The sequence below is a fragment of the Stegostoma tigrinum genome, chromosome 14, assembly GCF_030684315.1.
Source record: "Stegostoma tigrinum isolate sSteTig4 chromosome 14, sSteTig4.hap1, whole genome shotgun sequence".
Lineage (NCBI taxonomy): Eukaryota > Metazoa > Chordata > Chondrichthyes > Orectolobiformes > Stegostomatidae > Stegostoma > Stegostoma tigrinum.
Genome location: NC_081367.1, coordinates 67,715,254 through 68,003,611, shown reverse-complemented (window position 1 = coordinate 68,003,611; position 288,358 = coordinate 67,715,254). Strand labels below are relative to the sequence as shown.

At 43.4% G+C, this 288,358-nt stretch overlaps 2 protein-coding genes across 3 annotated transcripts; one reads left to right on the top strand and one right to left on the bottom strand.

Annotated features, from left to right (window-relative positions):
- Positions 1 to 38,919: 38,919 nt before the first annotated feature.
- tm4sf4 (transmembrane 4 L six family member 4) lies at positions 38,920 to 57,983 on the top strand. Its single transcript, XM_048541528.2, has 5 exons — positions 38,920 to 39,251; positions 40,000 to 40,089; positions 47,480 to 47,619; positions 53,229 to 53,413; positions 56,409 to 57,983. Exons 1-5 carry the CDS (start codon positions 39,075 to 39,077, stop codon positions 56,411 to 56,413), a joined length of 597 nt encoding a protein of 198 aa, XP_048397485.1. The 5' UTR covers positions 38,920 to 39,074; the 3' UTR covers positions 56,414 to 57,983.
- A 40,586-nt stretch (positions 57,984 to 98,569) lies between these two features.
- Positions 98,570 to 274,413, bottom strand: wwtr1 (WW domain containing transcription regulator 1). 2 transcript variants are annotated; one of them, XM_048542168.2, is made up of 7 exons: positions 273,645 to 274,413; positions 151,490 to 151,614; positions 130,945 to 131,058; positions 116,549 to 116,745; positions 103,366 to 103,511; positions 103,097 to 103,194; positions 98,570 to 102,175 (listed from the first exon to the last, which is right to left on the bottom strand). In XM_048542168.2, the coding sequence occupies exons 1-7, from the start codon at positions 274,052 to 274,054 to the stop codon at positions 101,970 to 101,972; spliced, it is 1,296 nt and encodes a 431-aa protein (XP_048398125.1). In that variant the 5' UTR covers positions 274,055 to 274,413; the 3' UTR covers positions 98,570 to 101,969. The 2 variants fall into 2 exon arrangements, with proteins under 2 accessions (XP_048398125.1, XP_048398126.1); XM_048542169.2 differs by lacking the exon at positions 130,945 to 131,058 and having other exon boundaries at positions 273,645 to 274,405.
- Between the last annotated feature and the right edge of the window lie 13,945 nt (positions 274,414 to 288,358).

Here is a 288,358-nt window from a genome sequence, read left to right as displayed (position 1 = left end):
GACCAGCCAACTCTTGGTAGCGAACTTGAGAGTAAGCTCCTTGCACTTTCAGCAATGCATGATGTGCGGCAAGTCCTTTCAGAAGGCAAATTAGTTACGAAGCAGCATTGCAAAGAATTTCTAATAATTCATCATATAATGTGATTTTGTTCTTAATTTATATGGCTTTAGCTGATCTTTCCTGCATGGGTCTCCTTGGAATTTACAAGAGGTTTGTAAAATAATAAGGGGTACAGATAAAGTGAACGGGAGACGTCTTTTCCTTTGGCTCAGGGATTTCAAGGAGCATATTTTTTGGGTGAGAGGAGAAAGATTTAAAAACAACATGAGGTGCATGTTTTTTACACGCTTGTGTGTGGAATAAACTTCCAGGGAAGTAGTGGATGAGGGTACAGTTACAACATTTACAAGACATTTGGATAAGTTCATAATTAAGCAAAGTTTAGAGGGATGTGGGCCAAGTGCAGGCAGGTGGGACTAATTTAGTTTGGGATTATGGTTGGCATGGGCTGGTTGGACAGAAGCACGTGTTTCCGTGTGTATGAATCTAAGGCTTTAAGAGAGACAATTAAGGTTACAAAGGAGTGTGGAGTTTAAGTTTTAATGTATCATAATGAAATACAATTTTTGTTCTTCCTTTCTTCTTATGGATATAGATGATCTTTCCTGCGTGGGTATTCTTGGAATTTTGGGATACAAATGAATGCACAGACTGTTGTGACTCCTGTCAATGCCCACCACAGTGTTGTCAAACCTGTGATTGCCAGCAATGCTCTGAATGTGTACCCTGCAGACATTGCCCCACCTGTGATTGCCCATACTGCCGGAAATGCCAGACGTGTGAACCCTGCCCTGCCTGCAACTGCAGACCCTGCCGTGACTGCCCTCCGTGCCAATCCTGTGCCAACTGTGAGTGCCCGCGATGCCGCGACTGCCAGATATGCAAGCCTTGCCCCGCCTGCGAGTGCCCGAAATGCCGCGCCTGTGAGGAGTGCAAGCCCTGCGAGTCCTGCGATTGCAAGCGCTTCTGCGAATGCCCGCCATGCAGGCCGTGCGAGATCTGTAACTGCCAAAACTGCCGTGAGTGCCCGCAGTGCAGACCCTGCCCCACCTGCGATTGCAAACGGTGTGACTGCTGTCCGGATTGCAAATGCAGGCCCTGCTGTGAATGCCCAAAGGATTGCTGTCCCAACTGTCAGTGCAGACCTTGCTGTGAATGCCAACCATGCCAATGCTGTCCCAACTGCAATTGCAAGAAGTGCTGTGAGAACTTTTGGAAATGCTCACTCCTGTGTGCTTGCCTTGCTGCCACGGGTAAAGCCTGCAAATCGATTTGTAACTGCCCTGAGTTCTGCCGGTGCAAGCCATGCATCAGAAACTTCCCGGTAAGGAATGCGCTGCAGTTATCTAACGGAGTTGTTCATTCATTTCACCCATTTCCCCCTCCCCCACAAACCACCACTCTCTCATGGGATTGTTAGGAACTGACCAAGCCTTTAAACTCTTCCTTTAGAATGCGCACACAGAAGTCTCTATCCCAGCCGACTTTCTTCACTGTGAAGAAGCATCTAGTTCTACACTTACTGAGGCACATTTGAAACAAGGACTGATGGGGGGTTGCAGTACTTTATAACACAATGATGTCCTCATGCATTTATTCATGCTGATCTGAGGACCAAACACTACCTGTACATGTCACACATAAGGATACTATCAGGAGTACTGTTCCTGTATTGGCTAGAGCAATGACTACAGGGAAGGTGATGGCCTAGTGGTATTATCAGTAGACAATTATTCCGTAGTCTCAGGGGAGTCTTTTTCTGGGGACCTGGATTTGAACCTTACAGTGGCAGATGGTGAAATAGAAATTCAATATAAATTTGGAATTAAGAGTCTAATGATGACCATTTTGTTGGTTGTTAGGGGAGAAAGAACCCATCTCATTCACTATTATCCTTGAAGGAAGAATGCTGGTGTCCCTAACTGGTCTGGCCTACATGTGACTCCAGACTCACAGCACTGTAGTTGACTCTTAACTGCCCTCTGGGTAATGAGGGATGGGGAATAAATGCTTATACCCAATACCCACATTCTGTGAACTAATTTCACTGCCTCATATTGACTTCCTATCCTTACTGCAAATGTTTGTTTACTCTTCTCTTTAAAAATTCAGTGGCCTTTGTTTTACACTTGATGGGACTTGGGCATCTTTGACATTCAACATTCATTGCTCATCCCTAATTACCCTAAATAATAGCCTGCCAGAGGTCAAGTTGACCACATTGCTGTGGGTCACATGCATGGCAGACCAGGTAAGGATTTCCATCCTTAAAGGACAGGAGGGAACCAGATGGGTTTTTGTTAGAATTGTTTATAGTTTTATGGTCACCATCACTATGACCAGCTTTCAATTCCAGATTTTTAAAATGATTTAAATTGCACCAGCTGCCATGGTAGAATTTCAATCCATACCCTCAAAGAATTAGGCTGGATCTCCAGATTGCTAGCCCAGTGACATTACTATGATACCATCCTCTCCTCTCCCTCAACCATTCCCAGTGGCAAAACATCCATGGAACTCTAAATCTCGGAGTGAAGCAAGTTGTGCTAATTTCTTCTCAACACTCGCTCAATAACAATTTTAAATGGATGGCCCCACGTCATTGATCACCAACAGAGAAAATAACATTTTCTGAAGAAGGGTCTAGGCCCGAAACGTCAGCCTTCCTGCTCCTCTGATGCTGCTTGGCCTGCTGTGTTCATCCAGCTCTGTGCCTTGTTATATTAGAAAAAATAACTTTTCCACATTCACTTTTTCCAATTTAAAAAAGAGGCCCCGTTAATTCTCCTTTTCCTCTCTGCACCCCTGGAAACGATTCTCATTCAAAGATTCTGGGTAATCCAAGATGGAGGATGGGGGGGAAATTATCGCTGCAAGAGCTGCTTCTTTTTGAGGTTTTCTTCAGTGTTGGAGCTGATTGTCGCAAATTCTTGGAGCAGAAATTACTATTTTATAACCTGTTGCATTGTTTTGGAACTTTTTGGGGGAAAAAGATCAAAACAAATGTACTTTTAAAATGGAAGGACTGACAGTGCAGCTAGTGAAAGGAGACATGAATAGGAAGGATTTAGAGGGAAATGGTCCAAATGCTGGAAAAAAGGACGAGATCATTTAGGATATTTTTTGTCATGAGCGAATTGGACCGAAGGGTCTGTTTCCAGGCTGTACAACATCTTCACAGCCAGTTTTCATCCCTCAAATCATTCTAGTGGAGCTATATTATGAGCTCTTTGTAGATTTAATGTCCTCTTATAATGGAATGCCCAAAACCATCCACAATATCGTGTCGGACAGCATTTGGGTTCACCTGAAAGAGCAGCGTGGTCCTTGGTCTAGTATCTGATCCATAAGGCAGCAGTTACAATACTATAGGACTCACTCAGCCCTACACTGGAGTTTCAGCCTAGATTTTTTTAGTCCTGTATTGGGAATAGATTCGAACCCACAAGCTTCTGATTTAACTGTGAAACTGCCACCAACTGCTGATGCTGTGACTAACACAGATCTCTGAGTTACAAGCCTAGTGACATCACATGTTCCTTATTATTGCTCCTCTATGCTTGAACTTTAACTTTTAATCGTTTTTCCAATGAACGTATGAGCATTATTTATTCCTTTTTATCCTTCTCATGAGTCCCATAAAGGCTGATATCTTTTCTTTCTTGACTTGTTTTAGCGGAGGTTAATATTGAAGTTGTAGACTTGCTCACTGAGCTGGTGTGCTTAATTGCAAACATTTTATCATCCTGCTGGGTAACATCATCAGTTTGTCTGCAGTGAAGCATTGGTGTTCTCTCCCACTGGTTATCTATATGTCTCGGTTTGCTGGGGTGGTTGGCATCACTCCCAGCTCTGCTTCTCAGTGGTTTGTATATCGGGTTCAGTTCAATGTGTTTTCTGATGGAGCTCTGGTTGGAATGCCAGGCCTCCAGGAATTCTCTGGCATGTCTCTGTTTTCTTGTGCTATTATGGATGTGTTGTCCAAGTTGAATTTGTGTCCTTCTTTGTCCGTGCGTACTGAGACCAGTGAGAACTGGTCACATCTTGTGTAATACCCGATAAGTAAACCATTGATAAAGAGAACTGGAAGTAATGCCAACCACCCCAGCAAACCAAGGCATATAAATAACAGAGATAACAAGGTGTAGAGCTGGATGAACACAGCAGGCCAAGCAGCATCTTAGGAGCAGGAAAGCTGACATTTTGGGCCGAAGAAGGGTCTAGGCCCGAAACGTTAACTTTCCTGTTCCTCTGATGCTGCTTGGCCTGCTGTGTTCATCCAGCGCTACACCTTGTTATCTCGGATTCTCCAGCATCTGCAGTTCCTACAGTTCATATAAATAACAAGTGGGACAGAACACCAATGCTTCACCAGAGGCTCAATGACGATGTCATCTAGCAGGGTGCGCGGAGCATCTGCAATCAAACGCACCGGCTCGGCAAGCAAGTCTGCAACCTCATTCACAATCCGAGCTACAGATCTTCTCAAAAGCGTTAAACACCTGGCGGTTAATATTTTCCCGTCTGGTTTCCTGTTTTAGCTCTGCATACTAATTTTCACTGTCCTCGGAGTGATTGGATCTGCATATGGTTTCATTGTGTCATCTGTGGCTTTAGATGTTGGTCCACTGTGTCGTGTGACACAGTTGGGAGAGTGGAGACATCCATTTTACAAGGGGTAAGAACCATGCTCAAGGTAGGCTTTGCAGTAAAGAAGTAAGTTTGTTCTGATTAGGAATAAATGCATCATGTACTTTGCTTTGAATCTTGACTTCTACTTTGTAATTGTAATTTGTATCTTGATGTATACACATGTTTCTCTATGATGAATTTTAATTTTTTTTTGAAAATAGAAGTCAAAATAAAATTAGCTGAAGCAAATCATCAATAATGGAGAAATTAATGAAACTGAAGAGTGACAAATGCCCAGGACCTGAGGGTTTCCATTCATCAATGTTGGAAGAGATAGAAGAACACATTGCCAATACTCTAACCATAATCTTTAACATATCCCTGGATTGGAAATTTGCTCAGGTCAATTTGCTCTATAAAAAGGGTGACAACAGGAAACCAGGGAATTACAGACCAGTTAGACTGATACCTGCAGTGGTGAAATTGTTGGAATCCATAATCAAGGATAGAGTAAACAATCACCTCAAAAGTTTTACTTCACTAGAGAGAGTCAGTGTAGATTCAAGAAGGGTGTGTCATGCCTGACAAACCTCATCGAGTATTTTTGAAGAGGTGACAAAGATGGTAGACAGGGGTAAGTCGATGGATGTTGTTTATTTGGACTTCTAGAGACTTTTGATAAATCCCACGCAAGACACTATTAGCTAAGGTGGAAGTCTGTGGAATTGAGGGCAAATGACAGACATGGATTGGAAATTGGTTGAGTTGCAAGAAATGAAGAGTTGGAATGATTGATAAATATTTAAATTGGCATGGTATGACTAGTGGTGTCCTGCGAGGATCTGTGTTGGGGTCTCAATTATTCACTGTATTCATTAACGATTTGGCTAAAGGCATAAAAAGTCAAACATCCAAATTTTCTGATGAGACAAAATTAGGCAGCATTGTAGACAATGCTGACAACTGTATAAAATTACACCAGGATATTGTTCAAGTAGGTGAATTGGCAAAGCTGTGACAGATGGATTTTAACGTAAGCAAGTGTGAGGCAATCCATTTCAGAACAAGAAAAGAAGTATCGGGGTTTTTTTCAGAAGGCACAAAGTTAAATACAATGGATGTCCAATGAGATTTCGGGGTTCAGGTGTGTGGCTCCTTAAAATGTCACAAACAGGTACAGAAAATAGTCCAAGACAGCTAATGGGGTGCTGGCCTTCATCTCCAAAGGGCTAGAGTATAAGGATGCTGTAGTTATACAAAACACTAGTGAGATCCCTCTTGGAGTACTATGGGCAGAACTGGGCAGCACACCATAGGAAAGATGTTGTGGTCTTTGAGGAAGTTCAACTCAGCTTTAGAAGGATGATATCTGCTCTTCAGGTGTTAAGTTATGAGGAGCGATTAGCTAAATTAGGCCTTCATTGCCGAGAATTTAGAAAGTTAAGGAGTGATCAAATCAAGGTTTTCAAGATATTAACAGAGAAAGACAGGGTAAATAAAGCTAAACTGTTTCCACTCTTTGAAAATTCTGGATCTGGGGCATATTCCAAGAATTAGGGCCAGGTCATTCAGGGGAGATGTCAAAAAGCACTTCTACATGCAAAAGTACTGCAGGCTTGGAAATCTCTTCCTCAAATAGTGCTCAATGCTAATTCAATTGTCAAATATTAAATGTGAGATAGACATTTTTTATTATATAAGGGAATGAAGGGATATGGGTCCAAGGCAGGCATATAGAGTTAGACCACAGATCAGCTGTGACCTTAGAATCATAGAATCCCTCCAGTGTGGAAGCAGGCCATCAGCCCACTGAATCCACAATGACACTTTGAAGAGCAGTCCACCAAGGCACACACCTCACCCCTCCAACCCCTTCTTCCCCACCCCACGCCCCACCACAGCCCTGTAATTTCGCATTTCTCACGGCTAACCCACATTGCCTGCACATCCCTGTTCACAATGGGCATTTTAGCATGGCCAATCCACCTAGCCTGCCCATCTTTGGACTGTGGGAGGAAACCTCAGCACCCGGAGGAAACCCACGCCGACTCGGCGAGAATGTGTAAATTCCACGCAGATAATTGCCCGAGGGTGGAATCGGACTCGGGTCCCTGGTGCTGTGAGGCTGCATTGCTTATTGAATGGTGGAGCATGCTGGAGGGGTTGAATGGCCTACTTCTGTTGCTACGATTTTAGTGAATTTTCATGTTTCAAATTTTCCCTTTGACCACAGGATTTTAATCATTCTTTATGTATAGATTTGCTACTTTATTTCATGTATTTTTTTTCAACAGGAATTACTTAAATGATCCCAATCTTTGGATCAAGTGTCTGGAACCTGAAAATGTGATCCCTTGGCACGTCAAGTTATTTTCCATCTTGCTGGTGACTAGTGCTGTTCAGTTCATTATATGTGTCGCTTTACTCGTCAACATTCTGTTTGGAATGTTCTGCAGAGATTGTCAATGTTTTAAGGTACCCAGCAGTTGATGTATTTGGAAGTATTTGCTGAGCATGTCCTAATGGCCTTAAAACTCAGATATTGTTGATATAATAGCCTTCGTAACATTGATGATTCATGCCTGAACCTGTACCGGGGCGGGCATCATTTTATTTTTGCCGTGAATCACTGAAAGAGGGAGGGAAGCAAATTACTTATTAAGCTTGAGGAGGTAAGATTTGGTCATAGTCATGTTTTGGTTACAGTTGCGATGTCTTCGAAATCAGGTGAGGGACAATGCCTGTTGCCATTAGCCGCTTTTTAAAAACGAATTCTTGTAAAGTGTGGAAAGGTTGAATTTATTGTCTATCCTCATGTTCTTGGTGAAAATGCTGTTGTTTTCTTGATCAGTTATAGTCCTGTGATGTTGGTGCTCCTCGTGACAGGAAGTTCCAGGATAATGAATACTTACATCTTTCCCCTTAAAATACCAAGTGTACATATCCATTAAAAAAACATGAGAGGTGCCATGCTATGAAATGAACAGGCCACGCACTCTGAAAAATTGTAGATTGGGTATATGGGTAATCAAAAGTCACATCAAATATCCTTCTATATTATAAGTATAATTTTAGTACGTAGCTAATGGGTAAGTATCCTATTTTACATTGGTGCTTATATTTCAGTGCTGAGTTTCTCAACAGAATACCAAGCAAAGCATCTGGAAGGGCAGTACAATTGGGCAGCAGTTTTCCTGATTTCTGCATCTAACTGTTCACATATAGTCACTGCAAACACATAGGTTCAGGTAACCAAAGGCTGATTGTCTCAGATCGAAAACATCACTGTAGGAGTTCATCAGGGTAGTACCCCAGGCTGAGCCATTTTCACCTACTTCCTCAACAACCATCCCTCCAATCATGAAGTCAGACATGGTGATCTTCACTGATGAATACACAAGGCTCTGCCCCCAAAACAACTCCTCAGATACTGAAAGAACTGGACAAACATTTGGGTGAAACCTGTTAGCATAGGAACATAGGAATAACATAAAACAGGCCATTCAGCCCATCCACCCTGTTGTACTGTCCAGTTAAATCATAACTGATTGTCTGCCTCAATGCTACTTTCCTGCACTAACTCCACATCCCTTTATGATGTCATTAGTCTCTGGAAATCGATTGATCTCAACTTGAACCTGGTAAATGATTGAGCTGCTGAAAACTTCTGTCATTCCAAAGATTCACCAACACCTGAGTGAAGAAATTCCTCAATGCTTTCTTAAATAGCTTACCTTTTATTCCAAGATTATCTCCTCTGGAGCTAAATTCAACTACCAAAGGAAATAAACAAAACTAAAGAAGTGCGGATGCTGGAAATCAGAAACACAAACTGAAATTCCTGAAAAACTCAGCAGGAGAGGCAAGAAAACAGAGTTGATGGCTTGAGTCCAGTGAGCCTTTCTCAGAATGCCAGGGGAATGAGATCAGACCTCATTCTTTGAAACGTGAGAGAGCATAGTCCAGTTTCCTCAATTTCTCCTCATAAAACAATCCCACGGTCTCAGGGATTAATCTGTTCAATTCTGTCTGTGGCGGATATTCCTTCTTTAGATAGTAGAGTTGGCTGCACCTGTATGCCATGTTGTATGAATAATGACAGCCATGTCTCTTTGGACACCTGCATTTTGCACTTACTCACCATTTAAGGATTCAAATGCCCTTCAAGTTTTCTACCAAAGCGATTAATTTCACATTTATTACCATCCACCTTTACAGGGAAGCGCTGTGGTTAGCTCTGCTGCTTCACAGCGATAGGGGCCTGGGTTAGATTCCAACATCAGGTGACTGTCTGTGTGGAGTTTGCACATTCTTCCCGTGTCTGCGTGGGTTTGCTCTGGTTTCCTCCACAGTCTGAAGGCGTGCAGACTAGGTCAATTGGCTGTGCTAAACCCCACATAGTGTCCAGGGATGTTCAGTTTATACATGGGAAATGCAATAAATGGGGAATGGGTCTGGATGGGGTGTTCTTCGGAGGGGTAGTGTGGACTCGTTGGGCCAAATGGCTTGTTTCCACACTATAAGGATTCTACTCTATGATTCTTCTTTCCTTTACCTGTGCTACAATGAATGCTGACAAAAGTTCTAACAAGTTTATTGCATATGATTTCCCATTCATAAATCTGTGTTCTTCAGCCTAATTTTTGTCATTATTTTCTGGGGTCCAGGTAAATTTTCCCTAATTCTGGCATCAAACTAAAAAATTTACATGTCTCCATTCTCTTGCTTCCTCTGGAAAATAGTGGAGGTCTTTGGGTTAATTGTTAGTCAGCTAGAACCTTTTTACTGACGCTAATTTCTTTCAGTTCCTCAGTTTCTAATATTTCCTGGAAATTTTCTCTATGCTCTGTCATTATGACGAATACAAAGTGTTTGTTTAGTCTCTCCATTCTAAATTTTCCTTTCTTCACCTGTGACAAACCTACACTTGGCCTTGCTAATCTTTTACTTTTCTCAAATCCAACGAAGCTTTTACAGTCTCATTTTATGGGTTTCTTGCTGGCTTGTTTATATATTCTCTTTCCCCTTTCATTAGCAGGCCTTTGTCCTCCTCTGCTGGGATCTAAACTTCTCCTAATCCTTAGAATTGCCACTTTTTCTGGAATTCATTTTCTTTGATTAATGGAATCTTTAACTTTTTTTATTCACATTTGATTCACCTGTCCATTTGTCTTTATCTGTCTTATAGTTTGGCTGATTCTGTATTTTCATTCTTCAGTCAAAGATTCTTTCTTACCAATGTACTGATCTCGTCCCTTAGTAAGCATGCTACACTACTTATTTTGATCTTTTTTGCCTATCCTTCCTAAATGCCTTTCAATTGCCCATCCCCATAACTCTGTACACTATTGCTAATCAGAAATCTGTCAATCTATACCTGAAAGCACCCACAAGTTCCCCTCCAAGCCACTCACCATCCTGACTTGGAAGTGTATCACCATTCCTCCGCTGTTGCTGGTCAAAACCCTGGAATTCCCTCCTTAAGGTCATTGTGGGTCTACCAACAGTACATGGATAAGATGGTAGATCACGCCCACCTTCTCGAGGGAAACTAGGAATGGGCAATAAGGGTTGACCCAGCCAGCGACTCCAATTTTCAAGAGAATAAAAAAGAATACTCAAAGACTGAGCTTCCAGAGCCGTAAGGTTTTGGAGGAGATTTGTAGCTCAGCTGTGGGTGTTGAGCTGGTCGAGATTGGTTGGCTCACCGAGCTGGTTTCTTGTTTCACAGATGTTTCATTACCACGCCAGATAACATCCTCAGTGCAGCTTCTAATGAAGGTTCATCTCAGGCTCCACTGAGAATGTTACCCAGCGTGGTAATGAAACATCTGTGAAACAAGAAACCAGCTTGGCGAGCCAACCAAACTTGACTACTTCAACTTCCAGAACCCTCTGTGGTACAAAATTCCAAATGTTGACAACCACCTGAACTAAAAAAATGTCCTCAGCATGGATCTAAGTTGCATCTCCATTATTTTTATTTTTTTAAGCATTCACAAGATGAGGGCATCATTGGCCAGGCCAGTGTTTATTGTCTATTCTTAATTGCTCACAGCGCAGTTAGAAGTCAACCACAGTGCCATGGATCTGGAGTGACATGGAGGCCAGGCCCCCTGGTTTTCAGCTCCCCAACCCAGAGGAGCTGCATCTACTCTATCAATCCCTTTCAGTAATTTGAGGGTTTCAATGAAATCACCTCTCATTCTTTGAAACCCAAGAGAATTCAAGCCCAGTTTGCTCAATCCCTCTTCATTGGACAGTCTGACCTACATGGGAACAAGTCTCATGTCTCTTTGTATTACTCCCTCAATGGCAATATCGTTCCTAAGATAAGGAGGCCAAAACTGGACACACCATTCCAGATATGTTTTAATTCTAAATTTGAAGTAAGACTACCCTACTGCTGTAAGCAAATCCTTTTGCAGTAAATGCTAATATTCTATTAGCCTTCCTGACAACTTGCTCCTGCATGGAAGCCTTCAGTGACTAATTAAGAAAGACATATCAGTCTCTTTGTACATAAGACCTTAAGACTATAAAATATGGGGGCAGCATTAGGCCATTTGACCCATTGAGTTTGCTCTGTCATTCGATCATGGCTGATGCGTTTCTCAACTCTATTCCCCTGCATTCTCCCCGTAACCTTTGATTCTCATCTATCTCTGTCTTAAAGACACTCAATGACTTAGCCTCACAGCCCTTTGCAGCAATGTGTTCCATCCTCTGGCTGAAGAAATTCCTCCTGGCGCACAGATGGGCATTTCTGTGGCCGCAACCAAGATGGTTGTGTCCCTGCTCAAGGATGTCGCCCAGCACACAAAAAAAATTCTGAAAAGGGCAGGTGAGCAGCCAGAGGGTGTGGTCCATATTGGTACCAACAGGGAGAGCGGTTTGATGTTGAAAAATAGAACCTCCCAAGTTGTTATCTCATGATTACTTCCTGTACTACGTGCCGGAGAGACTGACAACAGGAAGATAGTACAGTTAAATACACAGCTAAAAAGCTGGTGTAGGAGTGAGAGCTTCATGTATGTGGATCGTTAGAATGTCTTTCTGGGCAGGTGGGGCCTGTACAATTCAGACAGGTGGCACCTAAATTGCACGTGCGCCAATGTCCTGGCAAGGAGATTTGATAGTGTCACGCGGGAGCCTTTAAACTAGTTTGGCAGGCAGGAACCAGGCCAGGAGGTCAACAAATGAAATGATCAAGGAGGAGTCAGAGACTGAGGTCAGTAAGACTAAGAGGAAGAACAGACAAAGAGAGGTTACTGAACACACCAGGGTTGGCGGTCTGAGGTGCACTTGTTTTGGCGCGAGGAGTATGACAGGTAAAGCAGATTAATTTAGAGCCTGGATTAATACATATAACTTTTGATGTCGTAGCCATTCCAGAGACTTGCTTGAGAGAGGGTCAAAACCGGCAGCTTCTGGGATTTATATGCTTCATGTGAGATAGAGAGAGATGTAAAAGAGGTGGGGAGTTGATTAGGGAGGACATCTTGGCGGGTTCGTCAACTGAGGGCTTATGGGTACGGCTCAGGGATAGGAAGGGTGTAACCGCTTTGATGGGGCTATAATATAGGCATCCTAAATGCCAGATGGTAACAGAGGAATAGATATGTAGACAAGTTATGTAAAAAGGATTGTGTTGTTGTAGTATCAGAGATAATGGGAACTGCAGATGCTGGAGAATTCCAAGATAATAAAATGTGAGGCTGGATGAACACAGCAGGCCAAGCAGCATCAGAAGAGCAGGAAAGTTGACGTTTCAGATCGGGACCCTTCTTCAGAAATGGCTGAATTTAAAATACGCAGCATGGCTTTGTGCAGGGAAGGCCATGTCTCACAAATTAACTGAGTTTTTTGAGGAAGTGCCAAAAATGATTGAAGGCTGGGTAGTAGATGTTGTTTGTATGGACTTAAGCAAAGCTTGGGCAAAGTTTTTCATGGCAAGTTGATTCAAAAGATGAAGTCACATGTGATCTACAGTGAGCCTGGAAGATGGATACAGAACTGATTTTGTCATAGGAGACTGATAGTAGTAACGGAAGAGTGTTTTCTGACTAGATAGCTGTGATCTACAGTGTTCCACAGGAATCAGTGCTGGGACCAGTATTGCTTTTAATATATATAAAGGATTTTGAGGAGAATGTAGTTGGCCTGATTAGTAAGCTTGTGAGCGACATAAAGATTGAGGAGCTGCAAATACTGAAGAGGATTGCCCAAAGATACAGCAGGATTTAGCTAGGCTGGAGGCTTGGGTGTAAAAATGGCAGATGGGGTTCAATTTGGACGAATACAACGTGATGCATTTTGGAAGATCAATACAAGCAGGAAGTATAGACTAAATGACAGAACCCTTAGTAGTGTCAACATGCAGAAGGATCTAGGCATACAGGTCCACAATTCCCTGATAATGTGGATCAGATGGTCAAGAAGGCACATGGCAAGTGTGCCTTCAACCTTTTGAGGTATTGATTAGAAAAATTTGCAAGTCCTGTTGCAGCTGTATCGAACTTTAGTTAGGCCACATTTGGAATATTGTGTACAGTTCTGGTTACCACATTTGAAGGTTTTGGAAAGGCTATAGAAATGGTTTACCTGAATGCTTCCTGGTTTGGAGGACATTAGCTATGAGGTGAGAGTGGACAAATTTGGTTTGTTATTTCTTGAGTGTTGGATAATGAAGACTGATCTGACAGAAGTTTGTAAAAAATATGAGAGGCATGGGTAGAATGAATAGTCAGAGTTATTTTCCTAGGGTAAAAATATCAATTACCTTGTGACACAGGTTTAAAGGAAAAAGGGGGGAAAGTTTGAAGGAGGTGTGAGAGACAAGTTTTTTTTACACAGAGAATGGTAAAGTACCTGGAATGCACTGCCAGAGGAGGCGCTGGAGGCAGATACAATAGTTACATGTAAGAGGCATCTTAACATAGGCAGGGGATAGAAACATACAGACTGTGTAGAACCAAAAGGTTTTTAGTTTAGAAAATGATTGTGTTGGCATAGTCTTGGTGGGCCAAAGACTCTATATTTCTGTTCTGTACTGTTCTTTGTTCTATCACATTTCTAAGGGTTGTCCCTTCACTCTGAGGCTGTGCCCTCGGATCCTAGAGTCTCCTACTAATGTAAACATCGTCTACATGTTCATTCTCAATATTCTGTAAGTTTCAATGAAATTCTCCCTCATCCTTCTCAACTCCATCCACTACAGGCCCAGTGCCCTCAAGTGCTCTTCAAATGACAAGACCTTCATCCACAGGGTCACTCTTGTTAACCTCCTCTAACCCCCTCCAAAATCAACATATCCTTTCTTTAATACAAGGCTAAAACTGCTCACAGCATTCGAAATGCAGTCTGACCAGAGCCTCAGCAGTACATTTCTGCTCTTGTATTCGAGCTCTCTCGAAATGAATGCCACCATTGCATTTACCTTCCTAAATGCCAACTGAACCTGCAAGTTAACTTTAAAAGAGTCCTGAATAACATGCATATCCTCACAATTTCCTACATTGTATTCTATCTGCCACTTCTTTGCCCACTCTCCTAGTCCTTTTACAGTGTTCCCACTTCCTCAATACTATCTGTCCCTGCACCCATCTTTGTGTCATTTGGAAACTTAGCAACAATGCCCTCAGTTCTTTCTTTCAGATAGTTAATGTATAACGTGAATAGTTATGGTCCCAATACTGATCCCTGCAAAATTCTGTAGCCAGCGGCTGCCATCCTGAAGAAGACCCATTTTTCCCCATACTCTCCCTTCTGCCAGTCAGCCAATCCTCTATCCATTCCTGTACCTTGCCCCAACACCATGGGCTGTTATCTTCTTTCGCAGCCTTCTGTCTGGCACCTTGTTGAAGGGCTTCTGGAAATCCAAATAGATCATGTTTGCTGGCTCTCCTTTGTCGAACTTCCTTGATGCCTCCTCAAAGAACTCTAACAGATTTGTCAGTATGACCTTCCAACCCTGATGAAGCCATGCTGACCCAGTTTAATTTTACCATGCACTTCCAAGTACTCCGCAATCTCATCCTTAATAATGGACTCTAAAATCTTATCAATGACTGAGGTCAGGCAAATTGGCCTGTAATTTTTCATCTTTTGTCTCCCTCTCTTCTTAAACTGGGGTATTACATTAGCCATTTTCCAGTCCTCCCTGAAAGAACACTACCAACATCCCCATGATCTCCTCAGCTATCTCCTTCAGAACCCTGGGATGTAGCCCACCAGCCTTGTACAATTTAAGAAAGACCTTGTACATGTTTCTCATTTCAAAATTGATAACTTTACACTTTTCCACATTCTATTCCCTCTGCCAAGTGCTTGCCAGTCACACAGCCTGCCCAAATTCTCCTGAAGCCAATTTATAATTTTCTCACAACACAAAATCCCATTTAGTATTGTATCATCTGCAAATTTGGAAATATTACATTTGGTCCCCACTGCTGAATCATTAATATATACTGCGAACAGGTAGGGATGACCTTTACAGGACCCCACTAGTCAGCATCTGCCCACACAAGAATTATCCATTTCTTCCAACTCTCTGTTTTATGTCTGTTAGCTCATCCAATTATCCATGCCAATACATTACCTGTTCTCCATATAATTTTTTTTCACTATCTCCTTTTAGGAGACTTTATCAAAAACATTCTACAAACATTCTACAATATATGGCATCAATTAGCTCTCCTGTATCAATTTTCTTCATAATGTCTTCAAAATACTCCAGCAAGTTCATCAAATATGATTGCATATCCATGCTGACTATGCCCAATCAGATCATTATTATTCATGTTTATCCCACCCTTTTTAATAAATTTGAGCATTTTCCTGACTACTGATGTAAGACTAACAGTTCTGTAGACATCTGTTTTGGACTCATAGATAGAATCATAGAGGTTTACAGCATGGAAACATGCCCTTCAGCCAAACTTCCTGTACTGCCCAGTTTTCAGAATTAAATTCATCCAGTTTGCTTGTGTTTAGTCCATATCCCATCCTTATGCCCATCAAAATGTTTCTTAAATGATGAAATTGTACTCAGCTCCACCATCATATCTAGCGGCCTATTCCACACACTCACCACCCTCTGTGTGAAAAAAGTGCCCTTCAGGACACTTTTGTGTCTCTCCCCCTCTCGCCTGAAATCTTTGGCCTCTACTTTTAATTCCCATATCATGGGGAAAAGCTGTCAGCAATCTACATTATCTATGCCTCATATGATATTATAGATGTCTATGAGGTCACCCCTCAGTCTCCTACATTCCAGGAAAACAGTCCCAGCCTATCCAGCCTCTCCTTATAACTCAAACTTTCCAACCCAGGTAACATCCAATTTTCTCTCTGACTCCCTTCTTAAACAGTGGAGTGCCATTTGCTATGTTCTGTAGAAAACATTCCAGAGTTGATAGAAATTTGGAAGATAGTAACCAATGCATAGACTATCTCTGGGGTCACCTCCTCCTCAAGGAAACTAGGGATGGGCAATAAGTGCCGGTCTAGCCAGCAGCACCCACATCCCATGAACAATGCTTTGAAAAACATGTGGGAACACCACCAGCAGCTCTGTCCTAAAGAAAACAACCAGAGCCTATGTAGTCTCTCTTCGTAGTATGAGCATTCTAAACTCATTCAAGAGAGATCACAGTAACCAACCTGCCACCCATGGGCTCCATTTACATGGCTCGCTGCCATGGAAAGGTGGCCAACATCAGCAAAGACCCATCGCACTGTGGTAATGATCTGCTACGACCTCTTCTGTCAGGCAGATGATACAGAAACTTAAATGCATGCACCAGCAGGTTCAGGAACAGCTTGTCCCCAGCCATTATCAGGTTGACGAATGGACTCTCTTGCCTCAAATCATGTTTGATCTTGGTATCAGTGGTCTCGCCTTGCGCACGCCCTGTGCAATGTAACCTTTATGCCCCTGTCCATGTCTTTTTGATCTGCATATCCTTTGCTTACTGTGATCTGCCTGTACCACGCGTAAAGAAAGCTTTTCACTGTACTTCGGTACACCTGACAATCAATAAACAAATCAAATCAAGTCAGATGAATGGATTGGGATGGATTTCTAATGGAAAAATAATGGCCCAGACTTTTTCAGTGGCAAAAGAAACTCGACACACCATTCTTCTCAATAGCAGCTTTCCCAGAAATCAGGTAGTCTTGTCAGTGAGGATCTCCTCTAATCCAGCAGTTTATCTAGCCCGACACCTTCTACAGAAGGACTGTAGCATAACTGAATGTGATATGTAATGTCGAAGAACGTATAACTCCTCAGAGAGATGGCGATTGGAAATCAATTGCAAGGAAATCTCAGCAGGTCTGGCAGCATCTGCGCAGGAATTGAAAACAGTCAATGTTTCGAATCTAACACAGTGTGGAGCTGGAGGAGCTCCTCACTGTGTTATCTCTGACTCCAGCATTGATAGTTCTTACTATCTCTGAATGTTTTGAATCTGGTGTGACTCCTTCAAAACAGATTGAAGTGCTCCAGCTGCAAACTGCAGACACCAAACCATTAAGCAGAGAATAAACATTCAATTTCAATGACATGGTGAAAGCAAGAAAGAGTGGGATTAAAGGAGAGACACAAAAGGGACAAGACAAAAGAAAAAGAAACGATTTTAAATCTTCAAAATCTGCAGCACTACCTTTTCTCCGAGAGAATAAAATGCACAACATGTTAGAGTCAGAGAGGTACAAAATGCCAACCAGATATCCAAATAAATCTAGTCCCATTTGCCAGCATTTGACCCCTAACCCTCTAAATCCTTCCTACTCATATACCCGTCCAGATGCCTTTTAAATGTTATTACTGTACCAGTCTCCACCACTTCCCCGGCAGCTCATTCCATATACACACCATCCTCTATGTGAAAAACTTGCCCCTTAGGGCCCTTTTGAATCTTTCCCCTCTCACCTTAAACCTATGCCCTCTATTTTGGGACTCCCCCACCCCAGGGAAAAGACCTTGTCTGGTTACCCCATCCATGCCCACCATGATTTTATTAACCTCCATAAGGTCACTCCTCAGCCTCCGATGCTCCAGGGAAAATAGCCCCAGCCTATTCAGCCTCTCCGTATAGCTCCAAGCCTCCAACCCTGGCCAAATCCTTGTAAATCTTTTTTAAACCCTTTCAAGTTTTGCAACATCTTTCATATATCAGGGAGATCGGAATTGCATGCTGTATTCCAGTAGTAGCCTAATCCAAGGCCCTGTACAGTTGCAACATGACTTCTCAGCTCCTATAGTCAATGCACTGACCAATAAAGGCAAGCATACCAAACACCTCCTTCACTATCCTATCTACCTGAGACTTCACATTCAAGGAACAATGAACCTTTACCCCAAGGTCTCTTTGTTCAGCAACACTCCCCAGGACCCTGCCATTAAGTGCATAAGTCCTGCCCTTATTTGCCTTTCCAAAATGCAGCACCTCACATTGATCTAAATTAAACTCCATCTACCACTCCTCGACCCATTGACCTATCTGATCAGGACCAGTTGTACTCCTAAATTAATTTTTAAATTTGAGAGAATTTATTTTGGTGATGCTACTGTTCCCAAATGTGCCAGCATTAACTGTTTCAACCATTACAGTGTGGAACTAGCTGACGGAAATCTACAAACATATCATCACTACCATTACAGCAACAGGACAGGGCTGCGTGGTATTTCTGAGAGTAATTTCTAGATTTCCTGTGTTTAACTTTGAATGTGGAGTGGCCAGAAATTTCTGTCCACTTTATTCTGCAGTAACTGCGAGGTGAGGCTTTCCCTTTGTTATTACAGCAAAATCACATGTGAATGGAACATAATTTGTGATTGTTGCTGATCGTTCTGCCATTAGGTGTTAGATTTGCCCACATTTGATTATTTGTCTGCATTTCAATTCAATTTGCTGAAACTAAACCATGTTTTTATTTGGAACTTTTGCAATGAAGAAATTCATCATAATTGCAGTGAAGTGGTTATTTTTATCATATCATATTGTGTCAAATTGTTAATACAATTCGACATTTCTGTAAGTACATAATTTCCACAAATGTTCCAGTGCCGTACTAATTACCATTTCAGCATCACGTTGTTTGATTTCCTTTAACTGATAATGTTCCGTTTTTGCACTTTTTAGTATGTGCTAAGTAAGACAAAAAAAATCATTGAGATGTAATTTTGATCCTCTTTTCTCTCCACAGGGCTATGAACGCATGTAACTCCAGGCTGAAGTACATTCTATTTAAATGAACACATTTTTATATCTTATTTTGAAAAGAATTGAGAATAGATTCACTGAGATTTCTATATCATACAGTCTTGCAATAATGAAGAGGTTAATGCATTGAAGTATTTTGCATTTATAGTTTCTACAAATCTATGATAATAAATCATGCCATTGGCTTTATCTTACAAAAAAAATCTGTGCAAAAGGAGACATTCATTCTCACATGACTTCAACCCCCAATTACGGATATGTAAACTATGTTTAATATTCTTTGTGTATGGGAGTATCTTCAATTTTTCTTAACGTGGTTGAACCAAAATGAAATGAAACGCTTGTAAAATGAGAAATGAACTTGAGGCTGTTGTGGTCATTATGAATTCTCAGGGTTAAGAACATTCAGGACTCTTGCTTGAGTGTGGGATGAATAGTTTTAACCATCAACCCAACTGTTTGCTCAATATGCGTGAAACACAAGCCGGTATTGCATAAATCCAACAGTGCCTCAGGCACAACAGTATCATCTGTAATTATATTGACTTTAATATTTGTACATAGTACAGCAGGTGCCACACCTAGACAGAAGCGGAAGAATGTATATCTAAAGAGATTTCCCTCAAATTCCATTGCATTAGATACTCAAAGTATGTGGAGTTCAGCAGTTTCTACATGTTTGTGATATATTGGAAGAGGAACAGTAAAATAATGACATTATTAAGGTTCCATGACTTTAGTAAAACACAGGTTTGCTCTAGGAATGTGCGCAGTTAGATGTTACATTTGACTTAGAAATTCTGACTTTTAAGCTTCCATTAATGGTGATTAAAAATTAAGCATGTGGTGGATGCTCTCAGTTGACTATTGATTAAACCTCCAAAAAACAACAACTAAACAAATTGGTCTGGTTTTCTCTCCTACAGCCATTGGATAAAATGCAATCTCTGTATCCTGGGATTGTTCTCAGGATCGTACCAATCATCAAAAATGTTGCTGATTTTATATTAAAGCTCAATGATGTTCCATTATGTAGTTGGTTGAATGTGCCATTCAAACAATGTATTTTCTATATTGCATTCTTACAGGTGTATATAACGTTTAGCAATTTCACTGGAAGAAACAGCAAATAAAGTCATGGAAACAGTGACTTAGTATCTAATATCCGAACTGTTTTTGGCAAGGATGTGACTTGTACTGATCTCTGGGAAACTGTCCCCATCATATCATTGAAACGAGCTGGTTTTCAAGACTGAATCATTTTTTATTTTGCCAATCCTGAACAGGTTTTCCAAAAGATTGACTGTCTCCTTGACATGTCGTCATGATCAGAATAAGGATAAGCTTGTTAAATTGTGTTCTAGCCAGAAGACAGTTCAGGGAAATCGCAACTCATTTAGAAATAATTGATCAAGGTGGCAGAAATCCTGAAGGTTAGGGGATAACCAGTGTAATAATTCTCTCTTCTCCTCAACACCTTTTGTTCTTCCCTCCTTGACAACCAATTTTTGACAGCAACCGAGGACTGTATGATCAATAGGCAAGAGATTTGGTTTGCAAAGCCTAATTTGAAATCACAAGCTTTTGAAGCGCTGCCCCTTCATCAGGTGATGAAGCGTGTGATTTCAAACAAACCTGTTGGACTGTAACCTGGTGTCGTGTGGTTTCTGACCTTGTCCGCCCCAGTCCAACTCCGGCACCTCCACATCATGGTTATAGTCAACACCTCCTTTCAGAATTCTACTACCCACTTTATTTGCTGCCTGGTGGCAAAAATCATTGAGAGCAAAGCACCCACTTTCATTGCTTCATTTAATTTGATGTGGAGGATGTTACCCTTCAGGTTTGATTGTACCATTTACTAAAAGATTCCATGGTTATTTATTTTACCAAAAGAGATCTTGGATTTACACAGCATTTCTTAAATCTTCAGGACATCCCAAATGCTGTATAACCAATAAATATAGTTGATATTCAATCACATTTATTTTGCATGCAAAATCAATCAGCCGATTTGAATTGAATCATCAATGGAACTGTTTTGGTGGTGTTGGTTGAAGGATGAATGTTGTTCAGCATGTTATAGTCCCGGTCGTTTTTCAGAAAAGGCACCATGATATCATTTATACTTATGTAAGCAGGTAAACAAGTGAGATTTCAACTTCAGCACTCAGCTGATAACAGCATCTCCAACAAGGCAGAACTGCCTCCTTACTGTACAGTTTAAATAACATTGCCGTATTCCTTGATATTAGGTTGGACGCCTTCAAACAGTGGAGACTCTTGTTCTATCCAGTCCTTGTCATTTCTGAAAACATTTGTACAATGGGCAGAATACTTCTGCTTGTCCTGTGCCTTTGACAACGATGGCCAGGGAACAGAGTAGTGAGTGGGGGCTCCCTGTGTTGAGAGCTTCTACTCCTCAAAATGGGCAGTCACTCAAGGTATCAATAGATGCCCACTAGGTAGAGACACATTGACCCACTCAAGAGTATATGTAGGTGACCTGAACAGAACAAAAAAGTTCTTTAAAAAAATATTTTGCTCAGAGCTCAGGCAATGGGTAGCATGCTGGCTCAGTGGTTAGCACTGCTGTCTCACAGTGCCAGGGACTCAGAGTTGACTCCACCCCAGGGAAACTGCTGGATTTTGCACATTCTCCCTGTGTCTGCATGGGCTTCCTTCGGGTCCTCCGGTTTCCTCCCACAGTCCAAAGATGTGCAGGTTAGGTGGATTGGCCATGCTAAATTGCCCATAGTGTTCAGGGGTGTGTGGGGTATAGGGGGATGTGTCTGGGTGGAATTCTTCAAGGGGCGGTGTGGACTTGTTGGGCCGAAGGGCCTGTTTCCACACTGTAGGGAATCTAAAAAAAAATCTAAATTTGTCCATAATGTCCTGGGTTGTGCAGGCTGGGTGATTCAACCATGGGAAATGCAAGGTTAAAGGAATAGGATAAGTGTGGTGGGTCTGGGTAGGATGCTCTTTGGAGGGTTGGCATGGACTCAATGGGCCGAATGCCCTGCTTCCATACAATAAGGATTCTATGATTCTAAGAGCAAGATGCTACTGATTCTGGTTGTGGCCAAGCAAAAACAAGAAAGGCATCCATGGGACACTAGCATTTACCTAACCCAGGCTAATTGGTTATCTTATAGTGCTAAATCTGTTGGATTTACAGATATAATCTTGGCACTTCCGGAGGAAGTTCAGAGCCATATTAGGAGGAGTTTGAACCCACGACTTCCTAATTCAGGACTGAGAGTGCTAACAAATGAACCTTTTTGGTACTGTCAAAGGAAAAACAAACAAGGACCAAATGGCCATTAACATCCAACAGCTACTCATCATTAATGCGGCATGTGTCATTTCTCCAGCCTCATGCTACCACTTCTCCTTCAAACTTAGCTAGAATTTCATTAATACTTGAACACAGCCTAATTGAGGCTTGATACAACCAACATTGACCAATGTATTTTTCCAACTGACCAATGGATATTTATCTGAGGGTTGATACATTTTTAATGTGATAGACAGACAAGGTATACAGGGTAAGATAGTAGGAGCTGTCGATGCAGGAGTCAGAGATAACACAGTGTGGAACTGGAGGAACATAGCAGGCCAAGCAGCATCAGAGGGGCAGGGTCCCGACCTGAAACGTCAGCTTTCCCGCTCCACTGATGCTGCCTGGCCTGCTGTGTTCCTCCAGCTCCACACTGTGTTATCTCTGATTCCTGCATCGGCATGGATGATCAGCCATGATCATAATAAATAGTGGGGCTGCTTGAAGGGCCAAATGGCCTACTCCTGCACCTATTGTCTATTGTTATCTAAGGTATACAAGTAGTTATCTCATGGCACATTATTTCCATCCCATGAGGGGTATGAAATAAATAAATAATAAATTGAGAGGGAAATTATTTCAAAAATTGTTCACAACAGAATTGTAATAAACGTTTGAACAATTGATCAAGTGAGATATTGGAGCAAAAAAATTAATGATGTTAAAATGCTGCACTTAAACCATGTTACAATGGGAGAGCAGGCCTAACAGAAGAATAGCAATATGCCACAAGGAGCGTGCCTCTTCACTCCTGTTCCCATGTTTCTGAGGCTCTCTGCTCCACCTGCTACTATCATTCATTGGCAAACTGATCCATATGAATTCAGTTAGAAGGTAAACTCACAATAGTCCCACCTTCTCACCAGAGAGAGAGAGAGAGAGAGAGAGAGAACTAGTGCCAGGTTAACCTGAGGGTCACCACACCTCAAGCAAGGAGCGAAGATGACAACGCAGAATCCTTCAAGCTAAACACTGCCAATGCAGGAACTGAATCCATGCTGTTGGTGTCATAGAGTCGTACAGCATGGAAACAGACACTGTGGCCCAACCAGTCCATGCTGAACATAATCCCAAATTAAATTAGTCCTACCTGCCTGCTCCTGGCTCATATTCATGTATTTCCTATTCATGTGCTTATACAAGAGCCTTTTAAATGATGTAATTTTACCCACATCCACCACTTACTCAGCAAGTTCATTCTGAATGTGAACCACCCTTTGTGTAAAAAATTTGTCCCACACGTCTTTTGAATCTCTCTCCTCTCACCCTAAAAATGTGCCCCCTAGTCTTGATATCCCCCCATCCTAGGGAAAAGACAACTGCCATTAACTCTATCTATGCCCCTTGTTTTTAAAACGTCTATAAAGTCACCTCTCAACCTCCTATGCTTCAGTGAAAAAAAGCCCCAGCCTATCCAGCCTTTCTCTATAACTCAAACCTTCCATACCCAGCAGATAACAAAGTGTGGGGCTGGATGAACACAGCAGGCCAAGCAGCATCTCAGGAGCACAAAAGCTGATGTTTCGGGCCTAGACCCTTCATCAGAAAAGGGGGATGGGGTGAGGGTTCTGGAATAAATAGGGAGAGAGGGGGGAGGCGGACCGAAGATGGAGAGAAAAGAAGATAGGTGGAGAGGAGAGTATAGGTGAGGAGGTAGGGAGGGGATAGGTCAGTCCAGGGAAGATGGACAGGTCAAGGAGGCGGGATGAGGTGGTAGGTAGGAAATGGAGGTGCGGCTTGAGATGGGAGGAAGGGATGGGTGAGAGGAAGAACAGGTTAGGGAAGCGGAGATAGGCTGGGCTGGTTTTGGGATGCGGTGGGGGGAGGGGACGAGCTGGGCTGGGAACCGCTTGGGAACCCTGCAGCCCAATTGTATCAATGTGGACTTCACAAGCTTCAAAATCTCCCCTTCCCCTACTGCATCCCAAAACCAGCCCAGTTCTTCTCCTTGACCTGTCCATCTTCCCTGGACTGATCTATACCCTCCCTACCTCCCCACCTATACTCTCCTCTCTACCTATCTTGTTTTCACTCCATCTTCAGTCCGCCTCCCCCTCTCTCCCTATTTATTCCAGTTCCCTCTCCCCATCCCCCTCTCTGATGAAGGGTCTAGGCCCGAAATGTCAGCTTTTGTGCTCCTGAGATGCTGCTTGGCCTGCTGTGTTCATCCAGCTCCACACTTTGTTATCTTGGATTCTCCAGCATCTACAGTTCCCATTATCACTCATACCCAGCAGATAATCTCTTTTGAATCCTCCCCAGATGAATAATTTTCTTCCTATAACTGGGCGCCCAGAGTGGGATATAATATTCCAGAAGAGGCCTTGCCAATGACTTGTACAACCTCAACATGACTTCTCAACTCCCGTCCTCAAAGGACTGAGCAATGAAGGCTAGTGTGCTGAAGGCCGTTTTAACCACCCTGCCTGGGGTCAAAGAATTATGTATCTGAATCCCGAGGTCTCTTTGTTCTACAACACTAGCCAATGCCCAACATTAATCATATAAGCCCTATACTTGTTTGTTGTACCAAATTAGAGTATTTCACATTTATCCAGATTGAACTCCATCTGCCCTTTTTCAGCCCATTGACTGATTTGATCAAGATCCCTTTGTAATCTTAGAAAACCTTCACTGACTACTGTGTCACCAATTTTGGAGTCATCCACAAACTTACCAACCATGACTTCTACATTCTTATCCAAATCATTTATATAAATGACAAACACTAGAGGACCCAGAACCGATCCCTGCGGAATACTGCTGGTGACAGGCCTCCAGCCTCAAAAACAACCCTCCACCACCGCATGGGCTTCGGATATGTAGACAATTGGGATGTCTTCTGGGGAAGGTGGGACCTGTACAAGTAGGACGGGTTGCATCTGAACTGGAAGGGGACCAATGTCCTGGGTGGAAGGTTTGCTCGAGTAGTTCGAGAGGGTTTAAACTAGTATGGCAGGGGTGTGGGAACCTGAGCTGTATACCGGAGGTGAGAGTTGATGCAGGTGAGGCAGTAGCAAGAGGTAGACCAGCTAGTGGGAAGGATTTTCCTGGGAAGGAACCAAGGGATCAGTTAAAGTGTGTTTGCTTTAATGCAAGGAGTATCAGGAATAAAAGTGATGAACTTAGAGCATGGATCAGTACCTGGTGCTATGATGTTGTGGCCATAACAGAGACATGGGTTTCTCAGGGGCAGGAATGGTTGCTGGATGTTCCAGGGTTTAGAGCATTTAAAAAGAATAGGGAGGGGGGAAAAAGAGGAGGGGGTGTAGCACTACTAATCAGAGAGGGTATCACAGCTACAGAAGCTTCCATTGTCGAGGAAGATCTGCCTACCGAGTCAGTATGGGTGGAAATTAGGAACAGCAAGGGAGTAGTCACCTCGTTAGGGGTTTACCACAGGCCCCCCAACAGCAGCAGGGAGATTGAAGAAAGCACAGGTCGACAGATTTTGGAAAAGTGTAGACGTAGTAGGGTTGTTGTAATGGGTGACTTTAACTTTCCCAATATTGATTGGAACCTCCTTCGAGCAGAAGATTTGAATGGAGCTGTTTTTGTAAGGTGTGTTCAGGAGGGTTTCCTAACTCAGTACGTTGACAGGCCGACGAGGGGAGGGTCCATTCTAGACTTGGTGCTCGGAAACGAGCCGGGGTAGGTATCAGATCTTGTGGTGGGAGACCACTTTGGTGACAGTGACCATAACTGCCTCACATTCTACATAGCTTTGGAGAAGGAGAGGATTAGGCAAAATGGGAGGATATTTAATTGGGGAAGAGGAAACTATGATGCGATTAGACATGAGTTAGGAAGCATGGACTGGGAGCACTTGTTCCATGGCAAAGGCACTATAGACATGTGGAGACTGTTTAAGGAACAGTTGTTGCGAGTGATGAATAAATATGTTCCTCTGAGGCAAGAAGGGGTAAGATAAAGGAACCTTGGATGACAAGAGCGGTGGAGCTTCTCGTCAAAAGGAAGAAGGTAGCTTGCACAAGGTGGAGGAAGCTAGGGTCAAGCTCAGCTAGAGAGGATTACAGGCAGGCGAGGAAAGAGCTCAAAAATGGTCTGAGGAGAGCCAGGAGGGGGCACAAGAAAGGCTTGGCAGAACGGATTAGGGAGAACACAAAGGCATTTTACACTTATGTGAGAAATAAGAGAATGGTTAAAGAGTAGGGCCGATCAGGGATAGCATAGGGAACTTGTGTGTGGAGTCTGAGGAGGTAGGGGAAGCCCTACATGAGATTTCTTGCTTCTGTCTTTACAAAAGAAACGAACTTTGGAGTGAATGAAACCTTTGAAGAGCAGGTGTGCATGCTGGAATGAATAGAGATAGAGGAGGCTGATGTGCTGAAAATCTTGTCAAACATTAAGATTGACAAGTCGCCAGGCCTGGACCAGATTTGTCCTCGGCTGCTTTGGGAAATGAGAAATGCAATTGCTTCGCCACTTGCGAAGATCTTTGCATCCTCGCTCTCCACTGGAGTCGTACCTGAGGACTGGAGAGAGGCAAATGTAATTCCTCTCTTCAAGAAAGGAAATAGGGAAATCCCTGGCAATTACAGACCAGTAAGTCTCACGTCTGTTGTCTGCAAGGTGTTAGAAAGGATTCTGAGGGATAGGATTTATGACCATCTGGAAGAGCATGGCTTGATTAAATGCAGTCAACACGGCTTTGTGAGGGGCAGGTCATGCCTCACAAACCTTATCGAGTTCTTTGAGGATGTGACTAGAAAAGTTGATGAGGGTCGAGCTGTGGATGTGGTGTATACGGACTTCAGCAAGGCATTTGATAAGGTTCCCCATGGTAGGCTCATTCAGAAGGTCAGGAGGAATGGGATACAGGGGAACTTAGCTGTCTGGATACAGAATTGGCTGGCCAACAGAAGACAGCGAGTGGTAGTAGAAGGAAAATATTTTGCCTGGAAGTCAGTGGTGAGTGGTGTTCCACAGGGCTCTGTCCTTGGGCCTCTACTGTTTGTAATTTTTATTAATGACTTGGATGAGGGGATTGAAGGATGGGTCAGCAAGTTTGCAGATGATACGAAGGTTGGAGGTGTCGTTGACAGTATCGAGGGCTGTTGTAGGCTGCAGCGGGACATTGACAGGATGCAGAGATGGGCTTAGAGGTGGCAGATGGAGTTCAACCTGGATAAATGCGAGGTGATGCATTTTGGAAGGTCAAATTTGAAAGCTGAGTACAGGATTAAGGATAGGATTCTTGGCAGTGTGGAGGAACAGAGGGATCTTGGTGTGCGGATACATAGATCCCTTAAAATGGCCACCCAAGTGGAGAGGGTTGTTAAGAAAGCATATGGTGTTTTGGCTTTCATTAACAGGGGTGTTGAGTTTAAGAGTCGTGAGATCTTGTTGCAGCTCTATAAAACTTTGGTTAGACCGCACTTGGAATACTGCGTCCAGTTCTGGTCGCCCTATTACAGGAAAGATGTGGATGCTTTGGAGAGGGTACAGAGGAGGTTTACCAGGATGCTGCCTGGACTGGAGGGCTTATCTTATGAAGAGAGGTTGACTGAGCTCAGAGTCTTTCCATTGGAAAAACGGAGGAGGAGTGGGGACCTAATTGAGGTATACAAGATAATGAGAGGCATAGATAGAGTTGATAGCCAGAGACTATTTCCCAGGGCAGAAAAGGCTAACACAAGGGGTCATAGTTTTAAGCTGGTTGGAGGAAAGTATAGAGGTGATGTCAGAGGTAGGTTCTTTACACAGAGAGTTGTGAGAGCATGGAATGCGTTGCCAGCAGCAGTTGTGGAAGCAAGGTCATTGGGGTCATTTAAGAGACTGCTGGACATGCATATGGTCACAAAAATTTGAGGGTACATACATGAGGATCAATGGTCGGCACAACATTGTGGGCTGAAGGGCCTGTTCTGTGCTATACTGTTCTATGTCCTATGTTCTAATTGTGATGCACAGCTTTATCTTCCAACAAACTGGTACTGGTGCTATCCTTGTCCTCCACCCTAACTAAAGCCCACTTGTACCTGGCATCTCACCACAAACAGATCTCTGACTATATCCTTTAAGCTGCACATTGAACTGATATTTGAGCAGGTGACTGAGAGTAGGTAGTTCAATGATGCTGCATAATCTTCATCATACATTCTTAACTTTCTATCAGTTCTGTGGTCCTGAAATGCAAAAGAGATGAAGATAGGTTTGTGCTTAGGGATGAATGGAGATTAAAAACCCAAAGCTGGCACCAGCTGCGACTTGGATGTCAGAGATGATTATGAGATGAGATGAAAGTGGAAAATGGGAAGGAGGACAGGCAGGACTGACTGAATTTTCACACAGACTTTGTGCCTCAACATAGAGACACATTTAAAGTAAGAGCTCAGGCGCACAATGTGGGCCAACAGGGAAAAACCTCATGGCTCATGGCCCCTGGATCACAGGGGTGCCATTTCTTGTTCTTGTCCCCTGGCCCCTTCAGGCTCTGATGACCAACTACCTCTAACTCCAGATCAGTTTGGGGAGGCTGACTGTATGATTGGAGGGGATCACTCCGCTACCAATAAAATACCATTGGGTGGTTTAAATCATACTTATTGAGGGGCTTTAAAATGGCTGCCTGCCTCTGTTTGGTGGTGAACTGAAGCATCTCCACACCAGCCCCTGGGAAACATTTCCTGGTGACTGACTTGTGACGGGAAGTCACCTAGATTCCATTCTTTTTACATGCCCCAACACCATTACCAGACCCAAAACCTACAGCATGGAAAACTGAGTCCACGTTCTCCCCCTCCACCCCATACTGGTGTCAGCAATGACCTTTATCCCATAATTGCCAGTGCAACCTCTTCCAGGATTTTGTCTTTCCAACTCGGCCTGCTTCCTGCTGCTTGTGGTTTTGTGAGATTTTCAAGAAAGAGGTAGAAGCATGCCAATGAGCATTATGCAATATGTTTGGATGATGTAGTTGGCATGGCTAAGTAACTGACTGAAAAATCACCATTGTCTTACCAAGCCATAGGGCTGCTTTCTTGTTGGAGTGAGAGAGACGACAGGTGGTGGCTTAACCTGAAGGTCACCATGCCTCAGGTGAACCCATCAGGCTCTGCCAGTGCTGCAACTCAACCCTCACTGTTGGCATTACTGTGCATCGTAAACTACCCATCCAGCCAAGTGAGCTAACCAGCCACTCTAAAGTAGCTGGCAGTATCTGAGTCTGCTAAGACACAGGTGTGCGCCTTATAACCACACCTTGTGTGTGAGATTGCAGGGTAGCGTGAGCGAGGTATGAATCTTGAATTGTAGAGCTTGTTAGTTGATCAGTAATGACGGTTTTCTCATTTGAACAATGGCTCATGCCATTTGGCATCATTTTTGACTTTGACTACTTTTGCGAGGTCATTAAAACTTCTTGCAGCATTGTTTCCTTTTTTTACTGGACCAGACTCCTGGTATTAACATCTGCAGCTAAATGTTCCTTTTACATTGCGTGTCTGGAGGACAATCTGGAACGGTCAGAACTGGCTCAAGGGAGCTCAATGGCCTATTCCAGTTCCTACATGTTCCTACATGTTTTGACAAGCTCCAGTCCAGCTCAGTTATTCTTCAGTCTTACACAGTATTCCCAATACACCTCCCTACTTTCAAATAGTATAGATAGCTGTACATAATGCCAACAAGTATTGATTTCGGCCCACCTACTAATGCATACATGCAATCAATTGCACAGTTAGCAGTGGCTGCATGCAGAAACCAGTTAACTGAACAAGCAGTATGATAATGTGTCTTCTGCACATTAAGCAGATGTGGTGCAATTGTCTATTGCAACATCTGGTTCTTTTTGGAGATCGCTAATTTAGGCTTTAAAGCTTCTTCTACAAGTGTTTATTACTCTATTACTGAAGTAAAGCACAATCACCATTGGTTGATATCTCAACTGTCACTTATTCCACCTCAAGTTTATCCTGCCTGTTTTGAGCTTTAACCATTAATTCTCCATGGTGACTAGCATGGAGCAATCCAGCATGTTTAACAATCTCATGAAGGGTTTAAATATCTGAAGAAGGCATGAGACTCTGAAAGCTTGTGTCTTTAAATAAAACTATAGGACTATAACTTGGTTTTGTGTGATTTTTGACCTTTTACATCCCACAGTAATTGGACTCTCCCACTAAAAGTAGTTAATTTGATGAATGCATTGAAAAACAAGCACAAATATGTCTCAACTGTCTGAAAATGATTGATATACTTAAAAGGAAATGCGATGTTTTATGCAGCACAAGAATGACAGTCTTATTGAGATTATATGACAGAGACATTTCTACAAATTATGTGCGATTATGATCTTTGGGTTCGCAAGAAAATCGTCAAAGTCTCAAAATTTACAATATGCCGTTAACATATTTTTTCAACTCATTTGCATAAATGTTGATTCCAAAAGATTGCCAATCGCTCAATACCCACCTGCTGACGGAAACAGAGAAATCATGGAACTGTATAATGAGTTTACTTCAGAATTGGGAAGATAGGGCAAGAATTTGGAAAAAAGCCTTTCACTACAACTGCTAACAGGGAATAAAGTGTCTATGATCTCAGTGCTAATTACGGCGGCACGTCAATTGGCATTAAGCAGCCAAGTATGTCCATTGAAGTGATACTGCACATAAGGGGCTATTTGGCCCATCTTGTCCATGCCAACCCAAAGACACCCAGGTGCCCTTTCTAATCCCATTTTCCTACACAAGTCCCATTGCACTGCAGCTTATAGCAGGTCCTTTTCTAATGCGTTTACAGGTCTCTCTCTCTCTATCACCAACTCAGGCAGCATATTTCAGACACCCACTGCCTTCTGCACAAAAACTACTTTTGTAACATCCCCTCTAATCCTTCTGCTATTTAGCTTGAATCTGTGAACCCTGGTTTTTGAATTCTGTGCCAAGGGTAACAGGTTCCTCTAGTTCTGGATGTGAGTTTGCTCGCTGAACTGGAAGGTTCGTTTTCAGATGTTTCATCACCATTCTAGGTAACATCATCAGTGAGCCTCCGGTGAAGCGCTGGTGTTATGTCCTGTTTTCTATTTATCTGTTTCGGTTTCCTTGGGTTGGTGATGACGTTTCCTACGTTGGTGATGTCATTTCCTGTCCTTTTTCTCAGAGGGGGGTAGATAGGCTCCAAATCAATGTGATTGTTGATGGAGTTCTGGTTGGAATGCCATGCTTCTAGGAATTCTTGTGCATGTCTCTGTTTGGTTTGTCCTAGGATAGATGTGTTGTCCCAATCAAAGTGGTGTCCTTCCTCATCTGTATGTAAGGATACTAGTGATAGTGGGTCATGTCTTTTTGTGGCTAGTTGATGTTCATGTATCCTGGTGGCTAGTTTTCTGCCAGTTTGTCCAATGTAGTGTTTGTCACAGTTCTTGCAAGGTATTTTGTAAATTACATTCGTCACTAGGTTCCTCTAGTCTACTCTATCTCTACCCGTCACAATTTTGTATACCTCAATCATGTTGTCCCTCAGCTTTCTCTCTTCCAGGGAAAACAACGCCGACCTCTCCAATCTCTCCTCATAACTTCAATTGTCCAGCCCTGGCAACATTCTGGTAAATCTTCTCTGCATTCGTTCCAGAGCAATTATGTCCTTCCTGTAATGTGATGGCCAGAATTGCATGCAATATCCAAGTTGTGGCCTCATCAATGCCTGAAACAGATTCATCATCATATCTTTACTTTGGTATTCCATACTCTGCCAATGAAGAAGAGCATTTGCTACACCTTCTTTACAACCTTATCTATCTGTATTGCTCCCTTTAGCGACCTGTGCACTTGCACACCAAGATTTCTCACTTCATCTATGCGTCACAGTATATTCCTGTTTATTGTGTAATTCCCTGTTATCATTTAGAAGGAGCAAGCCAGTCCATCTAAATCATTTTCACAGCAGCAATCATTCAAAGCAATAAGAGAAAGAGCTCTCCAGGTTGCTATGTGTTGGCAGGGTTATACACACAAGAGAAGAGCTGCTCGAGCAGGAAGATAATAAACATCTTTGGCAACAGTTTTATGATTATTAGTACAGAAAACATCACTGTGTTTACATTGTTGCTATTCAATATTCTAAGGACATGGGCAAGAGGAACATCAGTATGTTTAACACATAGGCCAAACATTCTGGTCTCAGGATTGTTGGAACTCTGATGGAATTGTCCAGGACTGTTCAACTTTTGACAGGCAATTCTCCTGCTCCCCATCTCGACCTGAGTTAAGGCCCCAATTTCTGATGATTCTGCAGTACTTTCCTGGATAGTTAGTGTTAAACAGGTTGAAACCTAGTCTAACTACACAACCAACATCTCATGTCTTTCCTGGTGACCATAACTGCCCACCACCTCGCCCCTTGTCCCTCAATATAACTACCACTCCCAAATACTTGACTTATATTGGGACCAAACATAATTTCTCCCCAACCTAACTCACCCTTAACTATCCTCAACTACCTGACTATCCCTCAACCTGACCTGACCAACTACATCATCTGTCCTGACAACCCTCCCAAGTAATCCCTTACACTGAATGATCACTCCTGACACAATCTCAAGACCCTCCAAACGACCATGACCACTTCTCCAATCGCTCCAAGGACACACTCACCAACCCATTTATGTGCTTAACCCTTAGTGGCCTTACCTGCCTTACCCATTCACTCACCCATTTAGACTGGAGCTATAGGCTCACAGTAGAGCAGCACCTGACATTAAAAGGCAGTGTATTCTGTCACCTTCAGAATTCACATCGTTACGATGAAAATTTCTGAAGGATGCTGTCTTATGCATTCCTGGGAAAGGCTACAATAGAAGGCCACTACATGAAGTTGGGAGAATTTACAAATGCAGTGGCAATATGTTGGTCTTGGTGCTACTGCTCAGAAGATGTAGACCATGGCCAGCAGTTTGTTGTGACCACCTGAGGCAGGAAGAGCACTTCTCTCTCTTTCCAATAATCCTGGTTGGTTGCAACAAAACTTCTTTTTAGCAAATTGTTACATCATTTTGCAACTAGATACTTAGTGATTTCACTGTAACAGGAAGAAGGCAATCACTAGGCTTTCTTAGGTTGAAAATAAATAGGTTTATTATCTGCTCTTACTGAGAAAAATAATACAGGTGGAATGTCCTGAATGCATTTATCTGGGCCACCTTACACACATATAAAGGTACAAAGTTACAAGAAGATAGTATCTAGTACAAAAGGAGAAAAAAACAGTTTATATGTCTTTGAGGTATAAGGATTTAACCTGTGATCATAATCAGTTGGGTCCTTGGACTGTCAGCATTACTGGTGATTGCAGTTACTATTTAAGTTTTGGTTGTTTGATGTTTCTTTTCAGTTAGAGCTGCAAACAGCCCTTTCCTTCATGAGAGACACAGAGACACCTTCTCAGTACTTAAATCTAAAATCCATCTCTCCAAGGAACCTCATTAAAATAGAAACTGGTGCAATGTTCCACATTCGCAGGAGTTCTATATTCAGGTGTTATCATTGTAGGCAAGATCTCATCTCCAACATGTGAAGATTCTCGTAATGGTGTAAATCATGATGTAAGTGGGAATGAGGGTCATATTATGCCACAGTGAGGGCAGCAATGGTTTCATTTACCTTGTAATTTCAGTTCAGGCTAGCTTTTGTTTAATCCACATTGTCATCCAGTAACATTTTTTTTGCTCACCATTCACCAAGCTTTGTTTATATTCCTTAAGCCTCTTGTTCACCAGATCAATATCTAGTTCCATTTTAAATATTCCAGCTGATTTGCATCAGTTGTTCTGTGGAGTAAAACATTGCACATTTCTTGTGTTAAGGAAGATGCAGGTTAAAAGTGTTATAATTAGAAAGTAAATTCAGCAGCCCACACTCCCAGTGGGGAATTTAAAGGCAGTTGCATTAAAAGCAGTCCATTGTCTTACACAACCATGCCATACACAAACCCTTCAGAGGTTTTAAGGCACATTCAATTTGCCCTGATGTCCCCTTCTGGCATATCCTGCTAGAGTTTAAGTAATGCCCTGATGCATCAATATCTATTTGGATAAATTATATCTTTAAGCCTTTATCATCGGGGAATATGATCCAGATTTACATTTCCTCTCTTTACAATTAAATCCCACAGCCAGTGAATCAAATGTTGGGTGGGATGTCCAAATATCGCAAGCCAAATACATTTTTACCAGCATGCCTTCTAGAAATTTGCGGAGGAGTTTTATTGTTTGTCACTTAGGCAACGTTGAATGGATGTTACATCAAAAATTGTATATCTTGTTTATAATCTGACTGTTGTAAAATAACATTGGCTTTTCTCGGTATTGCTTGCCTGGTTATCCGTATGATTGCCGTTGTAGGAGACAGTCACGGTAAAGCCAGGATAAACTGGAATCCTACAAATGCTTCCATCTTGTAAACCATAATTTACAGTTACATATATTCAGATAATTTACAGGAAGGCAAAGGCTTATTGAAAATATCACTAGACTATTAATCAAGAGACCAAGGTAATGCTCTGGGGTTCCAGGATACACAATCTCACCTTGGAATTAAGAACCATGATGACCTTGAAGTTATTTTCAATTATTGGAAATACCTACCTGATTCATTGATGTCCTTTAGGGAAGGAAACTGCTGTCCCTACCTGTTCTGACATCCGTGTGACTCCAGACCCAAAGCAATGCAGTTGACTTTTCATTGCCCTTGGTGCATTTAGAGATGGGAATAAATACTGATCTAGCCAATGACAGACACATCCAATGATTTAAAAAAACTGTGATTTGATACATCGTAACAATCTGATTATCATTCCCCTTGAGTACTGCTTTATGACTGAAGACAGGCAAAATATGTCTTTAGATTTAAAACAGAGTGAACTCAAACAGACCTTAAACACTGTTTTCCTTTCCATTCTCAAATAATTCCTAGAACATCGTATTGTTTTCATGTACTTGAATATTCGCCAGCTAAACTTTCACTGTTCTTAATTTACCAGAAAACATTTTTCCATTTATTTGTGATTGTCTATTCCTCTATTGAATAAAATCCAGTTCTGCTCTTTCAACTGAGATAACACAGTGTGAAGCTGGATGAACACAGCAGGCCAAGCAGCATCAGAGGAGCAGGAAAGCTTGACGGGACCCTTCTTCAGAAATGCCAAGCTGTCAAGCTTTCCTGCTCCTCTAATGTTGTTTGGCCTGCTGTGTTCATCCAGCTTTACAGTTTGTTATCTCAGATTCGCCAGCGTCGGCAGTTCCCACTATCACTGTTCTTTCAACTGATTTCCAACTTATATTACTGCTCTCTCGCCTCTTGATGCCTAACCATCTGACCTTGATCACACTGTACATTGTGGGAAATGAGGACACAACTGGTCAGAAAATTTTAATAATTATCCACTGAGCTTCAGGAAATAGATAGACAGACCTAGAGTTATTATTACGTATGTAAATTGTCAAATCATGCAAACACAAAAGGTGAATAGTGTCCATGCTTTACTTTCACTCTTGATTCAATAACTAATTCTTGACGCATTGTTTTGCACAGAGAGAAGTACAATGCATATACTTAACAAAGTATATTGCTGCCCCCATTTACTACTATGCATAGACTTAGACACTTAGAGATCTTGAAAGTCATCAATAGGGAAAAATGGAAAGGTCACGTTCTATTGAATTTTCAAGAATTATTTGTGAATGAAAAGGAAAACAGTCTTTAAGGTCTGTTTGAGGTCACCCTGTTTTAAATATAAAGACACATTTTACCCGCCTTCAGTCATGAAGCAGCACTCATTGGTTAAACTTAAACATTATTCAAGCAGATATTTATTGCTGATTTTACAAAGGGATAGGATAAATAGCCAAGGTCTCCTTTCCAGGGTAGGGGAGTCCAAAACTAGAGGGCATGGGTTGAAGGCGAGAGAGAAAAGATATAAAGATGACCTAAGGGGCAACCTTTTGAAATAGAGGGTGGTGCGAGTGTGTGGAACGAGCTGCCAGTGACAGCGGTGGTACAGTTACAACATTTAAAAGGCATCTCTCCTAAACCCTTTCTTCAGCTCCTTTCTAGCTAACTTGTATCCCTCTAGAGCCTTTTCTGCTCCTCTTTTCCTCAACCTTACAAAAGCTTCCTTCTTCTTCTTAATCAGTCATTCGACCTCTCTCGAGAACCATGGCTCCCTCTCTCAAGCACATCTTCCATGCCTGTTAGGGACAAACATATCGAGCACGTTCAGTATGCATTCCTTAAACAATCTCCACATTTCAATAGTGCTCTTCCCTGACAGCATCTGTTCCCATTTTATGTTACCCAGTTCTTGCCTAACTGAATTGTAAATACCCTTCCACCAATTATAAACGCTATCCTACTGTATGTACCTATCCTTATCCATGACGATCGTGAAAGAAACTGAGTTATGATCACTATCGCCAAAATGCTCTCCTACCAACAAGTCTAACACTTGGCCTGGTTCGTTGCCAAGCACCAATCCAAAGTGTCCTCTCCTCATGTTGGTCCATTGACATACTGTGGCAGGAATCCTTCCTGAACGCACTGGACAAAATCTTCTCCATCTAAACTATTACAACTAAAATGTTTCCAATCAATATTTGGAAAGTTGAAGTCACCCGTGACCACAACCCTGTGACTTCTACACCTTTCCAGTATCTGCCTCCCAATCTGCTCCTCCACTTCTCTGCAATTATTAGGGGGTCTGTAAAAAACCCCCAACAAAGTGACTGCTCCTTTCTTGTCTTGATCTCGACCCAAACTGACTCTGTAGACATATCATTCTCGAACTGCCTTTCAGTAGCTGCTATACTCGCTCTGACTAGCATTGCCTCTCCTCCACCTGTTCTGAGGAAGGGTCACCAGACCCGAAACGTTAACTCTGTTTTCTCCTCCAGATGCTGCCAGACCTGCTGAGCTTTTCCAGCAACTTAGTTTTTGTGCCACTCCCCCACCTCTTTTTCCACCCTTCCGATTTCTTTTAAAGCATCTAAATCCCAGAACTTCCAACAACCATTCCTGTCCCTGAGTTACCAAGTTTCCGTAATGGCCACAACATCGTAGTTCCAAGTACATATCTCAAACTATCTCGTTATCCACGATTATGCTCCATCGACTGCATTTCTTTACAAACCTCACTCTCTGTTGTGTCTGTTGGAAGGCCGAATACCTCATCCACTGAATTATAAATTCGCTTCCCTACCCCCTGTCAAATTAGTTTAAGCCATCCCGTTCAGCTCCTTCCCAGGAAATTTGTGCCCTTCTGGTTCAGGGACAACCCGTCCTTACTGTACAGGTCCCACCTTCCCCAGAATGTGCTCCAATTATCCACATAATGGAAGCCCTCCCTCCTACACCAGCCCTGTAGTCACGTGTTCAGCTGCACTCTCTCCCTATTTCTTAACTTGTTATCATGTGGCACTGGTAGTAACACCAAGATAATTACCCTGTTTGTCCTGGATTTCAGCTTCAAACCTAACTCCCTGTACCTGTTTTTCACATTCTCAGTTCTTTTTCTACCTACATCATTGGTACCGATGTGTACCATGACTGCTGGTTGCTCACCCTCCCCCTTAAGGATCTTGAAGACACGATCCGAGACATCATGGACCCTGGCACCCGGGACGCAATATACCACCCTTTGATCTCGTTCTCATCCACAGAACCGCCTGTCTGTGCCTCTTACTGTTGAATCCCCCACGACAATTGCTCTCCTATTCTCCCCCCTTCCCTTCTTTGCCACATGGTCAGGCTCAGTGTCAGAGACAAGTTCAATTAGTAGCTGGAGAAGCGCAAATTCAATTAATTAATAAATCAGATTTAAAATCCTCGTCTTGTTAATAATGAAATGGAACCATTGAATTCCTTACCTATATATGATACCAGAACCATAACAGTCCAGGTGACCCTTCCCTCTCCTCTGTTCTGACTTAGCAATTTGGCAATATCAAACAGCACTGTAGGTGCACCTAAACTACAAGGATGGAAATGGCATAAGAAAATGCCTCATCAGCACCCTCCGAAGGGCAATTAGAGATGGTCAGCATCCGCCATTCCAATCAATAATGCTGATGTCCAGAAAATGAATATTTTTCAACATCAATCATTGGGGGGGTGGAGGTTAAAAAGTGGCCAATTGTACAACAATTTATTCATTTTTAATTAGGTCAGAAAGATATCATTCTGTCCCCGAAGCTTGGCAAAGCTGTAGGATGATCTTGAATGTTACTAGTGTGTTAAACCATGGTGGTACAAATATTGATTTATTACCTCGCTTTAAAATGTAATTTTAATTCAAAAGTATAATTAATGCTGAATTGTCCAACATTTGCACACTCTTAAAAAATCTGGTGGGACACCTTTCAAATTCAAAGAGCAGAGTTTGAAAGTGGGTGAGATGAAACTAAAATTCTGAGTAATGTTTCCTTATTAGGCATTGATAGATTGATTCATGATAAAACATTAGTGTGTAAGGGCGGTCACTTGTTCGGTGCTGCATGTTGATATATTACAGGCGAAAGGAGCTCATGAACTCTGAGTGTAATGCTAAATTTGGTGAATTATTGACAGAACAAGATAGTTGTCATGGCAATTTTTAAGTTGAGTTTCCCTCTTCCCCTCTACGTAAACAGGGCAGTATCTAACATCATCATCTGGGGGTGGCTGTCTATAAAAAAATTCAGTGATCATTCGCTCCTCACCAAGTGGGTTAGTCACGGATTTCCCTCCACAACTTGTGCTTCATTTAAGCCTCCCCTCCTCAGGAAGCAAACAGCTAGCGGCTGAGATTGACCACTATGTGTTACGGAAAGTGTGCCAAGTGCCTGGGCATCACACTCATTCCTCTGGCTCTTCTTGGTATTATCTTAAACACTCTGCTCTTTTTCCCAAATGGAGAAACGGGATACAATACGCCTGAGAGACTGGCCGGCACTGTGTGGTGTTTTAGTGGGATTCTAGGATCTGGATTACTGGTAATTTATCTTCTTATTTAGTTCAACCTGGAAGGGGGAGGGAGTTGGGGATTATAGGGGAGTGGGATCGTTTCTTTCTGTAAACCAATTCATTGTTGTTCAAATAAAATTTCCTCTATGATATTTGTTTTAAAGAAAGCTGTTAAAATGAGGCTACGGTATTCAGAGTATAAATACTTAACAGCATTTATTTGTCCTATGATATAGACAGAAAGCTTTCAAAAGACGAAGCTTTGAAATTCTAGCATAAGGTCATCAAAGTCACTTTGCAGTTTTGGAGGAAGCTTTGATCTATATTAGCGCAGAGTTTAACTGAATTCACCAACAGAGACACTTCATCTCTGGTCTAAAATTTATATTGTAACAAAATCAGAAATTGCTGGAAAAGCTCAGCAGGTCTGGCAATATCTATGGAGAGGAATAAGAGTTAACATTTCAGGTCCAGAGACTCTTCTTCAGAACATTTCCAGCCCAGTTCTAAGGATCACTGAAATGTGACTTGTTTTCTCCCACAGATGCCACCAGACCTGCTGAGCTTTTCCAGCAATTTCTGTTTTTTGTTTCTGATTTCCAGCATCCACAGTTCTTTCGGCGTTTATTCAGACTGCAATGTTAATCTGGTTCTTGCAAGACTTTTCTGACAGCAGCATTTCTGCACATTGATGATCCCTCCTACTGTAATCACATCAGTGAGCCATTCCAACATCAATTGACGCTGATTTAACATTTGTCTTTTGAATGAGGACAGATGGTGTTCCCGATCCTCGTCTTCATGGGTATGGAGAAAAACGACTGCTGTGGTTGCTGTGGAAACGAGAGCTGCGGGAAACGGTTTGCGGTAAGCAGGATTGAGGCATACCCCCGGACCTCACCATCCCTTCTGGCCCTCTCCCAGATTTCTCCCAGTGCCTGTGGGTTGAGGTCAGGTGGGAAGAGAAGACAGGCAGTAAAGGGGATCTGGAGGGTGGCCGAATGTGAATTTAACATATTCCCAGCTATTCCAGGTGGATATTGTAATGAGGCTCAGTCTAATATTTGATTTGGTTTATTGTTGTTACCTGAATACAGTGAAAAGTTTTGTTTTGCATGCAGTACAGGCAGATCATAACAAAACAAACCTTACAGGTCATAGAATGCTTAGACAGAGCGAGGCATACAAGGTTATATTGCACAGGCAGCTCACAAAGGCAAGATCAACATGAGGTTTATAGTTAGGTCCAATCAGAAGCCTAATAATAGCGGGTAAGAAGCTGTTCTTGAACCAGTTGGTCTGTGTGTTTGAGCTTTTGTATCATCTGCCTGATGGAAGAGGTCGGAAGAGAGTATTAGCAGGATGGGAGGGGTCTTTGATGATGTTGGCTGCCTTTCCATGGCAACGAGAAGTGTAGATGGAGTCTCTGGATGGGAGGTTGGCTTCTCTCATGGGCTGGGCTGAGTTCACAGCTTTCTACAGTTTCTTACGGTTTTAGGCAAAGCAGTTGCCATACCAAGCCATGGTGCATCCAGATGGAATGCTTCCTACGGTGCAACTGTAAATGTTGCTGGGGGTTCTTATGGACATGCCCAATTTCCTTAGCCTCCTGAAGAAGGATAGCCTTTATTGTCAGGAGCTCTTGAATGAGTGCAGTGAAAAGATTGTAATGTTGCCTCTCAGCACCACTTATGTACATGGTACCGAGGTACAGATACTCCAAGTGTTGTCACAGAATTGAAAAAAACATTAGCATGGGAATGTAACGTTTAAAGTCCAGAATGAGAATAAAATCTGTCGAGAATGTACTTGCTACAGTACTTATAGTCCTTTTACAGCATGACTCCATGCCCACTGGGCTTCGGAACACAAGACCACACTGCCTCGACACGCTGGCCTCGTTCCAGGCTTCTCACTGCTCCCCACTCCGGGACACACCCTGCTCCCCGCTCCGCGACACACCCTGCTCCCGACTCCGGGACACGCCCTGCTCCCCGCTCCGGGACTTGCTCCACTCTCCACTCCGGGACTCGCCCTGCTCCCCGCTCCAGGGCACACCCTACGCCCCGCTGCAGGATTCTCTCTGCTCCTGACTCCGGGACACGCCCTGCTCCCCACTCCAGGACACACCCCGCTCCCTGCTCCGGGATTTGCTCCACTCTCCGCTCCGGGACTCGCCCTGCTCCCCACTCTGGGACACACTCTGGTTCCCACTCCAGGAAATTCCCCTTTCCCTGCTCCAGGACTCGCTCCGGGACACGGTCTGCTCCCCGCTCCAGGAAACGCCCTGCTTCCGGCTCCGGGACACGGTCTGCTCCCCGCTCCAGGATTCACTCTGCTCCCCGCTCTGGGACACGCCCTGCTCCCTGCTCCAGGACTCGCTCTGCTCCCTGCTCCAGGACTCGCTCTGTTCCCCGTCCGGGACTCGCTCTTTTCCCCGTCCGGGACTCGCCCTGCCTCCTGCTCCGGGACACGCTCTGCTGTCTGCTCCGGGACTCGTTCTGTTCCCCTTCCAGGACTCACTCTGCTCCCTGCTCCGGGACACACTCTGCTCCCCGTGCTGGGAGTCTCTCCGCTCCCCGCTTTGGGACACGCTGTGCTCCCCACTCCAGGACTCTCCCTGCTCCCCGCTCCAGGACTCTATCCGCTCCCCGGTCTGGGATTCACTCCACTCCCTGCTCTGGGACACGCTCTGTTCACCGCTCCAGGGCTCTCCCTGCTCCCCTCTCCAGGACTCTCCCTGCTCCCCGCTCTAGGACTCTCTCCACTCCCTGCTCTGGGACATGCTCTGCTCCCCACTCCAGGACTCTCCCTGCTCCCCGCTCCAGGACTCTCTCCACTCCCTGCTCTGGGACACGCTCTGCTCACCGCTCCAGGACACACTCTGCTCCCCTCTCCAGGACTCTCCCTGCTCCCCGCTCCCCGCAGCCCTGCTCCCTGCTTTGGAACTCAGTCTGTGTGCTCTGCTCCTGCTCCTGTCCATCAGTGACTTGTCTCCCTTCATCTCACCTCCATTCTCCAAGTAGGGTTGGGTATTTTAAGAGTTTGGGGGTCATGTGGAAGAAAAACTGTACACAGGAGAAAAATAAAGAGAAAGGAAAAGGAACTGGTGAGCAGTGGTGCTGTGACTGGAGTGTCATAGGCTGCCACCACCTCAGAAAAATATCGAACAAGAGAGGCCATTCAGCCCATTGTATCTGTGTCACCAGATGCAATGGACCCAGCTTTGGTCTTAGGTCCTCTTGTATTCTTTGGTTCCTCTTCCGAATGGATTAGCAGTTGTTCACTATTGACTTTATCAAGTCCTTTAATCATCACCTTTTAGATCACTCATTAATATTCTCTATTCTTGTTTACAAAGGGAACAGTTTGATTTTCTTGTGTTTAAACCCATTGATATTTTTACCACAGGAAGAAGACTTTTGGCTGTTTGCATAAGCACTCACTCAGCTGTAGAGATCTGACATTAACTACTGCCTTTCCTCCACTCTCTTTCTTTATTCATGGGCCTGCATCTTCCCCTGCTTCAACTACCAGCCTCTATTTTGCCGTAAATAATTCAAAGATCTCTGCCTCAACCATTTCCTGCAGCAAAATATTTGAACAAAACTTGCAGGTTTCTTTACAGGTGAAACTATAATTCTAATTTACTGCTTTAAGTTCCAATCCTTCTAAATAGAATTGCCCACTTTTAGATTTTACTTTAGCTCCAGGAGCGCATCTCAAACATAGGATCATCCTATTAAATTTCCATCCGTTTGGTTAAAATAGCAGAAAAATGCAGTGGTGAGATTTAAATGGGACGATGAGAGAGGGTACTCAAAAGCTTGGTAAAGCATGAGACATGGAAGCCTCGCCAAGTCAAGCAGAGTCTTATTCAAATAACTTTGGGCTGGAACGTACCTGACCGAATGCTTGGTCAACGAGAGGCGACACTGTGAACTTGCAACAGCCCACAGCTGGACACTCTTGGCACAGGCAAGGGCTGCAAGATTTTGGGCTGGGGTTGTGGTGTGGCTCAGGGAGTAGAGTTCTTACCGAGAATAGCGTTAGGCTGAAGGCTTACTGGTGACCTTCGAGAGAGCAGGTGCCTGCTCCTCCTGTTCCAATAGCAGTGCTAAAAGGAGGTGGCCTGACCGAAGGCAGGAAAAACACATTTGACCTCAACCTTACTAATCTGCCAGCTGCAGTTGCATCAGCCCATGACAGTATCGGCAAGAGTGACCTTCGCACAGTCCTTGTGGAGGTGAAACCCCACCTTCACGTTGAGAATAACCTCCATCATGTTGTGTGTTACTATCACTGTGCTAAATGGGACAGACTTTGCACAGATCTATCAACTCAAGACTAGGCATCCATGAGGCATTGTGGGCCATCAACAGCAGCAGAATTGTACTCCAGCACAATCTGTAACCTCATGGCCCGGCATATCCCCCACTCAACCATTACCATCAAGCTAGGGATCAACCCTGATTCAATGGACAGTGCAGGACGGCATGCCAAGAACAGAACCAGGCATACCTGAAGAGGAGGTGTCAACCTGGTGAAGCCACCAAGCAGGACTACTTGCATACCAAATAGCGAAAGCAGCAAGTGATAGTCGGAGATTAGTGATCCTACAACTAACAGATCAGATCTAAGCTCTGCAGTCCTGCCACATCCAGTCATGAATGGTGCTGGACAATTAAACAACTCACTGGAGGAGGAGGCTTCACAAATATCCCCATCCTCAGTGATGGAAGAGCCCAGCACATCATTGCAAAAGATAAGGCTGAAGCATTTGCCGTAATCTTCAGCCAGAAGTGCCAAGTGGATGATCCATCTCAGCCTTCTCCAGTGGTCCCCAGCATTACTGATACCAGTCTTCAGACAATTCAATTCACTCCACGTGATATCAAGAAATAGTTGGAGACACTGGATACTGCAGCGGCTATGGGCCCTGACAATATTCCAGCAATAGTTCTGAAGGCTTATGCTCCAGAACATGCTGTTCCCCTAGCCAAACTGTTCCAGTACGTTTACAACACTGGCATCTCACCGACAATGTGAAAAATTGCCCAAGTATGTCCCGTACACGAAAAGCAGGGCAAATCCAAACCAGCCAATTACTGGCCCACCAGTCTCCTCTCAATATTCAGTAAAGTGATTAAAGTTGTCAGTAACGGTGCTATCAAGCAGCACCTGCTCAGTGAAGCCCAGTTTGGGTCCTGCCAGGGCCACTCAGCTCCTGACCTCATTGCAGCCTCGGTTCAAACAAGGACAAAAGAGCTGAATTCCAGAGGTGAGGTGAGAGTCACAGCCCTTGATATCATGGCTGCATTTGATCGAGTGTGGCGTCAAGGAGCCCTCGCAAAACTGGAATCAATGGGCATCAAGGAGCAAACTCTCCAGTGGTTGGAGTCATACCTGACATGTAGGAGGATGGTCATGGTTGTTGGCGGTCAGTTATCTCAGCTCTAGGACATCTCTGCAGGAGTCCCTCAGCTTAGTGTCCTCAGCCTAACCATCTTCAGCTGCTTTGTCAATGACGTTCCCTCCATCATAAGGTCAGAAGCAGGGACATTCGCTTTTGATTGCACAATGTTCAACACCGTTCATGACTCTTTAGATACTGAAGCAGTCCGTGTGCACATGCAACAAGGTCTGGACAATACCCAGGCTTGGGCTGACAGGTGGCAAGTGGCATTTGCCACACAAATGCCAGGGTATGACCATCACCAACAACAGATATTCTATCCACCATCCCTTGACATTCAATGGTGTTACCATCACTGAATCCCCCACTATTAACATCCTGGGGGTTTACCATTGACCAGAAACTCAACTGGACTCGGCACATAAACACAGTGTCTACAAGAGCAGGCCAGAAGCTAGGAATACTGGAGCAAGTACCTCACCTCCTGACTCCTCAGAGCTGTCCGCCATCTACAGGGCACAAGTCAGGAGTGTGATGGAATACCTACAACACTCAAGATGTTTGACACCATCCAGGACAAAGCAGCCCGCTTTATTGGCACCACATCCACAAGCATCCACTCCCTCCATGACTGACGCTCAGTAGCAGCAGTGTGTACTATCTACAGGATGTGCTGTAAAAAATTCACCAAAGATCCTTAGACAGCACCTTCCAAACCCACGACCACTTTCATCTAGAAGGATAAGGGCATCGGACATCTGGAAACACCACCACCTTGAAGTTCCCCTCCAAGCCACTCACCATCCTGACTTGGAGGGGAACTTGGAGGTGGTGGTGCTCGCCATTCCTTCCCTGTCGCTGGGTCAAAATCCTGGAATTTCCTCCCTAATGGCATTGTGGGTCAAGACACAGCAGGAAGACTGCAACAGTTCAAAAAAGTAGCTCACCCTCACCTTCTCCAGGGCTACTTGGAATGGGCAAGAAATGCTGGCCAGCCAGCGACGCTTACAGCCCACAAAAGATTAGAAAAGAAATGGAACTCAGCGCTTCCTACCTCAGATCCAATGCCAAATAACCATTGCCCAAGATCCCTCCTGACAAACCTTTACATTGAACTCATGGAGCAAAATGTTTCTCGTTTCTGGCCTGCTTTGGGATTGGGTTTTTCTCTACCTTGCCCCTTCCACCTGCCAGATCCTGTCTTGGCCGTTAAGTGGCAATTAAAATCACGGCCTAAGAATCTGATACGTATTGCTGTTGGACAGAGAAACTGAGCCATGTGTGAAAATGGCAATTTTGGTTTCATGACATTGACAAACAGGGCAATATTTCCCAGAGCTAATGTAGAGGGAATGACGATGACCTTGAGCTATTAACACAGGACTGTCAATCCAGAAACCCACGTTTATGTTCCAGGGACCTGAGTTCAAATCCCACCATGACAGATGGTAGAATTTGAATTCAATAAAATTTTTAATTAAGAGTCTAATGATGACCATGAATCTATGGTCAATTGTCAGGAAAGACCCACCACTGTCCTTTAGGTAGGGAAACTACGATCCTTACCTGGTCCGGCTTACATATAAATCCAGAACCACAGCAATGTGGTTGATTTTTGTCAATTAAGGATGGGCAGTAAAAGCTGGCCTAGCCAGTGATCCCTCATCCTGTGAATAGATTTTAAAAAAGAGAGCTGCAAAGCGAGTCTATGACTGTCAACAACAAGTATCCTAAATAAGTCCCTGAGTTAGTGCCAACATTTGTGCTATATTCTCTTGTTTTGAAATGTGTAAAATGAATAGTCAACCTCATTTCAAACATACTTGAAGGAATTAAATAGTTTGGTCTTTAATGAAGGAGAGGTGATTTTATAGTCATAGTGTCACTGGGCTAGCAATCCAAAACCTTCAGGCCAATGTTCAGAGTTCAAATGTCAGCATCGCAAATGGTGAAATGTGAATTTATTTAAAAATGGGCCATTGTCAATGGTCATTAAAACCACACAGTCATTGTCATGGGCCATTAAAGGAGGCAATATAACATAGAACATAGAACATTACAGCGCAGTACAGGCCCTTCAGCCCTTGATGTTGTACAAAGCTGTGAAACCAATTTGAAGACCATTTAACCCACACTATTCCATTATCATCCATATATTTATCCAATGATCATTTAAATGCCCTTAAAGTTGGCGAGTCTACTACTGTTGCAGGCAGGGCATTCCACAGCCTTACTACTCTCTGAGTAAAGCACCTACCTCTGACATCTGTCCTATATTTATCACCCCTCAATTTGAAGCTATGTCCCCTTGTGCTAGCCATCACCATCTGAGGAAAAAGGGTCTCACTGTCCACCCTATCTAATCCTCTGATCATCTTGTATGTCTCTATTAAGTCGCCTCTTAACTTTCTTCTCACTAAAGAAAACAGCCTTAAGTCGCTCAGCCCTTCCTCATTAGACCTTCCTTCCATACCAGGCAATGGCATTATTGCTGGGCTGTTATGCAATGACCCAGGTCGCATTCTGCAGACCTGGGTTCAAATCCCACCATGGCAGATGGTGGACTTTGAATTCAATAAAAATATCTGGAATTAAGAACCTAATGATGACCATGAGTCCGTTGCCTGCAAACAGATAGCTTTGCTTAACAAAAAATCACTGATTTAAAACTAATATCTGAACCTTCATCCACTACCATCCACCAGCATCCACTCCCTCCATCACTGAGGTGCTGTAAAATGGGGGTTTAGAGAGAGATTACTTTATGATCTGCTACAACTCTGCTTTCCACAGTCATGTCATAATTTCATATTTTAATTAAGTTGTTTTCTCTTGGCTTAGAATTTCTCCTCTGTAATCTTTGCTGGGATAGGTGTGGCAGGAGCAGCATACAGTTTCATCGTTTCTGCAGTGGGCCTCAACCAAGGTCCAAAATGTGCCACAAACAGCAGCAGCAATTACACCTATATCTTTACTAACGGGTAAGAAAAATTACTCATTGGGACTGTCTCAGAACTGCCTTTGTTGAACTAACTTGTTGTAATTGTAATTCTCCTACAGCCCCAGGAATGCCCCCCAGTGAGCCAATTTGCCCAATGATACATTTACATAAACAATTGTTTTGATCTTGGGATGGCTTCTGAACCTCATTTGTGAGCCCATGTTGATCATTGTTTTATTGTACCTATCCAGTCATTAACTTCAGAAGCATGCATTTCTGGGAAGGTGATGGGCTAGTGGTATTTTCGCTAAGCTATTACTCCAGAAAATCAGCTAATGTTCTAGGGGCCCAGGGTTAGAATCCTCAGCAGGTGGAGGAATTTGAATTCAATAACGAAAGAATTCTAGATTTAAGAATCTACTGATAACTATGAAACCATTGTTGATTCTCAGACAAATCTCTTTGGTTCACCAGTGTCCTTCAGGGAAGGAGATCTGCCATCCTTACCTAGTCTGGCCTACATTTGACTCCAGAGCCATAGTAATGTGGTTGATTCTTAACTGCTCATCCAGTCGTATCAATTGCTATGAAGTAAGGACGTACATGGAATAGTGTAGGTTAGATGGACTTCAGATCAGTATAACAGGTCGGCACAACATCGAGGGCCAAAGGGCCTGTACTGTGCTGTAATGTTCTATGTTCTATGTTCTAATTCTCAGTAAAGAAATGAAACCGGACAGTCCACCCTGGCATCAACCTTGACACTGAAAAAGACAACAGCAGAAGCATAGAAACATAGAAGATAGGAGTAGGAGGAAGCCATTCAGCCCTTCAAGCCGGCTCTACCATTTTTCATGATCATGGCTCATCATCCAATTCAATAGCCTAACTGAGCTTTCTCCCCATAACCTTTGGTCTCATTCACTCCAAGTGCTATATCTAGTCACCCCTTTGAATGCATTCATTATTTCGGCATCAACTACTTCCTGTAGTAATGAATTCCACGGGCTCACCAATCTTTGTGTGAAGAAATGTCTCCTCATCTCCGTCCAAAATGGTCTACACCGAATCCTCTTACAGTCACCCTTGACTCTGGGCACGCCCACCTTCTGGACACAACAGCATCAACTGTATTACATGGTATACATTGAAATTCCTCACACAGAGTACATTTTGCACCCTTGCCACCCTCAGTACTTCCTCCAAGTGTTGTTCAACATGGAGGAGTACTGATTCATCAGGCGAGGAGAGTGTATGTTAGTCAGCACGAGGTTTCTTTGCCCATGTTTAACCTGAAACCATAAGACTTCATGGGGCCTGAAGTTAACATTCAGGACTCGCAGGGCAACTCCCTCCTAACTTTATATTACTATGCAATGTCCTCCTCACTAACATCTGGGGGCTAATGCCAAAATTGGCATCGTTGTCTCAAGGAATCATGAATTACAGGCAATATCTCAAGCCCTAGCATCACCAACAGGACAGATCCAACACAGGTGGCAGCACAGTGGGATACAAACTTGGAACTATATCCCTGTTCCTTCACTGCTGCTGGGTCAAGATTCTGGAACTCCCTCCCTAATGGCATTCTGAGCCTACCTACAGCATGTGGACTGCTGCGGCTCAAGAAGGCAGCTCACCACCACCTTCTCAAGGACAGCTAGGGCCTGCAGTCTGTCAGTGATGCCCATGTCCCACAAATTAATAAAAAAAACTGGTTCAGAGAAAATAGCACCACTTTATACACACAGATGCTGACAGTGTTCGTGCCTAAGTTATAAAATAACAACATTTTGTGAGAAAGCCATTGAGAATGTACACTATGCCAATCTTAAGGTTGAATTTTTTTGTGTAGCTGGGCTGACTCTGGGGGCATTTCAAAATGGTGGATGTGAGCCAGATGCAAAGTTGAGCTCCTAATTCAAACAGATTCCACTTTTGCCAGTATAACAACAGACTGTGAATCACAAAGACAGGAAAGCCAAACTCAGAAGCAACAGCATTTGAAATTTGTGATGAATTCAAACAGATATCTTTTTCCGGGAAATTCAAAGGCTTAAACCCATACTGTGAAAATCACAAATTTATGGAAAAGGTGTCAATGCTCAGAAAGGGAAAATAAGACTTATTTTCGTGTCACAATCTGAAGTTATTTAAAACCTCAGTCCTTTCAAAATTACTACATCTCTCAGTTAGAGTAAAATGAAGACACCTGTTGATGAAGTACATTAATTGACAAGGCCATCCGGTATAGCTTAGAAGACAATAGCCATCCATTCTAGCAGATGAAATACATTGTCGGTGTTGACATTTCTCAACAGCTGTTATCATCGCCAGAATGCTTGGCTGGGTTTCAAAAGCTCCAAAAACCACTTATCCAACAAGGACTGAGTTGACATTTTGAATGTGAGTTTTGGGCAGCTATTGAAAGGCTTTTTTGCATAGTTAGTGAAGAGAAATATAGTTGGTTTTACGATACATTAACCACTTGAGGGATTTAAAGGATTTGAGTTGGTTTCCCGAATGAGTTTTTAATCAAATTAAAGTGTGCATAATTTTTAAATTGTTAGAAGTTGATGTTTTATATTGCCACATGGTTCCTGATGTCTGCCCATGGTGGATATTAGGTGAGATGCTATGGAAGAGCTAGGGGCGTAAGGAGTGGGTGGCGGGAGGTGGTGAGAGAGCAGGGAGCTGGGAGCTGAAATGTAGAATATAGTGAGAAGTGAAGTCTCAGTTTATCTTAGCACTTACCTGCCTCTATGGCCACTTCCAAACTACGTTCAGAGGAAACACGCTCAACTTGATCCTGCCCACACCTCCCTCAAGTGAAAACCGTGTGCATGTGTGTGTGTGTGTGTGTGTGTTTGCGTGTGTATACATGTGTGTGTGTGTCTGTGTGTGTATATATATATATGTGTGTGTGTGTGTGTGTGTTGACATGTGTGTTTTTATCTGTGTTTCTTTTACTCTTTTTTCATTCGCGGGATGAGAGTATCACTGCCGAGGCAGCATTTATCACCCATCCTTAATTGCCCAGAGGGCAGTTAAGAGTCAGTCACATTGCTATGGGTCTGGCGTCACATGTAGGCCCGACCAGGTAAGGATGGCAGGTTTCCTTCCCCAAAGGACATTAGTGAACCAGATGGGTTTATCCGACAATCGCCAATGGATTCATGGTCATCCTTACAGTCTTAATCTTCTTAATTCCAGATATTTAGTGAATTCAAATTCCACCATCTGCCATGGTGAGATTCAAACCTGGGTCCCCAGAACATTATCTGGCTCTGTGAATTGACAGTGCAGTGGGAATGCCACTAGATCTTGCATGTGTGTGTGTCTGTGTGTGCTGTTGGGGAGGTTAGAGGAGGTAATTTCCATGGCAACAGGCCTACCAAGGCACGAGACAACTCAACACACGCCGTTTGCATCCATGGTGAAAATCTAGCCCTTAGTGGTCAGGGAACATAACTTGGCATTTGGTGAATAAATTCCTCTAAGAATGGTCATTTTACATGAATTACCATTATAAAACTTGTTTTTATTTTATCCCATTAAAATTGCATAAAAATATTCCCCTGTTAAGGATCTCCCTGAGAATATTCAATGGTCAACCGAATTGTGCCATTGTGTTTTATTCTGTAATTGTGGTCTACATCTTCTTGAATAGGAATCTGTCCTCTACAACATGGGCTGCTATTACTCTCATCCTATTGACAGTAAGTAATGGTCCCGGTTGCCAGCTATTGATTCCCTAGGCTGATCTTTACGTATTCTATCTGTCCAACTGTTGTTCTCTCTCCCTGTCTCTGGGCTTCATCTCCATTTTTCACTTACTCCTTCCGACCCCACCTTCGGTACACGCCAGCATTTTCCTAACTACATTCATTTGGACCACAATGCAAGGGGCCAGTCCAGTCACAATCAGTTTTGAGGAAGAGTCACTGGACCCAAAATGTTAACTCTGTTCTTTCCTTCACAAATGCTGCCAGACCTGCTGAGTTTCTCCAACAAATTTCTGTTTTTATTTTGTTTCAGACCTCCAACATCTGCACTTCTTTCTTCTGCTCCAATGTTAGGCTTAATTTTAACACAGTAGGTAATACATTGTAAAGTTTAAAAATAATAAATGATTGTTTTGATTCATTACACAGGTCTGATAAGATTTGCTGTAAAGATTATTGACTTCTTCCCTTCTGCTCATAACAGTCAAATGTTGACACTTGTGAGCAAATACACAAGCGTAGTCTGAAAAGATATAGTCAGGCAATGTTTTAATCTCTTCTGACAGTCCAGAAGGATCAAACTATACCCTGGAAAGACTTTGCTGAAAAATTCCTTTTCGGCCCCTTGCATTGTGGTCCGACTGCATGAGATGAGACACCAAACCCCTGTTTGATCCAGTCAACATCTCTTCCTACGTACTTCAAACTTTCAAAAGAAAACACTTCCTACAACTATACCCATAAAGGGCACTGTATCATATTTTTTTCAAAAGCTGCAATGAGCCTATCATTTGTAGGTATTTCTCCCTATCCCTCACTGGTTTTCTGCTGAAAATCTGTGGAAATCTGAGGCAGTACACAGTGCAGTAAAGATGCGACTAGACTGTAGTAAATTAGTGGTTGGCATCTGTTGGAATATCGAGCTCAATCCTGGGCTCCACGATCCAAGAAGGATGTTATGATCAAACGGTATTTTCCAGAATTGCAGCAGAGCTGAGAGGTTTCAGCCTTGTATATAGACTGAGGAAACTGGGATTGTTCTACTTGGAGCGGAGATGGTTGAGGGGAGATGGAAGTGTACACATCAATGAAGGATTTCAGTAGAGAAGATAATGAAAGTCTTCTCCCTCAATGGAAGGGTTGGTAACGAAAGGACATAGGCTTGGCAGTGTTTGTTGAGGCAGAACCCATGTTATTGTTTCAAGTCAACGATCATTCATCAGAATGCAGCTGTGTTACTGACCTGAAACATTTGACTTTCTAATGATGCTGCCAAACATGCTGAGGGTTTCCTGGTCCCAGATTTAAGTTAATTTACAAAATCATTGAGGTTATGTATTTATGTGGCTGTGTCTGTATGTGTTGGTGTATGTTTGTGTGCATGTGTGTCTGTGTTGAGTGCATGTATCTAAATGTGCGTATGCGTGTGTCTCTTTGTGTGTACCTGCATGTTCTGCCTGCCTCCGTGTCTGCACATTTGTGTGTATGTGTCCATTGTGTGTGTGTGTGTGTGTGTGTGTCTGTGCATGCATGTGTGCATATGTGTGTGTGTGCATGTGTGTGTGTGTGCCTATGCATGTATGTATATCTGTGTGCCTTGTGTGTGTGTGTGTGTGTGTGTGCATATGTGTGTGTGTGTGTGTGTGCGTGTGCGTAGACGTGTGTGTGTGTGTGTATACATGTATATATGTATGTATGGAGACAATGAAGTCAGCAAGTTATCCACAAGACAATTTAGTAAAGACCTTTAAAAAGTACCAAACGTATAGCTGAAATGATAAAATTTGCAATGCAGCAAATCTAGTTGCCTAACCCCTTCAAAGAAACTGGATGGGGCAAATGGACTTTCAATGTACTTCATGAGTTTATTAACTTTCTTTCATTATTTGTACGTTGTCTCTCTTCTTCTCTTTTCTTTGGCCAGCGACTACCTGGGAAATTACACCATGTGGGATGCCTGCAGTGAGCCACCCAAAATTGTCACTTGGCACGTCACCTTGTTCTCTCTCCTGTTGGTGCTAAGTGCGGTTCAGCTCATTCTTTGTGCCATCCAAGCTGTCAATGGGCTGATTGGGTTCCTCTGCGGGGAGTGCAGCTGCTGCGGTTCAGGTAGTTACTATAATCGTATCGTTACTTAATCTAATCACATGCTGACCCATTTCTTGCCAAACTAATCTATGTACTTTATAGATAGCATAAAATAGGATAAAGCAGCTATGGCAAATATCCAGGACAATCATGCTACTGAATACATATGTACTTAGGAGGTAAAGACACTTAAATCCTTATTTGCATTCCGTGCAGGGAGGATCTGATCTGGTTGTGTTGGAAACAGCTGGGTTGCAGTCATACTGTATGAGTATGAGTTATTTATTGTCACATTTATCCAGAAAGATACAGTGAAAAGTGTTCTGCCACCACAGCCACATCCATCCAATAGTCAACAAGCACTCACCTAATCTTATGCCCGCTGTTAAAAAAAGAGCTCTACCTGTTTGAAGTGAAGTTAAAGCCATCATTGGTGAAAGCAACAGGTAAGGAAGCTAGTTAACCTGTTCATTGCCAATATCATGCGGCTTGGTAAGGTCCATAATAACTCCTGGTTTAGTGCAGGCGAAACAAAAGGCAGGCACGTGCTGGATGGCACATTGCACACGATAGCAGGGAGCAGAGTGCACCCTGAGGCTAGTCTTCATGTTTGACGCAACTTGGCCGAGTCACCATTGGCTTACCAGACAACAGGGCTGACATTACAGAAAGAAGAGGGAGGTGGTTTAACCCGCAGGTCACCACTTCTCAGGCGAGGGGAGAGGTTAAGAAGGAGAGGTCTCCACGGTAGCCCTCGGCTGGTATTGGAATTAAACCCACACTGTTGGCACCACCCAGCATTGCAATCCAGCCAACTGAGCTAACCGAATTACAATGCATTGCGTAGACAAATCGGTGTCTCACTATAGATTGGGCTAGTCTGTCCATGGCTCGTGGATCCATGAGGCACTATTGGGATGCTCCTTTACTTCTGAAACAAAGACAATGTAGGACAAGGGAGGTTGACTTCTTTCCAACTGCACATCTGTGGAGGGGAAAGGCCTCTTTCTAAAAAACATGATCTCAAATCACATTGGCTCCATCCTGTAGAACCCTTTCTACAAAATGTGCCATATTCGGGTGGACAAACATGACACCCATCCTCTTTCCAGGCCCTTTCCTTACCCTCACTGCAACAGGCTGTTCAGATGTGCAGGAATTTCTTGGGCTTTGTGTCGAAACTCAGTCAGAGATTGTGTCGAGAAATTGGCAGGATCCGTACTGAAATGGCAACCAAAAGGAAGGTTTTGCATTTATACAGTGCTTTCTGTAAAGCTGAGGGAAAGGTACATTCTTTATGGGCAAAGAATCCTTAAAGATGTTGTGAACTGATAGATTTAGGTACTTGATGAAAGGAGCAGCAAAGAAAGAGGGCAGTTGTCTGATGCAGCGAGTGGAATTCACTGCCTAAAAAGCAGCAAAGGTTAGTTCAAAAGTAACTTTCAAAAGGGACTTCAATGCAGCTTGAAAATTTAGGAAAATATTTACAGGGCTGTAGGGAAATATCTGATTAGCGGAAAGAGTTTTTGATAGTCCTATGAAAGAGCTGGCACAGGCATGAAGAGCCGAATGGCCTCACACTGTGCTGCTTGACTCAGTTAAGCTTTCAGGATACAGTGCCAGACATTTGCTTTACAGAAAACAAAAATTGATGCAGAAATGTGTTGTGTTCATAAATTGAGGTAACCGATTTAATCTGATCATAATTACTGTCCCCGCGGCCTCGGGAAAAAGGGGATAGAATTTCCTCAGCTCTCTCCCCAGTTTCTGATGGATCTGAAGTGGATGTGGGTGGAAACTTGCTCTCCTGGATTCACTTCTCCCCACGATTACCTTTCTCCATGGGTGAATCCAGGTACCCTACATATGCCTGCACGTTTATGGTTTAAATTAAAATGTGGCCTCCGTATTTCCACAAAGAACATGAGACTAAGGGGTAGAAACTCATCTCAGTCAGGGGCTTTGAGTGGGTATACTCATCCCAACCACAGAATCATGGAAATGTTATGCTGTGTAGACGGAAGCCATTCGGCCCATTGTGTCTGCACTGGCTCTTCAAATGAGCGTCATGATCTCATGTAAGTCTCTTGTTTTCTCCCCACACCCTCACAGCAATCCACATAACCATCCAATGTTTGATATAGCAAGGTGTAGAGCTGGATGAACGCAGCAGGCCAAGCAGCATCAGAGGAGCAGGAAGGCTGACATTTCGGGTCTGGATCTTTCTAGACCCGAAACATCAGCTTTCCTGCTCCTCTAATCCTGCTTGGCCTGCTGTGTTCATCCAGCTCTACACCTTGTTATCTCAGATTCTCCAACATCGGCAATTCCCACTGTCTCTCACCTTCCAATCCTGAATGCCCCCACTAAATCTGCCCCCACCTCATTTCCAGGCAGTACATTCCCAACTCTCGACCACTCACTGTGTGAAAGAGTTCTTTTCTCATATCTCCCTAGCTTCTTTTGCAGATCACTGCAAATCTATTCCCTCTCCTTCTGCCTCCTTTTACAAGCAGGAATAGCTTCTCCCTATCAATTCTAACCAACATGGTCATGATTTTGAAAACCTCAACTAAGCTGCCTTCTCTGCCAGGAGAACAGCCCCAACTTCTTCAAACTATCTTCATAACTGAGGATAACCCTGGAATGGTTCTTGTGAATCTTGTAAACCTCCCCCATTCCTCTTCCCTCTGGTATAGTCTGACCTGAGAACTGGAGACTGAGCAGGGAGTCTAACAGATGTCTGTTTGAACGCCAAATGTCATAAGCCAGAATCTGACAGGAAGATTTGCTCTTATGGCTTTCTGTTACACTCGCGACTGCAACTTTGTGAAGGAAGTAGAGTTGAGTCTCCCCCTATACAGCGTTTGTGTTCACAGTGTCAAAAGTCCCACTCCACTGGAGATACACCCCATCCCCAAACCCTTTCAATCTCAACACCACCTCGGATATCAACAAAAAAACTGCTTCGTTTTGAAAATGTGCCTTTTCATTTCTTCTGTTTCTCTGCCTTCAGCCTAACAAAGCTACGATGAGAAACTAACTGCCAGACACCTACACACAATGACCAATAATCGGGGCTCAATGGACACAGGAAATTTTCCTTTGACTCTCTTCACTACAAGGACATGCAATCCTTCCGAATCAAAACCCACATGGAATTCATTTTCCTCCCTGGAATTAACGGCTGAGGTCAGAATGGAGAAGGAAGCCTACATTGAATCTGTACGATGTTCCTCGGCTACTAATTTTAAGAGAAAACTTAAGCTGTTTGAACTATTTTTAAAGTAATGGAATTTTCTGTAGTGTAGTGCTAGCACATGTTTCTGGAACAGATATCGATATCACTTCAACTCGAGGGGACGTTGCCTGCAAAAATGTACATAAAATGCAGGTTAAAAATATACACAGTGCATTTATTTCTTCCACAAGTTTGCTCCCTTAAAAATAAGGCTCTGGGGGTAAATATTCAGCTCACCAAGACTGCAGAGCCGCATTTATGGATTGTCCACCCCTACAGAAAGTTCACATTTTATCTATTTCCATTAATGTAATTGGATAGAATATTAGGTGGCTTGTAAAGAAAGCAGCCTGGCCTGACACACATTGCCAGCTTAATACAAGGCAAATGAATTGGAAAACTCACCACCACCAGCAAACCCCCCCAGCCAATACAATTACTTATTTACAAATGTCAACTCTCACTTGCACATTTGGAGTTATCTTAAAAATGACTGTAAGGATGACTTGCAATGGATTTGTTTCTTGAGTAGTTTAGAACTGATTGCTGGGGAGGAGTCATCTTACAGAGTATTGAGCATTCCACAATGGGCTGTACTTTGGGGTGGCATGGTGGCTCAGTGATCAGCACTGGTGCCCCATGGTGCCAGTGGCCTGGGTTCAATTCCACCTTCAGGCAACTGCCTGTGTGGAGTTTGTACATTCTCCCTGTGCCTGCGTGGGTTTCCTTGTTTCTTCCAACAGTCCAAAGATTTTACAGGTTAAGTGGATTGGCCATGCTAAATTGCCCATAATGTGCAGGCTAGGTGGATTAGCCACACAAAATGCAGGGTTACCGGGATGGGTCTGGGTGGGCTGCGGTTCTGATATTCTGATGATGAGGACTCGATGGGTCGATGGCCTGCTTTCACATTGTAGGGATTCTATGTTTGTATCCTGTGTGATTCCATGATATTAAAATGAGATTATGTTGTAATATGGTCTCCCATATCCCAGGACATCCCAGCTTCCAACACCAATGATGAGAGGTATCGGTAACTCAATATTTAAAAATTCATTCATGGTATGTGTCACTGGCTAGGCCAGCATTTATTGCCTATCTCTAATTGCCCAGAGGGCAGTTAAGAGTCAACCACATTGCTGTGGGTCTGGAGTCACATGTAGGCCAGACCAGGTATGGATGGCAGTTTCCTTCCCTAAAGGACATCAGTGAACAAGATGGGTTTTCCTGACAATCGACAGGTCATCATTAGAGATAATGGGAACTGCAGATGCTGGAGAAACCAAGATAACAAAGTGTGGAGCTGGATGAACACAGCAGGCCAAGCAGCATCTTAGGAGCACAAAAGCTTACGTTTCAGGCTTAGACCCTTCATCAGAAAAGGGTCTCATCTTTTCTGATGAAGGGTCTAGCCCCGAAACGTCAGCTTTTGTGGTCCCAAGATGCTGCTTGGCCTGCTGTGTTCATCCAGCTCCACACTTTGTTATCTCGGGCATCATTAGATTCAGGAAGACTGAGGAAGATTCACCAGATCCGAAACGTTAACTCTTGTTTTTTTCCTTCACAAATGCTGCCAGAGCTGCTGAGCTTTTCCAGCAATTTTGCTTTTGCTCCAGGTCATCATTAGACGCTTCAATTCCAAATTTTTATTGAATTCAAATTCCACTGTCTGCTGTGGGACATAGGCTGGACCAGGTAAAGATAGCAGATTTCCTTCCCCTAAGGTCATTAATGAACTAGACGGGTTTTTACAATATTGCTTACATGGTTGGCATCAGCTAGCTCTGATTCCAGGCTTTTAATTCAGTTCAGATGTCACCATCTGTCATGTTGGGATAATGAACTCATCTTCCCAGAATTAATAACTTTGGGTTACTGGATTAACAATCCAGCGGTATTACCAGCACAGCACTTTCCCCAGTATACAACCGATTACTTTGTCCCTGTCCGTTTCAGTTAAGGGAAATAATGAGGTGTTGTGGTTGCTGTGTTAGGAGGGAAGTTTCAGGACAAGAAAGCTGTACGAAGACCAAGGTCAGAAAATGCTGGAAACACTCAGCAGCATCAGTAGAGACAACAGGTCAAAGTGATGTCTTAGACATTGGTCTCAAGCTTGGCTAAAACCAAATCCTCAAGCTGCTTCTGAATGACAAGGCAGTCTTGGTACATGTTCTCTGGGAGGGGATGGACACTTCCCAAGTCAGGAGAAGATGGGAGTCCATTTCTTGCATCATTTCAGTGTAGCGCTAAATATGTCAGTAAAACAATTGGGGAAACTTGAGAAAAAAAAGGCCAGATGCTTTATCCTTATGGATCTTGTCAACTGAGGCTAAGTGGGTAGCTGAAAGGATGTTATGTAACACCTTCAGGGATGAGTTGCCATTTTTCCTGCATTCATAATTTGTAACGGTGCCTAGCACCAACTGCACCTATTCAGCGTATGAATAAATCTATTGCCCTTCCTCATAATTGACTGGAGTGGAAATGAAAAAAACGTTCTTAAAACATTCTTTCTCCCCTTTTAATTAAAGGAAAGGAATAGGACGGAGCTTTACGGCAAAGAGAGGGCCCCCAGACAAACATGTCCACCTTTCTCTACATAAGCCAGGTCCCATTCTATTTTATCTAGTTTTTGCCTTCAGTAAAACAAAGAAATCTCCAGTTTTCACCCAGAAACATAGACAGATGAATGTTTTATCCTAGGTAAAACCTTTGGCGATGTTTAATCCAACTTTAGGAGCACAGTAACCTTAATATCATTCTCTAAACTCTTGTTCTGAGGATACATGTCTTATGAAAAATGAGAGTTTGCTGTAATGGTGCAAAAATTAATTTTTTAAATATATTGACTCTTGAACAATTACTGAGATCTCTGTGTCTGTGTTATAATTGTTCAATTTATTTGTGAAAAAGCTGACTAGTGTTCTCACATCGCATTTTCAGTCATCAGGCACAGCTCTACACTACAGAACGAACAATAAAAGACAGGTCTCATAGTTGCCCTCTAGATCTGAACAGGACCAGCTTGCATTTACACAGCACCTTTAACATTATGAAATCACCCTGAAATGCTTCATCAAACAAACTGTGACAGCCATCCACATCAGGAGATATTAGGAGATGGTGAAAGAAAGCTTGGCCAAAAAGATAGAGTTTTAAAGCATACCTTAAGGGAATAGAGATTTTTAAAAATTAAAAAGCAGCATGCTTTGTAAATAGTGAAAGGTTGCAGAACTCTGAGATTCAGGGAGATCTGGGTACCCCAGTACAGAATTATAGAAGGATAGTACAACAAGTAATCAAGAAAGCTAATTATGTGAGGTTATCCACTACCGGGAATACGTGTCTGAAAGGGCAGATTAAGTTACTTTCTAGATAGTATGAAATAAAATACAGTAGATGGCCAAAGGGGTTTATATGCATAGACCATTAAAATTCCACAAACAGTTGTAGAAAATAATCAAGAGGTCTAATGGAATACTGGCCTTTATATGGGGAGGACCAGAGTATAAGGATGCAGAAGCTATGCTGCAGTTATACCAAACACTGGTTAGATCCCACATGGAGCACTATGAGCAAATCCTGGTACCACATCTTAGGAAGGATGCCCTGGCCTTGAACGGAGTACAATGTAGATTGACAAACTAATGCCTGGTCTTCAGGGTAGCATTCTGAGGAGAGATTATGCAAATTATGCCTGTTTTCTCGAGCCTTTAGAAGGTTAAGGGGTCATCTAATCAAAGTCTTCAGGATATTAACTGGAAAAAACAGAGTAGATAAAGATGAACTATTTCCACTGATTGGGGATTCTAGAACTAGGGAGCATTGTCTAAGAATGAGGACCAAGCTATTCCGGAGAAATGTTAAGAAGCACTTCTACACACAAAGGCTGGTCGAGTCTGGACTTTTTCCGCAAATAGCAATGGATGCTAGATCATTTGTTAGCCAAAGGTGTTAAAGGATATGGGCCAAAGGCAGGCACATGGAGTTAGGCTACAGATAGGCCGTGGTCTCCATGCATGGTAGAACAGCATCAAGGGGCTGAATGGTCTACTCCTGTTCTTATGTAGAATATTACATTTAATTGTCAAGAGAACTGAACGCAAAAGTAGGGAAGTTGTACTTCAATTATACAAGTATTGTGTACAGTTCTGAACACTGTGTTTCCAGAAGGATGTTAAACATTGGAAGTAGCTCAGAGATTTACTAGACTAATGCCTGGAATGAGTGGATTGCCTTACAAGGAAAGGCTAGGCCTGTATCATCTGGCATTTAGAAAAGTCAGAAGCAACTAATTGACACACAAGATCTTGAGAGGTCTTACTGGGTGGACGTGCATATGTTTCCCCTTGGGGGACAATTTAGAACTAGTGGTCAAGTTAAAAATAAAATATTGCCCACTTAAGACAAAGATGAGGAAACATTTTTCTCTCTCAGAAGGTTATGAGTGCTTGGAATTTCCTTCCTCAAAAGGCAGTGGATGCAAAATCTTGAAATTTTTTAAAGCAGAGGTAGATTGTTTCTTGACGACCAAGGTGAAATAACTCCAAACAGTATAAAATCTTGTCACCAAGTCACCTATATTTACACATAAACACTCCTTGACTTTGTGACTGCCTCCTCAAAGTTAGCTCCCAGAGTTGCAGAATCTCTGACAGTCCCCTCTTTTATCTGTCAGCCAGGGCTCCCTGGTTGGACCAGATTAATAGCCCGAGTTGTGGAACTCATATTTTATGGGACCCAGATGGCTGATGTCATTGCAATTACTGCACAAGGGCATAAAAGATTAAGCAGGGATGGGCAGTAATGTAGAGTTGAGGTTAAATTCAGGACAGTCACAATCTTATTGAATGACGGAGCAGGCCTGAAGGGCCGAATGGCCTATTTCTTCATACGAGTGAGTTGAAGAAGGAATCCAAGAACTTAGAACGCAGGCAGCCATCGACAGCAGAGCAAAGAAAATCAGGGACACACGAGAAGCCGGAAGTGTGGTGCTGTTACAGAGTTTCAGGGCTGGAGGAGGTCACAGAGGTAGAAAATGGCAGAGATGTCGACAAGAATGAGAATTTTAATGTTAAGGCTTTAACAGATCAGGAGCTCAGAGATAAAATGATAAACGAAATTTGCTGCAAGTGAGCACAACTAGCTGAGCCCAGTTTTGCTTAGCATGAGTTTTAATAATGCTACAAATATTAGCACATTGATTTAAAATGGAGGTAAGGATTGGTGAAAGGATATGAGATGTCAAAGTTTTTTGATGCACTCATCAGGACTGTGATACAAGAAAAACACTGATAAAAGGGACACCAATTTATACAGCATGAGAAGAGGGTGGTGATTGGTTGGGCCATCGTTGGCATGGAGATTTAGTTGGGACTGTTAACTGTCAATTTTAGTTCTCAGCTCAGGCAGGTAGACTCTGATTAGTCAGGGTGTCCCCATGGGAATACAGGAGAGAGTGGCAGTCACCATGTTCCCCCTTTTTAACAAATAAGGTGCAGTGTTGATGTTGGTGTTCTACAGGGATCAGTACTGGGTCCACTGTTGTTTGTCATTTATACAAATTATTTGGATGAGAATGTAGGAAGAATAGTTAGTAACTTTGCAGATTACACTAAAATTGGTGGTATAGTAGACAGTGAGGTGGGTTATCTAAGATTACAAAGGGATCTTGATTAATTGGGTGAATGGGCCAAGGAATGACAGATGGAGTCTAATTCAGATAAATGCGAGGCGTAGCATTTTAGTAAGACAAACAAGAGCAGGGGAAAGATTTAAAAGGGACCTGAGGGGCAGCTTTTTCACACAGAGAGTGGTTCCTATGTGGAATGAACTGCCAGTGGAAGTGATAGGGACAGGTACAGATATAATGTTTAAAACATATTTGGACAGGTACATGAATAAGAAAGGTTCAGAGTGTTATGGGCCAAACACAGGCAAATGGGACCAGATTAGATTGATAAACTTGATCATCGTGGACTGGTTGGACCAAAGGGTTTATTTCTGTGCTGTATGATTTTATAAATTCCTCATGTCTTTAGCAGACCAGTTCCTGGGTACTGATAGATGTAGCTTTGAGCACACACAAATACATCAGACTACAAATCCAAATAATCTTAAATTAGTGTCAATTGTCATTCTTGACACAGTCAGGATTGTTTAATAAATGATGCCCAATAACAAAATCACATGTAATGGTATGTACCCTGCTCTGATTTTGAAAGGGAACGAAATGTTAAATGAAGAATTTTAGGCCAGATAATGTAACAGTGTCAGTCAATGAAAATACCTGAAGGACCTTGGAACATAAGAATATAAGAGCCAGGAGCAGGAGTAGGTCATCCGGCAACACCACCCCCCCCCAGCCCCCACCCCCCCCGAGCCTGCCCTGCCATTTAATAAGATCATGGCTGATCTTTTTGAGACTCAGCTCCACTTATCTGCTTATTCACCACTTGATTCCTTTACTGTTCAAAAATTTATCGAGCCTTGCCTTAAACACATTCAGCAAGGTAGCTTCAACCGCTTCACTGGGTAGGGAATTCCACAAATTCACAACCTTTGGGTGAAGAAGTTCCTCCTGACCTCGGTCCCACATCTGCTTCCTTTTATTTTGAGGTTATGCCCCCTAGTCCTAATTTCACCTGCTAGTGGAAACAACCTCCCTGCCTCCACCTTATCTATTCCCTTCATAATCTTATGTTTCTATAAGATCTCCCCTCATTCTTCTGAATTCCAATGAGTATAATCCCAGTCTACTCAGTCTGTCCTCATAATCCAACCCTCTCAGCTCTGGAATCAACCAAGTGAATCTCCTCTGCACCCTCTCCAGTGCTAGTATCTCCCGTCTCAAGCAAGGAGACCAAAACTGCACACAGTACTCCAGGTGTGGCCTCACCAGAAACCTATAAAGCTGCAGCATAGCCTCCCTATTTTTAAACTCCAACCCTCCAGCAATGGCAGACAAAATTCCATTTGCCTTTTTAATCACCTGCTGCACCTACGATCCTACTTTTAGTGATTCAGGCGCAAGGACACACAAGTCCCTTTGCACAACAGCGTGCTGCAATTTTTTGCCATTTAAAACATAGTCCATTTTGCTGTTATTCCTACCAGAATGGATGACCTCACACTTATCAACATTGTACTCCATCTGCCAGACTTTGCCCACTTAGACTTTCGGCATCCCTCTGCAGACTTTCAGTGTCTTCTGCACACTTTGCTCTACCACTCACCTTAGTGTCATCTACAAATTTTGACACACCACACTTCGTCCCCAACTCCAAATCATCTGTGTAAATTGTAAACAATTGCGGTCCCAACACTGATCCCTGAGGCACACCACTAGCCACTGACCGCCAACCAGGAAAACACCCATTTACCCCTACTCTTTGCTTTCTACTGATCAAACAATCATCTATCCATGCCAATACATTACCTTTAATACCATGCAACTTTATATTATGTAGCAGCCTTTGGTGTGGCGCCTTGTCAAATGCCTTCTGGAAATCCAGATACATCACATCCACAGGTTCCCCATTGTCCATCATGCAAGTAATGTCCTCAAAGAATTCTACCAAATTGGTTAAACATGACCCTACCCTTCATGAACCTATGCTGGGCATTCCCAATGGAGCAATTTATATCCAAATGTCTTGCTATTTCTTCCTTAATAATAGATTCAAGCATTTTCCCCACGACCGAAGTTAAGCTAACTGGCCCATAGTTACCTGTTTTTTGTCTCCTTCATCTTTTAAACACCCCAGAGTCCAGCGAATTTTGTTAAATAATTACTAGTGCATTTACCATTTCCCCCATCACCTCTTTTAGTACCCTGGGATGCATTTCATCAGGGCCAGGAGACTTGTCTACCTTTAGCCCCATTAGCTTGCCCAGCACTGCCTCCTTAGTGAACAGGATATCATAACTTTACATTGGAAAGTCAACAGACAATGTCTGCACAGTTTTAGAAACAATATGAGAAAAATAACTTTGTTTTATTCATTCATGGGATGTAGACAATGATGGTTAAGCAAGCATTTCTGACTCCTCCCTAATTGCCCTTCAATTGAGTAACATTACTGGGCCATTTCAGAGGGCATTTAAGAGTTAACCACATTGCTATGGGTCTGGAGTCACTTGTTGGCAAGACCAGGTAAACATGGCAGATCTTCCTTCCCTAAGGGGCATGAGTGAACCAGATGGGTTTTTATGACAATTGTCAGTGGTTGCCATTGGGTTAACTTTTAATTCCAGATTTTTTTAATGCTGAATTTGAATTTCATCATCTGCCAACTTGTTTCCAAGTTGTTATCCTGAGCTTCTGGATTACAAGTTCAATTACATTATATCATCACCTTTCTTACGTAATGTTAGGGCAATGCTTGCAAAAATGAGGAATATATATTTTGGGAGCAGGTGTCTCTAGGGGGCACACTTTTTCCTCTTAATTGTATAATGGCGACATTGTCAGGCAGCAAAGCACAGTACAACACAGGAGCAGGCCCTTCAGCCCAACAAGTCTGTACCAACACATGATGCCTTTCTAAACTAAAAGCCTTTTGCCTCTTTGCAGTCTACATCCCTCTATTCCCTGCCACTATCAAGATGCCTTTTCAACGTTGCTATGTATCTGTCTCCACCAGCTCCTCTGGCAGCGCATTCCAGGCATTTACCACCCTCTGGGTAAAACAAAACCTGCCTCTAACTTCAATCAGGGGCGAGAACTGCTTTTCTGTTCGTTGCTTCCCACTCTCCGTGGTTCAGGGGATTCCCAAACACAAGTGTCTACCATGTTCAAGCAAATGCATTCCCATTTCCCAGCTCACTGCACGTATTACTGAGCTGCATGGGTGCCAAAAAGCAGTGTGGGTGGGGAATGCAGGGAAACAGTCTGCGAGGGAGAAGCAGCCAGGACTACCAGAAGTGGTATGACAAGCGGCTCTGGTCTGGTGATACTGCAATACAGCAGCAACTATTGCCTGAAACTCTATTCTGAATGCAAGGGGGCTGACCTCTGGGTCTGTGACCCACTTGGGCAAACACTGGGCGAAGGTCATTACCCTGGTTGAGATGCCTCACAAAGGAGTGATGCTCGGGTTAGGAAAGAGAGGCCAAGTGAGGGTCGAAGGGGTTACAAACGTGCAAACAAGAAGCAGGAGGAGGCCATTCAGCCCATCAAACTTGGCCCACCATGCAGCCAGATTGTGGCCATTTTGATTTCAACTCCACGTTCCTGCATAACCTAGCTTAGCTGCAGTGATCAGTTACTTTGAAAAAGAACTATCGCTAACACTCCAAAAATGTTATTTTAACTTCCCAGGAACTGGGTGAATGATGAAAGGAGAACAAGTCCATTTCAGATGTTCCGATAGGATCCTTCAGATCCATTTGAATTATTCAAAAAGGAACAGAGGACTTCATTGGCATTAAATTGTTAATGAGACTGAATACTGAGTCAATGTCCTGAAAATGATGTTTTGTCTTCACCACCTCTATCTGTTTAAATCACAGGACATCACACACACCCCGCTGTGACTCTGCAGATGTGTCACTGTGTAAACTGCTGCCACCTGGTGGAATCGAACAGATTTGCTCCTTTTTTTAGTGATAACGGGAACTGCAGATGCTGGAGAATCCAAGATAACGAAATGTGAGGCTGGATGAACACAGCAGGCCCAGCAGCATCTCAGGAGCACTGCTGTGTTCATCCAGTCTCACATTTCGTTATCTCTCCTCTCCACCTATCTTCTTTTCTCTCCATCCATCTTCCGTCCACCTCCCCCTCTCTCCCTATTTATTCCAGAACCCTCACCCCATCCCCATCTCCATCTCCATCTCCATCTTTGACGAAGGGTCTAGGCCCGGAACGTCAGCTTTTGTGCTCCTGAGATGCTGCTGGGCCTGCTGTGTTCATCCAGCCTCACATTTTATTATCTTGGAATTCTCCAGCATCTGCAGTTCCCATTATCACTGATACAATTTTAACCTCACTGCGAAGCCTATTCCAGGGATGCCTAACCTGAAGAAGTTACCCTCCTCCCTCCGGACCAACCTCAGGGAATCTCTATCCCATTGCAACCTCTGATGAAGGGTCTAGGCCCGAAACGTCAGCTTTTGTGCTCCTGAGATGCTGCTTGGCCTGCTGTGTTCATCCAGCCTCACATTTTATTGCTCCTTTTTTTAACCTATTTTGTGTACAAATCATTCAGTTCAGAGACACTGTAACTCACCTCATGGAACAGGTGAGATTTGAATTCAGGCCTCCCAGTTCAGGGGTAGGGACACTCCCACTGCACCACAAGAGTACATTTTATTGATGTTTATCATTCACCCCTTTGCCTACTGGGTGCACTGTGTGTTTTACACAACAAAAACAGAAGTTGCTGGAAAAGCTTAGCAGGTCTGGGAGTATCTGTGAAGAAAATAATTAGTGTTAATGTTTCGGATCCTGTGACCCCTCCTCAGAACTTTTTACACAGCTGGACTACCCTTGAAGCATTTTTTTTGCTTTCTGCACCTTTAGAAAAAGTTGTGTCCTCTTGGCTTCCCTCAATATTAAACAAATACTGCGGAGAAACTCAGCAGGTCTGGCAGCATCTGGTTCTGGAACTGGTACTGAAGAAAGGTCATATTGGACTTGAAACATTAACTGTCTCTTCACAGGTGCTGCTGAGTTTCTCCAGCAATTTCTGTGTCTCAGATTTCAATGATCTGGAATATTTTACTTTCATTTCCCCCATAGTGCTCTAAAAGCTGCCTCCAAGAACAGGAGAACAATAAATTTTATTGATTTGTAAACTTTCTCAATGTTTCATGTAAATTAATTCAATGAAAGGTGCCGAATGTTGGTTGTTTGAGAAGCAGGATAAGCTGAAAGGTGTGGTGCTCCCCCTATGGGTGAACAGAGCAACAACAATTTGGGCCGAAACATCAGCTTTCCTGCTCCTAAGATGCTGCTTGGCCTGCTGTGTTCATCCAGCTCTACATCTTGTTATCTCCAGCATCTGCAGTTCCTATTATCTCAGAGCAACAATGATTGTTGTCCAAACTGAGACTGAGAAATGATACCCGGCTCGAGACAAAAGTCTCCTGACACTGCACGCCAATAGAGTCAGTATCCTGTGGGGAAGTTTGGAGGGTAAGGCAAAATCAAATTGGCAGAAGAGGGAATTGTTTAAATTTGTTACTCATTCATGGTTTGAGGACTTTCACAGGCTAGGCTAGCATTTATCACTCTTCCCTAATGACCCAGGGGACAGATAAGAGTCAGCCATGTTGCCCTGGGTCTGAAGTCACATGCAGGCCAGGTAAGGATGGCAGTTTCCTTCCCTAAAGGACTTTAGTGAGCCAGATGGGCTTTTCCTGAACAATCAACATGGTCATCATTACTCTCAATTCCAGACTTTTCTGGAATTCAAATATCACCAGCTGCCACGGCAGAATTTGAACCCAGGTCCCCAGGACATTACCTGAGCCTCTGGGTTAACAGTCCAACAATAATACCTCTGGGCCATCACCTGCCCACTAGAAATGAAAATGGTTAGAAATACCACGAAGTATTGTGCGCTGTCTGGGTGTCCTGTCCCCAAGTTGCAAAGCAGTGAGGCATGGGGAAAGGTGAGCAAAAGTCGTATCGACACAATTTGACAACTGAAATTTTATGTCTTGAGTGAACAAGGCTTGATCTCCAGAAAAGGGAAGACTGAGTGCTGTATGAAAGGGTTGGATTGATTAGTCCTATAGAAGATGTTTCCACTTAGGGAGTACAGGTTTAAAATAGAAATTGCTGGAAAAGCTCAGGAGGTTTGGCAGCATCTTTTGGAGAGAAATCACAATTAACGTTTCAGGTCGAGTGACCTTTCCTCAGAAGTAAGGCTCATAACTTTTAGATAGTGGCAAACAAATCCACGGAGAGGAGTGTTGAGAATGTGGAACTCAGTACCACAGGCTGTAGCTGCGTGAACATAACAGATGAATTTAAAGCGAAGCCCGATGTACTTTAGTGAGAAAATATGAGGAGAATATGCTGATAGGATGAGGTAAGATTCACCAAGGCCCCTTCAATGAAACCTTTCACACCCATGATCTCTACCAGCTGATGAACAGGAGCAGCAGTCATATCAGAACACTAAATTCCCCTCTAGGCCACACACCATCCTGACTTGGAACTGATTACCATTCTTCCATTTGTTACTGGGTCAAAGTCCTACAACTGGGACTTTATGTTGAGCTTGAGCAATTTTTTCACAAAGGGAGCAGTTAGTGTGTGGAATGAACTTCCAGAGGAAGTGGTGGTTGCTGGTACAGTTACAATGTTTAAAAGACATTTAGATAAGTATGTGAATAAGAAACGTGTGGCGGGATATGGGCCAAGCATAGGCAGTGGGACTAGTTTAGTTTGGGATTATGGTCATCATGGACTGGTTGGACTGAAGGGTCTGTTTCTATGCTGTATGACTCTATGACTCTATGGCTCTGTGTCTAATAGCATTGTGGGGTGTCTCTACACCATATGGACTGCAGTGGTTCAGTTTTGTGTAATGTGTGCTATATATTTTAGAGAGATATGCAACTCGAGGGCATGACGGCAGTATGCTGAGGGACGCATACTGCAGTTTAATTGAATTGCTGAGGACTAGCCCAAGCTACGTGACATACTGTGGGGATGGCGGAAGCTATGATATTCCCGTTTATGGAAAAAATACCCAGCAGAAGGCTGCGGTGGCTCCCTGGTTAGCACTGCTGCGTCACAGCGCCAGGGACCCGGGTTTGATTCCACCCGCGGGTGACTGTCTGTGTGGAGTTTGCATGTTGCGCGCTGTCCTGGTGTCCTGTCCCCATGTCCACATTTGCATAGAAGGTTGAGGGGAGATCTAATAGAAACTTACAACATAATGTATGGCTTAGAAAGGGTGGACGCTGGGAAGTTGTTTCTGTTAGTTGGGGAGACTAGGACCCGTGGGCACGGCCTTAGAATGAGAGGGGGTAAATTTAAAACGGAAATGAGGAGACATTTCTTCAGCCTGAGAGTGGTGGGCTTGTGGAATTCATTGCCACGGAGTGCAGCGGAGGCCGGGACGTTAGATGCCTTCAAGGCAGAGATCAACAAATTCTTGATCTCACAAGGAATCAAGGGCTACGGGGAGAGTGCAGGGAAGTGGAGTTGAAATGCCCATCAGCCATGATTTAAATGGCAGAGTGGACTCGATGGGCCGAATGGCCTTACTTTCACTCCTATGTCTTATGGTCTTATGTTCTCCCTGTGTCTGCGTGGGTTTTCTCCCACAGTCCAAAGATGAGCAGGTTAGGTGGATTGGTCATGCTAAATCGCCCGTAGTGTTCAGGGATATGTAGATAAGGTGATAATAAGGTGTGGAGCTGGATGAACACAGCAGGCCAAGCAGCATCTTAGGAGCAGGACAAGCAGCATCTTAGGAGCAGGAAAGCTCCACACTTTGTTATCTTGGATTCTCCAGCATCTGCAGTTCCTATTATCTCTGATACAATGTAGATTAGGTGGTTGGGTTTGAGTGGGTGTTCTGAGGGTCAGTGCGGACTTGTTGGGCCGAAGGACCTGTTTCCATGCTGTAGGGATTCTATAAAACAAAAGAAGACAAGAAGCCAATCACTCATCTTCAATAGATTCTGCGGAGCAGAACAGAACGTGATGACAACTCTGTGGATACTAGAAGTATCTGCTTATAAAAGATTCAAAGATCACATCTGCAGAAAGTTATAACCTAACGCTGAAGGTTACAGCACGGACCTCATCACATTGGTAAAAGCCAACAGCAACAAGCTTTTGTGAATATGAATCTGAAAGTCAAAAGCCAAAAGGCAGATGGACCTTCTCTCTGACATTTAAGCCGTTTCAAGCCAGTATTTTTTTTGTTTTTTTTATTCATTCACAGGACGTGGGCTGGACAGCATTTATTGCCCATCTCTAGTTGCCCTTGAGAAGGTGGTGGGGCGCTGCCTTCTTGAACTGCTGCCGTCCATGTGCTGTAGATAGACCCACCATGCCCTAAGGGAGGGAATTCCAGGATTTTCACCCAGCAACAGTAAGGGAATGAGTCAATAAGTAAAGACAGTGAGTGACTTGGAGGAGTACTTATAAGAGGTAGTGTTGAAATAGCTCCCCAGAGGCTGGTAACCTATCACCAGATCATCCTTTATTTACACATGGAAAGTCCTTCACAGAGATCCAGCTCCCTCAGAGAAGGGTCTCAGAGTGAATGGAACCTCTGACACTCCTTTTTATATCTGTCAGCCAGGACTCCCTGATTGGACCAGTTAACAGCCCCAGTCAGGGAACTTATATTCTATGAGGTCAGCCCTGGCTGACCTTATTACAATCACTACATCCACCCCACCACACCCCCACCTTGCTCTGAGTATGAGGACATAGGCCTTTTATTAGTGTGGCTCCTCCTGGGGCCTTTCAGCACTGGGTCAGGTTCTTCCGACCCTGCCTCTGATATGGGTGGTGTGTAACTCAGTAGCTCGCGCTCTTCCACCCAGTGCATCTCGGAAGAAATTCATTCTCTTCTTCAGGCAGCGAAGGTATCCAGGCAGTGACATCCACTGTGTCCATCCCAGATTCCGAGCTATCCTCAATGCCTGATGAACAGGGAAATCCATGGGCTGCAGAACAGTCGGAAAGGCAGTAGAAGAGTGGGAACGCTTTGCTCCGGCACCATTTGTGAGTTTGTAGCTTCCATATGGTCCATGTGCTTGTTCGGGATGGTCACACCTACCCAAACTTTATATGTCACTGAACCTGACCTTGCATCGACCAAGCTACTTAGCCCATGCAGGGTCATTCCTGTGGTTCCTACACCAAACATCATCCCCTGAGTATACTGTCACTCTCACTTAGCAGAGGCTTGTCTCTCACATTGGTGTTCCCGTTGCCGTTTCACTCTTCCCTCTCCAGGTTCGGGAAGATCAAGTTTAACCTGGTGCAGCATCTTCTCCCCATTAGCAACTCTGCTGGAGTTATTCCTTAGTTGCGTGAGGGGTGGACCTATTATCAAGTAGGAACTGAAACAGTTTGGTATCGATTGAAGCTGGAGTCTGTTTCTTCAAGCCTGCCATCAAAGTTTGAACTGCTATTTCTGCCAGACATTGGATGGTATGAAGCAGTCCTCAAAAGTCAAATACTATTTGACTTTATGAAATAGTCGAGTTCTCTGTTGGTAAATGATAGTCCATTATCCATGGGCAACACTTCCAGAGTCCAGGAATTGCAAAATACATGCATAGATTTTGTATCATCATCCCCACGTTTGACAAATGAACTCTACGCACATCCAGCCATTTTGAGAGGACATTGACAATGACTGAGAACATTGATCCCATGAATGGGCCTGGATAGTCGATGTGTAACTGAATCCAGGATCTAGCCAACCCTTCCCATGAATGTGAGCGAGGTGCTGGCAGTAATTTTGTCCTTGTTGACACTCTAGGCACTGCCCCACCAAAGCAGCTATGTCTGCATCCAGACCTAGCCAGCAGGCATAACTCCTCACCAACATTTTCATTTTGGTCACCCCTGGATGACTCTTGTGGAGTTCAACCTGTACCTGGCAGCAGCCTTTGCTCAGGGCAATCACTCTTGCTCCCAGTAATAACATAGCTGCTCTCTACTGTGATCTGGTCTCTCCAGGTCCAGAAAGGTTTCAGTTCTGCTTGTGATGGCCCTTTGGTTTCCCCCATCACCACCGGCTGTTTCAGTTTTGCCCGGACCGGATGTATCTGTGTCCAAAGCCTGATATTGTCAGCTGTGACAGGAAGTGTGTCCAGAAAATTTAAAACCATTACGGACCTTTCCAATAGCGGTACCACCGTATCTGCCAGTAGGAGATGACTCAATGCATCCACATTCATTACTTGGCCTCCCAGTCAGTGTTCCAACTGGTAATTACATGCACTTAGTATTAGAGCCCACCACTGAATTCGGCTTCAAGCTATGGGCAGCACCGCCTTGTCCTCTTTAAATAGACCCGGCTGGGGTTTGTGGTCTGTTATTATGTCACATAAGTAAGGGTATTGGTGAAACTTCCTGACTCTCAGTGTGACCACCAAACCTTCCTTCTCTATCTGGGCGTATTTACACCCTGCATTAGCCAGAGTGCTGGATGCATACACTATTGAACATTCCTTGCCATTGGGCTACCTATGAGCTAATACTACCCCAATATGGCATGGCATCACATGCCAATACCAGATCTCACTTGGGATCATCGTGTGCCAACACCCTAGAGGATGATGGCTGGCTCTTCACTTCCCTGAAAGCTATGGCTTGGCTACGCAGCCATTTCCAAGGCTGACACTTTAAGAGTTGATGCAAAGGTGCCAGAATAGAGGCCAGTTTATGTATGACTTTTCCATCATAATTCACCAGCCCAAGGAAAGACCTGAGCTATGGTACCGACTTGGGATCCGGGGCATGTTTGATCTCCTTCACTTTATCTTCCAACAGGTGTAACCCAGTCTTGTTGACTCTGTAGCCCAAGTAGGTCACTTGTGGTGTCTGGAATACACACTTTTCCCTTCTAAGGCATATGCCTGCCTGGGAGAAATGTCAATGGACCGTGCCCAAGTTCTCTGAGTGTTCCTTATTGTTATTAGCACGTCACCTTGGTAAATGGGGGTCTGGGGTAGACTTTGTAAAATGGTTCTCCATCATCTACTGAAAACCTGCACAGGCTGCCAATACCCCAGATGGCAGCCTCGTACATTGATACAAAACCTCATGGGGTGTATTTATTGTAGCATACTTCTGGGAACCCTCATGACGGACAGTCCCCCTGCCAGCTTTGTGTATAAATCCTCTATATGAGAGATTTGGTATTTATCCAACTGTGAAAAGTGATTTCCTGTTTGATTAAAATCCCCAGAAAGCCGAACCAACCTATTGGGCTTCACTAATGCTGCCCATTCTACAAATGACTTTCCACATCAAGCAGATGTTCACCTGCACATCCGCCAATGTGGTATACTGCATCTGCTGTACACAGTGTGGCTTCCTCTACATTGGGGAAACCAAGCGATGGCTTGGGGACCACTTTGCAGAACACCTACACTCGGTTCGCAGTAAACAACTGCACCTCCCAGTCGTGAACCATTTCAACTCCTCCTCCCATTCCTTAGACCACATGTCCATCCTGGGCCTCCTGCAGTGCCATAACAATGCCACCCATAGATTTCAGGAACAGCAACTCACATTCCGCTTGGGAACCCTGCAGCCCAATGGTATCAATGTGGATTTCACCAGCTTCAAAATCTCCCCTCCCCCCACTGCATGCCAAAACCAGCCCAGCTCGTCCCCGCCTGCCTAACCTGTTCTTTTTCTCACCTATCCCCTCCTCACACCTCAAGCCGCACCTCCATTTCCTACCTACTAACCTCATCCCGCCCCATTGACCTGTCTGTCCTCCCTGGACTGACCTATCCCCTCCCTACCTCACCACCCATACTCTCCTCTCCACCTATCTTCTCCTCTATCCATCTTCAGTCCGCCTCCCCCTCTCTCCCTATTTATTTCAGAATCCTCTCCCCATCCCCCTTTTCTGATGAAGGGTCTAGGCCCGAAACATCAGCTTTTGTGCTCCTAAGATACAGCTTGGCCTGCTGTGTTCATCCAGCCCCACACTTTGTTATCTTGCATTCTACAAACTGCACTGGATTGATGGTTCCTTTACCTTCCAGCCTCCTGATTACTGCCTCTACTTCCACCCATAAGGCAAATGGCACTGGGTGGGTCTTGTAGAATCATGGAATTGCTTCCTGATAGTCCCCAGATCTTCTTGCAAATCTTCTAGGTATTTAATTAGGACTGCACTCACATAGCCAATTTCTAATTGAAAAATTTGGAGCTGGACTAGGTGAATCTTTCTCAACCAATTCCACCCCATCAAGTTTAGAACCAAGCCTTTTGTTGCAATTGGTGGTAATTGAACTGGCTACTTCTTTTAAGGTACCAGAAATGAAGTTGTGCCCTTAATCTGTAAAACCTCCCTGGTGTAGGTTCGCAGTCTAGCTGAGTTCTTGCACAAACTTAAGGGTTGGAGTCCAGAGCGAATTTTGTTAAAGGCTGGATCTGCGATCACTGAAACAGCCACACCAGTATTAACCATTATCCATTAGAACTGAGTGACCATTTAACCAGACATTTATTTTGATTGGTTCTGATTTGAATGTTGCTGAGTACTTCAACTGTTCCAGACCAGATGTAGGAGGACTTTCCAGAGTGTGCAGCCTTTGATACCAGCCTATGAGTTCTCTTATTCAATTTATAATGAGTAGAACTCTTTTCCTGTCTTGAATCCACATACCAGCAGCGATTACAATGGATTGCTGGCCTGGATCCTGAAGAAAATTTTAACAGTTTGCCCAAGGCTTGGCTTTGTTTTGTGGTTTTGCTGTGGGCTGACCTACAGTCCCTCTGTTCAGGACGTGTCCTGGGAGAGGCTATGCAATTGTCTTAACTCAAGTAGTGTACCCCAAGCTCAGTCAGACTGGTGAAGGTGTTCACTCCCATTGGAATACCCCACAAATCACATCTTCCACTTGCTGCATTTTCCAATGATAAAGCCAGTTGTAGCCAGTTTGAAGTACAATTGGACATCAGCTAGTAGGCACTTTTGCATGATTATATAATTAAACCCACAAACCAAAACATTTCTCAGCATCTCATTAAGGGTTAAACCAAAGTCACATGCCTCTGTCAGTCATCTTAGCCTAGTGGAAAATCCCAATACAGATTCTCCTGGTTCTCAAATTTCAGAGTAAAACTGATAGCATCTCAGAATTAGAGAAGAGTTGAGGTTGTACTATTCCTTAACAAAATCCAACAACTCTTGAAAGGTTTTGTATCTGGTGTCTCAGGGAAAGTCAGGTTCCTAATAACCAAAAAAGCTGCAGGCCCACAAGCTGTCAGGAGAATTACTCATTGTTTTCCATCTGCCCCAAGTTCATTTTCCCAGAAAAAATAATGTATTCTTTCCATATATTGGGCCTAGTCTTCAATGGCAAGATCAAATGAGCCAAGTTTCAGAAATAATAGCATGATGCCAGAAATGCTTAACCCCAACTCAAAAAAAAACTGTTGCGAGTGGATTTCTTCAGGAGCATGCTTTTCTCTCATTGCCAGTGAAATAACTCCACAGAGGCCAATATCCCATTACCAAGTCATCCCTTATTTACACGTGGAGAGTCCTTGACGCTAATCCAGCTTCCTCAAAGCTAGCTCTCAGAATGAACAGAACCTCGGACACCCTTATTTATATCTGTATAACCCTATCCCTAACCCTGACCCTACCTCTAACCCCAACAGTGACAATTAATGTAGAACAAAAGTCAAAAGGGCAGATCAGCGAATCAAATAAGAAAAATGAACAAACAACATTCTATTTCAGTATAAAACAAGGTTTTCAACAAGAGGTGGAAGGCAAACATTTAATTATGGATTGGGCACCTTCATTGAATTACAACTATTTCAGCAGCATTTGCCACTTTACTTCGCAGATCAGGTAATAAATTGTCTCAATAGGAGATTTCTAGATGTTATATCTGCTATCAGCAAGGGCAGGGTTTGCAGAATGATACATCCAGTCATTTCAAGGATAATAAATAGGTAGGTTTGGAGAAAATCTGGTGATTATTTGAAGACCAACTCAATGTACAAATCAACTTCCAAATTATCAGAGCCTAGCTCACATTGTGCAGACAGAAACCTGAAGCTGTGGTGAATTGGATTCACAAAAGGGCTATTAGTAGGGGTAACAAGCTGGATGAACACAGCAGGCTAAGCAGCATCAGAGGAGGAGGAAAGCTGACACTTCGGGCCTAGTCCCTTCTTCAGAAATCAGCTTTCCTGCTCCTCTGACGCTGCTTGGCCTGCTGTGTTCATCCAGCTCTACACCTTATTACCTCACATTCTGCAGCATCTGCAGTTCCTACTCTCTCTTTTAGAAAGAGTACCCAGTTTATTGCCCCTTTGCTTTATTAGTGTTATTTGTCTCCCAGGCAATGTTATCGAAGACTTTGTCTACATAGGCTTAATGTTGTATACCATTAATAGTCAGATATCATTGAGCTTTATGTCCCTCTGACTTTTTGCTGTCAGTCCCTGTAATTTTATACCCTCCACAGTGCAGCTAATTAAGGGAGGTGATGGCCTAGTGGTATTATTGCTATACTTTTAATCCAGAGACCCAAGTAATATTCCGGAAACCTGGGTTCAAATCCTGCCAAGGCAAATGGTGGAATTTGAATTTTTTTTAAAAATCTAGATCAAAGTGTGCATTGATGACCATGAATCCATTCTCGTTTGTAGGAAAAACCTTTAAGGAAGGAAACTGCCATCCTTACCTGGCCTGGCCTACCTGTGTCTCCAGACGAACAGCAACATGGTTGAGTCTTAAATGCCCTCTGGGCAATTAGGGATGGGCAATAAATGCCTGGTCAGCTATGCCCTCATCCTGTGAATGAACAAAGAAAAATCACTTCACCACCCAGTCACCCACCCACCTCCCCAAACATCACATCCTCATCCCCTCACCACCCCCCTCCAAAAGCTGTGGAGGTGATGGCCTAGTGGCATTTTTGCTGGAATATCTAACCCCGAGACCCAGATAATGTTCTGGAGACCCAGCTTCCACGGCAGATGGTGGAATGTGAATTCAATAAAAGTACCTGGATTTAAGAATCCAACGATGGCCACGAATCCATTGTCGAAAAAAGCCCGTTTGGTTCACTAATGACCTTTGGGGAAGGAAACTGTCATCCTTACCTGGTTCTGGCCTACATGTGACTCCAGACCCACAGCAATGTGGCAGACTCTTAACTGCCCTCTGGGCAATAAATGCTGCCTGGTCAGCAACACCCCTTGTCCCTTTAACGGATAATAATAAAAAATATTTATTCCTGTTTCTGTGTCCTCCTTCATGTGACAATAGAGTGGTTGCTGGAGCAATGTGCAAAGGGGGAGGAGACTTGATGACACAGATGGGTGAGAGTTGTGTATGGAGCAGCTGGTTTTACATTTCACCAGCAGTCGGTTATAAATAGCAACAGCACGCACATTCCCACACTACAACCCTTGCCATCTCTCAGAAAACACATGTGGTCGCTGTTAAAAACTTTTTTTTTAAACTTCTTACATTAGTACAAAAAACTTTAAACAACACTCGTGACCCCTGGGTGCTGGCGATTGTTGAAAGGATCTAACTTCAGCTGGTCATGATTCAACTTATTATTTTTAACTAACTGATCGTCTTCACAGATGATGTTAATGCTTAGGGAGCATTTATATAATGACATTCATTGTGTCGGAACAGCAGCAACAGAACTTTCACCTTTAATGTCGTAAAGATGTGCGAAGGAGCTTCACAGAATGTAATCTGACCACCCCAAAGTTAGGCAATATTAGTTGTTGGAAATCAGGAACAAACACTCAGGGTTCAAGAGGAGAGATAGCAGGAACTGCCGATGCTGGAGAATTCGAGATAACAAGGTGTAGAGCTGGATGAACAGAGCAGGCCGAGCAGCATCAGAGGAGCAGGAAGGCTGACGGAAGGTCAGAATAGGGTCTAGGCCCAAAACGTCAAACTTTCCTGCTGCTCTGATGCTGCTTGGCCTGCTGTGTTCATCCAGCTCTACACCTTGTTGTCTAGGAAACTCAGCAGGTCTGGCTGCATCTGTGGAGAGACAAACAGAGTCAACATACAGAACGCAAGCTGAGTCTTCTCCAGAACTGTTCTGGAGAAGAGTCATACTGTACTTGAATTGCTGCTTCTCTCTCCACAGATGCTGTCAGACCTATTGAGTTTCTCCAGGATTCTCTGTCTTTGACTCTAATATTAAGGCTACAACGAGAAAAGCCCAGTTGAAGAACAAAGGTTTTGAGGATAATGTGTTCATTTTTGGGGGGAGCCTGGGAGGACAGTCACCTTTGTGGAAGCATTCTAAAGGAATTTTAAAAAGACAGTGCTGCAAGCATCATACTGAAACAGCAATGTGCTAAGTTTACAGCCATGGTCAGTTACGAGCATAGAGTCATAGGGCCATACTGTACAGAAACAGACCCTTCAGTCCAACCAGTCCATGTCAAACATAATTCCAAACTAAACTAGTACCACCGGCCTGTGCTTGGCCCATCTTCCTCCAAGCTTTCCTTATCCATGAACTTATCCAATGTCTTTTAGACATTGTAGCTGTAGCCGAATCCACCATTTCCTTTGGAAGTTCATTACACACATGAACCACAAAAAAAGTTGCTCTGCATGTCTTTTTAAAACATCTCCCCCCACCTTAAAAATATGCCCCCTTGTCTTGAAATTAGATTAGATTAGATTCCCTACAGTGTGGAAACAGGGCCTTTGGCCTAACAAGTCCACACTGCCCCTTGAAGAATCCCACCCAGACCCATCCCCCTATAACACACACCTCCCTGAACACTATAGGCAATTTAGCTTGGTCAATCCACCCTAGCCTGCACATCTTTAGACTGTGGGAGGAAACTGAAGCACCCAGAGGAAACCCACGCAGACACAGGGAGAACTTGCAAACTCCACACACACAGTCACCCGAGGCTGGAATCGAACCTGGGTCCCTGGCGCTATGAGGCTGCAGTGCTAACCACTGAGCCACCGTGGAGTCCTAGGGAAAAGACACCTGCCATTCACTTTATCCACACCCCTCATGATTTTATAAACCTCCATCAGGTCACCCCTCAACGTCCTACACACCAGTGAAAATTGCCCCAGCCGAACTTTTGCCTTCGAACCTCAAGATCCTGAGATTAAGTCCCTATTCTAGGTCTACTTTGGGTTCTATGGTGCTGAGGGAGTGCTGCACTCCTGCAAGGACTGATATAACATGCCAGTAGTCACATGACACCAGGTTGTCGTCCAACAGGTTTATTTGAAATTACAAGTTTCGGAGCATTGTTGCTTCGTCAAGTGGAGTGAAGAGAAGCACGAGGCACATAATGCTACATGTGACTCCAGCACACTTCTGTATTGTGCTCCTGAGATGCTGCTTGGCCTGCTGTGTTCATCCAGCTCCACACTTTGTTATCTTGGATTCTCCAGCATCTGCAGTTCCCATTAAATCTTCCTTACTGTCCTGTTTGACACCATCACCTTGATAAATTGTTATAATTTGTCTACCTTAATTAATTTGTAGTGTTGGCTTACTTAGTAATTTGGTTAGACCTTCAGCATGGAACTCTTGTACCTGTGATGTTATTCCGGTCATTTGATTTGACTCAAACACCACCTTATTTTTAAGTTTTTGTAATTATCTCTGCCTCATTAATCACATTATAGGCCACCCTTTTCTATCTGTTCAGCTGTTGACACTTTACTCACACCGTCTGATACTCTTGATCACCTGCAGCCCCACTCACACCATTTGTATGATCTTTTGTTGTCTCTGCCTTTAAGTGATATGCCTGTGTACTTCTCTTCATTTCACCTGATGAAGGGACAGTGCTACGAAAGCTTGTGATTTTAAATAAACCTGTTGGACCATAACCTGGTGTCATGTGATTTCTGAATTTGTCCACTCCAGTCCAATACCAGCACGCCCACAGGACGTAAAATGAAGCTCACAGGTGACAAATGATCCCATGGTAATACAAGCATGTAGAGAAAGGACATACCTGACCTGTATTTGCTGGAGTTTCAAAGCATGAGAGGTGATATCATTGAAATGTACAAAATACTCAAAGCGATAAACAGGGCAGAGAGAGGTCAAACAGTTTCCCTGGTTGTCAGAGTCTAGAACCAAGGGTAGAATTTACAACTAAGCAGGGGGTGCCATTTAAGACTGAGGTGAGGAAAAGTTATTTTGCTCCGAGAGCTAGAATCGTTAGAATTCTCTAAGACAGAGGCAGCGGAGGCTCAGGATTTGAGCACATTTAGAGATTGATAAATATTTAATTATCAATGGGCTAAAGGATTATGGAGTGTGGATAAAAGGCATTTAAGTGTTTCATCAATCGTGATTGAATTAAGTGACAGGGCAGGACACTTCTTGTTCCTACAAACTGGTTGCTGGCCGTCATAGCAAGAGGATTCAAGTAGAGGGATAAGGATGTCTTTCTGCAATTATACAGCACAAAGGTGAGGCCACACCTGGAATACTGTGTGCAGTTTTGGTCTCCTTATCTGAGGAAGGATGCACTTACTGTAGAGGGAGTGCAGCAACTGATCCCTGGGGTGGCAGGACTGATGTATGAGGAGAGATTGATTCAGTTACAATTGTACTCACTGGAGTTCAGAAGATCAATGGGGGGATCTCACAGAGCCCTGTGAAATTCTAATAGGACTGGGCAGAATAAATACAGGAAAGATGTTCCTGATAGTGAGAGAGTCCAGAACCAATAGGTCATGGTTTAAGATAAAGGAGTAAACATTTTTGGACTGAGATGAGAAATTTCTTCACCCAGAGAGTGGAGTGTATTTCATTAACACAGAAAGTGGTAGAGGCCAAAACATTATGTTTTTAAGAAGGAGGTAGATATAGATCTTTTATCGACCTTAATGGGACAAAGGGATTATGTGGGGGAGGACCAGATTAGATTCAAGGAGCCAAATAGCCTACTCCTGTTGCTAGCTTCCATGTTTCTATGCTCCTAAGAACAGGGTAGATATTTCTGATGTTCTGGACAATATTTTGATTCTCAATCAACATCAGAAAAGCAAAATATCCGGTCATTATCATGTTTGCTATTTCTGGGCATTTTCTGCGTGCAAATTGACTGATGTGTTTTTTTAAAATTACATAAAGGATTCCTTGGTCATAAAGTGCTTTCAGAACTACAGCGATCGTGAAAACTCTGCCACAAACATGCCACCCCCAGCAGGATGCCACCACCAACCACATCTTCCCCACTCCTCCATTGTCAGTATTCCAGAGGGACTAACACCCTGGTCCACTCCTCTGTCATTCCCAAAGCTTCTTCACTCACCCCATGGCTCCACCCCATGCAATTGTAGAAGGTGTAAACTTGCTCATTCATTTTTTCCCTCCTCACTGTCCAAGGCCCCAAACACAGTTTCCTGGCAAAACAGAGTTTTATTGTACTCTTACAGTCTACTCTCCTGGACTTGTTGCTTACAATGTAGTCTCCTTTACCTTGGTGAGATTAAATGCAGACTGGTTGACTGTTTGGTGAAGCACTTCCACTCTGTCCATAGAAATGACCCTGACTTCCCAGTTGCTAGTTATTTCAAAACACTGCCTTGCTTTCATACTAACATTTCAGTCCTGGGCTTGCTGCAATGTTCCAATGAAGCTGAAGGCAAACTGAAGGAGCAACACCTCAATTTCCACTTTAGGCATTATACAGCCTCTGCGACTCAACGTTGAATTGAATAACTTCAGAGTTTGACGTCAGGACATCTGTCCTCCATTTGTCTTCCATTCAGAGATCAATAGTCGATATGCAATTTTCAAATTTCAGATGACGTTTTAATGGTAGTAAAGGAGGCAAAGCACTTGCAAGTTATTGAGCAGAGCAGGCTCAAGGAGAAAGGACAAACTGAATGTTGAGTCAGACTGCAGTCCCGCATTGCTTGCTGTAGGGGGCAACACCATCACTTCACTCCTGAGTTAAATTGCAATCCTGCATATCCTACAGGCAGCAGCAAATTCAGATCATTACCTTGCTCTAGTCCCCAAACTGCGCTGAAATTTTGTGGCTTCATTTGGTAAGTTAGTCAGTGCTGCTCCCTTCAGTGTGCCCTCTGGTGTTCACTTACATAACATTCAAGGACAAGGTCTGTCATTTATCAGGCAGAGAGCCCAAAGAAAATAAAGCATGCATTTACATAGTACCTTCCCACACCTCAGGACTGCTCAAAACACCGAACAGCTAATAAAACGCTTTTATGAGGTGTAGTTGCTGTCGCAATGAAGGAAACATGGCAGATTTTTTGCACACAGCAAGTTCCAAGGAATATAACAAAAAACTGCAGATGTTGGAGATTGATACAAACACAAACAGGAATTGCTGGAGAAACTGGCAGCATCTGTGGAGAGAGAAACAAAATTAACATTTCGAGTCCAGTAACACTTCAGTCCGTTAGTTCTGCAGAAATGTTAACTCTGTTTCTCTCTTCACAGATGCTCCCAGACCGGCTGAGTTTCTCCAACAATTTCGGCTCTCGTTTGCCCCAAGGGACAGTTACATCATGATGACCAGGTCATTTGTTTCAAACTGCTCAACTTAACAGTCGCACGCTTCCCAGGACACTAGAGAGAGCATCTTGACAGTTCACTGAAATAGTGCACTGGGATATTATGCCTCCCTGAGGGAATGGCCATGCCCCTAGATTAACATCTCTATGAAAGAATGCTGCCTTTGGCAATGCAGCATGGTCCTAACACTACTGGAGTGCCAACTGGGCTACTGTGCTCAAGATATTGGATTGTTTTAGGAATACGCAACCCTCTGATTCAAAGATACAATCCTTTTTCAATTTGGTTATGTCATGTGGGTGTTTCTGATAAAGCCAACATTTATTGCTCATCCATAATTATCCAGAGGGCAGTTAAGAGATGACCACATTGATGTGGGCCTGGAGCTGCGATGGAGTAAGACCATGTAAGGATGACAGATTACTTTGCCTGAAGGACATTAATGAAACAGATGGGTTTCTGAAGGACGGAGGCTTCAGGGTCTCTATTAGATTAGATATTTTGAAAATAAGATGCCAGCCTTGTTAACTACAATCAATCTTCACTATCACCCAAGTACCATTCATATTCATGCTCCGCAGAATTCCAGCCTGTGGATTAAATTCATTCTCAATGACATTACCACTGTGTCACCCACTGAGCCACAAAGAACTTTAGGGTTCAGTGGGATGCTGAGTTCTACTTTCTTCTTTACGGCCACTCTGCTCGAAGAACATTTTCTATCTTTTTTATGACAGCACACCTTCTGTCCCTCCGTACATCTACAGTTTTGCTGAAAACATGACCCTATCTCTCTGCCTTGAGATGTCTCTCTCTGAACAGCTCAACAACAAATGGATGGCTTTACTCCAGCCTTGCTCAGTCACTATACATCAGAAAGTACCCATAGGTTCTGATGGTTTCCTCGTTATTGGTTACAGGAAATTCCATAGATTCATACAGCATGCAAACAGACCTTTCAGCCCAACCAGTCCATGCTGACCATGTTCCCAAACTAAATTAGTCCCTAAAGTAGCCTGCACTTGACCCATATCCCTCCAAACATTCCTTATTCATATAGTTATCTAAATGTCTTTTAAATGTTGTAACTGTACCCCCATCCACCATTTTCTCTGGAAGTTCATTCCACACACAGACCAGTCTGTGTAAAAAAATTGCAACTCATTTCTTTAAAATCTTTCTCCTCTCGCCTTAAAAACATATCCTCTAGACTTGAAATTCCCCACCCTAGGGGAAAGGCACCTATCGTTCACCTTATCTACACCTCTCATGATTTTATAAACCTCTTAAAGGTCACACCTTAACCTCCTGTGCTCCAGTGAAAAATGTCCCAGCCTAACCAACCTCTCATTATAATTCAACCACTCCATTTTCAGCAACGTCCTGGTAAATCTCTTCTGAACCATCTCCAGTTTAATAATATCCTTCCTACAACAGGGCAATCAGAACTGCACACAATATTCCAGAAGAGGCCTCAACAACATCCTATAAAGCCTCAGGCACCAACAAAACCCTTTTGTGAAAAACAGAAGAATACCACCCTGCTTAGCATATTTCCATAGCAATATTGAACATCTGGGATTTTTTGGACAGAAAACAAACTACAAAGGACAATTAGATAAGTACATTTCTGAAGAAGAGCCCAGACCCGAAACAGCAGCTCTCCTGCTCCTCTGAAACGGCTTGGCCTGCTGCGTTTATCCAGCTCCATACCTTGTGATCTCAAACTACAAAGGAAGCTGTGAGTGTGTGAAGTGCAAGTAGGAATAAGCACCAGAAGATTCAATTGTAGTACTTAAAGAAATACTGTAGTGTATGGTCTACAACATTTCTCTGGGACACAAACATCTAAAGGCTCTGGGGAAGGGTCACTGGATCCGAAACGTTAACTCTAACTTTTTCTTCACAGATGCTGCCAGAACTGTTGAGCTTTTCCAGCAACTTCTGTTTTTGTTCCTGATTGACAGCATCCACAGTTCTTTCAGTTTTCATCTAAAGGCAAAGATTAATTAACCATGACTAACTAACAGAGTGAAAGATTGCATTAGGCCAAACTAAGTGACTCAAAAAGGATCCTGTAAAGAGAGGTGAGCTTTCCAGTCCAGAGGGAGCTATCCTCTGATTTGAACGCCACAGGGAGGAAATATTGAGAGCAGTGAGGGAACAGAGAGCATTCCAGGTGGAGCAGTTTAGAACTGAAGCAGGGTCACCGGACTCAAAATGTTAACTCTTGTTTCTCTCTCCACAGATGCTGCCAGACCTACTGAGCTTCTCCAGCATTCTCTGTAAGAGTATCATAGAATTGTACAGCATGGAAACAGATCCTTTGGATCAATAAAATGTGAGGCTGGATGAACACAGCCTCACATTTTATTGTCTTGGATTCTCCAGCATCTGCAGTTCCCATTATCACTTTGGATCAATTTGTCAATGCCGACCAGATATCCTAAATTATTCTGGTCTCCTTTGCCAGCATTTGTTCCATATTGCTCCAAACCCTTCTTATTCATGTACCCATCCAGATGACTTTTAAACGTTGTAACTGTGCCAGCCTCCACCACTTCTTCTGGCAGCTCATTCCATAGACACACCGACCCTCTGAATGAAAAAGCTGCCCCTTAGGCCCCTTTTAAATCTTTCCCCACTTGTCTTAAACCTATGCCCTCTCGTTTTGGACTCCCCTGCCCTGGGGAAAAGACCTTGGCTATTCATCCTATCCATATCCCTCGTGGTCTAGTGTACTTCTATAAAGATCACCCTTCAGCCTCCAACGTCGCAGGGAAAATAGCCCCAGATGTGTCAGCCTGTAGCTCTAATCCTCCGTGATCAGAGATAATGGGAACTGCAGATGCTAGAGGATCCGAGATAACAAAGTGTGAAGCTGGATGAACACAGCAGGCCAAGCAGCATCTTAGGAGCACAAAAGCTGATGTTTCGGACCTAGACCCGCTAGGCCTGAAACGTCAGCTTTTGTGCTCCTAAGATGCTGCTTGGCCTGCTGTGTTCATCCAGCTTCACACTTTGTTAGTTCTAATCCTCAGTGTTTGTTTCGGAATTCCAGCATCCACAGTATTTAGCTTTTATAGCTGTGGTTAGATTCTTGATTAATAAGACAGTCAGAGAATACGGGACAATGCAGGAGAGTGATATAGGGGCATAAACGTCATCATTAAATGACAAAGCAGGTTCAAGAGATTAAATGGCTCTCTGCTCCAAATTTGCATGATCATATGTAAGAGATGCTGACAACTTACCCCCTCATATTGCTGCAAGTAAAACATAATTGTTAAAACTGTTTTCTTCTTGATGTTCCAGCTGAGAAGGGGGTCAGTGAGCTGGATGGCTGGTCTGCAATGCAGAGTTGGTAATCAACAGCAGGGAGTCAATTCCTGCACTGCCTGAAGTCTCCATAAAGGTCCCACTTTGTCAATCTTTCCCCTCACCTGAAGCATTGGGACCCTCAGGTTAAACCCCCCACCAGTCATGTCTCTCTACAATGAGAGAGCAGTGTTATGGCCTGGTAAGACTACAGCTATTTACTGAGCTAACGTCGCTTGCTTCTCAAGGCATTGGACTTTCCAAGCCAAGTGGGACCATGTCAAATTGAGAGCCAAATGGGAAATTATTAAAATAAATGTCCAAAACGCAGCACCTTGTGTTGGACCAGGGTGACCTCAATTGTGATGGGGACAGTAAGAACTGGAGATGCTGAGACATAACACAATGTGGAGCTGGAGGAACATAGCAGGCCAGGCAGCATCTGAAGAGCAGGGAAGCTGACGTTTTGGGTTGGGACATTGACTTTCCTGCTCCTCAGATGCTGCCTGGCCTGCTGTGTTCCTCCAGCTCCACACTGTGTTATCCCCAATTGCGATGGACTGCCTTTGCTTAGGTGATCCCAGACAAAGAGCTGGTAGACATGACCTTGGTCTCTCTTGCACAGGAGAGGCCTCTGCCAGGAATGATAATAATTAGTATCAGAGATAATGGGAACTGCAGATGCTGGAGAATTCCAAGATAATAAAATGTGAGGCTGGATGAACACAGCAGGCCAAGCAGCATCTCAGGTGTGCTCCTGAGATGCTGCTTGGCCTGCTGTGTTCATCCAGCCTCACATTTTATTATGATAATAATTACCCAACTTTCTCGCTCCTTGCTGCCCTCTAGTGTTCTGCTGGGAAGTTTATCCAAACGGACAATGGGAAAGCTGGCTTCAGCTGAGACACCAGACCCCTCCCCCTGGCCACGATACGGGAACCTACTGACGTTCATTGTCCAGGTCAAGCGTGGAAAAGCACTTCGGCGGCCATGGAAACCACACCACCAAAAGGCCAGCTGCTGCTAGTTGATGAAAAGGGAAGACGGGGAGGCAGGGGGAAGTTACAGCATGTTTGGGAATTTCTCGAGCTTTTAACAATAATTCCTGCATCATTTAAGCGAAAAGCCAGTGAATGAAACAGAATGACAGAGGTCGCTCCTAATAAGTGACCTTGACTGCCAGTAAAGCAGCCTGAAGTGAGTTGGCCACAGCCCAAGAGATGGAATGCAGCCAAGTATTTTGTAGGGAGGTGCACATTCTGTATTTAAATAGCATTGTGATTGGATTCTACACTGGCAACAAAAATAACAAAAGAATTTGTAACCTCACAATGGCCCAACCAGTGGTGGCTTGACCATGGCACTGGCTTTGATTCTCGACACTCACCAGGGCCTGGTGGATGGACCACTTGTTACTAGAAATTGTCAATTAAAAAAAACAAAAGAGCTGCCGATGATGGAAATGAGCAACAAAAAACAAAGTTGTTGGAAAAGTTCAGCAGGCCTGGCAGTGTCGAGAAATCAGAGTTAATGTTTCCGGTATGGTGATACTTCCTCAGAGGAAGTCCTGAGGGAGGGCCACTGGACCCGAAATGTTAACTCTGATTTCTCTCCATAGATGCTGCCAGACCTGCTGAGATTTACTACAAACTGTCACACTGATTTGATTTGCTTTGTCTATTGTGGAGTGTATTTTGTTACAAAATACAGTCAAAAATGTTGCATAGTGTTGCCACTCTCCGGCACCATTTTAAAACACAGAAAATATAAACCAAAACATAGAATATAAACGCAGGAAAAGAAGTGATAAAGAAAAAGTGTTGAACTTTATCGTCATTCTCGTGAAGGGCTCAGCTCCTAGTGGAAATGAGAATCTGATTTGATTTAATTTGATTTGAATTATTATTGTCGGGTGTACCTAAGTACAGTGAAAAGATCTGTTTTGTGTGCAGTACAGGTAGCTTGTAACATACAAAGATCATCGAAGGGTGATAGAACAGAGCGAAGAATACAAAGAATCATTAGCTTCTTAAACAGTTTGGTTGATCCAGGTTGCCATTTTCCAAATCCACTTCTGCATCTCAGATTCATATTTAAAGCATGGCAAAATATTTAACAATTTAGTGGGTAAGTGGTCTATTTTACTCACAGCTTTCTAGCTCAACAGCCTTGACCGCTAACCCTTTTCAAGTCAATAGCTTTGACCTTTAACCCTTTCCAGCTTTTCACAGGCTCCCAGGACATTAACTGTCCTTGTTAACCAGGACTGTGATTTCACAATCTGCCGGGTTAGTACTCAGCCTTACCAAGTAATAATGCCCTTGCACAATTGCATTCTAATCTCAGTTTAAGTCAGAAGGCTGACAGGAATGTCTTACCTATTCATCTTTCCAGGTGTGCTCTGTTTTGTGAATGAATGTATGAGACCAAAAATTAATAATGAAAAGTGTGTAATGACCAATGGCAGCAGTCAGTGTTTGTTTCTGCTTATCGGGGTATAACATCAGGAAGTGGCCCAGCCACATCCATTGAAGTATATCTTGGTCCTGGCGTCACTGGTGAAGACTTAATGATTTGTGGCAATGAGTAATCAGAAGATTTTCAGAATCCCACAATAAAAAAAAGCCCATTTGGAAGGTGGATTGTGCACTTGGCTGCAATGTTCAGAAGCTGGCAGGCTGCTTCCCTTCATGTCACTCAACTGACGGTAAATAAGTCTTTTGAGATCAGTTTTAACCCCAAGCCCACCCAGAGGGGGCCAGAAGCTTAAAAGCGAATACATAAAGATTGCTAAGCACAATGCCAAAATGTCATCTCCCTGTGTCCTCGTCACTTGGCTTGGGAGTGGCACAGCATAATATTCAAATCATGTTGTGGAGGTGCCAGTGTTGGACCAGGGTAGACAAAATCAGAAATTACACAATGTCAGATTATAATCCAACAGGTTTATTTGAAATCACAAGCTTGTGGAGCGCTGAAAGCTTGAGATTTCAAATAAACCTGTTGGACGATAACCTGGTGTCATGTGACTTCTGACAGTGTTCAAATCAGCCTTCCATGATGCCTAAATTAAACTTAATGATTTCTCAGGGCTCGGGGAAAGACCGGAGCTGCAAAGGTGTTTTTATAGAATCACAGAACTATTACAGTTGAAGAGGAGGCCATTCGGCCCCTTGTGCCTGTACCAGCTCTTCAAACAAGCCTTAATACCCAATAAAAACTGACAGAACTGCGGATGCTGTAAATCAGGAAAAGAAACAGAAGTTGCTGGAAAAGCTCAGCAGATCTGGCAGCACGTATGAAGGAAATAACGGGGTTAACGTTTCGGGTGCGATGACCCTTCCTCAGGGCATTTTTACCCAGCCCCAATCTCCTGCCTTTTCCCCATATCCTTCCACACTATCTCTATCCAAATAATTATCCAATGCCCTCTTGAATTCTTTATTTGAGCTCAAGTTCTCAAGAAGAATCATACTAAACTCAAAACATTAACCAGGCTTTTCTCTGTACGTAAGTTGCCACACCTGCTGAGTTTCTCCGGATTGACTTCAGTTTTCCAGCATCTGTAGTATTTTGCTTTCATCTGTGCGTTTGTCCTGTTTGTGAGTGATAACATTCTCTCCCCACCCTGTAGCCCCGCTGAGCAAACATTCTGTCAACTGCAGCCCGTCCCCACATGCATTGATTGGCTATCTCCTTTCCTAGTCAATCTCAGGATTTCCTCCGCCAATCCCGATCCTTCCTAATATTTCTTGCTTGTCTGATTAGAACAACATTAGTGCCACCACGCCCTGGATCCTGCCAACCACGCCCCTTCCCAGCTTGTCTTGTTTTGCTGTTGACAGTCTAATGGGGTGGGTGAGACAGCATACAGGACAATTGATTCTATCAGTCATGACATAGATTATAATAAAGATCACAAGAAATAGGAATTGGAGTAGGCCATTCAGCCTCTAAAGCCTGCTCTGCTATTCGTGACTGATCCAACATTCCTCACATCCACTTTTCTGCCCTTTCCCCATAACCCTTGATTCCCCAAATGATCAAGAATCCATGGATCTAAGTCTTAAGCATACACAAGGACTCCATCCACACAACTCTCTTTGGTCTCTCTTCCAAAGACTCTCAACCCTTTGAAAGAAGAAATTCCTATCCATCTCAGCCTTAAATTGCTGCCCCTTTATTCTGAGACTGTGTCCTTTGGTCGTAATCTTTCCCATGAGGGGAAACACCCTCTCAGCATTTACCCTGTCAAGCCCTTTAAGAATCCTCTATGTTTCAACAAGATCACCTCACGTTCTTTGACATTCCAACGGGTAGAGTCCTAAACTTCTCAACTTTTATCCCATAAGACAAAATTATAAGACCAGGGAGTTTCTGTTGAGTTGCACAGAACTTGGGTGAGGTCTCACCTGGAGTGCTGGTCACCACACGGTAGCGAGGATGTGATTGTACTGGAGGAGATGCAGAGGAGACTCCCCCGAATGTTGCCTGGGATGAAACATTTCAGCGATGAAGAAACAATGGATAAGCTCAGAGATAACAAGGTGTAGAACTCGATGAACACAGCAGGCCAAGCAGAATCAGAGGAGCAGGAAGGCTGATGTTTCGGGCTTAGATGGCATCAGATGAAGGGCCTAGACCCAAAACGTCAGCCTTCCTGCACCTATGATCCTGCTTGGCCTGCTATGTTCATCCAGCTCTACACCTTGTTATCTCAGAGTCTCCAGCATCTGCAGTTCCTGTTATCTCTAGATAAGCTCAGGTTGTTTTCTTTGGAGCAGAGAAGGCGGAGGGAGAATGTGCCTGATAAAGGTGTAAAAGATGAGGGGGATGGGCAGGATGGATAGAAAGTAGCTGTTCCCCTTAATCGAAGGGCCAATGATGAGTGAGCATAATTTTAAAGTGAAGGTTTTAGAGGGGATTGGAGGAAAAACCTTTTCACTCTGATGGTGGTGGGGATCTGGAATGCACTAAAAAATACTTGGATGAGCACTTGAAGGGTCACAGCATTCAAAGCTATGGACCCAGCGCAGGAAAGTGGGACTGGTGTAGATTTAGAGTTGGTGCAGACTCAAAGGGGCTGATGGGTTTCTTCTGTATTCTATGATTCTATGACTTTCCTGTTTTACCTGTCAATCCAGCTGGGTGACAAGCAGAAAAGAGAATTACTTTATACATTGACAAGCAGGTCTGGTCATTGGATTAGGCAAGGCCACCCTTATTCCAAGCCTTCTGTCATCTTCCTGTCTGCACACATCTGTAACTCCTTCCCTGCCAATTCCTAAACAATCGCATTGTGTTCAACTGTTGATTATGTGACAAAAACAAAGTTGCTGGGAAAGCTCAGCAGGCCTAGCAGCATCTGTGAAGGGAAAAACAGAGTTAATGTTTTCGGGTCCGGTGACCCTTCCTCACTGGACCCAAAACATTAACTCTTTTTTTTCTCCTTCACATATGCTGCCAGACCTGCTGAGCTTTTCCAGCAACTTTGCTTTTGTTCCTGATTTACAGCATCCGCTGTTCTTTCAGTGTTGATTATATGAACCTGGTAATTGATCTTTACTCGATGGATTCAGAGAAAAAGTAAACAAACTATAGAAAGCGATGGAAGCCAAACTTCAAAGCGTGGGTTAGACATTTTAAAGAATTGCGAATAAAACTATTACCCACACAGGGAGAATGTCTTTGGTCCATTGATCTAATCAATAAAATATACAACAATCAGGGTGAGGCTGGATGAACACAGCAGGCCCAGCAGCATCTCAGGAGCACAAAAGCTGACGTTTCAGGCCTAGACCCTTCATCAGAGAGGGGGATGGGGTGAGGGAACTGGAATAAATAGGGAGAGAGAGAGAGGCGGACCGAAGATGGAGAGAAAAGAAGATAAGTGGGGAGGAGAGTATAGGTGAGGAGGTAGGGAGGGGATAGGTCAGTCCAGGAAAGACGGACAGGCCAATCAGTGCCTTTGGCTTTTTAATTATGTTGGACATGGATTACTGAGACTTGCAAGCACTGGCCTATTGAGCACATTTAGCATGCTACTTGCTGCAAATCGTCAAAGGAATGTGTTAAGTGACAAAGTCGGCCAGTCATTGTGATGTGCTGTTACATGCTTGGCATCACACAGGTACTGAAACTCACATACCACATTTTTCATTTATGTGGCAGGCAAAATATCTTTTTGTGAAAAGTAGCTGTGTGAAACAGCTATCAGAGATAATAGGAACTGCAGATGCTGGAGAATTCGAGATTAGATTAGATTCCCTACAGTGTGGAAACAGGCCCTTCAGCCCAACAAGTCCACACTGTCCCTTGAAGCATCCCACCCAGACCCATCCCCCTATAACCCACACACCCCTGAACACTATGGGCAATTTAGAATGGCCGATCCACCTAGCCTGAAAATCTTTGGACTGTGGGAGGAAACCGGAGCACCCGGAGGAAGCCCACACAGACACAGGGAGAATGTGCAAACTCCACACTGACAGTCGCCCGAGGCTGGAATCGAACCCGGGTCCCTGGTGCTGTGAGGCTGCAGTGCTAACCACTGAGCCACAGTGCCGCCCCAATGGCTCAGTGGTCATAGGAGCAGGAAAGCTGACATCAGCTTTCCTGCTCCTATGATGCTGCTTAGCCTGCTGTGTTCATCCAGCTCTACACCTTGTTATGTGAAACAGGTGGATTCATAAGATAGACTAGGCTGCATTCAGTGCCAAAGTGAGTGGTCATAGGCGCTTTCATGAATTTCTGAAATACAATTTGATCGTTTTAAAATGGTTTCTGTATGCCCTATTTCAGCAACAAGCTTATGCAGTGAGTCAACGGCTAGGGCCCTACTCATGAGGCTACTAATAAGATTGATCTGGTAGCTGGTGGAACTGCAGCAATGTGTATGTTGACCAGTCAACAGAGGCTTTTGATAGATAGTAGTAGAAAACTCTTGGGCAGATTTCTCAATGAATACATCAGGCAAAAGGAAGCTGATTTGATTTCGTAAATTTGAGTGCAATCTTGAATTTAACAAGCTGCGTCAGGAAAATATCACCCACATGTCATCCACATGTTGGAAGTACACAGGCATAGGAGTTCAATGGTCATTCCAGCTGACAGGAAACAGAACATAGAAAATAGGTGTAGGAATAGGCCATTCAGTCCTTTGAGCCTGTTCTACCATTCAATGTGATCATCCATCTTAGTACCTTATTCCTGCTATCTTCCCATATCCTCTGATCCCTTTAGACCGGAGAACTATGTCTAACTCCTTTTCTTGACAGCCTTCAATCTTTAGCCTCAACCACACTCTGTGGCAGAGAATTCCATTTCTCCCATCTCAGCCGTCAATGGATTACCCTGCATCTTCAAACGGTGATCACAGTATAATGCTAATTCATTGGAAGTCAACTGTGGCGTTATGCTGGAGAAAGCAACATGGAGATTTGAGGACCTCCAAACTCATGAGTAATTCAAAGAAAAGGTCCAAGGTTTGGAGAAATTCTTTTCCTTTATGGAGAATGGGTCCCTGCTTATGAGTGTACCTCACATCTTGAAGAGTAAATGGACTGAGTTATGATTGTCTTAAATTGGTTGTAGCTGTTTGAATACCACTACGTCTCTGTCAGTGAGTTATGCAGTATGGAAACAGACCCTTCGGTCCAACTTGTCCATGCCAACCAAATAACCTAAACTGAACTAGTCCCTTTTGCCAACATTCGGCCCTTATCCCTCTAAACCCTTCCTATTCGTATATCCATCTAGCTGCCTTTTAAATGATGTAATTGTACCAGCCTCCACCACTTCCTCTTGCAGCTTGTTCCACACACGCAGTACCCTCTGCGTGAAAAATTCCCTCTTACATCCCCTTTAAATCTTTCCTCTCTCACCTTAAACCTACATCCTCTAGTTTTGGACTTCCCGCTACCATGGGAAAAAGACCTTGGCTATTCACCCTATCCCTGCTGTTCTTGATTTTATAAATCTCTAACTGCACTGTGCACGGTTTGAACGCTCATATTACAAAAAGGATATGGAAGAACTGGGAAGTTGCATGTAAGATTTGCAAAGATGATTTTGGAACTGAGAGATTTCGTTATGAGGAAAGACTGCACAAGCTAACGGTTTATGCCCCTGCAAGATGGCTGAGGGATGACTTAATTAGGATCTTTTAAATTATGGATGAGTTTGATAAGATAGGCGTAGGGAAGCTGTGTACACTTGTGAGTGAGGCTTAAGATATAAATATAAGATAGTCGTTCAGTGGTTAGCACTGCTGCCTCACAGATCCAGGGGCCCAGGTTCAATTCCACCCTCAGGTGACTGTCTGTGTGGTGTTTGCGCGTTCCCTGTGTCTGCGTGGGTTTCCTCCGGGAGCTCCGGTTTCATCTCACAGTCCAAAGATGTGTAGGTTCAGTGGATTGGCCATGAAAAATTGCCCGTAGTATCCAGGGGCGTATAGTTTCGATGGTTTGGCTACAGTGGATGCGCTGATAAGGATGTGGGCTGGGTGGGATGCTCTTCTGAGGGTCGGTGTGGATTCAATGGGCCAAAAGGCCTGATGCCGCACTGTAGGGATTCTATCATTCTACCAGTCAACCAATAAGTAATTTGGGACAAATGTCTTGGCTCTGATAGTGCAAGGACTATGGATCTTCCTTGTTATCAGCAAAGTAATGTCACTGAGAACAGAGGTGAGAGTGTTAACAATAAGATGCTTCATGCTCAACCATTATGGCTACACACAGAACTTGGGAGAAAGCCAAAGCCCCTCATAGGAGGGAGGAGGAAGGGGAGAGTGGGTGCCTGGCTAGGGAGCTAATGTAGCATCGCTTGTTACCCCGTGGCAGAGGGTGAAATTTGAATGTAATAAATATCTGGAATTAGGAGTCTAACAATGACTGTGACTCCATCGTCGATTGCCGGAAAAACCCATCTTGTTCACGAATGTCCTTTTAGGGAAGGAAACTGCCATCCTTACCCAGTCTGGCCTACATGTGACTCCAGACCCACAGCAATGTAGTTGACTCTTAACAGTCCACCGGGCAACCAGGGATGGGCAAGAAATGCAGCCTGGCCAGGAATGCTCTCATCCCGTGATTGAATAAAAAAAATTTAGTTTGGCCATCCAGAGGTTGTGAGTTGGAACATAGTAAAATAAGGGAATTGAATTGATTCTATTTTTTTTTAAAATCCCTGTGATTTATGGGTTGGCATCAGCGGGACTGGCCAACAAAAGCTGAGGACTGTGGTCAAATTCCTAGTCTGCGACGCCAATGAACCTGTGGATTGCTTCCTCCGAGTCCAGCCCCACAGTATATGAGGGTTTGGGGGAGGACGGTTCTTTAATAGACTGGTAGGGTTCAAGTCAGCTGTGGAGGGGATTGCAAATGTTCTGAAACTAAGCCACAACCTACCCGCTTCCCGTTCAAACACTCAAGGGGCCACCTATTAAGTATTCGACTATGTTAATGAGGCTGGTTGCCTCAGATTTTAAAAGTCTCTTTGAGCTGCAGTCCCTTACAACCACAGACTGCAGTGGCTCACAGACCCTGAAACCGAACTGTTTATTTTGCGGCGCTGTGGATTCTGTGGACGGTGCAGGTACAGATCGTGGGCAACTGCACCGCATTTTTAGCTACTCAGAAAGTCTTTCACTGTACTTCAGCCATACGCTCCAGATCTTTGGAGGAGTGTGGCCAAATCAACGGGCTTCATTGTGGATCTGCTCCTGGGCCTGGCCGGGCCGTTAATAAACAGGCCCAGGCAGCGGGTCAAGGAGGTGGTCATCTCTGCCAACTGTCTGTCGCTCTACCGCCATTACGCCTGTACCCGGTTTTCCTAGGAGAGGGTGCACACCGTGTCCGTCATTGCTTTCGATGCCTTTAGAGAGAGATGGGCAACACAGCCAATACATTGCTTTATTCCCCCTTCTAACTCCATTTTGATTTAACCCCTTCGTCCTCAAGATATTACCTCCCCCTCACTTTTAATGATTATCATTGTCATTAATAGGCTTTGCACATAAATATTGAACTGGCTGCAAGGGTGTATTTACTGGTGGTGGTTATTAGCTTTAAAAAACAGGTAATAAACATCTTCAGAGATAGTAGGAGCTGCTGATGCTGGAGAATCTGAGATAACAAGGTGTAGAGCTGGATGAACACAGCAGGCCAAGCAGCATCAGAGGAGCAGGAAGGCTTCAGATCCTTTCTGAAGAAGGGTCTAGGCCCGAAACGTCAGCCTTCCTGCTCCTCTGATGCTGCTTGGCCTGCTGCGTTCTTCCAGCTCTACACCTTGTTATCCCAATAAACATTGATTACTGGAAGGTCACTCAGTTGTGTGTGATAGCACTTAGGGTAAAAAGAAAGAAAGATTTTTTGATTCCACACCTAAGGATGGTGTCTCAGTGGACAGCACTACTGCCTGCCAGCGCCAGAGACCCAAGTTTGATTCCAACCTTGGCCCAGATCTTGAGCTGCGTAGTGTTTGCTCATTCTCCCCACGTCTGTTTGGGTTTCCTCTGGATGCTCTGGTTCCTCCCATTGTCCAATGTATATTAGGAGCATTGGCCATGCTAAAATTGCCTGGTAATGTCCACGGATGTGCAGGTTGGGTGGATTAGCCATAGTAAATGCAGGGGATAGTGTGGCGCCTTTCTTTGAGGGGTTGGTACAGGCACAATGGGCCAAATGGCCTCTTTCTGTCCTGTTGGGATTTTATAACAGGATTTCCCAGGATTCAGGAAAAACCCGACACAGCTGAAGGGACTCAGGATTGCATGGATCCAACACTGTTTGCAAGGGTGTTGCAGTGATAATTTCCATACCCCCTGGGCCCAGAGGCTTGGGTTCAAGTCCCAACTGCTACAAAGGTGTACAATGACACCTCTGAACAGTTTGATTCAGAAATACCTTCCAGCACTGTTGTGCACTAGGAGGAGTAGGAAAACATTTCCTTTGGGACCTCAGAACCTCCTTCCATCTGGTCGGCCTATTATTGGTGGCTGCAAATTGACCCCCACCTTTCTTAAACAGTGTTCCTAAGCACCTTAAACTCTTCAAACCCACAATCCAAATCCTTGTTAGAGAGATAACATAGTGTGGAGCTGGAGGAACACAGCAGGCCAGACAGCATCAGAGGAGCAGGAAAGTTGATGCTTCAGGTTCTGAAGAAGGATCTCAACCCAAAATGTCAACTTTCCTGTTCCTCTGATGCTGTTGTGCTCCTCCAGCTCCACACTGTGCTGCTCAGAGAGGCGTTTTGTTTTCTTCTGACAGTTCTTGTGAAGTAGAGGAAGGAGTCACACAGTAGAGTAGGTTGAAAGAAGAGGATGCTAGCCCTGGTGATGACTGGGGTCTCTGTCATTGCAGCTATAGCCATGAGGGCAGAGATACAAAAAATGCTGAAATTTTAAAGACTTGCATTTTTGTAGCGCCTTTCATGGCCTCAGAGCATCCCACAGTTTTTCACAAACAAGGAGACTGTTGCAATAGAAGAAACACACAAGTCAATTTACACATCATAAACTCCCACAGCAGCATTGAAGCATCAGATAACCTGACGTAGGTGCTGGTGGAGTAATTAATATTAGAGCCATAGAGACGTACGGCAAGGAAACAGACCCTGAGGTCCAATCGTCCATGCCAACCAGATATCCTAAATTAATCTAGTCCCATTTACCACTATTTCGCCCATATCCCGCCAAACCTTTCCTATTCATGTGCCCACCCAGATGCCTTTTAAATGTTGTAATTGTACCAGCCTCCACCATATCCTCTGGCAGCTCATTCCATTCACACAACACCCTCTGTGTGAAAAGGCTGCCCCTTATGACCCTTTTAAATCTTTTTCTTCTCACCTTAGACCGATGCCCTCTAGTCTTGGTCTCCCACAGCCCAAGAAAAATATTGGTCAGGATTCCCCTATCCATCTTATAAATTGCGCCACGCAATACTGTACGTTCAGCGGAAAGGGGAAGGATCCTCTATTTGACATTTTATCTGAAAGATGACATGTCTGACTGTGTAGCATTTCCTTTGTAGTTAATTTTGCACTCAAATCTCCACAGGTTTATCTACCGCATCATCTTATGACTTAGCACGGACAAAACATACTGGCTCAGAGGCTAAAACATGATCAGAGTCAATACAGTGTGGAGCTGGAGGAACATAGCAGGTCAGGCAGCATTAGAGGAGCAGGAAAGTCATTGTTTCAGGTTTACGCCTTTCACCAGTCCTGCTGTGTTCCTCCAGCTCCACACGGTGTTATCTCTGACTCCAGTATCTGCAGTTCTTGGTATCTTTAAGACATGACCAGAGTTAGAGAAGGTGACAATGGGGCAAAATCATGGTCTTGAAAGGAAGATTTTCACCCAGAGCAGCAAAAATAAGAACAAGACAATCATAGAAGTTAAAATCCAATTATATTTATTTTTTTTTAAAGCTTGTTGTACAAGACTTCAAGGATTTAAACCAGATCTGTTTACATACAATCTGTATGCATACCCTGCTATATGCAATGCTCCATACATTTCAGTACAAAATAACCCAGATTCAAAACATAAGGACACATACATGATACACTTTCACACTGTATGAATAGATCAAGCTATCTATGGAAAGGTTCATACTGTACTAGAAGTAACACGTTTTAAGTAATTATTCCACAAAGCTGAAAAGGTTCACACAGGTTTGAATGCCTCCATGCAAGAAAATCTTGCCTGAATGGCATTCAAGCCGTACTTCTTCTGCAGGTCCTCCAATATTTAAAATGCTGTTATTATTCCAGCTTCCTCATCTGTTCCCTTGTGCATTCCTATTTTCCAAATCTACCACTCCATGCAGTTCCTCATTATCCATATAGACGGTGCAACAATTTTGGCTGTACACTAACGTCTGTGATAAATATCGCACTCCATTCACTAAACTAGGTGTGAAGTCATGGTCACTGCAGACAAATCTTTTGGATAAATGACAATTCGCTTGACCGGCTACCAGAAGTCAGGAGGTCAAGGCAGATTTTGCAGGCAAGGGCTACTTCAAGTGACACCAGTCCGTCTGAGGAAGGGTCACCAGAACCGAAAAGTTAACTTTGATTTTCTCTTCACAGACGCTGCCAGACCTGCTGAGCTTTTCCAGCAACTTCTGTTTTTGTTGTTGACACCACTCCCTCTGAAATCAGTCTCTGAGTAACTATTACAAAGACCCCCCTCACGGCCCGTGTTTGAGTATGCAATGGTATTGCTATAGCATGAGCAAAGGGTTTGGTGAAGGTGCCAGAAAAAGTCAGTGGGTTTGTGTGAATTCTGGCCAAAATGGAAAATGCTCAATGAATAAGGGCTAAAAGTGCAATTCATTCAACTCACATTAAGATTCTGAGCTTTGAAAATCAACAAAACCAGGCCGGTGCCAATTCCACAAGGAGAGGCCTCCCCAACTCTGAAGGACATTGATAAATTAAAAATGATATTAAAGAAATGAGGAGAGTTTGCTTATTCTGAATTATTTTTACACACTTTCAGGCCATGCACCACTATCTGACTTCTACCAGGTGGAATGAAATGAGTGTCCAGAGTAGACCGCTTACCATCAGTATTACTTTTACCAGTAGCCGCTGCTTTTGCTCCTTGCTCTATGACTCAAAGCCTTCACTACTGTATTGGGCTCCTGACACACAGCACTCTCTCCACTTTCTAAAAACACACACAATCAGAATCTTGAGCAAACGGCAAGTGCGCGATATGATATTTCAGCAGGGACAAGCACTCGGTCACCCAATGACCCTTCACACATCAGGAAACATTGTATGCTTATATATCTCATTTATTCACAGAGTGCTGGCTGTTCCAGGGAGTCAAACCCATGTACAAGCCTCAAGAATGAACTGGAACTAAGTATTGAGGCTTGTGGGGAAATGAAGCTCATCATTTCTCATCCAATTCTGCATCAACATCTGTTCTACTTTTCCTATTACCAAAACCTTTCTGAAACTGCTCATCAATGTGATTTGTTTGTCTAAGTGAAGGGATGATGGGTGAGGGGTGTTCCAGATGGTGCCTGTAAACTCCAGACCCAAAGCTGGCACCGAATCTGAATGCTGGAAGCCCCACCTGAGAAAGAGCAGCCAACAAAATGGTCACAGACATTTAATGTCATTCCGCCCATCCAGCACTGCTACTTGCCACACTTATGGAGCACAGGCTGCACTATCATGTGTAACCTCACCTTTTAATATTTCAATCATTGATTAATGTTTGCCGAAATTTCATTTACTTTCGTGTCAGCATTCCTCTCCCCCTGCCATCTCTGTGAATTGCACATGGTGCTGTCTCTCCCTGTGGGAAAGGAGTTACTTGTTCATCAAGTGGAATCTGGCAGCTTCTTGTGTACTGTCCATCAAGCACTATGTTACAGTGGGGGCATCCTTCTATGGCCCTTCAGTACAGCATTTTGCAACATTCCCTTTCCACTCCTACCTTGCACAAGACAACTCATTCCACCCTGAACTTGACCCACCCCAATCCATTGCAACCTTACGACTTCCATTACTCCAAATTCTCACCTGATTACCAACAGAAAAGAAAGGATATTGTCCCTTCCTTTTTAAAGTATAACAATTTGAGTACTTGTCTTGATAAAAATCTAAAATCCAAGTTTCAATATGATAATAATTAAAAAAAGGTTTTTTTTAAAAAAAGAACTAAGTAGCCACTCAATAAAAATGTGGTAGTTTTTTTTCGTTTGCAAAATCTATTTTTACAGAACATAACATTGTAACATATCAAACTATGAGGGTATACAGTTATATATTTATCTACGTTATAATCTCGAAGCCTTTGAAAGATACGAGTTTAGAAGCTAACGGCTGTGATGGTATTCAGGGACCCATTACACGTTCCCCTGACCACTATTTGGACAGAGTCACTAAAAGCTGTTTGCTTTAAATGGTTTAGCAATTCTGTTAAATTTAGCAGAGAAAGGAATGCGATGGGAATGTGGCAGACCTGCATCTGCCTTTGCTGCCAATATGGGCACCTAGGCCTTGAGAATTAAGTAATAGCATGTAATTGAGTAATACAGAACTGCAGCACGAGCCACTAAGAGTACAATAGCTCCCCTATGTGCAAATGGCGACTAATCATTGCCACGGTGACAAAACTCCAAGCCTGGACATTCTTTGTACATTTTTCTTTTTGATATAGAACAGTACAAACAAATTTTAAAGCTCTGTTTGTATTAAATAGCCGGTAAGTGTTTGGTATCACTCCCATTTTGCTGATAAAATGTCACCACAACTATTTGATTAACAACATCCCCCCCCCTTTAGCCTCACCTTCCCCAATGTGTTGCTTTCAAATTTGAACCAAACAGACTCCAGTCATGTGCTATTACACACACAAATAAACACGAGTGGCCAGTCTCTTTGGTTCATTTTCATCTTTCATTTGGCTGCTAAGAATATAATATTAATAATAATGGACCAAGAAATCATCCAATTTGCCATGCAAAATAGGATAAGCAGTGAAATCTTTGATCTTCTACTAGCGGCTAACCCCATGAATACATGGAAGGTCAAAGAAATTGAAATAGTTCAAGAATATAGTTCATATAAAGTTCTGCTAGCCATCTTTTCTTTACTTAAATGACAAGCATATACCACTTTGGGGTGTCAGGGGAGCATAAGAGTCATCAGGCAAACAAAAAAGCGCTACTTGAGGCAATCTGCCTCTGATCCAAGCAGAAAAGGTAACTTTTGTCTCGATTTTTATTTTTGTTTTCTTTCTTTCCTTCCTTCTTCCTCGAGTGCTTACAACCAAGTGAGGAAAGTCTCTTTCGGATTGAGGCTAGACTCCACATCGGGCAAGATGTCTGACCCGAAGGGCTCCTGCAGGCTTGGCATCAGATCCTCGCCTTCCAGAGTCCCGAGATCCACATTGGTTCCAGGCAGGGAGTCCAGGAAATCGGGGAAGCGACTGGGCTGATTTGCTGTCATAGTGGTCTGCCCCATGTCTCCTGCAGACAAAGGAAAGAGCTTAGATGGAGCTCCATCAAAATCTAACGCATCAAACAGTGGCATGACAACCCAACCCAAACAACCATGACAACCCAAACAAGTCCACCTTATGAAACAGCAAACTTCTACCAAAGACCCGAGTCGATGTAACATAAGATCTAGGAGCAGGAGTAGGCCATTTGGCTCATCTAGAAAGTTCTGCCAGTCAATAAGATCATGGTTGATCTTTTCATGGACTCAGCTCCACTTACCCATTCGCTCATCTTTACTCTTAATTCCTTCACTGTTCAAAAATCTATCAATCTTTGCCTTAAAAGCATTCACTGGGGTAGCCCCAAATGCTTCACTGGATAGGGAATTCCACAGATTTGTTGTGGGGCATGTTGGCGTATCCTGAGGCTGGCGCAAAAGATTCACTTCTTTCAAGCCTCTAACTTGTCCAATGATTCGATAATAAGTGGTCTTCCCAATTTGAAAGGTGTGTAAACCAGAACATCCAACCAATTAAAAACTAATCCCCATGCACTTCCATAACAGAAAATGACTTTAGGCCAACCTACTTACCACTGACTTTCACAGATCTCTTACACAACATTTCCCATTGTATAGACTTTTAATGAGTTAAATCATTAAAAATGATAAGGATTCGGGTGCAAGCTTTGGATTTATAAGTACCAAGCTAAATTCAATGTAACCATCGCAAATAGAGATATTCAGCTTATGTTAGAGGGACTTCTCTTCGAGCTTACATCAAATTGCTTGGAGTTAGATTCATACATTATGGGAATTTCTAAATGTTAAACCTTAAACCAAATCTTAATCCAAATACACGATCAGGGATCAGTGGTATTAATCCATCATAGATCTGCAAAGTTCAGTATTATACAAGAAAAATAAAAAGACAATGAGGCTGAATTCACCTGTATCCATTTCTTCCACATGACCCAGAAAGTCTTCAGGTGTTCTTCCTAATCCTAAACCACTGTCTGCACTTGCCTGCCGTGAGTGATATGGTCCACTGTGTATGAAAGCCAGCATGGAATGGCGGTGATGGTGGTAGGGTGGGTGGGGAGGTGACGGAGAAAGGAAACGCTGTTATTAACATGGCACTAAATCAAAGTCTCTGAAACAAAAGCAAGCTGCCGGCCAATTCAGGAACTCCTTCCGCGTAAGTTGAAAGAAAGCTTACCTGCTGAGGAAAGGATCGGAGCCATTGTTTGTAATGGCATGCATCTCTTGTGTCATGGTCGGTGTAGAGACTGCATTCTGGGCTGTGGAGATGTTATCTGATTCAATTGGAATCTGATTGGGAATCTGATTGTACAGTGCCTTCTCCTGAAAGAAACACAAAGGCCGTAACCAAGTGCTTTCCCTAAAGAAAATAGAATGCCCCTCTACATAAGAACAAGCTGCACTTGTCTCAGTCAGACAGCTTAAAAAACAACATAGATGACATGCCTTGAAATGGACAGACAAACGCACGCACATGCATAGCATCTCAAAGTTACACTGCCAACAAACACTTTTAATCGTAGAGTTTCTAATCTTGTATGATGTTCCCTTATCTCTTTGCCATTCAGTATTAGTATCCTGTGACTATGCCTCAGGTAGTATGGGGACCGATATTAAACTTTGCACCTGATTAGAAAACTGATGGTGGGATTCAGCTGTCTGTTCAACGCAACAGAAGTGATTTTTTTTTAATCATTCACAGGATGTGCGCGTAACTGGCAGGGATAGCATTTATTGCCCAACCTTAATCGCCTAGGGGGCAGTTAAAATTCAACCACATTGCTGTGGGACTGGAGTCTTGTGTAGGTTAGACCAGGTAAGGATGGCAGTTTCCTTCCCTAGAGGACATCAGAGAAATAGATGGGCATTTCCTGACAATCGACCATGGTTTCATGGTCACTGCTGGGCTCTTCTTTCCAGCTTTTTCCCAGATTTGACATGACAGTCCAGGTCCCCGGAACATTATCTGGGTTTCAAACTAAATAGCCTAGCGATAATGCGGCATGGGAGCTCAGTGATTAGCACTGCTGCCCCATAGAACCAGGGACCCGGGTTCAATTCCAGCCTCGAATGACTGTCTGTTTAGAATTTGCATGTTCACCCGCATCTGTGCGAGTTTCCTCCGAGTGGTCTGGTTTCCTCCCACAAGCCAAAGATGTCCAGATTTGTTGGATTGGCCATGGTCAATTGTCTGTTGTGTCCAGGGATGTGCAGGTTAGGTGGATCAGCAAAAGTAAATGCAGGGTTGTAGGAATAGTGTAGATGATCTTTGGATGGTCCGGTCAATGCAGTCACAATGGGCCGAATGTTTATCTCCCATTATTCATTCACAGGATGATGATGTTACTGGCTAGGCAGCATTTATAACCCATCTCTGCTTTTCCTGACAATCAACAATGGATTCATGGTCATCACTAGATTCTCAATTCCAGATATTTTATTGAATTCAAACTCCACCATCTGCCATGGTGGGATTTGAACCCAGGTCCCCAAAACATTATCTAGGTCCCTGGATTAACAGTCCAGGAATAATAGCACCAGACCATTGCCTCTTTCCACACTGTAGGGATACTGTGATTCTATGAATGCAACTAGGCCAAGGCCTCCCAATAATGCAGTCAGGTTTTGGAGGGATCTGAGTGCCTATTAGTTTCGGGCAATTTCTTTCCCCTTTTAGATAGTGTAGGGGAATGGGCTTAGATGAGCTCACAGGTCGGCGCAACATTGAGGGCCGAGGGGCCTGTTCTGCGCTGTATTGTTCTATGTTCTATGTTCCAGCCCAGGACAGAAGTTGGCGCAAATACAGAGCATAAAATGTGAGGCTGGATGAACACACCTGAGATGCTGCTTGGCCTGCTGTGTTCATCCAGCCTCACATTTTATTATCTTGGAATTCTCCAGCATCTGCAGTTCCCATTATCGCAAATACAGAGGAGGTTGTTTTTACGTAAAGATTAGAAAGACAAGCTAAAATGTTTCAATTATGGGTCTGCGCTTGCCAAGGCTGTGCAGACTGTTCCTGGCAATCACTTCACATGATCACCCATTGTCCAAGTGCCTATGCAAACAGCCATTTCCCACCCACCAATTATGAGAACATTCACAGCCATTACTCTAAAAATAATCTGACATTAAAAAAGACTTTATTTAACACCCCTTCTCTATTGTTTCTCTGGGATGTTTTCTGCCATATCCTAAAGATTAACCTTTAGAATCCAGGAAGGGTGGGCATTGTGGATCTACCAGTCAGAACGTGGGTTGCAGCAGTTCAAGATGGCCGCTCACCTCACCACTACCCTCCACAGGGCAACTAAGGACGGTCAATAAATACCGGCCCAGCCAGCAATGCCCAGAGCTCATAAGTAAATAGAAGAAAAAAATCTCTGCACACAGCAGGCTATATCCATAACATTAACCAGTCCATTCCCATCATGGAGGCAGACAGACTGGCTGCATATTTATGATTTTCTTTCGGATTCTCTGCATTTGCAGTTTCTTTACTTTCACATTTGATTTGCTGAATTTCTCACCAGCTTCCCTCCAAGTCAGGACAAACACAGCCATGTTTAAAAATGGCTACCTACATTCCAAAGTGACCCGCTCAAGTGTACTTTAGCTGTAAGGCACATGGGCATGCCTTGGTATGGCAGAAGGTGATTGCCAAATTTCCAAAGAACAGTCATTTTGGGCTCCTGACATTAGCTCTGTTTTTCTCTCTCCACAGATGCTGCCAGACCTGCTGAGTTCCTCCAACTCTCTCATTTAAGGCAGAGAGAAGAAAACATTTTTTCTCTCTCAAGAATTGTGAGTTTTTTGAGTTCCTCAAAAGGCAGTGGATGCAACATCTGTATATATTTTTAAAACAGAGGGAGATAGATCTTGATAAAGGGGATGAAAGATTATTGGGAATATGCAGGAATGTAGAGATGAGATTAAAATCAAACCAGAGTCTTATTAAATGGGGTAGCAGACTTGACGGGGCCGAGTGGCCGACTCTTGTTCCTTGTTCATATATTTGTCTATCTTGGTAAAGACAAGTTTGTTCTTGTGACTGACGTTCTTTGTGTTACCGGTACTTTCGGTTCCGATTTGAACTTTCCAGTTTATTTCTGCTGTTTTTATCGATTTAGGATTGGATATTTTCCACATCGGGAGGGATGAATTAGCATCTCTGTGTCTGTGGCATGCTATGTCAGTTACATGCCATGTATGTCACCAGAGATCCGTAAACTGGATTGAAAGCAGTTCACGTAACTCAAGTCAATGTTCACTGTGTCATCTTTCGCAGCCACCCCAAAAAGTGACACTCCCTATATAACATCGAGAATTGCATGCAGTTTGTGCAAGATTGATGAAAGTGATACAGGGACTGTGATGCTAATAATTACACTTTGAGACAGTTGACACAAAGAGGTGCCCGATGGAAAAGGAAGTAGGAAGGCTGCTACCTGTAAAATCTGTGATTGCTGAGGCATTGAATGAACTAATTGTAATCACAATTTTTTTTAAGAAATGTATTTTTCAACCCACTTTAAACACTTGAACGTGTTGGAAGGGGAACAGCTCACCAGTTCCTTGGCTCTTCAGAAAGAAAGCTGGATTACTTCCGAGAGTTCTGCGGGAATTAGTTCCCACGTCCATGCAGCTGTATCCCACTTGGGATTACACAGGAACAGGACGAAGGGGTAGATGAGATAATGGGAACTGCAGATGCTGGAGAATCCAAGATAATAAAATGTGAGGCTGGATGAACACAGCAGGCCAAGCAGCATCTCAGGAGCACAAAAGCTGACGTTTCGGGCCTAGACCCTTCATCAGAGAGGGGGATGGGGAGAGGGTTCTGGAATAAATAGGGAGAGAGGGGGAGGCGGACCGAAGATGGAGAGAAAAGAAGATAGGTGGAGAGGAGAGTATAGGTGAGGAGGTAGGGAGGGGATAGGTCAGTCCAGGGAAGACGGACAGATCAAGGAGGTGGGATGAGGTTAGTAGGTAGGAAATGGAGGTGCGGCTTGGGGTGGGAGGAAGGGATGGGTGAGAGGAAGAACAGGTTAGGGAGGCGGAGACAGGCTGGGCTGGTTTTGGGATGCAGTGGGGGGAGGGGATGAGCTGGGCTGGTTGTGTGATGCAGTCGGGGGAGGGGACGAACTGGGCTGGTTTTGGGATGCGGTGGGGGAAGGGGAAATTTTGAAGCTTGTGAAGTCCACATTGATACCATTGGGCTGCAGGGTTCCCAAGCGGAATATGAGTTGCTGTTCCTGCAACCTTCGGGTGGCATCATTGTGGCACTGCAGGAGGCCCATGATGGACATGTCATCTAAAGAATGGGAGGGGGAGTGGAAATGGTTTGCGACTGGGAGGTGCAGTTGTTTATTGCGAACCGAGCGGAGGTGTTCTGCAAAGCGGTCCCCAAGCCTCCGCTTGGTTTCCCCAATGTAGAGGAAGCCACACCGGGTACAATGGATACAGTATACCACATTGGCAGATGTGCAGGTGAACCTCTGCTTAATATGGAAAGTCATATTGGGGCCTGGGATAGGGGTGAGGGAGGAGGTGTGGGGGCAGGTGTAGCACTTCCTGCGGTTGCAGGGGAAGGTGCCGGGTGTGGTGGGGTTGGAGGGCAGTGTGGAGCGAACAAGGGAGTCACGGAGAGAGTGGTCTCTCCGGAAAGCAGACAAGGGTGGGGATGGAAAAATGTCTTGGGTGGTGGGGTCGGATTGTAGATGGCGGAAGTGTCAGAGGATGATGCGTTGTATCCGAAGGTTGGTGGGGTGGTGTGTGAGAACGAGGGGGATATTCTGTGGGCGGTTGTGGCGGGGGCAGGGTGTGAGGGGTGTGTTGCGGGAAATGCGGGAGACACAGTCAAGGGAGTTCTCAACCACTGTGGGGGGAAAGTTGCGGTCCTTGAAGAACTGGGACATCTGGGATGCGCGGGAGTGGAATGCCTCATCCTGGGAGCAGATGCAGCGGAGGTGGAGGAATTGGGAATAGGGGATGGAATTTTTGCAGGAGGGTGGGTGGGAGGAGGTGTATTCTAGAGCTGTGGGACTCGGTGGGCTTGAAATGGACAGCTGTTGTTTAAGGCCTGCTCATGCTTCAACCAAGGAGCTCAATGTGGAAAACGAATATAAAATAGTCCCTCTCGCAAGCCTGAGCTCTGCTTCCTGCTGTCACAGTGAAACCCCTTTCATCAGCATTTTCTGAGGACAGCAGCAAAGATCCGAAATGGTGCTCTCTCCTTTCTTTAATCAGTCATGTTTTAACCCATCGCCCACACTCCTCTATCCATTCCACCAACTCCCCACCCTCTCCACCTATCCCCAGTAGGGGTTACAATATTGCAACATGCAGGCACATCTAGCAGCTGCTGTTTACCGTCAACTTTCCTGCTCCTCTGATGCTGCCTGGCGTGCTGTGTTTCTCCAGCTCCACACTGACTATAGCATCAGCAGTTGTTACTTTCTCTGAGCTTATAGATTTGCTGGCTTTAGCTAACTGGTCCACACTTGTCTGCCCAACGCTGACCATTAGAATCACGAAGGATCTCTCCTCTCAAACAAGCCCATTGCCATCCTATTTTACTGGCCATTTCACAACAGATTTGTTGAAGAAAGAGACGCTTAGATGTTCTATGATTCTCTGCTGGAATCGTGTACTGTGTGCATAGGTGTAGAGGTCATTGAGATGACAAGAGCTTAATTGATTTATACAGCAATCTTCATGACTGTAAGTGATCCAAAAGCACTTTTGCAGTGCAATCACTTCAGGGAATGCAGCAGCCAATTTGCACACACAAAGCTCACACAAAAGCAAGGAGATAAATGATCATATTGTTAATATAAAAGCTGCAGATGCTGGAAATGGGAAATAAATACAAAACGCAGTACTCAAATAATCAGCAGGTCTATCAATTTCTGAGGAACAAGAAACAGAATTAACCCTTCAGCCACCTTTCATTACAACAGGTCTGGTCATTGACCTGAAATGTCAAAGATTCTCCACACAGACGGTCAAGGTCAGAAGTCACCAGGTTATAGTCCAACAGTTTTATTTGAAATCACAAGCTTTCAAAGCACTGCCCCTTTGTCGGGTGGAGCGGTTGTGATTTCAAATAAACCCTGTTGGACTCTAACCTGGTATCGTGTGACTTCTGACTTTGTCCAGCCCTGTCCAACACCACACAGATAGTGCCAGACATGTTAGGCATTTCCAAAGTTTTATTGTAAATGGTCACATCACCTTGTTTGCGGGATAAGTTTTGGCCAGGACAAAGACTTTCTGAATCTTGTTTAAAATAACCCTGTGCCACTTCTTTCATGTGAACAAATGAATTCTGTAGTGTAAACTTGAGACAGCAGTCAAGGTCTGAGTTTGATGTCTTGTGCAAAGGTCAGAACCTCTGAGCACCACACTGGTGTTTAATAATCAAGGATAGGGCACTGAGATTAAAGGCACAATCTCAGACCCTGAGAAGAAAGAGCTACTACTGAGCCACAATTGACAGAAAAATACCTGCATTTGGATCATACCTTCCACATTCTCAGAATATCCAGAGTGCTTCACAATCAATGAATCGGAATCATGGTCATCATGACTACATTGGCAAATGCAGCAGCCAACATAGCAAGATCTAACAAATATCAAACGAGGCCAGGTACCTGAGATAGCAAGAACTGCAGATGCTGGAGTCAGACATAACATAGTGTGGAGCTGGAGGAACACAGCAGGCTAGGCAGCATCAGAGGAACAGGAAAGCTGACGTTTTGGGTCAGGAACCTTCTTCAGAAAAAGGGTCCTGACCTGAAACATCAGTTTTCCTGCTCCTCTAATGCTGCCTGGCCTGCTGTGTTCCTCCAGCTCCACACTGTGATATCTCTGAGGCCAGATACCTGTTTTGGTGGTGGCAGCAGTGGAAGAATAAATATTACGTAGAACATGAAATTCATCCCCTATTATTCTTTGAATATTGCCATAAGATCTTCCACACTTTTCTCAACCTGAGACTGTTCACTGCCTAACATGCCTGTGGTGAAATATTTCATAACTAACTCCATATTTTGCTCCTGGGCCTAGATTTCTGATATGCGCCTTATTAGACTATTCTACACACCAGGACTGCTAAAATATGACATTTGCTGCAGAAAATTTGCAGATAGAGCATCACAAACACAAGAACTCAATTCCATCGGTCATACTCTCTCTTTAGAGGAAAGGAATTGTCACTCGTTTGTCTTATTTGTTGAATTGGATGCAAATAATGCTTTGACACTACTGAGAAAAAACAGCAAGGAGTTGTCTTGATGTCCTGGTCATCATTCCTCCTTCAATTAGAGCTGTCAAAAATAGACGAAGAAAGGGTCTCTGGACCCAAAACGTTGGCTCTTGCTTTCTCTGCAGAGATGGTGCCAGATCTGCTGAGTTTCACCAGCAACTTCTGTTTCTGCTTCAGATTTCTAGCGCCTGTAGTCCTTGGTTTTATTATTACCCAGTCTCTCTCATTCATTTGCTGTCTGTGTGACCTGATTGCGTGCGGATTGGTTATAATAATTACTCAGCCTAACAACAGCATATCGATAATAACTTGTTCAAAATGCATCCACTTACATCGAGTTAAAATCAGGCCCAGTTTCCAAAACACATGTTAGGATCAAACCCTGGAGAAACACAGAATCCTTTTTCTAGGGGTAGCACTAGGGAAGAGTCTAGCCTCATGGACGTGAGAAATTGGATCTTTCGAATGAGTGTTCTAATGTGCAACATTTCAGTGTAAAACACCTGCCAGAACAAGATCCCTTTTCTTTTAAATTTAGATTTTTGAATTTAAAAGTTTCTTGCACAGAAGTTAGGTGCTCCCTAATTTCTCACTGGTGACAATTCCATCCATTGAGCTGATAAACCCCACACTCGTGTGAGCTGATTAAGTGGGATAGTGCATTGCCCCACTTTGTGTAACTGCAAGGAGTGTTCGGAGATTCCCAAATCCGCACTCACCACCACAAGGAGATGATGAGGTAAATAGTTTCTGCTTAAATGCATCTTTGCTAAACAAGAACATGGGGGAGACAAGAATAGCATCTATCTCGGTAGCGTTGGACAATGAGAGGTGGAAGGTGACCTGGGTGAAGCACAAACACTACCACTAGATGGGCTGAATGGCCTGTTTCAGTATTGTAACTGCTTTGTGTCTCAAAGTAAGGTGTAATTGCAGTACGTTGGCTCAATGGGTAGCGCTGCTGCCTCAGAGGTTCGGTTCCTTGTCGGGTGACTGTCTGTGTGGAGTTTGCCCATTCTCCCTGTGTCTGCATGGGTTTCCTCCGTGTGCTCCGGTTTCCTCCCACAGTCTAAAAATGTGCAGGTTAGGTGGTTATCTAAGCTAAATTGCCCAAAGTGTCTAGGGATGTGTAGATTAGGTGGGTTATAGAGAGATGGGTCGGGGTGGGGTGCTCAGAGGGTCGGTACAGGCTTGTTGGGCCAAAGGGTCTGTTTCCACACTGTAGAGATTTTATGATCTATCAGTGCCAGGTAACCCAACTGAGATTAGTATCCAGCCTACTTGCCCCATACCACAAAGCATTCACAAATATATGAATCAGTTAGATTTTGATAAGTTTTGGCCACAATTCATTTCACTGAATCTGAAGGCATTGATTGCTCAATGATTGCTCTCGTGTGTCGAGTGTTACTGCACATATGTCAATGGTGAGTGAGCACAATGAATATTCAAGAGGGATGCCTGCTGCTGTTTGAAGCCTTGGGTCACCACACCTTGGATAAGTGTGAGAAGGACAGCCCCTCATGTTAACCTCAACTGCTGCAGGAATTGAACCCACACTGTTGGTATCATTCTGTATCACAAACCAGGCATCCAGCTAACTGAGCTATCCAACCCCTATATTACAGCAATACAGCAGGAGCCTCTGGTTTCCATGCTGGCCTTACCCCATAGCTAAGGTAAAGTGGTACGGAGCTGTCCCCAAAAGACATGTCCAAACCATCGAATTGCCAGTGGTGATTCGAGTATTTAAGAAAAATATGTGCAATAGCATTGTGGCTGAGAGGCAAATGGGAAATAAGAAGCCAAAAATATGTGCTTGCTCTTTGTGACCAATTGGCACTTTGTTCCCACTGTTAGTTCGCAATGCTTCAGATTTCAGCTCCTGCTTCTCTACTCTGGTATCTTGAGCTCAGTCCCTCACTACAAATGATAATTTCTTTTATGTTTTCCCAGGACAGGTATCATTACGATCTCTCTTAGTAGGGAGAATGCTTTCCAGAAATAGGGTTAAGACCATCTATGTGGTTTGTATAAATGATCTGAATGAGAATTTAGGAGGCATGATTACTAAGTTATGGATGACACCAATATTGATGGGAGAGTGCACAATGAATGTGGTTATCTAAGATTACAAAGGGATCTTGATTAATTGGGCCAGTGGACTAAGGAGTAAGATGGAGATATTGCATTGATGCAGTTAATGATAAGGCCCTGGGTAGTGTTAGCAAACAGAGAAACCTAGGGGTTTCAAGTACATAGTTTGTTCCAAGTTGTGTCACAGGCAGTCAGCATGCTTGCCTTCATTGCTCAGACCATTGAGTATAGGAGTCAGAAAGTCATATCTCCTCTGGCCTGCTCAATCCCAGGGTGTGATCATGACTGATCTTCAATCTTGGCTAATCTTTCCTACCCTCTCTCTATTTTCTCTCATATCCTTAAGGTCCAAAAATATGTTGACCACAGTCTTGAATTGACTCAACAGTGGAGTGTGCGGAGATCCAAGTTGAGGGAAGGAATGTCAAAGGTTCTCAACCCTCCAAGTGAAGAAATGTCTCGTGATCTCAATCTTCAATCTGTTTACTCTGAAAATGATGATGCCCCCTAGTTCTAGACTCTGCAGATAATGGAGGCATCCAGAGAATACAGGCCCATTCTACTCACTATTCTATATCAGGATCAAGATCAACCTACTTTTACATTCGACACGGGGTTCGATTAGTTTGGGTAGCTGGTTTATAATGCAGAGTGATGTCAACAGCATGGGTTCAATTTCCACACTGGCCAAGGTTTCTGTGAAGGACTCTCCTTCTCAAGCAGTTCCCTCACCTCAGGTATGGTGACCCTCAGGCTAAGCCACTACCTGGCCATCTGTCTCAGATGAGAGAGCAGCCCTATGGTCTATTAAGACAGTGGTGACTTTACCTTTTATCTTATGATCAATTAATTTCAATTTAGCAGAGGTTTCTCTTCTGTTGATTTCTGGAGTTCTTTTTGACAATAAAGCAAAATGTCTTTGCCATCAAATAGCCATCAGGTGTGTTTGTGAAATGGCTTTCCTATTTAAAGTCAACAAAAAGCAACTTTATTTCTCTCCTCCTGAAGACGACACGGGCCTGGCTAAACTATGAGGCCAGACGAGCACGAGCAGCCTACACGTCAATTGTAACTGATCTCCCTTTTTATCCCCATCAGTCCATCAGCAGATATACAGCCTCCTAAACAAACTGGCTGAGATCAGGCATGTTTTATATTGTTCACATTTTTTTTCTGGAAGAAGTTCTGAATGGAGTAAGATTTCTTTCTTTTTATTTAATTCTCACCTCTTCCTTGGGACCTCTCCCTCCACCAAGTACAGATTTCATTGATTTTGTTTGAGCGAGCTCTTAATGTTTGTGGGCACTTGACAAAGTAACAAAGTAATTGTTCACTGTGGGTGAAATCTTTCCCTCCTGCAATGTGAGGGTGAAAGTGGTAAAGAGGCCAGATCATCAGGCAGTTTAACACTGGAGAGATACTAACTCCCTTCCCATCATCTCAGAAATTAGCATCTGGGAATGACCCATGGTTGACTTTCCTGTTCTGCCACCAACTAGGACAGTTAAATTCTACATTCCCTCAAATTTTTGCTTCTGGGGTGGTACAGTGGCTCAGTAGCTCGCACTGCTGCCTCACAGCACCAGGGACCCGCGATTAACTGTGCGAATTTTGCCACATCTGCTTGGGTTTCCTCTGGGCGCTGTGCAGAATATATTTCATTGCCAGATTGTCACGGCATCATCCCTGGACCTCAGGTGGATGCTTACTGCCAGGAAAGGTGGCTGTTGTTTGGGGGGAGACATCCTGAACCTGAAGGTCATGAGGTGCTGAGGGGGCAGAAGTGAGGTCAGGCGATATCTCTCAGTGGGTATTCGCTACCTTTGTTCTAGCCACTTTGTACATTTTGAGGGGCTCAGGACAGTGTGCGGACCCAATGAACTCTGCTTCCAGAAGTCACTGCTGTGTGTGGAATCTCAGATCTCTACACAGCAGAATGATAAAATCCCTACACAGTGTGGAAGCAGGTCATTCAGCCCATCGAGTCCACACCGACCCTCGGAAGAGCACGCCACCCAGACCTGCCCTATCCCTGTAACCCTGCATTTCCCATGGCTAACCCAACTCACTTGGACACTATGGGCAATTTAGCATGGCCAATCCACTCTAACCTGCATATCATTGGTTTCAGGAGGAAACTGGAGGAGACCAACGCAGACAAAGGGGGGAATGTGCAAACTCCACACAGATAGTAGCTGAGGGTAAAGTTGAACCTGGGCCCCTGGTGTTATGAGGCAGCAGTGCTAACCAGTGAATCACCCCTTTTGTGTTAGTCTTCACAGTGGAATACACCAATAATATTCCAAAATTACTAAATAATCAAAGGGAGGAGAGGAAATAAATCCAACTATTATGAGAAAAAAAATTATTCGGGAAACCTAATGGGGTTAAAAATGGATACGTCCCCTGTGCCTGAAGGGATGCACCTCAGGACATTGAAGGAAGTAAGTACAGAGATAACAGATGCATTGATAGTGATCTTCCAAGAATCGTTAGATTCTGAAAAAAGCATCAGAGGATTAAAAAACTGCTAATGTAATACCTTTAGTCAAAAAGGGTAGGAGTAACAAAAGAGGGCAGCTCTGCACCAGTTATGTTAGTACCTGTTATTGTTATTAAAATTACAAAAATAACAAAGGAGTTCACAAATTTATGAGAGCTCTTGAAGAAGATACATAATTTAGATAAAGGGGAAGCAATAGATGTAATACATTCGGATTTTTCAGAGGGCTTTTGATGAGATAACTCATGTTAGGCCACTTAATAAGATAAGACCCCATGGTGCTGGAGGTAGTGTATTACCATGGATAGAGGATTGGCTAACTAATAGAAGACAGAAAATTGGGATAGAGGGTAATTTTTGACATGGACAGCTGTAATTATTGTAGTTCACAGGGATCAGTGCTGTGGCCACAATCATTTACAATGTTTACTTATGAATTGGATGAGGGAAGTGAATATATTGTAACCAAATTTTCCAATGACACACAAAAATAAGTGCGAAGGCAAGTGATGACACAAATATTTCCCAGAACAATACAGACAGATTAAGCAAATGGGCAAAAACATGACAGATGGAAAATAATGTGGGAAAATGTGAGGTCACACACCTTGGTACAAAGAATACAGGAGATGAATACTAGTTAAATGCAGAAAGGCTGCAGAAATCCGAGCACAGAGGGATTTGGGAGTACTCATGCAAAAATCTCAAAAAGCTAGCATATATTTAGTAGCAAATAAGAAAGGCAAATAGACCGTTGATCTTTATTTCAAAGTTAAACAGAGTACAAAAGTCTGGAAGTTTTGCTGAACTGTACAAGGCACTGGTCAGACCACAACTCAAAGGCAGTGAACAGTTTGGGCCTGTTATCTAAGGAAAGATACATTAGCATTGCAGGCAGTTCAGAGAAGGTTCACTTGGCTGATTCCAGGCATGTCGGAACTGCCTTATGAAGAGACGTTGAGCAGGTTGGGCCTGTACCCACTGGAGTTTAGGAGAATGAGAGGCAATAATATTTAAAAGCACAAGCTTCTTAGAGGGCTTGACAATTTAGATAAACATAGGTCATGTTTTCTCGCGGGTGTACCTAGGACAAGACAGCATAATCTCAGGCTCCCAATTTAAGACAGTGACAAGGAGAATTCTTTTCTGTTAGAAGGTAATGAGTCTGTGGAGTTCTTTATTACAGGGGGCTGTAGAGGCTCGGTCATTCAATATATTAAAGGCTGAGATAGACAGATTTTTAATCGTTAAGCCAGTCGGGGGTCATGAAAAAAAGGCAGGACGGTGGAGTTGAGGATTATCAGATCAGCCACGATCTCATTGAATGGCAGGGCAGACTTGATGGACTGAATGGTCTACTTCTGCACTAATGGTTTTATTCCATATAATACACTTAGCTACCAAACCAATGGAGAAAGCTAGCATTCAGGCATTTGCAAGGATGTCAAAGCGGAGATACCAAGGCTAAAGGGCTGGGATAGAAAGAGGTACCTGTCTCATGAGCTCCTGTTGCAGATGTTTAATCCTCTCCTTTTCCATCTGGATCTGTTGGAGACGCATCTTCTGTTGATGCTTCTGCTGAACCGTCATGGCACTGGATAGATTCATCATGGCCATCCGCGGATTCTGCGAGGGCACAACGGGAGGGGGTACAGTGGTGTTTGGCGTCATCTGCTGCTGGTTCATCACTAGGGAGAAAGGAGGAAAGCACATTAAGTCCTGCAGAGCGTGAAGTGACCATCCCACTACCGTGTAATGTTTGCCCCAGTGCGGACCAATCATGTGTGTGTGTGAACCATGTGATACCCAGGAAATGAGGTTGGACTGAGTGCAGGCCTATTTAAAATGATGGGCCCCGCACTGTTCCACACAGTGAGTACTTCAATGCTGCAGGAGATTCCCTGCTACAGACGTGGGCTGGCTTTGGATAGCAGCTACCTGGGCGCCTTCAGAAACGGTTCATGGAATGATGTAGAAATTACAGCACACATACAGACCATTCAGCCAAGCCAGGCTGTTCCAATATTCATGTTTCCCCCTCACAACTCATGATTCAACACCATCACCATTTCCTATTAATAATCCTTTCACCTAGTATGTTTGTTTATCTAGTTTCCCCTGAAGACATGTTTTCCTTTCTTCTTTTTTTATGAGTGTCGCTGGGGACCAACATTTTGTTGCCCACCCCTAACTGAGTGGCCACTTTGGACAGTGCGTCTGATAAGATCGCAGTCAGTTGAGCTGTTAACAAGGCATTCAACAAGCAACAATGACCATCAGTTGGGACCTTGACACAGCTGAGCGAGAATCTCACCACACCATCTGAGAAAAGTGAATGAGATTGTGCAAGATCTCGATGTTGAGTTAGGCCTTGTTGAACATCTCCCATCTCCCCCTTAATTCTACCACTCATCTTGCTATAGCCCACCCCTACACTTGAGCCTAGGAAGATACACCCTAGCTTCTTTATTAAATAATCCTGATTTATTGACTAGATTCCACAAGCTCGCATTTGAAGTCATGCCCTCAAAGAATTTGCCCTGAGCTCTGTTATTAACCCAGCAACATGCCTCCTCTGGACATCCACTTTATTCATTCACGGGATAAGGCATCGCTGGCTAGGCCAGCATTTATTGCCCATCCCTAATTACCCAGAGGGAGGTTAAGAATCAACCACATTGCTGTGGGTGTGCAGTCACATATAGGCCAGACCATGTGAGGATGGCAGTTTCCATCCCTTAAGGGCATTAGTGAACCAAATGGGTTTTTCCAACAATCGACAATGGATTTGTGGTCATCATTAGATTCTTAATTCCAGATATTTATTGAATTCAAATTCCACCATCTGCCATGGCGGGGTTCGAACCTGACTCTCCAGAACACTATCTGGGTCTTTGGATCAACGGTCCAGCAATAATACCACTAGGCCATCACCTCCACTATTACTTCAATCATGCTTCAACCAGGTGGTAGCTCGTTCTCACCATGTCTTCTATCAAACACTTATTATAATCTTAAAGACTTTTATCAGTTTATCAATTATTCATAGAACATAGAACATTACAGCACAGTACAGGCCCTTCAGCCCTCGATGTTGTGCCAACCTGTCATACCAATCTGAAGCCTATCTAACCTACACTATTCCATGTACATCCATATGCTTACCCAATGATGACTTAAATGTACCTAAAGTTGGCGAATCTACTCCAGTTGCAGGCAAAGCATTTTATTCCCTTACTACTCTGAGTAAAGAAACTACCTCTGACAAGTGTACTATATCTTTCACCCCTCAATTTAAAGCTATGCCCCCTCGTGCTCACCGTCACCATCCTAGGAAAAAGGCTCTCCCTATCCACCCTATCTAACCCTCTGATTATTTTATATGTTTCAATTAAGTCAACTCTCAACCTTCTTCTCTCTATTGAAAACAGCCTCAAGTCCCTCAGCCTTTCCTCGTAAGACCTTCCCTCCAGACCAGGTAACATCCTAGTAAATCTCCTCTGCACCCTTTCCAAAGCTTCCACATCCTTCTTATAATGCGGTGACCAGAACTGTAGGCAATACTCCAAGTGCGGCCGCACCAGAGTTTTGTACAGCTGCAGCATAACCTCTTGGTTCCGGAACTCGATCCCTCTATTAATAAAAGCTAAAACACTGTATGCCTTCTTAACAGCCCTGTCAACCTGGGTGGCAACTTTCAAGGATCTGTGTACATGGACACCGAGATCTCTCTGCTCATTTACGCTACCAAGAATCTTACCATTAGTCCAGTACTTTGCCTTCCGGTTACTCCCACCAAAGTGCATCACCTCACACTTGTCTGCACTAAACTCCATTTGCCACCTCTCAGCCCAGCTCTGCAGCTTATCTCTGTCTCTCTGCAACCTACAGCATCCTTCGTCACTATCCACAACTCCACCGACCTTAGCGTCGTCTGCAAATTTACTAACCCATCCTTCTACGCCCTCATCCAGGTCATTTATAAAAATGACAACACCGACCCTTGCAATACACCACTAGTAACTGGTCTCCAGGATGAACATTTCCCATTAACTACCACCCTCTGTCTTCTTTCAGCAAGCCAATTTCTGATCCAAGCTGCTATATCTCCCACAATTCCATTCCTCCGCATTTTGTACAATAGCCTACTGTGGGGAACCTTATCGAACGCTTCAAAAGTAAAAACACCTAGCCTGTTCAATTTTTCCTGATACTCATAACTGGTAAATTCTGGCTCTATCCTTGTAAACACACAAGTTAGTTTGAAATACAGCGACCCTTGTTAGACAAACAAAAAAGCTCATATGTGGTACAAGGTCACCTCACAGAGCTGCTGTAAGTGCCCCATCATTCAGAAGTAAGAGTGAAACATACTTGAAGCTAATGAGCTTGCATTTGAGTGACAAGGTACAGAACAGTGATTCGAGAATAATTTCCAAGAGTCCACTAGTGCGCTTAGTAATCAGTCTGCAAGAGGGACCATGCATACCAACAGTATACACTTCCCAGCAAATCAAATCAGAAAGTCACACTGTTGACTTGGGTTAGTTTGCAAGAACGTTTGGAACACAGGAATTCATAAACCAGAAAAGGCCAACAATTTGTCTTCTATCACCCTATTGAAGATTTTTCCACTTGTTCTTTCCTCCCATTCCATTTTCTCTGCCTCTCCAGCTGCTTAAAACCTGGTACCTCCCTAACTTTTTCCAGTTTCTACTGAAAAGTCATTGACCTGACGCATGTCTCCCGACAGGTACACTCAGTATAGACAGCATTATCTGTGATTTCCTTCCGAAACCCTTACTTCAGAAAGTTGTAAATTATCAACAAATTTTAAAAAGGGGCTTTGGAAGAGTCTCTGCTTGTAGATTTTATGATATTCAACTTTAGAGAACTTGACAACGAGCCTAGAGCTTACAGTAGACAGACCACAGATTGTAAACCAGCCTGATGCCATGTGAGTAAGTTAGTGCATGATATTCTGAAATGTTATAGCCTTCGTTGGAGTGCTGCCAAACGTGATTTTATATACATATTTTCAGTTTACGATGAACTTCTACTTAGTTTTCATGAATAGCCAGACTTATTCCACGATTGCAGGATGGTCTGTCCTAACTTGCTATAGTTGCACCAACAATCTAACTTGCTTGGACAGGTATAGGTAATCCATTAACAACAACAGAAGGCTTAGGGTCATGCTTGAACCATAATTAAGCAATTACTCACTCTGCCTGAGGTCTCCCCAAAGAATCCCAAGCTCTTTCAGGTTCACGCTGACCTCACCACACAAACACTATCCTCGGAGAATTGTCTGACCTGAGATGTCACCTCTTATATTCATTGATAAAATCTTTAGTTATCTCGGGCTTTGACTTGAAAGAAATTCGGAGATTTGCATATTAATCAATCGAAACCTGCATCTCCTTACTAACTGATTAAGGATTTAACAGGTGTGACTTTTAGGGTTACTAAATGCATTTGTATCAGTTGTATCATCCTTGATTTTTTACTTATAAATTCTGTGCCTTGATACTTTTCCTCTCTCATTACTCCTGAGGAAGGGGCAACACTCCGAAAGCTTGTGTGTTCAAATAAACCTGTTGGAACCTGATGTTGTGTAATTTTTGCCCTTAACCTGGCAAGAGAGCCTCAGCAGGCTTGCTGGAGAGGGACTGAATTTTCTCTGAAAGGGAAACCTGGCTAAAAAATACACAAAACAACACAGGGCAGCACTCCTTCCCCATCACAGCCACAGTGCCTCCTGTCCCTTTCGTGTCAGTGAACTGTAACCTGAGCAGGCAGGGCCTGTTTAAACAACAGGGTCCTTTCACAGGCATCAGGGGGTCAGACAGGGAGCCAACTTCAACAATGACTGAGAGATTCACCTCCCTGTTTGCTTCTTGGCGTAAAACGCCATATTTAACTGTTCCCTTTAACTCAAAAGACCCTGCTTATCTTTAACTAATTGCAATACGGCCTTTTTGTGACTGTGCAGCCTCCCACTTAACACCTCATTGAGTTGTGGAGGCCACTAGCACAGAACAAAAGGCCCTTCAACCCACTGAAGTGGCACTGGTCAAAAATAATCACCCAACTACTCTAGTCTCATCTTCGTGGCCCATTGCTTTATATGCCTTGGCATCACGAGTGTACCTCAAAATATTTCTTCAATCAGTGTTTCTGCCTGTACCATTCTCACAGGCAGAGAGTTCCAGGTTTCCCACCAGCCTCTCGGGGAGAAAAGAATTCCTCAAATCTCCTCTAAACCTTCTGCCCCTTACCTTAAATCTATGTCCCCAGTCATTGATTCCTCCATCAAAGAGAAAAGTTCCTTCCCATCTACTCTGCCAAATGTGTCTCAGTTGGTGGCCCTCTTGTCACTGTACCTGAAGAGTTTAAGCCCCATGCCAGAGATGTCTTCAATGTAGTAGATGGGTTGCCTTTAGGATGAGGTTGGAGAGTTTCAGTTACAAGAGAGATTGAACAGACTGGAGATAATGGGAACTGCAGATGCTGGAGAATTCCAAGATAATAAAATGTGAGGCTGGATGAACACAGCAGGCCAAGCAGCATCTCAGGAGCACAAAAGCTGACGTTTCGGGCCTAGACCCTTCATCAGAGGGTCCTCTGATGAAGGGTCTAGGCCCGAAACGTCAGCTTTTGTGCTCCTGAGATGCTGCTTGGCCTGCTGTGTTCATCCAGCCTCACATTTTATTATCTTGAACAGGCTGGAGTTGTTTTCCTTAGAACAGAACAGATTGAGATGGAACATGATTGAGATGGACAAGAAGGGAGGTCTGAATCCAGTCAAGTTTCCTACTGGGACACCCAATCAACTCCATAAACATTGTGGCTCATTCTCCTGATTATGGGCAACAGGCAATTAAAGACACTGTGGGGATTTTGAAAAGTCCAGGTGCACTGCTGAAAGAAAATCTTCCTTTTGCACTGCACGGTTTGACGGAGACCTGACAAAGGAGCAGCGCTCCGAAACCTTGTGAATTTAAATAAACTTGTTGGACTATAACCTGGTGTCATGCGACTTCTGATTTAGATCACATGAATCAGAGGTTTACTGTCTCATTAGAGTCCTCTGGGATTCTCCTGGGTCTCCAGGAGGCAAAGATTAATTGTCAAAGCAGCTCTTCCAAAGAGCCAGCGCGGTCACAATAGGCCAAATGGCCTCACTTCTGTACTGCAGTACTGTGATCTTACCATTTTTAAATGCTCTCCATGGGATTGGACGAGCTCTGGTGTACAATGAACACTGCATTAACCTTACAGATAGTGCAATGCTTCTGTGAAGGGGGTGCTCTGGAACTGTTTAACAGGCTTGTTTTAAGGTTGATTTCTTTTTAACCACAGACTAACATGATTTCAGCTCGACAGGGGCAAGGATGGTTGGGGGGTGTGTAACGTGCGGAGGTTGGGAGCCTGTGTGGGTTTGATCATCTGGATTTTACAAATGTCATGCAGAATACACAGAGCAAGCCATTGTGTGAAGTCACACCCACACTGTGCTCAGACATTACCCCTGCTTGGGGCTTTCTATTAGGACAGAGAAGGGAATCTGAACTGCTTTCAGATGAAAGGGGAGCAGGGTGGAAAAGGGACAATTACCATTTTTAAATGCTCTCCGTGGGATTGGATGAGCCCTGGTGTACAATGAACACTGCATTAACCTGGCAAACTCTGGCCAACTGGCCCATGCTATCCTACTCTCCAACATCCTCAGGCACTTCCAAATATCAAGTCTTAACCTGAGAGCAACGGAGACTTTGTCAAACGTTTGCGGAGAACGTCTGAAACCGTTATTTGCTCGCTTCCACCACCCCCACCCCCCCGCTTTTAACGTTTAAAACATAAAAGGCAGTATCAGTCAGCTGAAATGCTGCATGGTGTTTCAGACAAATGAAGGGGTTAACAGGGTAGGTAGAGAGAGATACCATTTCCACTAATGTGGAAATATAGAACAAGGAGGCACAGCTTTAAAGTTAAAGTTAGACTGTTCAGGAGGTGTCATCAGAACGCGCTGCCTCTCACAAAGGCCGGAGAAAATTGTGAGCTCCCATTGTGATGAGCGAGGGGCTTACTTAAAACTTCCAAAAAGGAAGTTGATAAGATTTTGTTAGGCAAAAGTATTAATGGTAATAGACAAAGCTGCATTCTAGCTGAATGGCAGATCAGCCTTTATGGGCCGAATGGCCTATCGCTGTTCCTGTGTAACACAACAAAGGGGGAATGACAACTGTTTCAATCAGTTTATTACATGTGATTGCCACATATTCATTTTGGCAAATGGCAGTCTTGCAGCTCAAACATCATTGGGCTTTACTGAGCCACAGCAGAACGAGATACTTAAAGTCTAATGGCACTTTCTTTGTTTTTAAAACTAACTGTGCTGCATCATGAGGTAATGGGAAGTGCAATCTCCAACAAGAAGCACCACCTCCAACCTGCAGCATTAATACAACAGAGGCTGTCATCACTGAGGAAGCTGTATGTGTTTTGCAGACCTCCCTGCTGGTAACTTCAAAATGTGAGCTGTGGTTCATTGGGTTGTGATATCAGAAAGCTGGGGATTCAATCCCACTTCAGAGACTTCCACACATAAGCTCCTCTCATGCTCCAGTGCAGAACAAAGGACTGTCCTGTCTTTAATACTGTCTGTTGCTCTAAATTTTAAACAGAAGCCTTATCAATCCTCTCAGGTATATTAAAAGATATACAGCACAATTTGAAAAGGCTTTCACCCTGTCATCTTATACCTGAACAAACTAAAACACTTATTTCACTGTTAATACTTTTTTTTTGTTTGAGTGACCTTCCTGTGAATGAATTGGTTACCATGTTTCCCACATCAACACTCCGTCTTTGTAATGTGCTGGAGTCTGGAACAAGGAGTATTGCCACAAAGCCAAAGTGTAGCCATCTAATAGGATAAGGGCAGCAGATACAATGGGAACACCACCACTTACAAGTTCCCCTCCAATGTGGATATTTATCGCCGCTCCTTCACTGTCACTGGGTCAAAATCCTGGAATTCTCTCCCTAAGGGCATTGTGGGTCAACTCACAGCAGGAGGACTGCAGCAGTTGAAGAAGGCAGCTCTCCATGACCTTCTCAAGGGCAACTAGGGATACTGGCCAGCAAGCAACATCCACATCCCACAAATGAATTTTCAAAAAATCAGGGTGTAGCCAGGCCATTCAGATTAAGAACAATTTTTTTCCCCTCACAAAAACAGCAGTAGAAACTCACTCCCCAGTAAACAGATGGAGGGAGCTCAATTGAAAGAATCAAAACTGGTATTGGTAGATTTTTGACAGGCAAGTCTAGATAGATGGAGTTAAGGCAGAGATCACGATGTAATTGAATAGCAGAATACATTCAAAATGCTGGTGTACTACCATTGTAAGAGTTCCATAAAGAAAGATGTCTCCAAACAGATTTTAATTTACAATTCATTACTTATTCTCCGTCAACAAAATTCTGTGCGGAACATGAAGAAACCATTTAGAGTTAACAAACAATGAAGCAGAATCTTTGCATCAAGCATTCCCAATAGAAACATGCACATAGAAACTCAGACAACGGGAATAGGAATAGGCCATTTAGCCCATCAAGCCTGGTCTACCTGATCATCCAACTCAATACAGCGTTCCTTCTTTCTGTCCATACCCTTTGATCCCTATTATCTAGCTCCATCTATCAATGTGGTTGTAATGGGAGGGCAAGAGGGATGAAGAGAGTGGTGTGGTGGCTCAGGGGTTAGCACTGCTGCCTCACAACGCTGGAGACCTGGGTTTGATTCCAGCCTTGGGCAACTGTCTGTGTGGAGTTTGCACATTCTCCCCCTGTCTCTGCAAGGGTTTGCTCCGGGTGCTCCCACAGTCCAAAGATGTGCTGGTTAGGTGGATTGGTCACGTTAAATTGTACAGGGATGTGCAGGTTGGTGAGTTAACCATGGGAAATGCGGGGTTACAGGGATAGGGTGTGGGTCTGGGTGGAATGCTCTTTGGAGGGGTTGGTGCAGAATCAGTGGGCTGAATAGCCTGTTTCTGCGCATTAGGAATTCCATGGTTCTAAAGGACAGGCGTCATACTGTAAAACCTGTCTTCAGGCAAGGGGCCAAGAGCACTAGTCTCCCCCCCCACAAGAGCACCCCTAACCCACTTCATGTTCACCATTGCTGGGGGTGGTGTTTCAGGTGTCTCCCGCCCATCAGACTCAAATGTGCCACAGGGATTGCTGTCCCTGGGGGTGGGGGAATGCCAACGTCAGGTGCCATGCACTAGCTGCCTGATTGAAAACACATGTTGGCATCGTCTTCCAGCACTTTTCTGATTCAGTCACCACATCCAGGAGTTAGCCTGCTCACTGTGCCAACAATGAGCTTCTTGTTTCAGTTAGTTGAAAGGGAGAAGCGGGAAAAAATGCAACTCATGAGAAGATCAGAGCACGCTTGGATTTAACAGTGTGCACCCTTCGATCTGTTAACCTGTGAAGCATTAGCGGTGATGAGATGTCTAATGTAAATATGCATTCAGTTTGGCCCTGGGTTTGGAAGTGCATTAATCGGGCTTTCAGCAAATGATTTGTTCGTTTCTCCTGTCAGGCTTTCACTTTATCCAGCTTTCTTGTCACAAAGGATTTTTCTCGAACAAAGGAGACCAGCCTCTTATGAAATTGGCTTCCACTTGTCGAGTTGGATCCCGTACCCATTAACCTAGTGAAGCCTGCTGCTAACACACAGTTATCCGCACACACTCCCCACCCAGATTCAAAACCTAAGGAAAAAACTGCTGGGCTGGAACTTCAATATTTGGTCATCTTTGATGCCAAATATTTAATTCCATGCTAAGCTATGCTCAGATTGTGATCAACTTGATTCAACATGTCTGGCTTTGAGAAAGCTGGCTTTATGAAAAGAGACCAGTGTGTCTAACTGAGTTTAAGGAATGCTTCAGTAGCCTGGTATTCACATCCCGAGGTTGTATAATGTTATCTGACTTTAACCTGGATTCTAGGTAATATCACACAATCTAGTTTGCATCCTAAACTGAAAGTGATTTTGGCAGGGAGGGCTAGGTAGCAAGATGCCAACTGTAACTCAGTTGGTAGCACTCTTGCTTCTGAAATACAACAGTGGGACTTGAGCACAAAAGTCACGGCTTCACTTTTGTACCGAGGAATTATCCTCACTGTCATTCATGGGATGCAAATGTCACTGCCTAGTCCACCCTTAACCCCCTGGAAAAATGATGATGGGCCTTTATGAACCGCTGCAAACCTTGGAGTGCAGGGACACTTAGGGAATGAGTCCAGGATTTTGACCCAGTGACAGTGAAGGAACAACATTACAGTTCCAAATCAGGATGGCGAGTAGCTTGGAGGAGAAATTGCAGGTGGAGGTGTTCCCATTTTTCTGCTGGATTTGTCCTTCCTGGTAGCAGAAGTCACAGATCTGGAACATACTGTGGATCCTGGCCTATCCATTTCAACGCTACAATCAAGGAAGCACACCAATGCCCTTACTTCCTCAGAAGGCTAAGGAAATTCGGCATGTCCACAGTGACTCATGTCAATTTTTGTAGATGAGCCATTGAAAGCTTCCTATCCTGGTACATCACAGCTTGGTACGGCAAATGGTCTGCCCAAGATCAGAAGAAATTACAGAGAGTTGTGAACACAGCACAGTTCATCACATAAACCAGCCTTCCTTCCACTGACTTGATCTACACTTTCCACTGCCTCAGGAAAGCAACCAACATCATCAAAGACACCTCCCACCCTGGCTTACTCTCTTCCATTGGGCAGAAGATACAAAAATGCAAAAACACATACCAACAGATTCAAGAACAGCTTTTTCCCCGCTGTTACCAAACTAATGAACAGACCTCTCACATATTTGTGTTGATCTTTCTCTGTACCTTCTCTGTGACTATATTCTGTACTCTGCTCTTGTACCTTAATGTGCTTATGCCTGGATAGCATGCAAAGCAATACTTTCCACTGTATCTTGGTACATGTGACTATGATAAATCAAATCAAAACAAAATAAGAAGACTTGGTAAGTTCCTGCAGTTTGTCTTCCAAACTGCTGCCACTGTGCAAATGAGTGGAGTGAGTAGTAAAGTTAGCGGATGTGATGTCAGTCTAAGGGTCTGTTTTGTCCTGGGTGGTGTCGAGCTTCTTGAATGTTGTTGGAGCTGCACCCATCCAGACAAGTCGGGAATATTCCATCACACTCCTGACCTGTGCCTTGCTTTGGTGAACTGGCTTTGCGGAGCCAGGAGGTGAGTTACTTGCTGAAGGATTCCTACCTTATGACCTGCTCTTGTGTATTGCAGTGTCAAACGCACCAGCGTTCAAAAGAGGAGTTAGACAAAAAATAACTTTTGTGCAAAATGGTGCCATTGCATTGTCACATTGAGCAGGAGGGTTATTCTTGGTGTCCTTGATAATTTTAACCCTCAAGCAGCATTCAGCAAAGAAACAGATCATCTGTATAATGTCACGTTGCTATTAGTGGGAGCTTCCCATGCACTAACTGGTTGATACATTTCCTGCATTACAAGTGATTGTCCTCCAGAAATAGCTGTAGAGCGCTTTGAGATGTCCAGTGGTTATGAAAGACACTGTATAATTGGCAAGTATTTCTTTTTCTTTGTGGGGTCATGTGCACATATTTCATTAAGCATTTTCAGTGCACTAGGGTGATACTAAATCAGTCAGATTGCTAGATTCAGAGAACTATGCTGCTGTAAAATAGAGCAAGTGATTACCAAACAAAAAGAAATGCACTTCCCTAATATTACGTTTCTTCGATGTGTTTTTCAGATGTGAGATTTCACTATATACTAAGTAAGTAGAACCATCTCGATGTTAAAAGTGAAAACCACAACCCTGACCCATCGCATGGAAACGACAGTTTCAAAGGGCTAAAGCCATGGGATAATACCAATGGACAAACTGCATGAAGGCACATACAATAGAATTGCTTGGTAATATAGAATTTCTACCAAAGAGACACAAAGTCAAAACTATTCATCTTGTACTCATCAGGACTAAGAGGCAAGAAAAAAGTGGCACTAATTCCTCCAGCATGAGAAGAAAGTGTTGATTAGTTGGCTTAATGTTGGTGTGGAGATGCAGCAAGAACAGTTAACTGTCAATCTTAGTTCTCCAACCAGGCAGATTGACTCTGATTGGTCCATGTGTTGTCATGGGAATGTAGCAGAAATTGGCGATCTCCATGACCCCTTTCAAAATGAAAAAGTTGCAAGGGGTGTCCAAATTCATTTAATAAAATACAGCATTCAGGTTTGTAGCCACTGTTACATACATCCCACTGCAAGGCAAACTGATCAATTGGCTTCTTCAGGAATTCTCTGCACAGGCCAGTGCTTTTAGCAAATATATGCAATTGTAGAATCACATCTAATTTGGGCATGATGTTCTGACACTTGCTAGCACAAACTGGTTGGCCATGATTAGCACATTGCCTGCCGCAAATGGTCATTGATATGTGCTTGATATGGGCTACCAGTGAATGGGCTACATGTGTGGCATCACACTGGCACAGCAACTCATACATAACATTATTCATCTTTATAGCTTGAAGACAGCATCCTGTCAGCAGAGAATAGCACCCATGCCACTTTCCTTGGGCCTGAACAGTGTCCAGTCTACCCTAGATTAGCCAGGAGAAGTGTCTCAAAACATTTGAACAGGCAAAAAGGTACCCTGTCTCTCACTGCTTCTTTGCAGTAAACCGACAAATGATTTCTGCCACCAAAAAGGAGGCTGCTGCCCAAGCCAGAAACACACTTTGTCTGCCACACAAATGAATAATGTGATGCATGAGTTTTAGCACCTGTGCGATGGCAGATATGTAGGTGACTAGCAGAACGTGTCAAACAGCAAGTCCCATTGACTATGCACATTAGGTAGACTGTCCATCGTGCTCAACCAACTCATGCTTGCAAACCAAGTGACCAACAATAGGCATGGCTCTGCTTTGGACTACTTTTACTAAACAATCGGACCATGTTAAGAACTGCACCAGAAACCAATGTAAGATTATCCATTGGGGTCGCAGCGTAATGCATTTGCAAATTCTAGAAAGATTCACACATTAACATGCAGGACCCTGACCTGGACATTGCCAATCTTTGCTGTATTCCCATGGCAACATACTAACTAATCAGACTCTACCTTCCTGGTTTGAGAACAAAGATTGAAAACAATGCTGTTCCCGCTGCATCTCCATACCAATGATGGCCTACCCAATCAGGACATGTTTCTCCTGTTATCTCCTGGCTCCTTGTTTCTTGGCTCCTGATAATTGCAGGGTGGAAAGTTTTGACTTTCTGTCTTAGCAATGGCTAGAGTACAAAGTGTATAGAATTAGTCCAATGGACATGTGGATGATTTCCTTTACAGATAAAGATCACGTGCATTGACTTAGGCCAATGGGGTAGGGGATGGATCCCTGTACCAGAGAACACCACATAAACGGAGCACTGCTATACAAGAAGCTGCGGCTTAAGGTGAAGAACAGAGGTAATTTTGACTACGATAGTGTCACATAGCCTATATTAATACAATCGTCCATTATATATTTGTTCATATGTGCAATGCCTGAACACACTGATAAAAGCAAATTACAGTTATATAGTTCTCTAGGCACAATCAGATGAGAACTGGCACAGAATCAAGGAAGAGATATTAGGTCAGATGACCAAAAGTTTGGTTAAAGAGCTAAGATGGGGAGCAAGCGAGGTTGGTCAGGGGTATTCCAGAGTTTGGGATCTAAATGGCTAAAGACCTGGCTGTCAATAGTCGGTTGATGAGTTGAGGAGCACAAAGTTCTCAGACAGTTTTAGTTTAGAAAGAGATTTTGCAGGTGAGGACACACAAGGCTAGGGGAAGATAGAAATACGACGATAAGATTTATAAAATTGATAATGAACAGAAAACTGAGCAGCATTTGTAACGTACACCTTCTTTGGACATAGCTGACGCACAGAAAATCTACAGCAAAGCTGCGCTCTGATGTTTGATTTGAAAGCACAAAACTCAAAAATACAGAAGCAATGAGGCACCCCATGAATCAATAAAAGTCTGCCTTAGTCACATTGAGAAATTTGATGACTATTCTGCAGAAGATCCTTCGAAGAGTAGTCCCAACACTTTATTGTAACATTAGTCGGATCCTTTTGCCTGATTGCAAATTTCTAGCCTGAAAGCTAGCACATAGCAATAAATATTTTAACTCGGTAGGTATTGGAATACTTTGGCGCATACAAGGAGGGACTGGTTGGCTGGACATTTGAAATTAAACAACAAGGAAATTGTAATAGTTATGAATGGGGATCATGTTGCATGGACATGCACTAGGTAAGTAACTGTCATTTCACCTTGGAACCTTGGGTTCAAATCCAATAGAAGGGACGAAAGGTGATTATTGGTTCAAATACCCAAAAAATCTAGGACAATTGGCCACTTTTCAGTTCAGCCATGAGTGGATACAAGCCCAGGTCACAGCTGTCTGGAATTCAGCTCAAATTTAAGCAAATCCACATTGAAGAGGGTAGGGCACATGCTAATGTTAATGTGCCCACCAAGTCTAAGCATCATTGTCAGGGATGCTAATGCAAAGTAAGCTCTGAACCAAGACTGGACTGTGTCATTAATCCTGGCTCGCCTTACAGAGTATTGCAGAAATTGGCTAATCCAGGTAAGGAACTGAAACAGTCAGTCACCTCTCACCAAACTAGGAATCTGAATGGTTCAGGTTCCCAGCAAAGCTGTACACTTGTACAGGAATGTGTCATGGGGTTGGGGGGAGGGGGTCAGCTAGTAGTTTTATTGGTTCTTACTGCTGCGTTGATCCAATCTTGGGTCGAGCCAGGAGGTTGTCTTGGTTTTGTGGTTGGTGAAGTATATTTCTCCCTCGGGTGTCACTGCTTGTTCCCACCCTTCAGGCATTGGCCCTGTTTAAATGGAAACACCACGAGAATCACCCATGAGACTTCTTCCAGTTTTGAGATGTTTTTCTTTGCAAAACAATGTCTGATGTTGGAAACCACAACCAGCAATTCCAACCGATATCGAGAATCAAGTTTCTCTGTTTCCCCAACCACAAGAACTGTAGATGGCCCCAGCGCTGCACAGTTTGGAATGGCTACCTCAAAACCAAGTGGAATGGATATTCAAAGGCTGAAATTATGAGGAAGTAGGACTTATTTGTAGGCCCATTTTTGAACCTGAAATGGACACCATGCACAGAGTTTCCTTCTCAGATAGAATCCCTACAATGCGGAATAAAGCTATTTGGCCCATTGAGTCTCACCAACACTCCCAGGAATATCCCACATGGAACCCCACCATATCCCAGTATTTCTCACGGCTAACCCATGTAGCCGGCACATTCCTGGACACTATGAAGCAATTTAGCATGGCCAATCCACACTAACCTACACATCCTTGGACCATGGGAGGAAACTGGCGCACCCATACGAAACCCACGCAGACAAAGGGAGAATGTGCAAACCCCACACACATAGCGATTGAACCTGGGTACCTGGCACTGTAGGCCATCATGCTGCCCAATTACTAGACCCAAGGACAGCACAAAATGATTTGTATTAGTCAGCCAGCACATTTGACCAGGAAAGTCTGTTGAATTGGACGGAAGCAACAGTCCCTCTGGCCTGTGTGGCTGCATGCTGTCATGGGTCAGTATTGGCTTCTGGATATATTGTCCTCAGAAAGAGCGCAATGGAGGTTTACAAGAATGATACCTGGAGTTCAGGGGTTAAGTTATGAATAGAGATTATACAAATTAAGTCTGTTTTCTCTAGAATCTAGAAGGGTAAACAGTGATATGATCACTGTCTTCAAGATAATAACATGAAAAGACAGGGTAGGCAAACAGAAACTATTTCCACCAGTTGGATATTCTAGAATTAAACGTATAGTCTGAGAACTATGGCCAGACCATTCAGGAGAGATATTAGAAAGCACTTCTACACACAAAGGGTGGGAGAGGTTTGAAATTCTCTTCCACAAATGGCAGTGGATGCTGGGTCAGTTGTCAATTTTAAATCCGAGATAGATATGTATTTTTTTCAGCAAAGTTTTTATGGGATATGGGCCAAAAGCAGGTTATATGGAGTTAGGCCACAGATCAGCCATGACCTCATTGAATGGTGGAACAGGCTCAAGGGGCTGAATGGCCTACTCGGGTTCCTGTGTGGTTCCAGAGGTTGCTGCTGTACATGGACTCCAAAGATCCCCCACAGAGGGGAGGGCAATGAATCGAAGGAATGCTGGGTGGAAGGCAGGTTGCTGGTGGTACTACCTGGAGGTGAAGTTGAGCAATGGAGCAGGACCAGTGTGTTGGAATTCTCTCGCAAATGGCACGGTCGGGGTAATTAAACCCAACATAGTGCAGCAGTTCAAGAAGGAAGCTCACATCCACTTCCTTAAGGGCAACTAGGGATCAGTAATAAATGTTGCCCAGCGAACACCGCCCACTTCCCACAAATAGATGCTTTTTTAGGAAAGGCAGCTAGGTCTTGTTTTACACTTGTACATGCAGGTTGGAATATGAGCCACATAGAAGTTGGAATTATAATCAGATGCAGGTTGGGGATATTAGCCTGCCACATGAGCATGGGAGCAGCTCCCTGGTCAGCTGAAATCTCCTGGCAGGTGAAACCTGGACTGATAAAGGACAGATAAGTATCAAAAAGAAATTTAATTTCCTTATGGGCAAGATTTGTGCCTCTGGGCAATCTTATCCAATGCTAGAGTATTCCACATCCTTACCTTCCATTGTTCTACCATCAGCAGCTGCAGTTTCAGATCCTAAAATCTGGAATTCCCTGCTTAAATATTTCTATTGTTCTACCTTTCTCAGGTTGTTCCTTATAACCTACACCTTTGAACATAAAGTGCTGACTGCAAATGTCTTCAGTATCAAAATCTGCCTGTCTATCTCTCCTGTCTAGAGTCTGGAAATGTTCCACTCTGCTTGAATCAATATCAACATGGCAGTTTGGGAACGTGAGTGAATGGAGGCACTTTGTTGACCTCACTTCTCAATGATTCATTTTCATTTACTGATGTTCCAGAACAGGCTCACCTTTTACTGAGGCATGAACCTGGTTTCTCAGTATCTAACTGAGAATATCACACTGCAACCTGCATGTTGCCAAATCGTTCATATTGGACTGTTCCCATCCTTCTGACTGCTACAGTATTTCAGTACTGGTCCAACAAGACTTTCTTCTTCTTCGAAGTTGTCGGACTGATTGGGAAATTGCACCTTGTAACCTTTTCCGTGCATCTGATCATTCACAAATGAATGCCTTTGCCTAAATGCACAGGCAACACAACGGAGCCAAAGGATTTGTGTTTGAACCAGTGAGCTTGCTGAACAAGAAAAGGGCTTTATCACGACATCGTGCACAGGTTTTTAAAAGGAAATAAATTCTCAACACTCTCTCATGAATTGGTGGTTAGGTCTCATTTTGAATGGAGACAAGTATTGTCACCCCATCTGAAAAGGCTTCAACACTTCAAAGCGTGTGCTTTTTACTGCGTGCTCTTTAGGCTTAATTTTAGCCTTTCCGACATGGTAGGAATGGGAGTGCTCTCTGGGCAATTAGAGATGAACAATAAATGCTGCCTAGCCAGCAACACCCTCATCCCATGAATGAATAAAGATACCAACAGGGTATACATCCAGCAAACATTTCTCTCAACTGTTCACCTCCCTTACTACTCTGAATATCTATTGACACCAGATCTGGTCCCCTCCAAGATATCGGTGCTCAACTAATTCTAGCTTCTTTGTGAATTCTCATTTGAACTGTTGTGGTATTGACAGCTGCCTAGCCTCTAAACCCTGGAATGCCCCTCCCTAAAGCTTCGTACATTTCTAGCATTCTCCATTAAAACACACCTTAACACCTCAAACTTTCCGTCATCCATTTCTATATCTCATTATGTGGTTCAGTGTCAACCTTTCTCTCACTATGTTCCCAGAAAGCATTGCGGGATATTTCACCGTGATGAAGCTGCTACAACAACGTCAGTTGGTTTTGCTATAGCTGAACTCCATGAAGGATGTGGAATAAAGACCTACACCAATTGGAGTCACAAATCAGGCATAGTCTCATTAAATGTGGGAGCAGGCTTGAGCAACTTAGAATCACAGACTCCTACAGTGTTGAAGCAGGCCATTCAGCCCATTGAGTCTACAGCAACCTTCTGAAGAGCATCTTACTCAGACCCATCCCCTATTATATCCCTGTAACCCTGCATTTCCCATGGCTAATCAGCTTAGCCTACACATCTCTGGACACTAGGGGCAATCTAGCATGACCAATCCACCTAACCTGCACATCTTTGGACTGTGGGAGGAAACCTATGCATACAATGTGCAAATTCCACACAGACAGTTGGCCGAATGTAGAATCAAGCCCAGGTCCTTGGCACTGTGAGGCAGCAGTGCTAACCACTGAGCAAACTGCTACGTGACCTCTATCTGTTCTTCTTGAATGGAGAATCCAGAACCAGGGGTCATAGTTTAAGGATACATGGTAAGCCATTTAGAATTGAGATGAAGAAAAATGTCTTCACCCACAGTGAATGGCTGAGCCCAAAATATTGAATGTTGTCAAGAAGGAGTTAGATATAGTTCTCAAGGCTAAAGGGATCAAAGGGTATGGCGACAACGCAGGGACCGGGTACAGATTGGATGATCAGCCATGATCATTTTGAATGGCATAGCAGGCTCAAAGAGTTGAGTGGTATACTCCTGCTCCTATTTTCTCTGTTTCTAATCTGATGTTCTGTCGAGTTGTTTCTAGACAGGCCAAATAAATGGACAAGGTCCCATTCCTTGAACTTCAGCCTGATATCTCAGCTCCCATATCAAAAATGCAAGAGTTGGTTTGCTTCCCTCTCAACTGTTCATACACAGCAGATAATGGCCAAGCATCCAGGACTGTCCTGGACTCTCCAGGAGCAGTAAAGTAATCTGGACAGTATTGTGAACAACCAAGTAGATAAAACATAGGAGCGCAGGGGCATGGATACAGCGAGTAGCTAAGGTCTTTTCCCCAGGGGACGGGAGTCCAAAACTGGAAGGTATAGATTTAAGGTGAGAGGGGCAAGATATAAAAGGGACCTAAGGGGCAACTTTTTTTACACAGAGGGTGGTGCATATATGGAATGAGCTGCCAGAAGAAGTGGTGGAGGCTGGTACAATTACAACATTTTAAAGGCATCTGCTTAGGTACATGAATAGGAAGGCTTTAGAGGGATATGGAACTAATGCTGGCAAATGGGACCAGAATAAGTCAGGATGGTCAGCATGAACAAGTTGGACCAAAAGGTCTGTGTCCATGCTGTGCATTTCTATGACTGTTTTTTCCCCTTGAATGTTTCAGTCTCTAGGTTGTAAGATGGGAAGAAAAGGCTGCTAAACCAGGTGAATGTTGAAACCTGTAATGTATGCAGTTGGTCTGAGGGAGTGCCTTTAGATCACGAAAGATGGTGGTGTAATTCCACTCCTCTAGTTATCCAAACACAATACTCTAGGTGTGTAGGTTCAAATCCTATCACAGTTGCTGGTGGCACTCCCATTCTGTTTAGGGGCTCTTGTGAAACAGTGGTTGGTTCCCCATCTGTGATTAGAGGCCATTGTGCAAATTCTACCTGCTCCAGATGTATGTCTGATTAGGTTAATTAGAAGCATCTATGTGCAGTTGGCAAATCTAATTGCAAGGCAGCTTTACCAGTCTGGTTACAGGGAATGCCCTTTAATTGCTCACAGCATTGTTACGTCTGCTATTAAAGGCATAATTATACCTCATTGCAAAGCAGAGTGTTGCAAAGATGCTTCATCCTGATACCTTGCAAGGGATAATTGTGAAAGTTAAAGGTGTGACTTTCCTTTCTCACAGTTGTAATTCTGAAAGCAAATATAACCAATCCCTCTGTATAATTGGGACATTGTTGAATAACATGATTCCCTCTCTGAGCACCTACCAGGGCCAGATACAAAGGCAGCTTATTCCAAAGATCTGTGTCATCGAATTCATTTCACTAACAATAATTTTAACTGGAAGAGGAAGTAATGGGTTATTTATTGACAGTTGCAAAATAATTTCCCAATAATTGAATGACCAGCATAGATAGCTGGCTGTGGCATTCAAAGTTACAACAGTGATGCTGTTTGAGTGATAAATATTGAAAAAGAAAACTGGGAGAACTTCGCTACTCAACTTCATATGCATTTTATAGGCTCTTGTCACACCCACTGGAGACAGGAAATTGGGCTTTGGACTAACGTCTCAAGAGAAAGGCAGTGCAACACTGAAACAGTTCCGAGGGAGGGTCACCAGAGCCGAAAAGTTAACTTTGTTTATTTTCCTGATTTACAGCATCCACAGTTCTTTCGGTCTGGATATGTGCTTAGTGGTACACCAGGTTCTCACAGCCTAGTGGTATTACCCCTTCTTCAAATGTCCAGGTTCAAGTTCAACTTCAAGATTCAAAGAGTTTTGAATGTGTGTTATAAGTCATCCAACCAGGTTGACATTTAAAAAGAAAATAGTAACTTTATATAAGATAATAAAATGTGAGGCTGGATGAACACAGCAGGCCAAGCAGCATCTCAGGAGCGCAAAAGCTGATGTTTCGGGCCTAGACCCTTCATCAGAGTCTAGGCCTGAAACGTCAGCTTTTGCGCTCCTGAGATGCTGCTTGGCCTGCTGTGTTCATCCAGCCTCACATTTTATTATCTTGGATTCTCCAGCATCTGCAGTTCCCATTATCTCTGATAGTAACTTTATATGTTTTATTCACAATTAGTCCTGCAAATCAAGTTTTCATTTAACTGCACATACTATCAACCCAGATGGGAACATTTAGTTCCCCTTAGAAAAGCCAATACTATGTGGAGTGGGACTTGAACCTTCAGATTTTGAGACAAAAGTGTGACTGACAGAGCCTCAAGTTCACCCACAGACTGTTCAGAAGATGCAGAAGCTTGAACACACCCACCAATAGGTTCAAGAAGTGCTGCCGTTATTAGACTGCTGAATGGACCTGTCTAACTTCAAGTAATTGTTGATCTTGTTTTGTGAACATTCTGTGCAGTTGTAACCTTGTATGCCTCGCTCTCCCTAAGCATCCTTGTTTATAATGATCTGCCTAAACTGCTAACAAAACAAAGCTTTTCACTGTACTTGGGTACGTGTGAGTACAATAAATCAAATCAAATCAGGTTCAGTCAACAATTTAAGAGCTAACAGGACACTGTATGGGGACGCAGAACAATTAATAAGGACTCTAAACATCTGCAGGTAAATGGAGTCGCAGCATAACCTCATCCTGGTCAGTATGGTTATCATCCTGGATAACATCTTGTGGCATTTGCCACCCCTCCCGGTACTAGGTAAGGCTGGTGTGAGGCAATTTGCTGCTCCCAATTAATCCTCTTTTGTCTTTAACAGAAATTGCTTGAGAAACCCAGCAGGCCTGGCAGCATCTGTGGAGGGAAAGCAGAGTTAACAGTTCACATCAGAAAGCTAACTCTGCTTTCTCTCCACAGATGCTGCAGGTCTGCTGCATTTCTCCAGCAATTGCTGTTTTTGTTTCGGTTATGCCATCCGCAGTTCTTTGTTTTATTTCACTCTTTTGTCTTTGTTTACTCTGTGAGCCATTGCATGATTAATGACAGAGAATAAACCACTGCAGAGTGACCACAGAAGAGGCATCGGTCTGACAGCAATTAGAAATATAGCAATAAATACAACCACATCTTGTCAGGCATAACTGACAGGATTTTCAGGAGGTTGTACAGTTACGTCTGCCCCCTACCTTGGATCTCCAGTGGACTTTATGGGGGAGACGATGGCCTAGTGGTATTATTGCTGGGCTGTTAATCCAGAGACCTGAACAATGTTCTAGGCACCTGGGTTCGAATCCTGCCACGGAAGATGGTGAAATTTGAATTCAATAAATATTTGGAATTAAGAATCTTATGATGACTGTGAATCCATTATTGATTTGTTGGAGAAAAGCTCATCGGATTCACTAATGTCCTTCAGGGAAGGAAACTGCCATCCTGACCTCATCTGGCCTATATGTAATTCCAGACAACAGCAATGTGGTTGAGTCTTAACTGCCTTCTGGGCAATGAATGCTGCATAGCCAGTAACACCCTCATCCCACAAAGGAAAAAAAAATCTTTGTCTCCACCTACAGACTATGTGACATCAGAGGAAATAGGTGGAGCCAATGTAACATGAACATGAATCCCTTCAGAACCATTATCCGATACAACATTCAGTAAGAGACTTTCCAACTGAATTATCTTTGCTGGAGAGTAAAGAACCGTATAGTTGGTGCCATGAATTCCTTCTGGAAAATAATCAGAATTCCTGGCTTTTCCGAATGGGAAAAAGAAGCTAAAATAAAATAATCACATACTCTGAAGCTAGATTTACCACTATTGTCCCAAGCATGTTGACAAGTTTCCACTAAAAACTTAACGAAGATGTAAAAGACCTGCCTCCCATTCTAATAAGTCTTTGGTAACAACTCCAAGCTCTGGAAGGAGCTGAGCTCAAATTCACGTACACGGACGCAAAATGCCCAACAAATATGCAACAATGAGTGTGCAGATATGCACATGTGCACAAATATTTGCGCACACACACACATACATAAAAGACCTGCCTCCCATTCTAATAAGTCTTTGGTAACAACTCCAAGCTCTGGAAGGATCTGCGCTCAAATTCACGTACACGGACGCAAAATGCCCAACAAATATGCAACAATGAGTGTGCAGATATGCACATGTGCACAAATATTTGCGCACACACACACATACATAAAAGACCTGCCTCCCATTCTAATAAGTCTTTGGTAACAACTCCAAGCTCTGGAAGGAGCTGTGCTCAAATTCACGTACACGGACGCAAAATGCCCAACAAATATGCAACAATGAGTGTGCAGATATGCACATGTGCACAAATATTTGCGCACACACACACATACATAAAAGACCTGCCTCCCATTCTAATAAGTCTTTGGTAACAACTCCAAGCTCTGGAAGGAGCTGCGCTCAAATTCACGTACACGGACGCAAAATGCCCAACAAATATGCAACAATGAGTGTGCAGATATGCACATGTGCACAAATATTTGTGCACACACACACATACATAAAAGACCTGCCTCCCATTCTAATAAGTCTTTGGTAACAACTCCAAGCTCTGGAAGGAGCTGCGCTCAAATTCACGTACACGGACGCAAAATGCCCAACAAATATGCAACAATGAGTGTGCAGATATGCACACAATAACAATGCACACGTGCACAAATATTTGTGCACACACACACACACACACACACACACACACACACATACATAAACAAAGCACACATAAAAATTAAAAACCAAAAGAACTGCAAATGCTGTAAATCAGGAAAGAAAACAAAGTTGCTGGAAAAGCTCAGCAGGTCTGGCAGCATCTGTGCAGGAGAAAACAGAGTTAACATATCGGGTCCCATGACCTTTCCTCAGAACGGACCCAAAACGTTAACTCTGTTTTCTCCTCCACAGATGCTGCCTGGCCTGCTCAGCTTTTCCAGCAACTTTGTTTTTGTTGCACATAAGAATTACCATGCAACTGGACAAACTACAAATTCTGTTTTCTCCCTAACCACAAATTACACTGATGCTTGTGTATCTGTTTACTTTGCCCTGCTTTTTTTTTCAATTCTATGACATCCCTAGGATCAACTCGAAGAACCAGGGCACTTTAGCAAGGCTCAACAAGATGAAGGGCATAAGTTGCAGGGCAGCAGAACCCTTCTCCACATCTGGCATCAGCTATTGACATGAAGGGGCTCCAGAATCCATGGCACAATCTCTGTCAACCTCAGAGGAGTGTCCATATCGCACAGATATGGATTTTCTGAACTCGGTCCCAGTTCTCTTATGGCTTGTATTTGCTTAGGTTTCATTCCAGAAGACTGGAATCAGATTACATTCATCTTTGAAACCTGACCTCTCCTTTCACTTTGGCAGAATTGTGTTGTTTGTTAAAGTACAATTGTTGCTGGGATCATGATGCTGCTTTCAGTAAGGCAGGCTCCTTGAATGCTCCCTAAGCAAGGGCACTGTAAATAAACATGGCTTCAGACAGCCAATTACTACTGTATTGCGGCAGCTTCTCTCTGCGGAATCTGACTCCAAAGAAGAACTTGAACAAAATCAAGATGGCTGAGAGTGCATTTTGTGCACTTTAAGTTTCCAGAGAGTCATAGGAAGATCTAACAGAGCAGGAGGTCATTTGGCCCATTGTATCTGTGCTGACTGTCTGGTTACATTTTCCAATTTGTCCCAACACTCTGCTCCTCCCAATTTAAAACCTGCAGCACTTATTCTAAAAGCACTTCCTGGTTTCATGACTATTGGGCAAGGTGGTGGGACTGTAGTAATGTCATGGGTCAATAATCCTGAGTCTCAGGCCAATGTTCTGGGCTCAGGGATACAAATCCCACTAGAACAGAAAATTGCTATAGAAACTCAGCAGTCGAGTTCATTCTTTGAACCTAATAACTCTTCCATAGCAATTCAGAGTTTCTCCAGCGATTTCTGCTTTCAGTTCAGATCTTCAGCATCCACAGTTCTTTGTCTTATTTTAGAGGCAAATGACACAGCCTGGTTCAACTCCTCTTGTCAATATTTTCCTAATCAACCTGTTCAGAAATGCTACAACACACCTCTGTAGCAGGTGGATCTGAAGCCCAGTCTCCTGGCTCAGCAGTAGGGACACTACCACCAAACATTTACAACTCTACTTCTACGTTTGGAAATGAACATACAGCACCTTCCTTTTGAAGTGCCACTGACTTCTTTCTTCCTTTTAGCAGGGCAGATGTTGAAATTTGAGCACATTAAATATCTGTAACTAAAACTACATAGTCTGATGGTGATTGTAATAGAAACCCACCTAACTCATTGATGCTCTGCAGGGAGACAAGTCGGTCATCGGCAATGATATGCAGAAGGATCTTGGGGTTCAAGTACATAGCTCCCTGAAAGTAGCCATGCAAGTCGATAGGGTGGTAAAGAAGGCATATGGCATGGGAAATTGAGTCAGGATGTCATATTGCATCTTTTTAAGACTTTGGTTAGGCCTCATTTAGAGTATTGTGTTCAATTCTGGTTGCCACGTTACAGGGAGGATGTGGAGGTTTTGGAGCAGATGCAGAAGAGTTTTACCAGGATGCTGCCTGGATTAGAGGGTATGAGCTATGACGAGAGACTAGAAAAACTAAGTTTGTTTTCTCTTTAGTGGCACAGGCTGAGGGGAGACTTGATACAAGTCTATAAAATTATGAGATGCATAGATAGGGTTGACGGTCAGAATCTTTTACCCAGAGTTGAAATTTCTACTTCTAGAGGGCATGCATTTAAGGTTAGAGGGGAAAGTTCAAAGGGGACGTGAGGGGTAATACAGAGAGGGTGGTGGGAGTCTGGAATGTGCTGCCAGGGATGGCGGTGGAGGTAGACACATTAGGGGTATTTAAGATACTTCTAGATAAGTGCATGAATATGCAAGGAATGGAGGAATATGGATGAAAGGCAGGCAGAAGGGATTAATTTAAGTTGGCATCATGTTCTGCTTGACATCATGGGCCAAAGAACTAGGGATTCCTGTGCTGTACAGTTATGCCTTCTGTGTTCCATTTGTACTGATTGGAACAAGGTCAGCCAGGTAGACCTCATAGAATATGAGTTCCCTGATTGGGGCTATTAACCTGGTCCAATCAGGGAGCACTGGCCAACAGATCCTGCTCACTCTAGGAGCTGGCTCTGAGCTAGCTGGGTTAGTGTCCTGTACAATGCACATATAAATAGAGGGTGACTTGGTGACAGGATACCAGCCTTTGTGGAGTTATTTCACCAGCTTTACTAGGTCTGATGGTCAGTACATCTCCATTGATGCTGGACCCAATGAGAAATAAATACAGGCCACCCTGGTAGTGCCTTTATCCCATAAATAAATTAATGGATTAGCCTAGGGAGTAATGTTAGTGGAAGGAGATGATATAAACAGCTGCAACGTTACTGAGCTACTGCTCCTGAACTAACACTCTGGATACATGAATACCTGTACCCATCACGCCAGATTGGAAAATTTGAATTCAATTAATTAATCTGTGAAATAACTTTAATCTGGTTAAAAATGATCATGAAGCTACAGAATTATAACAAAATAATCTCCTTTAGGGAAGGAAACCTGCTATCCTTATCTGTTAGGAATTAATTTTGCCTTCACTGTCACAGTAATGTTGTTGCCTTTGAACTGCCCCCCTGAAATGAAAGTGTAAACCATTCAGTGTCTGTGTACAAACCGAGATAAGGCTGACTGCAGCCACTCAGGAAAGTGACAACCTCTCAATTGCAATTGAAGAGGGCCACTAAATGTTGACCTTGCCAGTGGCTCCTGCATCTTCAGGTGGCTCAGATATTACAACAGGGTATCTGGGAATGGACAGTGTCTTGACTGGCATCTTTCTGATTCAGGCTAGCACTGTATCGAAATATCAAGGGATTGCAATATCAAAAATAGCAAGTCGCTCTTCAAACGAGAGCAGGACCCTCTCATGGTGCTTTGTCTAACATTATTCCCTCAACCAGCATCACTGAAAGCAGATTATCTGTTTAATATTCTTGCTGTTTATGGCGCCTTGCTGTGTGAAAATAGCTACCATGCATGTTTTCAAACTAATAGCCTCAGCATTTCAAACCAATTTGCCTTAGGAGACATTGCTGGGAGACAAGATTAGCCACTCCAGAAACAAAGGCTTTTTCTCCGCCCCACCCTCCCCTCCCCCTTTGTTTGAAATGATTCCTTCATTCATCTATCAAATCTTACAAGGAAAGCTGTTCAGCCCATCACCCATGTACCCACTCTTTGAAAGAGCTATCAACCAATTAGTCTCTGTTCCCTGCCCTTTCCCCTAAGTGCTGCAAACGCTTCTTTTTCAAGTTATCCAACAAGTTCCCTTTTGAAAATCACTGCTTCGACCAGCCTTTCAGACAGTACAATCCCTAAGTCCCTGATAAGTTTTGGAAAGCCTGTAAAATGTTCCTCTCTGCATATCTGTGCGGAGTGCTTGGCCACTTTGGCAGAGAAGGAAGAAAAGTGAAGTGCATGAAAAACAAACAGGCTAACACATTTTCCATTTCATCACAGGAACCCCAGAATTCAACTCACATTTGGAAATAATTTACTGCTAGACGATTTTATGCAACAAATAGTTTGGAAAACTGGTCGCACAGACAGCTGAGTGTTCAGCAATGCGAGGATTTGAACCCAAGAGGAGGTAATAGCTGCTCAAATTAGAAACCTTTGTCAATATTTAATCTGGTTTCCGCCTCTCTCGGCAGGCAAACACACTGCTAGCAAAGCACTTACTGGAACACAGAGTTGACAGCTTGGGTAAAGACAATTAATTTATTCCTCGCCCCATAAAGGAACAACTTGCCTTTTACAGCCTATTGCATCTTTAGCGACCTCAGGACATCCAGTACAATCCAAAATAAGAAATATTTTTAAAGCATAGTCGCTGTTGCAATAGAGGAAATAAGGCAACCAGTTGACACACAGCAAATTCCCGTAACAGCAATAGCAGTCATGGCTGGATTATCTGGGAGTTGGGTTGAGGGTTAAATATTGGCCAGGACACCACCGATGATTCTCCAGCTCTGGCTTGAAATAGATCCATGAGATTTTTTTTGTCAATCAAACCTCAGAAGGCTGATGAGGCTTCAGTGTCTGATCTGGAGTAAAAGTCACGTTACCTTGGCCCCACTCCCTCATTAAAGAGTGGTGACCGGTGGTGAGTTTAACCTGAGGGTCACCGTGCCTCAAGCAAGGGGTGAGGTTGAGATGGCAGGATGTTCAGGGTTAACCACAGTTGGTATAGAAATTGAACCTATGTTGTTGGCATCACAAACCAACTAAGTGAGCTAACTGACCGCCAACTGGGGTATGGCACCTCTGACAGTGCAGGAGTCCCTCTGTGCTATTCTGATATCTCAGCCTTCGTTTTGTGCCTTTGCCACAGAGGTGAGAGAGTTACCATTGAGCTACCTCTGGTACAAATCTTTCACACCGATTCCAAATAAACTTCATTGGAGTTGGGTCAGGGAATGACATTCCTGGCTGCAAGCACATCACAAGATCAGTTTCGTGAAGGTCCCTCTCCAATGCACATTAGTTGACAAATCAGTTAGTGCTGTAAACCTTAGCTTTATTGTTTCCATATTTTACTGATTCATGGCAACTGGAATGGCCAGATTGGAAAGAGATTAGATCAGTTAGGCTTATATTCACCGGAGTTAAGAATGATGGAGCATCGGATAAAAATGTATAAATTTTTTAACAGGGCTAGGCAGGGTACATGCGGAAGGGATTTTGCCAATACAGTTTTTAGTGCTAAAGGAATCAAAGGATACAGGGAAAAAGCAGGAACAGGTACTGAGGTGAGTGATAATAGGAACTGCAGATGCTGGAGAATCCAAGATAACAAGGTGTGGAGCTGGATGAACACAGCAGGCCAAGATGCTAACAGGGACTGAGGTGGATGATCAGACATGATCGTATTAAACTGTGGAAAGGTAAGCAGGGGAGAAAAGGGTAAAAACAATAACAAAAGATCATGGATACAAGGAATTAGAGAAATTAGGCAGAGTCTTCGGCAAAAGATCTCTCTTTTTTCAGGCTCAAAGGGCTGAATGGCCTATTTTCTATGTTTCTATGTTTCAAACATGAAAATCTATGCCCAATTCTCTCCAAAAAGAATTCCCAACAAGCAAACAACCAAAGCTGAAGTGGACACTTGCAAAATTTACAGGAGTCACATAACAATAATAAAATCAAGGATAGTGGGCTTCACACTATATGAGCACATGCTGCGATATATTTAGATTTTGTTTTAATCCATTCAACCACTGAAATTCTTAATTGGAGAAAGAAGATCAACAGGTACTTGGAAAGCTTTCTGTTAATTAAGAGAGCCAGCTTGGAGTTGTAAAAGAAAGTAGTGATGGATCGAGAAGTGGCAAACTAAGTTAATTGGATAAATGCAAGGTATTGCATTTTGCGGAAACAAACAGGGCAGGGCTTACACGATTAATGGTAGGGCCCTGTGTAGTTTTGTAGAACAGAGAGACCTACGAGCTCAGGTACGTAATTCTTTGAAGTTTGCATCACAAGTAGACAGGGTGGTTAAGAAGGCATTTAGCACATTTGCTTTATTTGCACAGATTATCAAGTATAGGAGTTTGGAGGCTATGTTGAGATTGTACAGGACATTGTTGAGGCCTATTCTGGAGTACTGTGTGCAGATTGGTCACCCTGTTATACAAAGGCTATTGTTAAACTGGAGAGGGTTCAGAAAAGACTTACCAGGTTGTTGCCAGGAATGGAGGGTTTGAGATATAAAAACAGACTGGAAAGACTGGGACATTTTTCACTGAAGTGTAGGAGGTTGAGGGGTGACCTTATAGAGGCTTATAAAATCATGAAGGGCACAGATAAGGTGAATGAATAGATCTTTTCCCTAGGATGGAGGAGTTCAAGACTAGGGAGCTTTTTTTTAAGAATAGAATATATGACAATAAAGGATATTCTATATTTTTAAGGTGAGAGGAAAAAGATTTAAAAAGAACATGTGGGACAACTTACACAGAGAGTGGTTTGTGTGTGGCTTGAACAGCCAGAGAAAGTGGTGGTACAGATACAGTTACAATGTTTCAAAGATATTTGCACACGTTCATGATTAGCAAAGGTTCAGAGGGATATGGACCAAGCAGAGGCAAGTAGGAGTTTGGACCTGTGGTCAACATGTACTGGTTCCATAGGGTCTGTTTGCATGCTGAATGACTCTATGGCTGATTTTTTGATGAACTGTTGATGAAGGGAAGGTTTCGGATGTGGTCTGTATGGACTTCGCGAATATTAAAACAAAAAGGCTATTTAACAAAATTGAAGCATTTTGGATAATAGGTTAGATTTTTAAAAATTTGCTTAAGACTGAGAGCAATGAGTGACAATCAACATTGATGATCAGAGGTGTAGATAGAGTAGGCAGCCAGAGACTTTTTCCCAGGGTGGAGGTAGCTATTACGAGGGGGCATAGTTTTAAAGTGCGTGGAGGTAGATATAGGGGAGACGTCAGAGGTAGGTTCTTTACTCAGAGAGTGGTAGGAGCGTGGAATGCATTGCCACAGAGGGTAGTGGAGTCACTCTCATTAGGAACATTTAAGTGGCTATTAGATAGGCATATGGATGATAGTATAAGGTAGGGGTGGAGGTTAGATAGACCTTCGGATTAGGGCAAAAGTTCGGCACAACATCATGGGCCGAAACGCCTATACTGTGCTGTACTGTTCTATGTTCTATGTTCTAACACTGGTCAGACTGAAGGATGGTAGACAGCAGCATTCCCTGAGGGTTGTTTCTATGTATAAATGAACAGCCGCTCAAGATGAGCAGTTACCCGGTGATACAGACTTGAATTTTGCTGGAAAAGGAGGCAAGTTTCCAAAGCACTTTTTTCCCCACTTATCAGGACAATGCAACATTTCAAATGACCACAGCAGCTGATATTCTGAGATAAAGGGATCTGATCGGATGCCAGTCGATAGTTTGCAATTACTTTCTCTGTGATATTGCCAATTAATCAGCACTCGTTACCCTCTCGTGTAAATTGTTGTAACCATTTGAAATTAGGTCAGAAGCCACCTGACACAAGGTTATAGTCCAACAGGTTTATTTAAAATCACAAGCTTTCAGAGAAATTTCAAATAAACCTGTTGGACTATAACCTAGAGGCATTGACTTCAGACCTTGTCCACCCCACATGGCACCTCCACATCATTTGAAATTAGGCAATCTTTCATTTGTCCTGATGTGTGTGTGTGTGATGAAAAACTTTGGTAAAAGATCTCTCTATTTTCAGCCATAGTCAACTTGTTACTACCAAACAACTGTCCATAAAGGTGATACGAGAGATGCATGGGGAAATAAGTAACACAGGGATAGCTGCCCCCTGAAGCTACAAAGGCAAAAATTGCAATTTGCATAGGTGGCATCATCATGAATATGGCGTCAAGATCCCATTAGAGACCCAGGGCCCTCGGACAGACAATTAGCTGTGGAAGGGTAAGCTGGGGAGAAAAGGTAAAAACCCTAACGAAAGATTTTAGATACAAGGAATTACAGAAATTGGGCTGATTCTCCCTGGAGCAGGAAAGATTAAGGGATGACCTCACTGAGGTGTTCAAAATAATGAACAATTTTGACAGGGAAAACAATGATACTCTGTTTGCGTTCATTGGTATGCCAGTGACTAGGGATCATCATTTCAAGATTGTCAGCAAGAAAACTCAGAGTGAGATGAAGACAAACTTCTTTACTCAGAGAATTGTTCGGATTTGGAATGCAGAGAGTGCTGGTGGCTGGTGGTATTCATACAAGATTTCAAAAGGGAGCGGAATACGTAATTGAAAGTGATGTACTTAGAGGGCGACAGAGATAGCGCTGGACAGTGGGACTAGCTATATGGCCCTTTCAGGAACCAGTGCGGAGAAAACGGGTCAAAAGGTCTCTTTCTGTACGGTAATATTCTGTAATTCAAGTAAAAGTGTCAAAACTGAGCAAACATTTGTGCTTCCTTCACATTGGGACTACAACAGGTAGAGCAAGAAACAAGCATAGACATTTACCAGAACTTTAAGGTAAGTAGACAAAGGATCAAAACACTGGGTGTGAAGATGTCCAGTAGCAGACACTTCACAGATTGTCTAAAACCTGGAGGCCTGGCTATTTTGATAGACTATAGTTTCTTGAGAAAAGCATGTTCTGAGGGCCTATGGGAGTGAGTTCTGAAGGGCCTGGTGAAGCGAGTTCTTAGGGCCTGCAGGAATGATTTCTGATGGCCTGTGGGCAAGAGTTCTGAAGGCCTGTGGGAGTGAGTTCTGAGAGGCCCGTGTAGAGTGATTTCTGAGGGCCTGCAGAATTGAGTTCTAAGGGCCTGCAGGTGTGAGTTCGGAGGGGCCTGCGGGAGTGAGTTGTGAGGGACTGTAGATGTGAATTCCGAGGGCCTGTGTGGAGTGATTTCTAAGAAACCGTGAGAGTGAGTTCTGAGGGCCAGCGGGAGTGAGTTGTGAGGGCCTGTGGGAGTGAGTTCTGAGGGCCTTTGGGAGTGAGTTCTAAGGGCCTCCAGCAGTGAATTGTGAGGGCCTGTGTGGAGTGATTTCTGAGGGCCTCTGGGAGTGAGTTGTGAGGGCCTGTGTGGAGTTAGTTCTAAGGGCCTGCAGGAGTGAGTTGGGAGGGCCTGTGTGGAGTGAGTTCTGAGGGCCTTTGGGAATGAGTTCTGAGGGCCTGTGTGGAGTGATTTCTAAGGACCTCTGGGTGTGAGTTCTGAGGGCCTGTGTGGAGTAAATTCTGAGGGCCTGTGGGAGAGAGTTCTGAGGGTCTGTGTGGAGTAAATTCTGAGGGCCTGTGGGAGAGAGTTCTGAGGGCCTGTGTGGAGTGAGTTCTGAGGGCCTGCAGGAGTGAGTTGGGAGGGCCTGTGGGAATGGGTTCTAAGGGTATTTGGGAGTGAGTTCTGAGGGCCTGTGATGGCAGCAGCACTGAGACTTGAGGCTTTGGGGAGGGAAGCCAACATACCTATGGAGATAAAACTACCTTATTCATATAAGACATTTAGATCTGAATGCTTGCCCCTGGTTTGTTAGCTCCGTGCTTTTTTGAATTTCTGCTTTTTGTAAAATTTGGGTGTTTTGTGCTCACGATGGCACCAGTAAATGATGACTTTTACACTTTTCACTGTATTCCTGTACTTCAGTACTTAAGTACGCATGACAATAAAACCTAATTCTAATGAAACCTAATTCAAATTCTAATAGAGATAATGGGAACTGCAGATGCTGGAGAATCCGAGATTACAAAGTATGGAGCTGCATGAACACAGCAGGCCCAGCAGCATCAGAGGAGCACGTAAGCTGATGTTTCAGGCCTAGACCCGAAGGTTCTGATGAATGAAGGGTCTAGGCCTGAAACATGGTCTGCTGTGCTCATCCAGCTCCACACTTTGTTATCTCGAATTCTTATAGAGGCCTTTAAGTATCAAATATTATTGACACAGAGAGAATGTTTCTTCTTGAGGGAATGGGCATAACTTGAGGCTAGCAGTATAAGATAATCAGTAAGGAAACCTATTGGGAATTGGGAGCCGTAAGACTTTGGAGTTCACAACTGTAGAGAATGGTTGGAGTGAATAGTAAATAAGTGTTTAAGAGAAAGTAACTCAAGTACTTGATAGAGAATGGGAAAAAGACTTATTGTGGCTTGTTTTAGATGAGTAAAAGATGAGAAGATGTTTAAATGGTGCTTGAGAACTGGCAATGAAATGGTTGAGCTGAATGACTTGACTCTATGTCCTGTATCCTATGCAATTTTGATTGTTCTCCCAGGTTCCTCATTGCAAAGTCCAGAAAGTCCACCTTCAAACCCCCACCCCACCCCCCCAACCCTTCCCCAGAGAGCTAAGGGCAGCTCTGGAACATTGGCAATCTTACTGATTGCCTTAAGAGATAGTAAGAACTGCTGATGCTGGAGTCTGAGATAATACAGTGTGGAGATGGAGGAAGACAGCAGGCCAGGCTGCATCAGAGGAGCAGGAAAGCTGACGTTTCAGGTCAAGACCCTTCTTCAGAGGTCAGCTTTCCCGCTCCTCTGATGCTGCCTGGCCTGCTGCATTCCTCCAGCTCCACACTGCGTTATTGACTGCCTTACTAGCTGTTAACCCCAGCAACGAAACTATTATTTGAATGGCTTAATGATTAGAACTGTTACTGGTGCACAACTGGTGCACAACAGGGTTCTCAAATTTCAATGCTGGTACAGAATCCTTGCTAAATCACCGGTACAAAGGAAAAACCCAATATCATTGTTATCTCATACATGGTCAGGCTGGTAAGCAGTGAAGAACTCAAACAACATGATCATTATCGAGCGAATACATCTGACACCCAATATCTTTTTTTCAGGAAAAATCTAAACATAAAGCGGTAAAACTCAAGGAAGCACACAGCACCAGGCAAAAGGAACCTTGCTAAATTTCAGATGGTGTTACAGTGTGAAGGCCCTGCTCAGCAATTTCATGGTTTTGACTCACATTCAGACACTGCACCAAATGAGGGAACACCAACCCTAATCCGACACAACTGTCGAACCGTCAGCTAAGTTAAATAAGTAGGAATAAAGGGCTTCGTCGAAGAAAAGGAGGAAAGAAAATTAACTCTATAAAACAAACAAAAGCCAACAGTCACAGGCAAATGAAATACAGCCATACAGTAGGGTCTCCGCATTAGCAACTGTGAATTTAAAAGAGGCTGATAAGCAGGTCAAACAAATACAACCTACAAACCCACTGCTGAGAGCAGTTCACATTTCAGAACTAAAGGGGCGTACGGTACATAAAGACATCTGGGTCTTCTGATTTGATTTATTGTTGTCACATGTACCTAAGTACAGTGCAAAGTTTTGCTTTGCGTGCAGTACAGGCAGATCATAGCAAACGAGGACATGCAGATCGTAGGGTGCCTAGACAGAGTTAGGCATTTTATACGCCAAACGGGAGGGATCCAAGAGTAGAAGCAAAGTGCATGTCAGCAAATCAAGGAGAATAGAGCTTAAAGACATTTCCACAGCACACTCAATTTGTGAGGCATGCTAATTGCAGATAAAATCAGAGGGTCAACACACTGGCAATATATGGAGAGTGGAAGGTGGCAGCTTATAGAAATAACAAGGTGTGGAGCTGGATGAACACAGCAAGCCATGCAGCATCAGAGGAGCAGGAAAGCTGACGTTTCGGGTCTGGACCCTTCTTCAGAAATGGGGCAGGGGAAGGGGTTTCTGAAATAAATAGGGAGAGAGGGAGAGGCAGATAGAAGATGGATAGAGGAGAAGTTAGGTGGAGAGGAGACAGACAGGTCAAAGAGGCGGGGATGGAGCCAGTAAAGATGAGTGTAGGTGGGGAGTTAGGGAGGAGATAGGTCCGTCCAGGAAGGACGGACAAGTCGAGGGGGCGAGATGAGGTTAGTAGGTAGGAAATTAGGGTGGGGCTTGAGGTGAGAGTAGGGGATAGGTAGGAGGAATGACAGGTTAGGGAGGTGGCAGTTCTCTCCCACTCAGCAGCTTAGAGATGTGTTCTCTGATCATTAATGCTGAACTTTCTGGGGACAACACCTGAAATCTGGTTTAGAAAGTAGCTACTGATTGCACTCATGAAATAGGGACTCACCAGGATTTGGATGAGCAACTGGCATGGGTCTTTGCTGCATCTGGTTAGAGGTACCAGCTGTGTTCAGGTTCATCTGACTCATGGTCTTCCGTGGATCATGCCATGTTGTTATCCTGTCTACATGGCTGTGGAAAAAGTTGGGAAGAAGAATTAGACTCAACACATAACTAATACTTGTAGCAGAAATCCACAAAAGATATTTCATGTGCGATTATCACCATCTCACTCTACTAAGATATCAGAAGAACATTCATCATTGGAGATCTTTTGGGAATTTCTCAGTGACACGCCAGACCTCGAATTTGGACGGTCTACAGAAACATCTGAAGTTTAAATCTGAAGGAATCGCATAAACCCATCCAGGGACTCACCCCTTTCCTTTCTCCCCTTTCCATTCCCTCTCATTGAACACAAGCTCTTCTTCAGAAATCTTAAAGAATCTTTAAGAACCTTGTAACAAGGTCTTTATGTAAAATCTCACCTAAAAGCACCTGTGATCACACAACATGGCAGAGCTAGCATTGGCTTCGTGCTTATACTCCAGAGCTGAACCAACAACTTTTCATCTCTCAGGCTAGAGTACTAACCACCAAGCCACAAGAATGAAAGGTGAGAGAACCAATACAGTATTGTACCATACTATTGGGCTAATCATCAATGCTTTATTAAAATTCATTTGTGGGATGTGGGTGTCGTTGGCTGGGCCTCCATTTATTGCCTGTCCCCAGTTGCCCTTGAGAAGATGGTGGTGAGCTGCCTTCTTGAACCGCTGTAGTCCATGTGCTATAGTTATACCCATAAGGTAATCAGGGATGGAACTCCAGGATTTTGTCCTGGCAATGGTGAAGGAATGGCGATATTATTTCCAAGTCAGGATGGCGAGTGGCTTGGATGGAAAATTGAAGGGGGTGGTATTCCCATGTATGCTTGTACAAGCTATGAATCTATTAAAGTAGCATTTAACAAGATGGTGCAATAAAAGATTAAGAGTGATGGTAATGTATTATCTTAGATAAAGGTTGGCCAACTGGCACAAAACAAACGCTATGAATAAATAGATCTTCTTCTGACTGACCGGATATAATGAAAGAAGTCCAATGGGAGTCTGTGCTGGAGTGTCAGCTTTTTACAATTAAATCAGACTCGCTAGGCTGAATGGCCTAATTTTTGCTCCTATGTCTTATGGTCTTATAATTTAGATGAGGAGGGCAAAGGCATGGTAGCTAAATTTATGAATGACACAAGGTCAGGGAAGAAAGTATGTTGTAAGGACGATGCAGACTGATATAAATAGGTTGAGTGCATGGACAAATGTCTGGAAAATAGAGTGCAATGTAGAAAAATGTGAAGCTGTTCGCTTTGGTAGGGAAAATTATAAAAGGAGTGTGTTAAAACAGAGAGCAACTGCAGAATTCTGAGATAACAAGGGATCTAGGTATCCTTGAGCCTAAGTCACAGAAAATCAGCATGCAGCTATAGCAAGTAATTAAGAAGGCGAATGTAATGCTTTATTACATAAAAATAAGGATGTTTGGTTATAAAGAGCATTGCTGAGTCCACATCTCAGATGTTGTATACAGTTTAGGTCAGCTTATTAAGGTAAGGATATGATTGCCCTGGAGGTGGTTCAGAGGGGGTTTAATAGATTGATACCGGGGACGACCAGGCTGTCTTAGTTTGGACAGAGCACACTTTGGTTCCACTACAGTCTAGAAAAGTGACAGGTTTCTCATAATCATAGAATCCCTACAGTGTGGAAGCAGGCCACGCTGCATTAAACAGCGTTCCATCCAGACTCACCACTCCACCCACCATATTTCTGCATTTCCCATGGCTAACTCACATAGCCTGCACATCCCTGCACACAATGGGTAACTTAGCAGAGCCATTCCATCTAACCTGCACGTCCTTGGACTGTAGGCAGAAACCCACACAGGGAGAATGGGCAAATTCCACACAGACAGTCACCCAAGGCTGGAGTTGAGCCTGGGTCCTTAGAACACTAAAGCAGCAGTGCTAAGCACTGAACCACATGCCAGCCAACTGACTGAAAATGGTGGGCAAGAGAAGGATAAAGATAACAAGGTGTAGAGCTGGATGAACACAGCAGGCCAAGCAGCAACAGAGGAACAGGAAGGCTGATGTTTTGGGCCTAGACCCTTCTTCAGACCCTTCTTCGGTCTAGGCCTGAAACGTCAGCCTTCCTGCGCCTCTGATGCTGCTTGGCCTGCTGTGTTCATCCAGCTCTACACCTTGTTATCTCAGATTCTCCAGCATCTGCAGTTCCTACTATCTCGGCTATGGAAGGATGTTTTGTCTTGTGGGTGTGCCCAGAAACAGCATTGTTTAAAAAGTTTGGGGACAGTCTTTTAAGGACAGAAGTGAGGAGAAATGCTTTCTCTGAGAGGACACATGCAAACGTGGAACTTTTCCTCAGAACATGTTGGAAGCAGAGATGGATAGATTCTTGTGAGGAAAGGGAATCACAGTTTATCAGAGATAGATGGGGGTGTGGAATTTTCAACACACCAATAGGCCAGCCATGATCTTCTGGACTCGTGGAACAATCTCAAGGGACCCAACATCCCAATGCATATATTGTTATCTCATGTTATTGTTTTCTTACACTTCATGGCACAGTTGAAGTTTTCTGATGCATGCAGTTGTGACAACTGAGAAACCACAGCTTTCAGGGCGTTCTTTTCTCCCTCTGACTCACCCATCCCAAGTGCTTTCATGTAAAGAAAACAATCCTTTATACTGCACTGTGCTTTGTGTCAAACACTCAGGCTGCATAGCTCCCACCGAACAAAAGCTTCATGTAGTGTTACAGCCACGTGCTGCATTGTGCAATCTGCAGAACTTGTCTCAACATGCCTATTTGTTCATCTTTGAGATAAGGCTGCACACACTTATATTCAATAAAATGAAGTACAAATCACCCAAAGTTACACCCAATTTCCTCATAACCATTCAGCTCAAAATTGCTTACAGATCTTTTTGAAGTACAGTGGAAACATATGATAGCTCATTGAAGATGGATTACGAGGGTATACACCTTTAACTGTTTGCTTTCTCACCTCACACATGTTTAAGGCTGCTGAAAGAGAGCAGTCTACGTGGAGTTACATAGAGTTGAATTTTACCAGCACCAGGTAGCGTGAAAGTTCCTGCGGAGACTCACCCAGAGATAGCAAGAACTGCAGATGCTGGAGTCAGAGATAACACAGTGTGGAGCTGGAGGAACACAGCAGGGCAGGCAGCATCACAGGAGCAGGAAAGTTGATGTTTCTGACTTCCAAAGAAGAGTTCCAACCTGAAACGTCAACTTTCCTGCTCCTGTGACGCTGCCTGGCCTGCTGTGTTTCTCCAGCTCCATGCTGTGTTATATCTATTACCTGTGGAGACTCACTTCGGCTCAAATGGATGGTACAACGCTCAGAAGGGATTCTGCCTCCTGGTTGCAATGGAGCATGACGCCCTGTGCAATTCAGTGGCTACCACTGTGCTAAGTTCCCACTTGAGGGTCACCTCAGAGTTGATTTGTATTGCTGGACACCCCCGTCTGGGGAAATCTCCATGGAAACCCAGGCAGGTCTCAGGGCCCTTCTCAATGCCTGCTCCCACTGGCCAGGGAGACCTCTCTACCCACCCAAACCTCCCTGCCATCATTAACTACTCTCCTAGCTACTGCACAATCACAAGGAGGTGCAGCCTCAGGTTATCACATTTCAGCTGGAAACCAAACCCATGTTACCTTCATGTACAACCAAAAGGTGTCCTCTTCCTCACCTTGCAGCTTTTGAACTGAATCTGATAGGGCCAGCAATTCCAGGCAACTGTCTTCAGTTGGGTGTGGGGGAGGTCAGGGGGGTGGGGGGGGTTAGTCTCTTTTGCTGGTCACTAACTGCAGGAAAATTGCCACCCAGTGTCATGCTACCCTTTTGCTTGGCCTTGCATCCCACCCTGAGTCCCATCAACAAGACTGTTCATCTTTGCACAACATTTCTCCAGAAAGTGGTTGGTTGAATGTTTCAGGAAGAATTTAGATATAGCTCTTAGGACTAAAGGGATCAAATGATAAGTGGAAAATCCAGGAACAAGAGATTGAGTTGGAAGTTCAGTCAGGATCCTAATGAAGGGCAGAGCAGGCTCGAAGGGCTGAATGTCCTATTCCTGCTTCTAATGTCTATGTATCTATTTAACCCATAAAATCCAAATCATAGAAGCAGTTCATTCCACTCAATTGATCCATGCTGGTCTTATGTTCCACAAGAACCTCTTTCCATACATCTTCACTCAACCCTATTGACAATTCCTTCTATTCCTCTTTCCTTTGCTAACTCTTCCTTAAAAGCATTTATATTATTCACATTGACCGCACCAGGTGGTAGCAATTTCCACATTTTCACCGTGTCCTGAATAAAGAGTTTTCTTCTGAATTCCCTGTTTGATTTATCAGTGCCATGTTATATTAATGATCTCTTGTTGCAGACTGTCCCACAAACAGAAACATTTTCTCTACTTCTGCCCTATCAGATCCTTGCATAATTTTAAATAATTCCCTCAGGTTTTATTTTATTTATTTTTTACAGAAAAGAGCTACAGTTTGTTCAGTCTTTCCTGATAAGTAGAACCCCCTCAGACTTGAATCCATTCCAGATTTGTTCTTTTTTCTTCAGCTTCATCACTTTGATCAACCTCCCAATATTTCCAAACCTCGGTCTCTAGTCAAGCTTACAAGATGCCAATATAGCCAGTGGCCTCTCACCTTGGCCTCCAGCCGAGGTCCAAAGTGTTGCCCACCTCAAAGATGGGCTCCTTCAACCTTAGCCAACATAGCTATGGAGAGCTCACTCTAGTGACCAGTAGATCTCCTTTATGAAAGTTAAATGACAAAACTGGTTGTAGTATCTTATGCTGATTACACACTAATGAGATTACTAAACTCAACATGCAACTCCTGACAGATATTCTTAATTGATCCCAACTTAAAACAACGTGATCCCAAGCTACATGAAGTTTTTTTACAATCATGCAACCCAGACATATAGTGGTGTTTACCCAAACTATAATCCCCTACTCTGTAAATCGCCTGAGGTTCAGATTATAATAAACAGCATTGAGTTTACATTGTGCTTTCCATAACTTCACTGTAACATTTAAGTATGCAAAAAGCACAATGTCGTCAATTCTGAATTCACAGGACGCACAGTTTTAGTTTTGCATTTTCTCTCAATGGTGTCTGATAAATTCTCATATTGGTGGGGCGGTACAGTGGCTCTGCTGCCTCACAGCACCAGGGACCTGGTTCGATACCAGGATCGGGAGTACTGTCTATGTGGATTTTGTAAATTCTCCCCGTTTCTGTGTGGGTTTCTTCCCGAGGTCCAGTGATATGCAGGTTAGATGGATAGGCCATGCTGCATTGCCCGTAGCGTGCAAACTAGTTGAGTTAGCCATAGGAAATGTAGGGTTACAGGGATGGGGTGGGTCTGGGTGAGATACTCTTCAGAGGGATGGTGTGGGCTTGATGGGCTGAATGGCCTGCTTCCACACTGTAGGAATTCTATGATTCTAGTCCAACAATATGCCTTCATGTGGTTGGGAAAAGTGGGGAGTAGCATTCTTTTCTGCATTGATGCATAATGTTGAGCCACAGGACCTGGAAAAATAGGTCAATCCACTAGATGTAGCATGGGTTTCCCTGCTCAGTTAGTTCCAGTTCCACGATACGTTTTGGGTCATTTTGAAGTTGTGTGATAGTACAATACAGGTAATAGCTTTATCTGTATTATAACAGAGAGCCCATTAAGAAGAGAGTCCTTCTCTGCCGGAACATGTTTTCGAACATCATGAGTTGGTGAAAGTTGCTATGAAAATGTAAGTCTTTATTCCATTACTTGCTAGCAGTTTTTGCAGGTGAATTAACAGTGGTCGCAATGTACTGAATCATAACAAGTGCGGGCAAGATAATGCCTGGACAAGAGTCTGTGCCTTCAGGATAAAGGTTGAGAAAATTGAAACTCAAAAAGAGAAAGGACAATTGTTAAGGTGCAAAAACTAATGCTTTACAGAGAAAAATATGATGGTTGGAATGCAAATTCAGTACACCAATTGAATATCATTAAGGGTGAGATTGCCTTATTTTTGATCACTCAAGAAATCAAGAGATGTAGGGAGTGGGTGGGAAAGTGACATTAAAGCCCAAGATCAGCCCTGATTATACTGAATGGCAAGCCAGGCTCGATGGGCTGAATGCCGTATTCCTGTTCCTATTTTTATGTCCCTGAAGCCTGGCTCAATCCAGCACTCTGCTAATTGTGCTCGCACAAAACTAATAAAATTAACTGTTACACGCTTAAATAATGCAAACAGAGATATTTAAAATAAATTCCCTGCATGGTAACTTCCTCATTGGAAAAGTTTCCAATTGTCAGCAGCTCAGATCGTCCTGCAGGCACAAATATAAAGTATCTCGCTAACACTTGACCACAATCTTCAGCATTCCTGTTAAGTTTTCCAAGTAGCCTGCAGTGTTGAAAGGTGGGACAGGACTTTCCAGAGCAGTGATTGCTGTTGTTTCTCATTAAGGTGCTATTGTTTAGATACGTTTTAGCCTCCAGTAGCTTCACTGTTGGAAACAAAGGAGACATCAGACCCTGAGTTTAGCCTGAGCTCTTATCCAGAAAGCACTCATATGAGTAGAAGGTAGTGCAAGAAACATGGCAATGTCTAATGTAGAAAGATACAGTGTTTCATAACTAATTATCTGTTTCCTCTCTTCTAACTGCAATGTGTAGATTATGATTAATAAATACTACCTGACAAGAACACAATTTTTAGTCTTCCTGCACTGTTAACTGTGAACATGCATTCCTGACAAAGATCTTGGATGACAAGGTGGCTCAGCGGTTAGCACTGCTGCCTCACAGCACTAGGGACCTGGGTTCAATTCCACCCTTGGGTGGCTGTCTATGTGGAGTTTGCACATTCTCCCCGTGACTGTGTGGATTTCCTCCCACAGCCCATAGGTGTGCAGGCTAGGTGGATTGGCCATGCTAAATTGCCCATAGTGTTTAGGGATGTGTAGATTATGGGGGGGATGGGTCTGGGTGGGATGCTCCAAGAGCCAGCATGGACTTGTTGCACTGAAGGGCCTGTTTCCACACTGTAGCAATTCCATGATCATTTTCAGTGGAATGTATTTACGGCCCACTATTTTTCCTTTGGTTCACTGGATGAGGTGTTAACATGAACCACAGCTATATGTAACCCCTGGATGTAAAAGAAAATCCTAGAGTACTATTTCGAACAAAAGCTGAGAGTCCAACTTTGCCCCAGCCAAGATGAATCCATCAGCCAAAACGGCACTGCCATTTGCAGGACATTGTATCACACATCTTGTCTGCTATGTCCTGTACTCTTCCTCAATCTTATTTTCATCCCTCCTGTCTTTCACACTCTCTTTCTTTTGATCTTTCCATCCCCCTTTCTTTTGCTTTTTTAAACTCTCTTTAGAACATAAAAACATAAGAACTAGGCCATCTGGCCCATCAAGCCTGCTCCTCCATTCAGTACAATCAAGGCTGATCTTCTCGTGGACTCAGCCCCACTTACCCATCACTCATCATAACTTTTAATTCCCTTGCTGTTCAAAAATCTATCCATCTTCGTCTTAAAAATGCTCAACGAGGAAGCATCAACTGCTTCTATTGGCAGGGAATTCCATAGATCACAACATTTTGGCTGAAGAAGTTCTTCCTCAACGCAGTTCCCCTTATTTTGAGGCCATGCCCCCTAGTTCCAGTTTTACCCACCAGTGGAAACAACGTCCCTGCTTCTACCTTATTGGTACCCTTCATAATTTTATATGTTTCTATAAGTTCCTCCCTCTCATTGTTCTAAATTGCAATGAGTATAGTCCCACTCTACTCGCTCTCTGCTCATAAGCCAACGCTCTCAACTCTGAAATCAACCCAGTGAACCTCCTCTGCGCCCCCTCCAGTGCCAGTACATCCTTTCTCAAGTCAGGAGACCAAAACTGCACACAGAACTCCAAGTGTGGTCTCACCTGCACACTATACAGCTGCGGCATAACCTCCTTGTATTTAAACTCTCACAATGAAGGCCAAAATTCCATTTATTTCTCTCTGTCTCTCTCTCTCTCTCTCTCTCTCATCCGCACCCCCCCACCCATGCCTTCTTTCTGTCTCTTTTTTCCTCCCTTTTTTATGCTCTTTTGATGCTGCTCTCAATCTTTAGAGTCATGGAGTCAGCACAGAAACAGACTTTTTGGCCTAACTGGTCAAAATCCAGGTTTCCTAAACTTAACTCATCCCATTTGTCTTCTAAGTAAAAACCAAAAGAACTGCGGATGCTGCAAATCAGGGACAAAAACAGAAGTTTCTGGAAAAGCTCAGCAGGTCTGGCAGCATCTGTGGAGAAAAATACAGAGTTAACGTTTTAGGTCCGGTGACCCTTCCTCAGAACGGTTCTAGGGAGTCGTAACTGGACCCAAAACATTATCTCTGACTTTTTCTTCACAGACGCTGCCCGGCCTGCTGAGCTTTTCCAGCAATTTCTGTTTTTGTTCCCCATTTGCCAGCATTTGTCTCATATCCTTTGAAACCTTTTCTACCCATGTACCTGCCTAAATATCTGTTTAATATTGTATTTCACCAGCCTTCACCTCCTCCTCTGGCAATTCATTCCATTTACACACACCACCCTCTGTGTGAACAATTTGCCCCTTAGGTCCCTTTTAAATCTCTCCCCTCTCACCTTAAACCTAAGCCCTTGAGTTTTGGACTCCCCTACCCTGGCAAAATGATCTTGGCTATTCACCTTATCTATGCCCCTCATGGCTTTATAAACTCAGTCCTCAGCCTCCTACAGTCCAGCAGAAAAGTCCCAGGCTATCCAACCTCTTGATAGGTCACATCCTCCTGTCTTGGTAACATCTCTGTAAATCTTTTTTGCACCCTTTTCAGTTAAATAAGTCTCTTCATTCACTGAAGGCAGAACAGGTGCGTAATTAGTGAATCATATTGTACAATACACCCATATCAATCACTTCAAGATCAACACAATGGGCCCAGGTAAAGCAAGTGCCAGGAAGACCGTATGACAGGTACTAGTCATACTGCATCAGTAAATTTATTACTGCACAAGGTTAACCAAAAGAATTACTGTGTAAATAGCAAATGAGGTGTTCTCACCATAGTCTGCACAACTGGTCTGAGGTGTAATGTGTGTGCCTTATGTTTGCACAAAGCACAACATAATCACTTACCGTGTTTGGCAATTTAAGGTGTGGACACACTGCACATTCTAAAAATAAAACTCAGATAAACTGAGGCTTGGCAGGCTAACAAAGTTCATGGATGCTGGATCAACTTGGTGGAGGCTTATCTTGATCAAAAACGGGAAGCATTGCACAATTCAGGAGGGACGGCCACAGAGCAGCCCCTGGAGAAATTGTTGCTGTGGGCTGTAGGCTGCGTAGCCATGGTTACACAATCGGCCTCCACGAAAAATCTTGGCATGGGGCAGCATGTTCTGTCTGATCACTGCCCTTTTGCCCTACAACAGGAGTCTGAATCCAGCCTGGAGAAGGTGAACGCATTTGAGCTGAGGTGGCAGTCTTGGTGCATCGGTCGAGGCCTTCTGAAACTCAGCAACTTGCCATGGCAACAGCGTTTTGCTGGATGGGATTGCTAGACCGTGCGCCGCATACACTCCACCTCCAAGAGGACAAGCAATCGACCAGAAAGAAGCGATAGCAGCAGCTCATGCCTGGCCATTCAGTGTGAAGGTTGTACAGGAAGTGTTGGCTTTTGGTCCTCTATTGCCTGTAAGCAATAGCCAAAATGGCCCACTAAATGTTAATAACCACTTGCATTCATATAGCGCCTGCAACACAGTAAAATATCCCAGGGCACTTCACAGGAGCATTATCAAACAGACTTTGGATGAGCCAGACAAATAGATATTAGAACATACAAACAAGAATATTTGCTCAAAGGAGTGGGTTTTAAGATACACCTCAGAAGAGAAAGAGGCACAGAGATTTGGAGAGGTTTAGAGGGGGAATTAGAGAACTTAGGACCTGGGTAACTGAAGGCCCAATGGCAAAGTGATAAAGATCAGAGATGCACAAAAGAACTTTAGGAGTACAGTCATCTTGACAGGGTTGTATTAACTGTATTGTAAATGGGTGTTTCATTATATTCAAATGATGAGCATTATTAACTAAGGAGAATTTACATACAGGGTTAACTGTGATTGCTGGGTTCAGCGATACGTGCTTGTGTTGTGAGTGTCTGTAAATAAAATTTTAGTGTGTGTAAAATTAGGTTCCAGTTCTTCTCTTTATCATGTGGGCATTCTAGAATGGAACAAAAGTGCACAGCTGGTGCATGTTATACAAAAGGGCATGAAGAGATTCAAAACAAGGATAAGATGGTGTGAGAATCTGGTGATGGATGAATGCCATTTCTTGTTATTAATAGCTTTTTATAAAACTTAAATGAAAATCTCTGAAGGTGGCATACTGGTGCCTCCAAATTTTGTCTTAGGATGCAGGATGAATCTGAACTTATGCCATTGAAGTGACAAAACTGACTTGAAACCGAGATACATAATTGTTTACCTGGAAAAAGGGTTTAGGTGTGAAATGTTCGTTACCACCAGCAGCAATGTGAAAAATATGGAGAGAAAGGTTTTAAGTGATCAATTTACATTGCAAAAAAAATGCACAAAAACAAATTACTGCATATTTTGGAAATCTAAAAACAAGTAAGTTCTGAGTAAGAATTGAAATTTGAACTGTTGACCCTTATGTCTCCTTCGGAGATACTGAATAATTTCCTCCATGTTTCCAATATTTTTTGGCTATTGAAAAGCATTGCTCTCACTCCTCCAATTATCTGTCACAAATCTACAGCAGCAGACCCAGCTGTAGGGAGAAGGAAAGGAAATCAGCAAACAGAAAACTGCAAAAGGATCTAAGTAGGAGTCATACTTTTTTCAAAAAAGCAAGAACAATGATAACAAATCTTCATTGTTGCAAGGAACTGCAACATTTAAACAGTTAACAAAAACAGAAATCGCTGGTGAAAGTCAATGGGACTGGCAACTTCTGTGGGGTGAGAGCAGAGTTAACATTTCAAGTCCAGTGACTCAGAACTCCCAATGAAGAGTCACCGGACATGAAACATTAACTCTGTTATCGCCCCACAGAAGCTGCCAGATCCACGGAGTTTCACCAGAAATTTCTGTTTTTGTTTCAGATCTCCAGCATCCGCAGTTGTGGGTTTTATTTAAACAGTTAATGTTGCTCGTGTCAGAGCCTCTCCCCTTGCTTCAGGTTTTTGGGCAGTCAGACTTTGTATGGGTAGAAGGAAAACGCACTTTTAGGATGTGACAAGGTGATTCAGCTTTTGATGCAAATTCTGTTCAGCCTCTCGTCCCATCAAAGGTGAGCGCTAAAGCTCAAGAAGCGTGCCCTATGATTTGTCTCAATCCAATACCATCCTCTGCAACTTGGCTTCACAATTATGGATGATCAATCACATTTGCAACTGCTCCATCAATATCAAATTATACTGTGTAAGGAAAAGTAGTTTGGAGTGTGTGTGAGAGTGTATGGGTGTGAGTGTGAGAGTGAGTGTTTGTGTGTGTGTGTGTGTATGTGAGTGTGTGTGTGTGTGTGTGTGTGTGTGTGAGAGTGTGTATGTGTGTGTTTGTTTGTGTGTGTGTGTGTGTGTGTGTGTGTGAGAGTGTATGGGTGTGAGTGTGTGTGTGTGTGTGTGTGTGTGTGTGTGAGAGTGTGTGTGTGTGTGAGAATGTGTGTGTGTGTGTGCGTGTGTGAGAGTGTGTGTGTGCGTGTGTGTGTGTGTGTATGGGTGTGAGTGTGTGAGTGTATGGGTGTGAGTGTGTGTGTGAGAGTGTATGGGTGTGAGTGTGTGTGAGAGTGTATGGGTGTGAGTGTAAGAGTGTGTGTGTGCGTGTGTGTGTGTGTGTGTGAGTGTGTGTGTGTGAGAGTGTATGGGTGTGAGTGTGAGAGTGTGTGTGCATGTGTGTGTGTGAGAGTGTATGGGTGTGAGTGTGAGTGTGTGTGTGTATGAGAGTGTATGGGTGTGAGTGTGTGTGTGTGTGTATGTATATGGGTGTGAGTGTGTGTGTGTGAGTGTATGGGTGTGAGTGTGTGTGCGTGTGTGTGTGTGAGAGTGTATGGGTGTGAGTGTGAGTGTGTGTGAGAGTGTGTATGTGAGTGTGTGTGTGTGTATATGGGTGTGAGTGTGTGAGTGTATGGGTGTGAGTGTGTGAGTGTGTGTGTGTGTGTGTATGAGTGTATGGGTGTGAGTGTGTGTGTGTGTGTGTGTGAGAGTGTGTGTGAGAGTGTATGGGTGTGAGTGTGTGTGTGTGTGTGTGTGTACCACTGTATGTGTGTGTGTCTGTGTATATGTATGTGTGCATCTGTGTCTCTGTGTGTGTCTGTGTCTGTGTGTGCCTCTGTGTGTGTGCGTCTATGTGTGTGTCTGTGCGTGTGTCTGTGCGTGAGTCTATATATGTCTGTGTGTGTGTGTCTGTGCACACGTGTCTGTGTGTATGTGTCTACGTGTGCGTCTGTGCGTGAGTCTATATATGTCTCTGCGTCTGTGCCTCTGTGTTTTTGTGTACATGACTGCATGCCTGTGTGTCTCTGCGTGAGTGTGACTGTCTGTCTGTGAGTGCATGTCTATGTTTATTTTATGTGTCTATGTGTGTATGGTCATCAATTGCATCTTATCTTGGATTTTGCTGTATTCTTCAACTTCTTCTGACCTTCTCTCTTCACCAGTTCCCTCTTACCCCCCCATAAACTAATATCATCAGTGCATGGACAAGCCACAACTCCCATATACACACATCAAAGGTATCCCAGTAATAGTTAGCGGGAAGCAGAGTTACTGGGCATTGACTGCTACCCACACTGTCTGACTCATAACACTGTAAATCATGCAGGCAGTGACCGTGAAAACAAAGCATTTCCAACTGCATAGGCCAGCACAATGTCAAACCTCGGGCAAGGAGTTTGAATGTCCAAACAGCAGAGGAAGCTGGTCGAATGTAGTTCCCTAATCCACAGTGAGTACATTGTACGCACCACCTGCTAGCTGGTTTAACACTTTCCAGCCTCAGTAGGACTGTCAGTTCTTCCATCCTGGTCCCAAATAGTAGTAGTTTGCATGAGAAGCAGGAAGCTTATTATTTCTCCGAGTAAGCGGTATGGTTTTAGTTGGCCAACCTGCAGCAGGCCCCACTGCATGTACATGGGAGCCCACAAGCAATGTATGAATTCTCAGGGACTTAGATAAGCAGAGTGCATCTTCATGGGGAGGCTGTGGCGTCTCTCTCAAAGCAAACAGAAATGGATGATGGGAACTTGTGTGTGCGACACTGTCCGTCACTGCCTGACATCGGCCAATAGGACCATGGAGTCACAATTCAGTTTTCCTCTATAGGCTCATACTGTTGCTGCTGCCTGCCAGCTTTTACCCTCAATAAGTCTATCCTGGGCCCGCTCCAGTGCTATAATGACACCACCATATGCAAACTGGAGGAGCAACACCTCATACTCCACCTTGGGACTCTACAGCCCAATGGTCTAATTGTGGTTTTTACCAGTTTCAAAATCTCCCCACCCCGGCCACATCCCATGCCCAAACCTCCCTCGCCTCCCTGTCATCCCTGCCTCCTTGATCTGACACAACCTGTCCATCTTCTCTCCCAACTTATCTGCCCCACCTTTCCCACTGACCAATCTCAACTACTCCCTACCTGCATCCACCTACTTTCCCCAGCCCCACCCCTCCTCTCTCTATTTATTTCCCATCCATTCCTCCTCCCCATTTTTGAAGAAGGGTCCGAACCCGAAACATCAACATTCCCGCTCCTCTGATATTGCCTGGCCTATTTGTGTTCCTCCAGCTCTACACTGTGTTATCTCTGACTCCAGCATCGGCAGCACTTGCTCTCTCCCTGTTTAAAGTTTAACTGTTTGCAAACTGCCAAGCGCTAAACCCCCTTATGTGCCTGCCCTTGCTTACTTTACCTGAGTACGTGAAGGAGAAAGGAACAGTTCTTTGAATCCCTACAGCAGAGAAGCAATCCATTCAGCCCATCGAGTCCACTCTGACCTCTGAAGAGTTTCCCACCCTACCTCTGTAACTCTGTATTTTCCATGGCTAATCCACCTAGCACGCACACCCTGGACTCTATGGAGCAATTTAGCATGGCCAATCCACCTAACCCTCACATCTTTGGACTGAGGAAACCAGAGCACCTGGAGGAAAACCACACGGACACAGAGAGAATGTGCAAACTCCACACGGACAGTCACCCGAGGGTGGAATCACACCCAGGTCCCTGGTGCTGTGAGGCAGCAGTGCTGACCACTGAGCCACCATTGACAAGAATGAGATGAGGGAGAGTGGGATGAGGTGCATATGACACATGAAAACCAGCACAGATCAGTTTAAGTAAATATCATTTGATTAACACTGTTAAATTGTACAAAATCCACCTTAACACCAACGTGGGAGCCTGCAGAGACCCCAGTCTCATCGGTTCCGCCCATTCCTCCCAATTTCTGCCCATCTGTCAAAACCATCCTTACCCTCAAAGACACCTCTCTTTTAAACAAAGCAACATGCACCCTCCATAACTTCTCCCTCCATAGCTCGCACCCCTCCCTTGCCCACTTTGAGTGTGGTGTTGTGTAATGTCATTGGACTGGTAACCCAGAAGCCCAGACTGATGCTTAGGGGACACGAGTTCAAATCTCATCATTTAAACAGACGGGGTTTAAATTCGTTGTAATAAATCTGAAATATGAGGCTTATCTCCAAAACGGTGACTGTAAAACTTGTCATCAATTGTTGTAAGACTCCATCTACTTCATTATGTCCTTTCACTTGCCATTCTTATGTGGTCTGGTCCACATGTGACCCCAGGCCCACAGCAAAGTGGCTGCATCTGAATTAGCCTAGGACACCATTCAGTCCCGCAGGCAGAAAACACTGGTATTGCCAATATTCCGTATAAAGAAAGAAAAGCCTGGAGCGTTTCTCTACATTGAGAGCACAGTATGAAAGCAATTATTTGTTACTGTCATCCTGATAAAAGCAAGATACCACCCATTATGACTGAGCTCAGCTTATGATGGGTAACTTGGGAGGCTGGTCAGGGAATTCAGGAGTTAGAATCAAAAGCAGCAGTCTCTTGGAACGATCCTCATACACGTCCTTGTAGCGGCAGGAATCAAGGAGTTTACAGTACAACAGATGGCCATTCAGCCCATCACGCCTATACTTGCTGTTTGAAAGTTTGTCATCCAGTTAGTTCTTTCTTCGTAGCACCTCAAACCTGTTTCTCTTTCAAGTATTTACTCAATTGTTTTCCTAAAGTTTATTGTACCTGCTTCCGCCACACTTTTAAACTCTGCATTCCGGTTCAATGCATAAAATAATGGTTCTTATCATCTCACCAGGATCTTAAATTTCTATTGTCTGGTTACCATCCTGCTTACTGGTGGAAACAGTTCAGTTTTACTAAAAGTCTTAGCATTGGTGGGCAGAGGAATGTAGTATTGAACATTATTCAAACATAATATTTCAATACCACGGTAAAGTAACATCTGGTCGTACTGACCCAGATCACAAAGAATGGAAACGAGTGGCATTGAAGTAGAAAAGTATTGAATTCCACAAAGTATATGGGTGAAGTTAAAGAAACATTTTAACAAGACGCAAGCGAGGAGCTGAACACCTGCTGGGGCTACAAATCTGAGTGTATTTTGACAATGTGGCCCAAATGGTCAAATATAAATTTCCGTTGGCCTGCACCGATGAGAAAAGCCACAAATATTTGTCCACAGTGTTTCATTGTCAATACCTCAACTGCATCCTGCGAGATATCAAAGGCAAAAAGTTTGGTTTCACTATTTCAGCTTGCAGCCAGCGAAAGAGGTATCACCTCCTTTAAAAATAGCAAGAGTGGGAAAGGCTCAATCACCATGGCAACAGAACCTGCAGCACAAGCCTGATGACTCACAAACCCCCGCCCAGGGCCTGCATCCACAGGCCCAGGCATGCTGTCCTCGACAGGTGTTGCATAGGTGCCAGAATTGTAACTCTGGACTTGCCAAGAATGTCCCCTCAGGGAAGGCCAGTTTTGTACACAGGCCCCCATCTGTCCAGAAACTTCCATTTGCAGCAAGGGGTAGGGATGAGACAAAGCCTGCCATTAGCTTGCGGCTTTGGCTTCTACTAGATTTCAGGCTCACTGTAACTCCTGCCACTGAATGGAAAGCATCAGGAACAGTTACACTTTTTGTTTTATTTATTCATTCATCGCTGGCTAAGCTAGCCAGTATTTAAAGAAGGGTCCAGGCCCGAAACGTCAGCTTTCCTGGTCCTAAGATGCTGCTTGGCCTGCTGTGTTCATCTAGCTCCACACCTTGTTATCTCGGATTCTCCAGCATTTACAGTTCCTATTATCTCTGATACAATTTAGGCCCAAAACATCAGCTTTCCTGCTCCTCAGCCTGCTGTGTTCATCCAGCTCTACACCTTGTTATCACAGATTCTCCAGCATCTGCAGTTCCTGCTATATCTGAAAAGGTTTTTCCTGACAATGGATTCATGGTGATCATTGATTTAATTAATTCCAGATTTTTTTTATTGAATTCAAATTCCACCATCTTCTGTGGTGGGATTCAAACCTGGGTGCCCAGAATGTTATCTGGGTCAACAGCCCAGTGATAATACCACTAGGCCATTGGATCCCCTGCATAGTCAGCTTACATTGCAGAATGGAGCTCCCTACAGTAAAAGTTCAGTGCAGCTCTGTAGCAAAGCTTCATTAAATAAGTATTACAATCAATTCTCCACACATTGGAAGCTGAGATTCTCATTCACTAAAGATTCTTGATTATATCTCCATCCTTTATCGTATGTTTTAAGAGAGAATTGCCAACTAATAAGTGGATTAAATGTTAGAACTTGCAATTGGTTGAAAACTGCACAGACTTCAAAATGAGGAATTTAAGTCTGTGTCAAGACAGCTTGTTTGCTTTAATGTATCCAGCTACACTGAGATGACCACTGAGCATGTGTAGGAGGTGTTCCCTCATTTCAGTCCTAGTGTTGCAAACAAGTAAACATTCAACCCTGGGTAATATGAGAGGATGAATAAATGAAGGCTTTTGGATACTACGCACAGTCTTTCAAGATTGGAATCAAGTGACTTTCACCTGAGTATGGAGTTTAACAAACACTCAACTAGGACGTTAGCATACAGGTAGGAATTTACTTGCTGCTTTCAATACATTTTGTACTTTTGAATGTGTCAGCTGATGGAGATAGACAAGGGGGTTCTTTCTTTACCATGACGATATTCACAAAGAGTATTTACAAGCTCAAGTACATGTAACATGAGCCTAAATCTTAAGCAGTCCAGGTAACCAAGGTACAGTAACATAGGGCCCAGGAGCAAGAGGATGTCACTTGGACCTTTGACCCTTGACCATTCAATAAGATCATGGTTAATTTGTTTATGGTGTCAGGTCTGGTTTTCTGTCTGTGCCAGGATTTGGTTTAGCTCAGTTGGCTTGCAAAGCAGTGTGATGCCAACAACGTGGATCCAATTCCAGTCACCAGCTCAGGTTACTGCGAAGGACTCATCTTCTCAGCCTCTCCCCTCACCTGAGCTATGGTGGCCCTCAGGTTGAATCACCACCAGGTGTCTCCCTGATGAGGGAGCAGCCCCATGCTCTGCTAAGACTATAGCAACACAACCAAACCGTCTGTGCCCCGTAGCCTTCTCCATCAGGAGCCCATCCAATTCAGCCTTGACTAAGTTAACGCAACCACAGAAATGTTAAAGTCCAGAGGAGGCCATTCACCCATTTTTTTCACACACGCCCTCAGCATATTTTGGTTTAATGCTAGTCTTCTGCTTTTTGCCCTTTAAAGGCCTAGTCTTGGTACCTTCTAGAGAAGAGAATTCCACACCACAACAGCAATCCAAGAAAAAAAACTCCTCATCTCTGTCTTACAAGGGAGATTGCATATTTTTAAACAGTCTCTCTTTAGTTTTCATCTCCCTAAAAAGAGGAAACTTCCTCTCAGCATCCGCTCCTCTCAAGTGCGTATGCGTTATAATAGGATGTAGATCCTTCTGGATTGGTCTGCTCAAGCTGAGAATGTCGAGGGAGGTGCCACAAACAGGTCCATGAGACTTTCTGGAATTGAAAAGAGAAAATGCTGGAAATACTCAGCCAGCACCTGTGAGGACTGGATCAGTCAATGTTTCAAGGTGAAGACCTCAGTGTTGCTGGGGTCAGGAGAATAATAGCAATCAGTCAACAGTTTTTTTGCAATAATGTGAGTCAAAGGTTCTTGGAAAAATTCACCCCACCAAAAATAAGAGTACAATCAATGCCTATTGTCTCTGAGTCAGGATTATTTAGCAATACTTGATCCTCTCTTTTTCTCAATGTCCAGTTCACTGGCAGTCTCTTTCATCAGCCAGAATCTTCAAGAACTGTAATCTACACTGTGTACTACAACACTCTGATTATAAATGGGGTCATTTGTACACATTGATGTACAAAATATCAGTCAATGGTGGAACTTTACACCCTATTCTTGCAGGCGTGGGAGACATCGACTCTAGGTAAACACTTTGTTATGATGTTTTTCCTGCTGACCTTTGATTAGGGAAAATTGGCACGGGAACAGCTATTTTGCAACCTGTAAAGACTATAAGGGCTTGAGGATGTTTAACAGTGAGAGAAGTGCTTAAGCCCTTCCTTTGATTGCTTAATCTGTTTATCTACCCAGCATACCACATGATACCATTATTTACTGGTGGTAGATGGAATTGATGTACACCTAACTGAACAGCAGAACACGTTGAAGGGGGCTGAATGGTCCATTCCTGTTCCTGTGTAACTCGATAGACAATGGATATACACGATTGATCTCACACACCCACTGCAGCTGACTGAACTCATGGTAAGATGAAGCAGGGCTATGTCGACAGCTGTTTCATGTGGCAAAGACACAGAGGTTTTAACTCAGAATGGACGGGCTGTGAGTGCAGAAATGTGGTAACAGATTTCAAAGGAAGCCTATAAAAAGCTGGAGAAAAAGAGCGCCGCAGTCATGGAGAGAAATGGAGCCGAACGTTTACAGCAAGTTGCCTGCAGCTGTCAGGGGCTGCAGGGACAACTATATTTTCTGTGCTCACTATCCCTCTGCTTGCTATGGGGTCGGATTGCAGAGGGAGGTGGGGTATTAGACAAGTGGTCAATTCCCATCACTGTCAATGCCTCTACAGCTGATGATGGGTCACATTATACGAAACACCTGTCAGTGCACTGGGAGCTAAGGCCCTCCATCCCCAAAGGACCCTCTCCATTAAAGCCTCAATAATAACTGATGGTTAGCCTCATCCTCTCTGGCTGTAAGGAGCAATTTGGTTTCTCATTTAATTTTATCTTCCAAATGTTTATACTGACAAACTTGGACAGAACAAAACCTAATAACGGCATTTTATCCATGGCGTCAAAACATCTTTCTCTCTCTCTAAAAGTACTTACAATTTGTAATTCTGAAATTAGACGAAGAGGCAGACACGGAACTGCTTCATTATTTTCACTCGACTCGGATTGCAACCAGAGAGAAGAGTGTGTAATAATCTAATGGTATCACAAATCATGAGACCTAAGAAAGTCAACCCCAGGCTTTTGTGAACATTTGTTCTCCCACACATTCCTGTCTGAATTATCTTGACTTTTTAATTGTTTCCTAAGATTTATGAACATTTATAAATTTGGTTCAGTTGAGGTGTGCCTCGTTAACATGTTCCTACAGGAAGTAATTCTGTATTATACAACTGGCATATTGCAAAGTGACACACACTGGCCACATTACACACATCATGACACAGAGCAAGTTGTACTTTGATGACATGATTGAGGATACTTTGCTGGCTACGGGCACTTAAAGTCACAGACCTTCCTGTTTGACTTTTATTCCACCAAATCTTGCACTGAAACAGCACCTTCAGCAGTGAAAAAATGTCCTGAATCACATCAGAGCAAAAAAAATGACTGTGTCGGGGTAAAGGATAAAAGGTGGGGCTTTAAAAGTCCAGTTAAAGAGGTGGGTTTTTCTTTAAAAGGAGAGTCTTGAGGAAGGGCAGTGATGTGGAGAGGCAGGGATATTTTATGAGATGATTCCAGAGCTTAGAGCCCCAGTGACTGAAGGTACAGCTGTCGATAGCAAAACAAAGGAAAGAATTAAGCTGGAGTTGCAGCAATCTCAGAGGGTTGAAGGAACCAGTGGAAGTTATACAAACCTTTCGTAGTGAGATGGGGCAGTTTGAGGTGTGGACTAGATGCTAAACTCTCCAGGGATGTATGCAAACAAGACTTTGGAACCCTACTCCCACTTTGACTGAGATACCTCACACACCTCACCCTGCATTTTTACAATGGTATACATGATAGTTTGTCACGTCTTGTCACAGAGATGAGCCTTCTCTGTTATTTACTGCGGTAGCCACACTGAATGCATTTGGAGGCAGTTTAACATGGGGAAGGGAAGGAATAAGACATTGTGCAGACAGTACTGGCAGTGCTTTCGAACACTAAGACTGTAACAGCAGTAAACACCACGTACTGTACACAGCAGAACAATCTGTCGTGTAAGCAACGGGATATATTGTGTGATCCAGACTTCGTCTAACTCAGTGAAACTGACCCATGCTTCATTACCTCTCTCACCTCGTCTTTCTCTACTATTCTGCTTTACTCCGATCTGGATGCTGCATTTGTACTTAGTTTCACTTTTATAAGTGCTGTGCCAAGCGTGCAATCAGGTACATTGTTGCAGTTTCTCATGTGAGTCACTGCAAGTGTTTAAATTTATCTTTGCATTTCCTGTCTTAAATCTGGGTTTGTGGACATTTTATCTCTTGTAATCAGCCCAACTAATTTTGGTTTTCCGGAAACACATTTATTTACCAGCTTCCATGTGTCACTAAAGGACTTCAATCTTCAGCTGCCCACCACCAGCTTCATGTCCTCCCCATGAACTCATTGTATTTTTTGACAATGGTTGATGTCTGACTGACTGCCTGTTATTCAACTCAACGTGACTCCAATGGAACGGAGAAAGCTGACGGGATGGGAGGAGTCACTGGGAATACACGACAAGTGACCTGTCCAGTATTGTCATTCCTGAAAAATAATTTAATCACAAGAGCATCCCGCAGTATGGAGTTGGGTCTTTACTGAGCTTTCGCAATTGAAGGAAATGTGATGGTGAGACTAATATTATTGGGGATAATTAGTAAAGTTTACTTATACATTGGTAGGATGTCAGTGTTGCTGGCATGGACTACATGTTTTATGAGCTACACGTTCTGAGGAAGGGTCACCAGACCCGCAACGTTAACTCTGTTTTTTTCATCACAGATGCTGCCAGGCCTGCTGAGCTTTTCCAGCAACTTCTGTTTTTGTACAGTTTTATCCATTGATGGTAGCCCTTGAGAATTTGGCGATGATTTATCACCTTTAAAGCCCCAGTCCATTGGATTATTGCTTCTTTGGAGGCTATCTCACCAGTGGTAGGTAGCTGTCAGGCCATCAACCCATCCTTGATTTATTTGAAAGATCATCGACCTGAAAATGTAAACCACACCTCCGCTCAGTTCGCAACAAACAACTGCACCTCCCAGTCGCCAACCATTTCCACTCCCCCTCCCATTCTCTAGATGACATGTCCATCATGGGCCTCCTGCACTGCCACAATGATGCCACCCGAAGGTTGCAGGAACAGCAACTCATATTCCGCCTGGGAACCCTGCAGCCCAATGGTATCAATGTGGACTTCACCAGTTTCAAAATCTCCCCTTCCCCTACTGCATCCCTAAACCAGCCCAGTTCGTCCCCTCCCCCCACTGCACCACACAACCAGCCCAGATCTTCCCCCCCACCCACTGCATCCCAAAACCAGTCCAACCTGTCTCTGCCTCCCTAACCGGTTCTTCCTCTCACCCATCCCTTCCTCCCACCCCAAGCCGCACCCCCAGCTACCTACTAACCTCATCCCACCTCCTTGACCTGTCCGTCTTCCCTGGACTGACCTATCCCCTCCCTACCTCCCCACCTACACTCTCTCCACCTATCTTCTTTACTCTCCATCTTCGGTCCGCCTCCCCCTCTCTCCCTATTTATTCCAGTTCTCTCTCCCCATCCCCCTCTCTGATGAAGGGTCTAGGCCCGAAACGTCAGCTTTTGTGCTCCTGAGATGCTGCTTGGCCTGCTGTGTTCATCCAGCCTCACATTTTATTATCTTGCCACATGACTTGCTGAGAATTTCAAGCATTTTCTTTTATCTCATCCTGCTTTGCATTACTTCCTTTTGTTCTTATCCTTTATTATTTCCAATTCATTCTCGGGATTCAGTGTCACTGGCTCAGCCAGTACTTATTGCCTCTCTCTCACTGCCATTGAAGCTACCCTTGGTGAGCTACCTTCTTGAACATGTGCAGTCTTTGGGAAATAAATACACCCACAGGACTGTAAGGAGGGGCATTGCAAGACCTAGCAACAGTGAAGGAACAATGGTATAGTTCCAGGATGGTGAGTGACTTGGAGAGGAACCTGGAGGCGGTAATGTTCCCATGTATCTCCTTCCCTTGTTCTTCTAGATGGTAGTGGTTGTGGGTTTGGAAGAACTGTCGAAGGACCCTTGGTGAATAAATGCAGTGCATCTTGTGGATGGCAAAGTGAGACTTAAATAATATTTTATAAGAAGGGGTTCCAATAGGAGTAAGGCAAGATAGTATTGCACAGCAAGTCTCAGCAGGCATGAACTTTGATCATCACAAGTGTCCATATCCGCAGAAATAAGGGAAGTGGACCAGGTACCCTAAGGCGTGTATCAGCCTTGAGCGCAGACTGGAGGGGATAAACAGATTCCTGGAGACGATAAAACAGAAAAATCTAAGAGGGAAGGTTTCTGTTTATTGTGCAAGAATGAAATGTAAGCAATGTCGACATATACAGGTTGATGATTTTCCGCACGTATCAGACAGATGTGGGACAGAGATCGGACGGAGCTGGGACAGAGCGTCAGTCAAATTTCTGTCCAGCCGGTCTAAGACTGAGGATGGGTGAATAAACACAAAATTAACCCTTGCACTTGAGTTGCCCTGTGTAAGGGCAGTAAATGCAACAATGTTATCTGCTGTTGCTAGCATATACCGGTGTTGGAGGAAGTGAATCTTGAAAGTGGTGAATGGGGCACCAAACAAATACCTGCTTTGTCCAGGATAGTGTTGAGTTTTGTTGAGTTTTATTGGGCTGCACTCAACCAGGCAAGTGGAGGGGTATTCCATCATGCACATAACTTGCACCTTGTAGTTAGCCAGGCTTTGGGGATTAAGAGTGAGTAACTCACCACAGGGTTCCTAGCCTCTAACCTGCACTTGTAGACGCTGTATTTGTATGACTAGCTCAGTCAGGTTCTGGTCAGCAGGAACCCCTAGGATGTTTATAGAGGGGGGGTATTGGAGAAAGGGATTGAAAGACCTTTGAAAATCAAGTGTTGGTGACACTGGAATATGATCCAAAAAATATGCACAAAAGCATTTGGAAAAGGACTTCAACCCATAACCTTTTGAGTCAGAAATGAGTCACCGAGATAAGGCTCACTAGTTTAAAAATAAATTATCTGGCCATTATAATATTGCTTCAATCAGGATACTGCACACTGTGTTAGACTAATATATACGCCAGGCATATTTCAGGCCAAATGAGAAGGTAGTGTAATGAGCAAATAGTGGAGTGGTAATGTCACTGGACTAGTAAGCCAGAAGAGTAATGACTGGAGACGTGGGCTCAAACTTCATCGATGGCAACTGGTACAATCAATAAATCAACACAACTAATAAATCAGAAATTAAAAAAAACTACCCTCAGTAATGGTGGTTGTCTGGTTTATTGTTGTCATTTACAGAAGGAAATCTGTTGTTCTTCCCTGGTCTGGCCTATATGTGACACCAGAACCACAGCAATGTGACTGACTCTTAATTCCCAGTTAGTGATAAGCAAGCAAAGCTGACCTTGACAATGCTAAGAACTCCAAAGCTCCACCAGGGGCAGATGCAAACCCAGACAATAATCTTGTGAAAATGGAGAATACTTTAACTGAAGAAGGTCCAGGGTGGAATTGATGGAATCTTTTGGGGTCGAAAGTACGCCATGACACATTTTGAGGCATTAGTTAGAGGAGGCTAAAGATGGAACCAACATAAATGAGCAATGGAAACAGATGGAAAAATCTGTCAAAGAAGGTGAAGCAAATGGCTTAGGGTTTTTAAGAGGAAAATGGGTTGAAAAACCATGGGCTATGATTGCAATGTTTCAAAAGATTAAAAAATGGAGAAAATGAAAGAATATCAGTACTGAAGAAACCAACCTGAAATACACATTGAATGAAAACTCAAGGAAGGAAATGGAAAAGGTATGAAAACAATGGTTAAAAGAGCAGTGTGATATCACATAAGAATTAGATGGATGAAGAAAGGGAGTCCTTATGTAGGCAAACGGAAAGGATAAAGTATAAAGAACTGGAAACAACATGGTGGCACAATGGTTAGCACTGCTGCCTCACAGCGCCAGGGACCCAGGTTCAATTCCACCCTTGGGCGACTGTCTGTGTGGAGTTTGCACATTCTCCCCGTGACTGTGTGGGTTTCCTCTGGGTGCTCCGGTTTCCTCCTACGGCCCAAAGATGTGCAGTTTAGGTGATCTGGCCATGCTAAATTGCCCACGGTGTTCAGGGATGTGTAGATTAGGTGGGTTATAGGGGTAATGGGTCTCTAAGGGCCAGTATGGACTTGTTGGGCTGAAGGGTCTGTTTGCACACTGTAGGGATCAACAGTAATAATGAATGAGAAATGTGTTATGTTTAGGGGGGAAAACCCTAATGAGATGAGGGAAAAGCTGGAAAGAACAAATTAAAAATCAATATGCACAACATAAAAATCTAAAATTATTTAGTAAGAAGAAGAGATGAATATTTGACATTGATTTCATTGAGCTAGCTATGCTAAAAGTAAGATAAGGGCAGTAGGAAAATAGATAAAAAGTGGACAAGAAGTTGAAATTGGTATGATATCAGCAAAATTGATATAAAGAAGATGGGAAAGAACAAAACATCAATGTTTATTAAGCTGTGTAAAGATAGTTACATGTCAGGAAGATGATCAGGGAGCTCCTTGCAGATCAGCCTAAGGAAGAAGGCAGAGGCATGCAATGTCCTGACTTTCATACAACTAATCTGCTTGCCCATGCAGCAAAGGTTGTGCTGAGAATCACAACAAACAAGGTGGATGGGAAGATGCTGACCTCCATAATGAATCAAAGCTTGCTCTCCAGTTAGGAAGAATGAAGCAATCTGCATGATATGGTTAAGAAGTGAACATATTGTAGAGTTTGGATAGAATCCCTACAGTGTGGAAGCAGGTCATTCAGCCCATCAAGTCCACACCAGCCCTCCACATAGCAGCCCTCCCCACAGCCCAGCATTCCCCATGGCTAATCTACCTAGCCTGTACATCCCTGGACACTATGGGGCAATTTAGAACGGCCAATCCAGCCTAACCTGCGTGCCTTTGGACTGTGGGAGGAAACTGAAGCACCTGGAGGAAACCCACACAGACACGGGGAGAATGTGTAAACTCCGCACAGACAGTCGCCTGAGGGTGGAATCAAATCCGGTCCCTGGCACCGTGAGGCAGCAGTACTAACCACTGAGCCACAATGCTATTACACATACTTATTTTGTCGATGCTGACAAAGCATTTCATTGGGCTGCTTGGATTAAAGTCTTGATGTTGTTGAATGTATTAAAAAAGACTGGACAGGCAACTCGCACAGAGGCAAACAGCAACAGTGGTAGTGGCCAAAGGAGCATCAGAACCATGTGCAAATGGAAGAGGAGCTTGACAAAGGTGTTGTTCTATCACCAATCCTCTTGGGTGTCTAAGTAGAAGCAATGATTAAAGAAAGATTTCACCTCACAGAACTAATGTTAAGATTGGGGTTCACAAAATGATAACTTCTGCCAGATTGGAAAGCGCCTGTAGCAAGCACATAAACAGAACCAGTTGATTGACTGGAAGCTACAGGCAGAGAGTCTTAAATAAAAATGTGCATCGTCAAAACCAAAGTGATGCGTATCTCAAAATTACCAAAATATTTTCATCTGTATCATTGACCAACTTGGTAAATGGTTTTGAAGTATATGTTTGAAGCAGATTGGAAAGGATCAGCTGGACAAAATGTAACAAGCAATTAAATGTGCTAAAGAGAGTGAACAAAAAAAGTTACTAAATATAATTTGTACATTTTTTTGAGAAATTGGACTGGGAAGAGACATTATGGCAGTGAGATTTCAAAAAAAATGAGGAAGACAGACAGTATCTGGGTGGCACAGTGGTTACCTCTGATGCCTCACAGGGCCAGGGACCTGGGTTTGATTGCATCCTTGGCTGATTATCTGTGTGGAGTTTGCACATTCTCCCCGTGTGTGCGTAAATTTCCTCCCACAGTCCAAAGATGTGCAGGCTAGGGAGATTGGCCAGGGTAAACCGCCATGGTGTTCAGGGATGTGTAGATAAGGTGGGTTATAGTGGGGTAGGTCTGGGTGGGATTCTCTGAGGGTCAGTGTGGACTTGTTGGGCTGAAGGGCATGTTTCCATGCTGTAGGAATTCTATGATAAATAATTCTATGAATTAATCCTGGATAACTTGTAAATTGAAGGAAGTTATTTGGAAAGACTTGCACAGTATAAGGTATGAAGATGAGGAGATGCATGAAGGTTTGGGACAAATGATGCAGAGGTTGGGGGGACGCACATGGGGAAAACTAGCATGGAGCCTATGTGGTGAGAAAAGAGACAATCAAAGATTTGAAAGGAAAATTGGAGAGGCACTAGAGGGAAATAAAATTGAGGGGGAATGGGGTTATTGTAATAGAGTAGTGTTATGGAACTAACTGCATTACTGTAGAAGAGTTAGTATGGGCACATGGGCTGAAAGGACATCTGCGATGCCCGTAGGACTCAATCACTCTGCATTGTAGCCACTTTAAAGCAAGAATTCATAAATAAGCCAGGATGGTATTGCGTGCTTGCACACTCTGTTCTCATGGGGCAGTCCCCAGGTGTAAATTCCAGGCATGCCTGTATAGACAATTAGAAGCAGATTTAAAAGAAAAGCTACAGGTGGAGGATGCCAGGTGCAACTATTCCATTCACACAGTCGGATTGATGGCCTGAATCAGCAGTTAGACTGGGCTGTGTGCCATGAAGAACAAACACATGTATCTCAAATACAGCTCAAATTTGCTGTGTGGCAAACTGCTTGGGCCCCTGAGTTAGCACAACAGTTAGCCCGGGTTCCCCTGGCCTCAGTAGAAATGAGGAGCCTGAGGCAAGGAAATCTGTCAAGCTCCTTACTTCTGATTCTCATCAAGTGATCCACTCCTGGAAGACGTGGCGTCTGTGGAAGACAAACAAAGAATACCAGAGCTGAGCGGCAAGCCAAATGTTGCAGGAACAAAAATGGCTGGTTGGATGCATTAGCAGAGGTCTGGCAGTTGCCATGACGCCTGACCTGCGCAGGCACTTCAGCAGAGAAACAGGAAGGAAGGTATGAATTTCTGTAACACCTTTCACAACCTGAAGCTGGCAAAAGCACTCTGCAACCAATAAGGCGTTCTTCAAATACATTCGCTGTTGGAATGTAGGAGGTTTGGCAAGTGATGTCGATGTCCAAGGTCTGGGTGTATTCATTTGAGAAACACAGACAGTTAGCATGATGGTCCAACAAGCCAACAGGAAGGTAAATGGCATATTGACCTCTAAGACATTGATAAGGCCACATTTGGAAAACGGTGCACAATTCTATTGCCCTGTTATAGGAAAGATGTTATTAAGCTCGAAAGGGTGCAAAAAAGACGAAAAAGGATATTACTGAAACTGGAGAGTTTGAGATATAAGGAGTGGCTAGATAGGCTGGGACTTTTTCCCATGTACCATTAGAGGTTGAGGGGTGACCTTAGAGATTTATAGAATCATCAGAGGCACAGATAAGGTGAATAGGTCCTTCCCCCAGGGTGGGGGAGTCCAAAACTACACGGCACAGGTTGAAGATGAGAGGAGAAAGATTTAAAAGGGACCTAAGGGGCAACTTTTTCATGCAGAGGGTGATGCGTATATAGAAGGAGTTGCCAATAGGAAGTGGTGGAGATAAGTACAGTTACAACATTTAAAAGACATTTGGACCGGTAGAGGGATAGGAAGGATTTAGAGGAATATGGGCCAAAGTACGACTAGTTCAGTTTGCGAAAGCTGTTTGGCATGGACAACCTGGGCCAAAGGGCCTGTTTTCGATTTAGATTTAGATTTTAGATTTTATTGTCAGGTATTTCTCAAGTACATGATTACAGTTAAAAACGTATAATGTTTCCACACATGGTGCCATCTCAGGTACCAAGATATGTGGGTACAAAAAAACTTAGGCACAAAGTAGTAAGAGAAATGAGAGTTAAAATGTTAAGCATTACTTCATAGAATTGTAGAAAAATAGAAAATATGTAATAGTTTACATTAAAATCTTTCACAGTTTGAACTAGGAAAATGAAGGAATAAGTTGCTGTGCTGCGTGAGTCTATGACTATGACGTGACAGCATAAAGCTCCTACAACCAGTACTGAGGTAATGACCAGAAATTTGTCTTTCTTGTTATGTTGCTTGAGGGATAGACATTTGATTTTCTTCAAATTGGTGTCACAGGATCTTTTACATCCTTCTGAGAAGATAACGCAGCACCTCTGTGAACATCTCACTCAAAAGATGGAAATTCAGATGGTCTGGGCTCCCTCTGCACCAAACTGTAGCAAAAGTCTTAATGTTTGAATTTAGACTCTGGAGCAGGGCTTGAACTTGGAAGTGATAGGGGCTCAGTTAGCTGGATAGCTGGTTGGCAATACAAAGTAACTCCAACAGTGCAGGTTCAATTCATATACAGCTGAAATTACCATGCAAATCCTACCTTCTCAACCTCTCCCCTCACCTGAGGCATGATGACCCCAAGTTAAACCACCACCAGTTATCTCTCTTAAGATAACAAACTGTGGAGCTGGATGAACACAGCAGGCCAAGCAGTATCTTAAGAGCACAAAAACCTTTTTCTGATGAATGGTCTGGGCCCGAAACGTCAGCTTTTGTGCTCCTAAGATGCTGCTTGGCCTGCTGTGTTCATCCAGCTCCACAATTTGTTATCTCGGATTCTCCAGCATCTGCAGTTCCCATTATCTCTGACCAGTTATCTCTCTCTCTGGGTCTATTGAAACCTTCGCACTGATCTCGCCGACATTTGCAGAACATGCGGACGAAAGCTGTCATTGACATTGAGCATTTGACGTAGAACTATAAGAATCACAGAGGTGCAATGGATCTGAGGAGATGGTCGCCAAAGAAGAGGATTTTAACACAACTTTGAGAGGGGAAAGACAGGTAGAACAGATTAAAGGAATTAAGTCATCAATGGCTCAATATACATATGGTGTCTTTTTGGCACAGTGATAGTAGCCCCAACTTTGAGCCAGGAAGCTTGGGAACCTATCTCACCTACTACAACAGTGTGTAATAACATCTCTGAAATGGTTGACTGGAAAATATCTAAATGCACATCTAGCAAAAGAGGAAACTGCACAGGAGTCAGCATCAGGGAAATGGAAAGTATTAGATGGAGCGTTATAGGCTTAGAGGAGTTGACAGAGATAGGGAGAGCTGAGGCCATGGAGGAGTCTAAACAAGGAGCAGAGATCTAAATGGAGTGGCTGGGAAATAGGCCAGTGACAATGGGTGTGTTGGGCATGGCCTGGAATACGTCATGAAATTTTGGACACACTGAAGGTTAGAGAGGGCGATACAATGACACAGGAATTACTGATGCAAGATGGAGCCCAAAAGGACAAGGGTTTCAGCAGCAGCAGCAGTATCGGGGTGAGCAAGGTTCCAGACAACAGGCAACTGAGGGAGTGTATCCCTTCAGCAGAAGGTTCATTTCCTAGTTTTGCAGTTGCTTAAGTGGTGGGTTTACAAGAGCAGCAATTCAGACGCACACAATCATTTGATGTGGTCAGGGACACCATGTGCCTGGCACAGCCTCCTTCGGGGACTGGGAAATTGATTCCTCTGTTCTCTTTATGGACCTTTCTTTGAATAAAACTTTTCTTTGAAAAGAAAGCAGCGTAACTAAGTTTACTCATTGGACTCATTGGAAAGTTATCAGTGGTTCCAGTTGAGTACAAGCTCCAGAACCAAGAAATTTGATATGACGTGCATTATCGTGACTCAATAGAAGAGATTCAGTCAATTGATTCCAGTGATGATGGTTTTGTCTTGTAAAAAAAAGTTGAGCAATTTCAGCCTATAATCTCTGGAAAAATGAGAAGAGATCTAATTAGGGTATGTAAGATGCCAAAGGGGGGTTGATAAAGTAGACGCGGAGAGGACGTTTCCTCTTGTAGGACAACCTAGAACAAGACTTGTTTGTTTTAGGATTTAAAACTGATGAGTAGAAATTACTTTTCTCAAAGTGTCGTGAATCTGTGGAATTAACTAGTCTAGAGTACAGTGGATTGGATGCTGGTGCATTGAGTAAATGTGAGTAGGAGAGAGGCAGAGTTTTAGTAACTGGTTGAAGGGTTATAGAGACGGGGACAGGAAAGTGGAATTGTGACCAAGGTGAGATCAGCCGTGATTATTTTGAATAGCAGAACAGGCTCTAGGGTGAATCGCCGTCTCCTGCTCCAAGATCTTATGTTAAGTTCTTAATAATGATTTATCTCTCATGGTACAATAACAGCCTGCCACCTTTAAACCTTTGCAAGTGATCATTTGTAAACAAGCAAGGCAATTAATATGACTGCTTGGTCTCCAGCTTAGTTTGAGAATGATTGAATGGGGAAAGAAAGGATGAGAAGGGTTCATTACTGTTGGTGCCTCTTGCAGAAACTGGGAACTTGGATCCTGGTGGGTTTTAAACAGCTAATGAGAGGATGATGTGTGGCAGACATTGTTTTCTCAGACTGGCTCCTCATGATTTATTATTAAGGCTCGTTCCCGTCAGCCCCCACCCCTCCCCTTCCTCCTTTAATTTGACAGCCAATGGAAAGATCAAAACTCTACAACGTTCCCTTTAACGTCTCTTGGCTGTATCTCAAAGATAAACAACAGACACTACCCTGTTTTCAAAGGAGTGATGCAAACTACTGAGCCCTTTATATTTCCAAAACAACCTTCCCTTTATGCAAATGACTGCACAGATGCAATACAATGACAGAGTGCTGTCTCAAAACAGCATCCTACTTGAAGATCTAAAAACACACACTTAATGCAATTCCAAAGGCTCATTTGCATCAATGAAAGTGAACTCTTGCAGATCCTGGTGATTTGAAATAAAAATAGAAACTTCAGAACTGAAGAAAAGTTAATTTTCGATGCTGACAGACCTATTGAGTTTCACCAGCAATTTCCGCTTTTACTCCTTTGCACAAGTTCAGAAGCCACTTAAAATTTTTAGTTTGGAATCCAAAATCATACAGCAGGCCACTTATCCCGTTGCGTTATGCTGGTCCTTTGAAAACCAACTCCAACAATCGCTGATAATGGGAACTGCAGATGCTGGAGAATCCAAGATAATGAAATGTGAGGCTGGATGAACACAGCAGGCCCATCCTGAGATGCTGCTGGGCCTGCTGTGTTCATCCAGCCTCACATTTCATTATCCAACAATCGCTGGTCTTTCTCCACAGACCTGTATACTTACTCCAACTGTCCCTGCCATTCTTCCTGACTGCACACTCCACATTATAACAATTCAGTGTGTTTTCTTTTCTCATTTGTCATCTCTGGTTCTTTTGTCAATCATGTTAAATTTGAGACCTTTGGTTACCAACCCTTCCAAAACTGGAAATAGTTTTTCTCTATTTACTTTTAACAAAACCCCTACAAGACTGGAACACCTATAATAATCTCCCGCTCACCATCACTGCTCTAAGAGAACCAACCCAGGTTTCTCTTCTCTCCATGTTATGAAAATCTCATCTCTGGTCCCTTTCCAGTAAATCATCTCTATACCCTTTCTAAATCCTCATGATATCATGCAGCATAGATGGAGTTTGATTATGCCTAATTGGCTTTTTGAAAATTGGATATAATTGGTCCCACTCACCCCTTCTTTCCCCATTAGCCTGCAAGTATTCCTTTCTTAAATATTTATCCAGTTCAGAATTGCAGACATGGAGCCAGAAAAAAGCTGAAGGTACTCAGCAAGTCCAGCAGCATCTGTGAAGAAAGAAGCTGAGTGAATATTTCAAGGAGATAGATCTAGTCATTGGGGCTAAAACGATCAAAGGACATGGAGAGAGGGCAGGAACAGGATGCAGAGTTGGATGATCTGCCATGATCACAGTGAATAACAGAGCAGGCTCAAAGGGCCGAATGGCCTACCCCATCCTTATTTTCTTTATTTTCCTGTCTGTGACCTCATCAGAATTGTGAAAAGTCAGAAATGAGACTGAAAAGGGGTGGGTAGGATGAAGAAAGAAAAAAGAGGAAAGTCTACGACAGGCTGGAAAGATTAAGAGACAAAAGGTTTCATGGTGTAAGGGCTGCGGGAACAGTAATGGGACATGTAAAGAAATAAAAGCCACCAGGGAATCAAAATGCAGAAAATATTATGAGTGTAAGAAAAAAAAACAGATAGGAAAGAAAATTAGGATAGATATTAGATAACAAGGTGTACAGCTGGATAAGCACAGCAGGTCAAGCAGCATCAGCGGAGCAGGAAAGCTGAAGTTTCAGCTCAGGATCTTGCCATTTCCATCTCTTCTAAACAATTCTTTTACGTGTTTCTTCCATTGGAAAAAGGAAGTGCTCAGGGGCTTAAATTCTGCAGTTTAAATTCTCTGTTCCTGATTGTTCACCTAAACAAACAATGATATAGAACACTCTTTCATAAAATCCACATCTGAATACAGACATGTTTAATAGTAAGTTTCATAAAATGTGGGTATATTTCCTTGAGGAGGCAGTAAATAGATTTTATTTTTATAAAAAGCTGCACATCATTTGAACAAAAGAGTTTCAGAGTAGTGCTAAATACAAAATCTGAGGGCAATCTTCTACCTTATTAGCAAATGTGAAAGATTTGCCACATTCATGGCAGTTTTACAAGTCTATTATTAGTGCCCTCCTAAAATACTTCTTCATATCAAATATTCAGACCCAGTTCTCTCTGGCATTGACAGCTGTTGCAAAGTACTATGGGTGGCTCCATTTTCCCATCCTTTAAACAACTGGTGGGAAGCCTTGCACCAGGCACTAGGCACAGCTGCTGTATTTTTGAAGCTAACTATAGCCAGTCGCTTATCTCTCATTATAAATCAATCTGCGCTTGTGGCAGCCAATGCACTGCAGGCTGGCCTCAGCTATAGGACTTGGAAGATTCTTCCTTTGCATCTTTTCTAGGACTGCATAGCCAGACAGAGCCTGGCTGAAGCCCTCCATGCATGTGTAATGTGAAGTTTCTTTTCATTTTCAGCTGATTTAGAATCAAGAAAACATGGAATTATGCATCGTACTGTCCATAGCTCTGTGAAAATGTATTAAAAAATATTAAAGGCATGGTACTTAACTATCAGTCATCATCTCTCTGGAGTATTCTCCCTGTTCACCTCTCCACCAAATGGAGTCCACTTGCAAGAATCACCAGTATTCTCATACAATATAAAACATTGTCCACTTGTTATATTGGTATTCCTGTAAATAGCCTAATGAGTGCAAGTCCAAAATTTTCAATAAACTGTTTCATGTTTTCAGCAGTTTTCAAGTTTTCTGCTACCAAATGACTATTTCAAATAAATTAGTTCTAACCCATAACATCTGATTGCTTCAGCTTCTGAACAATTAATACATGTGTGAGATGGCTCAGTGGTTAGCACTGCTACCTCACAGTGCCAGGGACCTGAATTTGATTGCACCCTCAGGTGACGATCCGTGTGGAGTTTGCATGTTCTCCCTGCATCTGTGTGGGTTTCTTCCCACCGTCTAAAGATGTGCAGGTTAGGCGGAGTAGCTAAATGGTAAATTGCCCTGTTATTGTCCAGGGACATGTAGAAGGGATTACAGATATATGCTGGGAGTCTGGGCAGAATGCTTCTCAGAGGGTCAATGCAGATTGATGGACCAAATGGCCCCTTTCTGTACTATAGGGATTCTACACAGTATATTACAGATTGTCCATGAAATTGGAACAGGACATGAGTTCCAACTGATAAAAGGTAAATTTAGGGCCAGGATGTAGGAAATGACTAAGCAACCATTCCAAAGAAAGAAAAGCAATTCTCCGTTAAGTAACAGCTATTTCTATAGGTGAGCAGACAAATAGCCTACTTTATCTTGTGATAGTTCACACCTTTTTTTATTGTATCAGAAAGTGTAGGCAAGTCTAGCAAGACCTTTGATGCCATTACCTACCTGCCTTTGAACTGAGTGGCTTGCATGGCCCATTTCAGAGGTAGTTCAGAATTAACTGCATTGCTGTGGGAGATAGTAGAAACTACAGATGCTGGAGAATCTGAGATAACAAGGTGAAGAGCTGGATGAGCACAGCTTTCCAACTCCTATGATGCTGCTTGGCCTGCTGTGTTCATAAAGCTCTACGCCTTGTTATCTCTGCATTGCTGTGGCTCTGGGATTTAGGCCAGACCAGGTAAGGATGGCAAATTTTGTTCTTGAAGAAACATTAGCGAACCAGATGGGTTTTCACAACAATTGCTTGTAGTTTCTTGGTCGCCATTAGTGAGACTAGCTGTCAATTACAGGTTTTTATTAGTTTTTTTGCATTTAAATTCCACCAGCTGCCACAGTGGGATTTTTACCCGTCACCCCCAGGACATGAGTCTGGACCTCTGCATTGTTTTCCCAGTACACTATCACTACATGACCACTGTCCCAAACACACAACGCAACACTGAGGGAGCACTGCACTGACAGGGGTATCATTTTCTGATGAGACATTAAAGCAAAGTCCTGGGGTCTAAATTGACTGCTACCTTTCAGACTTCACTTAGACGTGTTGAAAATAGGTGCAAAAGTAGGCCATTCAATATGATCATGGCTGATTATCCAATACAATACCCTGTCCCACTTTCTCTCCACACCCTTCGAAACTATGTCTAACTCCTTCTTAGAGATATTCAATGTTTTGGCCTCAACCATTTTAATTCCACAGACTCACCACCTGGTGAAGGGATTTCTCCTCATCTCAGTTGTAAATGGCCTGCCCTGTGTCATAGAATCCCTACAGGATGAAAGCAAGCCATTCAGCCCATCAATTGCACCGAGCCCGCACACATTTTTAACACGGCCAATCCACTATCCTGCATATATTTGGATTTACGGAGAGCACCGACAGAGGGAGAATGTGCAAACTCCACACAGTCACCCAAGGATGGAATTGAACCCACGTCCCCGCTGCTGTAAAGCAGCAGTGCTCATTCCTGAGCCACCATGCCTTCCTGACTAGATTTCAAAAGCACGTCGTTGGCTGTAAAGTGCTTCAGAATGTCACAAGATTGTAAACAGCGCTATAAAAGTGCAAGTCTTTCTTCTTTAAAAAAGGCACTCACACACATGGAGTTTAAACTACCCCTGATCACAGGCAGAAATGCACCACCAATTCACCCACTAACTTTAATTACTCCAGGATTGAGAAGAGAATTGGTGAGAAAGTTTTTAAAAACACATATTTACAAAATTTGTTCTGCGTATACATTACTTTGCAACAGAATCATATCGTGAAAAATGAGAGAGTTAGCATGCAGACAGTACAATACAGTCATTCACATTAACGGCACATTCACATAATGATTTCTGCATATAATTTTCTCAAATAATGAACACAGACTGAACTACTGCAGTGTACGTAAATTCCACACAAAGGAAGACAGAATCTCCTTTGTTGGATTGGAGTGACTAAGGCCAAAACTCATCCAATTCGAAATCTATAACTTTTGAAATGAAATGAACAGCCTGTTGGTCAGAAAATGGAGTGTAACTTACTTGGTTGAAGGAGCAATTGTTTCCTCCATTATAACAACAACTACATTGCATAAAATACTCTATTGGCATGAAAGTGCTTTGGGACATCCTGGGGTTTGTGAAAGGTGCTATGTAAACGCACATTCTTTTCCACAGAGATCTTGAACAAACAGAAGTGTGAGAGGGTCGCACCCATTATCCATCTCAGGTGGAAGTGCCAATAATATAATGGGACTATGGGGGTTGAGGAAAGGGATTCAGACTTCGCCCCCCCCCCCCCCCACCCCACAAGTCTGCTGTAGTGTATCCTTTACACACATCCAAAAGGCACTCCCGAAGAGCAAACATGAAGCTTTGACAGGGCAGTGACTCAGGGTTGAAGGGCCGTAGAAAAGAGTTCAAAGTTTTGGATGAGGTTGCACAGGTAGAGAGGGGTTTGAAATCAAGAACAGAGAGAAGAGATGGACAGTGTTAAGAGCATGGAATGCACTCTCTAAAAGAAGTGGCAGGAGCAAATTCAGCATTAACCGTCAAAAGGGAAAATCAAAAGAACCACGGATGCTGTAAATCAGAGACAAAAGATAGAATGCAGAGAAAGCTCAGTAGGTCGGGCAACATCTGTGGGGAGAAATCTGACTTAATCAGAACTGAGGGAGGGTCTCTCGACCTGAAATGTTAATTCGAATTTCTGTCCACAGATGTTACCAGACCTGCTGAGGTTTTCCAACTTCCCAAAGGGAATACTTGCAAAGGAGAAATTAGTATGGCTGAGGAAAAAGGGCAAGGAAGCGAGGGCTAATTGAATAGCTCTTTCAACACAGACAAGAAGAGCTGAATGGTCTACATCTATGCTGTACGATTTTATGATGTAAAGTCAAGCTATCATTTTATAATGGCAGGACAGCACATCGCCCCTGCAGGAACAGGGGAGATACTGAACCTGCTGCTTGGGCATTTTTTTCAATTCATTCGCAGGATGAGGGCATTGCTGGCTCGGGAAACATTTATTACCTATCCCTAATTGCCCAGAGGGCAGTTCAGGGTCAACCACATTGCTGCGAGTCTGGAGTCACATGTAGTCCAGACCAGGTAAGGATGGCAGTTTCCTTCCCTTAAGGACATTAATGAACCAGATGGGTTTTTCCGACAATCGACAGTGGATTCATGGCCATCGTTAGACTTTTAATTCTGGTAAAGCTAAAGGTGCTAGATTAAGTTAATTACAATAGCTGCCTACTTGAGAAATTCCCCAGGTTTTATTTCCATATTTTTGTGCTGAATTTAGGGGACAGGAAATGGGTTTCTCTGAATATGGTGGTCATAGTCATAGAGGTAGCAGCACTCAGAGGCTTGTCAGCCCATCATGTCTGCACCTGTCATCAAGCCCTGGTCTACTCTAATCCCATTCTCCAGCACTGGCCCTAAGCCTTGCATGCTCTGGCACTTTGAGTAATCATCTAAATGTTGTGAGGGTTAGACCAAAACGCATTGCAGCAGAATTGGGCCATTCAGCCCATCAAGTCTACTCTGCCATTCAGTGTGGTCATGGCTCATCAGATATTCCTCAGCTCCACATTTTCTGCCTTGCATATCCTCCTGCAGCTTACATTAAATCTACACCCTTAGTAATTAATTGGCCTACTAAGGGGAATAGTTTTTTTTCCTTTCTATCCTGAGTGCACCTCCTAATATCTGTAGCTGTATATTTAGCCTCATACCAAATGAACATCTCTGCAGGGCTTTTAATTAAAAAGTGAAACCTCCCCCCACCTTTCCCTTCCTCAATGCCCAAGATGTCTTTGTCTTTCTCTAATTCTGTATCTCCTTGGTCATTGACCCTTGGCTGCAATGTTTTCCAAGCTGAATAACACAACACTGTCATGTAATCCATTATCGTCAGGATGGTTTCATCTTTGACACAGCTGTGTTAACTTCATTTCTGAAAAACAAGCCTATGGACTGGGTCAGCGGCAAAGTAATTACTTGTTGGCTAGGAATTTCTTTCCAGGGGTAAGCAATTCTCTGCTCCTCATTATAGTCTCCAGCTGATAACAGAAGGTCCCAAAGAGGTCATCTCTTTAAAATGTTCCAAGGTGTACGGGGAGGAGGACTGAGGGGTGTGGGAGAGAGAGAGAAAAGAGCACAGGGAAACAGAGACTGACTGCCAGCCTGGAGTACAGCCCACTCGTACCGAGCAGGCCCTGAGACAGCAGCAATCCCTGGAGGCAGCTGTCAGTGAAAGTCCTCTGACACTAATCTAAATGGATCTGAGCACAATAACCGGTACAAGGCACATCGACCAGCAAAGCAGCCTGCAGACCCATAAACTTGGGCAGCAACACTGTTCAATCAGAAACATCAACTTGAAAGACAAAGGCAAAATGCCACATTAAGCACGCTTGCTGAGTGAGAGACCCAGGCTACTGTGCAGACAGAGGTCTTTTTTAAATGTCCTGCCCCATATTACCTATGACTAGCTCTCAGTGGGAACTGCAAATAGGCAAATCTTCCAACCAACAGATTCATTCAAAATTATCCCTCGCTTAAAAGCAAATGTAAAATTCTCCTTCCCAATCTCCACCACAGTGTTTCCGCTGCCTCTTGCCTCCCAGGTAATTTTATTGTTGTTTAAAATCTATATTCTTCCTTTGATCTTAACCCAAATGGGATGACAGCAAATCAGAAGCCAAATCCCAGTCAAATTTCCTCTTCAATGAAGCCAACAGACTGGAAAATGGGGATGAGGGTTAGGCTAGGCAGGAACAAAGCTACCTAATCACCACACACTTTACACTTTCACCTGAGATCAATTTCACGTCCTGCTCTGTTCCCTCCAGAAAGCTGAGCAGTAGTGGTTGAGAGGTTGGCAATTACAGGTCTCGCTTTTCCTGTTAAATCAGTTCAGGCACATTGGCAAGATTGGGGCTAAGGCAACCAGTCAAGAGAAATTGGCACTGGCTGTCATGGAGCCACAAGCTCTACATTGACCTTGCAGCATGGGTTTGAGGAAGAGAACGAAATGGAACAGAAAGTTGGATAGCATCATTGAACAGCAGACATATTCCTTTGAAATTCCTCTCTCCACCAACGTGCCGTGATATCAACGGTCTTTAAAATAAGTGGCTTAGCCACTCCACTACAATTAGGGGAATTTCAGGGCAGTCTACGAAGAGATAGAAGAAGATAGTACATTCAACGCCCGAGTGTTCGCAAATTAATCAAACAGGTTATTTCTAAAGATGCTTTTTAATACAAGGTATGTGAGCTTTAGAAATTGGCAGGTTACATGAGATCATCAGCAGACATATATCCCAAGGGTTTTATTTCATAAATTAAAAGGAACTATATTCTTTCCACACCCTTTCCTTACCTACACTGCAGTTCAAAGCAGTTTTTTTGTGCTTTCATACTCATCTTTAATGTCTCCATTAATTAAAGATAGCCTCCAGCTTCCAAAACATTCCACACTTGACAATTATCAGTTTCAAAGCTTCATTAATGAAACAGAGACATTAAAGCTGGTTTGCAACCACAGCATTTATGAACATCAAAGCAGCCTCCACGAAATGTTGATTTTACAGAGAGGACCAGGTTAATCCTGAGCACAGGCTTAAAGTAATCCTTGACACAGGTAACTAGTTACAAGCTGAAAGCTGCACTTAGACAGTTCCTCCTTCAACCTCAGGGCACTGTAAAATGGTTAGCAGCCAAACGACACCCTGAACAGTGGTAAAATGTAGGGAAATGTGGCAGTCAACTTGTGGACAGCCTGATCCCACAAACAGCAATGAGATTAATGACCAGATCACTGAATTAGAATTGGAATTAGAATTACGTTTTATTGTCAGGAGTACTCAAATATAAAAGTCCAGGAGTACAATGAACCATGTACAATGTCACCACACACAATCTTAAAAAAATATGATGCTAGAGCAATAAAGTGGAAAATGTTGGGCTGGGGCTGGACAAAGTCAGAAGTCACCCAACACCATGTTATAGTCCAATCGGTTTATTTGAAGTCACAAGGTTTTGGAGCACTGCTCCATCGTCAGGTGAAGTGACTTTGAGCAATCAGTGTCAGCCAGGACAGCACCAGGGTAGAACGTAAGAACAGGGAGCAGAAGTAGGCCATTCAGCCCCTCGAGCCTGCTCTGCTCTTCAAAATGATCAGGGCTGATCTCATCTCAGGCTCAACTCCACTTCCCTGCCTGCTCACCACAACCTTGTTACTAATTAAAAATCTGTCCATCCACTCCTTTAATTTATTCTGTGTCCCAGCATCCGCCACATTTCTGGGGGAGTAAATTTGACAGATTTATGGGACTTTGAGAGAAGTAAGGGCAGGGGAAAATGTCCACTTTTCTTCTTTGGGAGATTCTTTGGCGGGGGATGGGTTTAGAATTTGAATTGCTTTAACGGTGAAATGTTTATAAGTTGTCACTTATGGCGCCATCACGGGTACCAAGGTACCTAGGTACAGATTTGTAAACACAAATTCTTAGGGAAATCCTCCATCTGTACTGCTCTAGGGGAGTCAGAACAGGTTTATGTGCTTAAATCTCTGGAATAGGAATGAAACCAATATGTTTCTCACTCAGCGCAACAGCAATGAAAGCTGAGACTCCTTAGTGATGACCTGTAGCAATCATACTTTTTGACTTTTGAAGCATTGTGAACATTTGAACACTAACTAATAGGCATCATTTTCTCTTACAGCAGAGCAAGGTACCCCAGGCTTGTAAACAAGGAAAACAACAATCTGAAAACACTGCTGGCTTTGTTACCAAACTTATTATGTTCTTCCCACACACAAAAGAACCACCACAATGGTGTGGCAAGGAAGAGAGGGAGGGAAATATAATTACAGAGAGACACACACACATAAAACCGTATTTGCGTGTGTGGGTATAGAATGAGCCTCTTACTAATGAAGGTGGTATTGTTCTTTAGATTTTGCTATGGAGTGGGGCACAGGCTAAAGAGGAACCAAGACAACAAAACATTTTCCACTGAGTCTGCCTGGCTCTGATTGTACGCAGGGTTTGCCTCCAAAGGTCAGAGGGCACATTGTATGACAGCGGGATCAAAAGTCAATATTCTTCGAAAGAGAGCAAGGGACAACTGGAAGTGCAGCTCAAAAGGGTTTGTGCCTGCCATCAGCTGATTACTGCCCCACTTAAAAAGTCCGTGAAGTAAGTTACCATGATACAAAAGAAGCATTTTATTCATAAGTTAAGATGTTGGCATCAACTGTTTAGAGCAGTACACATTACTGAACGGGAAGAGAGGGAAGGTCATTCTCTGGCTCTCTACTGTTTTCATTCCTGTCAACCAAATATTTTCTCTTTACATTCTTTCGATTTAGTTGTTTTTGGCCAGGATTACACACTGCACTGGGCAACTCGTACACATTCTACAGCCAGTCCTGAGTGGTCCCTACAATAAATATTTTCCTGATAATGAGCAAAAGTCAATATAATATATTTTTAAAGCTTGTCATGGAATCTACTCTTTCAAAGCTTGAGACAGAACCTCAAATGAAAAGGAAAACTGAAAAGGGAAATATGAGAGGAAACCGAACCTTCCAGCTGCGAAGGGAACTGAAACCGGAAGCTTCCATTTTGAATTATACAAAGGGACACACCGAGCTATCAGTGTCCAGTTGACAGTTGTGAGTCCAGTGCTGCAGAGCACATGGCTAAAGGAGACAGAGGCTAGATCCAGAAGCTGAAAATAAGTTTAGATATAGTTGCCTCAGCTGTCTCTGCTAGTTGAAGATAACATTGGTGGATCAATACCGCACGCACAGAGATTACAAGGTCTGCAGATGTGTGTCATTTTTGATGAAGACTGTGACCAAGGCACTCAAGTGTTTTGTGTGTCAACTGAAGATCAAGTTAAGCCCCAGGAGCAGGAACTTTCATGAGGAAAACAGAGTTTGAAAGGACTCAGCGATTACTTTTACTGAGTTTGGAATCTCCCAGTGATAAAAGTAAAATATAAATCATGATAAAATGGTGTACTAACCCAATAATGGTTTGACTATAAATGATGGACAGGATCTTGTTCTCAGTGAAACAGAATTAAAAAACTATAAGTGAAGGAGGTAGAATATTTTACCTGAATGCATTTAGAATAAACGAAAGTCATGTCCTCCAGCCGGTGAACCAATACAACCATAAATGAAACCCTTTCAATAAAATAATACTTTCAAATCCTCCACAATCTCTCAGTGACAGGCTATAGCTCAGCAGAACCTTTATCAAGACTTTGTGCCTAAAACCAAGGATTGGAGCATCACTTCCAGTGCATTACAGAGGGACAACAGTAGGGAAGGTGATTGCCCCGTGGCAGTATCATTTGGCTACTCATCTGAAGACCCAGGGACCTGGATTCAAATCTGACCACAGCAGATGGTGAAATATAAATACAATTAAAAGCCTGGAAATAAGAGCCTAATACATTATGTAGAGTCGCAGATAAGGTGAATAGCCAAGGTCTTTTCCCCAGGGTAGGGGAATTCAAAACCTAGAGGGCATAGATTTAAGGTGAGAGGGGAAAGATTTAAAAGGGATCTGAGGGGGCAACTTCCTCACACAGAGGGTGGTGTGTTGCCGTCCAGAAGAAGTGGTACAATTACAATATCTAAAAGATATTTGGACAGGTACATGGATGCGAAAGGTTTAGAAGAATATAGGCCAAATGGAGGCAAGTGGGATTAGTTTAGCTTAGAAAACCTGGTCAGCATGGATGAGTTGGATCAAACAGCCTGTTCCTGGGCTAAGTAAAAACTGAAAGAACTGTGGCTGTTAATCAGGAACACAAACAAAGTTGCTGGAAAAGCTCAGCAGGTCTGGCAGCATCTGTGAAGGATAAAACCTTCCTCAGAAGGTTAACTCTGTTTTTTCCTTCACAGATGCTGCCAGACCTGCTGAGCTTTTCCAGCAACTTCTGTTTATGTTCCAGCTTCTGCCTGTATGACTCTACGATGATCATGAAACCACTGTCTCAGGGAAGACCCATCTGGTTCATTCATATCCTTGAGGGAGGGAAGCTGCCATCCTCACCCAGTTGTGACCCACAACAATGTGGTTGACTCTTAACTGCCCTCTGGTGATGGGCAATAAATGCTGGACTGGACAGTGACAGCCACATCACGTGAATGAATATTAAAAGAAATCTACGCTGCCAGATAAGATGATCAATCCAGATACCCAGCTCTGTCTGCTCTCTCAGGTGGACTTAAAGTATCGCCTTATTGCTCAAAGAGAACAGGAGCTGGTCCCAGGATCCCAGCCAACATTCCCTCGACACTGTGCGCTGTGCGCTAATCACCATGCTGACACATTGGCTTCCATTTGCAGAACCCACTGCCACACATGGACTCCATGCAGTGGAAAATATAATCAGATGGAGCATCAGTCTCAGCCACTAATCATCTCACAACCCTATTATAGGTTATCTGGCCATTTATCTCAATACTGCGTTCCCCCACATCACAACAGTTATAACTCTTCAAAAAGTGCTTCATTGCCTGTACTGTTTAGGGACCTACTGAGGTGGTAGAAAGAACTAAGTATATAATTGCAAGTTCCTTCTTTCCATGTTTTCCCATTCCTAAGAACAGGAGCAGACCATTCGGCCCATCAAGCCTGCCCAATGCTTCAATACAGTCATAGCTGATCATACAGTTCAATGCCTTTATTTTTAATTCACACATGGGATGTGGAGTTCGCTGGCCAGGCCAGGCCAGGCCAGGCTGGTATCTCCCTCACCTTTAAATTGTGCCTTTGGTTCTAGGCTCCCTAAGTAATGGAAACATTTTACCTGCATTTACTCTGTCTATTCTATGCTTTAAGTGTTTTGTGGGTTTCAATCAGATTATTTCCAAACGTTTAAAGCTCCAGAGATCACGGGCTCAGCTTGCCCAATACTCTTCAGGGAACAGTCCTGCCATCTTGGGAACATGTCTGGTGAACCTTTGTTGCAATCTCTCTATGGCAATAAGCTTTTTCCTGAGATAAGAAGACCAAAACTGTACACAGTATCCAAGGAACATTCTAATAAATCTCCAATACAACTGCTCCTGTACTCAAATCCTCTTGCAATAAAGGCTAACATTCCACTAGCCTTCCTCATAGCTTGCCACGCCTGCATGTTAGCCTTCACAGCCCTATTGACAAGGACACCTTTGTACATCTACACGTTACAACTTCTTACCACTTTTTTGCATTATGTTCCATCTGCTATGTTCTTGCCCATTCATCGAGGCTGCCTAAATCCTCTTGATGCCATTTTACATTTTCCTCACAATGTATATTCACATTTAGGTTTGTATCATCAACAAATTTGGAAATATTCCGTTTGGTCTCCACCTCCAAGTCATCGCTTTATACATTAAGAAAACTTGGGGTCTGAACACTAATCTTAGTCGTACCCTACTAGTCACAGCCTGACGGTGTAAAATAACCTGTTTATCCCCACTCTCTGTTTAGTCAATCCTTAATCAATGCCAGTTTATCACCTCCAATCCCACATATTTTTTGTTTTCTACCCAGCCTCCTCTGGGAGGTTTCTTCAAAAGCCTTCCGAAACCTGGATATAATATGTTCATCATCTCTCCGTTATCAATTTGTAAGTAAACTTCAAGTTCAACCAACATGATTTCCCATTCACAATTCCATGCTGACAATGCCCAGTTGGAGCATTATTATTATTATTATACAAGTCTCTATTTATCACTTCCCTTGTAATACATTTTAGCATTTTCCCTGATATTGATGTAAGTCTGATGAGTCTGTAGTTCTTTGTTTTCTCTCTTGCTCCCTTCATAAATAGTGAGGTCACATTACTTCCTTTCAGTATGCAGAACTCCTTTCAGAAATTATAGAAATTTCAAACAGAATCACCATTGTATTGACCGTCTCTGCAGTCACCTCCTTCAACACTCTGGGATGTTGAATACTACGTCATGGGGATTTATCAACTTTTTTCTAATTTTTCTAATTTCACTAATTTTTCTGGTACAATCTTCTTATTAATATCGATTTATTTCATCTCCACATACTCTCCAGCCACTCCGATCTCTAATTCTGGCAAATCTCTTGATTCCTGCTTGGAGAAAACAGGAACAAGCAATCAGGAACAAAAGCAAAATTGCTGGAAAAGCTAAGCAGGTCTGGCAGCCTCTGTGAAGGAGAAAACAAAGTTAACATTTCAGGTCCGGTGACACTTCCTCAGAACTGACTCAGTCTGTAATAGACCTACATTTCTTTTATCCTACCATTCTCCTTTCAATACTTATAGACTCTTTACAGTTGTGTTATATGCTTTTTTAACAGCTTAATAATGTACACCTTGCTGTAAGCAATGTCATATTTCTTTAAAGACTATCCATTCCCTCCATATAGTTACAACTTTTATCACATTTTCCCAATCCCCTTAGTCAAATTCTGTCTCTGGCTTTATAATTTCCTTTAGTCAAACTTGACGCCCCTACTTCAGATTGAACTACCTCACTTTCAAACATAATGTACAATTCTATTATATTGTGATCACTCATTCCTAAATGTTCTTTTCTAAGAAGGTTGTTAATTAATCCCTTTTCATCGCACAATAACATATCTAAAATAGCAGCTTCTCTCGTTAGCTTAACACACTGCTGTAGAAAACCTAAAGTACTCCTCCACACCTTGAAATTTCAGTTGTTTTACCCTGTCTATATGTAGACTGAAATTACCCATGAAAACTACGTGGTTCTGTCTACATGCCCCACACTACCAACACGATTCAGTGGCCCTTGTATAAATAACTCTAAATTTGAAACTTGTTCCTTATAGCTCCTGGATGTGCAATTTGTGGATAATTTGCAACCACTTTAATCCAGCAGCAACAAAATATGAAATATGGGAAAAAAGAATGAAGATCTTTGTTTGGGAAAACCTAAATTGTAAATAAGGAGTGCCAGCAAGCACACATTTGCATTTAGGTAGTGTCCTGCCTGCTGACATAGGAAACAAGGGAGGACTTACTCTGGATTAGAAATAGAACATAGAACATAGAACAGTACAGGCCCTTCGGCCCACGATGTTGTGCCGACCTATTGTCCTACTAAGATCAATCTACCCTGCATACCCTATATCTTACTATCCTCCATTTGCCTGACAAGAGTTGCTTAAAAGTATCTCGTGAGGATTAGTGAGATTAGTGTGTTGTATGTGAGAATCTGCAAAGTCCCAGAGTCCATAAGGGCCACTACTTTACTTCCCCTACAGATGTAGAGAGTTTTGAGGAAGCAGGATTGTTGCAAATTTCTTTTTAATTATTCATGGGCTGACAGTGTCATTGGCTGGGCCAGCATTTAATACCCATCCCTAACTGCTCTTGAGAAGATGGTGGTGAGACCACTGCAGTAGGATGTGGTGCAGGGACATCCACAGTATCACTGGGGAGGGGGTTCTAGGATTTTGACGCAACAACACTGGAGGAATGGCGATATATTTCCAAGTCAGGGTGGTGCATGACTTAGCTGGGGAAGATTTGATGTTCCTATGCATCCACTGCCCTTACTTTTAAAGGTGATAAAGATTGTGGGTTTGGGCAATAATCTCTGAGGAACCCTGGTGAGTTGCTGCAGTGCATCTTGTAGATGGGCCACACTGCTGCCAAGGCGCATCAGTGAGTTGAATGGCGTGGATGTGACACCAACCAAGCAGGTTGCTTTGTCCTGTATAGTGTCAAGCTCCTTGAATGTTGTTTGGAGTTGCATTCATCTAGGCAAGTGGAAAATATTCTGTCACGCTCCTGAACTGCGGATGGTGGTCAGGCTTTGAAAAATCGGGAGATGAATTACTCACCACAGAATTCCCAGCCTCTGACCTGCTCACAGTATTTACATGGCTATAAACTGTGCCTCTTCAGTTCCATCTAGCAGACTGATATTTTATTCTATTGAGTCAGCATTCAGATGCTGCAATGTGCGGTCCACGTGTTTGCTCTGCTGACCTTTAGTTGGGGTTGAGCCCCGTTACAGAAAACTGGAATATCTGCTTAATAGTCAGTGTAAGGGGTGGAATATTTTTCTTACAATAGAATGGGCAGGTATCCACAGTGTCTGAATTTTGCAACTGATCGCATCTTGACACTCCTGGGGTTTTGAATGGGTTGAGGGGGGTGGGGGAAACAGAGGGAGGTGGGTGTTGCAGTCTTATTAGTACTTGAGATAGTTCATTGTTCTAGAGCTCCACACAACTAAGCAAGTCTGTCCAAACAGTTTGCAAAAAAGATCTACAGCTTGCTTTTACTGTCTAGAATGTAGGAATACTCAGGAAATCCTGTCAGACACTTGCTGTTTGCATACGGCTGGAAATAAAATTATCCTCTGCCATGAAAAACAGACCAAGGCGAGCCTCCCAGCCAAAAGTCTCTGCTTACTTTAACTCTTTGACAAAGGAAGAGTCTGTTGTGTGTCTCTCCCTATAGCTCAGTGACTTTTTTTTAATAAAAGAAGAAACCCAAACACCAGGAATCTTTCTTAAAGTGAACACCAAATGACTTGTAGCCAATCCAAACAGTTCTGGCCTCTTGAACAAGCTGATCACACAAAAGCCTCAATATCACTTTAGATTTGTTTGCGTGTTTGGTTTGGCTAGCAAACCTTGGGTTGTTGGGCTAGCAAAAACAAAATTAGTTTTAAAAAGAGCACAGATCGATGTCTGAGATAACAAGGTGTACAGCTGGATGAACACAGCAGGCCAAGCAGCATTAGAGGAGCAGGAAGGCTGACGTTTCAGGCCTAGACCCTTCTTCAGAAATTATTCTTTCTGAAGAGGGGTCTAGGCCTGAAACGTCAGCCTTTCTGCTCCTCTGATGCTGCTTGGTCTGCTATGTTCATCCAGCTCTACACCCTTATTATCTCAGACTCTCCAGCATCTGCAGTGCCTACTATCTCCGAAACAGATTGATGTCTGGTTTTATTCAATATTATTCTTGGTTGGCTAGCCAAGTTGGAAAAGATTTTGCGGTGCAGGGTTCTAGACAGCACCCTGATTATTGAAAATTGTATTGGCTGAGTGGAATAAAGTTGATTTCCTTTCACAAATCAATCAGCCTCCTTGTTAGGAAACCTAACTTTAGTTTCAAATGAACGAGCAAATAATAACATCGCCACTGTAAACCTGAAATATCCTCCATTGTCTGGGCAGTTTTCAAACTCAAGAGTCCTGAACAAACAGCAGTTATTTACCAAAGGCAGGACACTTAAACTGTAAAGTCTGATTCCAAGATACACGTGTGTAGGGGAACAGTGGGAAGACACTGGGCTGGATTTTTCTTACTGTGTCCCATTACCACCTTGAGTTCTAAGTCCCGATCCGCAAGATATGAGCTGACAGCTCCTATAGAAACGAAAACAGAAGTTGCCAGAAAAGCTGGCCAATCCACCCAACCAGCACATCTTTGGCGTGTGGGAGGATGTGGGAGAATCCGGAGGAAATCAGGGAATCCACATTCTATGAGGTCCACCTGGCTGACAAAGAATATAGAGCAATACAGCACAGTACAGGCTCTTCGGCCCACGATGTTGTGCTAATCCAAACCTTGTCACAAAGACTACAACCATGACTGGGGGAGCATGGCTGTGCTGAGTGAAATCATGAACCATGACCTGGAGGTCTGGCAGCATCTGTGAAGAAAAACTGGAGTTAACGTTTCAGGTCACCTATAGAAATCCAATCAAAATGGGCACTTGTGGGAGCCTATTTATTTGAGGATTCCAAAGGATGGGAGGTTAATTAAAGTATCTGAGACACTGGGCAGTGCCAACAGGAAGAGGTGAGCCTCGCTAATGTGAGCGAGAGAGTAAAGCTTTAAGGTCACCTTTGTCCTACTAGATCATGGGGGCGCTTTCTCCTTGGAGGGGGAACCTTAACCTGAGGATCACCACACCTCAAATGAAGGGAGGCATAGAGATTGAGAAACCTTCAGGATAATGTCAGCTAGTGCTATTGGCATCATTCAACATTACAAATCAGCCATCCAGCCAACTGAGCTACTCCAATTGTACATGAACAATGGAGATGTAGAGACTGCCATCCAGGAAATCTTCAAACTGAGTCTCCACAAACTCTGCTAACTTGTCTGCTTTTCCTACTCAAAAGCCATTTCAGTGTAATGGTGGAAAGTACGTAATTTTGCATGATGGGCAGAGAGCTTGCCTCTCCCTTCCTGTAGTTGGGGGTCTTTCGATTCTGTCTATAGTTTTTGGTGGTTTGCCCATCTAGGGGAGGAGAAGCAGAGAGAGAGAGAGAGAGAGAGAGAACCTGGAGCAAAAAAGTGCAAATAAGTGTCTCCCTTGTCTCAAGAGTGGCTTTGTAAACCCACCAAAGCAAGAGTGACACTCTTGTGCTAAATAGAGCAGGCAGAGCTATAAAATCATGGAACAGAAACAGCAAAAAAAGAGACAGAGAGAGAGCCTAGAGGCAGAGGCGAATGTTGTTGAGACCCAGATGTGAATCCAGGAAAGCCAGTGACCCAGAATAAGAAAGAAAGCAAATAGAAATCAGATTTATGGCCCCCTCCCCCACACCCACTCTTTTAACCATTGCCCCATGCCACTCCCATGTGTACCCTCGCCAATCTAGCAATGCATTATTACATTATGTATCCGAAACCTTCAGACAGCTCTTCGTCTCAAGGTGACACAGGTACACCGATGAACTGAAAAGAAAGAAGTATTTCTCCAAGCTTCAGGTCATAGTTCATGACTCCCTCAGCAGAGCCAAGCTTCCCCAGTCCATGGGTGTAGTCTTTGTAACGAGGTCAGCCAGCTGGACCTCATAGAATATGAGTTCCCTGATTTCCTCCGGGTGTTCCCATTTCCTTGCACAGCCCAAAGATGTGCAGGTTAGGTGGATTGGCCATGCTAAATTACTCGTAGTGTCCAGGGATGTTTAAGTTAGTTGGGTTACACATGAGAAATGCAGGGGTAGGGATATAGATCTGGGCGGGATGCTCTTCGGAGGGGCGGTGTGGACTTGCTGGGTCGAATGGCCTGTTTCCACACTGTAAGGATTCTAGGATTGGCGCTGTTAATCTGGTACAGTCAGGGTGCTCTGCTTATAGATATAAACAAGAGTGTTAGGGATTCTGTTCGCTCAGAGCTGGCTCTGAGAATGCCAGACCAGTGTCAGGTACTATATGTAGGTAAATAAAGGTGACAGGATACCAGGCCCTGTGGAGTTAATTCAACCGCCACTTCCACAAGCGAGTCTAAATGTTGCTCTTATTCTCCGCCAATCAAATATTTAAAATATCTAAAATGTTATTTGGTCCCCTTGGTTTATTGCATCTTGCAACAGTTGTAACCAGTTCCAATTTGGAAATGAATTCTTGGCTCGTGTAATTTTATTATTTAGATCCAGATGCTCGTAAGCAAAATTATTAACTTTGAGGCATGGCTAATCAATGGTCACAGCACACAGACCCGGTCTACTTCTACCATTTGGGGGTTATGACCAGGATCATGCTGTTCCATGCTGGTTAACTAATACCCCTTTCTGAATAAATCCAAGGATAAGATTATACCTTTCTGTACAAAAGGCAGGTAGAAGGATTCTAGTCGGGACAGTGTAGATATAGTCCTTTTGTAGTGCAGAAAAGTTGCTGAATATTTCTGTCTCACACTCATCAGGACAAATACAAGAATGCCAAATTTTAAACAATCGTTATAATTTGGAGTAAATTTTCCATATCCAAGCCGATATAAATTTCTACTGAAAATCAATCTTGTATATTAAACTAGGCCCAGAGAGTCAGTTCCCCAGAGAGTCTCAGTCCAGATTTTTGAAGGTAAATTAGCACTTTTAGAGGCAACATGAAGTATAAGCTATCCAATGTGGCATGTCTCAGGGATGCAGCCCAAAAAGGAACTCCAGACGGTCAGGAATATGAAGGTAAATCAGACAGGCCGTCGTTGCCAACATCAGCATGGGTTTCTGGGATGAATTACAAACTCACATGAAGCAGATCAGCAGACTTGGAAATATATTGCCATTCCTTCAGTGTCACTGGGTCAATATCCTGGAATTCCCTCCCTGAATACCAACAGCACATGGACTGCAGCAGTTCAAGGAGGCACCTCACCACCACCTCCTCAAGGGCAAAAAATGCTGGCCAAGACGGTGACACCCACATCCCATGGATGTAAGGAATTGAGAGGAACTGAGGGATATGGTGAGGGATGAAAGCTGAGCAAGGTTCAAAAGAGAGACATGATAGGCTAAACAGAGCCTGGACAACTTTTGTAATGGGAGGAGCAGGGACAGGACAAGTGCTAAAGATGTAGTTGGCTCCTTTTACCTAAGAGTGGTTGGAAGGGGCAAATTTCTGCACAATGAGTAATTGAGTTGAACAGCATTGAAACATTTAGGGGAAAGTAGGTAAAGACATGAGAGAGAAAGGAATGGAAAATTACGTTGAGTAAAAACTAGTTGGACCAAATGGCCTTTTTCTATGCCCTAGGTTCCATGTAATTCCATTTCATGTCAACATTGTACTTTGTGAAGACAGTTGGAAGTATTTATTAGTTAATGTGTTTATTTTACTCCTTCCATAAATACTTCTCCAATTGAACGCTGGTTTAAAAATGTCGATCCGAGAAAGCTGGCTGGTTGCAGATTTTAGCCCGTTGCATAATTCAAATTCGAGACAAAATGATGGCTGAAAGTCAGACAGCTTTTTTTATCCACCAGGTTGTGTGGTCCCATCGCCAGCTGTTCAGAGGAGCAGTAGATTCAGAGCACGCTATAGGGTTATTACCTGGCCCAACAGAGGGTGTGTTGGAGAAAGCAGCCAGCTCAGTGCTATTTTAATATGGTGGCCAGACTCTGGAAGACAGGCACAGTCCCTACAGAGTATCAATGGAACACAGGAGACAGTGGGATAGTGGCAATGTCGCTGGATTAGTTGCTTGGAAGTACAGGGTAATGGCCCGTAGACATGGGTTCGAATCTGATTGTTGTAGCTGGTGAAACTGGAACTCAATAAAAACCTAGAACTGAAAGCTAGTCTTAGCGATGGTAACCATGAAACCATTATTGACAGTGCGTCGGAGAAGGAAACCTGCTATCCTTAGCTGGTCTGACTTACATGTGACTCCAGACCCAGCCCAAAAATGGGGTTGACTCTTAAATGTTCAACGACTATTAGGAATGGGTAACAAACAAAAAGTGTTGCACATGTGTCTGAAAGAATAGAAAGAAACTTCCTTGTTAGTAACATGAGGGTCACAGAATGCAGGAACAGGAGGAGACTATGTTCCCTCTCAAAGTGGTTCTGCCATTCTTTAATATCAAGGTTGATCTAGAATCCCTACAGTATGGAAGCAGGCCATTCAGCCCATTGAGCCCACAATGACTCTCTGAAGATCATCCCATCCAGATCTACCCTATTCCTGTAACCCTGTATTTCCCATGGCTAATCCACCTAGCCTGATCAGCCCTGGACAGGATGGACAATTTAGCATGGCCGATCTACCTAAACTACACATCTTTGGACTGTGGGAGGAAACCAGAGCACACCCAGCAGACATGGGGAAAATGTGCAAACTCCATGCAGTCACCAGAGGGTGGACTCAGACCCGGGTCTCTGGTGCTGTAAGGCAACACTGCTAATCACTGTGCCACCCATAATCTTTCTACACAAACTTCACTTTCCCAGCCTATTTCTATATACTTAGTTCCAAACAATGCCAAAACATCTCTTAACCATTAACTTGAATATACTGAATGATTGAGTATCCTCAGTCCTCCAGAGCAGAGAATTTCATTGGTTCACAATCTCCTTAGTTCTAAATGGCTGATCCCTCAAATCCTAAGATCATGAACCCGAGTTTTAATCCTTACAATATTCAGTAAATTGACAATGCTGATTCCTTATTGAAGAAGAATCTCAACCTGAAACATCAACTTTGCTGCTCCTCTGATGCTGCTTGGCCTGCTGTGTTCATCCAGCTCTACACCATGTTATCTCTGATTCCTTATTCCTTTATGTGTGTACATTTTGATTATTCAGCTATTGTAGGCTTGAACAAATAGCACCAGCTGACTAATCATAGAACACTTTTTCATAGTGAATTTATTCCAAAAAGGTGAGTAAATTTGGAGCCTCTTCAAACACAGAATAACCTCCAACCAGAATTTTCAGGCATCCAATCCCCTTCAATAAGCTGATTTCCTTTGCTGCTACCTCTGGTTTCACTTACTGAGTAATCAAACGTCTACCAACATATGGGTGGAATATTAAATTTTGGAAGGAAAGAAAGAGTTTTTGAAACGATTTTGTTATTAGAAAGCGACCTCGTTTCCTGCCAGTGTGAGAGTGAATTTGCACCTGGTGGCATGCAGCACTGGCAAAAAGAGACATTGCTGTTTGAGCGGATGTATATGCACAGTGCAGCTTCAGGGAGCTAAAATAAACCTTAGGGCTCCACTGTTTCTCTGGTAGAACGTGCCCTCACAGTCCTGAGAGACATTTCTGTCTGGTAAACATAATGCAGTAAAATCAATATTCCCTGTAGCAACACACAGAGTTGCTCCATAGCCTATGTCAGTTGACATCATTAGCCACCTGACTGACTGGTTGGGTCCGAGCCTTCGTATAGCTGGGTATCTCATGGCAATGAGCGGCTCTTTATTGCCTCATAGTCTTTACCTGTTCTGGAATTTAAATACTCTTGCGCATTCGTCCACCCCACCCCCCACTTCCTTAGCCTTATCATTGATGGTCATGCCTTTGATTCAGCCATTGTGACCCTAAACTCTTGAATTTCCTTTGCATGGATATATGAATAGGAAGGATTTAGAGGGATATGAGCCAAATGCTGGCAAATGGGACTAGGTTAATTTAGGATATCTGGTTAGCATGGAAGAGTTGGACCAAAGGGTCTGTTTCCATGCTATACATCTCTGTGACTTTATGACACTGTCCTCCCTTCCTTTAAGATGTTTCTCTGTGACAAGCAAGTTGGTCACATATCCGAATACCTCTTTGTGCAGCTACAGCTCCCCACAATTATTCATCTGTGGAGTTCCTTTGATGTTAAGGGAGATAGGTAAGTGCAAGTTGTTGTTAAATGCATCGAAAATGGGACTTCCTTTGCAACGCAAAGCATGGTTTTCCAATGGGTTAACACAAGGTTCTCGGTTCTACAGAAAGGCATGCTCTTGATGATGCCACACAGAAGTGAGACAGGATTTTTGTCAGAATTTGGTTAAGTGCAAACTGGAGAGGCCTGCATGTCTGTACAAAGACATCAGACATGCCTTTGTTCCCTGGCTGCACTAGCCCTGGACAAGATAGAATGCTGGCTCCAAAGGCACGAGTACACACTGTAAACACGTCAGGCAGGAATTCAAAGTAATTGATCATTGTGTAGAGCCGCGCAAGTCAGTCGCATTCTGCTTTTCCCACAACACTACAGCTAGAGTAGATGAAGTACAGTAAATGTGATAAATGCTACCCACTCAAAAGTGCTCATTGACACTAATCTTGTGTGTGCAAATCCATCAGAAATATTTCTTCACTTCTCAATTTCTACATGGAACTCCAAGCCAACCAATCAAGTTGTTGATGTTGCAAAAGACATCAGTTGAATCTAAGGGTCAAATCCTGACCTTCTTACACCAGTGACATGATGCAGATTCAAATAATAGCCAAACCCATAAATCCGTTTGTACTTGGCATCATTCCATTGTACGCACATCGGATTGATTGTTATGATTTTTCCCCTTTTTAGATTTATCTTTGCAAACTATACACAATTCCTGGTAAGTGGGCCAAAGGGACCAGCTCTCAAACATCCACCCTGTGATGTACACCAGGAAGGGTTCACTGATTTGCTTCTGTCTTCGATGTCAGCTGAGCCTCAGTTTAATGTCTCCTCTATAAGATGGCACAAGTCTAACTGTGCAAGAATATAACTGATGAGCCCAGGTTCACAGCAGAAGGCAAGGTTTGCCAGTCATACAACGAAAGGATCATCTACTGTAAAGAAACCTAAAAGTGCTGAAAGATCAAAAGCTCAAGGGATTCTTAATTCAAGCTGTCAACCAAAAGGTTTTAATGGAACATAGTGAGCACTCTTCTGACTCTCAACTCAGTAAAGGCAAAATACTGTGGGTACTGGAAATCTGAAACAAACACAGAATGCTGGAGAAACTCAGCATATCTGGCAGCACCTGTGCGGAGAGAAAGAGTGAACATTTCAAGTCTGGTATCACTCTTCTTCAGAATGGTTATGAAGAAAGCTCACCGGACTCGAAACGTTTACTCTGCTTCTCTCTCCACAGGCACTGCCAGTCCTGATGAGTTTCTCCAGCAATTTCTGTTTTTGTTTCAGATTTCCAGGGTCTGCTGATCTTTGCTTTATCTGAGGATAATATCCAAAAGTACAGTAAATGCTGAGAAGTCCAATGTATTGGAATGTCTGTCAAAGTCATCAGTGTCATTCACATGGTAAATTAGACCTGCCTGATTCCTCAGTGAAACGACAGAGTCCTCGTCCACATCCATAACAACTGGCAACTTTTCACCTCTGCGACACCAATCGCCCCCCTTCCCTCACTCCAATCCCATCACCACACCCCCCCCCAAACAACCCCGTTCTCTGAAAAGGTACAGTTGTGCGAATTCTACATCCAGCAAGTTCCCCTTCCAGCTGTGCAAACACAGATGCCAAACATTTAACAGAATGAAACTGTATCTCGCTGCCTTGCCTGTCGTTTCTTTTTAAAAATTCAGCATCAGGTCAAAATAAGGTACTAATTAAAAAGGTTTCAGATTGTACGGTCAAGAACTTTTAAAAAATTCACTCAACATTTGATTTTAAACCTATTTCTGTAAATTATACGGGACTGGATCCAAACAGTAACGCTCTGTCTCATGTATGTTTCTTGTATTACACTTGACAAAGTGGCAATGTGGTGGGGCAGAATTTTTAAATATTCAACCAAACTGGAATAAATAGAAAGTAGAAAGCTAGACAGGACGTTGGTTTAGAACACTCTACTTTCACTCCCATGAACCTGATTCAGGTTCGACTCAGGGAGACAAAAGCAAGTTTCCCTGATTCAGAAATCGAGAAGAATCCCACTGAAATATGTTTGGATTGTTGGAATACATTCTCCGATGGGTTAAGAAGGATACAATACAAAGCCATCTGTAATCAGATGTTTGGATTAAAGCATACTATCAGCAGAGAGCAGAGGGTGTTTTATTAAAAGAAAGCTTTGTATTGATATTGTACTGTATCACAGCCCCAATCACTTGACATACAATCTATTCCTTTCATGTGCAGTGACTAATGTCACATGGACAAACATAATCCCCACCCTACATACCAGATCAACAAGAGCACCCTTAGTGCTGACCTCCATTTAACATCGAAAAGGGTCATAGTGACACACATCCAGCTATGCGAGGAACACTAACCAAGACTATGTGCTGAGGTCTGGAGCAGAACTCAGTCATATTGGGAGACTTCCAGGAGGTCAATGGAAACATTTTGGGGATGTCCTGAAGAGGTTAAGAAGCTCCACTGATCCGGAGCTCCCAGTCTGTCACTGATCGAAATTTGGAAAGTTCTTTTCAGGAACAGGCTGAACCCTTAGGAAGACTTCATCCGGGATATGCAGAGATCAAGTTGTGACATCAGAGTATTTCCCATAAAGTGTAAGTGATGGATAGTCTTGTGGCATTTTCGCTGGACTAGTAATGCAGAGAACCTGGTATCGTTTTGCAGCTCTGGGTTAGAATTCTAGCAGGCAGATGGTGAGAGCTTGAATGCAATAATAAGGAAAATATGGAATTCAAAATCTAATAGTAACCGCAAACTTATTATTGATTGTTATAAAAACCTATCTGCTTCTCTATAATGTCATTTATGGAAGGTATAGGTCACTCAGAAACAGCCTTAGACGTGAACAAAAAAGCTGAATTCCAGAGATGGTCAAGTGTGGCATCAAGGAGCCCTAGCGTAATGATGCTGTGGCTTTAAGAGGTGTATTTTGTCCCGTTTATTTTGAAAAGAATTTTTGAGACAGAAGTCCCAAATTGTCTCTTCCAGTCAAATAAAGTAAATGGTTTATAAGGTTTATTTTCAAGTTAGAACAATAGAAGGAGCATGAATAGGTACAGTCAGGCTCCCACAGCACCAGGATTTTTAATTCAGTTTTTAGTTGTTGGGGTTTTGATGTTGGCTATGGAAGTTGATACATCTCGCTCTGCCACATCACAAAGCTAGAGTTCTCTTCCTCTGCCAGAATTTTCTCTTGGTTTTCCGTTCTCCTAGACTGGGGCAACATCGCATGTGAGACAATCTATTTTATTGAAATTGCCTTTGCCGAGGGCGTGTTTATGGGATGTTACTACAACGGAACAGTTGTTGTTTAGTGTTTAGATAATCTATAATTCTCTTAAGTTTTCCAATGGAGTTGCAGTTATACCAATTAGAATCTAGAGTCATACCGCACCACTCTTCAGTCCAAATCATCTGAACTGACCAGATATCCCAATCTGGCATTGTCCCATTTACCAGCATGTAGCCCGTATCCCTCTAAACTTTTAGATGCCTTTTAGTTCTCGCAATTGTACTCACCTTTGGCACTTCCTCTGGCAACTCATTCCATACTCACACCACCCTCTACGTGAAAAAGTTGCCCCTCAGGTCTTTTTTAAATATTTCTCCTCTCACCTTAAACCTATGCCCTCTAGTTCTGGACTCCCCCATCCTAGGAGAAAGACATTGGCTATTCATCCTATCCATACCCTTCATGATTTTATAAGTCATTTTAACGTTACCCTTCAGCCTCCAACATTCCAGGGAAGAACGCCCGAGTTTATTCAGCCTCTCTAGATAACTCAAACCCTCCAACCCTGTACTGGCAACATCCTTGTAAATCTTTCACTGCACCCTCTCAAGTTTAACAAAATATTTCCTATAAAAAGGTGACCAGAATTGAACACAGTATTATAATTTGCAACATCCTGTACAGCTACAATATGACATCCCAACTTGGGGCGGCACAGTGGCTCAGTGGTTAGCACTGCAGCCTCACAGCACCAGGGATCTGGGTTCAATTCTAGCCTCGGACGACTGTCTGTGTGGAGTTTGCACATTCTCCCCGTGTCAGCATGGGTTTCCTCCGGGTGCTGTGGTTTCCTCCCACGGTCCAAAGATGTGCAGGCTAGGTGGATTGGCCATGCTAAATTGCCCATAGTGTTCAGGGATATGTGGGCTATAGGGGGATGGGTCTGGGTGGGATGTTTCAAGGGGCAGTGTGGACTTGTTGGGCCGAAGGACCTGTTTCCATACTGTAGGGAATCTAATCTAATCTAATCAACTGTTATACTCAATTTTCTGTCCAATGAAGGCAAACACCTTTTTCACCACCTTGTCTACCAGCAACTCCACTTTTAAGGATCTTTTCACCTGTACCCCTAGCTCTCTTTGTTTGGCAACACACCCCAGGGCCCTACTATTAACTCCATTAAGCCCTGTCCTAGTTTGCCTTATCACAATACATAAATTAAACTCCATCTGCCTCTCCTCGGCCCATTGACCCATCTAATCAAGGTCCTGTTGTACTCTGAGATAATGTTCTTCACTGACCACTTCCTTCTTTCTTTTGTTTGTATTTTAACTGGGTGTAAGAGTAAAGCCTAACAGCATGACCAATCAAACTACATGTGGAACACAGCACCTTACACTTGCCTTTAAATAAGATTAAAATTTATGCTATAGGCTATCTCCTTGATATATCTGAAGGTCGGGTGAGTGCGGTTTAGTCTGGTCCATAACACAAACAAAACTCAAATCAAGGGGAAAACTCTCTGTTGATTAGAGACAAATCCAGCACAAAGGATGATTGTGGTTGTTGGATGTCAGTCATCTTAGCCCCAAGAGTTCTCCGAGTCTCAGTCCCAACATATTCAATGACGTTCCCTCTATCATAAAGCAGACCCTGCAGATCATTAATTAGACTTATCGGCCATCTTAGAACTTCCTGTGCCCATGTAGAAGCAAACCATTCTTGATCCAGAGGGACTGCCTAAGGAGGAGGTTGAATCTTGCACTCAGAGAAGACAAAGTACCATTTCATTCTGGATCTAGCTCATATTATGCCTAACTTCTGGGTGCTCTGTCAGAGTACTAGGTGAAAAAGAAAGAATATTCATCACCATTACATCAAGGTTAGGATTCTTTAATTAATTGAAAAGAATAAAATTACATCAAAAAAAAATACAAATGGGGTAAGTCTTTAAATCTATTGAATTATAAATTGGACACTGCTGGTATTGATTGTTCCTCCCTGGCTAACCTTGTGAACGTGGTAGTATGGTTTATTTTTGACAATTGTGGTCAGTCCTGGAACAGTCTGAAAGTTGCATGAGGCCAAGTGGAGATAAAAGTTCACCCACTTTGTTTAAAGCAGCAAAAAAGTTTTTCTTATCCCTTACAGAGGGCAGCCTCTGTTTTGTAACTTAACTCAGACCCACCCTGCTTTCACATAAGTCACCTGAAATGTAGCAACTTTTAGTTGTCTTTGGCATTTCAAATTGAGAAAGTAGCTTAAAATGTTGGTATAAATTCAATTGTTTTCACTGTTAACTGATGGTTTGCTTTGCATCAGAACGCAATGCCTTCCTTTATTCCTTCCTATATATTTACATTGCAGAATAAATTTAACTTGCAGCTTTAGCCCATCTCCTGCAGTCTAGTGATATGGGGTATTTCTGCCTTTCAAGAGCAGCTTGAAGCACAATGTGGCAATTTCATTTTAACCAGTGCAACAGGGTTTAACCAGTTTGAAACATTCACTCCTGGCACCACTGATGCTCAGCAGCATCAAGAAATACGATCAACAAGAAGTATTTCATTAATTCACAAAAGCTGCTCAGACATTATCTTCTAAACTCAAGACCACCAGAAACACAAGGGCAGCAGATACATGGGAACACCATCACCGACAAAGTTCCCTCCCAAACACTCACCAACATGGCTTGGAAATATATTGTCTTTTCTTTGCTGTCACAGGAACTTCCCAAATACAGTGCATGGGGCTGCAGTAATTCAAGACAGCTCACCATCACCTTCTCAAGGGCAATTAAGGATGAACAATAGATGCTGGCCCATCCACTCCAGGATCAGCAGTCTTCCCAGAGACATCTTCCTAACCAACTTCCTCCAAGCAACATGTTCTGTCAAGGACAGGAGGCTGGATTTAAATGTTGGAGATGTCTGGCACCTCAGTAGCCCACCCAGAGACATGGGTGTTACTGACCCCAGTAGTGGTTCAAGAGGGCACCTTAAAATGGAGGCTAACCCCAACCCCCTGAATCCATAACCTTAAATAGCGTAATCAGAGGGGCCAGGGTGATTATGTTCGGCATGGACCGGTTGGACCAAATGGTCTGTTTCCATGCTGTATGACTCTATGACTCTAAGAGGTCAGGTATATCAGTATAGGTGGTGATGGGGGGTTCTGCATTGGTTGTCTCAGTCTTATGCCCCAGGCAGGAAATGTTGCCTCTGTATTCTGCCAGCCGAACTAAACTAGACCCACCTGCCTGCTCTTGACCCATATCCCTCCAAAACTTTCCTATTCATATACTTATCCGAGTGTCTTTTAAACATTGTAACTGTGCTGGTAACATCAAAATGTCTGCGGGCCAAAAACATCCACGATTAGGATTTTAATAATCTCATTTAGTTTCCCACATCCATAGATCCGTTTCTCAGGCAGCCCCTTGGGAAGCTACCCAGAGGCAGGACAGTATTGGGAGGTTTTCCCCTTCTATTGTCGCAAAGCTTCCTGAGCTCCCGCCTCCAGCCTTCATGGGACTGGGGAAATTCTGCCCCGAGGTTCAGACTTAGGGTGAAGAGATCCCTTGCTTAGCTCTTCAACAGGGTTCAAATTTATTAAAAATGGCTTACAAACAAAAGGCAAGCCTGTACTGCCTGCACTGCCTGCCTTGAAGTGATTTGTGGGCCTCTCCAGAAAGCCTTGTCAGATGATTTCTGGGAAGGTGCATGGGAACTCTCCATTCTAAGTCTTCCTGTCAGGCCTTAGCAACAACAAAAAAAGTCCTCTGACAAATTACAGGTTTAAAGACCTTTATTACAGAAACAGTCATTAGGCCTCTCAGATGTACAATGGGTACAGATCTACCACTGGGTAACGTTTTGCTATTCACTCTGTGACTCTTGGCTTCAAGTTTGACGTGACCTTTCTGCTTCCATTCTTAGACAAACAAAAACTTTGTGGGGGTGTGGGCACTGATGGTGGTGTTCTTTTACAGTAAGTTGCATTTTCCAATGGGGAAGCTGTGGCCGCACAAAAATTGCTCATCTCCAAGACACAAAGATTGCTCCCTTCATGCAGCCCTGCTCAGTCAGTGGAATTCCCTTGAGAGAGAGGAATCCTAAATCACCTGCTGCTGCTGAGGCAGACTCCTAGTATTGACTGAGTACTGCATGGTAAGTGCAGCACAGTTTTGCTTTCATAGACTGGGGCTCCATAGTAACATAACCAGCCTAGCTATGCTGCTTAACATCCCCACCATCCCCAAAATTGACTACAAGGCAGTTAGCCTAAAATCTAAATGTCTATGGATTCAGAGGTTGATTGTTGTGAGGATTGGTGAAGGAGTCAGGGGACAACTGGAACTCACAATGCTGAGATTAACCAGTCTGTCTGTGGTAAGGGTGTTCACACTAGAGGGCTAAAGCAGGTAGTCGGAAATGAACTATGGAGCAGCCATGATCCGAAATGAAATCTGGAGCAGGCTTGAGGGGCTGAATGGCCTACTGTAGCTCCAATGTTCCTAAAGAAAATAAAAATGAAATAAGAAGTGAGAAAGGTTGAGAGAAAGAATGCAAGAAGGAGGAGAAAGACATGTAGATGGCTAGACAGTCAGACAAATAGATAGACAGACAGAGAGATAGAGAGATAGACAGACAGAGATAGATAGACAGGCAGAGAGATAGGTAGATAGATGGGCAGAGAGACAGATAGACAGGCAGAGAGACAGATAGATAGACAGAGACACAGATGGATAGATAGATAGAAGAACTGAAAGAAGCACGGATGCTGGAAATCAGAAACAAAAACAGGAACTGCTGGAAGAGCTCAGCAAGCCTGGCAGCATCTGTACAGAGAAATCAGTATTAGCATTTCAGATCCAGTAACCTTTTCTCAGGTAGAAGGAAGGTAGATAGAAAGAAGTAATAGTGACAAAACATCTCCAGTCAGAACAGGATGTAGAACCTGTTTTATGTAATCTATGTAAAAATTGGTAGGAGTCGTTTGTAGGCCACCAAATAATAATGATAACGTAACACACAACATAAACCAATAAATTAGAGGTGCATGTAACAATGGGATTTTAGTAATTGTGGGTGACTTCAATTTACATATATACTGGGTAAATAGATGAGCATCAGTGGTGTGGCAGAAGAATTCATAGAATGTGTTTAAGATCGCACCAGAATACTATGAACTAACCAGAGAAAAGGTTCTTTTAAGTTTAACATTATGTAATCAGGAAGTACTGATTGTAATCCTGTTGTAAATGAAGCTTTAGGGAATAGTAATCATAGTTTGATGAAATTTCCCATTAAGTTGAAAAAGATGCAGTTCATTCAGAGACTGGGGACTTAATTATAAATAAGAGCTATTATGAAGATATTAGGAGGAAACTGGCTATGGTAGACTGGATATATGTTAAAAGGTTTGATGGATAGATAATGAGCTGGTACGGGTCGTTGTCCTTTAACACAATAGTTGTATTCTTGTGTGATCTTGCACTATATTCACATTAACGAAACATGCATTATAACACAACTACCTGCATTTAAAGAATTAGTGCCTGGCTATCAAACAAAAATACTTGTAAGGTAAAAGATACCCAATCAGAAAAGCAAGGAGGGAAGTTAAAGGCAGCCTTCAGTCAAAGCAGGTGGTTTATAAAGTTGCCAAAACAAGCTGTTACCCTGAGGATTGGAGGAAATTGTACAGTTCAACAAAGGACAGCTGATAAATTGATAAAGAAAGAAATAGAACATGTACATGAAAATAAAATGACAAGTCATATAAAAAGGATGATTTAAAGTGTTTACAGGTAAGTAAAAAGGAAAAGATTTGCCAAGACATTGCATTTATAATGGAAATACAGAAAAGGCTCAGCAGTCAAGTTAAGTACTTTGTGCCTATCTTCACAAAGGAAGACACAAGAAATCTATGTGGCTGGGATTTCAAAGAAAGCAAGGCAATCTCATTGAAGTTCTTACCAAGTGTTAGAGTAGATGCAGAAAAAATGCTTTCCTTAGCTTTGAGCTCGAGACCCAGAAGACAGGGTCTCAGAATAAAAGGCAAGCCATTTAAGACCGAGTTGAGAAGGAAACTCTTTGCTCAATCTTTGGAATTCTCTACCTCAGAAGGTTGCTGGAACTGAGTCATTAAATAAGCTCTCAAGACAAAGTTCAATAGATTTTAGTTACTAATGACATTGAGGAACATGGAGATTGTGTGGGAACATACCATTGTGCGAGATGATCAGTCATGATCTAGAATATTGCAGCAGGTTCAAGGGCTGAACAGATTACTTCTGCTCCTGTGTTTCCAAAGAATGAGAGCAAAAGAAAGAGTGAAGGAGGGAAAGAATGAAAGAGAAGAGAGAAAGAACATTCCAAAGGGCTCTATAGCCAATGAAGTACTTCTTAAGTACGGTACTGTTGCAATGCAGGAAATACTGCACTAATTTTGACATAGCACATTCCCACAATTGGAGTTGAGTTAGTAATCAGATAATCTGTTTCTAGATGTTGATAGCGTGGTAAATATTAGTCAAGAGAAGGAACTTAGAGTTATAGAGATGTATAGCAAGGAAACAAACACTTCAGTCCAATTTGTCCATGTCGACTAGATATCCTAAATTAATCTAGTACCATTTGCCAGCATTTGGCCCATATGCCTCCAAGCCTACCCAGTCACATACCCAAAACAGATGCCTCTTACATGTCATAGCTGCGACAGCCTCCACCACTTTCTCTGGCAGCTCATTCCATACACACAGCACCCTCTGCATGAAAACGTTGTCCCTTACGCCCCTTTTAAATCTTTCCTCTCTCACCTTAAACCTATTCGCCTCTCGCTTTAGACTCCCCTGCCCTGGGGAAAAGGCCAACTGGCTCGGTCTTCTTCAAACTTTTGCCATGGGATCTTTTCCATCCATGTGACATCCACATCAATTATAAAGCTACCCAATACATTATTATTATTACAGCTGTGGTCATGATTAGCTGCTATTTCTTTCCCCCAGCTTCTCCTAATAAGAGTCAAGTTCTTGGGATCTGCACATTTAAAAGAAACCCAGATGTTTTCGCAAATTTAGGTATAACTCATAGAGCAAGAAAACGCATTTACTCCTGATTTTTTGTCATGAAGATATGCCCTCATAGCTATCAGGACACACTGTCAAAATCTGCATGACAAAACAACTTGCGGAGCTAGGCTGGCACCCACTGTTTACACTATAAACTGAAACAGCATTCCTTCTTTGGCACCCACCCCATTCTTTCAAGGCAGATGGAATTGGAGAGCATCTTGTAAACAAGGGTACTTCATCGTCTCTGCAGATTTGAACTACATCTGGGTTCAGACCTTCCATGGCCAAAAGTCTGCTAATAATCCTGCCATTGTGAAGTTTGGGGTGGCGGGGTTGTGGGTGGTGGAGAAATATGGAGTTCGTGTGTGTGTCTGTGTGTGTGTCTGTGTGTGTGTCTGTGTGTGTGTCTGTGTGTGTGTCTGTGTGTGTGTCTGTGTGTGTGTGTGTGTGTGTGTGTGTCTGTGTGTACGTGGGATTGCTGTTAAAATCTGTCCAATTTAGTCGAAAAAAAGTTTAAAATCAGGGCTTTCTGTTCAAGAGGGGGGAAAGAAAGTGTGCAATAAGTCGGTTGGTTTAAATGCAACCCACATGACATTTCCTTCAGCTTTAATTGCTTCCATACAATTTATATGTACAAGTCACGCCAGCCTTCTGAATACAGAACGTGCCCTGCTACAAAGAATCTGTTGTCCTATAATAACCCCATGTATGGATATATTAGAGCAAAACGCACTGCGGCTCAGAGCTCAAGCGAGATGACTGAAACAAACAGGTTTTCAGTCCTTTCCAAGTTGCACTGGAAGCAGGAAATGAGTCAGGTCTCGTCACTGGCTCTTCCAGAAGGAAAGGATTTGAGGGAGAGGATGGTGGGAGAGTACGGGGGGAGCCAGAATGGTGGCATTGCAGGGAAGTGAAATGTACAAAATAAGAGGATGCATGAGTTTGAGCTCTCATCTGGCTACCTTCACCAGGAGCACATTCATCACTGCCATTCTACAGATGGGTCCTACCTCCTGCACCCTGTTTCTCAAGAAACCGACACAGTACCAGGGCTTCATACATAAACAGAACCAAAATGCTGGGGAAATTGGTCCTAATAAAGACTGGATGGTGTTGTTTATGTCTTTGCCCTGGTTTATAAGAGACTGCAACTATTTTTGAAAAACACAAAATATATCCCTTCCGTTTCCAAACCTCATCCTCGCCACACACACACACAGACACATACACAAACACAGAAACACACACACACACACACACACACACACAGACACACACACAGAAACACACACAGAAACACACACAGAAACACACACAGAAACACACACACAGACACATACACAAACACAGAAACACACACACACACACACACACACAGACACACACACAGAAACACACACAGAAACACACACAAAAGCACTCACACCACACCCTCTGGTAAAATTATAGCTGGGTAACCATCAAGATGGATATAAAATTAGTGCTTTGCACTGTTGGCTGTGTGTGTGCTGCTGTTTCCCTGTACAGTCTTGGTACCAAACCAATCATACAAAACATACCCTCCTGCTGACAAACATGACCTATAGCCTACAAACCTGGAATGCATAAGAGTCGGAGAACTGTCTCCAGCTTATTCAGCAGATTGGTACTGTTATGCTCAAGAGAATTTTTTTTTAAATGTTCCCACAGTTGCCATTGCCACTGGCTCCTACAGAGCCCCACCACAGCGCTACCAAACTCTCTGGTCATCACCAACTTTCACTGCAGCATTACCAAATACATGTACCACCAGTCTGTCACCACAATGTTACCAGACTGTTTAGCAGCACCAGTCTCACAGCAGTGTAACCAAATTCTCCGCAGGCATCAATAACACCACAGTGCCATCAAACACTCTGCAGATCATCCCTGCAAGGTGACACAGTTGTTTACTGGCATTAATCTCACCGCAGTGTTACTGAAAGATCTAGGAGTTCCAAACTCTCACCAAGCTCTGCTGAGGCACCATCATAGTGAATGAACCATGTGGAGAGACTGACGTCTCTCACCACTTTGTCAACAAGCTCCCAATGGGTACCTACAAGCTCTACCACAGTGGTACCAAGCTCATCACTGGCATCACCATCACCTCACTGTAATGTTTCGTTTCGACGATCCCCACAGGTAGCTCTGGGGCTTTTATAAAAAGAGCAATGATAAGACACCACAATTTTCTGGATGGGATCTTCAGATTCCAACATGGACCCAATTAGTGTACAGCATCCAAATCTTGCTGCAGGTGGTCAGGAAAAACACAAAGGCGTCACCCCATTGATAACTACCCTGCTTGGTATTTTCTTCCATTTAAAGTCAGATGAACAGGACAACTTTGGTGACAGCACTGGATCGTTGCTGCTGTGTCAGGGGATCACTTGCAGGCATGATTTTTCAAAGCAATTCCTCAGTTTCAAATGTTGCAGTTGTATAGCGCCTCTCCCAACCACAGGTCAATGCAACACACTTCCAAAACACTTTTGAAACATAACCAGTGTTGTCATGTACAAAATGCAGTAGGTGTTTTTTGCGCAGCAAGCTCCCGCAGATAGAAAATCGTATCCACAAAATCTGTCATTGTCGTGCCAACTGAGGGATTAAATATTGATCAAGACGCCATGTAGAGCTCCATTGTTCTTCTTTGAAATGTGCAGCGGGATTTTTTACATCCACGTCAGAGACAGACAGGGTCTCATCTTGACATCCCATTCAGAGGACCATATGCCCAGATATCAATTTCGGCTGTTGCTCTTAAATCTCTGCAGTTCAATTTGAAACCTGAATTCAGGAAGTGACTCGAGAATCAAGAGACACGATTGATTGCCAGCTGATGTGGCTAAAAGCGAGTAACAAAAAAACGGAACGCTAATTCCAAATGCATACCCAATGTTGTACAGTGATACAGGATAAGCCATTTAAGACTGAGATGAGGAGAAATTTCTTCACCAGAGAATAGCTCCTGGTGGAATTCTCTCTCACAGAAAGCAGTTGAGGCTAGTACATTGAATGATTTCAAGGAGGAGTTAGATATAGGTCATAGAATCCCTACAGTGTGGAAGCAGGCCAATCAGAATCACATCCACACCGACTCTCTAAAGTACATCCCACCCTCCAATCTGTCCCTGTAACCCTGCATCTCCCATGGCCAACCCACTTAGCCCACTCATCCCTGGACACTGTGGACAATTTCCCATGGCCAATCCACCCAGCCTGCACATCTTTGGACTGTGGGAGGAATCCGGAGCATCTAGATGAAAACTGCGCAGACACGGGGAGAATGTGCAAACTCCACACAGGCAGTCACCCGAAGGTGGAATTGAACCCAGGTCCCTGGTGCTGTGAGGCAGCAGTGCTAACCGCTGAGAGCTAAAGGGATCATAGGATATGGGAAGAAAGGAGGAATAGGTTATTTATTTAGATAATCACTCATAATCAGACTTAATGGTAGAACAAGTTCAAAGGACTGAATGGCCTACTGCTACTCCTTTTTTTAATGTTTCTATTTAATAAATAATTCCCTGGCTCACATTTGTTAGATTGTGAGGCATGAGCGATTCTGAGCTCCAGGAGGAATTAAGATTTATTTGACCTCATCTGGTGAATTGATCAGACCCTGGGCTTAAAGGAATAATAAAGGTTAGCCCAGGTTCCCATTCTGGATTAATTGTTAATTTTACCAGTCCTAATGCTGGAATGCATGTTGATATGGGACGAGGACAAGATCAAGTTTTGCTATCATACCCGCCCAGACCAAGATAGGGTGGAATCACAACTGGGAGGCTCTTGTGGCAGAGTGGTCATGTCCCTATCTCTGAGTCAGGAGACCAGAGTTCAAGCCGCACCAGAGGTGTGTCTGCCCAGGCTGATTTGAAAATGTGTAAAATCACACTCAAAACAATTTGCATTTATATAGGCACACTTAACAGAGTATGATGTTGCAATTAAGACACTTCACAGAAAGGCAAGCAGTCATAAGTTGATAGCAAACCAAAGAATGAGGCACTTGGACAGGGTGTGAACACAGATGTAGGTTTCAATGAGGGTCTTAAGGTAGGAAAGAAAGAGGTTAGGTGGCCGACAGAGGGTACTCCCGAGATTAGGACCCAGGTTACTTTCAAACACAGTGTGCTTTTCATCCAGGAACCTCATGGTGCAGACATAGCTACAGAGGACAGGCAGGCAGGCAGGACTAAAAGCTTTCCAAAGTTTCAGGGCCAAGGCAGCTGTAAATCTGACTGGTTGATGAAGAAGTACGGGCAGCACGGTGGCTCAGTGGTTAGCCGGGTTCAATTCCACCCTCGGGTGACTGCCCGTGTGGAGTTTGCACATTCTCCCCGTGTCTGTGTGGGTTCCCTCTCTGCGCTCCGGTTTCCTTCCACAGTCCAAAGATGTGCAGGCTAGGTGGCTTGGGCAGGGGGGATGCAGAGTTATGGGAGAGGGGAGGGGAAAGTGAAGACTCTGGGTGAGATGCTCTTCAGAAGGGTAGTGTGGACACAATGGGCCGAATGACTGACTTCTACACTGTGGGGATCCTATGAAACAGAGCCAGCAAAAGATACCCATGAGGAATAATCAAATAATTGAAGTCCTTGGGCATAACTCGTAGAGACACAAACAGAAGCTAGTTTCGATGCAGCCTCAATGAAATCACTCCCAAAACTCCCCATACATTGTTAAACATGCCAGTGAACCTGATTCCCTTACCAAGGCTACAATCACCCCACGGCCACAGAGTTGAGGGAAGGCGGAAAATAATAAACTCTGCTCTCTTCTCTCAGTCAGTCCAAAAATAGCTCTGCAGCCACATCAGGAAATCACTAGCAGGATCATTGTACCTGGGGCTGGCTGCAGGGAGAGGCTGCCTAACTTTCTGTGCACAGGGTAAGTAGGAGAGGGTGCAGCACATCTCTCCCCTCGTTACACAAAAAACAATCTCTTTGTCAGCTCAACTGTTGTGTTTGTCGCAGCACCAAACCCCGCCCTAGCTATCCTGGCTAATGATGCTTCAATTAATGAACAAATCCTTCCTTCTTTCAAATGCATTCATTCATTTTTTAAAAAGTTCCCACCTTACTTCCTCCTTCATTCAGGTATCAATAGCAAAATTTGATTTGTTTTGCTTTCCCATCCATCATGTCCAGTTTCATACACTCTCTATACTGTTAGAAGCACCCTCTGTTACTAGAGAAGACTTTTAAAAAACATGTTAATAATGATTGATTCAAAGATAGTAGGAACTGCCGATGCTGGAGAGTCTGAGATAACAAGGTTGTAGAGCTGGATGGACACAGCAGGCCAAGCAGCATCAGAGGAGCAGGAAGGCTGACGTTTCAGGTCTGGACTCTTCTTCAGAAATCTGAAATCAGAGCATTTCTGAAGAAGGATTCGAACTTGAAACATCAGCTTTCCTGCTCCTCTGATGCTGCTTGGCCTGCTGTGTTCATCCAGCTCTACACCTTGTTATCTTAATAATGATTGACATGTGTTTATTATCAATGAATAGGAGCACAAACTCCCTTAAAGGAGCCCAATCAAAAAACTATGCATGTATCAAATTTGTTTAAGGAAATTTAACAACTTGAAATTAAAATTTGATCCCAGTTGTTGATGGAACAGTCAACAACAACTTATATTTACATAGCAACTGTAGAATATGATAATGTCCTAGGGCACCGCAATGGCCACAGAAGGGAATTATACTTCTGGTCTAGGATGACTAATAAAGACCAGTCAGGATTCAGCTCCCTATTAAATACACTTTGTTATGGGTGAGGACAAGATCATAGATTCATTCTGCATAGAATCAGGACTTCTCGCCACCATATTCAAGTTTAACTGTGAAACCAAGGTGTGTTAAAATCAGAACAATTAGAACAGTTTATATAAGCAACTTTCATGTCCTAACAGGCTCCAAGGCACTACACAGAAATGCAGTCAAAAACTGATACAATTGAAAGTGACATTGAGACAAGGTTTGGTCATAGAGGTAGGCCTGAATGAGAGTCCAGAGAAAAATGAGGCCGGGAGATTTAGAGAGAAGGTATCCTAGATTTTAGGGCTCAGCATTTGCTTTTTATTCAGGATGTCACAAAGCTGTAGAAAAGAGGTAGGGAGGCGAGCACACACTATCCAAGGAACAAATTTGCTAAAGCCTTTTAAGTAAACAGTGAAAGTTTAACCTGATGAGATATGCTGGGACCACTTACAGAAATGCAACTGCATCCCAAAAATACATGACTTACTTATGTGTCTAAAAAGCAAATCACTTCTTTAAAAAATTGAAACAAATTAATTATTACTGCCTCCCTTTATGTTTAAACATCCACACAAACTGAGTAGGAGGAGATACAGAGATCTGGCATTGCACTATATAAAAATGTATCGTCATTAGTGACTCAGGGAGCCTCAGCAACAGTGAAATGTCTGTTGTGAATGTTCATTCAGTCCTTCTGCAGTGCAGGGCTCAGCAAGTCCTAAAATGGTCATTTGTTTTTCTCGCTGCATGGACTTTACAACGTTTCCAAAAACACAGTGCCAGATATAACAAGAGAGTTTATACATTATAAATATGCAATTTCTTCAAAGGACCATCACTCTGGAACAGCCTTTGACAAACATTTTTATTTGTTCACAACTAACAAACAGGACTCGCCGAAGCCAAGTGCTCAGATCCGTATCAACATCTTCAGTTGTGAATGTCACAATGATTCTGCTTATGCGCTCTGCCATATCTCAATGAATGATACTCTTGCACGTGAGTTAGAAGATTTTGGATTTACATTACATTTCAGAGATGTGAGCACATCATCTAGGCTGGTACAACTGAGGAAGCACTACACTGTCAAAGGTTCCATCTTTCAGAAATGTTCAACTGAGACCCCGTCATTTCACTTGTATAAACCATCGCCAATTAAATAGCATACTTGATATTTAGTCATAGGAAAATTATAGATTTGCATCCAGTAACATCCCGCAAACAGCAGCATAATAGGGACCAAATCATCTGTTTTATTGATTTGTTGGAGAAATAAATATTGTTTCAAGCACATGGTGGCTCTGTGGTTAGCAATGCTGCCTCACAGTGCCAGGAACCCAGGTACAATTCCACCGTCGGGAGACTGTCTGTGTGGAGTTGCACATCCTCCCCATGTCTGTGTGGGTTTCCTCCGGGTGCTCCAGTTTCCTCCCACAGTCCAAAGATGTGCAGGCTAGGTGGATTGGCCATGCTAAATTGCCCATAGTGTCTGGGAATGGGTCTAGGTGGGATACTCTGAGGGTTGGTGTGGACTTGTTGGGCTGAAAGGCCTGTTTCCACACTGTAGGGATTTGATGATTCTATTAGGGAGACTGTATTGAGACTGGGTGTCAAAGATCCCGTATGATTATGTCAAGAAAAGTAGGAGAATTGAGGCAATCAAGAGGCTACTGGATGATTAGTTATTTAAAATAATGTGCATGGATATGAGAAGAAGGAAGAAAATTGGTGTTAGGGGATAGAACCAGAGCAGGCACTATGGGCTGAATGGCCTCCTTCTGCACAGTAACAGTTCTGTGATTATGTGGATTCTTCCTCATGCCTGAGACACTACTTAATTCTCTACCAAGATGAATACAACAAATTTGGTGTCTATTATACCTGGTCTTTAATGGAGGCAAATTAACACTTTCCCTAGCGACTAAATATCAAGTACAATGTTTCATTGGCCCTAAAATACAATGGTTTATACTAAATGTTATATGAATACAAAACATAGTTAACAGTTAATTTATGTACTTGTAACCGCATTACGATGATAATTAGGGAAGGATACATCTGAATTGGAGTAAATACAATGAAGGCTCACCAGATTGGACCCTGGGATGAGGGTTTGTCCTATGATGAGATGCTGAGTAAGTAGGGTCTGTATTTTCTGCAGTTTAGAAGAATGGGAGACAATCTCAGTGCAACATTGAAGATTCTGAAGTGACCTGACATGTAGACACATGCTTCAGGATTAAATATATTTAAACTGAGGCTGATGGAATTTTTATACCTCAAGGTATGGAGATATTTGGGCATCAGGCAGGGAAGTGGAGTTGAAGCTAAAATTCAGCCATGATGGTGTTGAGTGGTAGAGCAGGCTCCATGGCTCACATGGTCTACTGTGCTCCTATTTCCTACATTATTATGCTTGTCAAATCTGTCTTAACAAAATGAGGAATGTTTTAATGTCCCCATATAAAAATGACCTCTTATTGTTTCCAACCTCCTAAATAATAGAACACCGTACCCTTTCCCATGAGGAAAATCTCTCTCGTGTTTATATCCGTAATGTACCTCCATCACAAAATTGAACAGACAAGGAAAGAAAATTAGATTATTTTAATCAAACTACAATCCCATTGCTCTTCCACATGCCATCTATTCTTAGAGTGATTACTGTGGTTTTCCTGAGCCCTCCAAACCTTTCTTTTTATTCATTCATGGGACATGGGCATCGCTGGCTCGGCCAGTACTTATTGTCTGTTCCTAGATTCCCTTGAGAAGGTGTTGATGAACTGCTTTCTTGAATCACTGCAGTCCATGTGCTATAGGTAGGCCCACAATGTCCTTATGGAGGAAGCTCCAGAGTTTTGACAGCAAAGGAACAGTGATACATTTCCAGGTCAGAATGGTAAGTGACTCAGAGTAGAACTGGTCATGGGTTGGGAAGGTGCTGCTTAAGGATCTTGGGTGAATTTCTGCAGGGCATCTTGGTGGTGAGCATCAGTGGTGGAGGGAGTGGATGTTTATGGATATGGTGCCAATCAAATAGGCTGCTTTGTCCTGGACGCAGTCAAATTTCTTGAGTGCTTTTTGGAGTACAGTCATTCAGGCAATTTGGGAGTATTCCATCGCACTCCTGACGTGTGCTTGTAGATGGTGGACAGCCTTTGGGGAGTCAGGAGGTGAGTTATTTGCCACAGTATTCCTAGCCTTTTTTACCTGCTCTAAAAGCACATTACTTACATGGCTAGATGATAAAATGTGAGGCTGGATGAACACAGCAGGCCAAGCAGCATCTCAGGAGCACAAAAGCTGACGTTTCGGGCCTAGACCCTTCATCAGAGAGGGGGATGGGGAGAGGGAACTGGAATAAATAGGGAGAGAGGGGGAGGCGGACCGAAGATGGAGAGAAAAGAAGATAGGTGGAGAGGGTGTAGGTGGGGAGGTGGGGAGGGGATAGGTCAGTCCAGGGAAGACGGACAGGTCAAGGAGGTGGGATGAGGTTAGTAGGTAGCTGGGGGTGCGGCTGGGGGTGGGAGGAAGGGATGGGTGAGAGGAAGAACCGGTTAGGGAGGCAGAGACAGGTTGGACTGGTTTTGGGATGCAGTGGGTGGGGGGGAAGAGCTGGGCTGGTTGTGTGGTGCAGTGGGGGGAGGGGATGAACTGGGCTGGTTTAGGGATGCAGTGGGGGAAGGGGAGATTTTGAAACTGGTGAAGTCCACATTGATACCATATGGCTGCAGGGTTCCCAGGCGGAATATGAGTTGCTGTTCCTGCAACCTTCGGGTGGCATCATTGTGGCAGTGCAGGAGGCCCATGATGGACATGTCATCAAGAGAATGGGAGGGGGAGTGGAAATGGTTTGCGACTGGGAGGTGCAGTTGTTTGTTGCGAACTGAGCGGAGGTGTTCTGCAAAGCTGTCCCCAAGCCTCCGCTTGGTTTCCCCAATGTAGAGAAAGCCGCACCGGGTACAGTGGATGCAGTATACCACATTGGCAGATGTGCAGGTGAACCTCTGCTTAATGTGGAATGTCATCTTGGGGCCTGGGATGGGGGTGAGGGAGGAGGTGTGGGGACAAGTGTAGCATTTCCTGCGGTTGCAGGGGAAGGTGCCGGGTGTGGTGGGGTTGGAGGGCAGTGTGGAGCGAACAAGGGAGTCACGGAGAGAGTGGTCTCTCCGGAAAGCAGACAGGGGTGGGGATGGAAAAATGTCTTGGGTGGTGGGGTCGGATTGTAAATGGCGGAAGTGTCGGAGGATAATGCGTTGTATCCGGAGGTTGGTAGGGTGGTGTGTGCCCCTCCGGATACAACGCATTATCCTCCGACACTTCCGCCATTTACAATCCGACCCCACCACCCAAGACATTTTTCCATCCCCACCCCTGTCTGCTTTCCGGAGAGACCACTCTCTCCGTGACTCCCTTGTTCGCTCCACACTGCCCTCCAACCCCACCACACCCGGCACCTTCCCCTGCAACCGCAGGAAATGCTACACTTGTCCCCACACCTCCTCCCTCACCCCCATCCCAGGCCCCAAGATGACATTCCACATTAAGCAGAGGTTCACCTGCACATCTGCCAATGTGGTATACTGCATCCACTGTACCCGGTGCGGCTTTCTCTACATTGGGGAAACCAAGCGGAGGCTTGGGGACAGCTTTGCAGAACACCTCCGCTCAGTTCGCAACAAACAACTGCACCTCCCAGTCGCAAACCATTTCCACTCCCCCTCCCATTCTCTTGATGACATGTCCATCATGGGCCTCCTGCACTGCCACAATGATGCCACCCGAAGGTTGCAGGAACAGCAACTCATATTCCGCCTGGGAACCCTGCAGCCATATGGTATCAATGTGGACTTCACCAGTTTCAAAATCTCCCCTTCCCCCACTGCATCCCTAAACCAGCCCAGTTCATCCCCTCCCCCCACTGCACCACACAACCAGCCCAGCTCTTCCCCCCCACCCACTGCATCCCAAAACCAGTCCAACCTGTCTCTGCCTCCCTAACCGGTTCTTCCTCTCACCCATCCCTTCCTCCCACCCCCAGCCGCACCCCCAGCTACCTACTAACCTCATCCCACCTCCTTGACCTGTCCGTCTTCCCTGGACTGACCTATCCCCTCCCCACCTCCCCACCTACACCCTCTCCACCTATCTTCTTTTCTCTCCATCTTCGGTCCGCCTCCCCCTCTCTCCCTATTTATTCCAGTTCCCTCTCCCCATCCCCCTCTCTGATGAAGGGTCTAGGCCCGAAACGTCAGCTTTTGTGCTCCTGAGATGCTGCTTGGCCTGCTGTGTTCATCCAGCCTCACATTTTATCATCTTGGAATCTCCAGCATCTGCAGTTCCCATTATCCCCTTACTTACATGGCTAGTCCAGTTCAGTTCCTGTTCAAAGGTAATGCCCAGGATGTTTATAGTGGGAGATTCAGTGATGGTAATGTCTTTGAATATCAAGGGGCAATAATCTTATTGGAGCTGATCATTGCCTGGCACATTAGTTGCCACTTCTCAGTCCAAGTTGTGATATTACCCAGGACTCCCTGCATTTGAACATGGACAGCTTCACTATCTGATCAATCACAAGTGGTGTTAAACATTATGCAATCATTAGCAAACATCTCCACTTCTGACCTTTCGATGAAACAAAGATCACTAATGTAGCAGCTGAAGATCGTTAGGCCAAAGATACTACCCTGAGGAACTCCTACAGAGATGTCCCAGAGCTGAGTTGATGGATCTCCAAAAAACCATATACATCTTCCATGTGGCCTTTCAGCCTATTGAGTCTGCTCCACCATTCAATGATACTGAAGGGGCGATAATTAGCTTGTAGCAGTTTTCCTTTTTTGTGTGTGCAGGACATACCTGGGCAATATTCCACATGGCCAGCTAGATGCCAATGTTGAAGAAAATTGCCAACCATAAAAGTGTTTTGCCCTTCCATTTAAAACCTCACAAATCCTTACTTTTCTATGCACTTTCCTTTCCAAATTGCTCTGCCCATCATGTTCAAGGTTTATTTGTGCTCCTATCCCACTGATTTTTTTTTTAAACATTCAATAACAGGATGAGGGCAAAGCAGCATTTATGGCCCATCCCTAATTGCCCAGAGGGAAGTTCAGGGTCAACCACATTGCTGTGGGTCTGGAGTCACATGTAGGTCAGACCACGTAAGGATGGCAGTTTTCTTCCCTAAAGGACATCAGTGAGTCAGATGGGTTTTTCCCAACAGTTGACAATGGATTCATAGTCATCATTAGATTATTAATTCTGGATATTTTTATTGAAATCAAATTCCACCAGCTGCCATGGTGGGATTCGAACCCTGGTCCCCAGAACGTTTTCTGGGTCTCTGGGTTAACAGTCCAGCCATAACACTACTAGGCCATCGCCTCCTCGTTGTGGAGACATATGGATTTCATGCCACTGTTCCAATTATTGTAATATTATTCAGGGCTAACATCTTCAAACTCCTGACCAACATCTATCCCTCAACCAAATCACTAAAACAAATGACCTGATTATCACATTGTTGTTTGTGGGATCTTGCTATGCACAAATTGACTGCCACCTTTCCTACAACTGCAACACTTCAAGATGTGTTCATTGGCTTTAAACCACTTTGACATGAAGAGATGTAAGCTGTCTACTTAATGCACGTCTTTCTTTTCTTCCAAATGGGCTGTCAAACTACTCTCCTGTAACTTACACAGCGTCAATTCAAAACTCTCAATATGGCTCAGTGTTTCATGTACACTGTCCCCTTGGATCGGATTTTCTCATTTTGCATCAGCCCAAATCTGACTTGATCAATACACATTCAAAACGAGTCATAATCAAGACAGCAGACGTAATTTTGAACAGAATAGAACCCCTACAGTGTGGAAACAGCCCTTCAGCTCAAGAAGTCCACACTGACCCTCAGAGCTTCCTGCCCAGACCCTTCCCCCTATAATCCACCTCATCTCCAGATCCTTGAACACTATGGACAATTTAGCATGGCCAATCCACCTAGCCTGCGCATCTTTGGACTGTGGGAGGAAACCGGAGGACCCAGAGAAAACCCACACGGACACGGGGTGAATGTGCAAACTCCACACAGTCACCTGAGGGTAGAATTGAACCCGGGTCCCTGGTTCTGTGAGGCAGCAGTGTTAACCACTGAGCCACCTTGCAGTCCCAAATACTTTGGATAACATATTGCCAATCAAGGTCAAAGATCATTTGACCGATCGTGGAGTTGCTGGAGAGGAATGTTTGGGATTTTTGTCTTATCCAGGTAATTTTTTTTTTCGGAATCACCAAGCGCAGATGTACAGATGCATGCCTAAAAGTTGAAATAGGTGCTCGGTATACTTAAAGGGCAGTCATGATCGGCTAAATAAACCTCACACTAATATTATGCGTCACAAACCAGAAAGGTCTCAGATCTCTGCAGAGATCACTCACCACAGCCAAAGCTTTACCTCACCCCTAGGGGTTCCCAAACCTGATCACCCTCCTCTCACCCACCACAATTACCATCAGCTGGACATTTGGGATGCGGAAAATCAGGCCTGTATCTGATCCATTCCCAAGGTCAGTGGTCAACAAACCTGTAGACAAACCAACTACTTGTCTAACAAATGAAGAATGACCCATTGGGCAAGGGATCCAGGCGGCTAGTGCCCGCATTACTGAATCCAAGTGACAATTAACATTGTCAAGAAAACGGAGGCCTGGAGCTGAGGGGCCACAAAAAGCTTGAAATAAAGTTAACCCATGATGTCTTTCAGGCCAGACGTTCACTGGGACATCAGGCTCCGAAGGGAAAATTACTGCATGAAAGAAAGGAGAGATGATTAATGCTCCTTAGAGTCAGCATTCTGACAGCCAGCACATTGGGACACAGGCTACATCGAAATCAACAAGTTAATCCAGGAAGTTGTTAGACGTCAAGAATAGACGGTGCATCTGTGAGTCTGCTACATCAGGTTAAGAGAGGAGCAACCACAGGCAAGGTTACTGAACGAGAGCTGATTGGCATGTCTAGAACAAGAATCTGCTTCACAATCCCATCTAAACCTCTCAGCTTGGTAAAAGGCAATTATTCATGGTTCATAAAGGCAGAAGTGAGAGTTTGTGGACTCATTTCACAGGTTAAGGATTCAAAATTAATACAAAGTCCAGTTGTAAAGGCTTACATCCAACATGTTGAGTAACTCACCTCCTGACTCTTCAAAGCCTGTCCACCATCTACAAGGCACAAGTCAGGAGTGTGATGCAATACTCCCCACTTGCCTGGATGAGTGCAGCCCCAACAACACTCAAGAAGCTTGGCACCATCCACCACAAAGCAGCCCGCTTGATTGGCACCACATCCACAAGCATCCACTCCCTCCACCACCAAAGCTCAGTAGCAGCAGTGTGTACTATCTACAAGATGCACTGCAGAGATTCACCAAAGATCCTCAGACAGCACCTTCCAAACCAACAATCACTTCCATTGAGAAGGACAAGGGCAGCAGATATATGGGAATACCACCACCCTCATGCTCCTCTCCAAGCCACTCACCAGACTGATTTGAAAATAATATCATCAATTCTTCACTGTCGCTGGGTAAAAATCCTGGAATTTCCTCCTTAACTGCATCGTGGGTCATCCTAAGCAGGTGGACTGCAGTGATTCAAGTAGGCAGCTCACTGTCACTTTCTCATAGGCAACTAGGGATGAGCAATAAATGCTGGCCACCCAGCGATGCCCACATCCCAGAAATGAATAAATAAATAAAAAGATGGAGCTCTTAAGTACTGTGATCTTGGTATCTAATAGTGTATCACCAATAAAGAACCATTCTGAATCCAAGCAGTTCTGTATATACAACAAGAGCAACTCATGTTTATATAATACATTTAATCTGGGAAAATAATCAAAGTGCACCAAATGTGCAGAGTAATTAAACAGTAAGAGGTTGGAAAGTGCAGATTTACTAAAGGACCTACATGTCATTGTTAATAAGTCACTGAAATCTAACATGCAGGCTATCAGGAAGGCTCATGAAATGTTAGACTTTACTGCAAAAGAATTTGGATATAGGAGCAGTGAGGTCTTTCTTCCATTATCAACGAACTTGGTGAGACTGCACCTGGAGCACTGTGTGCAGTTTTGGTCTCCTTATTTCAGGGAGAATGTCACTGTCATCATAGGAGTGCAACAAAGGTTTATCAGGCTGCCTTTGAAGAGAGATTGGACAAACCAGGCCTGAATTCTGTAGTGTTTGGAAAGTGAAAAGTGGTCTCATTGGAACTTACAAAACCATTAAAAGGACTAGACAAGGCAAGATGCAGGTAAGATGTTTCCCCCGATGGGGAACTTAGAACTAGGGTGCACAATTTAAAAATAAGGGGGATTCCACTTGGGTCTAAGGTAGCGAGAATTTTTTGTTTAACTAAGAGGATTCTGAACTTTTGAAATTCTCTTCCACAGCGGGCTGTGAAAGCTCAGTCTTTGAGTATGTGGTTGAGATTGATAAATGTCTGATCCCCAGTGGTGCACAGAGATATGGGGAGGAGTAAAAGGCATGGTATGATCATGTATGATCAGCTCTGACCATATTGAATGGTGGGGCAGGCTCAATAGGCTGAAGGGTTTACTCCAGTTGCTACGTTTCACAGCAATGGACCTGAACAATAATTAACACCAAAGCGATGAAGGAGACTGAAGGATTGGTAATTAAAATCCTCTACAAAGCAGTAAGTTTGAATGAGGATAGAGGCAGAGGATCAATGAGAGAGTTACAAAAATTCAAGACCTAGCAAAACCTACAGTAGTTGGATATTACAGGAAACCGAAATTGGAGAAATGTAAAGCTTTTGAACAGTTACAGGAGGGTAACAGACAGAGCGAGACAAGGCTTTGAGGGGGATTTGAACATAACAATGAGAATTTTATTTTCAAACTGTCGGTGGGTTGGGAGCCAATGTCAGTCAGCAATGGCAACGGAGTAACAAATGTAGATTCATGAACGAGCATGAGCACAGTTACTTCTAACCATGCGGCAAGCCCACAAATGGTCAATGATGTTTAAGTCCCAAGAAGTCACTTCTGAAAGAGCTCCCTGGTTCTTCTAGCAATGGGATATCCAGTTCACAATATTCTACGCTCTCGTCACTAATGTTGGGAACACAATTGTGGGAAAACAAGTAGGGTATGACAAGCGCTGGGAGATAGAAAGATGTAGGATTGAACTGGTGAATTAAAAGAATATTCTGTATCCTGCAGTCACTCTCTTGACTGACAAGGCATTTGCTGTGAGGAATCGGCTCCTCTGAGGAATAAGAGAAATGAAGTGTATGTAGCCCTTTGCTGAGCAGGTAGCAGTATTGTGTAGGTGACGGTGCGCATTAAACTCCAGCATGAGAAAAAAACCCAGATGACACTCCACTTCAGTGCTGCACAGCACTGCACTTTCAGTAGGTGCTTTCTTTGGTTGAGACATTAAATCAGGACTCAAGCTTCCTATAAGATGGTGGTATTTTGAGTAAGATGAATGGCACCCACTCAATGTCCTGACTGATATATATTTGAAAAGTGCAGTTTAGCCTTAATTTAATGGGAGGCAATGGCCTTGTGGTATTTTGCTGGACTGTTAATCCAGAGACCCAGATCATGTTCTGGGGAGCCAGGTTCAAACCCCACCACAGCAGATAGTGGAATTTGAATTCAGTCAATATCTGGAATTAAGAGTCTAATGATGACCGTGAATCCATTGTTGATTGTTGGAAAAATCCATCTGGTTCAGCAATGTCCTTTAGGGAAGGAAATTGCCATCTTCGCTTCGTCTGGCCTACATGTGGCTCCAGAACCCCCAGCAATGTGATTGACTCTTAACTGCCCTCTGGGCAATTGGGGATGGGCAATAAATGCTGCCTGGCCAGCGACACCCTCATCCCATGAATGATTAAAGAAAAGAAATGTTGCTGCTTGTAAGGAACAGTCTGTGCACTTATTAGTTTTCACAATTCCCAAATTATAACAGACAATACTGCAATGATAGTTAACGTACTTTTGATCTGTACGCTTATTTGTGAAACAAACAAATAAATACATGTGGAGAGGAGCCAAATGGGCAGAAGATTACTACAGCTTATGATTTTCATAAAGCAAGCTTTAGAAAGACTCATTTCACAAAGGCAATAAAAACATTTCTTTGGAAGCCTTCCTAGGATGCAAAAGCTTAGCTAGAGGGGACAGGATGGAGATTCTTTCACCAACTAGCTCACAAAACAAAACTGCAAATCATAGGTTATGGAGAAGCAAATCTACAATTTAATGGTAAGTCTGAGGGGTCTGTTTACTGCACAGTGAGTACTTTTGCAGCTGAACAGAGACAATTCTCCTTAACAGCTGGTAAGTGAAACAAATCAAAACATCTTAAAAACACATCGATAAAAAATTAACTATTTTTCTGGCCGCAGCCAATCTAGTTCAAACCTCTAGGTCATCAAATGCAGAAGCCAAACATTACATCAATGATCTACCAAAAAAAAAGTTCCAATGGATTCCAGATGTGATTTTGAATGGCGTTCTCTACAAGATAAATATCCCACTGAGGCATTATACAGGACTCCCATTTCTTAAGAAGCATGGCGACAGACGAGATAAAAAAAATCAAGATTAAAGCTAACAAGAGCCTTCTGTCTCTAAATGTAGACACACTTCCCTCACTTCTCTGAGGTTTAAAGATCTCAAGTGGCTGCTATTTTTGTAACTCTGACTTCCTGCCGACTCCAAAACTTGATAGATTTGTCTCCACCCTCAGCCCCATAATTCTTTTCCCCCAACTCCCTCCTAGCCACCGCCAAAGAAATCTCAACAGCCAGCTGAACTAAACACTGGGGTTTAAATTGAGGACAGATGGGGAAAACAGGAAAACAAAAGATTTCCAGGCCAGTAATGAAGCAGATTGGACCTCTATGGGACTGAGAGCAAGAGGACACAAAATTGAGAACATTTCTTAGCGTGACAGGGAAATATAGTTTGTATGCTTTAGGGATTGGGAAGAAAGTGGCAGAAGAAATAATGTGTGTATGATGTATGACAATAGCTTTCCCCAGTGTTATGTTCTTCCTCGCATTTTCAATTCCTAAACTTGGCATCGCCAAAAAAATTATTCCTTCATTTATCTCATCCTTTCAGCCTGCCTCTTTATGAGGGCATGATCTTCAGCTGGATTTCTCATGATTGAGTTTTTTGAGGATGTACAAGGGCAGAGTGACATACTTGTCTACATGGACTTCAGCAAGGTTTTTAATAAGGTTCCGCTTGGTGGTCTAGTTAGTAAAGTTAGATCACATGAGATCCAGGGAGAGCTAGCCAACTGGATACAAAATTGGCTTGATGTTAGGAAATGGAGGGTGGTGGTGGAGGGTTGTTTTTCAGACTAGAGACCTGGGACCAGCAGTGTTCTGCAAGGATTGGTGCTAGGTCCACTGTTGTTTGTCATTTATATAAACAATTTGGATGAGAATATAGGAAGATGGTTAGTGGGTTTGCAGGTGACACCAAAATTGATGGTATAGTAGACACTAAAGAAGGTTATCTCAGAGTACAACAGGATCTTGATCAGCTGAGCCAAAGGGCTGTGAAGTGGCAGATGGAGTTTAATTTAGATAGATGTGAGGTATTGCATTTTGGTGAGACAAATCAGGGCAGGACTTGTTCACTTAATGCTATGGCCCTAGGGAGTGCTGTTGAGCAAAGAGACCCGGGTTCAGGTACATAGTTCCTTGAAAGTGGAGTCACAGATAGACAGGGTGGTGAAGAAGGCATTTGGATGCCTGCCTTCATTAGTCAGACCACTGAGTATAGGAACCAAAAGAACTGCTGATGCTGTAAATCAGGAACAAAAACAGAAGTTGCTGGAAAAGCTCAGCAGATCTGGCAGCATCTGTGAAGGGCAAAACAGAGTTAACATTTTGGGTCCAGTTCTAAGGAAAGGTCACCAGACCCAAAACGTTAACTCTGTTTCTTTTCCTTCATGGATGCTGCCAAACCCACTGAGTATCGGAGTTGGGACTTCATGTTGAAGTTGTGCAGGACGTTGGTGAGACCATTTTTGGAGTATTGCTACAATTCTGGTCACGCTGCTATTGGAAGCATGTTATCAAATTGGAAAGATTTCTAAGGGTGGAGTGTTTGAGTTACAAGGAGAGGCTGGAAACGCTGGGACTTTCTCCCCTGGAGCATCAGAGGTTGAGGGGTGACCTTATACATGTTTACAAATCATGAAAGGCACAGATAAGATGTGTAGCAATGGTCTTTTCCCTAGGGTAGGGAAGTTCAAAACTAGAGGGCATTAGTTTAAGGTCAGAGGGGAAAGATTTAAAAGGGGCATGACAGGCAGCTTTTTCACACAGCAGGTGGTGCCTATACGGAATGAGTTGCCAGAGGAAGTGATAGAGGTGGGTGAAGTTACAACACTTAAAAGACATTTAGATGGGTATATGATTAGGAAAAGGTTAGAGGGATATGGGCCAAACACAGACAAATGGGACTAGCTTATTTTAGGAAACCTGGTCAGCATGGGCAAGTTGGGCCAAAGGGTCTGTTTCCATGCTGTTTACTGGGATGGGAGGCCCAAAGATGACCTTCCATATTAAGCAGATGGTCACCTGCACATCTGCCAATGTGGTATAATAAAATGTGAGGCTGGATGAGCACAGCAGGCCAAGCAGCATCTCAGGAGTACAAAAGCTGACGTTTCGGGCCTAGACCCTTCATCAGAGAGGGGGATGGGGTGAGGGTTCTGGAATAAATAGGGAGAGAGGGGGAGGCGGACCAAAGATGGAGAGAAAAGAAGATAGGTGGAGAGAGTATAGGTGGGGAGGTAGGGAGGGGATAGGTCAGTCCAGGGAAGACGGACAGGTCAAGGAGGTGGGATGAGGTTAGTTGGTAGATGGGGGTGCGGCTTGGGGTGGGGGGAAGGGATGGGTGAGAGGAAGAACAGGTTAGGGAGGCAGAGACAGGTTGGACTGGTTTTGGGATGCAGTGGGTGGAGGGGAAGAGCTGGGCTGGTTTAGGGATGCAGTTGGGGAAGGGGAGATTTTGAAACTGGTGAAGTCCACATTGATACCATTAGGCTGCAGGGTTCCCAGGCAGTATATGAGTTGCTGTTCCTGCAACCTTCGTGTGGCATCATTGTGGCACTGCAGGAGGCCCATGATGGACATGTTATCTAAAGAATGGGAGGGGGAGTGGAAATGGTTTGCGACTGGGAGGTGCAGGTGTTTGTTGCGAACTGAGCGGAGGTGTTCTGCAAAGTGGTCTCCAAGCCTCCGCTTGGTTTCCCCAATGTAGAGGATGCCACACCGGGTACAGTGGATGCAGTATACCACATTGGCAGATGTGCAGGTGAACCTCTGCTTAATGTGGAATGTCACCGAGGGGCCTGGGATAGGGGTGAGGGAGGAGGTGTGGGGGCAAGTGTAGCATTTCCTGCGGTTGCAGGGGAAGGTGCCGGGTGTGGTGGGGTTGGAGGGCAGTGTGGAGCGAACAAGGGAGTCACGGAGAGTGTGGTCTCTCCGGAAAGCAGACAGGGGTGGGGATGGAAAAATGTCTTGGGTGGTGGGGTCGGATTGTAGATGGCGGAAGTGTCGGAGGATGATGCGTTGTATCCGGAGGTTGGTGGGTTGGTGTGTGAGAATGAGGGGGGTCCTCTTTGGGCGGTTGTGGCGGAGGCAGGGTGTGAGGGATGTGTTGCGGGAAATGCGGGAGACGCGGTCAAGGGCGTTCTCGATCACTGTGGGGGGAAAGTTGCGGTCCTTGAACAACTTGGACATCTGGGATGTGCGGGAGTGGAATGTCTTATCGTGGGAGCAGATGCGGCGGAGGCGGAGGAATTGGGAATAGGGGATGGAATTTTTGCAGGAGTGTGGGTGGGAGGAGGTGTATTCTAGGTAGCTGTGGGAGTCGGTGGACTTGAAATGGACATCATTTACAAGCTGGTTGCCTGAGATGGAGACTGAGAGGTCCAGGAAGGTGAGGGATGTGCTGGAGATGGCCCAGGTGAACTGAAGGTTGGGGTGGAAGGTGCTGGTGAAGTGGATGAACTGTTCGAGCTCCTCTGGGGAGCAAGAGGCGGCGCCGATACAGTCATCAATGTACCGGAGGAAGAGGTGGGGTTTGGGGCCTGTGTAGGTGCGGAAGAGGGATTGTTCCACGTAACCTACAAAGAGGCAGGCATAGCTGGGGCCCATGCGGGTGCCCATGGCCACCCCCTTAGTCTGTAGGAAGTGGGAGGAGTCAAAAGAGAAGTTGTTGAGGGTGAGGACGAGTTCGGCTAGGCGGATGAGGGTGTCGGTGGAGGGGGACTGGTCGGGCCTGCGGGACAGGAAGAAGCGGAGGCCATCTGTATGCGGAATACAGGTGTATAGGGACTGGACGTCCATGGTGAAGATGAGGTGTTGGGGGCCAGGGAATGGGAAGTCCTGGAGGAGGTGGAGGGCGTGGGTGGTGTCACGGACGTAGGTGGGGAGTTCCTGGACCAAAGGGGAGAAAATGGAGTCCAGATAGGTGGAGATGAGTTCAGTGGGGCAGGAGCAGGCTGAGACGATGGGTCAGCCAGGGCAGGCAGGTTTGTGGATTTTGGGAAGGAGATAGAAACGGGCCGAGCGGGGTTGGGGAACAATGAGGTTGGAGGCTGTGGGTGGGAGGCCCCCTGAGGTGATGAGGTCATGAATGGTGTTGGAGATGATGGTTTGGTACTCGGGTGTGGGGTCATGATCGAGGGGGCGGTAGGAGGTGGTGTCGGAGAGTTGGCGTCTGGCCTCGGCGATGTAGAGGTCAGTGCGCCATACTACCACTGCGCCACCCTTGTCTGCGGGTTTGATGGTGAGGTTGGGGTTGGAGCGGAGGGAGCGGAGGACTGCCCGTTCTGCGGGGGAGAGGTTGGAGTGGGTGAGAGGGGTGGAGAGGTTGAGGCGGTTAATGTCTCGACGGCAGTTGGAGATGAAGAGGTTGAGGGAGGGTAGGAGGCCTGGGGGTGGTGTCCAGGAGGAGGACTTGTGTTGGAAGAGGGTGAAGGGGTCAGTGGAGGGAGGGTTAGGTTCCCGGTTGAAGAAGTAGGCATGGAGGCGAAGACGGCGGAAAAACTGCTCTATGTCCAATCGTGACTGGTATTCGTTGATGTGTGGTTGTAGGGGGGCAAAGGTGAGCCCCTTGCTTGGGACTGACCGACTGCCAATGTGGTATACTGTATTCATTGTTCCCAATGTGGCTTCCTCTACATTGGGGAAACCAAGTGGAGGCTTGGGGACTGCTTTGCAGAACACCTCCGCTCGGTTCGCAATAAACAACTGCACCTCCCAGTCGCAAACCATTTTACCTCCCCCTCCCATTCCTCAGATGACATGTCCATCATGGGCCTCCTGCAATTATGCCACCCAAAGGTTGCAAGAACAGCAACTCATATTCCGCTTGGGAACCCTGCAGCCCAATGGTATCAATGTGGACCCTCTCCTCATCCCCCTCCCTGATGAAGGGTCTAAGCCCGAAACGTCAGCTTTTGTGCTCCTGAGATGCTGCTTGGCCTGCTGTGTTCATCCAGCTTCACACTTTGTTATCTTGGATTCTCCAGCGTCTGCAGTTCACAATATCATTGTCACATGACTGTTGGTAGCAGAGATGATGGAAACTGCAGATGCTGGAGAATCCAAGATAACAAAGTGTGGGGCTGGATGAACACAGCAGGCCAAGAAGCATCTTAGGAGCACAAAAGCTGACGTTTCGGGCCTTCTGATGAAGGGTCTAGGCCCAAAATATCAGCTTTTGTGCTCCTAAGATGCTGCTTGGCAATCTGTGTTCATCCAGCCCCACACTTTACTGTTGGTAGCAGCTTGCTGTGCACAAATTCGCTGTGTTGCACTGCATGTCAGAACATACAGCAGAAACTGCACTTCAAATGCATTCCATTGGCTATAAAGTCTCTAGGGATGACCTGTGGTCATGAAAGGTGCTAGATAAATGCAAATCTTTCACACACCTTGTTAGGTTAACTCATTGACAAGTAGGTCTCACACTGTAATCTTTTTTTATGTCTCTCTACTCACATCATGCACAACTGTAAACACCCTTCTCATTGTGTGCCAGCTGTCATCTAATATTTCCAACCCGAGCCTGCGTTCCAACCCGTTACAGATATAGTGTGAGCCTTGACTACTCACCAGTGTAATTATCATGCAGTATCCCGGAAAAGGAACTACTAAATAAAATGAAGGTACCTCTTCTCATAAATTAGCAGTAGCTAGAATAGAATTAAAACCAAAAGAACTGCGGATGCTGTGAACCAGGAACAAAAACAGAAATTGCTGGAAAAGCTCAGCAGGTCTGGCAGCATCGTGAAGAAAAAAATCAGAGTCAACGTTTCGGGTTCTGTGGATGCTGTAAATCAGGAGCATAAACAAAGTTGCTGAGCTTTTTCGGCAATTTTGTTTTTGTTCCTGATTTTTTTCTTCACAGCTACTGCCGGACCTGCTGAGCTAGAACAGAATGGTTTTTGCAGTCGATGGATGGTTGCTCACATCAGAAAGGGTGGCTGCATTATGATGACAGAAGCTGAAATCCAGGTGCAAACACATGGGCAATGAAAATTGACTTTGTCTTGGTGAGACATGCCCTGAGGTGAAGCTCTCCATGAGCACAGAATGCTCCAAATGCCTAGGTCTCTTAGAGAACATGTTGCAGGGAATTCAGGTGTAAATGTCAGTAAGAATAGTGATCATACGCAGGACCCCTGAATGAGTTTGCAGTGTTTTTTGCTCTGTAGACTCTGCAGAAAGCACGCTGCAGGGTATCCCCGGTCTCCAGACCACATTGAGGAGAAATAAATCAAAATATTTGAGATCAGCAATGTTCCATCACATGTTCTCCAAAATGAAGACATTTTTCAGTTCTTAACTGAAGCATGTCAGTCAGGAGCATTTTAGAAGACTGTATCTGAGATGGCACACGTTCCTCTTAAACTTGTAAATAAGTGCCCTGTGGCATTATTGCTGAACCATTAATTCAGATAACCCAGATAATGTTCTGGGGATCCAGGTTCAAATCTCCTCCATGGCAGATAGTAGAATTTGAATTCAATACAATAAAATGTGGAATTAATGATGACTGTGAATCCATTGTCGATTGTCATAAAAACCCATCTGGTTCACTAATGTCCTTTAGGGAAGGAAACTGCCATCCTTAACTGGTCTGGTCTACATATGACTCCAGACCCACAGCAATGTGACTGGCTCTTAAATGCCCTCTAGACGATTAGGGATGGGCAATCAATGCTGTCTAACCAATGATGCCCTTATCCCATGAATGAATAAGGAAGAAGCATTACCAGTCAGTGATTACTTGACACTGCACACCCTCAGTGTCCTGCTCAACTCTATGCTGAGCTACAAGTCCCACACACAATTCTATTGTCAAGATTATTAGCAACCAGTTTCATAACATCACCCACCTCTCTTCCTACCACACCTGCAGAAATACTACTCCTTCGTCATATTTGGGCTTTATTTTCTAGGGATCAACTCATCACATTTCTCCAGCTCTACCTTAAAAAAAAGCCTGGGTCCATCATTCTTCCATGGAATGTGTATTTCACCGGCAAGGTCAGTATTTGTTCCTCATTCCTCACTGTCCTTGAACTAAATCAATTGTTAGGTCATTTCAGAGAATGGTTAAGAGTCAACCACAGGGTAGTTCACACTCAGTGTAGGTCTGGCTTCACGCGTAGACTTCCTTCCCTAAAGGGCGTTTGTAAACCAGATGAGACTAAACAACAATACTTGATGGTGTCATAGTCGCTATTACTTATTGCTGATGAGCGCGAGGTGATACATTTTGGTAGGACTAACAAGGCAAGCAAGTGCATGATAAATTGTTAGGTCTCTCAGAAATACAGAGGTCCAGAGGAAACTTGTTGTGCAAGTCCATAGATCACTGAAAGCAAGAGGACAAGTGGATAAGATGGTTGCAAAAGAGTATGGAATGCATCCCTTCATTATAGTTTTATTTAATACAAGAGCAGGGAGGTATTAGACCATAGCTGAAGTACTGAATGCAGTTCTGATCTCCACACTTTCAGAAGAATGTGATAGCATTGAAGAGGGTGCAGAGGAGATTCAGAAGAAAATATTGCCATGGCTGCAGCATTCCAGCCAAGACTAAAGGCCAGATGAGCTGGATCTTTCTTCATTAAAGAGGAGAAGATTGAACAGGGTCTGTTTTGTGAGAAAGTAGATAAAAAGAAACATTCCTCCTAAGTGGAGGAGTCAATAAACTAGAGGCACAGTTTTAAGGTGAGGGGTGGCAGGAGACCTAGAGGGGATTTGAGGAAATTACTTTTCACACAGAGGTTTGCAGGTATCTGGAATTCTCCCTGGAAGGGTGGGAACAATCACGATATTACAGAAGTATTTCGATGAATATCTGAAATGCCACAGGATCCAAGGCTATGGGCCAAATGCCAGAAAGTGAGATTGAAGTAACCAGGTGTTTGATGATGAGCATAGACACAATGGGCCAAAGAGCTTCTTTCTGTGCTCTAAGACTCTATGGGTAGCTTTCAATTCCAGATTCTATTAAGTCAATTTAAATTCCACCAGCTGCTGTGGTAGGATTTGAACCTATATTAGCCTGGGACCCTGGATTTCTATTCTGGTGACATTATCCACTTAATCCAGGACTCTGCCAGGTTCTAGTTCATTCCAAGCCCGATGTTCTAATTTATTTTATTCTTGTCAACTTTAAAGAGTTTTCACACAACCATCTCAAACTATACAACAGGTAGGGAATTTTACGGAGATAGTGGAGAATTTCCTGCTGGCTGGAAGTTAATGTTGGCGGCTGGTAGTCTGTTCATACAGTCCCCTCCCAGCTGCTTAAACGCCCCAATCCAAGCACATCATGAGAAAAGTAGTAAACGTTCTCCTCATCATCTTTAAAATCCTGATCTACTATTGCAAACTCCATCAAAACTTCAATCCTTCGGGCCTCTTCACCCATGTTCAGTCCTTTTATATCTTCCCGATGCTGCATTACCCCACCTCACTCACCCCACTCCACTATCAGCTGCAAAAACACACAGCCACTAGCTAATCCCCTCTGCTTTGCAAGCAACATGCTGAAGGATGTACTGAAATGTGAAAGCTGCTTATAAATGGACAAGATTTAGATTGCCAAAGGTCAGGAAAGCTAACAGGAAAACAATTGATGGGGCTTGACAGGGTACATGTAGAAAGGATATTTCCTCTTGAATGTAGAACTGAGGGATCACAGTTTTACAATAAGGGACATCTATTTAAGACAGAGATATGGACAGACTTTTTTATTGCCTCACACAGGATGGCACATCCTTGGAACTCTCTTTCTCAAGAGATGGTAGAAATGTGAGTTTTTGAACACTTTTAACACAGAACTGGGGTGCATGAGTGTGAAAGATTATTGGGTAGGTGGGAATGTCGAGTAATCAGATCAGCCCTGATCTAATTGAATGACGGAGGAAGTCTAAGGGGGCCAAATGGCCGACTCCTGCTCGTGTTTCATACATTGACTCACCAATAAACTTGCATTAACCCCACAGGACATTCAGAGCTCCGAGACTCACAGCAACTTGGAAGATAGGGTCATTCCAACAGCTGGGTTTCATCTTCAAACTGATCAATGTCTACTCCTCCCTTTACACTCCTGTTACGCTTGTTCATTATATTTCCCTCTTACATTTCTCTTGCATTTTTGTCCCTTTATCCCTTAATTCTTTGGCTGTGTGTCTGCTATCCTTCATTTCCGATGCTTTATTTTTGCCCTTGATCCTTTTAGATTGGAAGTGCTGACTGCTAGGGAAGAGAGATGCTGAGGCATTGAACTGGGCAGGGAATCATGGAACATAGAACCTAGAACATAGACATGTACAGCATAGGAACAGGCCCTTCGGCCCACAATGCTGTGCTGAACATGGCGCCAAATTAAACTAATCCCTTCTGCCTGCCCTTGGTTTATCTAAAAGTCCCCTAAACATCCCTATCCTATCTACCTCCACCACCACCCCGGCAATATGTCCAAGACTCTTATCATTCTCTGTGTAAAAAAAAGTGCCCCTCACATCTCCTTTCAACATCCCCCCTCTCACTTAGTTTTAGACTTTTCAATTCTGGGAAAAAGATTCTGACCATCAACCTGGTCTAGGCATCTCATAATTTTATAGACTTCTATCAAGTCTCCCCTCAGCCTCTGCTGTTGCAGAGAAAACAACCCAAGTTTTTCTAGCATCTCCTTGTAGCTCATACCATCTAATCCAGGCAGCATCCTGGTAAACCTCTTCTGTATCCTCTCCAAAGCCTCCAAATCCTTCCTGCAATGTGGTGGCCAAAGTCCCATGAAGCTGCAACATGACATGCTAACTCTTGTACTCAATTCCCCGAACAACAAAGGTAACCATGTCGTACGCCTTCTTTATCACTATGTCTACTTACCTGACCACTTTCAGGAAGCTATGGACTTGAACCCCAAAATCCCTCTGTACATCAATGCTGATCGTGATCCTGCCATTAACTGTATTATTTTCCTTGACATTTGATCTCGCAAAATGCAGCACCTTACGCTTACCTGGATTAAACTCCATCTGTCATTTCTCTGTTCATATCTGCAACTGATCTATGTCCCACTGTATCCTTTGACAATCATCTACACTATCCGCAACTCTACCGATCTTTGCATCATATGCAATATTATTAACCTATATACATATAGAGAGAGAGAGAGAGAGAGAGAGTGCAAAGGTCCCAGTACGGATCCCTGCAGAACACCAATACCTCTCTGACCTCCAGCTTGAAAAATACCTGTTCACCAACACTGTCTGCTTTCAGTGAGCGAGCCAATTCTGAATCCACATAGCCAGGTCACTGTGAATCCCATGCATCTTAATCTGCTGGATGAGCCTACCATGAGGGACTTTGTTGAAAGCCTTACTAAAATCCATGTAGACGATATCCACTGCTCTGCCCTCATCAATCTTCTTTGTCACCTCCTTGAAAAATTCAATCATGTTAGTAAGACATGGCCTGTCCTGCACAAAGCCATGCTAACTGTCCCTAGTTAGGGCATACTTTGCCAAATGTGTGTAAATCCTATCCCTAAGAATTCTTTCCAATAGCTTCCCAATCACCAATGTGAGACTCACCGGTCTATAGTTTTCCAGATTGTCCCTATGTTCCTTTCAGAAATGACAAACAACATTAGTTATTCACCAGTCCTCCAGGATGTCTCCCATGGCTAGCGAGGATACAAAGATTTTGGTCAAGGCCCCAACAATCTCCTCTCTTGCCTGTCTCAATAACCCCAGGTAGATACCATTGGGCCCTGGGGACTTATCCACCTTAATGCTCTTCAAGAAACCTAACACCACTTTTTTCTTGATCTCAAAATGCCATAGCATATTAGCATGCTCCACACAAATAGCACTGTTCTCCGTATCCTTTTCCTGGGTGAACACTGATATAAAGTACTCATTTAGGATCTCACCCACATCCTCTGCCTCCAAGTACAAGTTCCCTCCTTTATCTTTGAGTGGCCTTACCCTCTCCCTAGTTATCCTTTTGTGTTTAATGTCTGTTTAGAATGCCTTAGGATTCTCTTTAACCCTACTTGTCCAGGTCATTTCATGGTCATTTCTTGCTCTCCTAATTCCCTGCTTGAGTACTTAAGAACAAGAAGAAAGAAAATCACAGCACAGGAGCAGGCCCGTCAGCCCTCCAAGCCTGCACCAACATGCTGCCCATCACAACTAAAAACCCTACCCTTCCAGGGACCATATCCTTCTATTCCCATCCTATTCATGTCTTTCTCAAGACGCCCTTTAAAAGTCACTATAGTATCTGCTTCCTCTACCTCCCCTGGCAGTGAGTTCCAGGCACCCACGACGCTCTGTAAAAATCTTGCCTCGTACACCACCTTTAAACCTTGCCCCTGGCATCTTAAACCTATGGCCTCTAGTAACTTACACTTCTACTCTAAGAGAAAGCTTCTGACTGTCCATTCTGTCCACGCCCTTCATAATCTTGCAGACCTCTATCAGGTCAGCCCCCAACCTCCATCGCTCGGTGAGAACAACCCAAGTTTCTCCAACCTCTCCTCATAGCTAATGCTCTCCATAGCAGGCAACACCCTGGTAAATCATTTCTGAACCTTCTCCAAAGCCACCACATCCTCCAGGCAGTGTGGCGACCAGAATTGAACACAATATTCCAAACGCGGCCTAACTAAGGATCTATAAAACTGTAACACTGCCCTGTCAATTTTTAAACTCAATGCCCCGGCCGATGAAGGCAAGCATGCCCTATGCATTGTTGACTACCTTTTCCACATGCTCAAGCATATAAAGCCAAAGCATTGTATAAAGTAATGGAAGAATTCATGTTTCTAAAATGGAGGGACTAGGTTGGGTCCACAAACAACCGTGAAATTACGCTGATCCACTAACCCTTAATTCCCTGAAAATGACGCTCCTCATTTAGTTATGTCTTTTCATTCCCACTATACAATATCATGGGTGGTTGAGACATTTTTTAAAGACAGTGAATTGGACTTTGAACAGTGTAGACTTTTCCTATGGGATTATATGAATTTGAAGCAATATAAACTTCAACTGCATCATTAGGTTATTTCATTTGTCATCATACATCCAGCATACAGCAGAGATTCTTGTATATACAAACATTTGAAACAAGAAAAGACTGGCTATCCTTTGCAAAGTTAGCCATCCTTTATGCCTCTCCCACACTATAATGGCTAGGCCAGCATAATGAAACACTCCTTTACACTAGCTGCCCACTCCATGCAAACCTGTCATCTACTGAGGGATAATAAGGTGTAGAGCTGGATGAACACAGCAGGCCAAGCAGCATCAGAGGAGCAGGAAGGCTGATGTTTCAGGCCGAGACCCTTCTTCAGAAAACCATTTCATCCAGCTGTACACCTTGTTATCTCAGATTCTCCAGAATCCAGTTCCTGCTATCTCATCTGCTGAGGGAGGTGTGCAAAAATAAAGGGAAATTAACAGTGAAAAAAAAATCCTGTCTGACATCCTCAGGCAAGCAAAATCAAGCCCAGGGACCATACGTAGCCCAAGGATCTAAATTGAGGCTTCTAAATCATTAGTTCTGTTTCTGTCTGCAATATTATGTGGAAATTCCCATTAATTGAAGACAAAAGAGTCCCTGCTGAACAGCAAGGTGTGCTACATTACAGTACTCATTATTGAACCGCAGAATTACAGGCAGGTATATACAATTAAATATTGTAGGCGAAAATCCGGAGAAATATTTGGGAGTCACCAGAGTACAAGAACCGCTGGGTTTGTGTAACCAGTGGGTATCTAGGGCTCTGACAAAAGAGGTTTAATTTATTACTGTCTGCAAAATATTTAAAAATGATCTGGACGAGGGCCAGATTACAACAAAACGTGTCTCAGCAAGTCCCGTTTACACTGCCCCGTCTCTCTTTCTCTCTCTCTGTCAAGCACACCGGTTTTTCATACATCTCATTCCCCAAAGTTCTGCATTTCCTCAACCATGTGGCATCAATTGTGTCCCTAGGCTTGCCAACCTTCTGAAACTGGCCTGGAGACTGTAAAAATTAAAGAATAATCCCCCGGCACATAAAATCATCGTGGGAACAAATGAAAATTTGCATTTTATTCATTTCCTTTGCACGCTTTTGTTTATTATTTCTTACAATTTTAAGAGCTAAGAAGATGGGCTGTTGTCGTAAAGTGTCCAGGGCCATTTCCAACATGAGATGGAAACACTTTTGGTGACTGTTATCCAGCTGGAGTGCAAGTTAGTCAAATCAGCATCAAGCAATGAATCACTGACGCAAAAAGTCTAACTTTTTTAAAAGGCCACTGTTTCATCTTTACACAAGTGCATCTTAAGTGTTTATTCCATCTTTTTATTTCTCTATATCTGCGACTACACCCTTCCTGCCCCCTCCCCTAGCCCCACCATCAGCTGGTTCTAGGGAAGATCCCATATTCTTGGAAATTAATCAGGTATGATGTTAATTTCATATCTCACCTAATTTTGTTCCCCATTGAAGTCATTGGAAAGAAATATCAGGGTGAGATGTTGTGACAATCTATGCCTTTAGGAGGGATTTGTTCTGTCCTCGTTCTCTTGAAGGGGGTGTTGTAAATCTAGTGCCGAGGTTTCTGCTCCATGGAAAGTAGAGCAGATAGATTTGGGTTCTTTTACAATTAAAAGAAGCATGAGTGGGTGGAGTCATGCTCTCACAGACCGAGGGTCTTGTTTTTGCTTTCAGTTGTTGAACTTGGGGGTTTTTTGGAGTTGAAGCTGCTAGATATGACTCTATCTCTGCTGCAAATGAAACTTACATTCTCTCAATCTCCGCTGCTAGATTCATGCTCTCAGTTTTTCCTGGACTGGAGGAGATCGCGTGAGTGAGGGAAATCTGTTTTGTTCTATATGCCCAGAATGTGTTTATGGGATGCTGCTATATTGAAACAGTTGATGAGTAGTATTTTGATAGAGCCAGAGCTATGCCTATTCTTCTTTATTTGCTTGTATTTCAATGCTGGTGCAAGAATAAAGTGTGTTTTGCTTAAAGCCGAATAATTTGACCAACCTAGTCACATCTGGAACATAGCACCTTACATTTGCCTTAAAGAAAATATAAGTTAGGGTCTAGGCTATTTCCTTGATAGTGTTGAAGGGGATTTGGTGTGGTCTAGAATAGTTGCAAAAACCATCAGTCTAGCCAATCCCATGGTTTTTCACACAGTGAAGTATGTGTTAAAATTGCTTGTTACATGTCTTCCATCATCATTCCATAAGTAAGCATAAGGCAACTACAACAACTTATATTTGTATACTCCCTTTTACTCAATGGAAAGTCCCTTCATGGGAACATCCAACTGTGGCTCCAAGCTACATAAAGAGATATTAGGCCAGTTAACAAAACACCTGGGCAAAGAGATGGGAGTGCTTTGAAGGAAAAAAGTGAGGTAGAAATGCAGAGTGGTGAAGAAAGGGAATTCCAGAGCTCGGAGCCAGGGCAACTGATGTCACAGCCAGAAGAGTGAAGTGTTTAAATTGGGGAGAGACGAGACCCCAGAATCTAAGACATGTGAATAGCTCAGAGAGTGGCGAGAGTTGAAGGTTATTGATGAAGGAAACAAGATGATAAGAGGATTAGACAGGGTGGACAGTGAGAGTCTTTTTCCGAGGATGATGACTCCAGCTTGTACGAGGGGATATAGCTACAAATTGAGGGGGGATAGATTTAAGACAGATGTCAGAGGCAGGTTCTTTACTCAGAGAGTGGTAAGGACATGGAACGCCCTGCCTGCCAATGTAGTTAACTCAGCCACATTAGGGGCATTTAAACAGTCCTTGGATGAGCATATGGATAATGACAGGATAGTGTAGGGGGATGGGCTTAGATTAGTTCACAGGTCGGCGCAACATCGAGGGCCGAAGTGCCTGTTCTGCGCTGTATTGTTCTATGTTCTATGAAATAACAAATACAGTGAGGTCATTGAGGCAATTGGAACCAATTTCACAACCATGGCATTGCTTGATAGATGCAGTAAGTTGAAAGAACATTTGTTTTTCTTTCTCTGCATTGGGAAAATTTGGAAGAAAAATGGAGGTCACAAACTCAACATTTCAAGACAACCAAACCATTTATTGACATTATTTATATAGAATACACAGGAAAAAGTGGCCGTCTAGTGTTACAGTAATTGAGACTAGTAGAGCAGCAAACCTGCATTAATGCTCTGGAGATTCAGATACAACGTCTGGAATCTAAATTCAACAAATCTGGAACTGTATAGTTAGATTCACTGGTGGTGATCTTGACAACTATCTTTGAGTTCTGTTAAAACCCACCTGGTTCACAAATGCCCTGTAGGGAAGGAAATCTGCTAGCCTTACCCAGTTAGGGTAGAACTTTGCTATGAGCCCGAGCACTGAATTGCGATAGTTGTTTCTAAAATATGATATGACTAATGTTCATTTCATTGCATGGTTTTCCATTCAAATTGAGATTTAGAAATTATAACATATGCATTTGAATCAAGGTGAAAAGACACCACGATACTGCACAAGGAATATGTCTATAAGACCATAAGAGATAGGAACAGGAATAAGGTCATTCGGCCCTCACCCCATTAGGCCCCTAAATCTGCTTAATCATTCAATAAGACCATGGCTAATCTAACATTCCTCATATTCACTTTCCTGCCCTGTCCCCGTGATCCTTGGTTCCCCAACTGACCAAGAATCTATCTCAGTCTTGAATACACTCAAGGACTTTTCCCTTACAGCCCTCTTTGGAAAGAAGTTCCAAAGACTTAAAATCCTCTAAGAGAAGAAATCCTTCCTCATCTCAAGCTTAAAGTGGTGCTCCTTTAATGTAAAGTCTAAGTCATTATTCAGTGTGGTATTGAATGAATCAGGTTATTGTTACGAGTCATGTAGATGGACATAAACCTTGCCTCATCTTTACACCTTCACCTTTGATCAGCAACCCCTCACTGGGATCCTTGACAAGAGACAACAGTACCACAGACAGCTAAATATTAGCAATGATTGCAAACAGCATATAAAAGAATGGTACCGGAACCAAGAGATTACAGCCATCAGGGAAGTTTGAATAGGCAGGGCTCTCTTTCTCCAGCAAGGAGCAGGTCAAGGAATGCAAAAATAAAAGTCATCCCAAGCAAGGTGGTGCGTTAGTTAGGCTAAAGCAAGACAGATGTCCCCAGTTGTGTGAGAGACCAAGTGTGCAGACAATAAATATCACCCTGAAATAAATCCAAGTTATTTATTCCTGGAAGACAGTGGAATTTGAATTCAATGAAAATCTGGAACCAAGAGTCTAAGGATGACCATGAAACCATTGTTGATTGTTGGAAAAACCCATCTGATTCACTAATATCATTTAGGGAAGGAAACTGTCATCCTTACCCTGGTCTGGCCTATATGTAACTCCAGACACACAACAATGTGGTTGAATCTCAGCTACCCTCTCAGCAATTAGGGATGGGGAAATAAATGCTGGCCCAACCTGTGACCCATGAATGAATTAAAATGAAAAATTTAGCGTGCATGAGCATAGGAGTTAAGAGGTCATGTTTTAGCTCTACAGGACATTGGTTAAGCCAGATTTGGAATGCCGCATTCAATTCTGGTCTCGCTGCCATAGGAAAGATGTGGGAAACTTGAAAGGGTCCGGAAAAGATACACAAGGATGATGCCAGGATTGGAGTGTTTGAACTATAGACAGAGGCTGAATAGGCTGAGGCTATTATCACCGGAGCATCAGAGGCTAAGGGGTGATTTTACAGAGGTTTATAAAATCATGAGGGCATGGATAGGGTGAATAGTCAAGGTCTTTTTCCCAGGGGCGGAGGGGAGTCCAAAAATAAGAGGACACATGTTTAAAGTGAGGAGGCAAGATTTAAAAGCAACATGAGGGGCAACATTTTTCATGCAGAGGGTGGTGCATGTATGGAACAAACTGCCAGGGGAAGTGTTGGAAGCTGATACAATTACAACAGTTAAAAGGCATCTAGATGGGTACATGAATAGGAAGGGTTATGGGGGTTTATGAGCCAAGGCAAATGGGACTAAATTTGTTTAGAATATCCATTCAGCATGGATGACTTGGACCAAGATGGCTGTTTCCATGCTTACATCTCTGCGACTCTATGAGTGGTTGCTACCAGATGGCATAGTTGTGCCGAATATTGCAAAGGGACTTAGACAAATACATATGAGAGCTATGTACGGGAGAGGAAGTTACTTTGGGGGAGGTAGATGATGTAAGATGGTAGAAAGTTGTGTCGAGCTCAAAGCCACCCTGGACCAAATGATCTGTTTCTGGTCTGGACATTCCATGTAAGTGACTCTGCTTTTGGTCCTCTGCCGTTGGGCCCTATTTGACACTTTGCTGTCATCCTTTATTCTCACAACCATAAGTCAGACAAACCCACAAGCTACCAGTCAGCTATGCCAAAAAACAAAAGCCGAAACACTGTAGTAATGCATCATCTCGGGGACAAGCCTGGCGCATATATCATCAGAAACTGGTTGCACATGATTCAAACTAAAATAGCTGTGACCTTTCTTTACTGTTAAATCCAACAACTCAACACTACTGTATTGAGAAAGTGGGATGGATGAAGCTCCGAACAATACCACAGGGTGTTGTGCTTATCATTTTGTCCCTGCAATGTTCCTTGCTGGAATTTGCTTTTAAAGGACTTGACTGTCATGGAATTATAAAATATATAAAGCATGAAAACTGGTCACTGATTCTAACCAACCCAGTGCCAGTAGTTTTGTTTCCTATCAGCCTCCTCCAACATTCGCTCATTCTGTAACCTTTACAAGTCAAGCACAATTTTTAAAATACTGGCAACAACAGGCAATAAATCAGAAGACAGAGATGCAAAAGTTATTAAATGCCAAATAAAAATGCTCTGAGGTTGATTTTTCTATAAGAAAGTTGCTTTTATACATATATTGCTTTTATATGCTTTTATAAGTATTGCAATGAGTGACTCAATACAGTCTATCAAGATCCTACAGAAAGTAATGTGATAATGGAGGAAATTGGTTGTAATTTAATAATGCTGGCTGAGGGACATGAAGGATATTAGAGAGAACTCCAAAGCTCTTCTTCAAAATACTGCCACGGGATCTTCTACACACACCCTGAGGGGTTTAACAGATAGGGTTTAACACCCCTCTTACACTAAAAGTACCTCTACAGTATTGCACTGGGATCATGAACCCACCAACCCATAACCTTACTTCCTTGAGTGGATCTTGAAACCATAAATCTGTCTGACTCAGAGGTGAGGCACTGGGCAGCGGGGGGGACACAGAGGAGGTTCACTGGGTTGATTCCAGAGTTGAGAGAGTTGGTTTATGAGGATTGAGTAGACTGGGACTATACTCATTGGAATATAGAAGAATGAAAGGGGGGATCTTATAGATACATAAACTTGGGAAGTGAATTGATAAGGTAGAAGCAGGGAGGTCGTCTCCAGTGGCAGATGAAACTAGAAAAAGGGGCATAGCCTCAAAATATAGGGGAGCAGATTTCAGACTGAGTTGAGGTGGAATTTGTTCTCCCAAAGGGTTGTGAATCTGCAGAATTTCCTGCGCAGTGAAGCAGTTGATACAGCCACGTTGAATGTTTTTAAGGCAAAGATAGATTTTTGAACAGCAAAGGAATTAAGGGTGATAGTGAACGGGTGCATAACTGGAGCTGAGTCCACAAAAAGAGCCATGATCTTACTGAATGGCAGAGAAGGCTTGAAGGGCCAGGTGGCCAACTCCAGCCTCTTGTTCTTATGTTCTTATGTGAGAAGTTTCCCATTAAACCACAGGAGATACATTTGCTCTTAGTAAAAAGCATTTTTTCCTTCTCACACCTGTTTTACAGCAATCTTTCTCTTCCACCACCACTAACAACCTTTTTTTTCCTTTTTGCACTGGACCTCCACACTATCTACTCCATTGCTTCTCGTCTGCCTCTGTCAAAGTATATAAGAGAGCATTTTCCAACACCTTCCAGTTCTGAAGAATTCATACTGGACTCAAAACGTTAACTCAGTTTCTCTCTCCACAGATGCTGCCAGACGTGCTGAGTTTCTCCAGTTTTCTCTGCACTTATTACACTTTATAGCAATGTGGTTTAAGGAGGAAGGATTTGCATTTGAATGTTATCACACTAAGACAATCGACCGTCACTCATACTGGCACTCTCTCAGCTCGGAATCTAATGATTCAACATTAAATCTGTTCCTCTATTCCAGTGACATGATCATAATAGAGACAAGAAAATGACTTGAGTATTGGATAGCTGACATAGACAATTCAGGGCTAACTACAGTAATAAGTACAAGCTTTACCAGTGACAACAAAAACCTGAGAATGGAAAATAGAAGACAGAACAATGGGTCAGCCTGGTATCAATCAAATCCAACATATGACTAAACAACCAGCGTTATGTTTCATGTAAGAGCTGAAGTGGTGTGTGTACTGCAGAGACAAGAATAAACTTTTCTTTAGGCAAATGGTCTTGACTCACAGCTCTTGCCAGCGAATCCTCTCCAACTCTTCTATGTAGCTAATTGCCAACAGTGATAATTGTTCCTTTCCAGGCCCTGTAATGAACTGCCATCAGCAAAATGACTCCATGCCCTTTGTAAACACTGTATGTGGGAGAGTTGGCTTTCATGCAGAAAATCTTAAAAACAGATTATGTTACAAATGAAACTTTTGGCAAGCAAAATGCTGCAGTCCTTGATTTTGAAAGTTCGATGGGTTTGTTAAAGGACTGCATGTTCTCTCCATCTCTCTGCTTCACCATCTGCAATAGACGTTGCAACCAGCTTGCATCCAAATTTCAAACTCCCCCGAGAACCCCTTGCCATATATTCTGGAACTCTCCTCTTCTGCAATTCCCACTGACCTCTTTCCCCTAAATTCTGGAATTCCCCAAATTCCTTTCTCAGTTCTCTTTCTGGAACTCCCACTAAACCTTTGCACCTCACATTCTAAAACTTATCCTAAACTCATTTTCAACATTCTGGAAGTCCTATTGGATCTGCTTCCTGTAATCAAGCTCCCTATAAACTCCTTTCCCGCATTCTGAATGCTCACTGAACGCCCACATTCTCCTACTCCTGAATTTTGTTCCACCTCCCCTCCAGAATCCTTCTCTACTTGAATCCTCCCTTCAAATTAATAGCCCCCAGTTCCTCCCAGAGAGCCTGCACGTCCATTTGAGAGACTATGTCATGCAAATGGCTGGGATTGTCTTTGACTGGCATTGGGATGAAAAACTGTGCGTAATGTGCAATGCTGGTCTTGCTTACATTCAGATGGCACAGTGGCACAGTGTTTACCACTGCTCCCTCGCAGCACCAGGAATTCAATTCCAGCCTCGGGCGCCTATCTGTGCGGAGTTTGCACATTCTCCCCGTGTCTGCGTGGGTTTCCTCCGGGTGCTCCAGTTTCCTCCCACAGTTCAAAGATGTGCAGGTTAGGTGGATTGGCCACGTTAAATTGTTTATAATGAGCAGGCTTGGTGGATTAACTGTGGTAATGTGGGATTACAGGGAGAAAGGCGGAGCTGGGTTTGGGTGGGATGTTCTTCAGAGAGTTGGTACAAGTTTGATGGGATGAATGGCCTCTTTCCACATTATAGGGATTCTGTGAACACATCATGATCAGTCTGGTGATGCTGTCATGTCACCATTGGCATTTGGCAGGTCAGGTGAATTTCTTTCCGCCTTGAAAGGAGGCATTGAAGGGAAAAAGTAAGATCAGGCAAGTCTCTGTTGGCTGCTGTGGTTCCAAATTTTTTCAGCCAAGCTAGTGCAACAGCAATTGAGAGTGTGCATTTCAAACTAGGGTAGCGAATCCTGATCAGAAAAAGTGCCAGTGCAGTGCTAACACCTTGCTTAACAGGCTAGTGCAACCACTGAGCTAATAAAAGGGTTCCCTGGCTGAAGGCTGTGAAAGGGAGGCACATTTACAGGCAAATATCCAGCAAGCAAAATAAAGCAGATGCAGTTTGACACAAAACTTGTCCCTTAACCACCTGATTAGACTGGTCTAGGTGTGCTGGAAATCCAAGTGATGTAATGTAATTGGGTTTCCTGAAACGACAGCCTCCAAGGTTCAAACCAGCATCAGCCTGTCCCACCACAGTGCTGCAACTTTCAAACACATCCTATTTCCAGACTCAGGGACAGACCGTATGAGGGTTATCTTTCAGTAACGCAGTGATTTTTATAATCAGAACAGTCACTCATTCATTGCAAACAGGCTATTACTGTTTGCTGGGCTCACACTTATTTTTAACTCTCATTCGAACTAATGTTATCTGTCAAGGAGAAGGTCTTCCATAAATCTGTGTCAGCATGACTAACCAACCAACTAATCTCTTCAAACTGGTGTTTCTACGATGCTTATTTTTCAACCCATTTTTGGACATATGAACATTTGCACAAATTAATGAAAGTTTTGTCAATGCTTGAAATATTCTCCGAATCACTTTGGTCAAAATCATAATCAAGTTCTCCCAAGGGTTAGTAACTCTCAATTCTATCATGGGACATAGATGTCGTTGGCAAGATCAGCATTTGTGCACATCTCTTATTCCTATTAAACAGAGGTCAGCAGTGTCAACTTTATTGCTTTGGGTCTGAAGCCATATGTATGTCAGACCAGTGGATTCCCTTCTCTAAGGAGGCATTTTTCTTATATTTATCCATTGGGTAGCATTTATTGTCCATCCCGAATGTCCCTTTAGAAGATGCTGGTGAGCCTCCCAAAATCATTGTAGCACATGGGGTGTGGAGACACCTATTGCGCTGTTGAAGAGTGAGTTCCAGGATTCTGACACAGTAACAGTTAAGGAATAGCAATACGTTTCCAAATCAGGATAGTGTGCAGCTTGGTGGTAAACTTGAAGGTGTTGATGTTCCCACTGCAGCTGTGACCCTTACCCTTCTAGGAGTTGCAGCTTGAAAGTTTGGAAGGCGCTGTTGAAGGGCCCTCGGTGAGCTGCTTACGTGTATCTCGTTGGTGTCACACACTGTTACCGCCATGTGTCAACGGTGAAGAGTGTGAATGTTGAACATAGTGGATAATGGGCTAATCAAATGGAATACTTAATCTCAGATGGTGTCAAGCTTTCTGAGCTTTCTTGCAGTTGGATCGATCCAGGCAAGTGCTTATATTCCATCATACTCCTGACTTGTGCCTTGCGGATGGTGAACAGGCTTTGGGGAGTCTGGAGTTTAGTTTTTCACTGCAAGATTCCTAATCTGTGTCCTGCTCTTGCTCAGTATTTATAAGGAAGGTCAGTTTAGTTTCTGTCACTCGTAATGCCCAGGATGTTCACAATGATGGATTCAGAAACAGTAATGCTATTGAACAACAAGGGGTATTGTTTCCCTATTGTCAGAAATGGTTGTTGGCTAGCACTCCTACAGCACAAATGTCACTAACCAGATGGCTGTCCATACTGAACATTGTCTATATTTTGTTGCAGACAATATGGACTGCTTCAGTATCTGAGGAGTCACAGAAGATGCTGAACATTACACAATCACCAATGAACATATCCCCATCTGACCTTATAATGGAGGGAAGAGATTAATGAAGTAGCTGATGAAGCACACAGTTGGATCTGGGACATTACCCTGAGGAGTGTCCTTTGGTCAGAGATGACTGACCTCCTACAACAACAACCATCTTCCTTTGTGCTAAGCATGACTAGTCACCAGCGACCTTTCCACCCGATTCCTATTGGCTGCACTTTTGCTCCGGCTCTTTGACGCCATAATTGGTCAAATTCTGCCTTGATGTTAAGGACATTCACTCTCACCTTATCTCTGCTCTTTTGTCCATGTTCGAGCCAAGGCTGTCATGAGGGCAGGAGCTGAGTGGCCCTGGCAGAATCCTAACTGAGGATCAGTAAGAAGGGCCAAACAATAGCACTATTGATAACCCTTTCCATCATTTTACAGATGATCAGGAGTAGACTGTTAGCGATGTAATTGGCCAAGTTGGATTTGTCAAACATTTTGTGGACATTAGTGTACAACATGGGTTTTTCCAAAATCTAGATGTAATATCAGGTTAGTGACTGGCGTTTCAATTCCTAACTTTCCTTTATTAATTAACCTAAATTAAATTGCTTACACAACCATTGGAAGGCATATCCCCAGAGCATTACTTTGAGACTGTGGATTACTGCCGTTCTCACTGCACCACCATTTCTCACTACACATTACTGGGGCTGCCATCAAACAATCTTCCTTCCCCCATCATTTATCTCCCAAATTATTTCTTCTTCCCCCTCCACACAACCATATTTACAACTATAAAGAAATGTGTTCAAACAACAGGCAACGCAGCACTGCGGAGAGAAATCTTTTAAGTCTTGTGAGAATTCCAGTTCAATCATGCAGGCTCACCAAAGATCAGGTATAGCTCAAAGTGAATACACATATAATCTGATTGTCCAGTACCTTGGTACTCAACTGTAATTCCATGCTCAGAAAGGACACCTTACCTGCTCCAATATGGTATGCATATGTCACATACCAGCATTCATGAGTTGACATTTACTACCAACACACTTCAAGACAAACTGTACGAATCCTCAAAGCTAGATTGAGACGAGCTGAAGGAATCAGCAAAAAGAGCCAGAGAAACTCAGCAGGCCTGGCAGCATTTGTGGAGACAGAAACAGAGTTAACATTTCATGTCCAATGTGACTTTTCTCAGGCAGCCTTCTTTTTGAGAAGAGTTGAAGTTAACTTTTATGATACCTTTATAGCCAGAAAAGAGGAGGCTTTATAAGGAGACACTCACATACAGAGGTAAAAGAACAAGTGTGCTGACTCCATTACTAACCACAAACCACACACCATTTTTCTCACTGGGGTCTTGTTGAAAACCTGCTGGTCATAGAGTCATAGAGATGTACAACACAGAAACAGACCATTCGGTCCAACTTGTCCATGCCGACCAGATATCCTAAATCAATCTAGTCCCATTTGCTAGCATTTGGCCCCTATCCCTCTAAACCTTTCGTATTCATGCACCCATCAGATGCCTTTTAAATGTTGTAATTGTACCAGCCTCCACCACTTCCTCTGGAAGTTCATTCCATACACACACCACCCATTGCATGAAAATGTTGCCCTTTAGGTCCCTTTTAATTCTTCCCCTTCTCACCTTAAACTTGTGCCCTCTACTTTTGGACTGCCCCAACCCCGGGGAAAAGCCCTTGACTTTCACCCTATCCGTGCTCCCCTGCCGTGACTTTATAAACTTCTATTATGTCACCCTTCAGTCTGACACTCCAGGGAAAATAGCCCCAGCCTATTCAGCCTCTCCCTGTAGCTCAAACCTCCAACCCTGGCAATTTTCCTATCGCAGGGAGACCAGCATTGAATGACCTTTCACTCAGTTTTAAGTTTTCTACATTAGTAAGCATCAGAGGTGTATGTTATTGCGCTATTATGACCATCATTAACGTGTCCAATTACATCTGTTTATACTCCTAGTAATGATCATCTGACATTAATCACACCCACCTCACTAATTCAAACACCGAAACCACATTAACGTAATGACTATCTGACTGGTATTAGTCAACTCATCAGAGTCAGGAGTGAAATCTTAGGAGCCTTCCTGGTTTGTGGGTGTGGCTAAGCCCCTATCAGGCAATGCACTTGCTGAATATAGATTAGTCAATTAATAACCCTGTCAGATACTAGACACCTTTCAAACACACTCAATACTGCTTTAATAATTATGTAACAAAGAAAATCACGGAAACTAGGAAACGTGGAAATTGAATTATCTAATTTTGAGTATACATCATTTCTTAAACATAAAGTAATCTGTGAGGAGTTACAATTCAGTTGCATGTTTAGGTCCTATAAAATCAGACATGTTGCAGTATGGGGGTTAGAAGCATCCATGTGATACACAGGGTCTCAGTACAATTCAACAACTTTAGGAGTCAGTTCTAGGTATCTCATTTCTTTGGAATCAAACTTTCTCACTGTACCACTGACAGATCATCTGCTTGTAGCACTTTGTCTTTCACAATAAGGCCCACTGTTAATGCCTTTATATGGTCAAAACATACAGTAGCTGGAGATATTCACTGCCACATTTAAGTGTTCCAATGTGAACCTTGGTCGTTAAGAGATAACACAGTGTGGAGCTGGAGGAACGCAGCAGGCCGGGCAGCATCAGAGGAGCAGGAAAGCTGATGTTTCAGGTCAGGACCCTACTCCTCTGATGCTGCCTGGCCTGCTGTGTTCCTCCAGCTCCACACTGTGTTATCTCTGACTCCAGCATCTGCAGTTCTGACCATCTCTTGGTCATTAAGAGTTGTCATTTTAAAATCTATAAGGGAATGTAATAATTGTAATGTGTTACCAATACTTTCTTACTAAATAATTTACTCAACTACTCTCCACTCTTCCAAGAGGGACTAATGAATCAACTTCAAGAAACACATGAAATATATTTTCATAACCATCGTTCACATAACTCTAACCCAAGTGGCCCTATATTTGCTAAACTTTACATCTATATGCGCACCCCCCCCCCCAACTCATCCTGCTCTCTAAAAACCTGCAGGGAAGACTAGAAAATCAGGGTGGTATGTCAGTTCAGTGCTTGGCATTGCTATCTCACAGCACCAAGCACCTGGGTTCAATTCAACCCTTTGGTGACTGTGTGGAGTTTGCATGTTGTCTGTGTGGGCTCCCCTCCAAAGGCCAAAGATGTGCAGGTTAGGTGGATTGGCCATGCTAAATGTTCCCAAAGTGTTCGGGCTAGATGGATTAGCCATGGTAAATGCAGGTTTAAAGGGTATAGCGGTGGGTCTCGGTGAGATGCTCTTCAGAGGGTTGGTGTGGGCTCAATGGGCTGAATGGCCTGCTTTCACACTGTGGAGATTCTATGAAAATCCACTGAGGCTGATTACACCCAGTCCTGAAAGGACTCTGCTGAAAAATCAGGATTTGAAGAATGTGGACGCTTATTAAAATTGGTAAACGAACCATAGTGCTAACAGTTCAAGGATGTAGAAATAATATCAAAGCGTCTGGATAGTGATTCAGAAACAGATCAAATTTGGTCAGTACATTTTCTATCTTATGCTGTCTGACCTTTCTTAATAGACACTTTCCAACGAATTAATGTCTATAGGGTCACACCTGATGGCAAGCAGATTGGAAGACTTTCTATAAATATAAAGTTATTTAGAATGCAGGGCCATGTGATAAAAATAACCCTGATAATTTTGGACTAATCTTCACAATTCCTTTTTAAAGCAGGGTGACGAGACAAATACTGACAGATTAACCAGTGACAGGCTGCTCAATGAAGCATACCTGAGATGGGTGGGGATCAGAATGAACAGCAACAGCCAAATGGTGACCTCATATCTGTCAAAGACAAACAGTGGACCCACATTGCACGCCTATAATAAATCTAGTACCCATCCTTTATTTTGGCTCAATCCAAAAACAAAGTTCTTGTTAAATACATGCCCAACATCACAGAGGAAGGCAATGTCGCACGAGTGAAAGTGCAGGTTTCTTAATTTACGGATTTACGTTCAAAATTTCAGTAAGGCACTGAAATTGCAAACAGTTTTATGCAAAATTCCTCTTGCAATAAAACACGACATTTTATTTCTGATTACTTGCTGTACCTGCATACTTACCTTCTGTGACTAATGCACAAATTTCACACTTGCCCACAAAAAACCCCAAAAGACTTATCTATGGGAGACTGGACGGACATGCAGAGCATGGAGCCAATGGAAGGTTTTTCCCAATATTTACAGACAGGCAACTGTGGCCAATCGAACTTTAAAACTGAGAGTTTTGTTCAGAAATGTATCATCAAGGTCGAATCATTCATGCCAAGGAAATGGAGTCAAGACGCAGATTAATAACGATCTCACTGAATGGTGGAGCTGCTTCCAGCAGATGATTAGCTATGCTCCTATCCATGTCTGGGTCTCAGACATTCTGACAGCAGAGGAAATGAAGTAGAACTGGGTTCAATTATCATATGCTGCATGCTGACTCTGTGGAGAGAATCTTATCCTAGGTTTAAGGTCCCTGCGTGTGTACTCCCTCCCCATTGTAATGGATGGGAGCGTGCTCTCAGGTCCTTGGCCAGCCCACTCAGCAGCCACCTTCATGGTTTTCATGGCGGTGAACCTGTAGCTGGCTCGAGGCGAGGCTTCAAAGAGGAAGTGGCTGGATAATAAATCTTGTCTCAACAGCACCACTGGGAGTGATGGCCATGACTGGGACTGCAACAGAATAACATCCAGGGAGCTCAACTGTGCGATGAGTCCAAGGATCTTTGGCTGGGCTAAGGCTGGCAGGCCTGGTGATGGTGCAAGGTGACAGTTTAAGAACTGCTGGGTATGGGGGGGGGGCGGTGGAGGTAGGACCTACTGGAAAGAAGTCACCCTTTCACCCTAGAACAGTCATAGCATTGGTAGGAGGAGGCACTCAAATAGCTATTAATTGTCTACTTAAGGGCCTCTACTGGCATATGAATGGGTGAGCCACTTGATACTTCCTCTACACTGGGCAAAATACCCACAGGGACAGGGGCAGTTGAAAAAGCATGGCACTTCTGACACGGCTTCCAGTTTAACACTCTCTCTGCCTATCAACCTGCCTTGGGAAAACAGTAAAGTTCCAGCCTATTTCTTACAGTGATCCTGCTGCAAGGCAAAATATGGCAGAGGAAAAGGAGAGGACCACAGATAAGTCTTTTGGGGTTTTTTGTGGGCAAGTGTGAAATTTGTGCATTGATCACAGAAGGTAAGTATGCAGGTACAGCAAGTAATCAGAAATAAAATGTCATGTTTTATTGCAAGAGGAATTGAACGCAAGAATTGTGAGATTATGGTTCAATTATACGGGGCTTTGTTGAGACCATAAGAAGTAGGAGCAGAAATTAGGCCATTCAGTGCATCGAGTCTGCTCTGCCATTCAATCATGGCTGATAAGTTCCTCAACCTTATTCTCCTGCTTTCTCTCTGTAACCCTTCATCCCTTGATAATCAAGAACCTATCCATCTCAGTCTTAAATATATTCAATGACCTGGCCTCCACAGCCTTCTGTGGCAGTGAATTCCATAGATTCACCACTCTCTGGCTGAAGAAGCTTCTCCTTATCTTCGTTCTTAAAAGGTCTTCCCTTTACTCTAAGGCTGTGCCCTTGGGTCCTAGACTGTCCTACCAATAGAAGCATCTTCCCAATATCCATTTTGTCCAGGCCATTCAGTATTCTGAAAGTTTCAATTAGCTCCCCCTCATCCTTCCAAACTCCAATGTGTATAGTCCCAGAGACCTCAAACGTTCCTCATATGTTAAGTTTTCCATTCCTAGGATCATTCTCGTGAACATCCTCTGAACCCACTCCAGGGCCAATACATCCCTCCTGAGATACTCGGATTAAAGCTGCACAATACTCCAAAATGTGGTCTGACCAGAGCCTTACAAAGCCTCACTAGAACATCCCTGCTTTTATATTCAAGTCGTCTCAAAATAAATACCAACATTGCATTTGCCTTCCTGACCACTGACTCAACCTGCAAATCTACCTTGAGAGAATCCTGGACTAGAACTCCCAAGTCTCCTAGTACTTCAGACTTCTCAATTTTCTCCCCATTTAGCAAATGGTCCACGCTTTTATTCTTCTTACCAAAGTGCATGACCTCACATCTGCAGTACTGTACACAGTATAGGTCACTATACTTACAGAGGAATGTTAAAGCATTGGAAACAGTTCAGAGAAGGTTTACTGGATGAATATCGGTAATGAGCAGATTGCTTTAAGTAAAATGGCACGACACACTTGGTCTGTACCCTGTGAAGTTTAGAGGTGATGTAACTAAATATGTAAAATCCTGAGGGATCTTGACTAAGTGGACTTGGAAAGAATATTTACTCTCATGGGGTGATCCAGAACTAGGGGTCAATGTGTAAAACTATAAGGTCACCCATATAAGACAGAAGTGTGGAAACATTGTTTTGTCTCAGAGGGTTGTGTGTTTTTGTGAATTCCCTTCCTCAAAAGGCAATGGTTGCAGAGTCTTTGAATGTTTTCAGGGCAAAAGTAGATAGATTGTTGATGACCAAACATTGTCAGGGATGTAGAGTTGAGGTTAAAATCAGATCGACCAGGATCTTATTGAATGGCTGAGAAAGCTCGAAGGGCCATGTGGCCTACTCTTGTTGCTTGTTCTTATCCAACATGGCATTCAAGAACAAAAGAATGTAAGCTTGAAAGGAAGCAGTTTGAAGGGACAGAAGAATCAAGAGTAGATTATTTGAAGGGTAGGAGATGAGTATGGTGGCTTTAAAGGAAAAGGGAACAGTACATGAGGGAAGAAAATGATTTACAACGACAATGGGGTTCAGTGAGGCAAGTTGGAAGCTAAGGGGAAATGGGAGTCATGGTGGAATGGAGGAATCCTCTAGGGTTGGGGATGTTAATCTTTGTGCATTGTATTGCTTGGTGGAAAAGTTAAAGAGCAGTCTAGTTGCAGAGAAATTTATGGGATACTCACACATGTAAGAGCTGAGGGTGAAGAGCTCAAGGTGGGGGGGGAGGGTGTTTGGAGAGCAACATTAAACAAAGTTGCCCTTAGATCAATGAAATGTGCTGGCTTTATAAACAGGAAACAAGTGCCAGGCCTGAATTTCTTTCACAAGTGTGCAAGACCATTGCAGTTTGAAGACATGAGAGCGATTAGGGTGTCACATTATGGTGACTCAGCCTGTTAGAGAATCTCTGCTGATTCACTGTTTAATTGTAACATGGGCACCAAGTCTCCATGTCTTGCTAAATTGAGTCACCACATCAAAAATAATCAAGATAAAAGCAATTGTTGCTGAGAGACAATCTCTCATCGGAACCCAGCATTGCTGACTCAAGTCAAGTTTCATCAGGACATAGTTAATGGGTTGAAAGAGTGTTGAATTCCAGATTTGTTCATGCCCATTGGTGGAACTGAATGCTGCTTTTGGTGATGGTAGGGAGGAGGGAGACATTTAATCAGGCAGGAGCGTAGAAAGCCTGCTTCCTTCCTACCACTGCCCCAGTCAAGTCTACAATCAGAAGGGCCATTGGATAGCCTGCTGCAATTCAGGCTCTGAAATTGGAAATGAATGGCCATGTAAGACCTCAGTCCACTACCACATGGCAGCATGGTGGCTCAGTGGTTAGTACTGCTGCCTCACATCACCAGGGTTCAATTCCACCCTCAGGCAACTGTCTGCGTGGAGTTTGCACATTCTCCCCAGGTCTGCATAGGTTTCTTCCAGGTGCTCCAGTTTCCTCCCACAGTCCAAAGATGTGCTGGTTAGGTGGATTGGCCATGCTAAAATGCCCAGAGAGTCCAGGGGTGCGTAAGTTAGGTAGATTAGACATGGGGTTGTAGGTTTAGAGGGGAAAGGCCTGGATAGCAAGCTGAAAGCCTGGATAGCAAGCTCACTTAGGGCCTGACTGAGGAATACAGGATGGGGAATGGGGACAGCTGCTGAGAGCCAGCCTTACTACACCAGAACCACCTCCCAATGTGATTCCATCCCACCATACTGCTCCCTCCAATCAACACTCCTGTTTCTATGTGGGTTCAGTACCTGCAGTGACCACCATCTCTCTGGTGTCACAGTAAAGCCCAATGAAAGACTTTAGCAGGTAAGACATCTTACCCCTCAGCAACCCCCAAAAGAAAGTGCCCCTCCTCACATTAAATACCATCGAATTACTTCAACAAGAATCAGCTGTCATGCTCTTAGAACGAGGAGCAAGTGTACACCAATTGGCCCTTTGAGCCAGCTCCAGTATTTGACACAATCATGGCTGATCATACATCTCAGTGAGTGTACAAGGTAATGAGAGGCATGGATAGAGTCGATAGCCAGAGGCTTTTCCCCAGGGCAGGATTGACTGCCACGAGGGGTCATAGTTTTAAGGTGTTAGGAGGAAGGTATAGAGGAGACGTCAGAGGGAGGTTCTTCACCCAGAGAGTTGTGAGCGCATGGAATAGTTTACCAGTGGTAGTCGTGGAAGCAGAGTCATTAGTGACATTTAAGCGACTGCTGGACATGCACATGGACAGCAGTGAATTGAGGGGAATGTAGGTTAGGTTATTTTATTTTTGGATTAGGATTACTCCACAGCACAACATCGTGGGCCGAAGGGCCTTTACTGTGCTGTACTTTTCTATGTTCTGTGTTCTATGTTCAGTACCCTGTTCCTGTGTTCTCCCCTTACCCTTTATCTGAAAGAACTATATATAAGTCCTTCTCAAAAACAATCACAGTTATCTCACTACTGTCTTTGGTTAACCTTGTCGCTCTTCTGCACTAAGATAAAACAGTTGTTTCGGAAATTGTTTTCTTAAAAATAGTCCATGAACTACATATTGCAAAAGAAAACACATAGCTGGCTGAGTAATTCATGCAGTATTTCAATATGAGGCAAACACAGAGAATACTGGAGGAACTCAGCAGATCTGGCTGTATCTGTGGAGAGAGAAACAGAGTTAAAGTTTCAGGTCCGAAATGACTATTCTTCAGAAGTTCTGAGTTTCTCGAGTATTCTCTGTGCCTGTTTCCAGCATCCATGGTATTTTGCTTTGAATTCGATATGAGGAGTCTGTGAGCTTTCAGAATCTGTTCAAGATACCCATAAGAATCCTTTGCTGAATTACTCATTAAATTGTAACTGACTGGCATCCTGCAAGTGCCTGTTGAAAAAAAGAAAATGTATTTTGAAGATATTTGAGCAGGCTAGCTTCGGCAATTTCTGGTGGATGGAGTTATAAGAACCAGGCAAGAAGTAAAGGACCACTTAAATGTATCCATCAAACCGAGGTCACCAGTGACAAGAAACTGCTACCATTCGGAACTTTCCAAAGTAACTCCAAAACCTAGTTAGTGCAGGCAGGAAAGGCCAAGACAGAAACATGTCTGTTGTGCATGCACTGATCTGTTTTGTCATGAGTGCTGACGTTGGTATTATAATGAAGGGGAGACATACTGCTTCCGGGCATAAAGTCATTAGAAGCTGAAAGAGGGTCCAGTTATCTTCAAAAGGGATAATACAAGTACCATCAGGAATGCTGCGTTTGCAACTATTTTAAATTCTAACAAACTCAAGGGGCTAAATATTCTGTTCTTGTTCCTAAGTTTGCCTCACTTACATTTTGAGGTAAGCTGTTTTGCATTCAATAAAAATGTGAGTTGCTCATTATTTTCAGGAGTTACAAGTCTTGGCTATTTTTAGGCAGCAAACCAAGTTACTGCTTTCATCTTTTTAGATTTGTGAAATCAGTTGAAACCAAGTAAACTGCAAGATTTACAAGGACCAAAACTGTGAATGAGCCTGCCGTATTTTCACAAAAGCACATTATGACAACTATCAATGCAATGTTACATAAAACCTTTTGCATCTGCTACATGCGGGAAAAGATGGACTCTGAGCGAGCATCGAATGAGTCATGCAGTAGTCACAGAGGCAACTGGCAAACTTTCACACAAGAATATAAAAGGTTACAGCAGGAGTACGCTGGGCAGCCCATTTTGCCTGATCCACCGTTCAATGCGATCAAAGCGTATCTTCGGTTTCAACGCCACTTTCCTACCTTGAGAGACCAAAGATCTGTCTGCCTCAGCCTCAAATGTATTCAACGTTACACATTCCAAAGATCACGGCCCTTTGGGAAAAGAAATTTCTCTTCATCTCAGATCTGAGATTCTGACCACACATCAACCTCAGCTCTGATAAAGTCATCTAGATTCAAAACGCTAGCTTGCGCTCTCTCCATGGATGCTGTGTGATCTCTAGCATTTGTTGTTTTCTGTCCAGACATGCCAGCTTAAGTCTGTTCACAACGTTATTCGTTTCATGAGATCTCCTCCCATTCTTCCAAACTCCAGGGAATAAGGACTCAATTTGCTCAGTTTCTCATCACAGGGCAACCTTCTCACCCCAGGAGCCAATTTGGTGAACATTTACCTCCAATGGGAATAGCATTTGATGTCCTCCCAAAGGCAAGTCCATGGTGATTATTCACAACCACGCAAAGGTGCTAGACTTTTATTTACTGCTAGGAGACAGACCTCAAGGCTACCTCAACAAGAATGGGAGTTGGTTGGTTGAAATCTGATTTTCACACGAGCCATCTAGCCACTAAACTAATTGCATCACTCCCCCAAACCAATATAGCCATCTTTGCTTCAATATGGTAACCAAAAACTGCACATTATATTCCAGGTTTAGCATCACTAAAACCTTGTATGACTGAGGAGGCAATGGCTTAATGATATTATCACTGGACTGTTAATCAAGAGACCCAGGTAATGGCATGGTGACCTGGGTTCGAATCCTGCCACTATGGCAGATGGTAGAATTTGAATTCAATAAAAATCTGGAATTAAGAGCCTAAAGATGGCTATGAATCCATTGTCGATTGTTGGAAAAAGCCAATTGATTCACTAATGATGTTCTTAAGGGAAGGAAAGCTGTCATCCTTACGTGGTCTGGCCTACATGTGACTTCAGGCCCACATCAATGTGGTTGACTCTTAACTGCCCTCTGGGCAATTAGGGAAGGACAATAAATGCTGCCCATCCAGTGATACCCTCATCGCATGGATGAATAAAGAATAAAAAAAAACTGTAGCTAGACTTTCTTATTCTTGAACTCAGGTGATTCCCTTGTATTTGAGGTCCATGGGCCAAATGCCTTCCTGATGGCTTCTATACTAACTGTCAATGTTTCTCATCTGAACACACCCAGACCCTGAACATCATCATTCATTACTAAAATAAAATTTTGCTTCTCTCTTCTTACCCTTCAAGGGAATAACTTAATATTTCACCACATTACACTTCATCACTCGCCTTGTTGCTTACTATCTTAACTATCTCTGTCTCTTTGCAGCCTATTTGTGGCCTCCTCACAGCTCACATTCCCACTTAGCTTTTCATCATCAGCAATTTTCTGAGTTCTTAAGCTCTTTAAGCTTTGTTTCGAAGGCCTTTCACGACTTTTGTTTTGTCACTTGAGCAATGGAAACAAAAACTGCAAATGAACTGCATCCCTGATTCTGCCGTCACTGTTAACTGAATTTTATTTACTGCCCAGACGTTGAGGTTTCATCCTTAATCAAACTTACTGTAGTCATTGCACTTCTGACAATTCAAAACAACTGTTTGCTTGTTTGCCCATCTTTAGTTGTTTAGCAGATGTGTATAACTTTGAAGAGACACCCATGCCTTAACTTGGTAGTCTAGTGCTTGAATACCAACTGTTGTGATTCAGTCACAAACAAACAAAACAAAAATGCGCAAAACCTGCCAAGAAAATAACCCTGAGGTTTTTAAAAATCTGAACTCACGTCATTCTCTGACTACCTTTTAAGGGTTGTCATTTTCCAGGCTTTCTGTTGTATCTTTCCTCTCCACTCCCAGCCCAAGCTCAGTTTCCCAGTCAGCACGTTACAAGATAGAGGCCAGAATTTGCAGCACAGTTAACTGTGAATCCATGACACAGGCTGCTGACAGTGCATAAAAGCGCCAGAAATTGTGACAGGTCAGGGTCAGTAAGTTCCTTGACCATCAAGGCCATCACAGCCATGCTTAACCCTTTTCTGGTCTGCCTTTCACACATTATTGCTCTCCTGCAGAAGGAGTGAATGTCAATCAGTAGCAAATATTTTGATCTGTCCCTATGCCGGTTCCATCAATCCTCGCCTGCTTCACCCACGATAGACTGCTCCCTCACTGGAACCTAACGACAGTGGGGCCTGCGTATAATACTTACTGTCATTCAGATGAGATTCTCAATTCTTAAAAACTTTGTGCAAAATTCAAAAACAATTGCAGCTAGCACAGAAGTTTGCATGGATGGGAAAAAAAAACCATGCTGTTGAGGTTTTTCATCCTGTACTCCATCAGGACAGATGCAAGAATGCCAAATTTCTGAGGGAGTAAGAATTTGTACTGCAAGAGGAAAGAACACGGATGGGTTAGCAAGTCAAATCTGATTGGTCAACACGTTGTCATGGAAAATAGAATTTTGTGCCCAATATTTTTGTTGAATTCAAAAAAACATGTTCTATTTGCCTACAGTGGACAGCTTCCTGTGCATGAATACATGAAACTTCTGGCAATGTTGGCCCCTTTGAAATTTGATGTTCTTGCATCTGTCCTGATGAGTGCAAGGTGGAACAATTCACCAACATGTTTCTTTCTTTAGCCATACTCAAAATTTAGGAATTTATTGAACTGCATCACACAATAGCACACAAATCAGTGCATTTATTTCCTAAGATATCAGGTCAAGGGGAGGTGATAGCCAGGCAGTATTATTGCTGGACCTTTAATCCCGAGACCCAACAAACGTTCTGGGGATCCATGTTCAAATCCCACCATGGCAGATAGTGGAATCTGAATTTAATAAATAATTAGAATTACAAATCTAAAGGTGACCGTGAGTCCATTGTTGATTATCAGGAAAAACCTGTCTGGTTCACTGATGTCCATTAGGGAAGGAAACTGCCATCCTTACCTGGTCTGGACTACATGTGACTCCAGACCTGCAGCAAAGTGGTTGACTCTTAACTGCCCTCTGGGGAATTAGGGATGGGCAGTAAATGCTGCCTGGCCAGCATTACCCTCATCCCATGAATGAATAAAAAAAAAGCCAATATTTTTTAAGTTCACCTGCAAACCACAGATACACAAGTTGTAAATGGTTCAAAACATTCTTCAGCCACACAGTAGGATTTTCATCCCTAATAGGGTCAAATATAGCACTCTCATTCATTTAGAAAGCCAAGGTTCAGATCCCAGTCTGGAGACATGAGCACAAAATTTGGTCTAATGCTCCAATGCTGTATTGAGCGAGTGCAACACACTGTCAGAAGTATTACATTTTGATGTGACCTTACAACAAAATGGACCTAAAAGATAAAAACCAAAAGAACTGCAGATGCTGCAAATCAGAAATGAAAACTGAAATTGCTGGAAAAGCTCAGCAGGTCTGGCAGCACTTTTGGAGAGAAATCAGAGTCAACGTTTCAGGTTGAGTGACCTATCCTCAGAACAGAATTGAGTTCTGAGGAAGGGTCACTCGACCCGAAATGTTAACTTTGATTTCTTTCCACAGATGCTGCCAGGCCTGCTGACCTTTTCCACCAAATTCTGTTTTTGGACCTACAAGATCTTGTGGCACAACTCTGAAGAAGAGCAGGCTCACCCTGTTATTGGGGCCAATATTTTTCCTCTATCCAATACCTATGGATAGAGGATCTGTTCATTACCACCTTGCTGTTCATTTGGCTTTATTGTGAAAATTGGGTGCCATCTTTCATTTACTCAAACAATAACTACACATCAAAAGTATTTCATTGGCTATAAAGCACTTCTCAGATCAGTTGGGTCCAGAAATGTGAAGCTGGAAAAGTACAGCAGGTCAGACAGCATCCAAGGAGCAGGGAAGTCAATGTTTCGGGTGGAAACCCTGCATCAGGACTGGGCAGGGAGAGGGGAGGCCAAAAATAAATGGGGGGGTGCTGGGCTGGGAGGAGGGTAGTGGGATGGAGATAGGTGGATGCAGGTAGGGAGTTATTATGGTTGGTCAGTGGGAATGATGGAGCAGGTAAGCGAGTACAAAGATGGACATAGAACATAGAACATTACAGCACAGTACAGGCCCTTCGGCCCTCGATGTTGTGCCGACCTGTCATACCGATCTCAAGCCCATCTAACCTACACTATTCCATGTACGTCCATATGCTTATCCAATGACGACTTAAATGTACCTAAAGTTGGTGAATCTACTCCCGTTGCAGGCAAAGCGTTCCATTCCCTTACTACTCTCTGAGTAAAGAAACTACCTCTGACATCTGTCCCATATCTTTCACCCCTCAATTTAAAGCTATGCCCCCTCGTGCTTGCCGTCACCATCCTAGGAAAAAGGCTCTCCCTATCCACCCTATCTAACCCTCTGATTATTTTATATGTTTCAATTAAGTCACCTCTCAACCTTCTTCTCTCTAATGAAAACAGCCTCAAGTCCCTCAGCCTTTCCTCGTAAGACCTTCCCTCCATACCAGGCAACATCCTAGTAAATCTCCTCTGCACCCTTTCCAAAGCTTCCACATCCTTCTTACAATGCGATGACCAGAACTGTATGCAATACTCCAAGTGCGGCCGCACCAGAGTTTTGTACAGCTGCAGCATAACCTCTTGGTTCTGGAACTCGATCCCTCTATTAATAGAAGCTAAAACACTGTATGCCTTCTTAACAGCCCTGTCAACCTGGGTGGCAACTTTCAAGGATCTGTGTACATGGACACCGAGATCTCTCTGCTCATCTACACTACTAAGAACAGGTTGGGGGTGGAGATGTTTTAAAGCTGGTGATGCAGGCAATGAATTATTGTGGTTCGTCAGTGGGAAGGGATATAGTACAAGCTCCCTCTGGTAAAGCTGATGGACAAATAACTAGAATCATTTTTCTCCCGTCTACACTGTGTGGCTAAGTCTTCAGAGTATTGACTATCCAGTCAAGTGGCAAATATTGTGTTAATGCCAAAATAACTACCGTTATCAACAGCCACCAAGTGGGAGGCTGTAAATTTTAACCTTGATAGAAATATTATGTAGCTTGTGCAGTGTAATGGCACAAAAGATAAATAGTGTTACAAATAATGAACATCGCTTAGCCCTTGGTAAGGGATGGGTGGAGGTTGCACTGGCTGAAGGCTCGCTGTCTGTAACATGTGTCCCAATTAATTTGGCAAAAAGTGTACATTCTCTTCCAAACCCAATGAATAATAGCAAATAGAACAAAAAAAACTTGCACCTCCTTCCACCCAATAGAAGACTGACAACAGCTCTCAAAAAGGACGATGGTTCAGTATATAAATAAGGTCAAATACAAGGGCTCGACAATATCCTGCTCCCAAGTATACAGCAAAGGCATTCTGACAGAAACTACACAGGGATCCTAAAACTGAATGGGGAGTGGGTTGTGTGATTTGCATTCATGGCTACTAAGACATTGTCCTACTTCCTCTTGGAGCTGAATTTAAAACCTGCAGATAATCCAAGTTTTGCTGAAACTGACTGGACATAAATCTCCCTAACAGCTGGCAGAAACTCATAAAAAGAGAGTTGGACCAGGGTTGCTGGTGCATAGTTAGCGAGTCCGGACAGCAAACTAGCACTAAGTACACAGTCACACTCAGAGAGCTAATGTTGGTGCAGGAACTGGTATGGACAGATGTTTTGCCATCGGAGTTTAGATATTGCCCAGTACACTGCAAGCAAAGCAAACCCTCTCTGATTTTATTTGCACCCTAGTTAACTAAAACTATAGAAGACACTAGACAAATCACGACTGAAATAGTGTGAACAGTTGTTGCCTCTTTAACTGAGGAAAGATATAATGGCATTGGATATACTGCTGTCCAGAGAAGTCAGAGACTGATTCTGGGTATGGAGGGATGGTTTTATGAGGGGAAGTTGAGTCGGTTGGGCCTGTTCTCATTAAAATTTAGAAGAATGATATGCAACCGCAATGATACATCGAAAACTCTTAGGGATCTTGACAGGGTAAATGCAGAAAGGTTGTTTCCCCCTTGTGGCAGAGTCTAGGACCAAAGCGCATCACCTCAGAATAAGGGGGCACACATTTAAGACAAAGAGGAGGAATTTCTTCACTCAGTGGGCAGTGAATCTTGGGGATTTTTTTACTGCAGAGGGCTGTTGAGGCAGAGTCATGAAGTATGTTCAAGGCTACAGTGGGCAGATTTTTAATCAGTAAGGAAAATCAAGGCTTATTGTCGAGGGGCGGGGGAAGGCAGAAAAGTGGACTTGACACATCAGATCAGTCATGGTCTTGTTGAAAGGTGAAGTAGACTTGATGGGCATGGGCTGAATGGCCTGCCTCTGATCCTATGTCTTATGTTCTAAAGGAGACACAATAGGAACACTAAACAAAACCAAAACTAAACTATGGGTGCTGAAGGTCTGAAACACAAACAAACAGATTGCTGGAGAAACTGGGCAGGTCTAGTTAAGTCTCTGAAGAGAATACAGAATTAACTGAGTCCAGGACCATTTCTGTTTTTGCTTCTAGTCAGCACGCTAGCTGCCCAAAGTGCCATTTCCAAATCACATTACGAAACAGCAGCATTTCTCACCTTGGTAAACCCACGATGCTATTTGAATAATCTGTACAAATGTTTTGTGCCCACCCCTTCACTTTACCGCACCAATCACAGTCACTTGTGCTCAGTGCACTGTCGACGGTGCCGATCATAGTTCTCCTAAACCGTTCTAATCAATCTCATTCTTTCAATATTATTGAGACAGAAAGGACTTTACAAAATCTTCATATGGATAACTTTTACTATAGGTCTCTTCTTTTTGCAGTTGGACCAAACTACGGTCTTAACAAAGGCGATTCTTTACATGTTATTTTTATTTAAGAAACACAAAATATGCCCTGGTTTCGTTGATCGAACAAAAAAAGTTACAAACTTACACTTTATTCCCAAGACTGCCTGTTCCCTCCTGCCCTTGTCAAAATGGAATTACTGAAATTACTGTCAATACGAGTAAACAAGCTGGGGGGGGGGAGATAGTTTCATTTACAGAGAAATTAGAAATACAGAAGTAGCGAGATTTACTGTGTTGCATGAGGCCATTTGGCCCATCGTGTCGAATCGAAGTGTAATTCCACCCCAACCAAAAAAGCTCGAAAAAGCTCAGCAGGTCTGGCAGCATGTGTGGAGAGAAATCAGAGTTAATGTTTCGAGTCGAGTGACCCTTCCTCAGAACTATTTTCACCCCTGTAGGTTATTACGGGCACATTTGCATTCAGGAGAAGTGCAGGAAAAGTTTGCTATTGTTTTAATCGTACAGCGTGCCTGGAAACTAGGGCAAAGTTCAAGGTGGTTGAAATTGAAGCTGGAAATGGGACAAGGGAACACCAAGGGGTACTCACTTTAAGAAGTATCTCTGGCCTGACGGGGTTTTGGCCATTTCCCAGCCAGGGGGTAACGGCACATCGTCTATGTTGTCGAAGGACTGCTGCCGGAGGTGGGCGTACGGTTGCGAGTTCGGGTTAGCACTGACGGGCAGAGAGGCCGGGGACGAGTGCGATCGGATGTGCTGCACCTGGAACTGAGGCAAGTTACTGCTGGAGTCCGTGCTGGACTGACGGGAGTGCGATCCGGAGTCGGGCTGCTTGAAGAAAGACTCGGGCAATTTCCTCATCCTCATGGGCACCTGATGAGGGACAGCGCCTGGTTTGGGGTTCATGACGGCGTTAAATAACGCTTCCAAATCGGTCTCGGAATCTCCCAGGACTCGGACAATAGTCTGTCCCGGCGGCGGAATAGGATTTTGATCCATTGCAGAATGATATAGATAGATATAATATCTCTTTTTAAAAAATAAATACTAAGTTTGGAAAACTTTCTACAACTGATAAAACTTTTTTTTTCAAAAAAAAAGTTCCCCCGCCCCCCTGAACCAGTCCAGTCTTCAAAAGTGCGAGTGTAAAATAATTTTCATGATCGGCCGTCTGCAAACTCCAGGCGAGTGAGAGAGAGCGAGAAAAAAAAAGTTGAGGAAACTCAAGTTTCTAAGGAGTGTTCACTCGGTCAGCGCCGTTTCTACAGGCTCCAGGGCTCCCGGGTTTAATTATTCATGAGCTCTCAGTCTGGCTGCTTTGACCTGAGCAAATCAGAACGGTGAAACTTACTATGGAAATCAGTCTTTGTCAATTTCCACCTCTCCCTTCCCTACTACTTCCCCCCCCCCCCGACTCTCCAAATCCCCTCCCAAAAAAAGATGTAAACAAAACTTCTACCCAAGCAACTTTTCAGCAGATTCACCCTCTCATTACTGCTGCTTTATTTTTGCTGAGGGGGTAGGGAAGTGTATGAGGTCGGGTTTGTGAGGGGGGGGGTGGGGGTAACAGAAGGGGAGGGTGTACTTTTAGACCGAGCAGAGAAAAAGAAAACTCTGATTGCGTCTCTTGCTGACGTTGAGGGAGCAAGGCTTGCAAAACCGTAATGATCATTATTCTTTTTCTTCCCACCCCCCAACAAAAAAAAATAATTCATTGATTAATTAAATGGAAAGGTTTTGCAAACGAGAGAAGGGAGGGGCGGAATTTCAAACCCCTCCTGAATGGGATCCAGCTCCGGGAACACTGCAGGAATGTAAGGGGGGGGGGGGGTAAAGGATTCACGAAGAAAACAGAAATAACCCTCGGGCACTCCAAGAAATCTGTGTGTGTGTGTGTGTGTGTTACCACAATACCCGCACCGCCCACTCCTCGCCTTTTGCTTTTGAGTTGTGTGACCTTAAGAATAGCGACCGAACGCGAAATCACTTTGCCTTTCTTTTATTACCATATATGGAATAGAGGAATTTTAATCCCCGCCTCCCTCCCCCAATCTATTTACTCCTGTCACTCTATCTGTCTGGCTTTCCATTCTCCTTATTGACTCGCCGCTCCCGTTTAACTTTCCTCCTTTTTCTTTCTCTTCTTTTTCCCCCGATGGTACGGAACCTCTTCTCCCTTCCCCGTTTCCTTATCGTGCTCTAACGGTGGGTCCTGCAAGACCAGCACTTTGTCAGGTGGCATGGCAATAAAAAGTGGCAGATGCAACCCTCGAAGCATCTGAAGGCACTGCAGGCCAGACAAATGCCCCCAGTGCCAGTTTCCATCCACTGTTAAGTGCAACCGCTGTACGAAGGACGTTGTGAAACTTCAGAAAATATTTACAAGGATGCTGCCGGGGTTGGAGAGTTTGAGCTATAGAGAGAGGCTGAATAGACTGGGTCTGATGTCCCTGGAGGGTCAGAGGTTGAGGGGTGACCTTATAGAGGTTGTAAAATTAAGAAGGGCATGGAGACGGTAAATAGCCATGGTCTTTTTTCCCAGGGTAGGGGGAGTCCAGAACTAGAGGGCATAGGTTTAAGGTGAGAGGGAAGAGATTTAAAAGGGACCTGATGGGCAACCTTTTCATGCAGAGGATGGTATGAGTGTGATATGAGCTGCCAGAGGAAGTGATGGAGGCTGGCACAATTACAATATTTAAAAGGCATCTGCATGAATACACAAGTAGGAAGCAGTTAGAGGGATGTGGGCCAAATGCTGGCAAATGGGACTAATGGGTCCCAACCTGAAACGTCAACCTTCCTGCTCCTCTAATGCTGCCTGGCCCGTTGTGTTCCTCCAGCTCCCCACTGTGTTATTTCTGACCCCAACGTTGGCAGTTCTTACTATCTCAAATAGGTCAAGTTAGGATATCTGTATGGCATGCATGAGTTGGATTAAAGGGTCTAATTCTGTGTTGTACAACACAATAATTCTAATTCTTTTTGTATCAGGGTTGGAATTCAGGCCCAAGATTCCTGCCATCGATCTGATTTTGTACATTTGTCAATAAGATATAGGAGGAAGAATTATGCCGTTCGGCCCATCAAGTCTGCTCTGCTGTCCGATCATGACTTAAGCCCATTCTCCTGTACCCACCCTGCCCCTGACTATCAGAGTGGGAAACTGATAAAATTTAAATCAAACATTCAGAAGTGTATATCTGCTAGGAACAAGAACAGTGTTACTTTCCTATTCTGTCACTTACATCAGGCAAAATGTATTGATTTATTTAGTGATTGAGGTTGGCCAGTTTAACATAGCTCAGCAGCAAAAAAAACTTCAAAAGTTAAATCATGATCTTTATCCCACCATCACCCCTGCTGTATGCATTGTTCAGTTTCAAGCTTGGCAAAAGGTGGCATTCCTGTTCAGAGCCCCCAGGCAGATATAACACAGGCAGAGATAATCTGAATTAAGAGGCCATTTTCACAGTGGGTGTAGTGTCTGGAACAGTCTGTGCTGTTACTGTTTTAATGCCATTGATGTGGAATCGTGAATGTGAAGGACATGTGCAGAAATTCATGAAATGATGAAATTGACGAGCGACACCATTGCGACTAATTATTCTGCTGCTGTACTTTCTAGCCAAGAAAAATACAAGCCCGTTGTGAATCAAGCACTGGAGCATAGGGCAACTCGAGCAGAAAGTTCCAAAGCAGAGTCATAACAGACTCAAAGCATTAACTCTGTTTCTTTCTCCACAGATGCTGCCAGACCCGCTGAGCTTCCCCAGTGTTACCTTTTTATTTGTAAAGAAAGAGCTTGTAGAGTTTTTCACAACGCTAGTCGCCAAAGTGCCTAACAGCCAAGGAAGTACTTAAGCAGGCAATATGGAAGCCAATTTGTTCATAGCAAGCTCCCATAAACAGCAAGTTTTCATCATGTTGGTCGAGGGATCAATACTGGCCAGGAGACAGAGTATAGATCTCCTGTCCTTCTTTGAAATTGTGGCAAAAGACTATTTACATCCCAGCTGAGGGTGCCTTCATTTCATTTCTCAACTACATGATGGTACATTTGACAATGCTGTATCCCTCAATTCTGTGAGGGACTTGATTTTGTACACAAATCTTTGGACTGATATTTGAACCAACAACTTTCTGACTCCAACTGGGGAGGGCAGTCACTGCATCAAGGCTGATGCCAAACATTGAGATTAAAGCCAAAAATATAACATTGAAATTGTGCTCTACTGAGCATGAAAGGTCAATGAAGTGACATGCCTCTTTGGAGCAGTTCGCTCTGAAAATCCGGGTTTACCATTCTGGGAGTCATCTCAAAAGTTAAAGATTTTTAGCTTAAATTCACATAATTCCTCAGCTTACCTGATTTCCAGATCCAGGTTGGAGGTAATCTGGCTTAATGGTTGGGCTGCTGCCTCACAGCACCAGGGACCTGGGTTCAATTCCACCATCGGGCGACTATCTGTGTAGAGTTTTCACATTCTCCCTGTGTCTGCATGGATTTGCTCCGTTTTCCTCCCATAGCCTAAAGATGTGTAGGTTGGATGGCTTGGCCATGCTAAAATGCTCATAGTATCCAGGGATGTGCAGGCTGGATGGAATGCAGGGTTACAGGGATAAGGTGGGGGGTGGATCTGGGTGAGGGTTGGTGTTGACTCAATGGGCTGAATGGCCTGCTTCCAGACTGTAGGGATTCTATGAAAGTAAAGATCAGCTTTCTATACTTATTTAACAAGAATGACTATTTACTGCATTACAAGTAAACAGTTTTGAACAGTCAGCATTTAACTCTCCAAATTAAAATTCTGGTGTCCTTAAGAACTCCCCTCTACACTCACACACGGACGCATAGAAAGGAAAAAATAGGTTATGGGTGGAGGGAGGGAATTCTGTGGTTCCTAATCCTGGGTTGCTATGATGGTCCTCCTGATTCTTGTGCTGATTGGAATGTTGCTTTCCAGTAGTCATTTTTCTGATGTTTCATTGGTTTGCAAGAGGGACAAGGTGCCTGGGTGACATGAAATTGTCTCAACCTAATCAGTCAAAAGTCTGAACAACTGTTGAAGGAAAGATAAATTGTCCTTCTTCAGGTTTAAAATGTGTTTTGACTGCAGAGAACAGAGAGACAGCTTCTGTGTTGGTCGAGATCAAAACCTTTCCCTCAATGTTGTTCCAGTCCCAAGCTATTCACTTAACTGTGCACCAGTCACACAGATGTTAGCAAGCAAAAAGGTTTTTGACATTGATAATCAGTCACAAGTCCACAGGCCAATAAATTTCCTGTTCCTATTTAGCTGTATGCAAAACCCCTCAGCTCCAATTCATCTGTAGCCACTTTAATTATTGTTAGTTCAAACAGTTATTTACTCAATGCTTACCTTAAGAATCAGGTTATTTACTTTTTAAAACATGTTTTAATCCTTTAAAACATTGATTTTAAAACAGTTACAACTAATTTCAGTCCACAGTTTTAAAAATGGCTATCTTTAAAAGAGAGAGGGCCAAACTAATAATAGGTAAATTTACCACAATGCAAAGAAGTTTTGTTCCATACAAACATTGATCAACAGACTGAATAGGCTTATAACTACAATGACGGGAACAAAAGTCTCATACTATAATGAGCCAATTATAGAGTTTTCTACAGCAGACAAGATAGCTCAAGGGACTTTCCTTGTTTATGATCAGGTTCACACGTTAAAGTAATTGCATTGCCTGAACTGTCATTATTATATTGATCATTGCAAAGATTCATTAAAAACAAAATTCAAAGGAGCAGGTGTGGGCTATGCTGATTCCTCATACTTGATCCACCAATCACAATGACATTGTACCTTAACTTTATATTCCTGACCTATTTCCACATCCTTCAATTCCCTTAGCGCCCAAAACTCTATCAATTTTCTTCTCAAATAAACTCAACTTTGGGGCATCTCCAGCCCTTTGGGTTGGTGTCCAAAGAGTCACAACCATTGAGAGAAAAGAACATCTTCTAATTTCAATCCGAAACGGTATGGCTCCTTATCCCTTTTCTGAATTCATTAATGGCATGTGGATGTTTGACCATGTCTATTTGCGCTTCAGAATGTGATGGTGAGCTGTTTTCTTGAACTGCTGCAGCCCACGTGCTATGGGCAGACCCACAATGCCATGGAAGAGGGAATGCTAGGAAGGAACGGTGATAGATTTCCAACGCAGGATGCACAAGTGTAAGTTTGGAAGTCAACTTTCAGGATGTACTGTTGCCATGAATCTGCATATATGCACCACTCTCCTTCTAGATGATCATGGTGATGGGTTTATAAGGTGCTGTAAAATAAGTCCCAGCTCATCCCTAACTTCCCAAGAGCAACTCGGGAGAGGTATTAAATGCTGGCCATGCAGCAATGTTGACATCCTGTAAGTATAAAACAAAAGTATAAAATATATCCACAGTGTTATGAGTGCATTGTACACACTACTGCCGCTAAGCATTGATGGCAGAGAAAGTGAATTTTTGTGGATGTGGTGCTGAAAAAATGGTTTGCTTTGTCCTGGATGGTGTCAAGCTTTATGAGTGTTGTTGGAGCTGCACCCATCGTGGCAAGTGGGGAGTATTCCATCACACTCCTGACTTGTGCATTTGGATTAATTACAGGCTTTGGAGAGTCAGGGGTCAGTTACATGTGGGAAGATTCCTAGCCTCTGACCTGTTTTTGTAATTACAGTACTTATATGACTAATCCAGTTCTGTTTCTGGTCAATGGTAACCCTCAGGATGTTGATAATAAGTGATTGAGTGATGATAATGCCTTTGAATGTCAAGGGAAATAATTACATTCTCTCTTGTTGGAGATTGTCATTACCTGATGCTTGTGTGGCATGAATGTTACTTGCCACTTATCAACCCGAGCCTGGATATTGTCCAGACCTCAGCGCCTTTAGATATAGACTGCTGCAGTATCTGAGTAGTCATGAGTGGTGCTGAAAAATTTCTCTTCCTATGTCCCTTGATACAAGTCTACAAAATTATGAAATGCATAAATAGGGCTGACAGTCAGAATCTTTTTCTAAGAGTTGAAATGTCAAAATTAGGGGGCATACATTTAGTTCAAAGAAGATGTGAGGGGTACATTTTTTACACAGAGTGGTAGGAATTTGAACACGCTGCCAGGGTTAGTGGTGGAGGCAGATATGAAAGGGGCATTTAAGGGACTTCTAGGTAAGCACATGAATATGCAAGGAATGGAGGGTTATGGACCAAAGGCAGGTAGAAGGATTAGTTTAATTTGGCATCATGTTCAGCACAACGTTTTGGGACAAAAAGCCCATTCCTGTGCTGTACTACTGCTGTCAGTCCTGTCATCCCAAGAATCAGCCTGGTAAAACTTCCTCTACTACACTTCTTGTAATTCAACATTGATATCACCAAACTCATTCTGTTACCATTTATTATTGACATTCACAACTAACCTTTCCTGACACCTTGTTCATCATCCTGAACAGCTATTGCTTTCTTATTTTTTCAACCCTGAGATGAGCATATAAGCCATTTACAGTCCATCACTTCCAGTTTTGAAATATTGCTAATCTCCCTTCTTACTTAATTCAAGTTGCCAATGCAACGTTCATCTACATACACATCCCCTTCAGACTTAACTTTTCCAACATTTCTCTGGCCACGCTCCTCCAGAAATAGTCATCCCATAGCCTGCTACCCACATCCTATTCTACACAGGAATTTGTTACTCTTTGTCCAGGGCTATGCTCTACCTAATTCCATGTTCATGCTTATATTCCTTTGATTCTAGTCCATCTCATGTTAATTCCTCTATTCCCATATTCCCAGTGGAACTTCTAATCACTCTACAGCCACACTCTGGAGTGAAATCTCTAAACTCCCTACATTTTTTTGCAATTTCAAACAACCCCTTAATATCGACACACTGAACTTTTCCTCTCTCCCTCTTTATTCTTGCTTGGGTCCAAATCCTGCGTGTCAAATGCCTGCGAATATTTTGTTGCCCAAGATGTGCTATACTGTTGTAAGTTGTTATTGGCTTGTTTGTCAAAAGGCTTCAGCCTGTAACAGGTTATCTTGAGATAAAATTTTCCAGTCTAATGATCTTTGTACAAAATTTTCAAAAGTCATTCTTTGTACCTCATTCCAGTTAAATTTCCGTTCAATAATAAATTCAAAGTCAGCAAAATGTTACCTATATCATAACATTAACTCCAAAAACTTTATTGGCTGTCTTTGGGGTGATCTATGATCATGAAAAGTGTAGTGCAAATACCAACATATTTCTTTCTGTCTTTTATGAGACAATATTAAGTAAAGACTTATGTTGTCTGCAATTATATTGCTTTCTATAGCAGAAATGTATGGTGCAGTGTTGTGCTTGTGGGTGCAGTGTTTAATGTGCTGATAATTACACCCTACATCATCAAGCAATCTGATACACTTGGTAAGAGTTTTGTTTTTCAATTTTGAGAGTTTTGATCTCCTGAATGGTGAATCTAAAACTCCAAAATAGTCTCAGGATAGCATAAGAGCAGAAGTGGGAATGTCTGTTGATAACTGCACAATGTTCAGCACCAATCGCAACTCCTCAGATACTAAAGCAGCCAATGTTCTAATGCAGTAAGACCTGGACAACATCAATGGTTGGGCCAAAAAGTGTCAAGAAACATTTGCCACATAGGTGCTCCGGCATTGACCATCTGCAAGAAGAGAGAATCTATCCATTACCCTTTGGCATTTAATCACATTACTATTGCTGAATTCCCCACTAGCAACATGTTGGGGACTACCATTGACCAGAAACTGAACTGGACTAGCCATTTAGATACTCTGGCTGCAAGTGTAGGTCAGAGTCTAGGATTCCTGCAGCAAATAACTCATCTCCTATGTGTCCACCATCTGCTTGTCAAAGGTCAGGAGTGTACTGAAGTACTCACCATTTGTTTGTATGATTGCAGCTCCAACAACACAATCATGAAGCTTAACACCATCCAGGACAAAGTAGATCTCTAGATTGGCACCATATCCACTCCCTCCACTACCAATGATCAGTAGGAGCAGTGTGCACTATCCACAACACCACAAGTTTCACTCCAAGCTACTCGCCATCCTGACAATATATTACTAGTCTCTCAGTGCCTCTCGGTCAAAATCCTGGATCTCTCTTACTAAGAGCATTGTGAATCTCCTTACACCAAATGGAGGGCAATGGTTTAAGAAGATAGCTCACAACAACCTTCTCAAGGACAACTAAAAGGTCTCTTGTAAAAGAAAAAAAGAACAAGAGGGCATAGATTTAAAGTGATATGCAAACAAGGCAAGTGTAATGTGAGAAAAACTCTTTCCAATCTGTGAGTAGTTGGGGTGTGGAAAGCACTGCCTGGGAATGTGGAAGAGGCGGGTTCAACTGAGGCATTTGAGAAGGCACTGAAAAATTACTTGGATAGAGATCTGGGGAAAAGGCAGGAAATTGGCACTAAGTAATAGAAAGGTTCAGGCATGATGGGCTGAACAGTTTCCTTCTTGGGCCATAACAATTCTGTAATATGGTGAACCAGGGATGGGTGACAAATACTGGCCCACATCCCTTTCTATAGGCTTGCAGATGAATAATGTCCACTTAGAGAAAGTGCCCCACCCTCACAGAGTCAGCATCTTCAGGGGACAAGGAATGTTGGTGAGAAGGTGCAATTTAATGCAATCTACACAAGAGTTTGAAAAATATGAATTACATTGCACAATTTGCATGGAAGGATCTTATCTGTGTAACACTGTATGTTATTGTTATTTGATGCTCTCTCTATGGTACAAATTGTATTGTTTTAAATCATGCATGGCCAGCATGATCACTTAATAAAATAATCAATGTTTAAGAGAATTTTCAAGGTTGATCTCAAGTTTTTGCTGACTAAATAATCCATTTGAGCTTTGCTTGTAATGGTTTATATTTTCCAAATCCTGTTAAACATATGACACTTTTATAGGCGAACTCTAGCGATTATTTATTCTCCATATAAAATGTCTGATTGGTGACTTCCTTTTACAAAGTTAAAGATGTGCATCTTTGCCAATAAACTTTGGTACTTATTAATTTTTATTATTCATTCAAGGGATATACGCATCTACAGGCTAGGAATATCCAAAAGCCATGAGGATGAGTGTGACACAGCACAGCATTTCCATCCTATTGAATGATCTGAAGTCGCAGTTATTTTACACGTTAAGTCAAGTTTAAATGCAAGAACAACACCTGAATCAGCCAAAGATGCTCTGGGGTAGATTTGCATATTAAAGAAAAATCTTTGGAATTCAGTTTTGTCTAAAGTACAACATTAAATACAGATAAAACTAAATGAAATTCCAGCATACTGAGTAATGTTGTACAGCTGATGTAAATAATTGTCTCAAATTAAAAATATTCTGTTTATTCAACAAGTAGTGAGAGTTTATTTTCGTGAGCTTATGGTCCTGAATTAATAATTAAGGAAGGCTTATTAATAAGTTGTTAGGTAGCAGGCAATGAAGAAGTGTGAAGGTAAGTTTTTCTTCAAATCCAGACAGAAAAGTCAGACATTGGGTACATTTGCAGTAGCAATTAGACCTAATTTCTGATAAGTTCTGCCAACAGCAAATGAAATTGCTGAATTAAAAATAACAGTCTCCTTCCAAGTGAATTAAATGAGACTCCAGGGGCAAATGTTGGCTTTGCACATGCTGTATGTAATGTTTTCTACACCTGGAAACACTAATCCCTCTTCACCTCATTGCTCTAAATTCATTCCAAAGGAATTCAAGACTCTTAAAGATTCTTTTCCAAAACAATTCACTTTGATTCTTATTTCACTTAAATTGTTCTTCAGCTTTTTGTGATAAAGAAAATGAAGGCTGTCAGTTCTGGGAATGGTGCAATTTAGCAACTGGCCATTATTTTCTGCCTTACGTAGAACTATCATGAGATTCTTTATCAAGCATAATTGGGCATTTAAACACAGTAAAACACTGCAAAATTGGAATGTTCAAACAATTAACTGAGATATGCCAATACTGTATGTCAATAGATGAAAAAGATGAGGGATAGGGGCTGTGGACTATCTAAGCCAAGTGACCCATTGTAGATTCCATGTAGCTCAACAATATAGTGATAAACACAAAAAGAAAAATTCATGCCTGTGTGATATTTCCACTTTTCTCACTATAGCACAATTGTAGCTTATCACAGTAAGGTTGGTAATGTAGATGTCAAATTGTGGGAGCTTTTTTATTCTACATTTTTTATCCCTACAGCATGGAAGCAGGCCATTTGGCCAATCACATCCATGCTAACCCACCAAAGAGCATCCCAACCACCTATCTTGCATTTCCCATGGCTAACCCACCGAGTCTGCACATCCCCGGACACTATGGGCAATGTAGCATGGCCAGTGCACATAACCTGTATATCTTTGGACTGCGAGAGGAAATCCACACAGACACAGGGAGAATGTACAAACGCGACACATACAGTTGCCCAAGGGTGGGATCAAAATCAGGACCCAGGTGCTGTGAGGCAGTAGTCCTAACTTCTGAGCCACTGTGCCACCCTTGAAGCTGCTGGCAATTATAATGACGACCAATGTATCACAAGTTTGATCTCAGTGTTACTGAAAATTGAGGTGGAATTGGGGTGTAGGGGAATCTTGTGAATTTCATCACATTTTCTCCCGCTCCACCAATCTAACAAATCCGCAAAAATGTAACATAGCGTTTGCAAAATGGGCAAATAATTAGCAAATTTATTTTGATGCATCTGTCCAAGTTGTTCTGATTGAGCAACTTAAGAGCAAAGCTATCAGCTGGTTTACTTTGTGGGCAATGCCTCACACACATGGAAGCACATGGGCTGCTGGGACTGAAGCTGGCATGTGATACTCCAGAAGCTGCCTGGTACCAATGCCAGGATGGGCAGATTAGTGGAGAACAAAAATAATGAAGTTCAAGAGAAGCAGAAACAAAGCTCCCCCGGAAGACTGGAGAAATTGTTTCCCATGAGGGATGGGATGGCACTGCTGCAAAAGTTGAAGATGACATGGGAGGACCAAAAAGAATGCGGTAGGGTTGGCAACAGAAAAACATATGGGAAAGATGAAATAGTTTGGATTGGGATGGCATTGGAGGGAGAGGATGGCACGAAGAATTGGATGAGATGACAGAGTGGTCTAAGTATGAATTGAGACGTATTAAAACAGTCAGAAGCAATTTGATCTGTTTGGAAATAATGAACTCTGTGATTCAATTGATCTCAAAGAACTTCAATGAAATTCATATGACTTCCCGTCCTACATGAGTGTCCAACATTTTTCCCTTGCAGGCAGGGGAACATTAGTTCTATGGAAAATCAAGAGAATTTCTGAATGTCTTTTGAACAGTACCATAGAAGGAAAGACTTGCAATTAGGTTTGGTGTTCTGCAGGGAACAATATTGGGACCACATCTTTTCCATTATACATCAACAGTCTAGGCAAAGGAACTGAGGGCATTGTTGCTAGGTTTCCAAATGACATAAAGATAGGTGGAGGGAGAGGTAGTGTTGAGGAAGCAGGGAGGCTGTAGAACGACTTGGACAGGCTAGGAAAGTGAGCAAAGATGCGGCAGATGGAATACAATATAACATATACACATTCAGACACACAGATATGGGCTTCACTGGCTAGACCAGCATTTATCGTACATCCCTAAATGCCGTTGAAAAATTGGTGGTGAGCAGCTCTGGTGGAAAATCTATGTCTTTCTTTGGGAGACAGATAGTAGGAACTGCAGATGCTGGAGAATCTGAGATAACAAGGAGTAGAGCTGGATGAACACAGCAGGCCAAGCAGCATCAGTGGTGCCACAATGATGCCACCCGAAGGTTGCAGGAACAGCAACTCATATTCCGCTTGGGAACGCTGCAGCTCAATGGTATCAATGTGGACTTCACAAGCTTCAAAATCTCCCCTCCCCCTACCGCATCCCAAAACCAGCCCAGCTTGTCACCGCCTCTCCAACCTGTCCTTCCTCCCACCTATCCCCTCCTCCCACCTCAAACCTCGCCCCCATCTCCTACCTACTGACCTCTTCCCGCCCCCTTGACCTGTCTGTCCTCCCTGGACTGACCTATCTCCTCCCTACACCCCCCTATCTACACTCACCTTTACTGGTTGCATCCCCACCTCTTTGACCTGTCTGTCTCCTCTCCACTTATCTTCTCCTTTATCCATCTTCGATCCACCTCCTCCTCTCTCCCTATTTATTTCAGAACCCCATTCCCTTCCCCCATTTCTGAAGAAGGGTCTAGGCCTGAAACATCAGCCTTCCTCCTCCTCTGATGCTGCTTGGCCTGCTGTCTTCATCCAGCTCTACACCTTGTTATCTATGTCTTTCTTTGAGTAGTTTATCTGTCCCTTTGTGTATTTGTGGGTTTAGTGCATCTTTTGAAGAGAAAGTGGGAGGTTGCATGTGAAATTCTAATGGCAAAGAATTATAGACAACTCAAACATTGATGAACAGGTATTTTATCTGGACAAGACCTCATAAGGACATAGTGCAGTTCTATAAAACATAATATATGTTAGGAAGTAGGAAAATTTCAACATGTAATCAGTCAGACACTTTAATACCCATACCAACCTCTGAAGATCCATTCAGTAGTATATTAGTAGGCTGTTTGGGACCATTACCTATAATGAAAGTGGAACTCCAGTACATCCTTACAGTTATAGATACAATAACCTAATTTCCAGAAGTTACTCCCTTAAAGATAGTTACAGATAAAGCAGAGGTGGAAAAATTAACTCAACTTTTTTACTCATTGTATTTCCATCATTAGTCCACTATCAGACCAGGCTTCCAAATTTATGATGTTTTTTCTAGAACATAATAAGCAATAACAACAGAAATCACTGGAGAAACTTGGCATCCGGCAGCATCTGTGGGGAGAAAGCAGAGCTAACATTTTGAATCCATTGACTCTTCAACAGAACAGATAGAAGTTTCAACTTAAGGGCAAATCTATCAGCTGGTTTACTTGGTGGGCAATGCCTCACACATATGGAAGCACATGGGTTATATTTGGTGAAGATGGAGTTTGTGGGGGACAGAGGGGAGATCAGCAGATAGGTGGAAATGGAGCTCAGAGACGGGGACATATGAAAGAGATAGGCAGACAGGGGGATTTAGTGATAGTAAGCCAGGTTAGAAAAGGAGCTGAATAAGTGATAACGAGGGGAAAGAATAGATAGCCTGTGCTATAAGTAACCCGTGTCATATGAGGACTGGGCGTGGGGTTAGTAAAATACAAGGAAGCATGTAATCAAGCTCTGAAGTTATTAGATTCAATGTCGAGTCCTAGAGACTGCAGGGTCCCCAAGTGAAAGATGAGATGCTATTCTTCAAGATTATGCTGGCCTCGTTGGAACTCTGCAGTAGACTTGAAACAGAATTGTTGCTGTGGGAACATGGTGGTGCAAATGAAGTGGCAGGCAACTAGAAGTGGACTGTCATTTTTACAGGCAGAACATGTGTTCTGCAAAGCGATCACCTAATCCATATTTCATCTCCCCAATGTAGAGGAGATCACACTGTGAGCTGCAATTTGGGCAAAACATAGGAGTCCCCTGTTGATCAATCACATACACAGGGAGCTTTGGACAGAACCCATTAGACTCTCAAAACAATGCTTAAAGCATGCTGTCAGGCACACCTACAGGACTGGGGCTCAAGGTTGGAATCTTTGTTATTTCCAACCAGAGATTGCCCAAATGGATCTACTGGATTTAATCCATTCAAATTGATCGATGGGTCATGAGATCAGAAATCCATTAAAGGAAGCATTTTTAAGAAAGTTAAACATACTCTCAATGCTGGGTTACATGTCCATGTTTCTAAAGAACCTCACAAGACCATGTAAAGTAGAACAGGGGCGTGTAAAAAGTGCACAGGCAAAGATAAAAGAATAGATAGACAAACACGCACCAACTAGAACATTTCAAATAGTAGATGAAATGCTATTGTTATTACCTTTACAAGGTGAACCTCTGAAAGCAAGGTTCATTGATTCATATAAGGAAGTTAGGAGCGTTACTAAATTGACTTACCTGGTAGATACTCCAAATTGCAGGAAGACGAATCAGCTGTGCCACCTAAATAAGTTAAAGTGATTTAACTGTGGAGGGGAAGATAAGAAAATGAAAGTATGTCAGGTGGTGCTAGTATTGGAGGCCAACAGAGTGAAATAGAGGTAGAGATAGATAGTTCACAAAGCTAGCATTCTGCAATCTGAC

What these genes read in the sequence shown, in the direction of transcription:
- tm4sf4 (XM_048541528.2), top strand. Translation starts at nt 39,075, where the DNA reads ATGTGTTACGGAAAGTGTGCCAAGTGCCTGGGCATCACACTCATTCCT. An exon ending in GCTGCGGGAAACGGTTTGCG is followed by an intron (nt 40,090 to 47,479) that starts GTAAGCAGGATT and finishes CTCTTGGCTTAG; the next exon opens with AATTTCTCCTCTGTAATCTT. An exon ending in ACCTATATCTTTACTAACGG is followed by an intron (nt 47,620 to 53,228) that starts GTAAGAAAAATT and finishes TTCTTTGGCCAG; the next exon opens with CGACTACCTGGGAAATTACA.
- wwtr1 (XM_048542168.2), bottom strand. Translation starts at nt 274,054, where the DNA reads ATGGATCAAAATCCTATTCCGCCGCCGGGACAGACTATTGTCCGAGTC. An exon ending in AAGATTGGATCAACGCAGCA is followed by an intron (nt 116,746 to 130,944) that starts GTAAGAACCAAT and finishes CTTTCTCCCTAG; the next exon opens with TGATGAACCAGCAGCAGATG. An exon ending in TCCGATCCTTTCCTCAGCAG is followed by an intron (nt 103,195 to 103,365) that starts GTAAGCTTTCTT and finishes TTTCATACACAG; the next exon opens with TGGACCATATCACTCACGGC.